Here is a 230,519-nt window from a genome sequence, read left to right as displayed (position 1 = left end):
GCAGTCAGTCCAGACTGGTGTGGCATGTCTAGGCAGTTTGACTTGGGCGAGAAATAAACAGCTTTCCTAAACAAGGTTCCACTTACAAAGAGCAGAAAGGTAAAAGCACCGGAAGGTATATTAGCTTGTGTCTTCACTTACTTTTTAAACTTTCCCTACCAGCTTTTTAGAATCCTGGCACATCCATTTCTGGTATTCATAAAGCATCTGCCCTGCCTGCCTTTTTCATTGCTGTCTGTGTGCTGCTGGTGGTATGCTTGCGGCTCACCAGTTCTTTACTCTCAGCGAGTTCCTTTGGCAATTCAGCTGTCAAATCCAGAATGTGGTTTGAGAGCTGTAAAACTTTACTAGTTTAGTAGATACTGAGCTGGGATACTTATTTTCCTTTCAAGATTTTCCCTATTCTTCCTAATGGCTCATGAGATTTTTTTGGCCTTTTTGTTTTGTGTGCATCTTTCTTACACAACACTTGATTTAATAATGTGAGTTCAGACAGGGTAAAAAATGAAATGGAGATGACGAATCAACCCAAACCCAGTACACATACTCGGGTCATTTCTGTGGTATAATGTGCAAACCCCAGAGCTGTGCGAAGCAGTGTAAGCCAGGCAGTGGCACATGTCCTGGGTGACAGTCTGCTCTGCCTTCTTTTTGTAAATGTCAAGGGAACAAGTAAAGAGCCACATCCCAGACACTACTAAAGTAGCTTTAGGACTACAGACTACGTGCCATGGTACTCATTAATTTGTGCCCTAATTACCTCAGGTTATCCTAGTGTAGGAGTTGTTACTGAGACAGCACATGGACTGCTCTGTGTCTCCCATAAAAGCAAGTCACTGGGGTGTGTCACGCATCAACGTGCACGGTGGTGCTGGATTGAGAATTGCTCTTTTTTATTTATTTCTTTTTAGTTAAAGACCCTAAATGTCTGAGAAGAGAAAATGGGGATAGAAATAGTGTGTAAAAGAATGCTTTACTTTTATATATATATATATGTGTATATATATAAATATACATATATATATACATATACATATATATAAATATACATATATATATATATATTTGCATTTCACTTTACTTTTGTGCCCTGCGCATCTGCTTTGGGTGGAGGAGAGAATGGAAGTGCAGCTCATCAGCTGACCTGAGCCAGCAAGAAGCTGCTGGGTGGGTGGCTTTATCAAATGGTAGTCTTCTCACCTGTGAAGTCTGATGCTGAAAGTTGAGCAGAGGCATTACCACATCGGACCGGGAGGAGTGATTTATCCATCTTGTATGGAGAAATTTCTCCTTGGAGCAGTGTTTTCTCCTTGCTAGCCTCACGGAAGCACCGAGTGACCCAATGAAAGATATGACTGTGTTGTTCTAAACAAATGTGTTTGTGACAGTTGAATTAGTCTGCTGAAGTAACATTTATACTTTTGGCTAGAAATAGCTGGGAAGCAGAAACCTTTTCACATAGCCCCAAATGAAAGAGCAGTCTCCAGAGACAGGCAGCAGACACAGTTCCTTCATATTAAGTCATAAGTAGCATATAGTTGTTTGTCTAACCTTTACATCTTTTTGCGTTTGTACAGCAGATGTTAATGCACATGAAAATAGAAAGTCTGAAGCTTATATATTCACCCTTGTTTTGTATTTTAAAGCATGCGTGCATGTATCTCTATGTATAAAAATATGCATGCAAGTATGTATGACAGGCCCCTTTAACAATACCTGTTTTGTTTGCATCATGAACAGCTGACTGCAATTTATCTGCTGTGTCCTCCAGAGTCCATTTTGTACTTGAACAGTCATGTTGCTCTTGCTGGTGAGATGGACAGAGTGTAACTGGAATTACACGGCACGCCGAACTGACAGGCTTCCTGCATATGCCATCTGTTATCTTGGATAGGATCAGAAATGTTTTTTTTTCCTTCCTTAAATTGGGGTATGTGTAAACACTGTTCTACGGTGGCTTCCATTTGCAAGTCCTCCTGAAAATCCTTCTGAAGGTGTAAAAGGTGGGGAAGCTTTGCAAGTCGTTGCCTATGCAGGCTGTGCCTCCAGATGTATTTTCTGCTCAGATCCTGTGTTCTATCGCACCTTTATTTATAGTGGCTAAATGTTTGGAGAATGTCAGCCTCAGACAGGTAATGCGACATCTCCACATAGTGGTGCTTGTTGAGGTACCTAATTTCAAAATTACTTGCTTTGCAAACCACTGCGTGTTGCCTAACGCTTTCCACGCTAGGTTCCACAGTTGCCACAAATGGTTCCCAGAAATTAAAGGTTCCTTTGAAATGCACTCAGGTTTTTGTTAGTAGGATTTGGAGGTATTTTGGAGTAGTTTAATTTGCCATGGTAATGAAGTAATTAGGGCATATATGAGGTTTAAGACCAGCTTGAAAGACCTGGGCGGAAGTGTATTTCAATGAGTGTGTTGGCTGGTTCTAGTACCTGTTGGGAAAGGGCTCCTTCCCAAACTAGTCTCCCACCTGCTGCCCAGTTCCCCCAGCAGCTTAGTCAGCCAACTCATTAGAGACTGTAGTCAGATGGCAAGCAAACATGTAGGCACTCTGACTGCAAAGGGAAGATTAAAAAATGGAAGGAAAATAAAGGCTGAAGCACAGAAGCGCTAGAAAGACGAGAAATAGTTCTAAAGACTCTGAATTCCTGATGGTTCTCAGCTTGATTAAATGAAAAATTTTCTTCCTGATCATAACTGTTTGTTTAAAATACCGGAACAAGAAGTGTTAGTATAATAACGCATGGCAGCATCCCTGTGTCTAAAAAGGGTAGGTAGAAACAAAATGTGTTCTGCTCAAAACACATGCAGAAAGGAGGAAAAAAGGAGGAGGGGGTACGTAAGAGGGCATGGGTTTAGCTGGGGTGTCCAAGGCAAGCCTCCACATCTACTGAGCGATTTCCTCAGAGGCTGTTACATCCACTGACTTCCATGCACAGGTCTTACTGTACCCAGGATGTGGATACAGGAGAAAGATTAGCTCTGAAAAACAAATTTTAAAATAATTGCTTTAGAGTGATTTTGAAAGACTTTTTTCTTCTATTCAACCATTAAATGGAAATATCCTGCTGATGACTCCAGCATGTTTTTTAATTGAATAATTAACATGGTTAATGGGCATTCAGCAGCATTTTTGTTGGTAATCGCTGGATTTACTAATCTCCCAGAAGGTGGGATGATTCAGAATCGTTTAATGCCCCAAAGTAGATGATGATTAAAACCCTACACACAAAACTAGAAATAGAATTGGATACAAATGCTGAAGAGGAAAGATGAGAGAGCTTCAGTGGAAAAATTGTGTGTGTGTGGGGGGGGATAATAGTTCTAAATGCTAGATACCTATGCGATTACACTTTAAGAATTTGAAGATTCCTCTGCCCCAGTTTGCAAGTGACCAAGCCTTCCTTCTTTCAGAAGAATCTTCTGTCTGTGCTAGGTCTTTTGCAGGGATTTGCTGCTTGCTGTGTGGAGGCTGGGCTGGGCTGGCAGCAGAGCACTCAAGAGCACCACATGGCCTCTACATGATGGGTTTCAGGAAGGATTTAGCGATCGTGTGTGTACATATAGAGCAGGTGCTATACCAGTCAGCTGCTGGGAGTGAGGTATGTAGTAGCTATCTGGTGAGCTGTGTCATGGTGAGGAAACTGAAAGGGTTTTCATGGGGAGGGTTAGCTCATGCAATCGATGATACTTCTTTCCCTAAGAAAGCGTAACGAGCAAATATATATCCTGGGTGTTCTGTCTCATGGCTCTTAACAGAGTTGCAGGCCCCAGGGCCGTGCTAATACATGAAGTTGTACAGCTTAGGTTAATCTTTGGTGTAATATCTTTTGCTGCAGTAATGCATGCTGGATACAGACCACTGCTAATGCTCTGTGTATCCCTTACTGCATATCACTTACAGTCACTTGACAACAAGGGGGGCTGCTGCTTGCTGCTGGAATTAAGTCTCACAGTAATGAAGAACTAACAGAAAACTGCTTTCTCTTCCAAGTGCAACAGGTATTAACGTTACCTTTCCTTCCTCTGGAGGGGGTAAAACAAGAAACTGTGTATGACAAATATTAGTCCTATCGTGTATTTCACTGCAGGAAGACAGTTGTGTTGAAGTGACTGAGTGTAGGATGAGAAACCGAAGAGAATAGGCACTGATTTACTAATCTTATTTGCAGTCTCCCTAAATCAAGGCTAATAATTTATTTGTAAGTAGTCTTTTTACACGGCTGTAGTGGACACTTGGGACTTCACCATTGGTTTCAAAGGACTAGCGATCAAGTTCACATTGACACAAGTAAGACAGGACTGGATTTCTCTACCCTGTGCTTCTCTGACAAATTCTGTCTACTAAAATACATGGGTGTGTATTTGCAAAATTGTTTGCAGGCATAGAAAAAAGTTGCTATACAAAGGCAAAGAGTATTATTTCCCAATTTAGAGCCACCCTTTAGTTTGTGGCAAAATATCTGTCATGAGATCGGGAATCTCTAGAGAAGTCTTGTCTGCTCCCATAGAAATTTTGACAGCCCAAGATGCTGACGAATGGTCTCAAGGAAGATATAGTACAACAGTGGGCTGGGCATTCCCACCAGTGCAATCTTAAATTGCTCTGACTCTTCTCAGGCTGTGATTTCTTCCAGGTCTGAACATAGACCAATTGTTGCTCGTCCACGGAACAATGAAGGACAAAATACTTTACTTTTAGTAAACGATTCTGGATTAGATGACAAGTCAATGGCTTTCATAAATAATCCTGTTACAATAAAAGGATATTTGTCTTTTACAATATAGCAAAGCAGCATGCATGGAAACTAGCTGGGACATTTGTCCACATCACTGTATCGTGGTAGTTTGGCAGCTTCTCTGTGAGTTTACCCAGGACCAGAATAGCGGGAACATGGCAAGTCAGTAATACTGTACAGTACAGTGGTGGAACTCAGAGGAAAATTTATGCTGTGTCTGTTGGGATCACGTCTGCCTCTAGCAAGTAATGTTGTTTTCTGTCTTCTATCAGTGCTCTTCTGGAGACTGATCTACTGCAAAATAAAACAGAAATAGCTTAACAGAGAGAGAAAAATGGAGTTGGAATGCTGCTTTTGATGAGAGAGCAGACTGTGCAAATGCACGAGGTGATAGAAGAGCTAACGTGAGTTTTGTGTGCTCTTCACACACAGCGAGCAGGAAAGAATATTAATTTCTTCTGCTATGTACACCTGAAGACAAGCATTGTCAGAAAGCAGATGGACAGGAGGGCCTAGATGACTATCCCCCACATCAGGCTTCCGTGAGATGTGGAAGAGGGAGGCTGCAATGACTTTTGATGACAGGCAGCAGGCAGGTCGTGAGATTCTCTTCTAAGTTTCATAGCACTTGGTATTTCTTCTAAATCTTGCTCTTCTTGAAAAATACTTGGTAAGTTCAGTTTCATTTTTATTTGAGTAACATTTTTAGAAAAGAGAACAAAGAAGTAAACTTCAAAAATACAAAGCCTGGAATTTGAACTAACTCATTATTTATTATTTTGAGATGGTTTGGGTGTCTGGCTTAAATTGTTAACAACCACATTTGTGGTTGTTTTAGTTTCTTTATCATGGTAGTTTTCACAAGCCTGGCACCACGTACATTAACTACTAAAAGTTCTGATTCTGCAAATTCTTGTCCCCAGAAGATTATGCTGGGAATTCTTCTGCAGCAATTACTCATGTGATTAAGAGTCATTCATGTAAATACATTTTTACAGGGCTAAAAGACTCCCTAAATTTCGTAAGCTATTGGGTGTATATATAGGGATTTCTGAATTAAAGTTTTTACTCTAGGCTTTGTTCAATATTATCACTGACTGAGCCTTCCCACAATGTGTATTCTGTACATTTTCTGGTCCTTTCTCTTCTCCTGACTCTTCCTCCTTTGAGAAGTCATGATCCTGGAACAGGTGGTTTTAAGCCTGAGTTTTAAACTCCAGGAAAAAACATGTTATTAGAAGTGAATATACCTCTCTGCTCCAAAAATTCATTCGTTTAGTGAGTTAAAGTACATGTGCTAATGGTAAATAATAATAATAAAACTATATTACATTATATTTTGTTTCATCATTCATCCTAACATTAAAATCTAATGCATTCAGTTTTAAAATAGAGAATATGTGGAGACTATACAAATTAATTCACATAATCGGAAGAATAGCTGTTGGTTAATAATTAAAAAGTTATTTACTGAATATGCAAAACTGAAAATAATCATGTTCTATCTGATTTCAAAGATTCTTTTAATACACTTAAGAGTATTGTTTGTCCATGTGCTGATGGAATTACTGGAAATTCAGATTTGTGCTGGTGGACCAAAGTTCTTTTTTTTCATTGTAGTTACCTTTATTAAGGATGAGAATATTTGCATTTTTAGCTAGCTACTAATATCTTGAGCAGCTTGGGATTTAAAAGAATATTGTGTTTCACTGTTCATTTAATCTGTTTTCATTTTCATAAGCCTGCTTGGCATATTATAGGATTGATTGAATGACATTGAATTATGATCTGCTATCTGAGCTGGGTTTGTTTCTCCAGCGGCTCATGTTTTAGCATGCAAAATTTTTGAATTAAGGTTGCATTAAAAGGTAATGCTGTCCCCTCATTTGCATATGACAAACATGATGCTTAATTGTTTAAGAGAAAATTCATCCCAACTATGAACACGCCCCAGGCTGCAAGAGAGGGAAAAGAAGTCGTGCCTTGAATTGTCTCGTCTTCCAGCGCTACTGCCAGAATGAAAGTAGGGCAGTGGGAAGTTTCCTCTCCTATTGTCTTGCGACTGGAGAAAAATACAGGTTAGCCTTAAAACTTCTGGGGGAAGTAGGATCCTAGGCAGCATTTCCCTGCATTTTGTTAAAACTGCTCCTGATTTTAAAGAGAAGAGTAGGGAAAAAAAATAAAATCATCCCTATTACTATCACTAGAAGCTTGATAGAAATGCTGCCTTCTAAACTTGAGGGTTTTTTTTTCTGGTAAATTATTACTGTTGGCAATATGCATTAGTTTATGTTACTAGAAGATGCTGGTAAAAAAAATAAATAAAATACAAATGAGGAATAGCTTATTTGAACCAGGGGCAACTTAAATTGTCAGGATTATCCAAACAGACTGAGTACAAGTGGTGATAGGCCTTTTACAGACTGTTTGCTATGAGATTTTATGTGCCTCCTTCCACTTCTAAATATTAAAATTCAAGCTGCTAATATCATTATTGAATGTTTTATATTGTTCAGTTTGCTTTGTTTATTTTGTATTTTTATATAAGTTATATACAAAGAAAAGTCTATTTTAAAAGCTGTTTAAGAACTATGTCTTCCATCTGGCATGAAGAGCATTTCTAGAAGGGAGGGGAGAGAAACAGAGTACTGTCTGAGGTAAATTTGATAGTATAAGATGGGATAAAACAAGAGCACTTAGACTAATTTAATTAATGCCATGGTGAATTTAAGAATATGGTGTCCTCTGTAAGCATAAACGTAGATCAGTAGCTGAATTAAGGAAGCAGTATTAGACTGCACCTGTTGGGTATCAAACTGAATTCAGACCTTGTTTCAGTCGTGCAGTTGGGACTGGCAGTTGCTGAAGGGATTAAATTATTTAAAGCCTTCAGCTGGCTAGTGTAGGCTAGCAGTAGCTTATAAAACACTTAATCTATTTTTTTTAATCTGTTCATATGTTTGCTTTACTTAGACAGTAAAACTATACATGACACACACCTGCCACATACTGAAGCTCTTTGTCAGATATTTTAAATTTATCAATTAGAGCAGCCTCTAAACTGTGACCATTTGGGTTTCTTTGACAATACGCTTTTTGTTAGCCTGTAAGTTTGCTTTGATGCACTCAAAACCAAACATGAATTATGCAGACATACACTTTTTTCCACTTTTCTTTAAAAGATAGGTTCCATTCTAAGGCAAATGCTGCTGTCCAAATAATTAATTTTTAAAGTTACCATTTGGTTCGTGTCTTTAAAAAAAAATGAAATAATTCCAAACAGTTTGGAGTTCAAGAGCTGTCTTTGCAATTCTTTTAATCTAGTTCAAAAATAGGTAATAGTATTTAACTTGTAACGTGGTGCATCGCTTGTTTCTAGAAAGCTAAGAGTAGTTAATGGTTAGTTACAATATGGATTGGACTGAAAAGCAATCTGGATAGCTGTGAAACACGGGATTAATTAGGTAAATCCTCTTAGGTTTGACTAGCCATTGCTTAGATCTACAGTTCTTGTCATTGGTTATTCCTATTAATGTCTTCTTTCTGTTAAAGTTGATTGTTCTGGTTTCAGTTTTGCCTCATACCCTTTTGTGTTAAAGTGAAGTACTACTGAGTAGATTTCATAGTCTTCCAAATAACAAGCAGAATAACACCTGGAGTCAATTCAAATTAATGTTGGCATTCTCTGAAAAATCTTTTTAATAACAACATTGCATATGGTTAATTTCTATTTCGTTCAGCAAATGATTAATTATGTCATCTTATTTGGCCTTCACTGTTAAATTATGGGACAAGTAGGCATATGTATCTGCTAAAAAGGATGAGTAAATGCTTATTCATGGAGATGAGATGGTTCCTGCAGCATGCTCTTCATAGAAAGCATATGTTGTTGATATTTCTGGCCAAGCTTTAATTGTCTTTCTTTTTCATTACACTGTGAAACTGTGATTTTTATTTCTGTAAAATTAGTTTCTTGTAGTACCATCACCACAGAATAATTCACTGAGTTAATCTACTCTAGATTTTGTTTGGAAAATGTATGTGATAAACTTGTAAAATTTAAAGTACATATCTTGGAGTCATTTGACTAGTGTTCCTTATCTGATGCTAAAACTTATTTTACTAGAGAATATGGTACTCTTCAGGAGTAAGAAAGGAAAGAAAAAACAAGAGAAAAAAAAATCAAAGGCTCCACAGCCCTGAGGCACGGAAACTAGCAAGTTTAGGACTGTAGCTAGATGGCTCAGCAAAATAATAGTAATAATAATAGAAAAAGATGCAAGAAGGCCTGTGAGGAATTGAACGTTTCAGTGAGTGGTGATCAGTTTCATCAGTGCTGGGATTTCCTGGTATTAGACAATGCCCTGTACATTTCAGAGCAAGGCTTTGTATTTGATAACATAGTGTAGCATTAAAACTGAAAGACTGGTATCTTAGTTTTTACTACTGCTTCTGCAGTGCAACAGCAGTTACAATTTATTGCGAGTAATCTTCAGTAGTCATCTAAGTATCTTTTCTCCTATAAGAAGGCATTAGATCTGAAATTCTGTTTCACCTTGAATGACCTAGGAAACTTTTCTTCATCTATGATTCACCTAATATGATCTATAAGAATGAATTGAGTTAGCTGCTGTCGTGTCTCTAGACCAAAGGAAAGTAAAATTTAATTATAATAGAAATGTAACTCTGAGAATGCAACACTCTTGAATAGATTATCAACTGAATTTCACACACGTTCGTAAAAACACGCAGGAAAAGACAAACCAGCACCCTAGATGTAAGAGGCAAGTGGAAGACGAAGGCGATTAAATGCTACCCTTACAGCCTCCGATTCCTGAAAGCCAGGCAGGAGCCGAGCTGGTTTCTGTGCAAGATGAGAGGCACTGCCGTCTGCCTCCGCCTGCCAGCCGCTGGGGACGGTTCCAGCAGCCTCCCTAGCCGGGCTGGGAGCACAGCGTGTGCCCTGGCACACCTCTCTGCTGGAGGCAGCCATGGCAGCGGTACAGAGCGGCGCTGCGCAAGCCCCCGTTCCCAGAGTAAATCAGATTTACGGCACGACGAGAGAAAGGAAGGATCTCGACCTCGGTGCGGGAGGGAGGGCTCTGAATCACGCAGCCCAGAAGTGCGTTCTTAATACGGGATAGGAAATGATTAAATGTGGTTAATTTTAACAATGCTAAATTTCTACAGCCCTTTAGCGCAGCCAGCACCGTGAAGTTAAATACCATCTCTTCTTATTCAGAGAAAATCAAAACTTTGCTGATAATGCATGTGATTTTGTACTTCCTGCCAGACCACTACAGAGCACTATTATTTCCCTTAATTGTGAAGTGAATTTACTATAAAGCTCACTGATGGGAAAAAATTGCATTAGTTGTCCATTGTTTCTCTTTGATTCCTTGGCTGGTTTTCAGTCCTGCCCTCTAGCTGGGCTGTCGATGGCATAAAGCAACAGCACAGCTACTGTGGACACACGGAGGGTGCCTCGACTCTTTCTTGTAACGGCATTGCGAGACGAAATCCTGTAGGTGATGGAAACATCTGTCACCATGTGCCCCTCTCCTTCCGCGACTGGAAGGGACAGCTTGGAAAGCATTCAAAAGGCTGTATGGCTTTGGTGAAATCATACCAGCTTGCTGCTGGGATGAGAAAGATGAGCTTGGGCTCCCGCACATGAGTTGAGTATCTTCCCTTTCTGCCTTCTAGGTGATGGCTGGGTGCAGCTCCCCAGGTCCACTGTCTTTGTGGGTGTCGTTCCTATCCTGCTAAGAAACGTTTAATAGAATTGAGCAATGTGGTGAATACATGGTTGGCAGCAACCATGGTTTTCCTCAGCTACTGCTTGGTCAGGAACTGGTACTGGGGCATTTTCAGTTAGTTAGCAGCTTCCTGCTGTGGGATGGCATGTACTGCATGGTTTCGTTTTGTTTGCTTTGTGTGTTTTCTTTAAAACAAAAAGTGAAAGAACATGCACACAATTTGCAATACTTGCACATTCCCAATGCCTGGGATGGAGTTATGTCTGAAAGGTTCCCGTATGGAATAAAAAATAAGCGGAGTTTTTATTTAGATTAAAACCTAGATCAGGTTCAGCAAGTTTTGCAACATTTACTTTTCTTTTCAGTGAAATACTGCTTAAACCTGGTTTTCCATTAAGAAAGACTGATTCAACTAAATTGGAAGGATTCATGAAAGTATAGTGATTTTTGTAGACGTTTATAATAATGTCAGCATGTTGTAATGTAATTAAACTGTTGCATTTGTGTCTTTCTTTTCCAATATACTGCAGCTCTGTCACTTCTGTGGGCCGTCTTGATGCTTCTTGGAAGAATAATTTCTTGGATGTCTAAAGCAAGCCTTTCTGGGGATGTGTTAACTAGCTAATTTCTGGTACCAGTTACCTCTAACTAAGTAAAACAAGTACACAGAGGACTATAGAGAGAGACCAATTGATTTTAAGATGTCTGGAAAAAATAGTGAACTTCTCATTGTGATTTGTGGAAATAAGTTGGAAGTTTTCTGTGGACTGAAATTAACCATTTTGAAGCAGCATATTCTCTGGAACAGCTTACTTTAAATTGTAAAACTATATGCTCTCTAGCTGAAATAAAATAATGCTCTGAGCTAATATTCACTTAGAATTAGAGTGAAAAATAGATTTCATTTTCTCATGTTAAGCTAATTACAAAATTACGATTTGAATTAGAAGGTTAAAAAGAGGTCTCAAAAATAAATCACTTTTGAAGCCCTACGACCTTGTTGGTTGTATAATAAATGTCAAGCTGTAAAAATTATGCTCTGGAAAGAAACTAAATTAAAAGTACTATACAGAAAGGAGCTTTGCCAAAGATATTTCAGTGAGTAAGCTTGACTCCACAGTCACTTAGCGAGGATGCTGATAAGGTACAAAAGTCAATGTAAAATCTTTGTAAATAATGTAAACGCAATTGATGCTAGAAATGACAGAACTGAGTTTGCTAGTCCAGAAGGCATTTCTGAGGCTGCTGTTGAAACATATGCATACTGAAATGAAAGAGAAAAAGGATAAATGACCACGTTAACTGCAATGCAGATATTCCATCATGATCAGAAATACAGCTAGGAGCTTTTTTTTTTTTCCTTAGCTACACAAAACAAATCAGTTAAAGGACATGAGTTAACCTGCTTATTTTTAAGCACCAATTAGTGCAAAGGCTGCAGACATCGATTAAATTAGTTTTAAATGCCTGGTAGTAAGAAATACACTGTTGAAGAACTAGATAACTAGGCAATTTCCTACTGTATTTTTAATTAAAGATAATATTTTGAGCTTGAAATTGAAACATGGGAAAGTTAAAGAAGTAATTCTTGAATTAAACTAGTGCTTTTCAGTATCATCTGAGTGGAATACTACTCTGGCTTAAAAGCCTCATATAAGCAGCTAAAGCAATCTTTCACACATGTAACAGATACAACTGTTTAATAAAATATGAATGAAGAGCAGCTCGCACCCTGCTGTGAAAGTTATTAGTTTCTAGTATAATAGATGAATTTGCATCTGTTGAAGAAATGCATTTAAATGGTAAAGAACGTTTGATAGTTGTATTTCATATGTTAAAAAATATTTATACTGCTTTTCAATTCACAAATAAATAGCTGTCGTCATGCCAGACTATTAAAAAAAATCCATATTTTTATGGCATATAGTGATGAATGGAAATACACTAAAAATTCAGTTTTTTTTCCCACTTTAGCCTGTAAATTTCAATCTTAAGGTACTGACCTTTGGGGATAGATAGGTATGATTGCAAGCAGTGCTGAAAGAAATAGGGAAAGATCCAAGTAAAATCTTCCCACCAGTGGCAGTGATGTACTTTCTGAAGATTTTGGTGAGACTGGTATTCTGTTTCAAGGGGGTTGTGCAGTACGCACACTTTTATGTCTTTTGGAAGAGGGGAAATGGCAGCCCAACCATAATGAATAACGCTGGAACTGGCAAACTTTCTTCCTTCAGGAAAGGAGGAGTCCTGAGGCAGGCAGCTGGTGTGCAGGTAGACTCTGCCTATAGTGCTGGCCAACATCATCTCCTTTTTCCTTGTATATTCCCCTTTCTGTCTGAACCTATCTGTTGTGTCTCATCTAATACTTAGGTAGCAAGTTCTGTAAGAAATTATTCAAAAAACATCACTTTGTTTTGTATTTTAGGTGACTCCTGACCATGAAATTCTGGTCGGCAACTTCAACTGTTTTGCTAGCGTTACTGTCACTGTGCCCACTGAAATTAATGCTGTTATTCCACGTATTTACAGTAAGTCCTGTTAATTAGTAATTTAACTTCTGCATTTTGATTTTGATCAGGTTTTATGTAGTAGATACACACAAAGCACCAGGAGATATTTGACCGAAAATGGAACTTTTACTGTTTTTCCAGCATTGTTCATCACAGCTGTAAGCACAAGAAACTTGATAAAATATTCAGTGAGCAAATTTTCTTCAATAATCAATAAGCATCCGGAGCCACATTCGTCCTAGAAATAACTTTACTGACAATAATGGCTCTGCAGCAGGAATTCATTTAGCCAGCATGGCTTGTGCTGTCTGTAACTGTCCATTAGCTTTCTCTCCACGGTGAGATGTTGAGGTTTGTGCCCAGACCTGACTTGGCCCTGCTGCTGCTGGTCCCTTCTGGAGGTGTTGGGATTAATGGTGAGCGCTGCTGTGGGCGAAGGTTGTTAGTCATGCAATTTGGCTGTTATCGAGAAGACTAGACATGAGGGGAAGCTGTGTGAGGTGCATGGGGTGGCTGAGGGGCTGGGGCACCCCAGCTCTGCTCTGCTGGGGCCTTCTTCCAGGCAGCGGCTTCCCGCTGCTTGGGGCTGCTGCGCCTCTTCCACCACCTCTCGGCCTTTTCCCCTGTTGTAATCTCTGCTTTCTTCACCTTCCAGGTGTTAGTGAGAAGCAGGCAGATAAAAGCAGATGGAAAGCTGGCTGACATGTACAGTAGGTACTTGTGGCTTGAAAAGAAATGCCTTAAAATGTGCCCAATGAATAAATTGGCTTTTACTATATAGAAAGGTCAGTTGAAAAACCCATCCCTGTTGATTAAGTAGTGTGGCTTTTTTCATTTTTCTCATGCCTCAATATTTGGATATTTCAGTCTGTGCCCTAACACTTGTCTTTTAGCTATAACCTTGAGTTGCTTTTAGGTATTTTGTGAAACGTGAACGGTAGGTGAAAGACTTCCTCACAGGATGCCCTTCTAACACATTTTGAGTTATTATCCAGAATAAAAATGCTTACTATTAAATGTTCTACATGCACTACAGAGCGTTTACGACAATATTTAGTGTTTACGAAATTGAATTGAAAAAACAATGCAGATCTTTAATTAAAAGGTTTGGTTGTGTTCAGGTAAGTATTTTTGTATATTAAAAATATTTTATAAAGTGCATATAGAAAAATAAGTCTATAAAAGTGCTTTTTGCTATTGAACTAGGAAAAGAATAAATTTATACATTGAATAATAATTGTCTAGAATAGCTGTACGTTTTCTTCCTTAACGTTCGGTGCAAGATGCATGAATGGAAGTGCTTTAATCTCTGACAGATGTACTGTTTATGTAACGTGCCAGTTTTATCTTATTCTAGACAGAATCGGTTTCTATAAGGAAAAATAAATCTGAAAACGGTTTTGAAGTTCAGTGCACGTATTAGAACTGTATAAACTGTGCTTCATAAGTCACGAGCACAGTACTGGCAAAACAAACATTTTTACATGCACTTCCAATTTTCTGTTTTTCTCGAGAGCTTCAGTCTGTATTAAGTAGCATCTGAAACTGATGATGTGGGCTTTTATTTGTTGTTGCAAAGCTCTGAGGATAATGTAAAAATGTTTGCACACATATTCAGTAGAATCATTGTTATTATATAGCAATGCTCAGCCTGGTGTGGTAATAATTTGATGCTTTGCAGTCTCTGTCCCTTCATTTTTCTCACCTGTTGTATCTCATCACCGATCATTTTCATGTTGAATGTGATGTGTCTATGACCATGTTTTTATTTATAGGTACAGATTTGCCATTTTCCTTTCCACTTCTGCTCTGTCATCTTCTAAACATCAAAGCATATATATTTAGGGTACTTCTGTCTTCCAATAAGTGTGTTAATTATATCAAAACATGATAAAACCAGAAAAATAAACTGACTTCCTGTCTGCCTTCATCCTAAATGTGACTAAAATGCTACATGGGTACACATGCCTTCTTCAAGATGGTATTTTAGTATACTTTACACATTTTTTTATTTAGTCAAAAGTCTCTGTAATCTAAGTCAGAAAACAACAAGAGCTAAATCTTACTAGAAACAGTAAGTTAAAAAAAAATCATCAAATGAAAATATTGATAAATCTTTTCCTTTGATTTAAATGCTTATAAACATAAAACATCACAGGCTAAAATAACCGCAGCGCCAACTGCACATGCGGTTAGCTACGTAGCAGTGTTACCTTATCTTCCCCTCTATTGTTTAAAACGATATTGCATACGGGCTACCGTATTCTGCAGACCGTAAAGGCACCCTACTGCTATTGTGCTAGTGATGTGATACTTTCTGCCAAGTGTCTCATTACTGGGAGTGGACACGGTGTGTTTCACTTGGTCAAAACAATCCATTAAACTACAGCTGAACATCACGTTTTCTTTTGGAACAGACTTGGACTGTTAATGGTTTGGAACAGAAAAATAACAAAAAAATATATGCAAATCAATTTTGTAATGTGAAAAATAATTAGAATGCTTGTATCTCAGAATAAACAAATTCATGGGAAAATATATTCTTTGCTAAACAAGGAAATGTTTTTTCTTATAATGGCTTGATCTCATTTCATAACTCATGTAATTAAAACGTGCCTTTTCTGTTCATTGCAGGAGGCAAGTCTCTAACGTGGTAATTTAAATCTTTAACAAAATACCAGTTAAAAATCTTTGAATGATGGCTCATGGGAGGAAAATAAGGAAGGCTTTAAGATAACTGCTTTTGAAATGTAGGAAAACATATGGCTAAGTTCCTGATGTATTAAACTGCAGGAGGCTGCAGGTGAGCAGTTGAAAGCCTTGCGTATGTTGTTTCAGGTGGGACTGTTCCTCGGGAAAGTTTTGTGCCACAGACAGATGAGTAACAGGACCTTACCCCAGTGCAACAGTAGCTTTGTTTGTCGTGTTTCAATGTGGGTGGATTTTGGGTGCCGCTGAGCGAGGCCCTGGCTTGGTCCCCAGGTGCTTGCAGGATGGAGCAAGGCGGTGGGGCCCTCCGCCGGGTTGTCGTGAAGCGGGCTTGCATGTGGTCCAGTGCCTGCCCCCCTGGGGTTCGGTGAGTCTTCACCCCAGCCCTCTGGGGGGAAACATGGTGTGCTCTCAGTAAAGGTTGAACTTCTCCTCTTTGCCACAATGCAATGTCAGTCTCAGCTAGGAGTCAATGAATCGGACTACTTACTTCAAAAGGTTTTGGAATATGTCCTAAAAGCACAACACCAGAAATCCTTATTCAAGTGGTTTTACTGAAGTAAATAGAGTTACTAATAAGCAACTACTCATTAGAGTAATGCATGATTATGTTTAAATTCAGTAATTCGACTGCCCACTGATGTTTAATGACGTTTATTTGCAGGAATGATGCATTCTGGAAAGTGAGGTCAGCTGGAACACTTGTGGTGTTCATCCGTCTGCAACCCTTGATCTTGCAATGTAGCCGTCACTAAAAATAGGAGCCATTACTCAACTGTAAAAATGAAATGGTTGGCAATATTAGTGGATGGCACTCTATGAATATTCTCAAGTGTGGGATGCAGAAGTGATGCTCATTTCAAAACAATGGTAAGAAGTACAATATTTATTCAAGGTGTTATAAATTATCACTGCATCATAAAAAACTTAGTTTGAAATATTTTTTTGAAAAGGTTATTTTTCTCCTTCATAGGAGAATGCGTCTCATGGTTTTTGAATTTAAGTAAAAATACGTTCGTCCAATGTTTTGATATTCATTTGGTAACGTTATTTTTACTGCCTGGCTGCCAAGGTTAAGTTTACGTTGTAATGTCAGCAATGTTAAAGCTACGTTTTCTATTGTTTGGTTTGATTCTAACTATAATTATTTTTCATTGACTGGTTTGGATTATATCTTTCTGTGTTCGGATTCTCACAGTTTTGTTGTGTAGTACTCAGGTATTGTTAAATATTTTATTTGTCCTTGCCAAGTGCCTGAAAAATAGAAACATTAGATTTTTGTACTTATAACATTTGTTTGTCTTATTAACTTCTTCAAATTCTTTCTCTGTTGGAGAGAGAAGAAAACTGTGGATATAGTGTATACTTATGTGAAAGACACTCATATGCCACAATGGTTAATAACTACCTGCAAATGGCAAATTAAAGTAATAAAGTAAGTAAGTTTCATGAAGATCTCATCTTTCCTTTTGGATCTTCTAAAGTATGCACGAGGAATGACCCACTTCTTCAGCTCTTACAAAGAAGAAAAACAGATTGAAAATGAAAGTATTGACTGAAAAATATAATACCATGATACATCATTATTTACATGATTTAGTAAAGGCATTTGAGCTACCTTGTAGAATACTGCATTATTCTGACTTTTTATGATTAAAAAGTATGTAAATATGAATGAGTACTTAGTGTAAGCAGCTTAGCACACTGTGATGAAGCATTTGTCAAATCTACACCTCTTGATGTAAGATGAGTACAGTGGAATTTCAGAGCATCCCTGGACAAAATCTTCTGTGACAGTTGGCAAGGTGCTAATTTTATTAACCATAGTTGTCCCCCTTGGTTGTTTTAACAACAGTGGCTCTTAAATTTTAAAATAAAAATAAGGTCAAAAACAACCAATCATCAAAAAACAAACCGAAACAAAAAAAACCAAACACCCTGCAACAAACCTCTGCAAGTCCTTAAGTGGAGTTGTAATCATTTGTGTAATTTCAAAATAAATGCTTGATATTTTTCCACTTCTGTGCATTTTCAGCTGCTTGATACATAAATGTCGCTCATCTGTAGTGTAGTTATGCTGCCTTTCTTTGATGATGTGAAAAATACGGGTTCCACCTGGACAAATGTTTTAGGGGGGGAAGCTCTAAGTTCTTGTACAAAATTGGCTGTTCTGTATTTTTCTTGAGGTAAGCACTTATTACAAAGTGAGAAGAGGCGGTTGATCTCAAGTAGGTTATACAAGGCTTTTATCTACATGATAACAAAAAAGATTTTAGAGATTCCTTCTACGTTTCCTAAGAGCTACCACCATTTTGGTCACCCTGTCATTATCTTTGCGCGCAAGACCAAGCGTTGTTGCTTAACACTTGGCAGAATTTGAAATGGCAATGCCAGAGTGGTGTGTGAGGGCATTAAGGGCTGGGGGAGGTACCAGCAGAAAGGCAGGTGAGCAGAAGAACATTTTCAGTCTGGTTTTCTTCTTTCTAAAAGCCACAGATGTGGGTCATTTCTCAGGCGTACTTTGAGTGACCCATAAGGAAAGGTGAAGTCTTCATGAAATGAACATTGGCATGTGCATACCCCTTGCACAAAGCCTCAGAAACCACCACTAGCCCTTGGAAAGTGTCTTTTGTCCTTTGCAGTTTTAAACCTTTTAAATCTTATGGAGGAGCCAGGCAAGTTAAACAGCAAGTAACCAAATGCACTTGTTTTCTTCTTAGTCCTGTATTGAAGCTGTTTTGATAAAGAAAGTAGTATTCTGATGTGAAAAAAATGAAGTGGAAATAACAGCTGTAATTCATGTTTCACTATGCATGCTTATTTTTTCCAAATGACTGATAACGTAAACTGCATAAAGAAAACTTTTTCTTTTTTAAATTGAGGAAATACAGTGCTTCTCAGATGAACTTCCAGTTGTTGCAAGAAGAGCAAGGTGAATCTTTGCTTTAAATTTGAAAGTAATAGCATGGAGGTCACGGTGTGGAAGGTTAAAAGCACTAAAACAAACAACAGCGGGAGTGGGACCTTCCCCTTTGGCACTTTCCTTGTCATGGGCTGGACTTGCTGCCCGTGCTCTGCAGGTTGGGTGATTGCAGCCTAACTGCCTGCAGTGGTCACAGTAGTGTGTTCCCAAGCAGCGTGCTGCTGGGTTGTTTGGATTTTGTAATTTCTACCCGGAAAACTAAACTGAGGTCTGTGCAGCTCTAACTACTAGACCGAGGATAAAAACTCTGCTTTCCTCATTGTTAACTCTGACATCCACTGAACTTCTTCCTGAGCTAATTCAACTCACCAAAGAAAACCTTCTACTTTTTTGCAGGGTGTGCTTAACCTACTTGGTAAGAGATTCAATGGCAGTGCCGCTGGAGAGTAATTCTCAGGAGAATTTAACTGGATGCGTGGAGAGGAGGTCAAGAAAATAGTAAGAGACCAGTTCTTGTCCTTTTAGCAGTGATGCTTCATTGTTACATGCAATTTCACCCCTATGTTGTTAGTGATTGAACGATGGGCCTGATGGATGGAATTACAACCCTATGGCCCTGCCTTTCCAGTCCATATCTTTGTTTTTGCTTCTTTAGCCAGCTGTAGTAGCACAGCCTTGTTCAGAACTCTGTGCTCAAGCACATTCAAGAATTAAGAGTCTGGCTAGATGTAAACAATGTATAAAGTGATGTAAACAACTCACATGGGCCATACAAAATATTTTGATGATGTAGCTTATAGCAGTTTGAGTAAATTGTTCTAGCCAAAGTGTTTTCTGTCTCTGTCTACACTTGGGATTTTTATAACAAAAATAGCACAAAGTGTCATCGGTAGGTGTGCTGCCAAATGGTTCTAGCCTGGGTTTGTCCTCAGATCTTCTCTTTTTGTTGCATACTAGTTTTACATCTATTAGAAATGCCTTTTTCTACAATTTCTGTTTCTTTTTTCCACTCTGAGCACTAGCATCTAACTACTTCTTATCCTCGGCAACATTATAGAAACAGGGAAGAACAAAGAGCCCATGGAGGTGTGTGTTTCAATGCTGAACTTTATAAATGAATCTAAATGACACGGGCCTCCTTCCACTAAGTCACTCAAGTACAGTGAAACAAAACACTCCCCTTGGAGCCGTATCAGTCGTCCATGTTACTTACAGGTGTAACAGGAGTTTCTGCGTTAACCCCTCAGTTGCCTACTGGCACAAAAATACCTGCCCAGAGAAAAATAGGACAAGGATGTGTTTGCTATTTATCAGATGACAAAAATAAAATCATGTGAGAGCTTTTCAGACACAGTCGTATTTAACTTCTGATGTGTTTGTCAGAGATTTTAAAACTCGCTGATAGGCTCTATGTGGTGTTGCTGTATGTTGCTGATAGCTAAAAAGTCCTCAGTGGTCCCAGTAGGCCTTATGGATGGGTGGCTGAATGAGGAGAATCAGCACTTCAGTTTTGCAGTGGCACTAGCTGAGCTGGGGCTCTTGTGCGCTTTTGGTCAGGTTACCCTTTTGGTCCTAAATATGAGGAAGTTTGCACTCAGCCCAAGGAAGACTTGTATCAAAACAGCTCCCAGATAGGGTAAAATAATGGATCTTTGGGGAGATTTTAAACTCCGCAAAAGCAACTGGAGGAGTTTTGAAGAGGTTTGAGAGACTGATTACACTCTGGTGATACTCCTGTTGCACACGGAGTGGAAATCTAGCTTGATCTAAAAACTGATTAAAAAAAAAAAAGGAACATAAGAACGAAACTGCAAAACGGTGCTGTATTTTGGGAGGCTCTGTTCTTTAACAAGCATGACCAAGTCGTGAGCAAACATGAAAAGCCCAGAGAGCCCAGTATAACAGGAGAGGTTATGCACCCCCAAACATGACTCCTTTTCTTTAAACTTAAATTAAAATCTATTTCTGAAAGCTATTGGTGAAAATTGTGCAAATGTATCAGTGGAGTGTTGGATTCATAATTTGTTCTTTGTTTAGAGGATCAGCATCATTCTGTTTACAACCATATTTGGACTGAGTTGTCAAATTAGAAGAAGTTACTTGGTGAACAATAAGAAAATTGCTTGAAGCAGTTACTACAAACCAGCTGTAAAAATATGTCGAGACTAGTTAGTAGCTGAGTAGGGATATTTTATTTTTCAATAGATCACAAGCTTTTCATTAGGGGGTAATGTATGCCAGTTAATGTTTGTGGATGAAATACACTTATGGATAGAATCAGTATATACTTAATGCTTTATTTCATTCAGTCATTTTAGGGTTTGTATGCATAACTAATCAAGAATGTTTCTCTGTTCTCTCTAAGACTGTACAAAGTCTTTCAAAATAGATTATGTGTTAATATAATGTGTATCAATAATTCAGTAGGAAGCTGATTCTTTTAGGAGAGGTGTGAAGAGAAGCTTGATTAAAATGTGTAACATTAGTAAAAATGCGATGAGCAGCTCTTAAGAGCTATAATTTACTAACATTGGCTCCCACCTATTTTTCCCCATCCCTAATTTCTGTGTGAAAAATAAACGATTGCGTGCGGTTGTGTAAGTAAAAAATAGTTGGCTATTTTGGGCAAGAGGTGGAGCAGCATGCGAAGTCCAGTTGTAGCTGCAACCAAGGATTTATGTTGGGGCTAACTACATTATGGGCAAGCAGTAATTCCTTCTGTGCCCCACATCAGCTGAGGACTATTTAGGGTCAAGAATGCTGTTTGCAGAGGCTGGCCAGGCCTACAACCAACCACTAATATTTAAGTGATGTACGGTATTAGGGGCACGCTGCTACTGAGCGTGCATCCTGTTATTTTGTCAGGAGTTGGGCAAGGCGGAGCGCTGAGCTGTAACGTGGGGCACCAGGCGCTCGTGGCACTCGCTGCGTCCTGTTACTTGTGCAGCGGGGCCGTGAGCTCCCGAGGGTCTGGCTAACGCGGCGGGGCCTCCTCTGCAAATGGCAGACCGCACCTAGGAGGTTGGTGCCTCACGGTGGTTTTCAGGGCCGGCCAGGGGAGCGTCTTCACCTTATGAAGCCAGAGCGCTCGTTTACACGACGGCGTAGCTCGCAGTCACGCTGTCAGCTTCTCGTCTGCAGCGCCTTTGCCCTGCCACCGGTGCCTCCGGGGAGCGCTGTGGGTGCCGGCAGCCAGGCCAGGGGCGAGCCGCGGGCCTGGCCGGGCTCGGGGCGGGGACCCCCGGCGGGGCGGCTCCCGGCTGCGGCGGGCGTCGCACGGCGGGGCCGGGCGGGGGCGCTGCCGGCGCGGCGCGGAGCGGGGCGGCGGGAGGGTCCCGCGGGCTGGGCTGCGGGGCCGGGGCGCGGCGGGGCCCAGGCGCGTCGCAGCCCGCTCCGGGGCGCTCGGCGGGGCCGTGCCGGCGCTGCGGGGCCATGGGCCGCGGCCGGCGCCGCTAGGGCTAGGGCTAGGGCTAGGCCGGCGCGGGCAGGGCGGGGGCGGGAGGAGGCGGAGGCGGAGGAGGCGGCGGCCGGGGGCGGGCTGGGTGCCGGCCCTCCCCGGGAAGATGAGGCGGAGGCCCGGGCTGCCGAGCGGGCTGAGCCGGGGCGCTTCCCTCCTAGCCGCCAGGACAAGATGGCAGCGGCCGAGGCGGCGGCAGCAGCGGCGGGGCTGAGCGGCTGAGCGCGGCCGGAGCGGCGCTGACCCGTGGCGCTCCCGGACATGCCCAGGGCAGCGGCGGTAGCTCCAGCCCGGACGCCAGCGCGGCCCGACCCGTGAAGGTGAGCGGCGGGCCGGCGGGAGGGAGGCGGCCGTCCCCGGCGCCAGGAGGGGCGGCGGGCGGAGAGGGGCGCTGCCCCTGCACCCCCTTTCCGCGGGGGGCAGCGGGGCGACGGCCGGCGCTGCTCCCGTGCCCCGCCGGGGACGCGGGGTGGGCTCCCCCGCCCCGGGGCCGCCGCCAGCCCGGAGCCCGGAGCCGAGGCGCTCGGCCGCGGGGTAGCGGAGCCCCGGGCGCCGCCTCCGCTGCCGGCTCCTCTTCCCCCCGCCGCCCGGCTCCGGGAGGGTGCCCGCGGGGCCCCGGGCGCGGTGCGGGTGCCGTTGGGGCCGGCGGTCGCCGGGCTTCGGTTGCCGTCAACAAGCCCGGAGCGGAGCTGGGCGGCGGCCGGGCCCTGCCGCTCCCCGCCGGCCCCGGGGTGCCCCCGGCTGCTCGCCGCGGCGCCGTCGGAAGCGGCGTTCGTCCCTCCCGGCGCTTTTGTCTGTTTGGGGTTGGTTGGCTTTTAACGCGGAGCCCTGGGCTGTGAGTACCGCGTGTTTACGCGCTTATAAATAGCTTTGTGCGAGGCTGGGCTTCTCGTCCAGCGTTGTGCCCTGCTCAAAATGTCAGTGCCGAAAGCGGGGAGCGGGCTGCCTTTTCTGCCAACTTGGTAGGTCGCTCTGAGGCTCCCGGGCTTGCCTTCCCCGAAACCGTACGGCGCTCCAATACTTTCGTGCCTTCTTTCTGGAGGGTAACCTCGCTCGTTTCAGTTACTGCGGCGTCTTGAAAGCATGTTATTAATAGCGAGATAATGATGTTAAGCAAAGCTGCGGTTCTGTTGATAACAATGCACGTTTCTGTGATTCCTTTTCAGTGTTTCCTTCCATTACATCATTTGCAAAAAGTTTATGCCCTGGCTTCAGAACAATGCAGAAAAGCTTGGCTAGGCCCTGACTTACTTTCTGACATAACAATAACTCCTTAACAGAATTAATTTGCAAGAAGCCTCTCTAAGCTAAGTTTAAAATTCACGCAATAACTGTCTCGTAAGCGCGGCAGCCAGCAAAGAGATTAATTAAGTATCTGGAAAATAGGTCAAGACTGTATTACGAAGTGGCATGGTGAGATGGCAAACAACTGGAGCGAAGTGTTAACATGGACTTACCGGGAGACAACCGATAGGGCTGGAGCAGTGGTGACGGCGTTATCTGTCCTGCCGCCAGCCATTTATGGTAGCGCACGGTAAGGAGATGGCTATGATCACACAAAACAGGCATTGGAGATGGCTTTCATTCAGTGCCCGTGCTGCTGGGGACCTGGGTGGTAGTGCTTGTTCTGCTACTTGTTCAGGGCGTGGCACTGGCTGCGCTCGTAAATCGGCCCTGCCTTCGCGGGTCTTTTTGGAGAGATGCTCTCGTCGGGATGGGGATCGTCGCGGCAGCGTGCGTCTCAGTGTCGAGGACGCCTCGTAGGCACAGGGATGCCATCGGCTGGAATGAAGTGTGGTTAAAGAAATCACTCAGGAAGCTGCTCCTGATCCGGGGCTCCTGCCGGTGTCTGAGATTTTTCTTTGTTTGAGGTTTTTTGTGTTTGCATGTTTCCTCCCTCCTATCTTTCAAACAACTACCTACAAAAACAGGGAAATGAGACCGACTCCTGCATAACGAGATGCTGGAGACGAAATAAAGACAGGGTGTGGGGAGGAAGTGTTTTCAACTTATCATTTAGAAGTCCACATCGTTAATAGAAATATTACAGTCTATGCGTGCTGCTTTACCTGTTCTGCACTTTATAGCAGTTGCTTCAAAACAAATGCTGTGTTTTGAGGGGGGGATTTTCAATAAGCTGGTGTTGGATTGATTGCAGTCACTAAAACTGGTGGGACTCTAAACGGTAATTTTACGGGGCACAGTGTTGATTTACCCACCTTCTGGGTAGAACAGAATTAGCTCTGCTGGTTCATGTTAAAAATCCTAGCCTAAACATGTGGGGATGTCAGGCTCTGCTTCCTCAGCCTTGCTTATGTAGGGTTGTACCTGCCTGTACTATTTTAGGGGGTTGTGGTCTTAATGTTTTCTCAAATGATTTTCTTTTTAACTTTTATTCAAGTCTGTGTTCTCTTATTTTCTGTTCTGCCAGTACACTGGTTATGTAAACCACAGACACTTCGGACAAAACCTTGCACTTAGAAATAGGACTTCTGTTGTTGTCTTTTGTGTGTGTGTGCAGGGAAAAATGCATTGATAATGGGCACGGTGCTGTCATTTGGGACTGAGCATGTGTTTCAGACTGATGTTAAATACAGAAGTTTGCACTAGAAAAAACATTCTAGTTGAGCTGATTTTCACTGTTGCGACGTCAGGCCTGTGAGGTATTTTGGCATACAAGTGGTCTGCATTACGAAATAGTGTAGGCAGCGTGACTTTCTGCACAGGGCTTTGTGGGGAACAAACCAGAGAACATTGGTGGCTTTTTCTTTTTTTAAGACAAGCCTGAGCGTCACTGAATACATCATTGTTTCACTGAATATGCAAAAAAAAAAAAAAAAAAAAAAGAGTTACAGCTTAAGGTAAACTGCGTCATTGACTCTAGAAGTTTGAAGCAGGTAAAGCAGGCCTGATACTCAGCTGGTATATTCAGCCTAGTGGAGAACAAACAGGGAAGTAGCATGTCCTGGTGGTAATACCAACACTCCTCAGTTATGTGCTCACTGCTGTATTTTGCAAAATATTGTCTATATACGTACCTCAGTAAGGCTTGTATGTTTTCGCCAAGCTTCTTCAATTCACCGGCAGTGTTACTGTGCAGTTCCAGAAGGATTTCAGAAGTCTTGGCGTAGGATTAATCTGATGAAGAAAACATCCTTGCCACTTCATCATTAAAATGATGAAGCTCCTCTGGATGGATTATATACGTTTGCAGCTGGTCAAATACTTATTTTCAGCTGGTCTATTAAATTTTCTTGTATTTGAAAATAAAGGGGAGGAAGAGTTGAACTTGATGCTAGGAACTTTTACTCGTTTCATGTCTCTGTTCATAAGTCATCGAAATATTATTTTTGCTTCTCCAGCTCTACTGGCTGAAAGTGGGAAGTGGAGTGGAAAAGACGTATGACTTTTAATTCAGGTCTTGGAAGAAAAGCTCACACTTCAGGTGGACTATCTGAGAGTGTATTTCAGATCTGTGGTTGGGATGTGTGTGAAATAGGAAATTAGCAAGAATAAGTAAAGGACATTTTAGAGATAGCTGTGTGGGGCGGTATACCTTAAATAACTACACTAACTATATTTAAAGGAACTTTCAACAGCCAGTGCTATGAAATGGGTTAGCAGTGGGCTATGCTTTTTAACTTCTGCAGAGAGGGAGCACCCTCTATTTGACCTGAAGTAACCTAGAATGAGGCATAAAGCCTGGAAAATCCTGTCACCTGGTTGTGGCTTTTTCCACTCCCTTCTATAGACCCTTCTGATTTAGAGCTTCTGTCTCTCTCTCAGATTTTTAGAGGAACTGAAGTTGTATTTCTTTTCAGAGGCACTAACTTCTAAGTGACAGAGAAGCAGATGAGCAGCATGTAATTGCAAAAAGTGTGTTTTTATGCTTTGAATTCCGTTGATAGCATAGTATTTCCTACAGGGCATGTCCTTTTTCTTTCTTTTTTTTTAAATCTTTCCTTAATTTTTCAGTTGTTTTATTTCAATATAGTGAATGATGGGAAAGATGGTAAGAATTTGTGTGAGGATTATTTCTGGATGCAGTTTGGGGATAATCTTTGTACAGTTGTATTTTTTTTTCCATTGTCACTAATTTTGTTTCCATATAATGTCTCAGTGTTCCACTTCAGTTATGACAGTGGGTAACTTTCTGACAAAACAAGGTTAATCTTTAGTTTAGCCATTTTGCTTAAAACGGATGATGAGCCAAATACCTGGAGTGTCTTTTAAGCAAGGGAATTCAAGTAGATTAATTCTGAATTTCTCTTATTTAGTGATTTGGAATCAGTTTAAAATTTCAATGTTGCAGAACTTTACCTTCGTATGTTACTAACTGTACATATTTAGTAGTCCTGGAATTACAGAAATATTTTTTTTTTCACCTTGTGTTTTCAGGAAGCATTAGAAAGTACTCCTTTATTCAAAGTGTCCTTTCTTCTAGCTCCGGTGTACCCTATTTCAGTGTAACAGCATGGTGTCTAGCAAAATATTGAGTTCAAGTTCTAAAACACAGCAATAAAATAAGATGCAGTAAAGTATCCAAAGACAGATACAAGAAAATATTTTCTTGGATTTTCAGTACGATCCAAGTTATAGCAACAATCTTGATATTTACAAAAGTAAATGAATTCTTATATACCCGGAATTATTATGGCATGTTATGAATGACACTGCCATCAAAAAAACTATTTGTAAAATGAGTAATCTCAAACTCATGTGACTCTTTCCATTCTTACTAATGTAATTTACGGGTTCTAGAAAACTATTTTAGTGCTGTTTTAAAGCATGTTACAAATTAAATATGACTAATGCTCTTCATGTAAAAAGTCAGCTATTGTCAAATGAAAATCCTTTCATGGTCCCATAAACATTACTTGCCGAATACGTACGTGGCCACTGTAATTATCTATTCAGGTAACTGGCAGACTTTTCTACCATTTTACAACTGATGAAAAATTCTGGGACAAGAAAAACCAGGTCCTAATACCTATTCTGGGTCCCATTAACACCATCGTGCTTTAAAAATAAAACCGAAATGTGAGGGGGTGGCTGCAGCTCTGAGGTGCTGGCAGCGGCGCTCCCCGGTCATCGGTGTGCAGTGGTGCTGCCTCGTCTGTGGGGCTGGGCGCTTCTGGACCGAGGCCGTGCTCCGTTAGGTGGCCGTGCTGGGGTGTCCTGCGGCCACCGCTGCTGCCTGTGTGACCAGCGGTCCCCGTCTGACGGAGACCCTGTGAGCACAGCAGTGCTTGCTTGCAGGCTGTGAGGTTGCAGAGGACCTTAGCTGCTGGACTTTTGTCACCAGACTTAAGTCTGTTGCCTTGCCTTGGGGTGCGTGGCGTCTGGTACCTGAGGAAGTTTGCTTTGGGTTGTTTTAGGAGTTGTACGTGAGTTTTGCTTTACTCCACGGTAGAACATGAGCTGTGAGATGGAAGCAGGGCTCACCTGATGCTCACCTCCTCTTGGCATATGAGAAGGGGAGGAGGAGAGTTGGTCCCTGGACAGGAAAACTGCTGGGAGAGCAACTCCAGCTGCAACGGCAGTAACTGATACAGCTATACTTTGTGTGGGGCTGGAGCGTTTTCATTGCAAAAATGCTTGCTTCCCTTATTAGTGTGACCAAGTCCCTGGAGCCCTGCTCCTTCAGGTCTTGGGATGTGAGCGGGCATCTGAACCTTTCCTGAGTCCTGCCGGTGCAGAATCCCGCAAGCTCCTGCCCATGGAAAGGAGTTAGAGCAGGCCAAGGTGTGAAGGAGGAGGTTGTCATATACAGGCAAAAATGCAGAGAGAAAACAAACTTTAATACTGATAATTGATGCAGAGTTTATTATTGTAAGGGAAGCAAAGAACCCCTTTTTTCTCCACTAGGGGTTTAAGCTCCTTCTGGAAGATGCTACTAACTGCGAGCACCAGGAATTCATAAAATTATCTATATATGCAGTTTTATCTGAGACCTTAGTAATTTCCTTTTGTTGCCATTGTATAGATAGAAAAACACCCTGTCTCATGTTTTCACAGTGTCTGTTGATTACTGCTTCGTTTTGATGCTTCGTCAGTATTTACAGAAAATGGTGTGTTCACCTCTACCTATTTCCACCAGCTTGAGTGTACTTGTTTCTTCTGTGTCATGCAGGTTCTGCCTGTGTTGCTGCCTAATAAGTAGTGTAACTTCTCTGCTCTTCAGGAGATTTTTCGCTTGTTTCTTGTAAAATATCTTTCTGCCTTTTTGACTGAAAAGCTGCTAGTGTGTATCACTGCCTTGTAAATGCCTTTCTGCCTGTGTTTTCCTAGAAACTTAGGTCATCTGCCCAAACTTCCTCCCCCTTTCTGTTCTATTATTCTGTTTTCTTTTTTTTCTCAATCATTAGAATTGCTTACTTGTCTAGAATCTGCCTGTTCTTGTGGAGATTTTTTTTTCCCCTACAGCATGTTTTTGAAGATTTAAGCTATTTATAGGGATAGAGGAGGACTTCACAAGATCTTTTTCATCACTTGCATCTGTTGAATATGGGAATTTTGGTGCTCCTGGGTCTTCTTGTGAATCCTTTCCAATGGAACAGGCTTCATTCCTAAGAGAAGAAGAAAAAGCTCTTTGTTTCCTCTTTCCTTATCTATTAATATCAACTTGTTTTGTGAGTCAAGAAATGAATTGGTGTTCAGTCTGATAGGATTGGGTTACTTTCATGATACTCTGAAGTTTTCTTTAAAAGGCCTTTTCTGTCTGGCTTTTGAAATGATGCTCTGGGCTAATGGCTTTCTGTGACTGTCAGCTTTCAGCTCTGTAAGAGGGCAGCTTGGGAGTTTTCCTTGAGAAATACTTTGGGAACTCTTCGACAAGTGCTCTTCCAGACTGAATATGTTTATAAAACTAAGTTGAAGAGATGGCTAAGCTTTGTTTTAAAGATTAAAACGAATGGATGTTAGAAGTTCATTCCTTTTATGAATAGGAAGAGTATTATATAGAAGGGAACACAACAGAGGGAAAATTGGCTTACTTATGATCCCAGTAGCCAGAGCACAAGACTGATACGTTGTGTGTAATCTTGCTTTCCTATAGTACATCTTTCTGTTTAGTTAAATCAATAAGTTCTGCATAGGGGAGAGGGAGAAATTTCTTGCACTGGTGGCTTTGGGAAATATTACAGTATAGGTTATTACGATTATTGATTTGTTAGGAAGCAAAAGGCTGAGCATTCTGTGAGAGAGTATGCATTTTTGATAGTGATTTTGCCTATAGGAAACACTGCTTCCTCCAGATCTTTAGAAACCTGAAAGAAGTGGTTTAAAAAAAAAAAAAAAACACCCTAAAACTGTTTTCCCTCCATTTTCTTTATTGTTCTACATATGCAATGTACATACAGCTATTTTCAGTAAGCAGCCAAATCTATCTTCATGGTGTTGTTACTTACAAGGAAATAAAAATGCCTGATAATACTTAATGTGTTCATAATATTTTGCTTTTATGTAAGGAATTTATATTATGAAAAGAAGTTAGGACTTGGAAGAGGTCTTACTCTGTATGTGTGTACATATGTATGCATTATATATATGAAAGGTGTTCATATATATATATACACACACACATTCTTACTGAGATGTGTTTATATACATGCACACATGGTTGTGTGTTTGTATATATGCCCTAGGAAGTATATGTTTGAACGTTGTTATTGGGTGTAGCTGAAGAGGCTGATCTGGAGATTGTAGCAGGAAAAGACAAATCAAGAGAAGTGTGTTGGATAAGATATCTTAATTCTTTTAAAGTTAAGTCAGATAAAAAAAAAAAAAAACACACAAAAAAACAAAAGCACCATAAACCTCTCCAAACTGAACATTCTTACTTACTGCAACATTTTTATTGCAGAAGAAATTTGAATATGACCTAGGCGTGCTGTCTTGACAACTCAGTACCTGCTTGCTAAGTTCTCGTTGGTCCTATTGGAAAAGTGGTAATGATTTTTCACATATTTGGGGAAACTGAACTCAAAAGCTACTGCTGGATAATTCCCAGTGTGTAGGAAACAGTTTTCTACAATTCCTGACCTGGGTTCTCTTGATGTAGTAGACCCCAAATTGCAAATCTTTTCATCACCTCAGACTTGGTGAACTCAACAGGTTATCTGCATGTGTGCTCTTGCAAACTAATGCTCAAGTCCTGTGGGGAGAGCAGTAATTTTGAGTCACTGTGCTTCTGCGTGCTCTGTCCAGCTGAAAATCTTCTCTAATAAGAGAGGATGAAAGATAGTTGTGAAAAAACCTCCTCCACCTTGAATAGTTCAAAAAGGTTAATGAAGAATCAATATACATATGGGACTCTGTCGTAGGCATACAGATGTTCTGGTATATTAGCCGTTCTGTTGTCCATATCAAGTTTTAGGAGGTCTAGGAACAAAGCTGAAATACCAATGAAGAAGATAGCCATACAGGTTTATAGTCCTGGAGGAGCTGCATTTGATGTTATCTAGAACTATTCTAAAACGAAATTTCTAAATCAATTTTTTAGCTGGATTGATCCATTTCTGATTATAACAAGAGCAGATGAAGGATGTGAAATTAAGCAGTGAAATCAAAATAGAATGCCTGGAGTTGAGAAGGAAAAGTGGCATACATATTTGTTTAGGTAGCTTTAAGAAACAAAAAAAACAGTATTCCAGGTGCAGTTTTACCAACAGGTAGTTTGAGCTAACTTTTCTATCAATTTTATTTCTACTTCTAGTAAGGTGGCAGAAGTCTTCTGGTCCCGCTCCCTGCATGGAGAGGGCCAGGCAACAGCAGTGGTTTGAGTGTGTCCTGCAGCACTGTACCTGTGCGCAGAACCTGGAGGCATGGGGTTTAGGGACTTTTATTTCAGTGGGTCTGGTATTTCCAGGATCAAAAAGAATTAGTCTTTTAAAAGAAGAGATTAGGCTGGCGAAACCCAGGCGAGCTGCAGTGTGCCGTTTGTGTTGATGATGGCACATTCTGATGTAGGGAGCGTGGTCTAATTCAGAGCTGGTGGCAGATACAACTTTAATTTTCTTTCCAGTTGCATAACAGCTTCTTGCCTTGCAGAAAAATAAATGCTTTAAGTATTGTTCCATTTGTCTTTTTAACTGTGATTGCAGTCATACTGGAATCACAAGATTTAGCTGTTCATATTTGTGGAAATTATGAATATAGCGATTGTATTCTTCAGTCTCCCTGCTGGTACAAAGGGCAGCACTGAGTCACGAGTTCACTCGGATACTTTATGTAAAATACATCTGCATTAAATGTATGGTGTTAGTTCTGTTTCCGAGTATCGAGACAACGGTGCTGTGACTCGTTTGTATCACACTTGAACAAACTTGTATTTTCCATCATTGAGGGTTTTTTAATAAACAATGCAAGTGTTCTTCTGGACCGAGCCCTCAGTTACTCCAGTCACACACATCTCTCTGTGTCTTCCTGAGTCCTGAAGTTTTTTTCCCCCAAACAGGCTGTTCAGTCAACCTGGTTATTATATTTTGCTTGAACTGTAAAGGCACTGTTAGTAAACTCTGTGCTATATGGAGGAAAAAAAAAAAAAGAATTTTGAAGACCGTAGCAGTGCAATTTGAGTACCATGTCTGGTATCAATACTGTGTCTTATAAGAGCTCTCAGATGTTGCCAAATGAGCCTTGTAACACCCTTCTGGAGCTGGCCGTAACTTTATCTCTTACAGCCGTGGAGCTGGGTCACTTCACGGCCGGCCCGAGGAGCACGGCTGGCTGCCTGTCCTGCCCCAGCCTCCCACACCGCTCCGTGCACCATTGCGTTGGGCGCGAGGCGAAGGATGGCACCGGCTCAGCTTCAGAGCGCTGCTGGCATCTAATGGGTAAAAATGCCTAAGCTCTGAGAGCTCTTGTCACTAATAGATGTGCTTTAATCGCAGACCCTACCTGTCTGTCTAAATCGTCCGGGGATCTGCTAGCCATGGGGAGCTAGCTCCGTGCCTGACATTGGGCAGTGCTGCGAGGCTGCCGCTGTCCCGCCGTCCCCCTTGCCCCTCGCAAGCTGTGTGCGTGCCTCTCGGCCCCTCCGAGCGATGTGGTTCTTGTTCGGCCTCGCCTCCGGGGCTGCGTGAGGAAACCATTCCTACGGTAGGTCTTCGCTGTAAGCTGCTCGCAGCTTTCTGCTCTGCTGCGCTCCCTGCGTGCTGTGGTTCAGAGACCTTGCAGGAATGGGCGCGGGGTAGCCGGGATTCCCTGGACTTGTATCTCTCAACTCTTGCTGCAGGTGTGTTTTCCTTTTTACATTCCACGCTATCTCAAGTGCCAGGGCTTTGTTACAAATAGTACAGTTGCAGTAAGAGAGGCTGGTGGTATGAACAGGGCACTGGTATGAAAGTGCCCACGTCAGTACAGCTTGTTCTGCTCTGGAGCCAAGGCAAACAATAACACGAAGATGCTACTGCTTCCAGTACCAAGGTTTCTTCTGGTGTGGAAAGAGAGGGCAACCAACTCAGTTCTGCATTTACTAAATAACTTCCAAAGTTGATCGGCACCTAATACAAAAAGTGATTTTTTTTTTCCCCTGGGAAAAATTCTTGTTAGTTACCTTTCAGTGCTTTTAAAGGGGTGCATAAATAAAACACTTTGGAAGTGCTGCTGCTGACCTCTTGCATTTGCTGGAAGTTACTGAACTTTCAGAAAATCCTGCCTGTTGCCTAGCTGCTTTGTGCCTCTCACCAGTAACTCAGCTGCAATTCTCACCCACTGGACTAGAAAGAAGCCAGAGAAGGAGTTTTCTGTAGTTAAATTGTAACTGTAGTAGTAGATTGTTGCCACGGTCCAGGCTTTGCTGGGGGAGCTTCTACCCCGGCAGCAGAGCTTAGGGCTTGCAGCTCTCCGGGCATTTAAAAGGCACCTGTTCTTTTACAGGAGCATTAAAGCTATAGTGTGGCAGCTCTTCCTCAGCTGTAGTGCAGTGCTTTTACCAACTCTCCTTGCTCTTCTCCCCTTCCCCCTCTTACTCTATCAGGAGGAAATGTCATTTTGAAGTTAATTATTAATGGTTTTCAAGCCTGGAACAGCCTGTGCTTCTCAAGGCTGTTACAGTCTGCCAAACTTGTCATGTTTATGGATTTGTCTAGGACTGCTTGAGAAGGCTGGGGAAATAGTTTTAAGAATATAGTGAAGAGCACTGGTCAGTTGGGTGAAAAGGAGCAACGTTGGTGTGCGTCGTAGGGTAATGGCTGCGTGGGTTCATGGCTTGGTCGTGTGGAGAGAAGTTTGACTGGAAGGGGCAAACGGTAAAGTGCCTTCTGTTTGTTACCATTTCTTTGGGAAAATGCATTTCTTTCATTAAATAAATAATGAATTTATCTGAACTTAAAATTTGAAATGTATTTGGTATTTTCAATACGTTTACTCTGCTGTGTGTCCTGCAGTGGTCTTGTGCACACATTTGTACTTGGTTTTAAGTGAAATTTAACTGGGAGATGCGCTCCAGCTGCTTCAGAGTGTAAACTCCCCAAAATGAGCACAGGATGATTTTATTTCCTTCGGCACCAGCTGCCTTGCTCTACAGATCCCTCTCCTGTTGTGCTGCTCCACGTGTTAATATAGATGTAGTCTGACAAGCTGTAGTTTGTATGCGGAAGCAGGAGCAGTCTTGATAAGAAATGTGCAGAAAGATGTATAAGCTCAGTGAAATGATTTGTGACAGGGCCAGCTGAGGGAGAATCCACTCTGCGGTAGGTGAAAATGTACAATATACTGCTTTCTTTAACCGGCAGACCTCTTCAGAAAAATCACAAATACCCAACACTGCAACACAGTAGTCTTTTATTCTTTGCAGTGTAGCTGTCAGATTATATTGTAAGGCAAATCTCCCAAAATATATATTAAAAAAAATCAATAAACCCAGATGAATGTGGCAGTCCTGTTACGGGAAAGGATGTGATGGCATTTTTCCCTTTCAGTCTTGTTGTACAGCTCTGCTGACTGGGTCTGTGCCTGGGTTTTCATCTGGGTGGGGGGAAAACTCATTCTATTAATAAACTTAGCTTCTCAAGGTGAAGACCTCCAGCAGCAGTTGTACTAGGTAGTTCTGTGCTGTCCTGCTCTACTTCATTACATACAGGTTAGTACAGGGAGCACTTTTGTCTGAAACACCTTCTGAGCGCCGCCTGTGAGTGTAGAGCAGAGCTCCTCAGGTATAGGATGCTGCAGGATTTTTTATGTGCCTGATTCACGGGAACACCTGCACAATTGTCTTGTTCTGTGGTTATGTGAAAATGTTTCCATTGGAAAGCGTTTCCAAATGAAAATGCATCTTGGAGTGTGATTTTTGCTTTTTTTGTTTTTCTTTCCTTTTTTTTTTTTTAAAGTAAAATAGTGGGAGTAAGGGAGAAGTGTTCGTGGGAAGGCAATAGATAGTATTTTCATTCAAGAACTCAAGACCGTTTTTTACTTTTCTGGAGTGAAATTTGACTTTTAGAGTTTAGTCTGTCATGATTGCACCAAAGATTGTTCTCCCAGGGTATGTCATCTGCTTTATTCAGTGCTTAACTGTTTTTTCTTTCCTGAATTGCTAAAATGTGCTCATAATAGCTCAATAAACACATCTTATCTGGGAGCAGAACCGCTGGCGGCGGTCGGCTTTGCAAGCTTATCGCTGCTTCCCCCCAGAGGAGTCGCCTGGATTCCTTGCCCCCTGCTTTGGCAGCCGCCCACAGAAGCGCTGGGCACCGCAGCATGCTCTGCGAGTCAGAAACATGCTGCGCTCACCCGAAACTTGAGCCTTCTTGCTTTTTCTTCTGAAACCAGCACAAGTGGGGGAGAGCCCCTGGGCTCCTCCTGGAACGGGAAAGCAAGGGGCAGCGCGTGCGTTTGAGGAGCGAGCTTGGCAGAACGGCCAATTCACCTGCGCTAGCTTGAAGGTTTAACTCTTGCTTTGTACTTAGATGTAAGCTTTTTTTCCCCTAAAGTTTCTTGAGATAAGTCAAAATTTCAGTATTTTGTGCTGAATTACAGGGGTTTCAATGAAGTATCAAGCTCAGACTTAATTTCAATGTGATTTTTTCTGACTTCAGCAAGCATTCTGCGTTTTTATTGAGTAGCGTTTGCAGTGAGAACCCCAAAGTGCACTGCTCTGTGCTGCGAACCAAAGTGAGCAGGGACAGCTGGGAGATGGGCTTCAGAAGTGTGCTTCTGAGCTCAACTAAAAGGCTAGCGTAGGCATAGGAAAAGAAATAGAAAACCAAGCTCTAAAACCACTGTATCATTGAGACTTGCTGGGTTTTGTTTTCTCTTGTAAGTAAAGCTTTATTTCAGGTTAAATCAGTGAAGTACTCCTTTGTTGCTTGGTGATTTACTACCCTTTTTTGAATTAATAGTTGTATGTGGTATTGTCTAAATACGTTTCGATTCATTAACTTCTGTGAAGCGCTCCGTAGAAGAGAAATGAACCCATTTGTTTCAAAATCTCACCCCATGACAAAAGCTATTGAGACAGTTTTCGAAATTGAGAAGGAATGTATTTTGTCCCCTAATTCCTTTCCCTGGATTACTGTCACTTACATACTCGGGTTGGTACAGAAACCTGTGTGCTGATGTGGTGGTGTGTGTGTTCCTCTTTTTGCTATGACAAAGGTGATTACTTGGAGATGGCTCCCTAAGGGAGGTGGTACACCCATGTGCAATAACTTACATATTCTGAATCTCTCTTGGTTTTTGAGTGTTGGTAAGGCAGCGTTATTGTGCTAGAGCAGGCCTCAGGTGAACTCACTCAGTTGAAGTGCTCCTATTTTGGTGTTGTAAGCTGATAATAGGAAACCTCCTCTTTTTGCTAGTAATTAAATATAAACTCCATCTGTCTTAAGTCTTACCTTCAGTACAGTTGTACTGTTAGCTTCAACCAGTTTAAATAAATTCTTTGGGGGATAACACAGAATCCTGAATCATTTCAGCAAGAATATTGAGAAATTCAGGGCAAGAATTTTTTTTTTCTCCGTTATTTGTTAATGTAGGTCCAAACATATTGGAATCTATGCATGAATTTATGTTACGTTTGATGGAATAAAAACTGTCCTTATTAAAGCTATGTGAGGGGTACTTGGAAGTATTTTTAAATTTAAACACAGCTAGGCGCTTTTTAATGGAGCGTGTTATTTAAGAGAGGATTCAAGAATTTGGAGAATGTTTGTCTATGTTTTGAGATTGTGAGTCAGTGCCTTTTCCTTGGTGTTTAGCATTACATGACACGAAGGTTTAAGATGGTGTTTGACAGATCTGGAGTGGCACGCAGCAGGGTTGGAAGAGCTGGAAGGTTTGGCATCTGAGAGCTATTCCGTCTCTGCATTTTAAGGTGGAGTTGGGATTCCTCATTGTATATGCAGGCAAGGCACTGCTGTCATTTCCCTTTTCCATCCAGTGTTCTGCTAGCACACTCAGCTCGTGGTTTGGGAAGGGAAGCTGCATCGTGGGGCGCAACCCTGGAGGCTTTGCACAGCGCTGGCCCTGAGCTCTGGGAGGCAGCAGGATGAGCCCTGTGCTGTTGCACAGGCTGTGCGGAGGGTGGGGGGAGAAATGTGGCTGCCATGGCCAGGCCTGGCAAAGTACCTGGTGTTGCACAAAGCAGGTTTTTATTTCTGATTTCAGAGGTGTGATGGCTCTTTCTGGAAAGCTCTAGAGGCATAGCCTTTTGAAAATGTGATGGCCTCAAGGAGAGAAAAGTCGATCGGACAGAAATTTGGATCTCGACCTTACTGTGACTTCCCAAGTCAAAATTATCCACTTTTATTTTAACTTTCACTTCTCTTGTAGCAAGGAAGCAATTGTATTGGCAGAAATACACAAACACGCGCATGGGTCCAACTCACAAAGTCAGCATATCCGAAAGAATATGGTTAATATTTAATTTCCAAGTCTGATGTGGGTGAGGTGGGAATTGGTGTCTCTCCCCCCTGCGACCGTGCCACTGATAAGCAAACTTCTGCAGTGGGCAGGTGTATGACTTCAAGTACCTGCATTTCATGAATGGACTGATTACTGTGCATCTTAATTTATCCAGAAAGTGACAATCATTTATGTGAACACATATGCACACAAGGTATTTTGGGCCCTGTCCTGCACTGTCACTTTCATGGCAGTGAAATTCCTGGAGCGTTGTGCTGTTTGTCTGTTTGCTTTTACAAGCCTGATGGTACTTGTGACAAAGGGGTAGGACAGTGGGTAGGCTCAGCTTGCAAATAGGGCCCATTGCATTATTTTTACATTGCCATTTGTAAGTAATTGTATTGTTTTTTTTTTTTAAGCTTAAGTTGTTGAAGGCTGTGGTATATTCATATGTAGAAATGCTGGAGGCTTTTAAATGAAAGCAGAGTTATTATGGCACAAAGCTGGTTCTTCCACATCAAAAATCGTTGGCGCTGGCCTGTTGCAGACTTATCTCTCTTCTGCCCTGTGCAGTTGCTGAAAACATTTACTAAGCAGTTGCTGAAAACATTTACTAATGTAATCTGTTGCTGCTGCAGTCTGTGTGCTAAAGACACTGCACTGGTCAGGCATGATGAGCTTGCTTTTTGCTGTAAGAAACTAAATAGAAAATTCAAGCTACGTAGTTTAGCAAATACTTGTCCTTTTTTTTTTTTTTAATGGGGAAACTGCTGTGAACTTTGGAAATGTGAATGCAGAATCCTTACCTGCTTTTTCTTTTTCTCTCCCTCTGTAGGTATGGCCTCACAAGTCTTGGTCTATCCACCGTATGTTTATCAAACCCAGTCAAGTGCCTTTTGTAGTGTGAAGAAACTCAAACTAGAACCAAGCAGTTGTGTGTACCACGAAAGAGCCTACCCGCAAATCTATGTGAATGGTAAAAACTTTGGAATTTCTCCCCACAGGGTTAGTACTTTCTTTCAGACTAAAAACCCATTTGACAGACCTCGAGGACAGAACTTTTTGGTGCAGTCAAATGCTGTTGCTTTAAAAAATATTGCAGGTGCTACAAAAGCATTAGCAGCGCGGGCGCAGCGAGCTCAGATAGAGGCACCTCCGACTGGGACTCAAGGAAGCAGATTAGATATACTGGAAGGACCCCAGCGATGTGGATTGAAGCGTAAGAGTGAAGAGCTGGATAATCAGAACAACACGATGCAGATTGTTGATGAACTGTCCATATTGCCTGCGATGTTGCAAACCAATGTAGGAAACCCAGTGACAGTTGTGACTACTGCTGCAACTTCAAAACAAGGTGGTACAAGTGGAGATGGAGACTACCAGCTAGTACAGCATGAGGTATTGTGCTCTGTGAAAAATACTTACGAGGTTCTTGACTTCCTTGGGCGAGGGACCTTTGGACAAGTGGTGAAGTGCTGGAAAAGAGGGACAAATGAGATCGTGGCAATCAAAATCTTGAAGAATCATCCTTCATATGCACGCCAAGGACAAATAGAAGTGAGCATATTAGCAAGACTAAGTACTGAAAATGCCGATGAATTCAATTTTGTGAGAGCCTATGAATGCTTTCAGCATCGTAACCATACTTGTCTGGTTTTTGAGATGTTGGAACAGAATTTATATGACTTCCTGAAACAAAACAAATTCAGCCCTCTTCAATTGAAAGTAATACGGCCTATTCTGCAACAGGTGGCCACTGCACTGAAAAAACTGAAAAGTCTTGGTTTAATCCATGCTGACCTCAAACCAGAGAACATTATGTTGGTGGATCCTGTTCGGCAGCCTTACCGGGTTAAAGTAATAGATTTTGGGTCTGCCAGCCATGTATCAAAGACTATTTGTTCAACCTATTTACAATCTCGGTATTATAGGTAGGTGTCTTTTACTTTTTTAACTTTTAATGGAAAAGTTTTTTTTTTTTTGTATATTAATGTTAATGCTTTAAATAATTACTCCTCCAGATAACTAATAGTAATTTGGAAAACACAAGGACCATTTAAGAATCTAGGACATACTAAGATTAAGTGGCTGGTTACTATTTTGAACATGAATATTTGCTTTGAATATTTTCATAATGTTAATTCTTTTCTAGAAGTATGTTAGAAAAAAATAGTGTTTGCTTGCTTGATTAGCATGCCTTTCCTGCCTTCCTAATAAGAGTTTTTTTTTCTGTAAGCAGCTGGACAGTGTACTAGAAACACCATATTTTATGTGCCGTTGCCAAAGATGATGTAAACTCCTCTGTTTTTCTCCCGTACTTGTAAATATTTTGCCTAGTTCTTATAAACTCAATTCTAATTGAGTGCCTTCAGCAGCTGTGGACTTCAGTGAACTCCTGGAGTTAGTGAGTGACAGTATACTTAAATGTTTCAGGTGATACCAGATGGGCATTTAAAGTGATTTTGATAAATGGTTGCATTGTACATTGGACTCAAAATGGATGTATATTTCTGATTTTTTTAATCCTTTCCTTGTATAGACATCCATGGTGAAACAGTTAAAAGCCATTAATATTTAACATCTGAAGTGCTTCTGTTTTCTTTATAAGATGAGCTTGTCTTCATAGAACACCTTTTTCAGTTCTGCTTTGCGTTGTTGGCAGCTGTGTATCCTGTGTATTGCCTGTCTCTGCAAATTCAGGAAAAAGCTAGTAACCTAGCACAATGAGTAATCTAAAGACAATTTTAAATATGTTACAGCTATTCATGTTGGAAGTGAAAACTTGTGCAACACAGTTCTGGGCATGATGAAACTACGGTGATTGGAGTTCATGCCAGAAGAATCTGTTTTTTGACCATAGCTTGTAAACAAGAATGTTTCATGTACTGTCCTCATATAAAATATTCTAATTAATCACCTGCATTTCCTTATTAGTAATTGCAAACTACAGTTAAGGTTTGCGAATGCATACAAAGTTGACTAAATTGGGAAGTCATGTTGGCTGATGCATACCCATGTTATACAGAAACCTGCACATGAGAAATAAGAAATGAAGTAACTTGAGAACTCCTTTTAGTGTAAGAGCTGTACGCCATTCAAGATGTGCATATTTTATGGAGCCTGGAAATACAACAAGTCCTGAAAAGGCAGCATGAGTTCTGTGAGGTTATGTACAAGTGGAAATGTCTTAACATCAGCTGTTGTGTACAAATTCATAATTCAGCAGCTACTCGAAGTGCGTGTGAGAATTCTCATATGGAAGTATGAGAATACTTCTGTACATATTTTGGCTTTTTTATTTATTGACACAGTTGCAGATTATCGTGAGCTATTGCTGTTTCTGTCTCCTTCCCCCCTGCCCAAGAACTGACAAAGGGAGAGGCTGTAGGCAACCAGGCTGGGTGGTCCTATTGTAATACTTCATTTGGTACAGTCTAGTTTCAGACTTGTTTTTTCTACTTTACATGACTTAGGCATAGCATTGTTATGCTTATTCAGCGGCCCACATACAAATTTTAGCTGTTATTTTTTGGGGGGTTATGCTTCTTAGCACCTATTCTCTAGGATTTTGACATGTACAGAGTTGCACAGGTCTCTGTGCTTCAAGATCAATGTGAGGCTCCTTGGCATCTCTTGTGTAGTTTGGATACTTGCATTGCATTATGTGCGCTGAAGTGCGACTAAGTAGGGTTTGTGCATGTACACTCAAAAATAATTTTTTGGGGGTTACCAAGAATAAAACTGGTGGGTGTATATGCTTGTCTTGGCTCCGTGTAAGAACTTTACATGGGGTTTAGCTCATGAAAAGGTCGAATGATATTCATATAGAGGGATACAACGTGCACCTAAAATTCCCCAGTTACTATGTGGCGCTTGAGTGCATTGTAAATATTCAGACTGTTCAGTAAAGATCATATTTTTTTATCCTACATAGTTTTACAGACCTTCTGTAAGGTAGCATTTAAATTGGTATTTTTTGAAAATAGAAAGGACATTCAAAAAGAACAGAGTCTGACAAGTTTCCTTGTAGATTGGGGTCTACTTATTTTAATAGTTCTGATACTGTATTTGAGGTAAATATTGGTTAAGAAAATTTTGAAATGGATATAAGTTTGATTTTACTTTTTTTCCTCCAGCAAGAAGTTTACTTCTGAAAAGGTTTTTAGCCCATTGGATTTCATTGTGGATGCATGGCTCTCTGCTGGTTGAGTGGCTCCAATTAACTTTGCGTAGCTTGGCATGCAGTTTCTCAAACTTCTTTTTATTGCTTAGAAGTACCTGACCAGTGTAAATAATGTCAGAAAATAGGGAGTTGACTCCAAAAGTGCTCAAAATAAGTGGTGTCAAGGAGGTTTGAAGAGAAATGCTCTAACAAGGAATGAGGAGGACCTTCAGACAATAAATGGTATCGAGGTAGAATTTATTTTGCAAGCAATTTCGCCAATTGTCAATCAACAAAGGAGCTACTTCTTCAAATATATCTGTACTTAAATGTTTTTGTATTAGAGGGTGGGAGTGATAGTGCAGGTTTGACTTGTTTGACTATGACATGTTGAAACAAACCCTTTAAAAAAAAGTGAGCGGCAATTGAGACTTACTGAAATCTTCTCTCATTTTCTAAGTTCAGTGGTGCTATGTGTTTGTTTAGGTCACTTACAAATCCAATTAAATGAAAGTTTTCTTGCTCTTTAAAGCTTCAAACTAAATTAATTCAATTACAGTTCAGATTGGAACAACTTTTTAAAAAATGCTTGTTCCCTACAGCAACTGTCTTTCTTAGATATGATTGCATCTGTATTCTTGTATAAAGTCTTCAGAGCATGTTAACCTTCATGTGTGTTATGAGCTTTACCTGTAGTTTTTACCAGTGGAGATCCCTATCTGTTCAGAGGTGACAGTGCATGAGATTTTGATTCACTAAGTGACAGGAACAGCACACTATCTAGGAAATATCCATATAAATGTCAGTGTAATATGAAATTTGACCTATTCTGATGTGCAAAAGCACTCTGCCAAGCTCAAGATGTTCAAGAAAAAGGTATGAGGCAGAAGGGTTGTGTTTTGCCTTTAAACAACTATTTTAGGATCTGCAGTCTTAGGGAAGGATGGAACAAAATGCCTTTAAATGTAGTGTGTATATTTTGCAAAGGAAGCAGGCCTGTCTTCCCCTCTGTGGGGGTGCCTACTTTGAACTCCGCTGTGCTGTGGCTTTGCTGGGGAACCAGGCAGAGGAGCAAAACTGTTCAGAGGGTTACATCAACCACTGCAGCTTCCCACCTTCTGTTCACCCGCATCTGCCCAGGCACTCGTGTCAGCACAAGGAGGAGGGTGCTGTGGGGAAAGGGAGCTGTCGTTTCTGGAAGCAGTGTTAACTTGGTAGAGTTTGTGGGTTACTTATGCCATGGCCATTTTCAAAAATGAGAGTTGTAGTTTGCAATGAGATTCAGCACTTTGCTGAAGGCATAGGTCCACCCTTGTCTGTAGAAATGTTTATCAAATGCTCAAGAGATACATGTAAAGAAGTTTTGCAGAAGTGAACAAAGAGAAAACATTTTTTTGTATCTCATCACCACGTTTTTTCCTGTGTATGTATGAGACTGTCATGAATTATTGCAAGAATGGAGAAGGCAACAAAATCTTCTGTTAACCGTATTTATTTTGAATGGTAGTACAGTATTTTAGGTCTGTAAGGGGATGCGAGTAATAAATTGGAAAATTAAGTAATAATCCAATATTACGACTTAAGGCAGGAAATGTAATACAGGCAGGTGAGTGGACAATGGATTTTCCTAAGTTTCACCTTACCTTGGTCTATAGCAGATGAAGAGGTGACACTGATGATTACTGAAAATCGTACTGTAGTTCTGTATGAGGAGAGATCAGGCAAAGTGGTGCTACTTGAATTTGAAAACAGTGTAGCTGAGCAGAAGAGCGGTGACAAACTGCATTGAGTAGTAACTGTTTGATGTTTTCCTGGTGGCTTCAATTTTCCCAAGCAAAGAGAAAGTAAGAAAATGATGAAATGTCAAAAAGTATATTTTTACTTGTTTTTAACTAATCTTTGAAAATTATTACCAGAAACGAGATTATTCACCTGCAAAGATGGAGTATTGATGTGAGTAAGCACTTAACCACAAGGCACTATCTTAAGTCATGGCTTTCTTTTTTGTTTCAAAGATGAAATGTTATTCCAAATATTGTTTATCTGAAAGTCAGTGACTGTGCTTACATGCTGTTTTTATGCTGGCCTGGATTTTAATAGTTGTGGGCTAGAGGGATCTGGTATTCAAGGTCTTTTCTTTGCTGCTGGTCTCACATGTTAAGATTGCTGACCTTTTATGAGTGATCTAAGTAGGTAAGTAACTAAGCAGTGTATACATTTTGGAAAGAAAAAAGTTGCTTTTATATACAATGTAGATGATCAAGCTTTTGTCATATATGGAAATAACATGATAAGTATGTTGCTCTGGGTCACCTGTGCCCTAAACCAAGAAAACTGGAGCCTTACATCCAGCATTAAAAGCTGCTTTTTGCCCTTTGTTGCACAGTGTGGGTTGGGAAGGAGGGGAATCAACAGATAGCTCTTATTTCTGACTCTCTTGTCTCATGCTTCTCTGGTGAGGTGGAAGATTTTTCTAAGGCATAATGTTCGTATGCTCTGGGAGTCTTTTTTCTTTTTTTTGTCTCTCTCGTAAGGTTGTATGTATTTTGGGAAAAGAAATTGAGAAGAGGGGCTTCAGAGTGTTAGATTGCACAGAACAGTAACCTGCACGGAGTTGGGTGGTACGAAATGGTCAAGGTAGCTGTGCTGACTTGCTTCAAGGAGCCTACCTACTTTTCTTCAGCAAAGTTTCCACTGTCATGAAAAGAGCTTGTGCGTGGCCTTCTCGGCATTCTGTGGTGTGACAGGTCTTTTTGGGTCTGGTTTTGCTGCAGACCTCTCCTTTCATGTGGTGCTCCTTCCAGGATTTTTTTTGCAGAGAAACTTGTGTTGGAACTTGGGTAGAATTTGCCCATTTTTGAACCAGCTGTGTGCAACACCAGTGTCCAGGAGCTCTGTTCTCTTCACTAGCTGATGTCCAAATGACAGGAGATTCATTCTGCTTATCACTGTTGTCTTTAACATTTAGCCATTTTTCAAAGCAAGTAAAATTTTATTTAAAGGATGCACAGTTCCATGTAATGGCATTTATGTAGTGGAGTTCGGTAATAATAAAGCCTCTTTCTTTTCCAGTATCTTTCTTCTCCCACTTCTTGCTTGACTGCAACACGAAGTTTGTAAAGCGCAACTCAGTATTTGCAGTGTATGCTGAACACAGCTTTCTAAGGGAGAGTCCGTAGCAGCAGTGTTATATCAGTGTTTGTGTAGGCACAGCCTTGTGATTTCCAGCACTTGGCGTTGGTTGGGAGGAGCTATTGCCTGCCTTTTTTTTTTTTTTCCAGAGATCACCTTTATGTTGATTTGTTTTTGTTTTCTTTGCTATTCCTGGAGTCCAGAGATCCATACTCAAACTGCTATTTAGCATTGCCAAATTGATTGGGAAAATGAAGTGGATGGGAAGCAGTATAATTGATCTCTGTAAAATGGGGGCCGAGCTGAAGCTGTGGTAGGCTCACGGAGTACTCGAGTGATGCTGGCAGACTGGAAGGTGTTTGACTATAAAGGAATGCTCAGAGCTTGGAGTTGTTTTTCTCCTTGGGTGGTGACAGCAGTAACATACGATCCTAGTTAATTCAGCAATGTGCCCACAAGGAAAAGCAAAGGAGTAAAGCAGTAAGTGGAGTCCACTCATTCCTGAATCAGTCAGTGATATCCTTCCTCCTGCCGTCCAACTGAGGATAGTTGCTAATCAACAGAGTTGTTCCAGACAAAATGCCAAATGTCACTAGTGTTGCAGCAGAGCTCAGAGAGATGGAAAAATCACTGCTGGATGTATTCCTGTTGGATGGCAACAGTCTTTTCTCCATCTCCTCCTTTTAAACTGCTCTCCCATGAAGAATCAGAGGGGATGGAAAAAGTGATATTTGTTGCATTCTGTGGTCCTGATGCTGCTGGTACAGAAAATAGCCCTCTAGGCCCTCCTTGATCCCAGCACACTTGTCAGGACCACCTCTCCTTCACCCCTTAACATAAATGCTTCGTCTGCCATGGTAGCTTTCACTCACCCATTCGTTTCTGCAGTTGGGAAGAGCGATTGAATCCAATGCAGTCTCTTCCATTTTAAAGGATTTGGGGAAAATAATAAAGCAGCTGAGTTGTGTGGCTTAATTACTGTCTGTGAGCTGGAGTACAGTGAGGGCTACATGCATGCTTGGAGACTAGTGCACTTGGACTGCTTTTATTTATAACTTGTCACCTTCATATTTGGTTTCAGAACAGAGCACAAACAACTGATGTTGTTTTTTTTCAAATTGTTGTGAAATTGATTTGATCTGTTGTTTTCCCTCTTTTTTATACACACCCTTTAAAGCTAGGAAAAAAAAGTGGCTGTATACTCGTGGCCAGGCTTGTTTTCTCACTGGGCTTTGTAACTTGATTAGATGTGCTCTGTGTCACTGCAGTTACTCCAGATGGTGTAGGTTGACAATACCTTCTGAGAGTGTTTTTTCCTTTTGTGGGTTAGGGTTGTAATTATAATGGGCAATTATGAAGCAGTAGTAACGCATTAATCCATTGCAGCAGTTGTTGATTGTCTTTTCCTAACATGAGATCAACCCACAGTTTACAGGTATAAAGTATCAATTTAAAACCTGGCATGCAAATAAACATGTATCTTAATATAGGTTTTCTTTATCCAGGGAAGAAGTCATGCAAAATTGACATCTCAGGAAGTAACTGCCTTTCAAGTCCACCCATTGTTGTCACATACTTGAAGTTTCTAAATAAGCTTTATCTAGAGTGGGGCGTCTTGTTTTTCTCCTTTCACAATACCTAAAATTCTTGCTCAAAAAAAAAAAGAAGTAGATGTGTAAATGTAAAACTCTTAATAAATGGAGTTTTCTGTCAGGGAAGCCAAGTACGAGAACAAGCTAAAAATTCCTCTGTAAACAACTTGCACTTAAATATGCTAGCAGATGTTATTCTATCACTTTGAACTGTGCATCACTGAAGTGTATTGGGATATCTTAAAATAGTCAGGGGTGGTGGCCAGAGACTCTAGACTACTATAGATGGTGAGGCTGCCTCGCCGTTGCAATGAAATAAGCCAGAAGTACATGCTGCTAAGGTCATTTGCCTGCTCAAGGTCAGCATGTTCAAAGTCAGCTGCTATACTTGTGAGCATGGTTACTGTCAGTAATATATATGAGAAAAGAGTCCCGATAACGTGATAATGCACGGATTTGCTTTTATGAGTGATTTGAGGCACTCCTAACCAGTTTTCACCCTGTAAAGTTGGAAGGCTGTGATTGCTGCTTTGTTTTCTCTTCTGAGCAGATAGAATTTTATGTCAAGATAAACTTCTGTAGCTCGTATCTGCAAACAAGTGGCTTTGTTGATCTGGTGAGATTGTTTGCACTCTTTGCAGTGTTCATTAATTGTTTAATTGACTTCCTATTTTGAACTTCTGTTTCCTGATTGCCAGGACCCAACCTGAACCATGAAAAGGACTGACAATCTTAGCTCACCCAAACTATGTGTGTCCATTTGCTAATAAATACAGTTTCAATTCTCTTAATATTTTCTAGTCAACATACTGTAGTCCCTGATACCGTACTACTCTCTGTTAATAGAAGCAGAAAACAAGAATAGGTTTTCCTTGTTTTCAGAGGTTTTTGTTTTTCATGCTGTGGAAAAAAATGGCAGGGTTGCTGCAAATTTACAACTGCTTTTATCCTCTCTGAAGATCCAGAGGAGTATCATGCGGATGGGAGTGGATGAAATAACGGCCAGCCTTCAAGCTGTCATTTTTCAGAGCTAGAGATTTTCTGACTAACATAAGCAGGAGCAGGCATGCTTAGGACATGAAGCATTAAAAGGCACCGTGTATCTGATGGAGATTCAAGCAATTCCAGCCCAGGTTTTGAATGAATAGTGATGGTAGGAGCAGCAGCCTAAATCAGAGTTCAGATGACAGTTCTCCTGGCATTTAGGCTGCTACAGTTTGAAGAGAAGGGAAATTCTTTTATAATCTTAAAGGAGAAAGAGCTCTTTGCTCTTGCTGTATTTCGGTTTGCTGGGGTTAAATGATAGACTTAAGCTTGACATGGGTGAAGTTTTGGGAAGCAGCTTTTATTTTTCACACATTAAAACAGCTTTACTTAAAGTGACTTTTTGTCACTGCACTGATACGTTACAAAGACTTGTTCATTGTGTATGTTTATGTAGGTGCATATTGGGTATCTTAGTTGTAGAAAATATCAATAGTAGCTATTAAGGTGTATTTGTAAATACTGTATTGTGCTGATCCTGCTGTGCCTGTCTTGAAAATACGGAGCTGTACTTCTGTTGTGAGAGCAGGCGGTACTAGAGCTAAGCCAATGTGACTGAGAGAATGTCGGTTCATCTTTTCCATCTGGCACACTTCCTTTCCTCTGAAGGAGAGATGTTCTGTGGGTGAGGACCACCTTCTTCCTCGGAGCATGGCATTCAGCATACGTGAAGGGTCAAAGCAGAGGGCTTTATCTGCCATGCATCTGCTTGTCCGGATCCCCATGAGCTGGGAGGATGCACCACGCTGGGGGCTCAGCCCAGAGGTGCAAAAGTTGGCTGCCTCCGTTGGTCTGAAGGTCAGGCAGGCTGAGCAAGTGCAAATAGATAAGGGGGGCACACCTGAAACGTTTTACACTTGACCGGTTTTGGTCTGAACCGACATGTAAAATACTACCATCATTTAAAAAAAACAAACCAGCAAAAAGAAAAAACCTTTCTGTGACTTCTAGCATGAAGTGGAAAGTGGCAGATGTCTGCCATAAAAATAAGTATTGGAGATGTAATTAGGTACAGTTAAAATTTATATATGAAAATAAATTCAAATGTGAATGTTGTAAAAATTTCTACCGTATGTTGGAAGGTCGTCGATCCCACAGTATTAGCTGATGTTTTGGAGGGGTTTCTGTTTGGGCTGGTAGTAAAATACTTTTAAACGAGTGAAATGCATTTTTGGGGGCACAAGGGGAAGCAAGCCCAAATCATTTCCTGGATAAGATTTTTCAAGCAAGTGAACTATGAAACTGGGGTTACCTTCAGGAGATGTCAAGTGTCACTTGTACTTCATGTGTACTATGGCCTTCTGTCCCTCGTGCTTGTTAGTAGAAGTGGGGAAGCACAAAAAGGAACCAAAGTCCCACAGAAAATGGCTGCCTGGAAGCATTTTCTCTCACACACACGATGCTGTCCAGATTGTTGTGTGGAGGGGTAGGGCCACATGTGGGGGTCTTCTGTGTCTCAACTCCAAAATTATTAAGTACTAGAAACCAACACATCCATACTTCATAGAGAAGGTCTTGAAATGATAGTAAAATTGGAACATGTTAGGGCTCACTTAATTTCCTTGTGCTTCCAAAAGTCTAAGCTTTCTTTACTAACCATAGTGATAAATTCAGAAGTATGACCAAAATGTCTTTCTAAGCGCACAGTATCACCTTGAAGGATAAACTATTAAAAATAGCGTATTTGGAAACATGGTACCTGGCATTTCACATAGATAGCAGATTATTCTGTAAATTACTACTTCATCTGCATGGCTGCTCTGTAGGAGGCCTGGCTATGAAGGCCTCATTCTTTGAGGGGAGAAATAACGTCACAGTACGTCTTCAGAGCAGGCAAATTAAACTTCTTCTCATGTCTCTGATAAACTTCTGTTGGAAGCTCCAGGGAATTCAGGATTTCTCACGCTTTTTCTCATGTTGTATGGTTCGCTGGGCCTTGCTTATTAAAAACTACCTCAAGCTCTGACACAAAGCAGTTTGCCAGTTGTGCTGTTGGTATGCAATTGAGATTTATCCAACAAAGTTACATGCTCTCACAGAAAGCCGCTTTCTCAGTGCTGCAAATCAACTGTTCGTGGAATTTGGTTCTGCGGTCTAAGGGCTACCATAGGTCTTGCCTTTTTTCCCCTTTGTAAATGCCAGGGATGTTTCTCTTGTCCTGGGACAGCACAGCAGACTCTTCTAATATGTCATCTCGTTACTTGGTTCCCTTAATTCACAACTGCACTGGAGTAGGATCTTTAAGCAATATCTTGAAAGTTTTATGTGGAAAATTTTGAGAACTGTAGGTCAATAGTGAGTGTTCAAAGTAGTTTAAATCATAAGCTATTTTGTGATAAAATGTTTCCTAAGAGTATGCTTTGTTTCAGGTGTAGTGCATACAGATGACCTAGAAAAACAGCTTTTACATTAATGGCAATATCAGTATGCAGTGTGTCTACACACACATGCACCAATAGCACACAACTCAACTTCCTCTTTTTTGATGTTGCAGGTTCAAAACTAACGTGAGTTTAAAGTGGCTTTTAATTGTACAAAGCTGATTCTAGTAGTTAAATTGGAACAGTGTTTTTTTTTAATTTTTCTTTTCTTACACTTCTATTAAAACACTCCCCAGGTAACTTCTGGATGTGTGCATTTCATAACTTCTTTGAAAAACTGCTTACACTATATAGCTTATGACAAAGCTTGTATGTAATATATTTGAATATATTACTTATATTGTTATATTATTGATGTAATATATTTGAAGAGCTTTAAACTGAATATTACTATAGTATTATCAATTTTAAAGACTTAGTGTTTTTTAAAGCTGGTTTGAGCTGTTAGTGTATGCTGTAGTGTTAGCGTATGCTGTAGATTGCAAATTGTTAGTAGCAGTTAATGGTATATGCTGAAAAGGTCTGGTGTCCAAAGTATTCATCTCACGGGTAACACTGTATATTGTGTTGAGGGCATTTTTGAACCCTGGTAATTTAAATTTCTTTTTTAGCTTTTAATTTTCTGACTCTTGATAATTGATCTTTCACTTCTTCTCATCCAGTACTGTCTTAGCTCAAGATGCAACTTGTATGCCTTAACATAAGGTATGCTATTTGGCTGTGCGTGTTTCTTTAGAAGTGTTACAACACCTTGAAACTTTCTGCAGCATTTCCAGACACCCATTCCCCCCTCACCATAAGGATATTTTCCCAGATGCTCTGAAAATGTCTTCTGCATCTTCTACTTGGCCTAGTTTCCGAGTTCAGTTCAGTGGCTGTGGTTTGTGGGGGTTGGGCTGGTCTAGAGGGAAATACAGAGGATGTAGCATAGGTCTTTGACTTCTGTAGAGGGTTATGTGAAGAACAAATTTGGTATTGGCTGATACGAGCAAGGGACAGCATGACTGGAGAGTTCCGCAGCTGCTCCTCTGCTTCTGCAGTTAGCACAGGGACTGGGGACTGCAGGACAGAGTCTGTGTGCTGACGTGTTTGGATATTCCCATCATGAGACCAATCATGCTGGGCATGGTGTTGTCTGGAGATGCAACCGGTTTTGGGCTTGTGACCTCTCTGGAGCAGTAGCTAAAAGTGGAGTCAAGGATCTTGGCATTTTGGGTAGTTAGAGTCCTGGAAATTAAAGCGGGAGGAAAGAATTTGTAGATTATGCAGTGTAACTTCTTACTGTGCTTCGGTTTTCATCTAGTCTTGAATTATTTCAACAACTGCCCCTGAGAAAGTGTTCTTAAATCAGAAGCTTTCCTGTACATGAAAAGTTGCTAGGAAAGTCCTGCAGTTAAAGTTTGTCTGGATGATTAATTTCTATAAGAGAGAGGCACTAACAAAAGTCAAGTGTTTAGCTAATAATGAAGTTTATTTCTTGCTGTTTCTGTAGTGGTTGGTCTGCCTTACTAGTAGCTGAACGGTTCGAGTTTTGTTGCGTTGACATACAGTCCTATGTTTTCATTGCCAATGCCACTTATGTCCCTCGTGTTATCTTGTTCTGTTTAATTTTCCTGTTTAATGTAGCGTTTAACGTAGGGACCAGTTGTTTTTAATTTACACGGGTTTAAAACACACCCCCCCAAAAAATTAGGAAACTGTCAGATATTTAACTGGAGGCAGGAAGCGGGGGTACTGTAACGCTGTAGTGTGTTAAATAAAAAGATAAGCAGGAATTAGTGTGTCATTAATGCCTGGAGTACTCCGTTGCGCTCTCTTAATCCCTCTTCCGCAGGATGGTGGGAACATAGCAGGACCTTGTGTAGCTGAAGGAAGTGGGTCTGTAGCCATGCGGTTGTGTTCCTGACGTAATGACTTCAGCATCGCCTAAACCTAATTAGCACTTCATTTCTGGCTGTTCTCAGGTTGCATTGGATGTGATTTATTAAGCATTTACAAATGAGGAACACTTTTTTATCTTTGCATTTTTATCTGCAAAATTGTTCGTAGCCTGTGTACAGATGGTATCAAATGACTCTTCCCTCCATTCCAACCTAGAGGTGTCTAGTGTAAAATTGAATGATAAGCCCGAGAACGTGGTCTGATATTTAATGCTGATGTGCTCCGGGTTGAGGGGAGGCCCTGCCTTTACACGGCTTCCTGTTGTGTAGCTTTTTGACACTTCAGCATTTTCTTTGTTTGTGCCTAGAGAATCTGGCTTGGGTGAGGGTGGTCGGCTGTTGCAGGCGTGTATGAAATGAGGCCAGCGAAATACCTGTTCACTAACTTGGTTATCAGCCGTTGCATATGGGTCATGCTCCCCCAAGATAAGTCATCTGCTTCAATTTTGGTCGTTTCACAGAAGATGGTGCTGTATAAATTAGGAGTACCAAGTGCAGAGCAGTAACCTCAGCCCTTGCTCTCCCTCATGTCCAAAACTGAACCCTTAGACCTTACTTTGTAGTTTAGGCGGTTCCCCCTCCTGCCCAAGAGCCCTGAGCCTTCCTTGTTGGTGCTTGTGTGGGATTGCCAGGGCCGCCATGAGCCTTCAGGGAAGGTGAGCACTGCCAAGGGCAGGGCCCTGCAGCCCTGTGGGCTGCCCGGCGAGCGTCTGGCCCTGCCCTGCGGAGCCGGGTGCTGGTGCCTGGCACAGAGGAAGCCCGAGAGCTGGGCTGATGCACGCCTTCTGGGAAGCCAGTGACTACGTAACGAGAGCACCGTTTTGTAAAGCTAGCGTGTTAAGTTCTAGTTGCTTGAATAATGTGAAATGCTGCTGTTTACGCTGGTGTGTTTGTGTTTTCTTTATACACGCCCCACCGTGAGTTGCACACATGCGTGACCTGAGTCTGTGTTTGTTAATTGCACCACTTGCGTCTGGAGTGTGTATAAAATCAAATGCAACAACTCATTTCCTCTTGCTTCCGTGCTTTTGCTTCAGCTTTGCTTCAGAACTTTATAAACATGTTTTTAAACATTTTTCACAGCGACTTAAGAATGAGGTCTCTTTTTGTGTGACAAACCTGAGTTTTGTCAAGCACCTGATGTGGGGTTTGAAGTGAAAACAAATGAAAGGCAGTACACAGGGTGGTAATGTGTATTATCAAATCAAAAAGTTCAAGTATTCTGCAGCTTAGCAGTAGTTAAGGGGGATCATCATAGTGGATTCATTCTTCACTTCTCAAATTTGATACAGCTTAATTTTGCTTCTGCACAAGACTGTGTCAATGTAATTCCTCCTAAAGATTCTTTGAATATTTTCTTTGACTTGTTCATTAATCTTTAGGGAGTGGTTACAGATACATCTGTGAAGTTTCTCTGCGTATGCTGCATCTGTAGCTTCCCAGTGGTGAGCCGCAAGGCCAAGAGAAGGCATCCGTTCTGAAGATGTACCTGTGATCAGTTTGTTGGAGGGGTTATTTGGTTGCCTGCAGTCACAGTTCCACAATGGAACAAACTCCTGCCATAGGAAATAAGGTGATGGCTGGGTTGAACTGATCTGGTGGGGAATATTTGGAGAACTTTGGAGTCGGTTTATTTTTCCCACAAACTTCTTAATGTGTGCATTTGTCCCAAGACAACCAAAACCTTCCAAGTGTTTTCATCTTTGGTCAGAGTCGGTTTAGAGTCCTGAAGGTACCAATACAGGTGGTATGAACAGCAGCTGCAGAGCAGAGGGAGGATGTAAATTAGTGCTTCCTGTAAGGCAAAAAGGAAGAAGCTGGTGGTTATCTTTGCTTTTCTGCAGTAGCCACCTGGCTGGTCAGTATGTGCACAGCTCTGGACTAACTAAATCAGCTGCGTGTTGCCTTTTGAAGATGCTACAGAACGCAAAATGAGAAACCTGGACTTCATTGTTGTCTGGAGAGAGAAGTGGTATGAATATGAAAAAATAGCAACAGCAAAGTGTAATTGAGTCCAGTGTTTGACAATGTGCTTGCTCACATTTTTGAGGCATAACAACATATTCTGTTCTTTAGCAGAAAGATGTATAGAGAAATGTGTGAAAAGCTTTCCATCCTGTCAAGTGGAAATAATTTGTGTGTAATAGCCTGTGTTTTTAGTTTTCTCTCCAGCTTGTTGCTCAGTGCTCACTTCCCACGGTTGGCAATTCCGCTCCAAGAAGAGCAGAAAACTGTGCAGGCAAGGCAGGGAAGTTAGAAGCTGGGGGGGGGAAGCTGTGTTCATAGGACTGTAGAGTCCAAGATAGCAATAAGGTGAGAGAGGAAAGGGAAGATTGAGGGAATACATGAGTTTTCTCAACCTGAGCAGGTGGAAAATGAGGAGGAAAGGTATACAAGAAGAGGGCTGCACTTCAAGCAAAGGACCCTATAGCCCCAGGAAGACTGGACTGGAGAAACAGAAGTTAAAAGCATCCTTGCCAGTCTGACCCTTTAACAAAATCTTAACCTTAGGGTGAGACTGGACAAAGTGAATGGCGCAGTACCTTCCCTTTATTAAGAGATGTAACTTTGTACTTAAAGGCTCAATTATCGAGAAGTAATGCCACTATAAATTCTCTATCGCTTGCTTTGCTCCTTTGTCCATTGTGGTTAAAGCTGATGTACGAATGCAGCACTGCACGCCCTGATAGTGCAGGGAAGGCACTGTGTGCACTCCCAGGGAAGAATTACCTGTACCCAAAAGGCAGGCAGTATGTGTGACCATTTTGGTTTAAGGCTATCGGGGTTACTTCTGAATCATGGAGTTGTTTAGTTTTAATAATTTCCTCTGCACTGTTGCCCCAAAGGTCTTCTCAGAGCAGTGGATTGCTGTATTTAGTTTTTGCACCAAACTTTTGTGGACTTGAGCCTAACAGAAAGTATCTGAAAAATGAGAAATGGCTCAGATTTGTTCTAAAATGCACTTCCTGCTTGACATCTACAGGCCTGTTAGATGGGATTCTTCCCATATTTCTGCGAGGCACTGTCCTTTAACTGAAGCACCTGGAGCGGATGCCTCTTCTGGGATATCAATATCACTAGGTATTCCTAGGAGTTCAAGTTCCTCCTGTTCCTCTCTGAAGGAAGAATACTTTGTGCCTGTAAAACAAGTTTTTTTTTTTCCTTGCCATACTGGCCTATTGATATAAACCATAATTAGTTCTGTGGCTGGGGAATCCTTCCATAACTTGGAACTGTGTGGGTGTACAGAGAATAGTGGTAAATCCGATTCTGCCTGCTGGCCCATAGTGAGCACGCTATAGACAACATCTGCCACTTGAAGCCCTTAAGGCACGTATACCTCTAAGAGAATACACGTGGGGAGAGAGTTTGAGGAATTCTGACTACGTTACAGGTAGGTAATGCTTTTCTCTGACAGTTGTTCACTAATCTGTGTGATTATTTTGGGTATTTAAGTACCTTCAGGTAAGCAGCCAGCTTTGCTGCCTTAATAACACCTTACGTAATATCAGGTCCTTCCCACGCTGCCTGCAGGCTTGAGGCTCAGTGGCACAGTACTTTGTAGTGTAGTCTTTCTTTTTCTTTTCTAAATCTGTTTTACTTCATTTATTTTACTTAAAATGTTTTTTTTTCCCTTGCATGGAATAAGCTATTTGTTACTAAAAGCTGGTAGCTGAAAGGGATTTATACCATTCTGCTGGATGTTCATCTGTTATGTGGTTCAATGTGGTCTCTCTTTTTTTGAATGGAAGCTTTTAACTTAAGCTGGATTTTAAGGCAAGATTTTTAATTTTTGTACCTTTTGTTTGTATTCAAACTGAATTTCCAGTGGTTTCTTTTCCTTAGCTGTAGTCTTCTGGAACTTCTTTGAGCTCACTTGTGATGGGCCTAAGAAAAATGTGGAAATTTTGTAATGCTTTGAAATGTGCTTTGTGAAATTCGCACAATTGATAAATGTGTGTTTAGGGCTAATGTTTTTGATACATTTTACAAAAATAAAAGTATTAGATGTGTATTTCTGTAAGACAGCATTCTCTTTCAGGTGACAGTAGGGTATCCTTTCCTTTGTAAAAGGGCAGGGGGGATTCTGCCTTTGCATAATCTCATTATTTCTCCTGTTTCAAGTATAACCTTTTCAATGAAAGGTGGGAAGAGGCAAAGGAATGCATGCATGAGCCTCCAATAATCAACGGAGAACATAAAACCAGCTCAGAACAGCCAAAGATTGATTCAGTGTTCAGTTTTTGGTGGCTGATAGTGAAAACCTAAGCAGAGATGAAGCAGCAAAGACTAAGAAGGTGCATTTGTGTTGCCAGCTGCTGGTTATGTTCTCCCAGCTGCATTCAATCTGGAGCTCATGAGCTTCCTTACCTTGTTTCTTTTGTGTCTAGTTGCACATTAGAGGCTTTTTTGAAAGACATTTTTAGCATGACCAAACCCAGCAGCAGAGTCCCACAGTGCGGTTGCGCTTTATGAAATAGATTTTATACTTCTTGCGTGAAAAGGTCCTGATCAGGAGCTGAAGAGGTCCTAATCTGTGTCACAACAGATGATGTTATTGTGTGAATGACCAATGTTTTTGCAATGGAGTCACTAGCTGGTGATTTTGCTGAGCCAGGCGAGTGCCTGGGCAAATGGGGTAAATCGTGTTGGACGGGTGACTTCGTAGCACTGTCTAGCCAGCTGTGCCCATGCAGGAGCCTGGGGGCTTCCACTTGTTGTCTCCCAGTTCTTTGGCTGCAGCTGGCACGTCAGCCTGTCCTGTCCCTAACAAAAATGTTTTCTTTGGACTGTGTGCCTTGTATGCTGTAACCTTTATGGTTAGTTATTCTCCTCTGGCCCTTTAAAATGACATTTCGGGCTCCTTCATTAAGAATGCTTGTGCTCCGTCACCCACTCAGCTTTATTAGTCTCAGGAAACAAACAGTATTGCTGGCAGAGGGGGAAGGAAGTAGACTTGAAAATTCCTCGGTTTAGAACAAGTCTTTTGTTTGTTCCTCTTACTAAATGTAACTTTAAAACCAATTCTTTTTTGTGTGTGGAGGATAGGAGGAACTAACTAATTCTTCTGTAAGTTTGCTTCTTTCTCATTTTAGCCAGATGCTACAAATGGGAATGGGTTAACAAAAAAGCAGGGCTGTGGTTGTATTGAAATTGCTCTTAGGCCCTGCATGAAAACAGGGATCAGAAGCTCTCTTGCTCCCCATTACCATCCTGCAAAAATGGGAGGGCGAGGGAGGGCTCTGCAGAGGTGGGTGGCGCAGTGCAGGGCACGTTGCCCAGTAGCGTAACCCCAAGTGCATGGTGGTGCGCAAGTGTTACCTTGATGTAGGTTACTTCAGTTCTCTCCTAGCTCACTTATCCAGCTATTAATATATCTCCCAGTTATCACGTGTGCTTTAAGTGGGTGGGGAAAGTAGTTGTAATATCTGTGAGTGTTGCTTTAGATAGGAAAAACATAAACATTTTCATGAGAAATGTTTCGTGAAAACTTAGAGCTGGTTTTTTTTCCTCCCTAGAACAGGATGTCTGGGATTTGAGTTCTATGCGGCAGTCAACTTTCACAGCATTGAACTTGAATTGTCTTTTAAGTAAAAAAACAATGGTGAAAAATTGGATGTTAATTTCTTGGTTAGCTGCTAAACGTGTTTAGCCTTCTAACCTGTGACTGATGCATATTCTAATTCCAGTAGAACAGGTAATTCTGTGTCATGCAGCTCTTGAATGTTCTTCACAGCATTTTTTAGAGCATTTGGGGAGCAAATTCATGATGAGCTTGTTGTAATAGTCGGACACAGGATAAAGAAAATAGCTTATAGGTTTGTTCTGGAAATGATGACTTGACAGTAGCCTCTGGCAGCGGAATTTAGCTATCAATAGTGTGTTAATCCAGTTAAGTTGAGAGCCTTTCATAGGGAAATACAAGTCATGTGTTCTAGCTAAATGATTACATTTAAAGTAATTGCTGAGCTTGTAAACATTGCCTCTATGTTTTTGTGATTTGACGTGGTTATGACATGTCAGTGACTCATAACTGAAGTTTTTCTGAAAACTTCATAATTGAAGCATGCTTGGTGGATTTCAGTGGTATTTATTTCAGAATGTTCTTATCTAAAACTGTGTTGACTTGTGAGAATTAATGCAGTCAGATAGTTTTTGCCTATTCCTTTTACTATTTAGAAAATACCAAACAATATGACAATTGTAATTGCACTTGTGTTTATACAGTTTTTTTAAATTGTAGAAAGCTTACAGTGAGACACACTGGTTTGAATTTTATAACGCTAGTGCTCTGTACTCCACCTGCCTAATAAGGGGGTATCTCCAGAGATTAATTTTCACCATAAAATTCTCCAAGATACAGTTCAGTTTGTTCTCTTCCCCTTCCAAAGACAAATATACACATTTCAGAGTCAAGCAACACTTGACTTAAATCGGCTAGAATGAAGATGATGCTGGGTTAAATGCATGATCACTTAGTTCAGTTAACATCTATTTTAACTTCAACCTCTGAATTCATAGTTTTTTCTTTTAACACTTTCTTTCCATGCTGAACAGTGAAACAAAGAAACTCTGATTTCACTTGTCTCTCATTTCAGTGGGTATACTGGCACCAGTGAGGGATAAGAAATACACAACATGGTGAGGTATGTGCTTATTCTGTAGAACGAAGCCTGTTTGTGGTAGCTCTTCTTGACTTGGTAAAGCTGGTAACATGATGCATTGTTAAGATTGCCATGCTGTTCTTACTTAAAAGACATTGCTTATAGATTGCTTAAACCTTCCAATTGTGAAACATTTGTGCACAATATGTTCATTACAGATGTTGGTCTAAGGTTGATTGTGGGGTTTCGTGTTTTCAGTTCCTACCGTTCCTCTCCCTCCCCCAATAAAAACTAAGCAAAGTGGAACACTTCACCTTGTTGATCTTGTTCAATAAAAATCCAGTCATACTTTTTAGGACAGTTCATATGAACTTAAACTGAAATCTATGGTATTCAATTGAAAGCCAATCTGTTTCTTGTGTGTGCGTTTAAAATAATGAACAAGTTTTAGAAACTGACTTGGCATCAAGAAATCTTTGCACCTGTAGTTTTATAAATCATGTAAACCTGTTTACATCAGGTTTAAATAAAGCAGGTACATAAATATGCTCCTCTGTTATGGTTGTAATGTGCAAAAATGTGATCAATTCTCATTTTATGGAACTGAGAACTTTGTAATCATAATGCATTTTATTGCTACATAATGCATAGTAAGCATTGAAGTGAACAAACACTGATATTACATTGACCATGTTGGACAATGTGAAATGGTAGGTACAATGTAATGATTTTTGTTTTGGAATAGGACTTTCTTGCCTTTATTTAAAAAAACAAACAAACAAAAAAACAGTTGCTTGAGGTCTCTAAGCAGGTAAAGATCTTTTTGCTTTCTACTTCACCAAGGCAGTTTTTTGTCTTCAAGTACTCCCAATGCCATGTCACGACTTGGTAAATCATTGACATACTTTCTGTAGACTATAATAATTTTTCTCTTCAGATTACCATTTTTTCCCAAAATGCAGCTTTTCTTGGATATCTGCTGGGTTTTATGTCTTTCCCAGTCAGTTATTTTTAGTTATTTCTGTTTTTTAAAAAAACTGTAATCTTAGATCATAGTGCAAGGCTGATTTGCTTAAGGGTACTTGCAATGTCAGAGACATAAAATAATGATTTTTTTAAAAGAATGTTGCTGTCATCTAGTCTCATTCCCAAATGAGTAACGAAAATATTCATATTTATCATTATGTTTTAACGGACTCTTTTCCTCATAAGGTTATTAGTCTCTAGGTCTCTTCTATTTTGATTTTGATGTAGTCCTGATACAGTTCTTGTTTATAACCGTTCTCAAGAGGTTATTTCTCTACAAGGCTTCAAGTATCCCAATTTCAACAGTTGTATCTAATGGATAGTTTTGCTCATTCATGTCCTGGCAACATCATTAACATATAAGTTGTTTGTAGGGCCTCTTCAAAACTGGTTGACAGGTGCTCTTCCTGGGTAGTTGTAAACAAATGTGTGGGTCTGTCTTGGCATTGGAATTACTTCCAGGGATTTTCTTGAGTATGTTGCTTCTCTGCTTGTAATAGTTTATGCTACCCTATTTATGGATAACATAATTTCTTATATCTAGTCAATAAAAATTTCTCTATACTGCTGTCAATCTCAAAATCAAGATTTCATTAGGAAAACATTCATTCAAACTGACCGTGGAGAAATTTCATGCTATGCAAGAATCCCATCGAGATGGTAACAATGATCCTCTCTGATTTCTCCTATAATATTTGGCTGATGTCAGTGACCAAAACATCATGAGCATAGAAGAAAAGCACTAAGATTTCCCCCTCCTATAGAAATGTGCATGTGGAGGGACTGTTCAGGTTGTAGGCAGCACGCATGTAGAACGTGGTTGAAATGGAGTGGAAGGGGCTGCTTCTGGGAGGTGTGTTTTTCTTTCAAGAAGAGATCTTTTTACCCCAATTTTAATGTATTCAGGTTACACCTATATTTTAGTTTGACTTCATAAAGGTGAAAAATGTAATGCAAAAATCCCAGAGAATGTAAGAAACTTGACTCAAAAGACAGTGTTAACGCCGTTACTGAAGGTGCAGCGAGGCCTTTGGTGCCGGGAGCCTTGCTAAAAAGCAAGGACACAAAATAGCAGCAGTGCCCGCGCCTCTGTAAGGAAAGGGTTCGGCATGTGCCTGCTAACAAAGATGATGATAGCGCAGGTGAAGGAAAATACCCTTGGTACTAAAGGCACGCTGCTTCCTGCATGCTCCTCGCAGAGGCGGATCGGGCCTCCTGCGGCTGTTTGCTGGGCTGGAGCTGGAAGGCAGCACACCGTCAGGAGAAGCCAGCTGGACCCGGCTTTCCTAGGAGCTCTGCAGGGCAGAAACAGCTCCTCCTCCTTTACCTGGGGTGCAGGGCCTTTATGTTTGCTGTATGAATTTGTTGTATGACAGCATAATCCGAAAACGGTTCCTGGGACTAAAAAAGGAAATGCTCTGATCTGAGAATGTTTTCCCTTGCGAAATTCCTATATGCTACAAACAAAACAGGTGTTAATTCCCATCATCTCCAGGGAAATCTCAAATACCTTTTCAGAAGAGAAGGTTAGCTAACTTTATCTTTCATCTTTCCAATGGAAAAAGTGTTTCTAATGTGTAGATTCCTGTAATACGTTAGCCTTTAGGGCAGTGGTCAGGTTTTAGTGAGAGTTTATATTACATATAAAATAGGGACAATTCCCAGTGGCTTTAGTTTTGCAATTTTTGCTAGTAGTTGGTATTTCTAATGAATTTTAGTTGGCATGTTTTGGTTTTGTATTTTGGTGCAGACCATTTGAAAGTTGAAACTAACGTGTGCTCTTGAAATAGTATGATATTTACATGGATTATGGCTATTATTTGGTGTATATGTCAATTATTGGGTTAGTACAGATTTGGGAGTGCTTCATAATTCTTATTTGTATTATATTAATACACTTCTGAATAGTTTCATGAAAGGATAGTTGTGTTCTTGAAATAACTACTGTTATTTCCCCCGCCCCCCCCCTCCAAGTTGAGGAAATGTTTATTGCTTTTAAAAGTTGGCCAGCAGAATTAGTGCAGAGTCTGGTGAAATTCTGTGTAAACCTTCTCTGTTGAGAATGGGCAGGGAAGATGGTGTACTTTTACTTTTTCTTGGGGAGACAAATTATATGACGACAGCTCAAGCCAGCGAACAGTCAGCATGCTGCAGCCCTATTTTTGAAGTAGTATTTCGGTGGGTGAGGGCAAAGTTCCCTGACTATTTGATCCTTACGGCTTCTGTTAATATTGTCAACAAGTGTGCCTTTTCGTTACGTGAATGGCTATCTATATTGGGAACAGAATGAAGTATTCAGCCATAAATTATGAGCTACTCTCAATTATTAGTGCACTGGACTGGACTTAAAGGATTTACTTGGATGAAAGGCTCCCATTATTATCCAATTATTATCTAGATCCCATTATTATCTTTTTTCCCCTTTAAACTGTGCTGTTTTTAACTTTTGTTTGGTATGACAGCAAAATTATAACCTTCTGCTTGATAAAAAGAATTCCTGGTGGATTCCAGTTTACCCTGAGCTCCTCTTCAGTGTGGCTGTAGAGGGACGGATTTTTAGTGCTCAATGTCAGGCAAGAACTGCTTTAAAAGGGAAACCAAAGTTAAAAGCTAAGAAACTTGAGCACTCGTGTGGTGAGAAGAAGAAATAACCAAGCAGACTTCTATGTTTTAGTGTTTGGGTAGAGCGTCTCAGGTTTTTGTACATAATATTACTTTAAAAATATTTGCAATCAGGAGCCTGCAGAAACACCAGGGTTCTCTGCTGCGCTCACATTCCTGTTGCAGTGTGCTGTCAGACTCTGACATGGCATCAATCTGGATGTAATAGATACATAGTTAAGCAGTTTATTTTAGGATCTCAAACTCTTCTAAGAATAGAGTGGCTCTCCTTTCAACAGGAAAGGACAAATAAAATGTGGTACCAGGGAAGGAAAACAGGGAAAAAAGCAGAGAGGACAAAATATCGAAGGAGAACGAAAAGGGGAAAAACAGCAAACTGGTACCGGTGGGGTTCAAGGCTAGAGTGAAGTACACGGAGGGCTGTTGCATACGGATTCTTTAAGCAGACTGTAGTGCAGTGGCAAGCAGGTGATGTGACATACTGGAAGGCTGAAGTCTTACAGTCTAGCCTACCAAAATAGACTTGTGTATTTTTCCGTGCTAGCAGTCCGTAGGTTTAGTTGTGCAGGGAGGAAAAAACTAACATTTCAGATTTTCTAATGTCATTTCAGAGTTGTGTCAGAATGCCGTCAGTTACCTGCCCTAGTGCCCACAAGCTTAGGCTCTGTGGCATTTCCGTGTGATTATGTTCGTGGAACCACTAAAACACCGGTGAGAATGTGACTCGTTCTGGGGGTGTCATATTTTACAGCAGAGATCTAATCATGGAAACTAGAAGGGGGAAAAACTGACCAGGTCATCCAATCTGTTCACTTGCCAGAACATCATAAATTAGTACAGCAGTGTACAAATTAAAGTTAAGGTTGGTGAATGTCACCAGGTACTGTATGTTGGGAGCATTTTTGTGCCTTGTTTTATGGAAGCAACAGAGCTGTGAATAAAATATGCCAGATATATTTGCTAGCAGTGGATTTAAAACCTAGAAGTGTTTAAGAATTTTGTTGTTCACCAAAAGTCTCTACTGGGATAACCTTGAGAAAACAGATTGATTTCATGTGTATTAACCCACCTGCCCCAGTTGCTGCCGTTTTTTTTTTTTTTTCCACAATTGCAAAAATGGTGGTTCTGTTCTTTTTTCCTCCTCCCGCTTCTTTGCTGACAAAACTATTAAGTGACTGGATAATACTTTATATAGGGGAATATCCAAAACGAAGTGGATTTTGGTGTTCCATTTAAGTAACTTCTTAAGTGATCAAACATTGCTGTTCATTTGATATAATTATTTTTAAACGTTAATTTATTCTACAACTCTTTTACTTGCTTGTCTTTTTAAACAGAATGACTTTAGCAACTCTACTGTCTGTTTCCTGGGGTCACGTTGTCCGTGTTTGATGCTTGATTTGACAATTTCTTTAATCCAGTATCACTACATAAAATTTCTGTAATAAAAATATTAACTTTTTTCTAAAATTACAACTTCTTTTCTGATATTTTTTTTTTCTTTAGAGGGCAGGATTGTGTCATGGGCAACAACCTTCAGTTTGCAAAGCAGAATAATAGATGGGGAAATTCTTATTCCAATAAGGTGGAGAACATTATTAGGAAGGTAAATAAGATAAACGTACTAGTTTATATGAATACAGAATGATCTGAATGTCTGAGATAAATGACATAAAATCACTTTGCCTGTTCAAGACATTTGTGTTGCTTTTTTGGTGAGCTTTCTATGATGCAAATGATGTAATTAAAGACAAACTTTATCAGTCTGAGTTGCAAAATTTGATCCAATTATCACCAGCCGTCATCCAAACAAGTGCACATCAGCAGTGAAAACAACCTTTTCAGAACAGGCAGAGATGCTTAGAAGACTTTTGTATCTTTTGAGATACCTCAAGCACATTAGTTTTCAGTGCAATATACCTACACAGTGAACTGTTGTGCAACAGGTGAGTGCTAGAAAATGACTTCAGAGAGACCGGCTTGTGACCCTGACGTACACAGGTATATCCATGTCCTATGTTGGAGGGACACTTTTGCAAGTGTTCTAGTAAGAGGTGTGCAAAACGAGTTTAGACACTAGTGTAGGCCTGTCAACATCTGCACTCCACTGTCATCAGGAGCACCATCTGGGGGCCTGTTTGTGTTACTGGGTAGGAAGACAGGAGATGAGGGAACTCGTCTGCTGGAAAATGAGGGCGTTACTTGTCCGTTTCTCTTGCTCTTCAAGAGTGACTTCAGTGTATCATGCTAACTGTGCGCTGCATTCACTATCTCGAAGCTGTCTGAAAGGCAAGGGCAGAGGCCACGTCTGGGTGACACTGTCCATCCTTTGCCAACCTCCACTCTTTCAGTAAAGCCCTGCAAGGTGGCTTCACTGTTAGCAGTAAAGCATGCCAGTGCAAGTTCATGAAGGATGTTTTCAAAATGCGGTTATTGATAAGTAACCTCATTTGATGGACTGCATATTAACACTGTGCTATCCAAAACATAAAGTTTATTAAAATGCAGACTTTATTTATCAATAAAAAATCTGAAGAGTTTCTCTTTATATGTGATTTTCATTTAGTTGCTACATCAGTACCCACTTTGCTTAATTTTCATGTAATTAAAAAGCCCTTCAGCATATCAAGTACATAAATAAGTCAGTAAGATGCAGTTTTTCCGACAAAAGTAAAATTATGAAAAAGCCAGACACAAACATCTTCTGGTTTTAATAAAGTTTATTTCAACTAGAGATAGTGAATAAGTGGGAAAGAATCTATTGAACTTTTGTTTATTTTATTACTTTCAGCTGAAAAATTCAAAAAAGTAACTAAACTTTTACTATCTCTTGTAGTTTTGTAAGTGGTTAGAGAAGGTATATTAATTGAGTTAAAATCGGTGATGAGACTTTCAAAACAAAATTCTTCAGTACGGGGAAAAGAACGCTGGGATAGCTTTTCTCTCATTTTGTTTTACTTGACAAAATGATCTAGGATTTATTTGTTATTTGTCTGCTTTGATTTCCTATTGTCTCTTGTTCTCCACCCTTGATTGTAAGCCCTGTTTTAAGTTCCATTTTTTGCTATGATTGCTTCTTTTTTGTAAGTAGTTACATAGTTTGGGTTACTCTATATATAAGATTTTAAAATCCTTTCTCTTTTTCAGGGTCAGGGTTCAAAGTCAAAGTGGCAGCTCCATGTCAGTCTTCCATGTTTATATATAACATATATAATGGTGGAAGTCTGTGATGTTGAGTAGGTCTCTCTATCCATTGGACGTTACATAGCTTTATGAAAAAGTTTTATGATGGTAAAATGAAGCCTCTTCTGTCAGGAAATGAAAATTCCTTTTGTGCAGCACTGTGGACAACACCATAGCAATAATGCATCCTTAGAAGTTTACACGAGATACGGTGACTCATTTCCTCCTGTCTTCACTATCGCTTGCCACGTGAGAGCCTGCTATTCCATTGCACTCCTTCAAAGGAGGAATGAAATCGTGAATGGGAGGGATAACTTCTCATATCTTCTTGAACATATTTGTTCTCCTTGTCTCTTGTGAGATATGGTGGCACAGCCCTGAGTGGTAAAGCGGTATCTTTGATTCTTTCCTGCCACCTCAAAGACAGAGATGCCCCTATCCAGCTAAATTGTCCAGAGTCTGTTTCTGAGCATCTGTGTTTTTGCTCTGTTTAAATCCTTTAACCTCCTTAGAGTCGAAAGTAAATGAATTAATAAATAATCAGAATTTGCTAGTTATGTGCTGCCTAATGTCTAATCATACCACATTTGAAAATTTGAAGACTAGAAAACTCAGAAAAGAAAAGCCAGATTGTGAACGTTTAGATGCAGTTTTGCTTTACAGATTGACAGCAACAGTCCTTTGAAAGGACTGCGAGGAAAACAAGTAGTTTGGCATTGTATATATCTGGCGTTGTGTACCATGCTTGTATTTCAAAGAGAACAAGTACATTAGCATGACACTACCAATTTGTGTTTTAATATCCGAAAGTCTCTCACTTTTAAGCCCGATTAACTATGAAACTTTAAAACAAACAAAAACAACAACAAAAAAGACTTCAGTGAACATCCTATTTGTAATACGACGTTTTACTTGTAAAGAGTCCTGAATAAGATGGCAAAGCCTGCTTAGTTTAGATCAGGGGTGTTGCTTGAGTAACTCTTATCTTTGTGAATCAATAGTGATTTTAATAGGTAGAAAATTAGAAACATGTATGTGTCAGATCCATGGACTATGTATCCTGGTGTTTTGTTCAAGAAAATTTACCTTAACAGAAGGTTTCACTTCAGTACCTTATGTGTTTTGTCCAACTCTACCCAGTTAACGGCTGGTTTTATTGTGCATTAATATGAACCTTATTATTTAATCTAGAGAGGTTGTGGCTATTTTTTCTGTCAATCCATTCCTTAATATTGTTAACATATTCTACCTCAATCATTGCCCATGATTCAAAGACTCATTTAATTCTGGCTTAACAAAAGAGGAAAAAAAAAAACACACCAAAACACAACAACAACCCAAAAAACCAACAATATTTTTGTATTTGCATCAGTCCTTAATCTCAAAGGGGCTGGGGGATTCCTTGGTCATCTAGAGTGAGGCAGGGCAATAGAAAGACCTGCCCATTCTTTCCTGTTATTTTATATAACTTGAGTAACGTTACTGCTCATTCGTTCTTTCCTGAAGCTATATAGTTCTAATCAGGATTTCTTCTTGTGCCTAAGTCTCTTCAATTCTTTAACTTATATTGTCCTTCTCTGCGTCTTTTCTATTTGATGTATCCTTTTTCAGATGGGGGTGACCAAAACTGAACACAGAATTCAAAAGTGAACACACATTATTCAAGGTGAGGGAATATCACTAGTTTTATATAAGACATAATAATTTTGGATACGTCTTTATCATTTAAAAATATATATTGATATCCTGATTACTTTTGGTCCCAATTTAATATATTTTTGTGAGTAATCTGTAAAGTTGTCTACATTTTTTGCATCTGTAATCTAGCTAATTTATAAGGTATCGATTCTTATGGGAAACTAATTCATAAATGAATAATTTACATTATTTTTCCGTGTTTTACTGTTTGCTACGTATGCTTTAATGCCTGTCCTGGTGTTGATCTAATTGCGTATTTGAAATTCTTTCTGAAGTCCATCACAAACAATAGAGAAGAAGCTGTTCTTTAAATCCTTTGTCATCCACAAATTTTGTCACTACATGGTTCAGTCCCATTGCATCTGTCACATCATTGAATTGTACTTGTGTGCATATTTTTAAAAAATTGAATATTGACGCTTGAATTTGGATCCCCCTAGCCTAGAATCCTTGCTATGTTCTCGCAGATCACTTGGAAAGGTTTGCACTCCTCTGTGCACTCCTCTGCATTCGTGATAGACTAGTAGTTGAAGCATATGAATTAGATGTGAGAATATTTGTTAGAATGTCTACTGCCATCTTGAATTACTCTTCGCTGCATCTGATCGTTCTCTTAGACCTCCTTTCTTTAGAAGAAGAATGACATATCTTGCAACCAATATCTGGTTATTGCTTTCATGAAGTATATGCTTGTATTATGCTAGTAGTTGTAGTGGAAAAAGTGCTGTTCTCAGTTTTGTAATTTATTTTGACTTCAGTCGCTGTTGAAAACTGATTCATTTACGTGAGTCCTCTTGATTAATAGGATGGCTTTCAACCACTCTTCAACAAAAAAAGATAAATCTCCTGCCCTTTTGATGGCTTCTTTGCATTAGTATTCATTATAATGATGAGTGTGTTGTATCCAGAGCAGATGAATTATTAGGCATTGTCACATGAAACAGTGGCAAGTAGGGGTAGTAATGTTAGGCTTATACAAGGAGAGCATAAATTTTGTCTCACGTGCTTGTATTACAAATGTTGTCCGCATTTGCCTTCAATATACAAATATCTGGAAGCCAAAATTTATGGAGAAAATGCTTATTCGGTGTACTTTAAATTGAAAACTTAATGACATATTTCAAAGGAATTTTATTGCAAAACTGGTAATGAAGTAACCTAGTAATAGGTAACGCTGCCAGAGCTTCCAGTGTTCTGCATCTCTGGGATATTTAAAGAGCACCTGGGGAGAGGAAGTAGCTCTCTTTTCCTCATGAGGCACCGTGATCTTCAGCTTCTAGTGTGGAAGTTAGTATAGGTGGTATTTAAAGGTTTTGGTCCAGGAAAAAAGTCAGACGTTGAAAGGAGTGGGAGCCATGAGGGGAGGAAGGCTGTTCATGTACTCCTCACCTGTCTGAGGAGTGGCAACCCTGGTGGTCAGTATATAAAGTAATAGCATGTGGTAGACAGTAGATACATAGACCCTTATGTACTGCTTTATTCTGATTTCTTTGATATGTGAGAGGGTGTGTTTGTTATGAGACCATCAGTGGGAACAAATTTGAGAGATTATTCTTGCATTCAACTAATTTTTAAGCAAATTAGCAGTGCTAGGAAGCTGCTGATTTGTTGTAATTTATGCTGTTCTTCAATTCAAATGTACGTTGACTGTTGGTTTTTAGCTTTTTCATTTACTTGTTGCTCTAAATTGGATTTCTGACCACAGTTTTATAGGTAATGATCATTTGAAACAGCTCAACTTCTTATGCTTTGTCATGATTTTTTTTTAATATGACTGCTTCTTGTTCTTTTTTCTTTGTTACTCCATTGTAAAAGCTGGAGGGATTTTTCCATTGCTATGCTAAGGTTTTGATTTATTTTATAATTTTTAAAGCCTCCCTTGAGGAATTATTTCACTTTTCTTCAAATTTGTTTATTTTATTGCTTTATTGTAAGGTGGCTAACTTGCTTAATGAGCAGAACATCTGATAAAGAGAACACATCGTGTGGCTTCTTTCCTCATAAAACTTACAAGAAATACATTGGATAGTACCTATGTTCGTGGTCTGCGATGTAACAACTAGAGATGTTACTATCCAAATGAGGCTGAAGCAAATCCTCACTTGCATGTTGCATCTTCTTAAATAGTTCTGGTTGTTGGAAAAGTCTGCTTCAGGAGAGACAAATTGAGCTGTGCTGTGTCAAGGGAAAATGAAATGCTCCAGATATGTTCATCTAAGAATAAGTGCTTAATAAAGCAAAACTTTCCAGCATAGTTATGTTGCATTTTAAATTTGAAATGAAATGTTTTGTTACATTAATGTCTTTAGTTAATGTTTAAATAACATTGATAAGAAGAAAACATGCTAGCTTGCTGTAAAATCTTGCTTGTAATTTCATTCAAGTAGTAGATTTAATACCCTTCAGAATTTTAGAAAATTCTTGCCTACTCCTTGTTGATACCTTGGTATGGGAAAGCAGATGTTATTGCTTAAGCTGGGGACTGTGGTAGCTTCTGGCGTACTGGGCATCTTGGCACGCCTAGTAGATACCAAGCAGCAGTATGCACGTTGTTGCTGTTTTATTTTGAGAGAGAAGTACTGGTATCTTACAGCCTTTTTTGAGTAATCTGAGGTTAAAGTGACTGTGTTGGGACGTGTGGAGTTCTGACTGTTTAGTTTAATGTCTGTGGTGGTGGTTAAGAATGGTAATATTTTCCTTTTAAACTGTATATGAAAATATTTTTTCTTGTATAAAAAAGTGTGGATCATCTTAAAAAATAAAATGGAAGAATGGTACCGCTTCTCGAACAGTTTCCTCAATTGTCCAAATAGAGCATAACTGGAAAAAAATTAATCAAAAAAACCAAAAAGGCTTTCAAGGATGACTAACAAACTTTTTTTAAAAGTAGTTGAGCTGGTTAAAACCCATCTAAACATAATCAAAACCAGTAAAAGCCCTCCCGTGACTCCATCACGTGTGAGACAGTTGCACTATTTAAGGGCCAGCACTAGGCCGTGGTAGGAGCTGAACCTGAGAAACAGCAAACTCTAATTGTGTGTGGCATAACAGCTCTTCGCGATCTTCACCTGAAGCTCCTGTGATGATTATTTTTGCTCTCTGAGCTGCAGCGGGGTGCTCAGCAGCCCTGTCTGGGAGCACTTTGTTCTCAGAGCAGCGAGGGCCCCGGCTCTTTCCTCCCCGCTCCTCAGACATGTTCGCACTTCTGTTGGTATCGCAGAACTACTTGGTACCCACGAAAAACTTTCAGATGGTTATGTGTTGAAATGCAGTAAAAGCTTTCTGTTTTTTGTCATCGTATCTACCCTTAGCCTTCTTTTATTTGCAATCCTATCCCTCAAAAGAGACGAGAGACAGACTGACTGACGGTGGCTATTTTTATACAGTGCATATATTAACTGTTGAGTAAATAGAAGAGGTTTCTAAAGAGCTTATTTTAGCACAAGCATTTGTTAGAGCTGCTATATCCATAGGCTCTGTGTATATTCATTAACTATTTAGAGCTGTAACATAATACAACAAAAGGAAGCATATTTCACAGAGATCTATAACAACAGTGCACAGGGAGGCATCCATCCCAGCGTTGAAAGCAGACATTTCTTACTGCTATTTCCAGTCTTGCGGCATGTAGATATATTAAATTTATTTCTCAGATAACAAAACTAGCTAATACTTACTGCAGTGTCATGATCCTGCATTGCAAAACCACATATGTTTGATCTCTAGAAGTTTAATGTAATCAAATCTTTGAACACAGTAGAAAACTGAGCCTCTCTAGTTTCCCTGCTAGTGACAAGATTTATCCTTCATATGATTGCATCCAAACCAGTTTGTGACTAGGGTGAGAAATGAAGCATTGGCATGAGTGGAAAGTGCATAAATATTTAACAGAATATCCTGTCCTGTGAACTTCCTTATTGGCGAAAAGTCTCAGACTTTTCCTGTAGCAGAAGATAGGGGGTTTTTGCTGGTCAAAGATGAAGCAGAATTTAAGGAGCCTTTCCCATGGTGGTGAATATCTTTCCTTGGAGCCAAGTTTGGCAGATTTAAGCCGTAGCACATGCGGGTCTGGAGTCAGAGCTCATAGGTACATAGAAGTACTCCTAGCACCAGCCATCACCTCATTTAGGTAATAGGTATGTCGAAAGTGAAGAAAATACTTTAGTTCTTGGGTTACTATCCAAAATAGTTCTGTCTCAGTGTAGTATGAAATAGGAATTTGTTCCAATATGGCATGAAAATAGAAATCTTTTCCCTATATATTAAATTTCTGTGAATTAAATAATACTTTGTTAAAGGTAAATGCCAAAGAAGATAAATGAGATATATGGGAATTTAGTCTGTTCAGAGGTTCATTTTATTTTTGGAATGTTAAAATGATACAGCGACATGTGCTGAAGTATAAATTTTTTAAGCTTTTACACAGGTGAGCAATTATGATTTTTCTCAGCAACAATTGATGTGGTCAGTTGAATGCTACTGTTCTGCCCAGTTGTAACATGAATTATTGTGTTGGTTTAATCACCTTGATACTGTTCTATCGCATGCTAAGCTAACAATAGATTCTGTATTTTAAAATAAAATCACATTATAGTTTGAAGGGACTGGGGGGAAGGCTTAAAAAGAGCAAATATAATTACAGCTGATTTCTATGGAATACTTCAGTTTTGGTCAGTGTGAACAGAAATGCTGATTTCTATGGAATACTTTAATTTTTTTCAGGTGTGAACAGAAATGTTTAAAAAAAAAAGCACCAACACCTTAACAGCTGTGTCAATACCAATTTTTCAAGTTGTTGAGTACAGAAATAAATTCAAATGGTGTTGTGTAAATAATTCAAATTTGTTTTACGTGGGGAAAAATAAAACCTGGTCTATTTAGCAAGTGCTTTCGCTTCATTTAAGTGATTTAAAAATTGATCAATCTGTATAAATCTGAGTTCATAAGGGATTTACAGTTATGTAATTAAATTGGTATTTTAAATAGCTTTCAGCATACTGTCCAATTTGAAAGTGTGCAAGTGTATTTTCAGATAAAAAATTTTCTGTTTTTTGAGATAAATCAGTATATTGTGTTTAGAGTGTAGTTACAGGATACAGCACTGATCAGATGAATTGTTCAGGACATGCTGGAGAAAAGGCAAAAATGTTGAATCAGTTGCATTCTGTTTTACAGGCATAGTGGTTATTTTAATGTATATAGAAAACTGATATTGGTAGGAAGAAAACACCTTGAAGCTATAAAAATCTTACTACAGATTACCTAGATAAAGAAAAATGCATTCTTTGATGCTATGATTTTAATGAAGTGATTAGTCTGTATTTTCAAATAATAGATGTTTTTGTCATGTTGGATTATTGAATTATTATTTTTCCCTAAGGAAAACATTCAGTAACCATGTTTGATTTGCAGAGCACCAGAGATCATACTGGGATTGCCGTTTTGTGAAGCCATAGACATGTGGTCGTTAGGGTGTGTGATTGCAGAGCTGTTTCTTGGATGGCCACTGTACCCAGGAGCACTGGAATATGACCAGGTAGTAGAAAAACTTTCCCAAGCATATGCATATTTTATGCAACTTAAGAATTTCACATCCTTAGACCCAGAATTTCAAATGTTAATAACATCTCCTATTAAGTAGTATTTCTTCAAGTCTGTTCAATGCTTTTAATCTAGTCCTAATGGCTGTCCTAGAAATACAATTCCTGTTTCTAGACTGAACTGTATATTATGCTGCTTTTCTGATTTGATTTTCATTTTTTCCCCTGTATCTTGCAAAATAGATGTTGGTATTGAAACTGCTTTTTCTGATGGAAACTGAAGTTTATGGCCACCGTTATTGCATTATAATCTTTCTTTCAATTGCTATAAATGGGGTTGATTCTGGAATACCTGTTCAGACATCAGAACTAGTTGTCTTCTGAACTCTTTGTGATGCTTTCTTGGAAATCCATCCAACATAGCTCAAAGATTTAAAAGACTATACTTCATGAGGAACTAGAATCAACTGTTGTAAGAATGCTGTATATATGCAATGGTAAACCTTGAAGTTGTTGAAGCTGTGCCTTTACAATGTTGGTGTTTTCAGCTACTGACACCTTTGGCGTTAGTGAACTGACTTAAAAAAAATTATGTTTTTAATGAAAGCTGTAGAACAATTACCATTTAAAATATTTAGAGAGGTCTTATTTTCTAGCATAATGTGGAAATTTGGAAAGAACATAACAAGAACTCTGATTTTGCAATCAATTTTTGAACTTTGAAAGTGAAGAAGGCTACTGAAAATCCAGATTGTAATGGCACTGGCTTATTATTTATTAACTTCTACATGTTTGATTTAACATTCAGTTTAGGAGCAGTTCCTCCAAAATGTTAAGTTTTTCTGATCCTGGTCTTCATATTGTGGGCTTTTGGCTCCATGTGCTTCCAGACCAGACTTACCTTTCCAAAAATACTTTTGTTAAAATAACTGTAAGGGAATATATTGATTTTTGTGTTGCTTTTGGTAACATTTCATTTTTCTGTTTCCCTCATTTACACAAAGTTCAATGCTTCCTGGGTAGGAAGTGAGCTATGAGTGGAACATGGGTTGACTTTGACCAGTATTTAGAAGACATTTATGCAGTGTATTGCTGTTAACATGGAGAAGGAAAGAGGAAACAACTATCAGCAGTATAATTTACTGTTTTCTTTAAGGAAAAAGTGAAGACACTTGTTTTGGAAATAATTTGAAATACTGTCTTAAAAATTTCTAAGAGCTTGGCAAACCTATTTGCAGTTTTAAAAGAAACTGCAGAAGAAGATCTGGATGTTGGAAATTGAATATTTTGATCCTTTTCAAGAATTACCTCTGTTATTGCCCCTGTACTGCTGTAAATAGCTGTTGAAAAGGGTGCTGCTGTGGGTGAGGAAGCAGGAAGCTGTAACCCTAGTTCATGATCTTCCGATCGTGATGCCAGATACAGGCAGATGTTTCTCCTGGATGTATAATGTGGCTGTGGACCACACCACTGGTCACTTAGGATGAAATTGGGATTTGAATGGTGGAAAATTCTGCCCGTGTCCTAATTCTTTCCTTAAATTAACTCACGATTCTTCATGATGGCACCAGCATAGACTGTTAACTAATATGTGCCAGCCGGTGTCCGTAGCTGAGAGCCTCTGACTCTTGCACAGAGAGCAGTAAAAGCATAAAGCTCAATATCATCACTAGGAGTCTTTTTAGAATAGTAGGGAATTTTAGTTCAAAAAAAAGAAGACAAAAAAGCATCTTTTCCCCCTTGCACTGCAGCCATCTTGTTGTCTACGAAACACAGACAAATGAAAGGCAGTTTAGTACGGTGAGCAGAGCGCTTGTTAGTCCTGTTTTTCTCAGTTTTAGGCAGGACAGTCGTTAAAACAGCATGTTTGTGTTACTTGCCTCTCACAGTTGGAGGCCCAGGGGAAATGTGGCTTGACCTCCAGGTGCCACCATACAGTGTGAGTAAATAGCATGGTCACCAAGGGCAGCCACCTTCCAGGGTGCTGTATTTCACAGCAAGAACTACGTGGACGGCGGGTAAATCTTGATGCATGTAACATTTCACTGCCTGCTTCCCAAATGAATACTGAGTTTAAAAGGCATTTAGTTAAAGACAAACATATCATTCGAGGTTGCTAGAAGCATCATTTGAGAACTTGTCTATCAACTTGCGTGGTCCTCACACCAGAGGATCTTGGTTGGAGGAGGAGCTCTCACCTCTTCTGCACCGCCAGCGATTGCCTTGCTTTAGGCAGGCTTGTCATCGTGTTTAGGCAGGGCTGCAAAATTGGCTTCAGAGAAATTTGTTGTAGTGTTTTACTCAGTGTATGCAAGTACAGCAACTGCAGGAGATGGCTTTCAAGGAAATTCCCTTCCTCACGCTGTGTGGTGTATGTCACCTAGTTAATGGATGGGCAAGTGCATTATGCTGAATTCTCCCTGTCCTCCTGGTATATGACAACCAAGAAGCCAGTCCTTGAAAGTAAACTCAGAGTTGTTATCTTTATTTAGATTCTGTCTAGTAACAGCTGCACTTCTTAGTGGGAAATAGCCATGTTTTCTGAGCTTTAATACTTATTAAAAGAGGCCCAGGTGGTTAAATGTTAAATTTTTGAACTAATACAGTCTATTTCCTCCTAATTTCTTAGACCTTATAATGGTCTTAGGTTTTTTTCCCTCCTAATTTCTAAGACTTTATAGTGGCCTTAGGTAACAACTACATGATCTAGAAACATTTATGGTCAGACTGGGTTTCTCTTTATTCCCTGATATAGAGAATTAAGGAGGATACTAAATATCAAAAGTTGGCAGCATTGCCTTCAGTTCTTGCCTATTTTGGTCTGTTTATTTTTCAGCAGAAGCCTCGTGCATACCTTTCCTTTCTATTTCCCGTCAGTTTTCTTCCTCTCAGATGTTCCTGGCTCCCAAATCCTTTGTTTTCCATTGAACTCATCTGCTCTCCTGGTTTCTGGTTCAGGGTATTTCAATGCCCTGTCCTTGTGTTTTCCTTTTCTTCCCTTCTGCTATTTTCCAGCCACTACATGTTCTCCAGGGGTAGCCCCACACTGTGCAGGCACGTGGCGTGCGACTGTGCCCAATTCTCTTCCAAAATAAATGCATGATAAGCATTTCGATGGACAAAAGCATCTATTTCAGACAAAGCCAGTCCTTTCCTATTGAACTCAATAGTAAATTTCTGAGACTAAGAGGTTGGAGTGCACTCCCTTTCTATGTGGAACATTTGCTTGAAATGCACGTGTTAGATGTGTAAAAGGCAATAATACAATGAAAACAGCACATGTAAAAGATTTCATAGAGTTGTATAATGAGAATACGCCAAAAAAATCATTCAACTTCTGTACGCAAGCAAAGCTCTTGTGCTAATTTTCCTATGTAGAATTAATGCATTATAGTTAGGATTTGAGTGGGTTGAGGAGGTAATGACAGCCATTCCCCCAGGTCCTTTTTTCTGTGACTGAACTTGAAAAGCTTGCTTATATAGGTCAGTTTAGAGGTTTGTTTATGTCTAGCTCCCTCTAAGAGAGTGAGAGAGCACTATCAAGCATTCAGTGTTAGGTTTTCCTCCTGTGTAAGATGTAATTGATGAACTGTAGGTTCATTTTGTTATTTTTTTTTAATGAAATATTTTTTTAACTTGTGTGGATCAGATTTTGAAAACAAGAGCTAAATTATTCGCCATGTTTCTTTTTTCTTCCTCAGATTCGTTATATTTCTCAGACTCAAGGTTTGCCAGGAGAGCAGTTGTTAAGCATGGGGACGAAAACTGCAAGATTTTTCTGTAGAGAAACTGATGCACCATATTCTAGTTGGAGATTAAAGGTAATCAGTGTAATATAGCAGCAAACAGCAGAGAAACGAAAGAGGCCAAGATTTACTACAATACCGTTAGCTCCCTCCTACTTCTCCTGTGATTTTTTTGTTTATCTGTCCCCACTCTGTATCCCTTCTGTTTTTTCCGTTCCCCACCCTGTTCCTGAAAACCAGCACTCTGAATTTGTGCCTCTGTTTCTTAACTGGGGGCACATTTTGTGCAACTCCCAGGCTGCTGGAGGCTGGGAGGCAAGTGCACGCGTGCCTGGTTGCAGCATGGGATTCAAAGTAAGCCTTGTATCTCATGAGGCATGAAATGACTCTTGCTTGGGCACAGATTTCCACTTCTCTTTGAAGAATTTGTCTCTCAGGCCCAAGCCACTCTTAAATCTTCTTCAGAACAGGTTTGGGGACCAGAAGTCCTAGGAGAAAGGAGACTAAGAAACAGTTTGATTCACTTCAGATGTCATACTGAAACAGCCTTTGGCTGAAAACTACAGTAGAATGAAAGTAGACAAAAATACATGTTTTTGTGACCTGTCCATCTTGCTTCTCTTTAAGGAACATTACTGCACAGTGGCCATAAACAGTTATAACTTCCTAGGCAAAGATTCTTTTTGGTAAATAAAATTGCTTCTTGTTACTGTTTCACGGAATTTACAGAGGACTGGCAGAGTAATGAAGCAGTTACTGTTGACATAAGACCTCTGAAGTAACAAACAGCTGACAAGCTGAAAGCGCAGATTGCATAACTTCCCACAGCAGCTTGGTAAATCCGCAGCACGTATCGGGCTGAGTAGCCAAGGTTGGCTTCCAATGTGGAGGAATACTTCTGGGGTCAGCTGGTAAAAGGAGTCTCTGATTACATGGCTGTGATTATACCACTTTCCTGTGTTTTTTTTTTTTTTTTTTTTTTTTCCCCACGCACGTGATCATTACATGGCAAAGGTACATCTAGCTTTCCTCTATCGGGGAATCTGAACGAGTCCTTTCTGCGAGCAGCCCTCCTCAGTTTTAGGACTTGTTCACTTTCAGAAGTTAAAATTCTCCCATCAGGCTAAATGATGTTTTGGGGAAAGAAAGAAGTTTTGGTATGGACCACTGGTCATTACTCACAGTTTTTCTCAAAAGTTATTTCAGAAAGTTTTCTGTAATTTGTATGCTAAAAAATTTTCCATGCAGTCCGAACTTATGTCCTGCAACATGGGCTCTTAAAACAAAACCTGTCTACTGGTCTGTATTGAAAGAGGAAAATTCTAACAGAAAGGGATATTTCATCTCATAAATCACTGATGAACTTAGTTCTTTAGGATTTAACTGCATGTTTCATACTTCAGTATTTAAAGTACTTATGCTACCTGTTGTGCAAGTGAATAAAAGTATAAAAATAACAAAAGACAAAGCACATAGAAATTGAACCAAGGCTATCTGATTTTTTTAGTGATGTTGCTGCTGTTTGGAATTAAAGGTCTGAGTTTAAGGAAATAAATATCACAGCTTTCCTGTTACTTGTATTCTATACCTATGTATATATGAAATAATATATATATATATATATATATAAGCACTCAGTAGAGTTTCATTAACCAAGTTTTTGATTAAGTTTTTAATACTTCCTCTATGATTTACAAACCATCTGTTGTAATCCAGTATTGGGGTAGTTCATATGTGAAATTTAGTAGTTTTGTATTTCAATTTAGAAAATGAAAGTAGAAAAAAAAAACATACAAAGAAGTCAAATACACACTTTTTTTTCCCTGTTAAACAGGCTTATTAGGCCAATAAATATTTAAAATTAGCTGGAAGTGTCCTTTATTGCGAGCTTCTAAACTCAGCTTTCCTTTTCTTTTTTTGAGACTTTGGAAGAGCATGAGGCAGAGACAGGTATGAAGTCTAAAGAGGCCAGGAAGTATATTTTCAACAGTTTGGATGATATAGTGCATGTGAGTATTAAAACCTTCTTCCTTTGCAAAAGGACTGATGAGAATGAATAATGATTTTTCAAATATTTTAGTAGTTTTGAAGAAAAAAGTCTTTTAGATGATCATGTATTTTGTATTGATCCTAACCATTCTTATTTGCATATGTTGCACCGAGGAAGTGTCCAGCTGTGTCAGTCCATCTTTATAAAGATGTTCCTTTGTCATGTGTGTGTTAAGCAATGGCACTTGTTCTTGTGTGTGTGTGGAACCTTTTAATTTTTATATGTAATGTGTATTTTCTCTTTTATCACATCTGCCATTCTGGATAAAGGAACAACTTATGGGGTTGCTGCTATATCAGCAATGTAATTTTCAGTATAAGTCGTCTTTTCCTTTTTGTTTGTTTTTTTGTTGAAAAGTTTCCTCGCTTTTCTTGAGCTTTATACCTCTCTGGTCAATAACAAAAGGAAATTTCTCATCCTCTTTAATATCCTGAAAAGTTAAAATCTTTTTTTCAAGATTGCCATTAATACATGTTTTGAAATAATTTTTGAAGATTATCTCTGTAGTTTTAAATTAGACCATATAAAGATCTCCATCCCAAATCTAACTTCTAAGTTTCAGATCCCAGACTGAAATCTTCCTGTTTTGTCTTTTTGCTGGGGAGAGTACAAGAGGAATAATATGTGTAGTGGAAGTAGAAAAGTTTCACTAATTCCAAGACATCCCTATTTGGATAATCTAGCTAATTCACCTTGTCCAACACAGTACACTCATTGAATTTTAGTATTTTAAAGCAGAAAGCGGTAATGGGAGGAGGCAAACTAATATGCATGTCTTCTACCTGACTGTTTTGTTCAATGGTAGGTGAACATGGTGATGGATTTGGAAGGAAGTGACCTGTTGGCAGAGAAAGCAGATAGGAGGGAGTTTGTCAGTCTGTTGAAGAAAATGTTGCTGATTGATGCTGATTTAAGAATCACTCCAGCTGAGACCCTGAACCATTCTTTTGTTACCATGAAGCACCTCCTTGATTTTCCTCATAGCAACCAGTATGTAACAAAACCTGTTTTAAATCTCTCTTGTTCATATGTGCAATACTGTTGTTTTGTCTGCTGTCAAAGAAAAAAATTATTTAGTCATTTCTGTAACATCTTAGAGAATTCTTTCAAGTGCTTGCAATATTAGATAGATCTACTAGGTCAAAAAAACTGAATAGATGTGTGTTTTTCTGAAAAGTAACACTTATAACAACAGATTTTTAAATGATCATTTGTATGCTTAGGTTATAAAATTCCAGCACTGCGGAAATTTGGGTCTGATTCTTAGAGGTATGAAGAACCTTAACTCCTGTCAGGTATGAGAGCTAGGATAGGCACTTGTTCTTGAAATGAACATCTCAGATACTTTCTTTTGTGCCTTGGTTAATATGGAATATATTGAAAGTTCTTGCGGTCCTAGGCCTAGATCTTTTGGTGTGGATTTCCTGAAGTGCAAGCGTTTCAGGCAAGGAAAGAGCTTTCCATCCAATTAGCTTAATATCTTCCTTGCTTGTACCCAGTTGTTGGAAAATGATGTTAGATGCAAGGAGCAGGAAATAGCAGGTTTTTTTAAATGTATTTATTCTTAATAAATATGCATTAAAAGGGCATGACATTCACATAGTCATTTCTTTTTCTACTTCTGTTAATGATGTCATTCCGTGAAACTGAGAATTGTGGGCTTTGAACATTTTTTCTTGTTTCATATACTTGTTTTATACATTTAAGTTGCATATAATTCTAATTAAGGCAACTTACTATTTTCTGCTTTTAATAGAGTAAAGTCCTGTTTTCACATCATGGATGTTTGCAAATGCAGATCAAATTTGTATGACTTAAGCAACCGCAATAAAACATCACTTATGAGACCAGTTGCCTCAGGCAGTGCAGCTAATCTGACTGCAAACTTCACCAAAATTGGCCCAGTAAGAAGCCAGGTAAAACATTTTTGTATTAAAAACTCAGTTAATGGTGTTTCTCTAATTATTTTCATAACTGAAAAATGTATATCTGATAAGTGACAAAATGCTCTCTTATACTTTCATTTTTTTCTTAGTGTTCATTTAAAACAACAACAGCAAAAACACCTCCCCACCCCCCAAAACAAACCCCCCGAACTTCAGTATGTTTCAAAATCAAGTGACAACCTGGTAATCGTCCTAATAGTAAAGTAAAAAAAGGCATAGTAGTAAAGCACTGCTGTATTATAGTGCCCTCCCGTGGCAGAACGGGATTGCTTCCTGTGAAACGTATTTGAAACTCATTTTTATAAATTATTTTAGCTGTTTATTATATTAGCCAGGGGGACATCGTCACAATTATAATGTTGTCTGTGTTGAATCTGTTCCCTTAGGCATTAACTGCATCTGCCCATTCAGTTTTGCACCAAGGGATACCACTGCAGGCAGGAACTGCTCAGTTTGGTTGCAGTGATGTTTTCCAGCAGGCGTTGATTATATGTCCTCCGACTATTCAAGGTATGTTTAACAGTAATCAATAGTTCCTGAAATACAAGCATTGTTGTCTCTTGTTAGTTGTATTTGAGTTTTCCATGATATCCACATAAACTATTTATTAAAACAGTTCTGTCATTAAAAAGAAGTGTAAAAGTCAGAACCAGATAAATTGAGCTCTCTCTGTGCGCACACATACATATATGTATATGCACACATATGCTTATATCTTGGATAAAACAGAGAGATGCAGTGTGGATTCTACAGCAAGAAAGAAGGGTATTCTAAAATAAAATTTGAGAAGAAGTGAGAAAGATGAGGAGAGTACTATTGTTTTTTCTGCAACTACATTCTTAGAATACTGTAGGGATAAGGATAAGAAAATAGAACATTTCTTGTGATAAATCTATCTGGATTTTTGTTGTTGTTAATTGGACGTGCAAGCGAATGTTTAATAAACCATGTAGAAACTCAGGGTTTCATTTAAGGATGCGGCTGTCCTATGTAAGCAGTACTCACATTTGCTGTCCTATGGTTAAGATAAACCAGGACAACTAGATAGATCTGTTGCAACTTTCTGAGGGTTGAAAAACATCTAACTAAAATCTTTGCGAGTTTTGATTGCATTGTGCTGCGAGGAGGAAAGGGCAGCTTGGCAGAACTCCCCTTATTAACGGGGATAAGATTTGATTTAAGTATACAATTTTCTATTTATTGAAACACATAATTAGTTGAAGGCTTAATTATCAGAAACATTTGGAAAACCCTGAGGTGGAAATGCCAGCAGAAAAGCATTTCCATAGTTATAGAATATGACCAGATAAGGATATGCATCTCTGGAAAGATGCATGGTAAAGCTGGTGACCTCTTTTTCCCCAAACAAATGCATTTGCATCATGCAAACACGGGTCTTACTCTTTGAGGAATCTTTAAAAATTTCTTAGAACACATTAAGAAAAACTGTGTTGTTGTTGTTTATAAAGGACTGATCAGAGAGGAGCTGATGAAAAACAGCCTTTCTTAACCTAGTGACAGTCATTTATGGAGAGGGAAAGGTAGTTGTTGTTATTAACTTAGCTTGATTTTAGTCTTCCATCTCCAAAGATGCAATTTATCTGTCTTGGTAATGTTGAACTTTGTTGTAGAGATCAGACCTTGAAATGATAGTTTATTGCAAGTAGGTTTTTCTTAGAATGATTTTCAAACTTCTCCTTACTTTCTCCCTGAACTTATAGCCCAGGAAGTCTTTATGTTTTCAGGTAAAAACAGATACAAGAGACTTCAATGTTATTTGTGGCGGCTGCTTCTATCTTGGATACCAGAAACTTTTGAAAGCTTTGAGTATTCACTGTGCAGGGTGTCAGAGGCTACATGAGCTAAATGCATAGCTTCATACAGACTTTCTGCTGAGCATACTTAATACAGCTAAATCATTCCCTATATATTTGTATATGCTTTGCACAATGGCGTATTCCATAATTTAAAAACCCTACTGTTTTGATTATATTGGGATGAATAAAATGATTATAGAAAAGGAAACGGTATGGACAAATACTTTCTCTGTGATCTATATACTCTATTCTTAGTATGATGATATATGTCCGAATTGAAGTTCTACTACAGCTTGAATGAAAGGAATATATTGGCTTCATCACATAGGTGACAAGCTGAGTTGCTGGTATGGGAAAGGGATATTAATGGTACCTGGCACCACTTCAAGTTTTCTCTGTTTGGCTGCTCTATCAAGTATCTTGGGTGCTAAGTCTTGCTACTCCTGGCAGAGTTAAGATGTTGCTGTTCTAGGTGTCTGCGTTGAAAAAATTAATCAACAACATTCCAAAATTCAAAGCTTTTAACTGCATGGTGATTACTTCGTGTTGTTTTATAACATGATAGTATTATATTAGTTGAAGATTTTCCTTCATCCTGTATTTTAAAGATCACAAAACACATTTAATCTTTAGTTTTCTTTAGTAGTTACCTCCAAACAGCCACAAGATGCAAAGTGGCATTAGAATATTAAATTAGTGTATTCTTCTAGCCAATGTTTTCTTTAGTCGTAGCTGTTTTGTTGCAATATCTGTTTAAAAGAAGTCTTTCGTTTTAGTTTAACAAGTTATCTTAAACTTGTTAGTTGTAGCATTGCTATATTTCTGTCTGTGAGTTTCCTGTGACAATAGTGAAAAATCTATGTACAGCATGAGATGCATCTTTTTACTTTCATGCTCTTGTGATAACAGTACTACAGCTTGCATTGTTTTGATACAAGGAGGGTTTGACAGGATTATGGACTCTACTGAAAATATCTGATGGCATACACAGAAAATTTTATGTTGTTTCCCACAAAAGAGATGGTAACAAACAGGGGTATCATACATGTGGCTTTGCGTAATGTAAGAGCTAGGAGGAATGTTTTTTGGCTAGTTGGAAATGGTGTGTATGAGAAGTGCAGAAGTCAGCGGTGAGAAGCTTTGGAATTCGTTTTTGCTTTTGTCTGCTGCTTTGCAAATACTTTTTATGTAATTTGTGATGAAGAGTAAAATGCTTCGCTCTGCAAAACCTTCTGCCAAAGTCATTCCACTTTCTAGTAGTCTGTTTTCAAATAGTAACTATTGGCAGTTCTTTTTGGAAATTACAGCATCAAATATCTGTGCAGATAAGTACTGGTACAAAAATCTTTTAAGAGTTATATTGATATTTATTTGGCTTCAAAAGTGTAAATTATGGAATTAGATCATAGACACATCAAGGCAAAATAGTGAAATGTAAAATTATACTTTATGTTTGCACTTTGCTCTGAAGTTACGCAAGGCTGATACGTTGCTTAAAGCTTATGTATGTGTTTTTCTTCCTGATAGGAATTCCAACAAACCATAGTAAACCCACAAGTTTCTCCCTGAGGGTGGATAATGCAGTTCCACTGGTGACCCAGGCCCATGCAATTCAACCACTACAGATTCGAGCAGGAATCCTTTCTCAGGTGAGCTTACTTTAAAATAAAAATGTTATTTGTTTTACTATTAGCAAACATTTTAATGAAAATTGCTTTGATAATGCCCCGCAGAGTTCCTTTCTGTATTGTGTTGAACTACAATCAGCTAATATAAATTCAGTCATTCCCTGTGTCATGAGGTCTTCTCTGCTTCACAACAGACATGGTCAAATCATACCCAGCAAATACTGGTTCCTGCATGGCAGCAAGTAGCACCAGTGACAGCCCCTGCAACATCTCTAGCTTCTGATCCTGTGGCTGGCCCACAAAGGCTTGGAGACTGGGGGTAAGTCCACGTATTTTTGTGCAATACTTTGTTGGCTTTGGTTTAACAAGATCTATGGATGCAATGGAAATGGTTTAAATTTTCCTTTATTTTTCCTCAGGAAGATGATTACCCAGGGCACCCATTATAATTCAATGATGCCACAGCCTCTTTTAACACATCAGATAACCTTGTCTGCCCCTCAGCCAATTAGTGTGGGCATTGCACATGTTGTCTGGCCTCAGCCTGCAGCTACCAAGAGAAATAAACTGTGTCAGAACAGGTTGGTTGAATATTTCTAACATTCAAAGATAGTATATCTCAAACTGCTGTTCAGTGAGCAGGGGAATATCCTGCGGAAGTGGCGTGTTGGGGTGGGGGTGGGGGGGGAGTGCCTTTTGGGAAAATGTGTTCTTTCTGCCCTGATTGTTCAATATTTTTGGTAATACAGACTAGATGGGAAAAAAAAATGCAGTAGCAAGAGGTTCTAGTTCCTGTTGGTAAATCTGAGCCTGTCATAAGAGCAAAGTTGTCTTTATTGCCTTTGGGAAGGTGTAAGAATATACTGAGGTAGCTCTAATGAGATATTCCTAAGCTTATATGCATGAGGAAATATCAGGTTTAGAGAACTAAAAATAAAGAGATACTATGAAGGTTGCAGTATGCCTTAATCGTCGTAAGAGCAGTCTTTCTTTTGCTGGTAGCAAAAAATAAAAATACTTCAGCTGCTTGCTGAACAAATTTATATCTCACTGCCATACAAAGAATTTGCAAAGGTATGGGACATTTAATAACAACAACAACAAAAAAGTGTTACGAAAGGTGATTACAGAAGACCTGTGGTAGGGAAGGATTTCATCCAGAGGCTATCAGCTTTTGTTTTCAGTGAGATTCAATGGAGAATCTTTTCAGGAAATCTGGCCAGGTTTTTGGTTTTGTTTTTCACCCAAGTGGGACTTTAACTTTTTTCCTTTGTAAAAATAATGGGGTTTCAATATATTGTATTCGGTTTTGTTGCAAAATTCAGTCTTAGATCTTATTCTGGATGTTGTGATTAGCTTCTTATTAGCATGTTTCTGAATTTTCATTAATGTCTAAAATCATAAATGCCAACTATTTATCACTGTTTTTCTTTTTATTAATTTATAAAATTGGTATTTTAGCCTACTTTTTTTTTTGAAAGTACAGCTTTAAGATCTGCTGGCAAAGATTCACAAAACATCAATTGGTGTGTTTTCTTCACAGGAGCAATGCATTACAAAATACCAATATCCAAAATTCAACCTTTATATCTCCAAAGATAATTAACCTGAAGGCTGTGAAGAGAATAAGCTGTATAGAAGCACAGGACAATCATAACTCAGAAGGACAGGAAAGTAACTGTTGTGAAGCGTCGGTCAGGCTGGACCCTGATTCATCTCTTTCAAACAAACAGCGCCAGGCTATCTTCATTGCAGGTTCCCCCAGCCCAGCAGTCAGTGTGATCACCATCAGCAGTGACACTGATGATGACGACTTAGGAAGAACACATTCACTGAGAGAGTAAGAATTGATGTTTATTTTTATTAAGGTTCTACTTAAATATATCTGCCTTAACACAGCTTCTGTGCTTAATGAATCTGATCTTTTTTTTAAGACAATGCACTACTGATCATATTTCACTACAACATTAACTCTGCAGTAGTATGCTATTTAAAAGTGAAAAATGCTAATTCTTCTTCATTAATCTATGAAAGTTAGGCATTTACAAAGGAAACAGTTTACTCTTCTTTTGTAACAGACTTCTTCAGAATAGAATATTTCTGAATTCAGCATACTTTTTTTCCTTAATACTGTTATGCCTTATTTCTGTGTTGAAGATTAATCTTCTGGCTTTGTATCATCAGTGTTCTAGCAGCAGCGTCTAGTAGATAACATTATATATATGTGAATAAAAAAAAAAAAGGCAGTGTGAAGAGGTGTGCACTTGGGTACAAACACAAATGCTGAGCATGGTCTCACAAAGGATTTTTTCACAAAGCTCTCACAGAACCGTATTGTTTTAAATAAAGGCTGAACAGTCTAATGTTTGAATTTATTTTCACTTGTTACCAATTCTGAACTGGAGGAACCTTCATTTTAAATCTAAACTTTGTCAATTGTTTTAAGGCTCTGAACTTTATTTGTAGTAAAAACTGTATCTACTTTTTTAGTAACAATTCAGTAATAAAATTCCTTGGTAGGTTTCCAGGAACACATGTTTTGTCTGGAATTTCCAAAAGAACTCTGAAATGGTTTAAAATCTATTTTGGAATTTTTTCTTTTAAAAAACAAAACAACAAAACAAAACCAGAAGGAGTTAAATATTTGTTTACATTATTTAGGGGACCTTTTCTAATATCTAACCTCTTTTTATTCCATAACTATTTCTAAGTCAGTGGTGTACAGAAAGAACGAGTGAGAGAGTGCATATTTGCTCACTTTCTTTTCTGTGTGGTAGGTGTAAAGGTAGCCTTGACTGCGAAGCCTGCCAGAACACTCTGAATATTGACCGTGTATGTTCTCTAAGCAGTCCTGATAGCACTCTGAGTACTAGCTCCTCAGGACAGTCCAGTCCATCTCCTTGCAAGAGATCAAACAGGTAAAAAGTTGTGCGCTTTTCAGCAAAAAGAAAGAACCTGGTAGACTCAGTTTATTTAAACAAAAACAAAAAGCAAAGGTTTTGTTATGTTGCCCTCTGGTGAGGCTGAATTACGTGGTTACAAATTGCTTTATTGGCTTACAGTTGCACAGCACAGACTCATCCTTTTTAACAGACCCTTCTTGCCTTACTGGCAGTTTTCAGAATACTGGAAGAATGCTGGTTACTCAGAAAACTCAAACATGTTGCTTACAGCTTCCTTGAGAATGAGAATCTTTTAAGTTTGCAAAATTAACTAAGCCTAAGTAGGATGTGACAGATCTGAAGTTATCAGCATCTTTAATTTTTGCAGTCTCTTCTTCTCCCATTGTGTATCTTGTATTGTAATCTTTAATGACACTGTCCTTTTTGTTTTACCAAACATAAGCTTCACATATGTGAACATATAATATGTATACATATGAAGTTATGCACATGTGGTGTTTTCCAGAGAAGCTTCAAAGAGACCTACTTTTTCAGTAGGTAAGGTCTAGTTAAGCTCCTAGCGATAGATTTGTAGATGACAGAGGCTTACCTGCTATTGTGCAGGAAGTTTCCCAAACTTTCATTATCAATAGTGAACCTATAAGCCCCAAGAGAAGGCTTTCTGCAAACTCCAGGATGTGGCTGATTTTGAAAGGAAATGATTTCACTGTGTTTTTTCAGTGTCTTCTCTTTTGCTAGTGTAGTAAGTATACAGAGACCATAATTTCATTACTTCTGGAATAAAATGTCTTCAACCTTTTACTTGGACTGAAAATCTAAATTTCATGTGGATTATAAGTACAAAATTAAAAAAAAATAACCGAAAAAGTGGGTGAAAGTTACACATCTAAGTTTTTTATGTAGAAGTGATTTCTATCCTTTCCCTAGCTTTTAATTTGTGAATAGGGTGAGTTTGAATATCAACTGCCCCCTTGAATGCCTGTGCTTGCATAAGTAAAATGTAATATTTTATCCACTTTTGAGTTGTTTTACTTCCATAAATTTGATGTGGCATTTTAATAAAACGTGTCTGCATTATGAAAATATATTTGGTTTCATGTCATACATTTATTTTTTGGTAGTATGTCAGATGATGAACAGGAAAGTGGATGTGATACAGTAGATGGCTCCCCGACTTCAGACTCTTCAGGACATGACAGCCCGTTTGTTGAAGATGGCTTTGTAGCTAATACCAATAAAAATAAGGAAGCAAGAGCATCAGTTAATCCTGAAACCAAATCAACTGTTTGCACAGTAGTGGTACCATCAATGAGTCTTGAAAACAGATTGCATCTTGATGAACAGATGGTGAATGCAGGTAAGTTAGTTGAGGTTTTGTTTCCTTTCTATACCAGTAGATAAAAGTAGGAATTTGAATAATTTATTCAATAGCTATACGCATGTGGATTTTGATTTACTCATGTATCTTAATCTGTAATAAACACTTCTAAATTGTGGAGTTTTAAATTTAAATTTAAAATTAAAATTTATATTTTTTAAATTGTGGACTTCGATTAGTGTATTATTTTATTATTTCCCCCTGTATGCTGAAGCAAATGAAATTTTGTCTTTGAATTGCTGGAAGAGAATAAAGGCAACAAAAGCATAACATTGTTCATTTATATCTTGGAAGATGCTACGTGCCAGCCACTGAAAAAGGGTCGGTCTGTCCTGGGAAGAATAAACCAGTCTTCTGCTGTGGGAAGCCGTCAGCAAAAACTGGCATCGGCATTCAATCAGCAACATATAAACTTCAGTCAGGTATTTGTACTTGCTTATATCAAAGTAGTATTTTTTCTGTCTTGAGGTTCCAAACATGCTGAATGCTTACAGTTTCAATTGGTGTAAATGGCAACTGCATATTTTCAACAGCACAGCTGCAGTTCAGAGATGTCCAAACCTTGACATGGATTTTAACGTTTGGGGCAAGTCATAAGTATCTTTGGTCATTTTCTTAAAGCAGCTGACTTTATTTTGAAAACTGATAGAAAAATCACACTGAGAAAATAAGCAACACCTACAACTACAAGCACAAGACAAAGCGAAAAATGTTAGTGTGTTTTTTTTTCCCCTACATCCAAATGCTAAAATGCTTATAGTGTACAGTTAGAAACTGGAGCTGTCTTTCGGTCATGTTCTGTTAGTAGTGTGCATGAAAATACTTGTAGTTTGGGTGTCCAGAGACAGAGCTCAACAAACTCAACTCTTTCTTACCCTTGCATCCAGGTAGCAAAGCTAGGGGAAAGAAGCTGGGATTTTAGTTAAGTCCAACATTGGAAGATGCCCAAGGCTGATTTAAAAGCTGCTTTTATCATTACCCAGCAATGTAGTAAATGTGTCTACTGTGGCTGAGAACTGAAGTTGACACACAACGTTAAGTTTAAGCCCCTTTTTAATGAATTAATTTTGAGCTGTAGCTGCATTGAGCTTTTGGTTAGATATCCGGAGGTGCATTTAATATAAGAAAGTACCTGTTCGTGCAAGTCTTAAAGAGGAAACCTGTTTGTGTAAGTCTTAAACAGGGGATATTAACTTGTAAGTCAAATATTAAATGTAAGTATGCTATATGTAGATAAGAGGATTTACCAATAATGACTTGAATAGTTCAGACTGTAAGAAACATTTGGATGGGTGACACAATCTCCCCTTCTGCATAATCATGCAGGATTGATTTAATTAATTCTAAGTAAACCTTAATGTGATCAGCATAGTATTAATTTTTAATCTCTCAGTGGCTGCAGCTCCTCAGGCTTCTAGCAGAAAGTGTAGGATGTTATTTTCATTACAAAAATTTATGCTGGGCCTTCCTTCTGTGGTAGATGCCCTCTGTAGTTTCAGATCTGTGTCACTTAATGAGAGTAACTGATTTTTAGTCTGTGTCTTTATAACTGTTAATGATTGCCACATCTTCCTGTGATCATAGCCCTAGACTTCTGTTTGCCTAGTTGTCTCAGATATTTTCAATCCGTTTATTATTTTTTCTGCTCTCCTCTAAAATTTCTCTCCTATTTGTCCTCTTTGTGCCTCATTATGGTGCCCAAACTGAATGCAGCACTTCCAATTGATGCCAAGCCAGTGCTGAGTAGACTGGAATAAGCACCTTGCTCATGTGATACATGGTATTTCTGTTAAAACAGCCCAGCATGGCATATTATCTTTTTTTTTTTTTTGCAAGAGCATTAAAATAACTTGTGTTCTGTTTATCATCTCTTATTGTCAGATTTCCTGTCTGTGCTACTATCTAAATAGCTAATATATTTTTTGTTTAAGCATTTAATTATTCCTGTCTCTATATTTCTCTTGATTTTAAGTTGATTAGTTTTAGTGCATTATTCCATTTTTCAAACTGTCTTTATACTTAAAAATATTAAGACTTGTCCATTTCTGTGTACGGACAGGTTCAGCACTTTGGATCTGGGCCGCAGGAATGGAATGGGAACTACGCTCATCGAAGACAGCAGGCCTACATCCCAGCGAGCGTAGCCAGTCATGCTTTCTCCCTTCCACAAGGAAGTCCAAATCACACTGCTGTGCACGCGCATCTCTCTGGAAGTACCCACCTCGGAGGACAGCCTGCTATTCTTCCGTACCCATCGTCAGCACCCCTTAATACTGCTGCGCCTGTTGCCCACCTCCTTGCCTCACCATGTACCTCAAGACCCTTACTGCAACATCCAACGTACAATATATCTCATCCCAGTGGTATAGTTCACCAAGTTCCAGTTGGCATAAACCCCCGTCTCTTACCTTCCCCAACCATTCATCAGACTCAATACAAACCAATTTTTCCACCACATTCGTATATTGCAGCATCACCTGCTTACACAGGATTTCCATTGAGTCCAACAAAACTCAGCCAGTATCCATTTATGTGAGAACTCAAATAAAGTATATTGAGGAAGCTCAATGACACAGAAGTTTGATTTAAGAAGAAACATGGTATTTATTAAATATTAGCCATGGCACAACAGGAAAATTATTTTTTTGAATCATGTAGACTTGGGTGCAATTTAAACAACTCTGAGCTTTAAAAAAAAAAAAACCAACTCACTTTTAATGTGTTTTGCACATTTGGTATAACTTGTCTTTGGTCATGTTATCTTCTTATATAGTAACTTTAGACAGGTGACTTATGGGAGCAGAAATCTGTTTTTGCTCCTGCTATTTTTTATAAAATTGCCTTCTAACTAGTGCAAGACACGTCTACATTTGGGAAGCCATTCAGTGTACAGAATTAGAGCAACAGATGCACATATGTCAGCAGTACAGTGTAGAAGTAACTTGTTTGTATTACGTATCTTGGTGTTTAAATGTTGAGTCACTTACCTAAAAGTTGAGCTGTTGTTCTTCACATTGCATGTGTCTTTTGCATGGGCAAAAAAAGCCTAAACATTGCTCTTAAATGTTGTTGTCCTAATAATCTCAGCTGCATTGTAAACCGTTCCCACACATAGTGCCTTAAATATTTGAGGTTGTTAATGTTATTACTTATATATCAATGTTGAGGACTGCAGCACTTAAAAATTCAGATCTGCTGATTTTTGATAGCGTATTGCTCATTTTGGGTTTTGTGTGGTATGATTTTAGTATTTGGTGTTTTTTCCTTATGAGAAGGCAGCATGTTTTGCTGTAGCTGAATTTTGCTGTCTTTTTTCCCAGAATGATCTAGCTTCAAGGAAAGACTTTAGTAGTGCTTAAGGAAAGTTGATTCAGTAGCCATTGAGTAGTGACACACGACACAGTATTTCATACTGTTAAATGGAACTGCAATACAATCTAAGTAGTTTATTTTGAAAGTGTTTGTCTAATTGGATATAATAAAATGTTTAGAGGTGCAGTAGGCATGACTAACTAGATAATGAAAGAAAAAGCAAAGTGCTCATTGATTCATGATGTGGTTTCATCTTAGCTTGAGCAAACCATGCAGTATTTAATAACTAGTAGCAGAATATTTACTATTGAAGCTTGAAAAGATGTGAGTTCTTTGTGTGCAATCTTTCATTTATGCATGGGAGAGATTTTAGTCTTTTTACATTATAGTATTTGTTTTAGCCTGTTGGGGGTGTTTGCTTATTTAATACATTCCGTCAGGGACGTAAATTACATGCTTTTTGCATTCTTTTTATTTTCCTTAGGAGGTGTGTCTTTTTGTTTTTTGTTTTGTTCAAATGAAGTTGCTTTTGCAGCACCAAAGACTTAATCATCCATTTCCTATAAAAGGTAGCTACTTTTTTCATAGACCTCAAGTATACTGTAGTGTAGAGATGGGATTTAAAGAAGGTATGAAACTGAGGCTGTGTTTTAGCTTATGGGCAAGTAATAAATTGTATCATTTATCTTGAATGTATCATAGATAAGCTGCTATATAATGATTGCCACTTCAGATAGCTGTGAACTTAGGTGATTAACTAGTTCTTTCTTAGCCTTCTGATTTCTGTACAAGTCTAATTACATGAAATAGAAGCCGGGTTTTGGGTTGTTCTTTTTTTTTTTTTAATTTTGTTTTCATGTTTGAAGTGTCGTAACTACTATACTGTAAATGATGAAAGATGATTGCATATGTTTTTTTGGGGTGTGTTATTTGCATCAGTATTTTATCTCCATTAACTTTGAGCTCATCACTGCATATAAATGGATGTATTGATGTAACTTAATTTTTTTATGTTTTCATATTGGCATTGTGTAGACACTTAAGCAGCTGCATCTTGCAGGCTTGACTTAACTTTTTTTTAAAACAAAATCTGGAATACAATCTTTGCAATGTTGACTGGAATAAGAGTGCAAAGCATTTGAGTTTTAACTCTGTCAATAAGCTAATAACTGGTAAAACTTTTTCTTTACTCCACTAACACAAGCAGTGTTTTATTTAATGAATGTCTGAATGAAATAAATGTGCCTATATTTGATTTATTTTTTGAGTAATAACTAAAATACAACAGTATTAGATCATAAAACAAACAAAAATACCAGCAGTACATTTTTAATCACACTGAAAATTAAGAAACCTAACTTTTCCCAAAAGTTTCAGTGTTTTTAGTAATCAGCTCTATGCATTTTGTACAAGTATAAATGTGTATATAAAGTATGCATTAGAAACTAGGAGTATCCTGATTAATTTGAAATCCTATCAACACATATATAAAGCCTAGATATATGGAGTCAAGAAAATGCTCAAATTGGATATCCACCTTACCACTTCAAACTTGTACTATATGGTCCAGCAGATTGTTTTCTGTTAACTCCCTTGTGTTGGGAATTGACGCTTTTCTGGTGCTTACTCCATTGCAGGCAATGGACACACCACAAATCACCAATGCAAATGGAGTAGATGAATTTTGTATTGTGATAACAAAAAATACTGCATTTTTTTCCGGGGCCATGGGGATTTTCATTGGTCTAATGTATTTACTGTACTTTCTTTTTACTGTGCGTAAGGTTTTAAGCTACTGTGCTTGTTAAATTGACACAATTATCTGTATATCACAACAGTAGCCTGCCATGTGCAGGAAAAAGTTGCTGTAAATGTGCCCCACATTAGATCTGCTGCTCTTTCTACGTATTGTAAGTTTAGAAATGTCTGCATTTCAGTGGACGACATATTTGGGATTCTGCCACAGCTTAAATTCAACATAATGGATGGCTTTTCCCCAGTCCTGCAATACATTCTGAGAGAATGGACTCTTTTAAGTCCAAGTGTCCAGGGCCCAACTGCAGAAAAAAAGCATTCAGGCAGAAGGCCTGTTCTGTGGGAGGAAAAAAAAAAAAGTCATCCTCTGAGAAGCATTTATACATGTTACTGTTTTAATGCCTTTTTTAAATAAAACACTGCATGACTACAGAATTGCATATCTGCATATTACTTTAATTTGCAAGATTTTATATGAATTTCTTGTGTTCAGTTTTTAACTTTACTTCAGGGTGTTTTATTGGTCAAATATGCTACTGTATTAACTTTTTTGGTTTTAGTTTTTAAATTTTCTGTTTTTACTGCTAATTAACTTGGTTTGTGTTAAGTAAAAGTTAAATCACACTGCAAGCTGTAGGAAGACTTGTTCTAGAATTACCCAGTGATAGAGACTTGATTAATAAGTTTGAACTGTTACTGTTTAACAACTTGTAGACTTGTGGCTTTTTTCTTTTTTTTTTTTTTTTTTTGCTTTGGATTTCTATGCTACACTAGTTCGCCATGTAGCAATTGCACTGTGCAATATTACAATATGAGGACTGGGAAAATTTTTTATGGATGTAATGTCTCTTACAGTTTGCGATAGTATTTCTTTCTAGTTCTCAGTGATTTAAATGTGACCAAGCCTTCTGTACTTTGTCACAAAAAGCGGGTTTTCCAGGTGACTATTTTGGTGAGTGTCAAAATAAGAATTTATGGTGTATTACTGTCGAGATTCACTTTGAATTAAAATATATATTGCAGCAGATGATTTTTGGTGGCTTTCTTTGTTGTTGTGTTAGATCCGGGCTGGGTTAAGGTAAAGGCGAGGAAAAATCATGTGAATGGTTCCAACTCTTAAACTATGGTGTAGTCATTTCACTAACCTTCTCTTTGATTCGAAATTTTAAATTTTAGTAACTTGCAGGGCATGTTTAGCAGGGTCTCAGGAATCTGCCTTTAGTGTAGCCAAACCTGAAGGTTCCTTTTTCTGCACGCCCCGCTTGTGCAACCCGAGGAGGTGGTTATCTGGCCCAGACTCCAGCACTAACTGCACAGGACAAATTTATACTGCAGTTGTGATAGCATTCATTCAAGGAAAAGCCTTCAGACTCAATGGAATTGTCACATGCTACAGAACTGTAGTGGGACAAGCTGGCCGAGGATCATGCGTTGTTTTATCAATGAATCAGCTTTGGTTTTCAGCTGGAGAGATGGTTGTTCTCTGGGAAGCAACAGAGAAGCTACTGTTTCTTATCACTCACAAAGCTGTACAGTCCTGACGATGATGGCAGATTCACATTAATGCGAGTAACTTACACATACAGTAATGGATTAAGGCAGCGTGAGTCAAAGTGTGGTTATCAAGTATACAGAGCGTGTGCATGCTCTAGGGGAACCTGTATGTATGTGAGCAAATCCCAACACCAAGTGTGGATGCACAGATACCCCTCCAAGGGCTTGAAATTACCTTTCTGTCCAGTGAAAATAAATAGAATCAGGAAAGGTAGGTCTAGGAAGTAGTTAACTACAGTTTCTTGGTAAAACTTCAGTGAATTTTCACTGGCTGTAAGAGTAATTCACCATGCTGTGAAATATGCATCTCTAAGTCCTTTTAAACAACTAAAAATGTTAGAGAAAAAAAAAGTGTTATATAGTGTATAGTGGAAAAGAGTGACTATGATGATTGAGCTAGACCCAGAAGAAAACGCTGTCAAAGCTAACTTATTGATGGATCTGTCTGTCTATAAAGGTTCTGATGACAAAAGCTAGAAAAAGATGAAAATAGGGAAACGGGTTTTACACGGGAGCCTTCACACAGACAGTGAGAGGTACCGCTAGAGGGCCTTGCAGTAAATGCATTGGCCCTAAATAAAGCGGAGTGATGAGTAAGCTAGCCGTTTTACTACAACAGCCGTATAACTGCCATCTTTTCTTTGTGGGTAATCATTAGTAGTCATCATGTGGGAGCTAATTTTGCACGGAGTGAATTAGCGATGTGAGGGGGAGAAGGGAGTAAAGCGGCACCAAGGGGCCCTCAGGGGCTGCCCGGCCGTACCGCTGGCAGCCCGAGGGGGCTCGGGACCAGCCCGTCGCCCCCGGACCCCCGCGGGGCTGCGGCTGTGCCCGGCCGGCCCCGCTTTACCTCGGCGCGGCCCTGCCCGGGGGCGCCCGTCCCGGCCCCGCTCCTGAGGTGCCGCAGCGCGGGTCCCGCCTCCGCCTCCTCAGGGCGCCGGGCGGCCTGCGGGGAACGGGCGGCGCCACCAGCAAGGCTCCGGCTCGCCTTCGGCGGAGGCGTTAATGGGGGAAGGCACCGCGGCGGCTGCCTGTGGAGCCCCGCTCCCCGTCCTGGTCCCGGCCCCGCCGCCTCCCGCCCAGCGGGCACTGGGGGGGTCCCGGCGGCGCCGCCCCCGCCCGTCGCTCCCCGCCTCCCCTCGCTCGGCAGGCGCTGTGCCGCGGAGGGCGGGGAGCGGGGCCGGGGCTGGCGGCGCCGGGAGCCCTTTGTGCCGGAGCTGCCGCCCGCGGCCGCCGCCGCTGCCTTCCCGCGGCCGCTGAGGGGCACGGGCAGCGCGTCCTGCGGCTGCGGCCGCCGGCACCATGCGGAGCCCCCCGCTCCTCCTCCTCCTCCCGCTGCTGCTGCTGCCGGCGCAGCCCCTGCTCTAGAGCCCGGCGCGGCGATGGCGCGGCGGCGCGGGGCGCATCCCCCGGGGCCCGGCTCCGCGCCGCCGCCCCGCGCCCCGCCGTCGGGTGGCGGCCGGCCGGGCCTGGCCGGGGCCGTCGTGGTGCTGCTGGCGGCCGTCGTCGCGCTCGCCCCGGGCGGCCGGGCGGAGCAGGGTAAGGAGCGGGCGGCTGGGCGAGGCCTCGGGGGCTGGGGGGCGAGGGGTGGCTGAGGCGCCCGGGCTCCGCTTCGCGTTCCGGGCCTCGCTGCCCGGGGGCCAAACGCGCCCCTTGGGGCTGTGGTGAAGCAGCAGGCGCCCGGCAGCGGTGCTCGGCTGGGCTAATTCGTGCCCCGGGTGTCAGGAATGAGGGGAGCGCGGCTCCGCTGACGGGAACGTGCGGCGATCCCGTGTCGGTTTTAGGGCCGAAATACAGGACGGGTCCTCCTTGGCAGGGTGTGAGCTGGCCGAGCTGGCGTCCTCGTTCCTCACACCTCGTACCTCAGCCCGAGCCTGTGGGTGCTGCGGCCGGGTCTGTGTCCGTGCCGCGCGCTGACCCGCGGCCCCAGCACTGGCTGGCTTTTCACCTGTGCTCGGCGAGTCCGCCTGGATTTCACACAGACTCCTGCCCCGCGGCTGAACGACGAACCGAGATGTACCTCGCGCGGGGGCAGCCGGCCTCTGCTGCCTGAATTTTAACAGCAGGGCTGCTCCTGACGGGGAGCGCAGTCCCTCCTCACCGGGGCACTGGTGTCAGGAGCGGGATTTTCATCCTGCACCCGCGCTGTGCTTGTGCCCTCGCAGGCCTGTAGGGATTAAGCGCTGCCCCGTTTCTGGGTGTATTCACTCATAGGAGATCCAGCAGGTTTTAAAACGTGCTTGTGGGTACCGCCTGGCCTGCGGCTTGGAGGGAAGGTGAGGAGCTGCATCAGTACCAAGCCAAAGTCCGCAATAATAGCAGGCGCAGCAGACAAAGCGAAAAATCCGTCACTGATGGGTATTGTGTGGGCATTTTAGACAATCAGGTGGTTGTGCTGAGGTACTTAATCCATTGTGGTTAATGGGTTTAAGAGCTGCAGCTGAAATTGCAGGTAAAACTGTACGAGTCCTATCCAGTGTTCATCAGGAGCTATTGTTGTTATGGTGCACAAACTGGGATTTGACCAGCATGAGGAGCTCTGTCCTGCAGTGACACGGAGCACGGGGAGTGCTGTCTCCCGCTGGAGTCAGGGCAAGACATGTAGCTGGATTTTCATTCAAGAACATTAATTTTGTCTGGGAAGGTCAACTTCTGCATGCTTGCATAGGCCAGGCTGCATGTAAGTCTGTATTTCTCTTACAAAAATATGCTTTTACTGATTTCTGTGCCTGCTACTGTCATGTGAATGGCTCATATAGCAGGTCTACTGCCATGGAGTCCAAGTAGCGTTAGGTGATGCTTTAAGCGATAGGAAGAGCATTTGTTCCACCCCATTTTTACTACAGCTTTCTCCACCAGGGAATATTTGTATGTGTGGCAAAAGTTCTGTATGTACGTGCATACCTACCCACAGACAAATATTTTGTTCTTTTGTTTGGTTCATGTCCCAGTGTGGTATCGCTGTGTGAGGACAAAGCAGGGGACTCGGGGCATGGAGGCTAAAAAGCGAAGCCTTTAATTGTTAATTGTTAGTTTCTGCAGCATGTCTTCACCGCCACCTCTGTTTGGGTTCAGGTTGTTGCACGGGTGCGCTGAGAATAAAATCACGGTGCCCACCGTGATCAGAAGTAGATGACTGCGATTGCAGGCATGTTGCAGACTAACGAATGCAAAGCCTTGGGTTAAGCAGCACTTTGACAAACTGAATGTATCTGTGAAGAAAGGGAAAAGCAATGATCCAGAGAAGGAAGGAGCGACGGCGCGGTGTAGGGCAGCATCCTTCCATCACCTGGCCCGGCGCAGCTCCTGGTGACCACGCGGCGTGACCACAGCCCCTGCGATGGACGTGGCCTTGAGCGGCAGCCTCGGAAAGCTGCTCTCTTCCCAGAGGACCATCTCCCAGCCCGCAAAGACACACCACACCGTTGTGTGAGCACGGCAGAGAAGGCACGCTGCTCACGGCTGTGTTGACCATCAGCTTAAGCAACTCGTTGGAGGGGCTGCAGTGGGGTAATAAGGGTTTGGAAATGTTAAAATATGCCTGCTGTGTTGTCAGTCATCCTTTGTGCTTGCTTGTTTAGCCTGAGTGGTAAACTTCCCAGGGAAAGGTCTGTTTCTTCCTGTGTGTTTGCTGAACACCAGCACAGCAAGATCGCACCTTAATTAACAGTAATTTCAAACCCAATAACGACGTCTCCAGTGCAGTGGCTGCGTCTCGCAGCTGGAGCTTTGGCTGAGCGGTTCGGAGAGCACTCCGTGCCAGCTGCAAGGTTGCCAGCGCCACCTCCTGTGGCCCAGGGGTCTCGATGGATGGCAGCTACCTCAGAGCCCAAAACTGCGCAAAAAGAACCAGGATCGTCGCCTCCACCCGTGCACGCCTCGGGACGGCGCTCGGAGGCCAGGTGCTGGTGTTGCCCAAGGAGGTACCACAGAGACGAGGGCCCTGAGCGTGTCAGGGCACAGGTGGCTTGCTGGATCCACCTCTGCGTGGAGGACAGTGGCAAGGATGTACAGAAAGGCAGAAGTCTGTTCTCCAGAAATACAAACCCAGGTTTTACGAAACCAGCGATTTCAGGTTGCTCTTTTAATGTTCTGTCTGATTAGCTTGACAGAAAATAGGTGCAGATACCTGCCTTCTGCAAGGATGGGCAAATGAACAGGGAGGATTTCAAATTCTGACTCATTTTATTCAAAACTATACAAGCATCTACCACGTGGGCTGAAAAAATTAGGCCTCCAGAAGCATGCATCCACCAGTCAGGAGTTATCATGCTCCCACTGCTTTCCTGGATCTGAGTTATTTCCCGTTAGCTCATAAAAACTATTTCTGTTTTTAGGATTTGTGTAGATACAAGATACTTTAAATTCATATATGCTGAAATAACTTCGATGAAACTGTTCTCTTTAGATTAAGGTAAGCACCCTGAATCTTAGATGAGGTTGAAGAGTGTCTGCATTTTGCCCGTAAAGAATGCTTGCTGCTTGTTTCAAACCCGTGGTTAGTGAAGAAATTTGCAATCTTATTTTCAGCCAAGTTCAGTCATCCAGTAATGTACTGGGTATCTGACAGCCTCTAGTCTTCACTGCAGTATTTTCTGAAATCTGATACACCAGCTTGAGATCAGGTTGATGAATAAAGGGAAGGGGAATGTGAGTAATTTTGTTTCTGGCATTTTCTTAGTCATTTGGGAACAGTTGTTTCTGCTGAAATAAATACTGATGATATTTGCATATGAATTTAGGCTTCAACATCCAAACATGTCAACATTTCATTAAAAATAATAAGCATTTTGGTGTTTATTTACTGTTTTAACTCCCTTCTGTTGAGTCTGAGGAAGGAGCTACTTCACTTACTGAACTAGTTTGCATTTTACTTGTAACCCTAAGGGCCGTGGACTGAACGCTGCCTTCCTCCTGGCAAGGTGGGATACCACTGGGAGGCTTTGGACATTGAACATTGGGAAGTACAAGGTGTAGGAGAACCAATCTCTGTACATCTCACACACGTAGTTTGCTGCTAAGGCAGCTGTAGTGTTCGTGGCACAGTTGGTCTTTGTGCCTGAGATTGCCTCTTGAGCGCTAAGGGTCAGCTTCCTGAAGAAAAGACAAGCTGTGCCTTCTGTGAGTGAGTTTTAGAAAAATTGGAGAAGAAGTACTGGCATACTTGAGCTGAAAGAGTGCAGGAGTTTTCCACAGCAGAGAATTAATCCTCAGAGTTTATCAAGAGAGTAGCAAAATGATATGTTGAAAAGCCATCAGAATCTCTGCTTCTCCTTCCTTAAACCTAACTTCCATTTATTTTAGATTTGAAAAACAGGTCCCTGCTCGACCTCGCAGGCAATGCCCCCCCCTACCGGCCCCACCTTCCCAGGTGCCCTTACATAACAGATTTGAGGCCCTGGAGTTTGAGAGGCCGGTGGGTGAGGACGAGGTAGAAAGTCTACCCAGGAGGATGCCTAGGGCGAGGAAGCCGACTCCACGCCTCAAGGCTGCCTCCACCAAGAAAGACAGAAGGGTGATCGTTGTAGGCGACTCCCTTCTCAGGGGAACAGAGGGCCCTATTTGCCGACCTGACCCTACCCGTAGGGAAGTCTGCTGCCTCCCTGGGGCCAGGGTCAGGGATGTTGCCAGAAAGCTTCCCAACCTGGTTCGCCCCTCTGACTACTACCCTCTTTTGATAGTCCAGGCTGGCAGTGAGGATATTGAAGAGAGAAGCCTGAAGGCTATCAAACGGGACTTTAGGGGACTGGGACGGTTAGTGGATGGAGCGGGAGTACAGGTGGTGTTTTCGTCTATCCCTGCAGTGGCAGGGAGGGGTACCGAGAGGACACGGAAAGCCCACCTGATTAACACGTGGCTCAGAGGCTGGTGCCAACACAGAAATTTTGGGATTTTTGACCATGGGGTGCTTTACTCGGCACCTGGCCTGGTGACTGCAGACGGGTCCCTATCTCTAAGGGGAAAACGGATCCTAACCCAGGAGCTGGCAGGGCTCATTGAGAGGGCTTTAAACTAGGAAAGAAAGGGGATGGGGCTGAAATTAGGCTTGTTGGAGCTGTACCAGGGGGAACAATGGCAAGGCCGGGGGAGAAGGCAATGGCCCAGCTGAAGTGCATCTACACTAATGCACGCAGCATGGGTAACAAACAAGGGGAGCTGGAAGCCATCATGCAGCAGGAAGGCTATGACTTGGTTGCCATCACGGAAACGTGGTGGGACCACTCCCATGACTGGAGTGCTGCAATGTCTGGCTATAGGCTCTTCAGAAGGGACAGGCAGCACAGAGGGCGTGGTGGCGTGGCTCTCTATATTAGAGAGTGTTTTGATGGCTGGGAATGATAAGGTTGAGGCTCTATGGGTTAGGATCAGAGGGAAGGCCAACAAGGCAAGCATCCTGGTGGGGGTCTGTTATAGACCACCGAACCAGGATGAGGAGACAGATGAGGAGTTCTACAGGCAGCTGGCAGAAGCCGCGAAATCGTCAGCGCTTGTTCTCGTGGGGGACTTCAACTTCCCAGACATGTCCTGGAAGCACAACACAGCCCAGAGAAAGCAGTCTAAGAGGTTTCTGGAGAGCATGGAAGATAGCTTCCTGACGCAGCTGGTTAGAGAGCCTACCAGGGCAGGTGCCCCGCTAGACCTTCTGTTCACAAACAGTGATGGACTGGTGGGAGATGTGGTGGTCGAGAGCTGTCTTGGGCAGAGTGACCACGAAATGGTTCAGATCTCTATTCTTGGCGAGGCCAGGAAGGGGACCAGTAAAACCGCTGTCTTGGACTTCCGGAGGGCTGACTTTGAGCTGTTCAGGACACTGGTTGGCCGAGTCCCTTGGGAGGAGGTTCTGAAGGGCAGAGGAGTCCAGGAAGGCTGGGCACTCTTCAAGAAGGAAATCTTAATGGCTCAGGAGCGGTCTGTCCCCACGTGCCCAAAGACGAGCCAGCGCGGAACTAGACCGGCCTGGCTGAACAGAGAGTTGTGGCTCGAGCTTAGGAGAAAAAGGAGGGTTTATAATCTTTGGAAAAGAGGGTGGGCTACTCAAGAGGACTATAAGGATGTTGCGAGGCTGTGCAGGGACAAAATTAGAAAGGCCCATCTGGAATTAGAAAGGCTCATCTGGAGCTCAATCTGGCTACTGCCGTTAAAGATAACAAAAAACGTTTTTACAAATACATCAACACAAAAAGGAGGACTAAGGAGAATCTCCATCCTTTACTGGATGCAGGGGGGAACTTAGTTACAAAAGATGAGGAAAAGGCTGAGGTACTCAATGCCTTCTTTGACTCAGTCTTTAGCGGCAAGACCAGTTGTTCTCTGGATACCCGGTACCCTGAGCTGGTGGAAGGGGATGGGGAACAAGATGTGGCCCTCGCTATCCACGAGGAAATGGCTGGCGACCTGCTACAGCACTTGGATGTACGCAAGTCGATGGGGCCAGATGGGATCCACCCGAGGGTACTGAAAGAACTGGCGGAGGAGCTGGCCAAGCCGCTTTCCATCATTTATCGGCAGTCCTGGCTATCAGGAGAGGTCCCAGTCGACTGGCGGCTAGCAAATGTGACGCCCATCTACAAGAAGGGCCGGAGGGTAGACCCGGGGAACTATAGGCCTGTTAGTTTGACCTCGGTGCCAGGGAAGCTCATGGAGCAGATTATCTTGAATGTCATCACGCGGCACTTGCAGGGCAACCAGGCGATCAGGCCCAGTCAGCATGAGTTTATGAAAGGCAGGTCCTGCTTGACGAACCTGATCTCCTTCTATGACAAAGTGACGCGCCTGGTGGATGAGGGGAAGGCTGTGGATGTGGTCTACCTTGACTTCAGTAAGGCTTTTGACACTGTTTCCCACAACATTCTCCTCAAGAAACTGTCTGCTTGTGGCTTGGACTGGAGTACACTTCGTTGGGTTAAAAACTGGCTGGATGGCCGGGCCCAAAGAGTTGTGGTGAATGGAGCCACATCCAGTTGGAGGCCGGTTACTAGTGGAGTCCCCTAGGGCTCAGTCCTGGGGCCGGTCCTCTTTAATATCTTTATCAATGACCTGGATGAGGGCATCAAGTGCACCCTCAGTAAGTTTGCAGATGACACCAAGTTAGGTGCATGTGTCGATCTGCTCGAGGGCAGGAAGGCTCTGCAGGAGGATCTGGATAGGCTGGAGCGATGGGCTGAGGTCAACTGTATGAAGTTCAACAAGGCCAAGTGCCGGGTCCTGCACCTGGGGCACAACAACCCCAAGCAACACTACAGGCTGGGAGATGAGTGGTTGGAAAGCTGCCTGGCCGAGAAGGACCTGGGAGTATTGGTTGATAGGCAGCTGAATATGAGCCAGCAGTGTGCTCAGGTGGCCAAGAAGGCCAACAGCATCCTGGCCTGTATAAGAAGCAGTGTGGCCAGCAGGTCTAGGGAAGTGATTGTCCCCCTGTACTCGGCTCTGGTGAGGCCGCACCTCGAGTGCTGTGTTCAGTTTTGGGCCCCTCGCTACAAGAAGGACATGGAGGTGCTCGAAAGAGTCCAGAGAAGGGCAACGAAGCTGGTGTGGGGTCTGGAGAACAAGTCTTACGAGGAGCGGCTGAGGGAGCTGGGGCTGTTCAGCCTGGAGAAGAGGAGGCTCAGGGGAGACCTCATCGCTCTCTATAGGTACCTTAAAGGAGGCTGTAGAGAGGTGGGGGTTGGTCTATTCTCCCACATGCCTGGTGACAGGACGAGGGGGAATGGGCTAAAGTTGCGCCAGGGGAGGTTTAGGTTGGATATTAGGAAGAACTTCTTTACTGAAAGGGTTGTTAGGCATTGGAATGGGCTGCCCAGGGAAGTGCTTGAGTCACCATCCGTGGAGGTCTTTAAAAGACGTTTAGATGTAGCCCTTAGTGATGTGGTTTAGTGGAGGTCTTGTTAGTGTTAGGACAGAGGTTGGACTGGGTGATCTTGGAGGTCTCTTCCAACCTACATGATTCTGTGAAAAGGCCTACGACAAAGGACAAAAGTGAAATGATCTGGAATTGAGAAAGAAGCGAATAAGAGAGAAGTCCAGGCTTTGATCCAACCACTTTGATTAGTGGTAGTTCTAAACATGTAAGACAGGACATGAAGGGCACACTTGCATCTCATAATTGTTGCCACAAGAAGAAGGAAGGGCCAGTCATGTTCTTAAAACTAGAGCAGCATCTGATGCCCATGGGCGGCTGAGGTGCAGCTCCAACATACCTGGGACCTGTGAGGGCCTCGACAGCAGCTGCAGGTGACACAGTTTGACTTCTCTCTTCTGAAAGGAGGAGTTAGCACGGAAAGTGGGAAGTTTTAACATGTGCCTAGTATGGGCTACTTCGGGGTGAAAAGAGATTATTGTTAATAGTGTTTAAACAATTACTTCTACGAGGTAGTAGTGTGTATAGCAAAATGTAGCACACACATACTGCGTCAGTCTGATTCTGAGGTTAAATCAGTGAAAATCCTTTTCTGGATTCTGCAAGCAGGAGGAAGGAATTAAAAATGAAAGATGTGCGAAGCTGGAAAGAATAAAGATTCAGACTTAGAAGGCAGTGCCTGTTTCCACGTTTTCTCCTACCCACGTTGCTGTAGATCTGAAACTACCTACGGTACCTTGTCTGTTGTGTCGCACATCACCTGTTAGCAGTGTGCCAGTGTTGCTCTTTTAAGGGAGATACCCCAGCTGATTCATACTGTCTTTGAATATGAAGAATACATGGGAGAAAGTAGAGGAAAGACTGTGCAAGATAAAGAACGTAAATATTGTGGCCAAACACTCCCGTTTTCGGGTATTATAATCAGGCTTGATCCATCAGTTGGTACAGCTGCAGTAGGTCTGCTCCTGACATTCCTCCTGTATTCCATGCATATGTATACATTTTCTTTATAATGACCAAAAACCCGTATGCAGTGATTTTGGCTGCTGTCTAGGAAATTCTGTCTGCATGATCTACGTACTGATCATACGCAGTGTTTTCCCAAGTGCTTGTGCAGTGGGGTGGTGACCAAAAAAATTCCTGAAGCAAGCTAATACGAATCAAAATCCATTTGTATATCAGTTAATAAAAAAAGCATCAGAACTGTCCTGCGTTACTGTATTGTTTAGTGATACGATGATTTCACTGTAGTGTCTTACACGCCAGTAAATAAAAAGTCTTTAATTAAACGGCGTGTTTGAGAGGTACAGATTTTGTAAGTTCAACCTCACATAGTTGCTAGCTAGGGTAATACAAGAAGATTCTTTTATAAATCTGTTTGACTCACAAATGCTAAGGTACAGATTTTTTAAGTGTGCAAGTCAAAGGAAAGGCTAAACATTGAAATTTATGCAAATTAAAATGTCAGAAGACATTCCAAAGAGATGGAAACAAAGATGTTGCATTTATTTTCTGTAGTAGCTATAAAACAATGAAATAACTGAGGCCACTAAAATGTGTTGGCAACCAATGTAAAAATGACAAGAAAAGAGTTGAAAAACTGAAGTTTATCCTTGGGAACAGATTGTTACCAAACAGCTGTTCTTTGTTTTGAAAATAATAAAAATGACTTAGATGATGTTATGTTGCTTGCCACTGAAGTTTTGAAAAGCTGATTGAAAAGAAACCATTTCAGGCTTGCCTGGTTTTCTTTACGTAGTTTTCTTTTAATCTTATGAGTAGCTTTGGCCGATGAATGTATCAGTGATGAAAGACTGGATTTTTGTAAGGGTCATGGCTGGCTAAGAAAGGGAGTGCATTTTTACAGTTCTCTGTCATTGCAGTTTTGTCTTCGATATGGGGTCTTTAAGCTGAAATGTTTAGGGTTAGTTTTAAGAATCCTTAAAACTGATGGTTTCTGTTTTATTTAGCATTTTCTGGTCTGGTTTTCCATAATACTGTAGTTTTAAATATGCTTCTCTGATCTTGTGGTAAAACATCTTGGAGGAATGATTGTAAGGCCAATCCAGACCTGATCCTTGTAGCAACTTGGTGTTCTCAGCTACTTTTGTCTGAAGTCCTCGATGCTCACCGACTCAAAAAGTCTCAAACCTTTTTTTTTTTTAACTAAATATATTCATTGAATTAGATATTCACATAAGTCGGCTTGAAAAATTGTCCATTGTTGACTGGCAGGCAATAAATGTAATTGCCCAGGTTTTTCACAGTGTTCAGTAACAGAGATGTTTTCAAAGCCGCAGCCTGCTGAACTCATAAATATATTTCCCTATGCTTGCATCAGTATCAGTTCAGTATCCAAAATTCATTGCTATTTAATAATCAAAAGTTTTGCTTGCCGTAGAAAATAATTTAACATTTTGTGTGTACATTCCTATGCATCACAGTGTGAAACCATATTCTTGGGCTCTAAATTGGCTGCAGGCAGTAATTGTTTGCTAGGCAAGTCAAGGGGGTGAGCATCGATTAAACTTTTTATGGGGTGCTGTTTGTGAATTTACAGCTATTAAAAAAGCATTACTTTCCATACCTACCTTTTGTTTTCTTTGCCTAATGAAATACCTATAAAATACTTATGGACTCCTGTTACATAATTAATATGAAAATATTGAGTGCATTTCAAAAGGAATTTTACCACTGTGTCAGTTACCAGTTGCTCTGAGACATCTTTCTGTGTTGCTGAGAAGCCATATGTAAAAATCCTGCTAACCAACTTGGGTCGTTCCTGAGCATGTACAGCATTTCCTCTGGTCATTTCATATCCACAAGAGCAGTGAAAATCAGAGATGGGAGCTGGTAAGCCATAAGGAGGAGTGTGGAACATGGCGAAAACTGTATCAGTTAAAGGTTTAGGTCAGCAAGTAAAGTATTAATAAACGCAGTTAGGTCAGAAAGGAATCACTGACATTGTTGAATTTGTTTTCTGCATATGATGGACCTTAAGATTTGCCATTTTATAGTGACTGATGCACAAGTGTAGCAGCTCTGGATAGAGAATAATCTTTAAAAGACTATACAATCCTAATTAATGTTTTCAGGGGCTGGGTAGTTCACAACAATTACTAGTAAAGGATGTTACTGTCATGTCTGGAAATTATCTTATTTCTATACTGAATAAGTCCCACTTCATTTTCCAGCTGTCTTATTTACCAGACTGAAGGGCTCTGAGATCCCTGCTCCAAGTACAGCTGCTTGCACACCGTGATCAAGCCATGCCTTTCGCTTTGAGCTCAGTCAGATGGCTCAGCCAAACGCATACGAGACGGAAGTTCATTCTGGGTGTTAGGAAAAGGTTCTTCACTGGGAGGGTGGTCGGGCACTGGGACGGGCTCCCCAGGGCAGAGGTCACAGCACTGAGCTGCTGGAGCTCAAGAAGTGTTTGGACAGCGCTCTCAGACACGTGGTCTGAATTTTGGGTGTTTCTGTGTGGAGCCAGGAGCTGGACTTGATGATTCCTGTGGGTTCCTTCCAAGTCAGGATATTCTGTGATTCTGTATTTTCCAGATCTTTTGTCATTCTCCTGACTCCTCTTTGAAGTCTTTCCAGTCTGACATCCCTCTGGAACTGCAGCCTCCAGAGCTGGCCCAGTATCCCCGGTTCATTGAGAGCCCTCATCAGTGTCAGGTGTCCTTTATCGTAATGAACTAAGGTCACTCCTGCAGGAGTTCCCATTGATCTGATTACTCGCATCTGCTTGCAAGATTTATTTTTTTAGAGTAAGTCTGTACCGCAGACTTGGGTATAATCGAGAGAAGCGAGATGAACAGCCCCTGAAGCTACAGCTACTTGTGGAAGCGGCAGTCTGCTTGGTGGACCTAACCCTTCATCGCTGTTCCCCTTCATAGACACTTATCCCATGAAATTGGTCTGTAGTCTTTATTTCCAGATGTGTGATCCGACACTTGACTGCATCTGCCTGCCTGATTCATTATTCATTATTCATTTCTTTCCCAGTCTGTAACCTGTGAACTTTGGTCGGAGAGGGTTTTTACTTCCTCCAGGTTACTGATAAAAATGTTGAATAGTGCAAGGCTGAGAATCGATCCCGTGGGAGTCTGCTAGAAGCATTGCTGCTCGATTTAATCATTTTAAATGTACTGCATATGCATCGTATTCATTTATATTTTATTAATCAAAATGTGAGATATGAAGTCAAATGCCTCATTGAAATCTCAGACCAGTAGATCAAGCTTGTAGCCTGATAGAAATATAAAATTAATGTGAAGTGATTCATTGTCCATAAAAATGTGTTCCTGGACATTAATTATTCTATCCTCTTTTTGTTCTTCATTAATCAAATCTTTTCTCTACTAATTCAGTCCATCATCTAGCAGCGATATCAAAATGTCCATTGGACAGTTCCCATTTGCCCTGTTTAAATGTTACGGTATTACAGAACAAAGATAAATCCTGGGCTTTGTTTGCTTTGTCCCCTAACACCAGGGGGAATAAGGGGGCAATCAACAACTGAAAAAAAAGCCTGATTCAAAACCAGTCAACGCTTCTTCAGACTGCCTGTGGTTGTAGAGCTTCTGGGCACAGAAAGGGGGGTGTTTCAAGAACCACCACAACGCAGGTTCTGGTGCGCTCTTCTGTAAAGCCTGGCTGTGCTGACTGATGGAGATGGGACGGATGCTCTTGGGTGCTCAGCGTGGCATTTCCTGCGCTCCTGTGTGGACAACCAGAATGCCCAAAATTTGGACAACTAGTACTAAAAGAATATAACCTGTAAGAAGATGCATGGAAAATAAACTCCTGAAAAATGAAACGTTGCTTGGGCTTAGGGGATGCTGCTGAGGGCAGTGGTTTGTCAGCAGCCACCGAGGTACCTGGAAGCTCACTTGCATCCCAAGAAGGGGCTCCTCAGGGCAGGGGGAGACCTCTCACGAACTGTGGGCTGATCCTCTGCAGGTGCCTCGCGCCTGCTGTTCTGTCCTCACGCCAGCTTCTTCAGAGAGCAGTGTGTCTTGTGTCTCTGTATGGGTGCCCAGGGGCTCCTCCTGCCTCTGCTGTTCTTGCAAGAGGTGCTGCAGGAGCTGCCCCGAGCTCCTGGGGAAGCCACTGAACATCCCGTCTGAAACCTATGGAGGGAGCAACCTTCATGCTGCTTAAGGGGCATGGCGTAAAACAAAGGGAAGTAGAAGGAAATTAGGGACCGAGACAGAACTAACTGCTTTCCATGAAGTGCAGGTGAGGTTGAAATTTGGGACCGATCTATCAAGGCAAGTGCTGAAAGCCGTGCATATGAATGAGTTTGAGAGATATAGATTTAGAGAGGAGGCAATTAGGGATTGGGTAAACAGGAGAGGACAAGCATACTGAGTTGAATAGGCTTTCCAGTTGCAAATCTGACCGATACTCTTTCCTTTGTAGATATTTCGGGCAGTAACGGGATGCTAGGTGAATGCTATTAAGACTGTATTCCTTGAGTGCACCTAAAGAGGTAGGGTATTAGGGCTGTATTAGAACTAGACCTCAGAGAAAAATCTTTCAGGTTTTCAGTGTGCTCAGTGAGACCGCGAGGTGATGATTTTCTGCTTGGGGAAGTAGCAGTGTATGTAGAGAAACTGCAAAGCAGGCCCCCTGCGTTCGGCTCCCAGGTGCTGCCAACTGGTTTACTATTATTCTGTGTCAAGTAGCTTGCCGGTTGTTTCTTGCAGGACTTTGGCTGGGAGTTGAGGATAGGCTGGTGAAAACCCTGGTCTAGTTGGGGCCGAAGGAAACGCTGCTGCTGCTGCTGTTCGTGTGGGTGAGGTCGCAGAGATCTCAGCCAGTTTGATCTCCTTTCCAGACGACTTTGGCTTCCTTCTTTTTGCAGTGTGGGGTCAGTGTCCTACGTAGGAGACTGTGTGTGGAACGACATTTCAATACTGGTCTCCTTTTTGTCCTCTAAAGGGCCCCAAGCCAGCCGCTGCAATTAATGAAACTCCTTGAATGCTCAAAGGGAAGCACATATAATGCTTATCTGAAATTAGTCTACGGTCCTCCACCATACTGCCGAGCTCTGAACCACATTGATGAACTGTCTGTGCGGCGCATATTTTGTTGAAAAGCCAATAGCTCATTTTAAAAATCAGCGACGAATTAAAAGTAATAGATAATTGTAACAGGACTGAGATAATAAAGTATGGAATATTCAAATTTTATCAGATATTTTGATATATCCAATATTTTCAGTATAAGGCAGATAATTAAAATTACCCCAAAGAGATAATCTCACAGGAAGATATTCTGGGGATGCAATTTGTTTTCATCAATATTAACTGTAGGCTGCGATAATGTAGTGTATTGTACAGAGTCTATGTAGGATACATTTCTGGGGCTATTATTACAACTGTCCGATCAAAGAAATCTTCCTGTATAATTTCTATAGTTACTTAACTACTAATTTGATTCTAAAATTTTCTTTGTAGGCAGTTATTGCTGAAATTAATGCTATCTGCTTGTGCACGCAGAAAATTCCTCTACGTCTTTGCAGCCAGCTTAAATTCACTGTATTGATGTTGAATTGTTTCAGTTCTTCAGGTGTTTCCATAGCTAATTTGTCATAGCCCTGGGTGTCTGCTTATTTTAGCTCTCAGATCCGTTTCCATCCTGCCCACGTGGAAGGCAAAGGGAGAAGCTGCAGTGACCTCCGCAGATGTGGGTTCAGCCTGCAGTGTGTAGGCTCTGATCTGCCAGCTGCGTCTGAAGCACGGGTGATTGCTCTTCTTCCCGTTAAGTTCCGGGAGAGTCATGCTGAGGCAGGGGACTGTTTGGACGTGTAGTCAACAGCTTGGACTCCAGTGACAGCCAAGGAGATGGGTGTAGCTGTTACACAGGGCATTGAAGGAATAGATGCTCTCCTAAATCCTATGTTTATATAGATTAAGGTTGCCATTTTAAGGCGCGTAACAAGTTGTGCTGGAGAAGTAATCTGCTGAGCCCTTCAGTGGCTAGGACAAAGTAAACAAAGTACAATAAGGAATAATTTTGAAGCTAAATAAGTGATAAATAAGTCGTAAGCTATTGAAGTTACCTGTGCTATCTTAAAATCTGTTTCCGCTTAAATAAATGGTAGGTTGTTTGGGTAGATATGATATTTGTTAACTCACTGCTCTTCTCGGTGACAATATTGGCATTTATTTTTGTAAACCACTGAAGGATTACCATTTTAGCTGATGCCACAGTCTCCTTAGTGAAACCGCTTTTTAGGAATATTACCACTGCACCCTTGATAATTTACATGGCTAAAAGGAGAATGTGATCTCACTGATGAGCAAAGAAGGGTAACATCTCTTTCCTAGCAGGGCTCGTGCCTAAAGCTGCAGCTAACATCTCTAGTCTATGGTTTTCCTGGGGTGGCACTGGTGTGCCGTGCAGTGAGGCAGGTGTCCTTGGGCAGAGCACCCCCTTGCAGAGGGCACCGAGGCAAAGGGGTGAGCCCCAGCTCCCGCAGGGGCCGGATTCAGCTTTGTGTAGCTGTGCCGTGTGCCTGCCCTGCACATCTGGGCAGCAGCCACGTGCCAGGGCTCACACAGACCAACGCAAGACTGGGAGCCACAAACAGGTGATAGCTGCCGCAGCGGGGTGTGCTGGTTCATGTAGAGCCTTTAAACGTGCCTGCGACGTACCCCTGCTGTCACACTGGCTGGGCATTTGTGGGGCCTGCCAGGTCCTTGGTTGTTGCTAATGGGGCGGGCGAGTGTCTCAGGGTGTCCCGTCCACGGTTCCTCCTGTGTGGTTGTGCCTCGATGCACGGTGCCTGCTCACAGAAGCTCTAAGTGAGAACATTTTGCACACTTTCATATCATTACCTGTAACGAACTAATTTGCTTTAACTAGCATTTGTACTCACTGCAGTGACAGCAGTATTTATATTCAAGCCCAAGTTAGTGCGCATTTTGCTTGCAAAACTTCCTGAAGTGTAGGAGCACCACCAATGCTGAGTTAGCAATACGTTTGTGACTTGTGCTGTATTGAAGACCTACACCTTTTTATTTCTTTACATATTTATTGTGAAATAGTTGTCAGGTGGTAGTTGTCTCCCTGTAAATCCAGAGGAGAAAGAAAGCAGCTGTGCACCTGACTGTGATTTACATCTCTACCCATGGTTGTGTTTTCTTGGTTAATCTCAGTGTAAAATGTCATTTTTAGTCTCCATTTTAAGTTAACTTTGGCCAACTCAGTTTAACCAACCTGTGTAGTCCCAGTGCAACACCCCCACTGTACAGTTACTCAGGCAGAGGCATGTTACACGTTTCAAAGCTTTCTAAATTGAGATATTTACCTAATTGTTTTTAATAGTTTTTTTTTTCAGGCCAGCTGACTCGTACACTTTCCCAAGCATTTAATTTGATTACTACATTAATTCCGTATCAAGGACTAATTAGAATAGACAAAGAAAGAATAAGCAAGTCTGAAGTTATGAAACAAAACTGCCATGTGAATGTATTGCCTGTGGTTCTTCGGGACCCAGTCATCTGCTACAACTTCTTTTAATAGCTCATTCTGACTTTAATGCGATCAAAAAAAATGTAGCATTTTGTTCCTGGGTTACAGTTGGATCCTGCTGCTTGGTTGTTGGCACAGGACATGTTCAGGATGGGTGGGAGCACTGACCCCGATTGTGGTGCACAGAAGGCACCAGGGATGTGTCCCAGAGCCCTCCCGAAGGCCCCTGGTGCACATTGCTCCCTTACTCAGTTCGCTGCGTGACGGTGCTCCCACAAATCTTTATCAAAAATAGTGTTATTTACCTCCGTGGGATTTCATGAACGCATCCATTTTCAATACAATTTGAAAGTTAATTTACAAGAAACTCTAGCGAACATTTTTTAATATTCTGGTTGCTTTCCCAGCAGAACAAAATGAAATCAATTGACTTTGTCTGCCCTTCTTTTATCAGTCTGTTTGAAAGTCTGAAAACGGTACAGCCCTCCCTCGTAACTTGTTAATCCTCTGGCTGATTGTCATCAGATTCGACAGAGATCGAGCTGTCGGCCATGTCATGTTCTCCCTGCTTTCATATGAAGCTGTCACTGCAAAGGGGAAGGAGAGCTGATGGCAGACGCTCTGCCTTTACCCGCTGTGTCCCGATGCTCCTGGGTTTTGGAAGCAGTGGTCTAGGGTGCAGGTAGTGGCCTTCAGTCCGAACATGTGGGAAGGGCCTTTTGGGGTACAGCTGTGGGGCTCTGGGGCCCAAAGGCCCTGGTGGTGGAAGCTGGCAGCGCTGAGAGCTGGGTGAGAAGAGGTGATAAAGTTTTTGATGGCGCTGTGGGAGCTGGGCTTCCTGTGGTAGCGGGGAACCAAAGTCCATAGGTGTGCAGCCCTGTGAAGAGACAAAACAGATGCCTGCCAAGTGTAATGGGTCTGCCAGGGCAGCAAGGCAGCCACGAGTGCTCAACTAAATGGCAAATATCAGAGCCCTCTGAAGCGCAAGGTGGGCATTGTTGCCATTAAGCCAAGAGCAGCCTCCTCCCCAGCAGCCCCTGTCCCACCACCAGTCTTAGCATGGTGGGAGGATGCTGGCCCTGACCCTGGCAGGAAGATTTTTTTCCTGTGGTGTGAGGTTGGAAGCCTTCAGCTGGTTCTGGGCTTAAGGATAGAAAACCATAAAAAAACAAACAAACCAAAAAAAGACACAGATCATCACGTCCATGGAACTGCTGTTAGTGCAATTTGAAAGACATTATAATTACAGGTGTTGATTCATTCAGCAAGCAGAAGGTACCAAGAAATAAAAATGAGCTCTTAAAAAGTCAGGCCTAGTTCTCCAGGCTTTTCCTCTTTGAAACAGGAATCCTGTCGGCACGCAGTCTTGTTTATACGAACACATATATACATGCAATAGTCCTCTGCTATGTCATGTGCATTGTTCTGCACATCCTCAGCATGTGCTGAGTCCTGTATTTATCACTACAGCAGTAACTGAAACTGTTTGGCAGTTCTCCACAATGCTATTGACATTCTGTTAAAAAGAAAACAAACACACAAAACACCACAGTGCACATATTTAGAAAAGACACGAAATTAAATTCTGTCTTCCAAAATATCTTGTGGTGCTGTCAAACACTCAACATCATTCTGGAAATAAGTTTTTTTTTTTTTTTTTCTCTGAGGGATAATTCAGAAATTGCTAACTGACATTAAGTTTGTGGGTTAACCCCATAAAGAGGTGATGCGGATCACTTGTGCTCAGCCTTTTCTTTGGAGAGAGAAAGAAAGAGGACACACTGCTATGTGTAGTTTTCAGATCAGTGACTTATATTATAACGAAGTATGATTTGGGCAGCCTGTAAGCTTTAAGATTTTATATTAAAGCAAAATGAAATTAGCATAAACTTTGGTGCAAAAAGAGAGATATGTTCCAGTGGGAGCTTGCAAAAATGGCTCAAAAATAAATAGCAGCTCAGGCTCTTGGAAGCTTCAGTCCCTCGCCCATCCCAGGCGCTGCCTCTGGGATGAAATCAGGACCTGCTCGTCTCTGCCTGGCAGCAGGGCAGGGCTTGTGAAGGTGCTTGGGTTGCCGCAAGAGGGAAAAGGAGGGTGCCAGTAAGATCTTGTTCCTTTTATGAATTTGCTGGAGTTTCCGTGTAATTCTCTCCATACAGCAAACTGATGCAGTAACCCACAGTGTTACTCTGTGTGTCCTGATGTTAGATGTTTGGATACTGGAGTAATGCTACTCATTAGTGGGAATAACATTGCAAATCAGATTTACATGAGTGCTTTCATGGGCTTTAAATTGAGATTTTACAAAAGCCCGTTTCTCTTCACAGTTGTCCTTTTTGTCCTTTTGCCAAAGTCCAGAGGAAAAATACCCCAAAGCACCCAAGGACCTCTGAGGCTCGATTTTAAAAGTACCGTAGGCACTTCAGCCGCCAGTGCTCAGTAAGTTTCAGTGAGACAACAGGTACCCAGCGCCGATGGGCTGGAGTTACAAAGGCACTGGAGTGCCTACAGTTGCACAGGCGGCCAGCAAGGACAGCGGAATAATTTCGGCATAGAAACTGCATTGCCTTTTCGAGGGACTGGTGGCTGCTGGAGCGAGTAGGTGTTTGGCAGCTACATAGCTGGCAGCTCCTGCCAGGCTTGCGAGGCCCTTCTGTGCATCGTTTGTGAATCTGCCCTGGAGGCCCTCATGCTGAATCGTTCCCAGCGCTGCATTCATTTAGTGTTTGTTTTGTCAGCTGTGCAGGCTTCTGAGACCTTACGTGCAAGGTTGTGTACTGCAGGTTATTCTTTTAGTAGTTTTTCTTCAGCTCAAAGTATCTGCATGTGTCTTCAGTGTTAATTACAAACAGCAGCAGCCCGTTACGATGCTAATAGTAAAGACCGAAGAACAGTTGGCACAAAGCAGCATTTGTTTTGCAGTAGTTAGCCAGTGTTGGTGTAATAGGCTGGGATCCTTCAGACTGCCCTGTGAGCAGGGACGGCTGCTTCCTTTTTCCTCTCTGACCTCACAAGCCCTCTGCTGCAGGTAAGAAGAACCCGTGTCCCATCTGTGTGCCCCAGTGTATTGCTCTTGCATACAGAAGTGAACATTTTGGTAACTGTGATGGGCTGGTGTATTAAGTAAATGCTGTATTTGCTTTTATGTAAAAGTATTGCTGGCATGTAAGTACATGTATTTCCTTACGTCCCTCCTTTTTTCCCAGTGTTTCTGTAAGGCCATCATCCGCTGTTTATCTGAAGGTGGTAGCTTTACAGCTGTTGTTTTATGTGAATATTTGGCCTGATATGATGTGCCTGACTCCATGGTTTATGTTCATGGATTAACAATCGCTACAATTTCATAATACATGAAAGAAATGGAAATGAGCCCTTTACATGTCTTTATCTCCTCAGATTTGTATTCACTCTTGATTTGCGTTTGACTTCAGAGCCACCCACACTGCTTCACGCAGGTTGCTTATACTGAGACTGCTGTTGTAAATGAAGATGAATATGTAGAAGAGTGCTTTTCTCCTTGGTCAGTGTGTGTCAACGTAGGTTTTCCTTTAACCCTGCAATGAGAAGCTTGATCCTTCTCTAAGCAAGGCTGTTCTGCATTGGCTAGTGGATGCATTCACAAGACTGATCTAGGATATTAGATTGAGCTGGCTGTGGTGTTTCTTCATGTTATTAGGGTATTTACCACATCGTATTGCTCCTTCACTTTTCCAGAGTTTGCTTACCTTCTAAACTACCGTTTATTTCCTCTGTGCATGGTTGTGTTAGGCATCTGCTCAGTGAAAATGCCAGTGACTGCAGCGGAGCAGAATATCTGAAAGTAATTGCACAGTTCTGCCCTTTCCAAAGATTATTTTGCAAAACTTGACAAAATTGAGAAAACATTACCCCCAAATCCAGGGGGTCAAGGCAGGCAGCAAATACTCTGTTTATTCCTGTCTACTCGACTCTGTATATGTCTCCATCACCATCGTCGTTCTTGGGTGACGACATTTGCTCCACAAGGCAGAAATCTATTAAAATTCTTCAGCCTGAAGATGGGCAGATTTTTAAAATCACAAATTGTCATTCATGGAAGTGATCGTGGTAGTGAATAGAGCATCATTACTGACTATATTCGTTTACTAACATTTATTTATTCTCTCTCTCTAAACCAGTCTCCTTAGCAGCAGTTGCCGTGCAAATGCCCCACTAAAATGTAGCCGTTTCCCGGCAGCTTGTATTGCTTCTGTGTCTCATTCAGTCTGCTGGTGTTGGTGCAAAGCCTTCTTCGCTGACTTGTGTTTAATTTTGAGTAGTCTTCCTCTTCTCTTCAAAGTCAAATTCCTGAAGGACTCGGTGTATTTTGTGCTATCCACTTCACATATTTTCTAAATCAGGTGTTCGAGAATAAAACGTGAGCATCTTAACTTCTGGCACCAATAAATAGTTTTTTGCTCCCTTTTCCCTAGTGATGTTTTCTTTGGCGAGTGAGAAAATGTCTGTCTTCCACTTTTTCTGTCAGAAAGTACAGTCAGTTTATTTTAGGGAACTGCACGGGACATCTCTTCGTTAATCTTTTCCATAAATGTTGAAATTGTATGACATGATTGAGATCACAGGAACCAAACTCAGTGCCTTTGGATTATTTTCTAATCATTATTGTGCAAACATAAAGGAAAGAGAGCACAGGCAGGTCCTCTAGGAACAACCTGAAAAAAGTGAGTTGTTGAGATGGGCTGAAAGAAATGGCGCCGTCTGTATGTGCCTGAGCACAGGGGAGTGCCCAGGCCTAGCGCGGTGCCTGGGCCTCAGGCTCTGGAGCCCCAGGGGAGGCTGCCCTTCACCGCATGAGTTGGTCATGAAGCAGGGGCAGACTGGACAGATTGAGACCCTCTGCCTGAGGCCCAGCAGTCTGTTAGGACACATACAGAAGGAGTCTCCAGGAAAAAATGATATGCACAGGCAACACGTTGAGCCCAGGGTAGGTGTTCTTCCTGTGGAGGCTACCAGTAAGCCTTCTGTTCTGACAGGCTGATATATTTTTTAATCAAATGCCTTTCCCTAAATGCTATTTGTCGTGCATTTCTAATTTTTGGGACACTCCTGAACTTTGAATAGGGTACAGTAAAACATGTAGTGAAGGCAGGCTGAGACTTGCCCTCAGGAAACATAAGCAATGCTGGGGCTTTCAGTGCTTTTAGACCAAATAAGTGTGGTTTAAATCTAGGTACCAAACAAGATACGTTGGGCAGTTTCTGTCAGCAGTGAAATGGAATCAGCATGTTATTACTTATAGCACTGACGGTAATTTAATGAAATTAATAGGAAAAAACACAACTGTTTGTAACAGTGCTGTGGCAGATACTAGAATGAATAAGCCTGGTATAATAAGCTCATCCAAATCAAAATGGAAAATCATATGTAGTATAACACTAATCATTAAAGCTATTGCATCTTTAATGGATTCATTTCTGAATACTGCTATAAAATCTCTTACAGATTTTTTGCAGTGTTAATTTTTCTCATCTTCAGTGCAGTTGCTGTGTTATTAGCACCATTTATGATACAAGATGTTTACACTAAAGCCTTAAAGTGTACATTGGTAGTGTTACTATTTTTAACGTTTTGTCATGCTAGGGAATCCAAATCTGATACGTACCTGGCCGTTTTTCTGTCTGAATGCCTGGTCCTGTGTTTGCTCTGGCTTCCATGAAGCTGTCAGGCAGCTGGGGTGGAGACACAAAGCACCTGCCCTGCAGCATCCATTGGGTTTTGCATCGCAGGCAGGATCAAGGCATTGATCGCAGCGCCTGGGCTCCCTACCAAACATGCTGTGCCTTCCATGCCACAGGTGAAATAAGTATACTGTAAAGCTATTTAATTTGTTTGCTGTTAATTGCCTGAAAAGAAGAAGATTAGAATACTGCTGAACAAGATAGGAGAAGCCTATATGCTGCTGTTTTATTGAATTGCTGGTAACAGCCCTCCACTTTGGTCTTAATGCTACAACAGTACATCATGCTTTACTAATTATTGTCTTATTTGCATATCTAGTGGAATTCCCTGTTATAGAAATAAAATAGGTGAAACACTCTTAAACTATTTATGTTGATAATTAAGTGGTGAGGTGACTGGACTTTAAGTTGCAATTGTAATCAGTACTATTTACAGCTCGCAGTAAACTGCACTAATTATAGCCAAGGTATCAAATTTTTAATAGCTGCTTGGATAAGTCTCTTTTTTTCTCTCTTATGTCCTAGTGTTATCAGACAGAATTACAAATTGTGAAATAAATTGTTTAACTAGTTCTGTCTTAAAAGCTTCTATTTCTTGTCTCCTAGAAATTGGCGTTTTATTTAACGTGAAAGAAGTATTTTTTTTTGATGTTATGTGTGGGAGTAAATAAGGGTTGTTCTCTATTTAGTAGTTTAGCATAGGCTTATTTGTTTGGTAGATTGCTTATTATGTGTACTGCCTATGAAATTCATAGTGGCCTGACCAGTAGGGTTATAAAATGTGAAGTGATATATTCATGTATTACAACTGTACAGTTAATTTTTTCCCTTCTATGATTCACCTGTCCCTTTATGGTCATATATTGGGACAGAACAAATGCCATTACCTTAATGAACAAGATTCAGACTTAAGAAGCACTTGGCAGCAGGGGCAAGCTGGTGTTGCTGTTGTTTTATTAGTGCATAATCAGAGTAGCAGCACTGAAATAGCAGTGAGGGTGCAGAAATCTGGAAAAGAGGTAGGCTAAGGCTGTCTTTTTAACCTCAGTTCTGTCTGTAATGCTGTAATATATACATTAAAGATGGTCTTCAATTTCACAGTCTCTTTTTTTAATTTATTTTTTGAGCCCTTGAAGGCTTTTATCAAATTTGGTCAAGACTGGATCAAGGGCTAGGAATGAGCCAGGGCTGTGAAATGAAGGAAGTTGTTATCTACGAGACCACTGCCTCAGCTCTTGCTGAATTCGGAAAAGGTTTTCTGCTGTGGGCAATGAATTGCAGAAAGGAAAGGTCTCCTGGGACGAGACAGTTGAGATAGGCTTTGTGCTTTAGAACATAAAGGGTGAACATGAGAGATAAAGCTCATGATTAGCATTGCTCGTGATGCTAATGCAAATCATTTAAACCAAAATTGGGGGGTTCTGTTTTTCTGAATGTCTAGTTTGAGAAATGTAAGGCCTAATTTTGAATATGTGTTGGGAAGAGGGAGTTTTGCCAACAGTGCTGAATTCTAGCAGGTCTTTAGGAGTGAACTGTGATATTCTTCAGAGGCTTGTAATGGGTAGATTTGGCTGGTTATTCATAGGGATAGTAAAAGACATTTTGACAGTAAGACAGCTCCATTTCTGTATTTCACACCCCTACTCCAAAGCATCTGTATGCTTATATTTGTCAAAGAAAGAGCTGCAGTAATTTTTGGGAGAACAAGATAGAAAAATTCCTCCCTGATTGTATTTCTTTTTTAATTTAATGTTTTATTGAAATGCTACTTTCCAGTATCTCCAAATTTGATTTAAGAACAATCTATTTATAAAACCTCCTCTTAAATATTGCAGTTCATCAGACATACAAGGAAGTGAAAACAGAGCATTATGGACAGAATTCAGTGACCTCAGGTACAGGAGCTGCCACCAGTAATGCCTATGATACATCATCTCCTGTAACATTGGCTTTGTCTACATCAAAGCTGTAGGCAAGATGTTAGTCTTCAGTTGGCTGTGACGCATAATGCTGTATGAGAAGGCTCCAGAACACTAGCTCTCTTCTTAGAGGGGAATGAAAGCTGCCAAGGAGGATAACTGTCAGGATATGGTGTGGCAAAAGTGTTTAAATCTTGAAATGTTAATAAATATTTATGGCTTTTTCCCTGGAGCTGTTTAGTATTGTTAAAATGAACAACTCTAATTACAGAATATTTGTTGAGGCTATGATGACTCAGCCACTGGTGCAATAAACAGAGGAACAGGAACGCTGTCCTTCTCTGCTTGGAACTGGTTCTCCTGTGGCTTTTGTGGTGGAAGTGACTCGAGCAGGCACCACAAATGCAGCTGTGATTTTGGTTGCCCCTGACTGATCAAGCTTCCTGATGCATCAAAAGCTCTCATCAAGCCATTTCTGAAGGTCTATTAATGTGCAACAAATAGCTTTATGTCTATTTGGAAAATGTCTGCTTCGTAAGGAACAATTCTGCAGTGACAATTTGCTATGCTAAGGTTAGGGTTTTATTTTTTTGGGTCAAACAGAAATCTGAATATTTCCTGCAGTGCTTCCAGCGGTAACACTAATGCTGATCAAGGCAACTGTTCAACTGCAGAATATGCTGTGGAGAAGCATGCAATTTGCAGACATTACGTAGTACCTACCCCAGTTAGTTTTAAGGTTTAGAGTGAGCCATAGATGAACACTGCTCTTGACCTGGATTTCTGGGAAAAACCCCAGGAGAATACTCCCATAAAATTTTAGAAGGATGGAATCAGTGCTTTAAAAACCTCTACAGCTCAGCAGAGCGCTTTGCATGTTCCTACAGGGTCATTCAGGAGCTCTGTAGAGATCATTCTTTGCTGAATTTCATGGTATCCTATCATAAAAGAGTAGTTTACCACCTCAGCTTATTTATTGTGCTAAATTTCCCCCTTCAGTATCATTCTGCTTAGCAAAAAAAAACAAAACAAAACAATTTTTTTTTTTTTTTTTTGCTGTAAGGGTGGTCAAACACTCAAACTGAAGCACCTGGAGAGGCTGTGGAGTCTCCATCGTTCGAGAGATTTCAAACCCGCCTGGACATGGCCCCGAGCAGCCTGCTCTGGCTGATCCTGCCTGATGCAGAGGGGCTGGACTGCGTGACGCCAGAGCTGCCTGCCAGCCAAATCTGCTCCACAGCCTTATTCTCCTGAACAACAATATCCTCTCTCAAGGGCTCCAAAGGAAAATATTAGTGCTTAAATAATAACTTAGTTATTTTCTAAAGATAATTGGGTCTTGTCGATGCGGAAACAAGAGCTGCCCATTTCCCATTACCAGCAGGATCTTTCAGAGCAGGATCCCAGCAGCTCTGGTGCACAAGACCTGTGCATGGAAGGTGACCCAGTGCTCGTCGGTCTCAAATTGCAATGTACGTTTAGATATCTCTGTTGTGAGGAATCGGGGTTGTTTTGCAGGGAAAAAAGACCAAAGCACTAAATTGTTTCATTAAACTCTATAGACATCCTAATTAAACAGGTCAGCTCATTTCAGACTTAAATTTATAACAACACACCTTTGCATTGGAGGTCACCCACAAAACGTGATGACACAGTACATGAACCTTAGAATCACAGAACCACTGCAAAGACAGGAACCCCTCCTTACCAGTTTGTGAAGTTAGCAGTAGTATTTTTAACATCTCTGTTTATGGTTTCCTTCATTCCCAGAAGGCAATGTTCAAGTCCTAGATCAGAGAAGAGAATTTAATAGTCGCTTGCGTGGTGCTAAATCTTTTCGGGTTTGAACTCCCTAGACAAGGAGGCTGCAAACAAATCACTGTGGTGGAGCCAGTCCCCAGCTAACTGGGCTGCCTGTTGTGCTACTCAGACCTGTTGATCCTTCACTGCCTGCACCTGGGAATTACCTCAAATGTGCAGCAGCAAGAAAATGTGTTTATGCTAACCAGAGTGATCTTGTCTGAAACTGTGTGCATCCCAGCCCTCTCCACTTGTGCCATGTGAAAGGATGCTTTGGAGGCTGAGCCCAGTCTGCGTCTGCCTGTGCCCCTTCCCTCAGCGAGGCAGCGCATGCTGGGGAGAGGGGCACAGCCATGGGCAGGAGGACTTTCTGCCTCACCCAGGTGGTCTCTGTGTGGGGTTTGAGTGTCTGGCATACATTGTGAGAGGAAATATGAGACAGGAGAAATTTTGCTTGTAAATAACTTCGGAGGGACGTTCACTTTTCTTCATCTGTACAGTGCAGTAGCAAATAATCACAGTCTCCAGCAAATCAGCCCACTTTCTAGCCAGCAATTTTGTAGCATGTGGTTCCTGTGGTGACACTTGCTGGGAGGCATGGACAGCAGCCTGTGTCCAAATAAGAGCATGAATTTTTCCAAAGCTTTGTTCTGTTTTCATGACTCCGTGAGGCCAACTGTCTTCTCCCACAGTGTAAGTCAGCATCTGCACTTCTAGTAATAAAACAGTGTTAAGTGTAGTAATCCTGGTAGTAATCCTGTAGTAATCCTGCCCTTTGACACCACTCCTAGTGGTTTAAATCAAGTTGCCTTGCATCCTAGGCAGGTACATGGAGGTAGAGTTGGTCTTGTAGCTTCAGTTTCACCATCCATGTACATATCTGAATTATTCCACAGAATAATTAAGTTTCTAATTCACACTGGAAATATCCCTGTATGATTTGGCTAAAGTCATTAAAAATACAGGTACTGAAAAACAAAAGCTGCTCTGGAAAGTTAAGCTTGCAGGCTCTGATGATGGAACTGTTCAATAAGACACAGTTTATTTTATCAGTCATTTACATAGAAAAACCGGAATGCCTTCCTAATGATTTCAACACGGGTCATTACACAGAGTGATCCAGTAATGCATAAAATCTACTGTCAGCAAAACTGAAGGGGGGGAGAGAGGAGGAAGGTAGGTGTTGTGGCTGCCTTGCAGCAAAATGCTTTGCAGTGAATTGGCACTGCACAGCTAAGGCGTTTTGTGATGCTGCTCACAGGATTCAACCCACAGCTGCATTCCAGTTTTCATTCCGAAAGGTCTCTGAAGTTTCAGCTTTAAATAAAAGGCAGAATTCTATTGCTAATGTGAATAATCTTTTCAGGACATAAAGCATTTTATTTCGTTATTTATTTATGGATGTTGACGTTTCCTGAAGCCAATACTAGCAGTGGTAGTAATGAGTGACTTCTTCCATCGTTTGTCAGTGCTACACGCTTTTTACACCTGTTCTGATAGCTTAGCTCCACTGCAGAGCAGTGGCCCACTTGGCCAAAATCTGTTCTTTACTGATATGACCCACTTGATCTGATTGAAGGTTTATGTTTTTATTGGCATTTTTCCTGGCTTCTGTGTCTCTTTCTCTCTTGCTATTGCCGTTGGAATGTCAAGTAGTATCAGGGGATTTGCACCCTTCAGGCCTCCCTGCTCCAAGGGCACTGAAGTTACCTCTTGCTGGTGTCTTGCTTCCAGTTTTGACTTTCCTCAACAAGCAAGAGCTCTTTGGCAAGATAAAAACGTGCCAGTTGTAATGCTTACATCAACTAAAATACTAGATGAGTTGATATACATTATTCACGTAATTTTGTTCTTGTATCAGAAGAACTGCAGTAGGCAACAGAGAGAATGTGAGATGATGCTGACTATCCACTCGTGGTACTGGAGCCTAACCATGATGGCTTTTTCAAGCTGCACCCTTTCTCCAGCTAGACTTACTTTGAAAGGACAACATAATAATGTGGACTCCATTAGTATTCAGAATCCATCAAGAATTTTCATTGCATACATTTGAAAAGTTCCAGTTTCACATTTGAAACGAAATACAGCTATTTGTTAGAGACAGCTGATGGTGGTATTGCTGACCAGAACTGATTGCTACAGTCAGTCACAGTGCAAAAATCTTAACATAGCCTTGTTGTATTCTGTCTCTTACAAACATACTTCTTTGCTGCTGTGGTTGCACCGTGAATCAGACCTTATACTGTATCAGTCAATCTACTGACTATATAAATATCCCTAAAACTCCAGGTTGAGACCAGTGCTGTAGCTTAACTTCCTCCTATATTTCCCCTCAGTGTGCCGATAGCTACTTTAGTGCTTCAGTTTTAGTTGATGTTAGAGTTAGCTGAGTCACACCTGTCACTTTCTATTTACTTGTTCCAAAACTGTGTTCTTAGATGAACTGCTAGCAGCAGAAAAAAAAAATGACAAACGTGGTTGCTGGAAGAAACACTGAAAATTTCAGTACACTTAAAAAGCTCTCTGCAATGACTGTTCGAACTTGTTAATTTGTTATAGTCAACCCAAACTTACATTTTTGCCACATAATTTACTTTTTCACAATATTTGCTGACTTTTGGGGATCCTTTCCATGCTCTGTTGGTAGCAACTTCCTGGTTCATTCCGGGGTTTTAAGATTTCACTAAATTCTTTTCATAACTTCAGCTCTGTCCTCTGATTCCACTCCTTATGGACAGATAAATGAGGCCTGTAACTTCTCTATCTTCCACTTAACTAGGGTCTAAGTGGGGAAAATAATAATCCTTAAAAGGAGCTAATTGAGTGGCACATTCTTCCATTTTGAATTATCCCAACTGTGTCTGATTAGAAGCAAAAATGATAAAATGCGGAACATGACAAGAGTAAAAATTCAGATCAGAAGGAAATGTCTGCCCTTTCTGCAGCAGTACGGTGATTTATGCTACCTTTATTTAGGCAGTATTTTCATGCCAAAAATTGCCTGTATGGATACCAAGCAGTTGGTCCGCTGAATCTGATGACTGTATTGCTGGAGGGACTAGTCAATTGGTTTGCATGATTTCTTCCCAGCCTAATAAACCCTGCTTGCTTGGAAAAGACTTTGCTGACCTCTGTTTTCCAGGCTGTAGTTGTACTCGCATGTTATAGCTTTCTTGGAGCTTAAGAATTGGCTGTACTTGCCTGTGCTTTCCAAGTGGTGGAAAATTTTTTCTTAACCACAGTTGGGTCAGGGTTGGCATCCACTGGAAGCGAATCAGTACAGTGTCAAACTTTCCTTCTCCAGTGAGTGCAAGAAAGGGTAATTAATTTTTTTTTTTTTTTTTTTGTAAAATGTCCTCTGCCTTATAGTCAGATTCACAGAATCATCTAGGTTGGAAGAGACCTCCAAGACCAGAGAGTCCAACCTCTGACCTAACCTTAACAAGTCCTCCACTACACCATATCACTAAGGACTACATCTAAACGTCTTTTAAAGACCTCCAGGGATGGTGACTCAACCACTTCCCTGGGCAGCCCATTCCAATGCCTAACAACCCTTTCAGTAAAGAAGTTCTTCCTAACATCCAACCTAAACCTCCCCTGGCACAACTTTGGCCCATTCCCCCTCGTCCTGTCACCAGGCACGTGGGAGAACAGACCAGCCCCACCTCGCTACAGCCTCCTTTAAGGTACCTGTAGAGAGCGATGAGGTCTCCCCTGAGCCTCCTCTTCTCCAGGCTGAACAAGCCCAGCTCCCTCAGCCGCTCCTCGTAAGACTTGTTCTCCAGACCCCTCACCAGCTTCGTTGCCCTCCTCTGGACTCTCTCAAGCACCTCCATGTCCTTCTTGTAGCGAGGGGCCCAAAACTGAACACAGTACTCGAGGTGCAGCTGTCAGAGCATCGTAGGGGATTTTACAGATACTATTGGAAAATGCTTATTGACAGAGGAAATCCTAATGTGATAATTTGAGATCACTTGTAACATTGGTAGATAATACCTTTCTGTTAGTACTTACATGACATTTATACTTTAATTTGTCAAATGCTTAGATTTTATTACAAATAAATTGCAAGAAAATCTGATACATCTAAGTGAGGAATAGAACAGCATGCACAAAAGTTACAGTGCAGTTGTAGAAGAACAAGAAATCCCTAACAAATTCTGTGTTGCAAGTGCGTTATGCGAAATTCATAAAATCCAGTGCTGGAAATGAGACATAAAGATACATACATTATAGACCTTCACAATTCAACTGAACTGAGTTTAGTAATCCCATTAAACCAGGTTATAGGAATCCTAGCATAGGCTTTTTGCTTTTCTTTAAGTAATCATCGTACTGCAGAATGGTTTAACTGTTACATTTCTTGGCCTAAATCTGTATTTTATTTTAAATGCTTTTATATTTGTTTCCAGTGTGACCATGCTGAAGGTTTCAGAATTAGTGGAAACACCAAGACTATTCAAAGTACTTGATGAGTCCTAAGTTTTGTCTAGGTAGAAAAAAATATTACCGTGCCCTGCCCACTTCTTTTGAAGAATCAATTTTACTAAAAATCATTTTCCAAGTTCTCATAGCTTATGAAGTGTACAAGCTGAGAGAAGCAGTGCCCTTTTGAGAGTCTAGCCCAGAAGATCCTCTGCTAGGCATAACCCATGAGGTAAGTTCTGCAAACGCCCACAAGCATGAAAGGAATAGGGATGGTGTGTGGGGAAGAAAGAAAAGGATATATTTGAATGTAATGGAAAGGAAGTGAAAGGAACTGGTGTAAGAAAGATGGGGAGTAAAGAAAAACATGGTACTGCTGGTACATCTCGGATTGATAGCCTGGCAAATTTGGCCCTCTGGGCAGAAAACTCTGAGCTTCTCCTGCTGCTAGCTTAGGGTGAGAAAGGTACATTGCTGTAGTACTGGAGAGGGCATGAATGAAAACCTTTTTGCATTTGTTGCCTGTGATAGACTTTTTGATAACGTATTCTTCTAAGTAGTCAGGTAAAACTTTTCTAAGATGATTTATGTTAACCCCCGTGCTGTTTTCTTAGGAAGGGAATAGGGATGGCATCCCCTATTCTACTTGTCACCCCTTTATTCAAGAATTTAATAGAATTTCTGCAAATGTTACATTAATTCACATGAGACCACTGTCTGTCAAATGATCACTTTTTACACATACTGAAAGTGGGGCACAAAAGCATGGAGAGATTGAATGCCTTCCAGAGGATCACACAATGAATTATTGTCAAAAGCTGAGCCCTGGAGTCCTGTATTCATTTCTGAGCTACAGAAATCCCTCACATGATTCCCTTGGGTGACCCCTGAATATACAGAATAAACAAAATGCAGGTATCTTTTACTCCTGATTTGACTACTTCATTCTTAATTAAAGACTATTTGCAAGGTGTAGAAAAGACGTATCAGTTTTCATTTATGACTTCATTATGAGTCCCAGGTTTGTAGGAGCTGGTGTAACAATGCGGCATGTTTATATATTTGCAGTGGATGTTGCAGTACAAAAGTGTTCTGTGACTTTGATGTGGGTTAGTGGGATTCTTAGACACCCATTTAAAAGAGCGTCTTTCTAAGTGGGATATAATTGCAGCACGTGTTTTTAGCTGGTGAATATATCTGCTTGCTCTGACCATCAAAATGCAACCTAAACTACAGCCCTGAAAGCCATCTTACAGCCTCATTTTTAGAGGAAATGCTTTTTCTTCGTTTTCTGATGTAGCTTGTTGATGATTTATTTCTATAATGAATATTTTAATAGTTGCATTATATATATATTATGTCTATAAATTTTATGCAAATGTCAGCTTCCCTCTGAGATAGACAAGATACAGCAGGATTTTATTCTAAGACTTTCTCAGCTGTTCTACATCAGCTGCTTTTTTTGTTGCAGTCATTTGATCCTTTCAGTTAAGAGAAATTCTGTTGTCAGATAGCACTATAGTCCCTTTTCAGCTTGGGGATTTAAGTCTAAAACTTTTCTTTATATTTCATTGTTGTGTCCACCCAGTAGGATTGGTGTTAGGGCTCTACTGTCGCATTGCATACATGCAGCATCACTTGAACTTGCACTTAAAGAGGGGAAATGATTTGTATAAAATGTGTGGATGCATAATTTTCACTTTTATGATCCCACCCTGTCAGTTCTTTTCTCACACCTTTCCTGCTGGTACACACCACCTACATCCCACCCATCTCCTTCTGTCCTGCCTGTTTTACCCGCTTCCCCTCTGCTCTAGCCCACGGAAATTCCTTCCTTCAGGGCATGGTCCCTGTCTGCTTTTTGTGGAAACTCTTCTTTTCTGTTCTGTGAGTAACAAGGGATGAGAACCACACAGGCCATGCTGCTGCTGTTACATAAATACTACAGTCAGCATTTACTCCAAGGGGATCTCTATTCTTTTTTTCTAACCATTTAAATCTATTCCAAAGAGAAATCACAAATTCTCTCTTAAATGACGATGCTTACCAAGCAAGCCGATCACAAGTAACAAAATCATTAAGATCTTAAATAATTGAAAGAGAACATTATGCATTTACTGCCATTAAGAATATGCATTTCCATAGGGGATTATTAAAGTGGCTAGATCTTTCCTTGGTGTGATTTGACAGTTGTATCAACGGTCTTACATTGATTTATGACAGATAAAACCTCCTCTAGAAAAGCACTGATCTCTCTGTAACTAGGAGCAGGCCAGAAGTAAAGATAATCAGAGGCATATCAAAACTTGTTTTGAATTAAAAACTTTTTTTTTTTTAAAAAAAAAAAGCCACCTGTATTATCCTCTTCTGGAGAGGAGTCATCTATTAACCATGTATATTTCTGCTAAATTAGATGTTTGTTACATTCAATGGGAACAAAGAAAAATACAAATTTTAATGATTTTTAGTGACTTGTTTAATCTATTTTTAACCTTGCAACCAATAGCTTTTTCTTAATTCAGCATAAATGATTATACATTCCTGTCCAGCACCAGAGCAAATAGTTATAAAGCTTCTTGTTAATCATATTAACAATTTTAAGACTTTTTTTTTTTAAAGACTGCAAAGATGAGTATTATTTGCAACAGGACTTTAATGCCTTGTAGTTTATAGATCCACTGTGAAGAGGCTATGACTCAGTTATCTGTAGTGTTCTGGATAAATTGTAAGTCATAAATAGTAATGTTAGAAAAGTGATAAATATTAAATCATAAAGAGATAAATTGTAAGTTTCAAAGATAATGCATGGGTACACTTGGGTGAATCACTAGGATTGGAAAAGACCTTCAAGATCATCTGGTCCAACCATCACCCTACTACCAATGTCACCTACTAAAGCATGTTCCTAAGCACCACGTCCAGCGTTGCCTTAAGTACTCCAAGGGATGGTGACTCCACCATATCCCTGGGCAATGCGTTCCAACACCTAACCACTCTTTCTGAGAAGAAATTTCTCATAATTTCCAATCTAAACCTCCCCTGCACAACTTGAGGACACTTCCTCGTCCTATCGCTAGTTATCTGCAAGAAGAGGCCAACCCCCAGCTTCCTTTCAGGTAGTTGCAGAGAGCAATGAGGTCTCCCCTGGGCCTCCTCTTCTGCAGACTAAACAACCCCAGTTCCCTCAGCCGCCCCTCACAGGACTTGTGTTCCAGGCCCTTCACCAGCTTTGTAGCCCTTCTCTGGACACGCTCCAGGGCCTTGATGTCCTTGTAGTGAGGGGCCCAAACCTGAACACAGTACTCGAGGTGCAGCCTTACCAGAGCAGAGTAAGGGGGGACGATCACCTCCCTGGTCCTGCTGGCTACACCATTCCTGACACAAGCCAGGATGCCGTTGGCCTTCTTGGCCACCTGGACATGCTGCCGGCTCATGTTCAGTTCTGTTAGGGACAGCATTCTCAGTGATAAACATCAAACAAACTCATGAATCCTATTTGCTGCATGCACCAGATTTACGAAATACATGGTATGAAAGAAGATGATTTAAAAAAAATATTAAACAGACATCTTAATTCCTGACTTCTATCCAGTGCCTCAGCTGAATAAGGCAAGGATTCAGAGACAAGGGTGGTGTGTCTGTGTGTAACTAAAGGCTGTTTTAGAGGAACATTTTCTAATTTCAGGATACTTGACTTTCCAATTTGAGTAACATCAGGTTTTACTTTATGATGAAATGTGCTATTCAGCACTATTGTGTAAAATTTTTGTTATGTCAGTGAAAATAATGGAAAGGGAGAACATAGTATTGACCTTCGCAATCCCATGACTCTGAGCAAAGACTTCTGACTGGTGTCACACTTGCCCTCTGACTTTTTTGTGAGACCCTTGACAGGTTACCATACCAGCTGTGTCTCAGCTTTCCTGAGGCACATCTTTGTGAAAAAGGGCTAATAATGCATTATTAAATAACAGGATTTTGTAATGGTAGCTGACAAGCATAGAGAGCGAGTGGGGATGCTATCTATATAGAGGAGGAACTGATAACACAGCATGATGTTAGTAAGTTACAAAAAGCACACCCCAACCCAGCACCAGACTGCAAGTGTGGCAGGGTGTGACAGGCCTCTCCTCAGGCGTCTCGGTGCCTCAAGGCTGGGCAGCCTAATTGGGCACGCCTGCTTCAGTGAACGTGAGGGCTGGAGAGGATAGGCAGGTGAAGTAAGTTTTGTTTATAAAACCAAATTGTCTTAAAAAATCAACCTCCCTCGCCCACGAAGTCTCTTGTTTAGCTGTGTCAAACCACAGCTGTGTTGTGACCTGTGGTGCAGGCCTGGATAGCCGACATGGCCTTAACCCTTCCTTTGGTCAGGCTGCACCCGTGTGTGTGTGAGGCTTGCTGAAAATCATGAGTGGGAATGGGGCCCCTGCCTGAGGGACAAGAGAGTGTGTAAAACACCTGGCAGGGATCAGCAGTTGGTATGGATCACATTTCATAGAATCATTAAGGTTGGAAAAGACCTCCAAGATCATGTGGTCCAATCATCCCCCTACCGCCAATATAACCCACTAAACCATGTCCCTGTGTGGTACGTATTTTGTCATTTACTCCTCATGCTGTGCCTTTCCTTGTTTAAGGCCTAGTTTGAGGCATAGGAAAAGCTCAGCTGATGCAAGGCTGCTTGTGGGTTTTCCTCTAGTTTATCCGCTATTAAACTACCAGGACTTTCTCAGGCAGCAGAGTCTTTTTCCTGAACACTTCCTTTACAGCAGATGCTCAATGTGCCTCACAAACCAACCAGGTCTTTTTCAGGGTATTTAAAGCAAAAGCTGCCTTCGCAGCTCCAGCAGCATTGTCTGAATAAATTCATGTACATTTAAGGAACTGTCCATGTGAGGAAGAAATGTATTTGAAAACAGTGCTTATTTGCGTGTGCCCCATAAATATTCACCCTGCGTGCATCTCAGAAGCTGTGGTCTTCATTTTTGCCTTCAGCAAAATCTGGTGATCTTAGAAATGGGACCTGTGTGGTGTCCGTGCTTGGTGAAGTGCAGTGAGTATTTTTCAGCCCCGCAGAGCTTGAGTTTCGTTGTCTTTCTCAGAAAACCCTTTATAATCTTTTCCTTCTCTCTTCAACCATTATGTGGAAGCACAAGATGCAGGTACTGAGGGACAAAGCTCTTTTTTCTCCAGGCTCTTGGCAGTCGGAGTGTAGGCAAAGAACTGGTGAGATCCACAGCTCTCATGTGGTTCTTTTGAAGGGAGAATCATAGAATCATTAAGGTTGGAAAAGACCTCGAAGATCATCTGGTCCAACCATCCCTCTACCACCAATGTTACCCACTAAACCATGTCCCTAAGCACCACATCCAACCTTTCCTTAAACAGCCCCAGGGATGGTGACTCCACCACATCCCTGGGCAATGCGTTCCAATGCCTAACCACTCTTTCTGAGAAGAAATTTCCCATAATTTCCAACCTAGACCTCCCCTGGCACAACTTGAGGCCATTCCCTATGAGAAGAAACAGGGCAAACTCCAGGATTTATCGTAGAGATTTCCTGGCCTTCAGTCCTCTCCCCTTTAGATGAAGGGGAGGAGACCTGATCTGTGTGGCAGTTAGTGAATAAAAGGAAATGCATAGTTCTGCAACTCAAATCTCCATTTCATCTCAGACTTGATTTCTAAACTTTTTATATTTTCATATGACTACTAGTTTTATTTAAAAAGGTAACTAGATAATGTGTAGAAGTATAAAACAAAGGTGTTTGTATTTAAGCAAGTAATCCTTTAACATACAATCTCTGCACTGGTGTGTTTAATGCTGTGACTGAGGGCTTCGGGTTGTCTGACTGAAATGTGGGTGACACTAGTATGCTTTGAACTGATGACATTTGAGCACCTCTGTGACTTTTGTCTAAGGATAGAAAAAATTCATATTTCCCACTATTTGTTCTAATAAATACCATTGTTTGTAGTGAAAACTGTAGCTGGCACTGAAAAAAAACAACAGTGCCACACTGCAGATTCACACTTACGAATTTTCCAGTTGATACTAATAACAAAAGGCAGAGGATGATCTTGTGGTGCTAACAGCTCTGATTTGTGTAACCACCTTACCTCAGATTTCTGGATTAGCTTGTCCTTGAGCTTCTGAAGATTTTGAGGAAAACAAAAATATAAAACATTGTCAAATTATTTGTCAGTGTGCTTCATGAAGAAATGTGCTTATGTCTTTGCATATGGACAATAATCAGTCAGCGTCTGAAAATAAACTATCTCTAGGAACAAAACATTTTCTGAACTATTTGCTTCTTTCTTATATTGTTTTGGCAATACAAGTGGCAGGTAATTTTTTTAATTACCTTAATTTGCTAAGGAATCATGCAGATGTAATAATGATAATGGGAAAAACAAGCCTACCTCTGCCTAATTAATCAGCCTGTATTACGCCTGGTAAACTGAAAAGAAAGACCCAAATTTTAATAATTTTCTAGTTATTCATTTGTTGTATTCTATAGTTAGTTTTTAGCTTTAGTAGTCTTTAGGGTTTTTTGTTGTTGCTTGTTTTTGTTTTTTAGGAATAAGAGGGTTTTGCTGAGGACCTATAAATCTGGAATTGACTGTGGATTCATAGTAATGGTATATGCAAAGAACGTGCATGTTATATTCTTTTGAAGTAAGTGTCAAAAAAAACCCACTTGTTTAGGAAAAAAATAAGGTAAACACGTTATCACATATATAGTAATGTTTCACAGGTGCATCCTACTCACCCATTTTCATGGCTGTATCAAAGAGGCTGGGCGCTTCACTGACAAAGGTGGTATTTGCTCTGAAGAACACAGACTCTAAAATAAAAAGATATTGGTTGGAGATGCAGTATGTTTTTCATTCAAAAAAGTTATGATTGGTATGGTTGCTACTGGACCAATGAAAGCAACGCATACATTGCAGTGAGTAATCAGGGGGTGGAAGGTCATAAGTATAAATGTACTTGACCTTCTAAGTGCCTGGAGGTCTGAGCTGTAAATTTTCTTTGTCTTAAATCACAACAAACTTGGAGTTCTTTTAAAATTACCTTTCATGCATTTTGGCTTACTGATTCTGTAGGACTCTTCTCTTCTGTAGGATGTTTAGTATGAGCAGGTGTCTGGTCATAAATGAATCATTTTAGCATTTGTGGCTGCTTGTGTAGTTAAAAAAAAAAAAAATAAAATGATGGTTATTAACTTACTGGAAAAGTGCATCTTCTGTCTGTTTTGAGACTGTGGATTGTAAAGAAAATCCGTCATGGAAAATCTTTATAATGATAACCTACTAAACCTATTAGTAAACTTCATCAAGGCAAGAAGGTCAGTTGCCCCCTGAGGATGATTTCCCTTGTTTCACCACTCTCATAATTAGCTTCATTTTTGTAAATGTTTGCCGCTGAGTAGTTGAGGGTAGGGCTGTTAATCAAGAGAAGCAGGTGCTGTGGTCTGAAAATGCTGGCTTCAAGGTTACAGCAACACTGCTCGTGGCTGCCCCCTCTTTGGGATTGTCACAGTGATGGTCTGGAAAGAAATCCCTCTCTGTGTGCTCACCTGGTATCACACTCTCTACTTCTGTCCCCAAGAGAAAATATCTGTTTTTAGTAAATGCTGAATTTTCTGTTAGGCTTAAGACAGCAGGCTGCATAGTCCAGATCTGAAATAAAGGTAAGTTTTATGAGCGTGATGTGATTTTCCTCCCTCTTTCACTTCAGGCTCCAGGCTGATTAATGGCTACTGGGGGTGTCACATCCATAGATTTTGACCAATCTGGCAGATCCCTAAAGGGCTTACTCTGGTACTTTGGGAACATATGTAGCATTTCAGGCTGGGGATGTATCTGTCCTGGAGGAGAAATTTGTTTTGCAGCATGAGCTACCAGGAGAAAAATGGGCATTGCAGTGTGAAGCGGATGCTGCGAGGAGGAAGCCATTGTTTTGTGAGGGGGCTGGATTGCTTAGCTAGCGATGGAGGAAAAGTGCTTCTCTCCAGAGCCATGCAAATCGTCTGGCTGTGATTTCACTTACGGCACAGCATTGGTTTTAACACTAATCAAAATCTGCACTGGGGAACAGATGGGTAGGAGGAAAGCAGTGTAAACTCTGCTAAACCCTGGGTGGAATTCAAAGGGAGCCAATTGCTAGAGGGATGGATGCACTCCTGTGTAAAAAAGCATCTGTGTCAGGTCTCTCCTAGCTCTTTCAGGGGAGCTTTCATGGGGCTAGGCGTGCATGCCTGCCTCTTGCCTTGTCATGTAAAGAAGGTGCTGGTTTTGTGTTTTGTTTTTCCTCTCGTGGTTCTGGGTAAGATAATTATCTTGTTAAATTAGAAGAATATGTGCTGGAATGAACACGCAGGAAAACTGTCACACTTGTCCTGCTGTGCAGCCAGCAGTTTTGTCCCTTACTGCTTAATCCTGCTCAGGACCCAGTGCAGTCACACACTAAACATCAAGGCTGATGCAAGCTTTTATGTGCTCCACAATTTGAAGAAAGCGTCTCCTGTTTGTTTTCCACTTATAACCCTTTTCTCTCGAGTGAGATCCTGACAGGCATTTCTTCATCAGCTGGAATTTGAAGAAAGTAGGAAAATGTTTATTTCATGCCCTGTCCTTAGCGTTGTGGTATTTTAGTGGGATTAGTGCTGTGACATTAGTTTTGGATGAGTACTTTGTAAAATCTTGCCCCTCTGCGTCAGGGAAAGGTTGCCCCTGGTCTCATTGGAAATGCAGTGACTTTGTTCCATTGCTGTCAGAAGAAAAGGCTTGTTTTCTCTCAACCTAATCCTTTTCTTAGAATGATCTGCTTTTATTTGTGGTGTACGAACACATCAATTCTGACAGCTTGTTTCTATAATAAATTGCATCAGAAATGAGTATCGAAGCCAGAGAGATTATACGTAGAAATATACAATTGCCCTTCTGTGAGTCTGTTAGGCGTCAACAAGCCATCTACAAACTCCATTTGTAACAACGAGGTGCTTTGCCCTCTATTTGCCAGAAGCTGTCGTCGTGAGAGGATCAAAAGGTTGGGCTTGTTTGCCTTGCATCGAGCAAGCGTGGCCAAGTGGAGCGGGCGCGTTCCCTGCCGGAGGCTGAGGGTCTGCCTTCACCTTGCCATCGCGACACCCGGCCAAGCGCCGGTGCTGGTGGTTGGTTTAGAGGCTTAGGCTGTGCTGTGCGATACGGAGAGCCAAGGCTGACTTGATCTTCGAGCAGTGGTGTATTCCGCTTGCGCTAAGCGAGCTATGTATGGAATGACTTTGGGTCGCTGTGGCTTGATTATAGCCCCAGCAGTGGCTCTGTTCATTGGTTTAACATGAACTGCTTTATTTCGGTGTGTTTGGAAAGATTTACGCTCAAAACTTTCACATTTAGTATGGAATTAATCTAATAGTCCATTAACTTCTTATCTTACCCCATTAATGATGTTTAGTACTTTTAAAAATTATTTATTACTGTTTCTAATTCACTGCCATGTTTACCATCTGGTACTGTAGTCTAAGCTTAGGAAACAGTCTGGCTTCTTGTAACTTGCTGGGTCTGTGGGCTGACTTGAGACAACACCAACCGCAAGCACTTATCTTCCCTTGCTGTGGGAGACAAACAGGAAGCAGAAGCATTAAACCAGACCTCCTCTGTAAGGCACTGAGGGACGGGAGGGTGCTGCCAAGGCCAGGCTTCCAGAGGAGCCCTGCATCCTCTGGGCAGCCTCTCGCCTGAGGCCAGCAGTGAGCAGGCTTCCAGAAGACGCTGCTGCGTGGGTCCCCGCACCACAGGGAAGGTGCTGGGTCTGAGCCAGGTGCGGAACAGTCTTTGGTTATGAGCACCAAGAGTTTTTAGGACGGGACTTTTTGGGAATCTGGCTGCTGTTATGGCTGGGGCTTGTGGTCCTTTTATTTCATGTCTGGGACTCCTGTTTCATATTCTGGATCTCATATTCATATTCTGTAGGTGGGATCCTACAGGAATGACAACCCTACGTTTGACTTTTCAGTAAGTACTATTCCCAGCAAAATACAGTTCTCTGCTCAGAGATTGATTAGACTGTTTGCTGTCCTACAAAATGTGGTATATTTCTCATTTTGTACAGACAAAAAAACAAACACAAAGTGCCTTAGAAGAGTAATGGTTCCTGTTCTTACTCTGGTCAAACAAGAAAAAAGCATTTTGCTTCAGACTGACTCAAAACAGAGATGTTGAGTATGCTGATCAGCCCTCACATAAGTGTTTCAGATTGACATGAAACGAAATATTTAACTAAAACTTCGTATTGTTACCTCTACATTATTTATTCTCTAATCATATCTAAACATGTTTTATTTAAAAATGAAAATTTGAAATACTTTATTTTCTGAAATATTTTTTTGTTGGTTTGTATCAAAATGCTTCTAAGACATTAAATCATTAAATAATTTGTAATTACATACTTGATTGAACTATTTCCAAAAAAAAAAAAGTAATATCCTCCATTATCTCTAGCTGGTTTGAGATCAAATCACATTTTTTTCCTTATTTTAGTACGTTTTAGACCTGCATATGTTTTGAAATCAGGTCTATTTATTCACAGAAACTGGTACTACTTTCGCACAAAATTTCACCTTTCTCAGAGATAAATAGCAAGTGTGCAGGACTTTTGTTTTCAGGAAAAAAAAAAAAAGAAACATTGAAATGAATAGCACAATATATCAATTTTGATTTTTTTTAAATTAAAAAAAAAATTTAAATAAAAATTTATTTTTTAAATAAAAAAAAAATAAAAGGGCAGATCACTGAGGGCAGATGTCCATACTCTGCATGTGAATGGTGATCACTGTGTGCCTGGCAGTTTGTAAATGCCAAGTACTTATTAGATGTTTATAAAATTATTTTCAGGCACTCCAGATGATGAATAGCTTGCAAATTGAGCCTCTTTGACGAATATGTGATGTGAATATATGTGCATATTTGCCATTTCTGCACTTTTGGAATCAGTGAGTCAGATTTCAAGACATCAAGATCAGCTAGAGTGAGATGGTCTGAAACAGCTATCTTTTTTTCCTTCTGCTGGTCTTTAAATGTTGAAGTAGAAACCAGCTGTCCCCGAAACATAGGAGAGCTTGTAGGGGTCAGCAGCGCCCGATCTGCGGGTGATGGACACGTGTCGATGCTGGGCACTCCTTGCCTAACGTGCTCCATCCCCTGCTCGTGCTGCTGTGCCCCCCAGTTTCTGTGCTGTCACTTTGCTCCTCATTTCCTTCCACCCGTCATCTCTCGACCCTCTTCCACAGGTTCTGTATTTCAGTGTTTCTTGCCCAGCTTTAATCGTGGCATGGTGGCATTTTCATTGGGAGTTTGGCTGCCCTTTCTCTGGTCTACCAGAGGGCTTCAGCCCCCTTGGTCGTAACCGAGATTTGCAGCTCTGCAGCTGGATTTTGTCAGGCGGATGGGAGGGGGAAGAAAACACCTCCCAAAGCCACCAAAACTGTGATTAATACAATATGAAGGATCCTCAGTGCTTTGTGTATTTATGTATTTCAGAATCTGGAGACCAAGATACCAAATAAATCTTTAATGTTATGTACATGCATAAAATTTTAAATCACTGTTTAGTGAGCTCATTGGAGAGGGATGGTGAGAAGAAATTCCACATGCATGTGATATTTTATTAATTCTGGGTTCCTCTGTTTTATATTTTTATTTATGTAGAATTTGATTTGCGTACAGCAGCAAATACACTTTAGGCCAAATAGCTGAAACGCACGTACTTGCGGCCTTAATTTTGGGATGCAAATTCCACATGTAGTTATCTTTGTAGAAGTGGCTTATCTTTCAGGTGTTGAGCAACCCCTGGCTGCTGTGTAGTCAGTGGATGTTGCAAGGGGTAAGCAGCTCTGAAAATCAGGCCGCTCCTGTTTTGGTGACTGAATCTGGAATTTGCTCCTCCAAATGTTGCCCTAAATAAATAAATCGTAATATTGCTCATTTGGCAGGCTTTGGACAGCTTGACATATCACACTACATCGTCATTCTGTTTTCCGTGCTGGTCCATGTGTGTGTTAGAAACATTGAGGAAATGCTGATTGAGCACAGAACTCACTACTGCTTTTGTATAAGCTGTTTCTTCCCATGGAGGGGATAAATGCCTTCACAGAAAATACTGCAGAGGACAGAGGTGCGTGTCTGTGCTCAGCAGGTTCTTCCGAGGCGAGGGTGCCCCCTCTTGTCTCCTGGTGGCCGTGTGGCTCTGAGCTTCTTAGAGGTCACTGGTCACAGGCGGATTCCTCCTTTGCTTTTGCTTCTAACAGAATGGTATCATCCTCGGGATGCCCGTCGAGGTGGTGTGCATTTTTGAATACATATACGTATATGTTTATTGTACCTTGCAAATAGAGAGCAATGTTGTACTCGGCATCAGTGCAAAACTTACCCAAGTGTTTATTTAGATTTGTTTAAAGAGACCCCATTTTCCTGAAGGAAGCATAGGCCAGCAAGGACTAATGGCTGACCTCTGAGGAAAGGTAAAGGTAGCTAAATCGCCGGTGACTGGTTCTCTAAATCCCTGCAGCAAATGCAGGTTGTCTAAGAGGCTGGATCAGCACAGCAGAGAATGCCTGAACTCGCAGGGAAGACTAGATTACACTCATTTTTTTTGAATCTTAGAGCCCTTCTCCACACTGAAGGGACTTACTGAATGATATTTGTGGCCTCCCAAATGTTGTTTTCACTTAGCTCATTATGATATTTCTCAGATAAGTGAAATGCATATCTCTGGGCACATTGTGAGATACCAGGCACAGTGTGACAGCATGACTAATGTGCATCTACAATTAAATAAAATTCCTGGAGATTTTTTTTTTTTTTCATGTGATGGTGCCAAGAGATTGCAAAGTCTTTGTGATGTTGACAGTTGAAATAATTACACTGCATCCATTATACTGTTCGTTCTTGGTAAATTAGATTTCCTGCGTTGGGCTGAGCGGGGGGGCAGTGCCTCCCACTTTAACCTGGTGTCTGTAATGTACTCAGTACCATGTCTGCGTGCTGTATTTTCATCTATTGAGTACCAAGGTTAAATCAGGGATTTTATTTATTTATTTTTTTGACTAAGATTAGTTGCATATATGTATGCATATATGTATGCTACCTTTTGTTACGGATTCTCGTGTGTCTCTTTCCACATACTCTCATCCATACCTGGAGAACGAAGGTGGTCAGCCCAGTAGTTTACAGAAAAAAAGCTATGCTCAGGAGCCTAGAGAGAGAAAGGGAGAGTATGTCTCCTTCCAGAACTTGGAACTTGCCTCTAGTGGTACCCACGTACCTCTTCCCATTGCGTTTACTCCTGGCCTCGCTGGCATAAAACCGTGAGATTTCTGAGTTCTCATTTAGACTTTTCTCATTAGCTCTTACTCCCTGAGAAACCGGGTAACTTCTGGAGTATTTCTGTGTTTTTAAAAAACACAGCAGACCTTCAAGAGCAGACTACTGGCCAGTTCCTGAAAGTCAGCCTCTAGCACGGGCTGTTCCAAACTGGAGGCTCTCAAAGGCACGTGAAAATGTTGGCTGGTACCTGGGAAGGAGGAAAAACCGCCCTGAGAAAGCAGGTCCTGCCGCTGGGCCTGACAGGCAGTGCGCTGCAGAAGCATGTCCGATCGCAGCAGCCTGTCATCCCTGCCTTGCTGCTGTTGCAGCTGTTTGCAGCTGTGCAAAGCAGGACCCAAATGCTGTCAGATCAGAAGGATAAGTATTTATTCATAAAGTAATTGAATTGACAGCTTGGATTGACAGCAAGTGTTTTTTCCTTGCCTGCTGTGCAAAACCTGACTTGCATGACAAGAAAATTAAGCTTTCATAGTAGAACACCACTAATCACGCACAGGGAGACGGAGTTAGAACACATCCTGGCTCATCCTGAAGCACAGGCTCCCTTTTTAATCCACTGCTGTTCTCTAACATTATTTTTTTATCATGGGGATAAATGTGTAGTATTAATTTTTAGCTTCAAGCTAAGTTTTGCATTGACAACAAGCTATCATATTTCATAGCAGTGCAGCCTCGTTGTAATATCAGAAAGCTGAGATTGTGTGATTGATGCTACTAAGTTGCGTAATATGCCGCATTCTGTTGTCAAAATTTATTTGTGTTATTGTCAACATGTTAATATGTCTAGACAGCTTTTTAAATAATTGCTGCAATAAAAGAAGCTTTTGGATAAGAAACATGGTGCCTGGCGATTTGCAGAAAGGAAATGTGACTGAGGCTTATTTATCACTTCAAAATTACTATTGCTGAGACAACAAATCTTTGGTTTGTGCAGGTAATGGTTATTGGTTGAGATTTTTGATTGGAATTCTGGATACATCCCTTGTCCTTTATGCAGAAGGAGTAGTCAGTGAGGAACGAAATGAATTATTTTCCTTTAAGATTCAAATCATTTTTAGTAAAACTATGAAAAAGAAATTAATGTGAAAGTCAAGAAGGCAAACCTGTAGACTGTAACCAGAATTTGCAATCTAATTTCTGCCCTCACTTGCAAGTAAAGCATCTGCCCTTGAGTTGAGGCACCAGGAGCAGCACCTGCCTTGTAGCCTGGGTACCATGGCAGGGTCTCTCCACGTGGAGCCGGAGGCAGAGGGGCTGCAGTCAGTGTGGTGTTTGCCTGGCTGGGCTTGCGTTGAGCTGCCACAGAGGAGTGTTTCTGGGTGTTCCTTGTGGACCTGTTGCTGCTGTTTAGGTCTGTACTGGTGTTGGGCGTAGAACGTCACGAACCAAAACTTGCTTGGAGCTTCAGCTGATTTTCTCTGCTCTTTTGAGGTAGCCTCTTTGACATTGTGGAAGATTAGATTTTCTCCTTGGTTAGCTTTTGGCCAATGAAACTCTAATTCAGTGTTAGCTCTCAGTTCTGGCTTACCTCTTTTCTGTAGGCGATGTCCACGTGGGTCCATTGGAGCACTGAAAGGGGGCAGGAAGACATAGGGCTGCTGGAGATGCAGGGTGAGAGCTGGTGGGGAACCCATAGGTACCACGACTCGCACCAGTGTTCCTCCTGGGCTTGCAGAGAAGGACGGCCCTGAGGTAGAAGGTGACAGCAGTGCTGTTCCTTTCCAGAATTAAAAAAAAAAAAATCATGAGCTGGATATATCTGAGCTTAAATGGATAATTGAAATCGTAATTAACAGCCCTTTTTCTGCCTGTGCAAGAGTCACGACGCTCCTCTCATTTTCTTCGTATGTTCAGTATCCTACTTTAACGGTTTGTACTGTATGGTTTTCTATGTTGTTTACAGTGTTAGTTCTATTTAATGGTGATTCATCCATGAAGTCACCAGTTTACCGTAACAGCATCCTGACTGACGAAGGAACGGAGCAACAATCTGTGACCAGACATTGCTTGCCATGAATGTGAAGCGTCAGACCTGTGCCCGCGCTTCCACGTTTTTCTAGCAGGCAGGCTAGTAAATCTGGACAGTGAAGAAGAGTGTGTGGTTGAAAGTACCCGGAACTGGCATTCATCTGACCGAAGGAATTCAGTTAAGCTCTCCCCTGATCCGGGCAATGAGTCACCTGCTGGTAAGGTTGTGGGAAGAAATTTTCACCTTATGCCTTTGATCTGGCGCCAAGCCTCAGATGTTTAGGATTTCTCTCTGATAGCATTGTGGAGTAGATCTAAACATTGGTATTTTGACACCTGAGAAACGTGTTAATAAGAGTAAAAAAAAACCTGTGTGGCCTGGCAGTTTTAGTGCTTTCTTCTGTGCCTTTCCTTTCATGTGAGTCTCTTGAGTCCCTATCTCATCTCTTAGTCACTTGAATTAACTTATTTCAATAGCCATACTAATGTTGAGCAGGTTAGTGAAAAAAATTCTTAAACATTACCCAGCCCTTGTGTTTTGACAGATCAAATGTACTAGTAAAGCTCCTAAAATCCTGTGTAGCCTGACAGCTTTAAAACCGAGGTGTTCAGTTGTACTTATATAAATGCAAAGCACTTGCACGTGTATGCGCAAAGGAAAAGCCTGAACGGGCAGTGCATCATCTCTCTCTTTTTGTTAGAAGCGACCGTGCACGTCTCAAAAGATTAACTGAGCAGTTGGAAAGGAATTAGGGCCTGGTTTGGTTAGAGACTTTTGCTGGAAATAGCTTCCGGACATTTTTAGAGCAACAAAATCTCAGGAAATTTTAGCAAAAAGGGCAGCAGTCAAAAAAAAAACAAAAAAAAAAAAAACACCAAAAAAAGGCATTGTGGCTGTACCCAAAGTGGGTCACAGAGCCTGATTCTTTCTCGGTTTAGTTCTGAATTAAATTAGAAAGATGGATTTAAGCAGGGGATCCAAGGTGGAGGCGTTTTCAGTTGCTTACTTACAAGACCCACTTCTTCCGTTCTGTACAGTGTGGCGTGGCAGAGCGCCTTTGGACGTGGGCATATCTCCCCTGGACAGCAGAGACAGCCAACCAAACTGAAGTGTTGCAGGGGGAGAAATGTATTTCGTTTGGCTTTTTAATTTTTCAGAGATAATGTTTACATTATTTTCAGTCATGAACCCTACAAGTTTCTATATTTTATTTCTTTTAGAGCTTTAAATTAGGAGGTCCACTAACTTGGACAGCACCATTCAAACACCATCTGGAAATAGCAGCATCTTTTCTTTCTAATAAAGCCCTTTGTTCCAGGCAGTGGATCTTATTTTTGAGAAACCAGCTGCTCACTTTGGTAACCATTAACTATTTGTTGATTTTACAATTAAAAGCAACTTCAGCTATTACTCAAAAGCAAATGATGACTGTAGTAGTGCTGCTGCTTTTTTTGTACGAGTTTTAGGACTCCTGCCAGTGTGTTCATTTCACAGGGAAGCTGCTGTTGCCTAATTACTTGACAGAAAATGCCGATGCTTTCATCCGCAGGAGAAGAATCAACTTTTTAATACCACACTACTGATTAAAGCTGGCATTTTTAGCATTTAGGCAGTCAGTGCAAGCCGGTGGTCAAGAACAGAGCTGCAGTCTGTAAGTGCAGGTCCCTGGTTTATCCCGGTGCTTAGGTCTGTGCCTTTGGGTTTGCCACATTTGGTGCCTGTGCTCTTCTGTTGATATCAGCAAACTATTGTAAATAACTGGCATCTGGACCTGTCAGAGATGTGCAGGGGTGCAGTCCGTACAGAACGGTGCCCCTCTTGTCAGTAGCTGTGTAAGAAATGTTCTGCTAATTCTGGACAAGTTGTCTTGGTTCTATTACATTACTGTCCCGGCATTGCTCTTTCACTTAAGCAGCTCTTTTCCCTCCCAGGTCATCTCCTCCCCCGGTACTTGGGGCCATCCCGCACCCTCTCAGCCTTTACAGCTCTCCAGTGCCAGCATTCACCCCTGTGAACAGGAGGGTGCTGAGACTGCGGCTTCGTTCCTGTGCTTGCTTGGTTCTTGACGCTTCTCGTTGGGTTATTGCTCTTAAAATGCAAATGTTTGCCCTTTAGGGCTAAGCCTGTCATGCAGGCGGTGCTGTTATTCACAGAGCAGGGATATTCATCGGAGTGCACATCGCTATACTGAAGCCCGGAGCCAGGCTGTGAGCTAAGGTGCTTTTCCAGTATTCTCAGGTTCCTCGTAGTCTACCAGTGCTACCATTTATTTTTCAGATTTAAAAGCAAATCTCATATATTTGTCTAGCTTTTCTTCTAGATTTGAATTCATGGCTGTGCAAAGTTAGACTTGGCCAGGCAGTTATTTAACCTTTTTACCATCAGAGGCTGGATTCCCCCGTTACGTTTGTAGTTCTTGTATTCTGTTAACAGGGGTGGCTGGGTTTCATTACTGACAGTAATGGTGTCATGCCAAATAGCCTTTGCAGTGATTTCCAACGGATGAGAAGATGAAGGAGTCGACATATTACTATAAACTTGAGCTATTGCCTCTTTTGTGCAGCAAAGAGAATAAGCTCCTGGAAATAAAGGCCAATGAGCTGTGCAAGGCACACAAAAAGTCATAGGAAATTGAAGTAATTTTAAAATATTTGCGTAGTACTTTCTAGCGTGATCCAAGTCCTCATCTATTATAGAGCAGGCAAGGAGCTTAAAATTAATAACCTAATTGATATGTATAGTTCATTAAGATTTAATTTTTAATGATAATTTATATCGTACTTGATGTTGTCTGGCCACCACAGGTCAGAGCACAGCAGCAGGTTGTTTTGTTGTTCAGAAGAAGTTAGTCACGGTCTGACTTGGCCTGGGAAACCTTCCGACAGCTTCCTGGAAAGCAAAATTTTGCTTCTCAGTAATGGTTTCCCTTCCCTTGAGAGAAGGGCCTTGCTATGTTTGTTTGGGGGGGGGGGGGAAGGAGGTAAGTAGGAATTGAAAGGCAATTTTTTTTGAAACTGGCAATTTCTGAAAAGTCGGTAGTTAAGAAGAAACAAACTGAGAAGATGTGTGTAGGTCTTTCTTCTTAGTTTCTGTCCTTTTTTTAAGTGGAGAAAGTGGCGAAAGGAAGGGAGGACCTAAAGCCTTAGAAAGCAGCTCTCTGGGCTGTTAGTTGCTTTCAAGCCAGCTCAGGAAAAGATTTTTTTTCTAATCTAAGAAAAAAATAAAAGCATACAGCTCTACGTGGGCTATCTCTTAGGAAGAGCTTATGTTTATAGTCTCATTCATTCATGTAAAGAGGATTTCCCTCCAAAGAAGCATGTGTCACATTTTGGCTCAGTGTTTGTCTATTAGCTCATTCATAGTAGTGGTCTTATGCATCTACTGATTTAACCTTATTGCCTTCTTGGGCCAAGCAATAGATTTTGCTGCTTTGTATTCAGAAATTGCACTGTATTCCAGGCTGGATAAACGCTGGTTATTTACTACAACCCTTGCACAGAGAATAGTGTTTGAGGCTTGGCTGTTATTCTGTTGCATTTTTTTTTTTAAAGATGTTGTTTACTGTCAAATACTGAGTGATCTTTATAGACGCTTTGCTCAGAGTGACCAGAAATTTTACTAATCCCCAAATCAATAGGATGTGATCGATCTGTCAGAGCTGTGACTTTCATACCTTCAAAGCACGATCAGTGGGGCAGCACTGAAGCGCGCAGCAGGGAATGCTGCGCAGACAGAGAGCAGCGTGCTCCTGTGTGCAACCTCCATTTCTTTCTTGCCCTTCACCTCTTTATCCTTGCTTACCGTCAGGCCACAGGCAGTGGAAGGAGCTTGGGAGTAGTAGAAGACATGGTGGGAACCTCTGTCCTTGGATTGATCCCGTAGTTGTGGCATCTCCAAGACTATCTTTCCTTAAAGAAGCTTAGCTGCTCTATGTTGTGAAGTTTCAACTCCAAAGCTCTGAAATTAAAGAGAGAAGTTGAAGTTGAGCAGTTTTAGGGTTGTAAGGACATAGCAGCAGGCATCTGGGTTGCACACTGTGTGACGACACGAAAGGTGCCTTTTGCAGTAGCTAACTTCAAACTTCTTGCTCTCATTTTTGGAATTCTGATGACATTGTTCAGGGATACATAATTTAAGAGAAAAATTAAATTGAAAGTTAATCTTAAAAATATACTCATAAAATATACTTCTGAAAATAGCGGGTCAAATAAAAATTGATTTTGCAGTTAGTTTCCAGTGATAACTTGGAGTTTTGGTAAGAGGTTGTGTTGTTACTGTCTAGCTACAGCTTCACGATGCTCTGTTTCAGGGCCACTGCTTCTGCTACATACATGTATCAAGTACAACTGATGCTGTGATGATCAACAATTCTTGGATTTCATTTTCTTCTCCAAAACAGCCTTTGATCTATAACGTGGAGCAAGCCAAGCGCTTCTGCTCCTAGGCTTGCTCATCTGTAGGGCGAGCAGCACGTGGAGGAGCACCAGGCGCGCGCTCACCGAACAGTGACAGCAGCTCGAGGCGCTCCTGCAGCACCCTGCGTGGTGGCAGCTCTCGCTGGAGGTGAGGACTGTGCATCTGCATGCCAGTGTTATGGGGTCTCGGCTTAGACTTCTCCTGGTCCTTCTGCTGATGTGGAGGGGGCCCCACTCCGCTCACAGCTTCAGATGTTGCGTGCAGAAGAAGATTCTCTTGAAGGTGTGTCTGATTTGGTGAGCAGAAAGCTTCTTGGCTCAAGGGAACACTCACAATTACCCAACCAGCCTGTCAAAATATATCCTATTATGTAATTTGCTGCACAGTTCAACCTTTTGAAAGCACTGTCGTTCTTTTTAAAAGTTCTGGAGATGATGTGTGTAGTTTTGTTTTTTTGTTGTTGTTGTTACAAGAATAACATACAAGGCTTTTAGCAGGGGTTCTTTTAGTACCTTCAGTCTTCTCTCGTGTTTGATTTCTGAGGCAGGGTTAAACTCTAAGCTTTGTTGAAGGAGTATATGGTTAAGAAAATACCTTTTTGTTGCATATAATGAGAGCGCTGTGCCATCGTTGACTTGTAGCTAGTGGTGAAAAACTGTGCTGAGTCCACATTTCCCCTACTTTGCTGCTTTGCTCCCAAAGAGTTGAAACAGTTCAGATGTTGGCCCCCAAACCCTTCTCATATTCATTCAATATTTGGTACCATTCTTACAGCCTGTCCTAGTTCCAGAAATTGAAAACAAAATAACAACAGATATTGCAAGGCTCAAGGTAAAATTATGAGAACTGGCAGCTTTGGAATTGCATGTTCCCAAATGACAATTGATATATTTTTTTTTTCCTACGTTGTTCATGAAATCATTTATTATGCTGATGCTAGTGGTGTGTCTGTATAAACCTCCCTGAATAGGTGCATGTTCTTTACAGAAGTTTGTATAAATGTGTATTTACAAATAAATAGATAAGCAGTGTGCTTGTTGTGATATATTACTGTCTCCGATCCTGCTCTTCGCCCTGTCCCTGGTACCGGCCGTGGCTGAGGCAGCCCGGTAGAGCTGCCTGTCGCAGAGGAGACGTGTTTCGCCCCCCGGCAAGGCTGGCACTTGCTGCGAGTCGCACCCGTCTGTCAGTTCCTGCAGCAAGACTGATGACAGCCGTGAAGCGTTTGCAGGCTGGGCTCTGCTCTCCCAAATACCAGCCAGCTTGCATTTGGGCTGGGTAAGCGATGAAGGCAGGGCAATGCTGAGTGCAGGACAAGTGTATTTTCCTTTCAAGTCCATAGGTAAAAGGCTGCCTTTGATGCGAGGCGTTGCTACTGGTGGATTGCCCTTAATGCCCCAAAGAAAATCTGGGTGTGAAGGAGGGGGTGCACAAATCTTCCCGAAAGAAAAATTGCGGAGTGAGCAGACATACGGCCGTGCAGTTGGGATGACTGAATACTTTGTGCCCAAACTTGTTTCTATTATTTATTGTTGTCCTTATTTTATTTTTTTTGAGAAGAAAACTTCATGCAATATGTATGGTCTTCTCACTGAAGAACAGAATTCTCTTTCTTTGTCCCCCAAACTACCAGAAACTATTTTTCCTGGTTGTCGGAAATAAATTAATAACAGTTTTCGGATGTCATTTCATAAGATCTCTGGAAATACGGCCTTTTTTTTTTTTTTTTTGAGGCAGTCTGTTGTAGCTGTGGCATCTGGTATTCAGTTGATGTTCTCAAATTTTACTTAGCTTTTCTGGAGGGAAAGATTTGAATCCTGACTGTGTCTTTTAGTTTGGTTGGAGTTGAAGTCATTTGTTAACAAACACGCTCATCTGTCCAGTGGAGAGGAGCTCCACTGCTGGGGTCCTACAGGCTCCTCTGCGGCTTCCCCCGTGCTGGCCACCCCTGAACAGGCACGCAGGGTAGGCGAGAGGGTAAGTACTGAGCGATGCGTGCCTTCTGCAGGTGCCATGTTTCCTTAGCCAAAATTATCCAGAGGCTTACAGAGGCTGGTTCATGAGGAGGGCTGTCTAACAGGGGGGCCATTCCTAGACCTGAATGAAAATGAAACCTGGGGGTTGTGGGGATCAGAAGGAGTATTGGGAGTTGTGTCCGTGGCTTTGTTTCAGGGCTCGCATCCATCTTCTGTTCCCTTGGCTGCTAGCCTGGGTTGGAAGCAGCAACAGCTGCTAGGGTCACTCTGGTAGTAGATGTCGGAGGGGTCGGGTTGCTCCTTTCAGATGCAAAAACACACACCCCCTGTTGGCTGCGCCTTTCTTGCCTCAACACTAGATGACTGCAGCATGTTCTCAGTAGGAAATGTGCCTTCACACGGCTCAGGAACTGCAGCAGTAATGCAATAGATTGTCAGAGAAAAGAGAGCATCGCAGCTCTGCTCACGTTCCTCTTCAGAGATCATCCCCCATGAGAGAATGGTGTTCCTGAGACCTCTGCCCAGAGAAGGGAAATTGCTTAGTTTGTAGGCAGCAAAAAGTTTCTTGTGTGATCTAGGGAAAACTAAATCATGACTTTTCCTGTTTATAGATCTTTGGATTCTTATGGCATAAGGCAAACAAGATCATGGTTTCAAGTGTCAGCATCACAGGTGCAATTTTCTCTCGTCCCATGCTGAAATACAGATTTTTATGGGCATGGCAAATGGACTGGCATTTTCCTTGGCCACTGCTTTTACCAGGGGATGTTCAGTTACCAAGTACTTGTCTCCCAGGAAATAGCTTAAACTGTATGAAGTGCAATGTGCAACTCGGATGTCTCGGGAGCAGAAGATGGATAACAATGGAGACTTCTTATTCCAGATGAGCTTGACTTCATAATCTTTACATCATTAATTTGATGTATGCATCACCTTCAACTTCTGGACAGGCACAGGGGTGCCTATGCTAATTGCTTTCCCAATTGCTATCCCTTTTACGTTAGCAAAACAGGGGTGAAGGAGGGAATTGATCTTTCTCTTGATAATCTCCACGCTCTTCTTTGGCCCCTGTTACCCCCCTTTAGATACAAAGGGGCTTAGAAGTGATAGAGCTGTGATCTTCTCTAAGTTGGATCAGTGTTAAACTTCCTGCTGTGGCACATTGCAGAAGCTTCTCATTCTTGGAAACACAAAGGTCCCTAATCAATGACAGCTGTTGTAATGAGGTTAGTGCTAAATGGGCTTCAGGATTGTTGGAGGGGGTGGTTAGTCAATAGTCTGAAATATGAACAAGAAAGAGCTGACCCTGGGACATGGCAAATGGCTGCTGGATGTGTAAGCGATGGCTCGGTGCACAGTGCAGGTAGGATGGTGCTCTCATTGCAACTTCCACGTTGCTTTGAGTTGCTTGTCTTCTCTGAGTGTTTTCAGATGTTGGTAGATGTCAAGGTGAAATACCCTTGTCCGTTGTCCCCCCCTTTTCCACGGTACAGTCTTGGTTTGCACAGTATTTGATAAGGGTACGTCATTGTTGATACCATCCTACCACTTCTCAAGAACAGAATATATACTTCAGTTTAAACTCCATGTACTGAGAGGATAAATTTGGCTTTGGAATACTGCATCCAGTTGCTGCCAAGATACTAAATTTATGATAGAAGTTTGGAAAAGATATTAGTAGTATCTTTTTGTAAAGGTAGAATCAAGTAAAATCTGTAGCAGTGGAAAGCCAGTGTTTTATCTTAGTTGCAGAATATTAATATTAAACCTCTATTTACTCAAGAGCTTTAGTTCATTAATGGGCATAAACAGAAAAATTGCCAGTTGGTGTGGAATGGAAGAAACAGGAACGGAAGGACTAGAATTAAGCAGTGGTTAGGGGGTGTTTTTATTCAGTGTTTCGTCGTCTTGGTGTTATTCGAGCTTTCCTTTGCTCCTTGTCAAAATGTGGTAACATCAATTCAACACTTTTTCACGTTTATATTGTCTGTCTGCTCGTAATCGTTCTCGTTAAACCCAAGTGTAAAGAAATATATGAGGAATGTTACAGACTGTGTACGGATAGATGTTGACAGATTTTGCTGTTTCAGAAAGCACAAAAACATTGACTTGTTTAACTTCCCTTTAAGACTCGCATTTGCTAAGCGATAGATGAATTCCCTCTGAAGGCTTTGCCTTCCCTTTTCAGCACAGCCTTTTGGTTCGGAGGTGAAACAAGGTGGTTTGAGATGCAACAGACCCGGTAATGACAACTTCATCATCTGAGCTACTTCACAGGAATTTAAGCTGCAGCTTGCCTAGGGCCTGGTTTTTCAAAGCACATCATCTAGTTCTCAATTTCAAACATCTGTTTGAATCTACTCTAGTTCAGCCAAATATGTGTCATCTTATTTCCTACCTTCCATAACGAGCTGTCTGACCACAAGGAAGGAAAAGCCAGCAGAGCTCAGTCTAAGCTACTCCAGCCCTTGAGCTCTCGGGTCCCGTAAAGGCACATCAGCAGCCAACAACCTGTTTCTGGATTCTGGATTCATTCTTGCATTTCAGTGAAGGAAAGATAAAAATGTCCCTAGCTCCCCATGCCCTATACAGCTCTAAATACAGGGATAAAGAGGAAGATCTGTGATTATGTATTTATTTATTTATTGTATTTGCAGTGTGGAAGTGCCAAGCTGAGCATGTTAAGTACCTTCGATCCAGCACATTCCTGTTGCACCCAGGTGCCTGAAGGGGCTTGTCCAAGCAACTGCTTTGGCCTGCACGCACAGATTACGGGCAGTGTAGCACAAGGGCAGCACAAGAAAGAAGCACACCTTTAAATAGGTGCAGTGTGACCCATTTTCCTCTCTTGTGCTGCATGGTGTTCAGCTGCTGGCTCCCGTTTGCACGGGCTAATCCCCTCCACTGCTTGTGGCTCTGCTGCCAGGGTTTGTCGGTGGCTGGAACTAATGTCCAGCCCATTTTATAACCATGTGTTTCAAGGTCTGTCCCTGCTTACTCTTCCATGCCATTGTGCTGGAGTTATGCATGTGTGTACGGAGGAGGTTGGTACCCTCTGTCTGTATCCAGATGTGCTGCAGTTGGAGGGCAGGGAGTTCATCTCTTTTGTTCCTTTGCTCAGCTGTGTAAGTGGGCATAGCTGGGGGCAGAAGCAAGTGCCAATACTGATTTTTGACCTATTATCTTGGCTGGGGGAGGAGGGAACAAAAAGAACTGACCTTTTATTCTTGATTGAATCTTAATCTTTAAGTTAGTAAGAATTTGAGGTTTCCCAAGCTATGATTTTAGAAGAACTGTAATCATTTTAAGAAGACAAAGCCTAGGAACATTATGGTGTTGAATGTAGAACAAACTGATGTTTGAAATGAGGTGTTGTACATCTGCACATATCAAAAAAGGAATTCAATTTGCTAATTTTGTTTTGGATCTTACCCCCCTTTCCTCATGTTCACCCATGTTTTGTTTTCTTCCTTTTGTGTCTGTAATTGCATGCATTATTAGAACTGGCAAGACGAGCGCCTCCAGATGTATCCTACAGGAACCCAGCCAGTGCTGACTCTATTCCCATATTAGATGGCATGCCAAGTCAGTGAAGCTTGGTGGTCAAAATCCATTCCCTTTCTACTGTGTTCTAAACCCATCTTCTCACAGAATATTTTGACACAGGATGACTGATGATAACCTCAGAAGTTGTCCCAGGCTTAAGAAGGGGCCTTTCAGTAGTTGAGCCGTCCTATTTAAAAGCAGCATTTTGAAATAGTACTGTCTAGAAAGCTAGCCCTATTCTTCTGTCAGATGAAACACCTTGAGGGGTTTATAATCTATCACTTTGAACCTTTCACCGTCTTTTTCAATTTTCTATGGATGTTTGTCATTTTGAATAAAAAAAGAAGCGACTACCTTTAGTAAACAATGTGTTTTGTGCTGTGATTTCTTGCAGCCACATAACAATAACTTTTCCTGTTGCAGAACTGCATACTTATTTTGCCTGTTATTTTACAGGTATCAGGCAACAGCGTATCTACATTGCTTCTTCATCAGAATCTTTTCCTAACTGGAGATCTATACTATCACCAACACAGCCTTCCACAGAAACTAAGACTTCCTCAGTAGCTGATATTTCTATGGGACAGACTTTGGAGAATGCAAACTTGCTTCAGATGATAAAAACAACACTGACGGGCACACGTACCAGAACTTTGGATCAAACTAACCTGTCACCCACCCTTTATCAAGGCAGTGGAAATAGTGCATCCCAGGAACCCGCTGAAGTTTCTGCCGAGTCATCTCTGAGGTCATCATCGCAAGATGCAGATGAAACAGCTGGTGAATCAGGTTTGCCTCAACTCAGTATGTTTGCCACATTGTCCACTACACCATCAATGACACATATGAGTACAGCTGTGCCATTTCAGCTAATACCATTAGAAACACCCTCCATTTCAAAAGAAAGCACATCAGGACCAGACATGCTTGCTGCTGTTCCATCACCATCATTTTCTTCATTGACAATACAATCACCTCATACCATTAACTTTTCTAAATCAGCTGTACTGGCATTCAAAGTTCCTTTGTCTGCAGAGCCTGAAAGTTCCTTCAACACAGATTCAACCAGCTCTCAGGTTAGTGGAAGCAGAAATAGTCTTTTAAGCATGGTCACTGATGTTAATTCCAGTACGGTGAATCAAAGAAAGGGTCCTGAGTTGTTTATGGGTACCATGTCTTTCAATCTCTCTGGATTGTCAACAGTGCATTTTACAAAAGCAGTGGAAAAAGGGTTTCCTTCAGAAATGATCTCTGTTTTATCTGTATACTCTGCTACTCCTCTGTCAAAAATATTTTATCAGTCTTACATGCCAGTAACTTCCAGAAGTGTGTCATGGTTTCCAAATGAAAGTATGCATAATGCATCTCCTACCGGAGTAAAACCTAATAATCAGCCATTTAATTCACTGTTGATTGACAGAAATAATGATATCACCCCTCTGTCATCACCAGTTTTTCAGAATAAAGCAGAGGTTCTTGCATCGTTCTTCCGTCCTGTGGGTACTCCACATACAATGCCCCAAATGAGTCACCTCCAGTCTTCCACAGCACTGACTAATTGCACTACAGGCTCTGCCAGTGCACCTTTTGTGTCATCAGCTTCCACGAGCCTGGCTGAGGTCTCCAGCTCAACAGAGAGCATTTTTTCCCTTTTGTTGCCAAAATCACTTATTCCTGATGCAAAGCACGCTCACAATGCAATGCTGCCAGTACGAGTATTTAGAAGTAAAACAGCTTTTCTTTTTAGAAATGCAACACGCTCCTCTTCAACAAGCACAGGGTGTCCCTTGCTAACTGAGACAAATGAGACCTTTGCTAGGTTAGCACATGCAAACAGTCCAAGCACAGCAGCAGCCAATGAGGGTATTTTACAAATCCCTTCGGCTGCTTCCTCACAGCGCTCAGTGGTGGCGCTCAGTCAGACCTTTGCAGAAGACCTCACTAATGGAGCTTATGAATCAAATGGCATGCTGTTGTCAACTGCTTTTGCACATCCTCTCCCTAATTCTGATGGCTCTCCCTTAACAAGAACAGGTCAACAGTTTTTCACAAGAGGGTTGACAGCAAAAATGTCCACGAACTTTAATGCTAATATTGTTTTGCCTTATGGATCTCAGCTTTCCAAAGTTTCTCCAGATATCCAAATTGGTAAACTCTCCAAAGGATCAAAGACACCGGGCACTGTTTTGGACACAGAAATGACTAGTCCTGGTCTAGCTGCAGTGTCATTAATTACTGCCATTAGAGGCCTTTCAAAAACTGAACTTGCTCTGAGGAATCCATCTGCTACTACTGTCTCTGTGACTGCACATCTTCTACCTGTTAATGCAGAAAATCCAGACATACCTGCACATGAAGACAGAACCATGAGAGTACCCACTGTTGTAACCCCACATACAGAATATTCACCACCAAGAACTTCAGATCAGTCTGATTTTACCTCTGGTTAGACTCCACATTCAGTTGCTACAAAGCAGCTCACCTCCGTTGTGCCTTCCGCCTGGCGTATCCTGCCATCATTTGTTTCCACGACAACAAGGAGAGACAGCCAGAGCACATTTTTTTCTGGGATTTCAAGTGCCACCTCTGAAAGGAATTTCGATCCCATCAACACTCCCGAAGTTACAGCTTCAGCTTCGACATGGACCAAGACAGTGTTGTTCTCAGATGGCATTAATGTTTCTTTGGTAAAAACTTCAGTCAAACCGGCAGTAAGAGAAGTTCCTCCAAGCACTTCTCCATTGGAAACTGAGTATCGTGAACTGTATTCAGTTGTTTCAGGTCTGCAAAAGAAAATGAGTACAAATAAGCAACCACTTTCCTCTGCCCCTTCAGCAACACACACACATGCAATGTCTAGTCAAAGTGGTTCAGATTTACCCTTCACTGGAGCGAAGATGAACAGTGTTCCAGAATTTGATGTAGATGTGTTCGCACTGAAAACATCCTCTGTCCAGTATTCATCCCTTGCTACCACTTTGACAGTACCCACCACCTTGCAAAAAAAGCATGGAAACACGGCTGAAAACATTACTAATTTCTTCACCCCTGGGGACAATAATACCAGTACACAGTATGAAGCACCGCTCCAGTTACACATGCCTTATGTTAATGATACAGGTGTTTTCCCTAGCTCTCTAGAATCACAAACAACCAGTGCTGGAAAGATCACTGTACTGGCAAAAACCTTGAACACAACACCAATGTTGGCTTTTCAGCTCACTGACAACTCGACTCTTTTGGCCAGCTATGAAATCAGTGCTGCCTACAGCATGATGCCAAGCAAGCCTCCTCTTCCTGTAACTAAACCTTTTAGCTCAACTCTCTTACAGAGTTTTGTTACAGAAGAAGACGTCAGTTCTGGAAACTTGCAGGAATTTCTTGATGACCGGTTAGAGTCCTCTGGTTATTTGGTTGTGGCTGATAAAATTCCAGGTACATTTAGCGTGGAGGAGTGGGACACAAATGCTACAAGGCATAGTCTAGTTCCCTTTAGTATATCTAATAAAGCTACCAAGGGCATGCCGTTGCAACCCCCTACCATCAGTCCTCTGCAGTCAGTCATCATAACTTCTGTCCATCCATCACCAACACAACTAACTTCTGCTTTTTTGTCAACAACCAACTTTACCCATTCTGTCATTACAGTGTTATCTGGAGTGTCTTCTGGTGCACTACCTACAGTAGGAACTTCAGAAGCAAAACCACTAACAAGAAAATCATCTCCAGCTTCACCAGTGCCAGCTTCTTCCTTCTTTTCGCTAGGCACTGAAAACACACCTTTGCCATCTGTGATGGCTTTAAACACTCCAGTACTGACACTAACAAAAAATAACACTGTCACAAAATTGACCTCAGTTCTAAGCTCGGTAGGAACACATGCAGATCTTCCTTTTGCAACAAGAAACACAGCCGCATCACCTGTGGACATGACAGCTCTGTTTATAACCCCTAAAAGTAGCACTGCCATGGCTTCCACGCTCGTACCCACAGCACATGTACCAAGACAGATAAAAACAGCAGCCACTGACAGCCAGAAATTCCCAAGCTCAGAAATCACCAAAACGTCAACCCCATATCCACTGACAATTACAGCAGCTTTGACATCTATTACAGCATCAGCGAAAACAACTAGGCTTCCCCCTTCTCGAATGGAAAACACTTCTGCTCCTCCAGAAACAACAGCAGCAGTGGCTTTCGCTAACATGACAGCAGCTCCTCCCCTGGATTGCCGCCTCTCCTGGAACCTTATGGTTAAAACAGGTACGTGGGGCCACTGAATTTGCTGAAGGATCTCTATTTTATACCTGATTGTATCATTGAATACTAGGTTATTTTCAAATGAATCTTTAAAGATGCGCAATTCAAAATAGGAGGATTTTGGGCTGTCTGTGTGAACAGTACAACTTCTTATGGCTCTAAGAGTGTTTTTCACAGACAGCTTCTCCTTAATTTTAACAGCTCTAGACTAAAGGGGTCTGGAGAGGTTGCCCAGTCTTCCTATGCACTCCTTATGGTGGCACGGTGCATCACCAGAAGATGCTTGTCTTGAAGATCTGAGCAAAGAAGAGTCATAAAAGGGTTTATGAACCTGTCTAAACCTGAATGATACTGAAGGACAATGAAATGAGCAGCTTTTTGATGTAATGTGGTTTTAGTAGCGGATAAATACCTGTATCAGTAGCGCAGTGGATGCAACAATTTTTTTTTAAAGATAGAAGTAGCACGTACACAATATATGATTGAAAATACATAAGTGGAGCTGTAAAACTGCAAATTATAAGAGAAAAAGTTAGTGAAACTGTTTATAAACAAAGTGTACAAATAACTGTAAAGACAGTTGGCAAACTGAAAGCAGTTGTAGCAGTGAAGAACATTTCTTTGTTTAACTCTGTGAAGCACTTGTCCTTTATAGAGGCCTGCCTGTGTAGCACCAGCTCAGTCCTCTGGGAATGCTGCAGCAGTCTATCCCCAGGCAATCGAGTGTCATCATACCTCACACACGTACGGAAAGGCAGCATTGCAAAGCCTTGGTGTTGCTAAAGAAATTGCAGTTGTTTGACTTCACTCTGGAACAGTGGGCTATTGTCATGAGAAGAATAGTGACCTTGGGGACTCTGCTGAGCCCCTGCAGTTCTTACTCCCATTGGAGCTGCTGCAAATCATAGATAGCTTCCTCCGTGATCTTTACTGAGCTACCCCAACATAAAAGAATTGAAAAAGCAAACAAGAAAAATGCCTCAAACTAACACGTAGCTTTTGGTGTTTTGCAGTTCTGTTTCTGAACACAAGGAGGATGATGATCAGCAGATCCTTCAAGGAGGGCGTGACAAAAGGACTCAACCAAGTGCTGAGACAAGCTTTCAACCAAAATGTCAGCGCTCAGGTAAGCATGCCTGGCTTGCCTGTGTGACCTCACTGAAACAGCTCTCCCACCAAGAGAAATAATAAACCTTTACACTAAGAATCAGTGGTGGTTGTGTGGGTGGCTGCAACATTACTGTAAACTGCAAATTTGGGCATATTTAATCCCATGTAGACTGTCTGCCTTTGTTTTACCAAGTAGCACCTGGTGACATAGTCCCTCCTGTCAGCATCTACACCTTATTCTATCACATCCCTAATATGTGATTACAAAAAAAATTACGTGTTGCTTTTAGGCTTTCTGAATCTGAGTGATTTAACTGTGTCAAAGACAAGTAGCAGGTGTCCTGTGGAGAGGTCGGTATTATAAAAAAGGTGGCGCACTAGATTGTGTCAGATACTCTGCTTTTGTCTGGTGAGTCTCTGACCTCCCCTCCTGGCTGCTTCCTCGCTTGTACGTAATATATGAGTATGTCCAAATTAGTTCTGACACATGGGTAACACCTGCTCTGGGCTCTGAAAATACAAGGACCGTTCCAAAACTTGTCATTTTATTTGAAGAAGTAGAAGGGAGAAGTGCAACTTTCTTCTTGATATGTTCCAGGAAACTCCTACAAACAGCAGTTTCTTTCTCCCCAGCAGTTTAGGAATGACTCTGGTTTGCAGTCATGCAAGTGCTGCTGTGCTTAGCCTGGATCAATTGCAAGAGCAGGGCTAGTTAATGGGATGTCACTGCTGTCAGTCCGCTCCCACTGAAAATGCAGTGCCTGACAAGTTCAATTCCACGGGCATGAAAATCCTGTGCAAGGAGAGACTATGTTTTGTTGAAAATAAATGAGGGAGATACGTTCGTCACTTTCTAGCAACATTGCATGAAGCTCTGCTGCTGAATGTTAGAGCAGGCTGAAGTTGGTTGCTGGGGTGCTTTTCTGTAAAACACGTTCCCGCTTTTGTTAGGCAGGAGCTTATGCTGAGCCTGAGGCTGTTACATGAAGTACACTTACCAATAAGGGGGAAAAGAAAAAGTAATTTTGCTCACAGTAGAGGCCATCAGGTTGACTTTTGTCCCCATGCCCTGTGGCTTCAAGTTTGGGTGATGTTACTGAGTTTAGGAATTGTATATTCCTGGGTCTCAAAAGCAGCAAAAAAAACTGTCGGATCTGTTCTCTCACTTTCTCATAAACCTGACAGAGTCTGCATTTTTCTAATAGAGGAACCCTGGCTATAACTTAGTTTGGAGGACAAGTTCCAAGGCTTAAACTCTTTGAAAAATATAGATTTTCTGTGTGGAGTAAAAATCAACTCATGTTTTGGCTTACAGTTTGTTTGTTCTTGTGGTCTGTCATTTCTACTCATAGGTGGTAGCTTAGCCATCTGGGGCAGTACAGGATAAGCAGTATAGAGGAGTCAGTTGAGACTGAAGAATCAAATATGGGAAACTTTTTGGTCTTTCAAACCTATAACCCCAAACCTGTAATGACAGAAACGTGCATGTATTTAGTGAACTTCAGGAATGAAATAGGAGCTGGATGTTCTCGGAATTCTATGTATTTTTATATTCAGAAGTAAAAAATACTGTTTTATCTGTACGTGAATGAAGCCTCAGCCTAAATTGGAGATATGTGAGTTGTTTCCCTGTGTGTTTTAGGTTGAAATCCTGGAGCAATCGAATAATGTCACAGTTGGTTACTATGTTACGCGGGGGAGACTGGTTTTTATACCAGCTGCTGTAATTGAAAGGCTTATTGCCTACGGGATCAGCAACGCCACGGCAGACATAAAGCAGCACGTGCTGCATCTTCAGTCCATTGCAACCCTGGCCGCGCCATGGAAGCCACTCCCTGCGTACCACTTCCAGCTGAAGACAGGTGAGCGATAGCCTGCCTAGGCTCAGAGTTGTGTGTTTTGCTGGCAGTTCAGTGCAGAAGTGCTCGTCCTTCCTCTGCTGTCCTGACACCCCCAGCTTTCCAGCGTAACACCACAGCGAGAAGCAGCAGGATAAACTGTGCCTTGGTTTCACCTGCACCATGACTAGGCTCCCAGTGCCCGCAGGACTGCCAGCAGAGTAGGATGAATGCTACCTTTCCTTCCCTTGGCCCTGTAAAACAACCTACTCAATTGCAAAGAGACTTCTTATATGTTCTTATGTATTTATGTGCACATACATATTGCAGTTACATTAAGCATATTTTTCCTAGCACAAACAGAATGAGAATCAATATTATGATTGATTATGTCTTGTAAGAGCGAACGACTTGTGAGATTTAAGAGTATAACACGTTTCAGAATGACCTTCATTTACTGCCTGAGTTTGAGTAAACCTGTGCACAGTGGACGGGTCTTAGCATCTTAAGTATCCATACAGAAACAATCTCCACTTGTTTGTGGAGAGTATCCACTTTAATAATGCAACTTAATGCTTATGTTTCTCTTTAGTTAGGGCTAGTTTAGAATGGTCTTACATGGCATTGTTTTCACGTGCTTAATCTGCAGACTGGTTGTTTTGCTGTCAGACATCACAGGGGTTATGCAACTAAGAATATTTTGTCTACACACAAACGCTTTGTTCTTTTTCCAGAGCTGCAGTTTGTGGGTCAAACAGACAATATACAGTCATGCAAATTTGTTCAGACAATGGAGCAACGGCTACAGAGAGCATTTCAGGATGCTGAAAGAAAGGTTTGGAACACCAGCAACAACCTAACAGTTCAGGTACAGTGTTGCACGCTTTGAAGTGCCTGTTGCTAAAGTCTCTGGGTTATTCTTTGTTTTGTGTGTGCTTGTATTTCAACAAAATGCCTTCAGTAGCCATTATGGAAATAAGTTTATGTTTTCATCTGAAATAAGATCGTTTTGTTTATTACAGGAAAACTTACAAATGCATGATTTATAGAAAACTGTAACTGTTATTTTCGTGAATTTGAATTTTACTTTTTATACATTCTTATCCTTTTGAGAAATAAAGGTAAATCATTTAAGTGAAATTCAAATAAAAATGAATTGTTAGATATTCTTCCTACTTCATATTTTCAGTGAATATGAGGGCACCTTTTCTGCCTGCTACTGTCCTCTAGTAGCTCTGTGTTTGCTGAACTAGGAATTAAAGTACCACAAACTGTTTTACACAATAATGTTGAGTGAGCTGTATCTGGTCAGTTGTTCAAGTTAACATTTCCCCAGTTTGTTGTTTGCCCTTTTTACTTTTATTTTTTAATTTTTTACTGAGCTGAAACATGACTTCACATTGTTTCTTTGCCTATTTCAGATTTTGAATACCTCCAATGTCTCCCAAGCTGTCACTCTGTTTTATGTGGTGAGCAATCAAAGCACAACTTTAAACGGCACCATTTCCAGCAACCTTCTTAATCAGCTGTCAGCTGAGCTAGTGGGTTTCTATCTAACCTACCCACCTCTCACCATTGCAGAATGTAAGTATGTGCTTCTCAACACACACCTCTAAGATTAGCCACCACCAGGATTTTGCAGGCACTGTAAGCTTTGTCATGAAGCTCACAGATTGTATATTTTTTTCCTGACTACTTTTTTTTTTAACTTTGCTTGTTTAAAAAAATAAGAAGGGGGGAATTTAGAGTATTTCTTTTGCTTTGGTTCAATGTCTACTTCAGCTGTTAGAAACACTGTCAGATAATAAAAAAACAGTGCATATATGCTGCCATTAATATGAAAAAAAAAAGCTAGTGGTAAGTTCCAGACAAAGTAAAATGTAGTTTTAAATGAAACAAAACTTAATCTTCCTAATTCGCTGTTTCAGAGGGACTCAGTGTAGCACATAAAGTTCATCTTCAGCATAGCTCTTTACTATTTGAAAGACCAAGCCCCCAGTACTTGGTCCAGTAACATGACTCTGTAGTGTGCTTTGAATGCCAGCATGTTTGGGTAGTGGGTGAGTTCTGCCTATATATCTCCTTTTTGAAAGTCATCAGTGCATTTGCGGAGCTTCATACCCACTTCTCAGTGTGGTCTTAGCACTTTAGTTTCAATAATTCACTTGCATTTCCACCGTTATGAAGAGTCAGAGGTACAGAGAGCTAAAGGAAGTTGTATGTCCAGGTAGCCTGGATGGTATATATGCTCACTGACTCTTTGTGTGCTAATTTCTTTAAAAAGAATAAAGAGATTAGAAATTTCATTATGGGGATTTCTGTTTAATCTGCTTGTGAAATTCAGTGTGTGAAATTAAACTTGCTGTGGTGACAAGTTATCCATTCACTGGAAGAGATCGGTGTTCAATGGAAGTGAGAAGAGACAGAGACATAATGGGTACATTTGTTCATGGCAACGGACCCTGGTTAAGTGAGGGCAGGTTTCAGCTGATCTCACAGTGTGTAAATCTTCATGAGATACTTGTTAAATTTGGTATACTGTGCTCAAATACCAGTAAAGATCTGGTAGCCATCAAATTCACTGATAAGGCTATATCATTAACAGAGTAGTTAGTAATTTTTCATTTCACAAGCACTGAAATAATTGAGCGTATGAGGATAGAGCCAAATATGGCTTTAGGTTCAGAATACTGAGCTGAGTGGATTTGAAGCTTCAAGTAAAATTAGCAAAGTGTTTGTTCATTTTCTGATTCTAAGAACAACCAGAACCAGACTGCAGAAAAGTGAGCAGTGGGGAAAGTACAAGTTACCAGTTTGACCAGTATGTCTTATTTACAAACAGCGCAACTGCAGAGTAATCATCTTGTGCAGTTCTTCGTTAGGTACTTGCCCAGTGAGCAGTCCACTGTCTGTGGGGTATGTGATCCCTCTCCAGTGCAAGGAGGGCAGAAAACACAGCTAACTCTGGTAGTTATGGAAATCCTTGAGAAAGAAGGAACAAATATTCTTGAGACATTACCTATCCACATCAGATGCTTGCAAACAAATGACTGTAGGTGAAACTGCCTAGTGGTGAGTTCTTCTGCTGCATTGGTGCACTTTAGAATCAGACTTTCCATTACAAGAAAGAGGGTTAGCATCTCTGGGTTAGCATGCATTTTCACTAGTGCTTTCCATAAGCAAGGGGAAGTAGAAGGGAGGCTGTTGATGAATGTTGCACATGGGGAGCTAGGAAGGGCTGTGGACCATTCATCACGAGACAGACTCCTTCCTTTTCGTAGCTCGCATGTGAGCCTGTCAGAGTGCCCTGCATGCAGGACTTGTCCTCACAGGGCATGCAGGAGTACAAGGACTAAGTCCTAGGAAATTTTGATGATGCCTGTGCTTGGGTTATTATTATTATTATTTTGTCTCAAGAATGGGCCTGTTGCATAGGAAAAGGCTTATGGTGCTTTTTGTAAGAGCAGTATTGGCATATGCTCAGTAGTCAGGAGCTGTAGAAGACGTTTGGCACTTATGAGGAGTCTTGTGTAGTATTGCAGTTCTCTGCCGATCACCGTACGTGATGAACTGACATGATAGAGTCTTTAGCAAGTGTTCCTGTGACAAGTAATGGCTTATAGCTCATTCTGGAGTTCTTCGTTTTATTCCCAATGCAGCAGGTATACAGCAAATGCATGAACTTAATGCTCACATAGTATTTATGGCTTTGAGATCGATGGCATGCATTGTGAAAATGTTTACTTTGAAAAGTGGTTTATGCTTATTCATGTGGCAGTGCAGTGGTTTCAGTTTTTCAAATAAATATTGTTGTCATTTTCAGACCACACAATTTCCCCCTAGACTCTGGTGGCTCCTCCAGAGCCCTTGCAGTCTATCATGGAAATGCACCGCTCAGGACTCACAGTGAAATTCTTTCTGAAAAGCAGTTACTGTGCATAATCAGATGTTGTACTATGTTTATTATTTCAAACCACTTTGGAGTTTAAAAATCAAGGTAACTAAATAGCAGTGTATCAACATGGAAAGCACGTATATTTTCTAAACTAAGTACCAAATATTAATGCTTTCCACTTTGCATAGATCTATTGAAAAAATGCTGATGTGTATAATGAATTAGCAGCATATTAAACTTTACAGCCTAATGCACTTTTGAGATTAAAAACCTAACAAAAAGCATCAAAATTGTAAATATCAGTTTCTCACAGCTGTAAGCACATATGCTAGTAACACCTGAAATGTTGCATGCTTTTAATGTGCCTGCACCCTCACTTTAAGGTGTTTTCTCAGTTTTACTAATCTCGTTTATAATTTATGTGAAACTGCACTTAGATTGGTGGAAGCTGGCACTTGTTTATTTTAATTAATATTATTTTATGTTGAAATTGTGGTCTGACTTAAGTAAGATGAACTCACAAGAATTATGGTGGAAAGTCCTCTTGTTTTCCACCAGCTGATTACTCGCATGGAGGAAGCAGCAGAGATGTATATAACACAGAGACATGCATATTAGGTATCATCTTTAGTAATGGGCAACACTTAGCATTACCTCAGAAAATGTAGTAGCCAATACTTTGGCAGCAGAAGATATATATTCTGTGTGGTACAGTACCTATACTCCGTGCCCTTTTCCAGACAGAAGAGAAACTGTAATCCTGAAAATTATGCCTCTAGATCTCTTCCTGGGTTGGGTAGTACTGTCCTTTGTACAATGCTCATAGAAAAGCTGTAGTTCAATCTTATTTATCAGTGTCTGATTAACCATATTGTTTAAGGACGTATGTAGGATGTTGCAATATTACGAAATAATGTCAACTTTTATTTTAAAGCTTTGGAGTACCCAAACCTTGATGTCTCAGAGTCAACTAGAGACTACTGGGTGATCACAGGTACTTTTTAATCTCCTTCCTTGCACTTGAGAGAATAATTTTTAGTGTTCAATTATATAAGCACGTCTGTGCAGTAATTTTATACAAAATAAATAACTGTCCACCGACCCTTTCTGTTGCATTCAGCTGGGCAAATTTATTTTAAGTTACTCTTGGACATAACTGTGAGTTGTCACCTTAAGCACAGCAATCTCCTGCATCCAACACTTGCCTCAAAATCTATGCCATTTTGGGGTTTAAGCACTTAGAAGAGCAACATTGTCTTTTCAGAGATTTAAAACACAGGGGTTTTGTTTGTTTGTTTGCTTGTTTGTGGGATTTAGATTTAAATCTGAAATCAGAAGAGGCTTGTAGACATTACACAGGAAGAAAGGTGATCTGTTAAACCAAGGAAAGTTTGATATCATTTGATGACTATGTGTCTGGGTCCAGGAATTTTTGCATCTTCCACCTGAAGCATTAAACGTATAACTTTGTGTTTATGGGAAAAAAAGGTGCAGGCAATGCTATTAAGTTAAAAAATTCTTGCTTTATCACAATCATTTCACTAGTATCACATGGTCATTCAGAATTGTTTTGCCTTTAGAAGTGCTAACTCGTCAAGAGAGAAGAGACCCCTTTTCCCAGACACCGTCGAGTCAGTAGATACAAGAGTATTATCATTTTGTTTAATCAAATTGTTTAATGCTCAGGAGAGCAAAGGATAAGAAATCTGTCATGAAATGGCTTAGATTCTGAAGTCTTCTTCCAATATCCAGTGTGACTTGGTGGTGTCTGTTACATCTATTCATAATTTTGAGGTTAAAAGTAAATACATGCAGAGACTGTCATCCTCTGAAGTACAGCTCCCCCCATGTGGACCCCATGAACCTGATACTCCATTTCGTGCCTTCATGCACTTACTGTAATGGAATACTCTTGGTATTATAATGGGAACAAAGTTGTTAAAAAAAATGTTGTTCCCAAATGAATTTTAAAATAATATTGAGAAATCATACACATATGTGAACTAAATTAGCATGCTGTATCACTTATTTGAACTTTATGTAAATTCAGTGTACATTTTATTTTACATCCATTAGCACTTATGAAATGTCTGTTCAATACTCTCAAACAAATAGTATTTTTTTCCAAACAGTTGTACAAAATTCTAACTTCAGGTTTCAAAACTGCTGGGTAAAAAAAAAAAGTATTGTTTAGTTAACAGGAGGATCTGGCTGTTCCTTTGACAAGCATAAAACCAGACAGCTCTCAAACAGGTTTTCACTGACTTTTTACATTGGAGATTATAGATTAGGTGTTTTTCTAATTTTCTATTTTTCTGTTTTTCTATTTTTCTTCTAATCTAGTTGGTCCCTGTCAAACAGCCCTGCAAACCATGTGTTACTTAATCTGTCGGTGTAAGATGTGCTGATGTTTGATTTTCTCCATTCCCACAGTTATACAAGGGGTTGATATTGCATTGTTGGGACTGAACAATCAGAGCTTTGCAAGACTAATGGAGCAGCGCTTGGCCCCACTGTTCATGATGTCCCATCAGCAAGGAAGACGATTTAAACGTGCCACTACTGTGGGCAGCTACACTGTGCAGGTGGTTGATGCAACATCAGTTGCACCTAGACATGTTTTGGAAGGGGCTTGTTTGGATGCATACCGCCTGAATTTGTGTGGAAAACTCTAACCGGGTTGAGGTTTCCTGTCTTTTTTTCATGAACACCAAAGCAGTGAATGCAATATGCATGGCATTACTAATGAATTCCTTTTTCTAAAGTCAGACATGTTTTCATGCCTCTCATCTTCTAAAAGTTGTCATTAGTTAATCAGTGTCAATAAATATTTTGCCTTCGGTTCCTGTGAAGATAAATACAATATACATATTTTATCAAAAAGTCTTATATTGGAAACAATGAGTAGTTCTGATTTTTGTTCTTAAGGGATGAAAAAAGAAGCTTCCTATCTCTTCCATCAATAAAGGCAGAACTTTTTTCATTGAAAAAAATGTATGAAACAGTCCTTATACATGGTTAGTCATCAAATTATATGTCCACAGATCACATTATGAAGCAGAGATAATTTATTAATCATCTTTCCCTTATGTGGCAACATTTCCCATTCATTTATTTGAAACAACCTTATATTGCTTTCTTACTAACTTAGCCAATTGATGTTAGTTGTAGGGGATTCAAAGAGGGACTCTTCTCCAAAATGCATGACAAGTTACTACTTTTTCCTTTTGTTATGTGTTATTTTTCAATAATTGCTTGTTGTGAGATATAAAAACAAATTACCACTTTTCTTATTTGCCCACAATTCTGTGTATTTTCCCACTGAAAGAATTTTTAAAAGAAGAAATACATTTTTATTTATGAGAAGTGTGAACCTTTTAAAATTTTCCCGGAAAATATGACATATTTTAGGCTTCAACATAATGGAGAAGGATCTCAAAAAAAAAAAAAAAGCTCATTTTTTCCTCTTATCATTCCAAGTGTTTGACACTTCCTCTACTCTCAGGAAAGGTAGAGGTACAATTTTAAATTCTCCTGGTGTTCTGCTGAATAAAATTGAGAAAACATGGTTCTTTTTATTGTTAGCCTTGGATCAAAAATAATGAACGTAGCAGTAAAATGTGAGGGAATTTTTGAACTGCAATGTGCTGGTAAAGTGTAGCTTTCAATGTTCAACAGGACTCTAATGTCCTTTCCTTTTTTTAGTGCATGCTTTTCCTAGTACAAGGGTTTACATTAGGATTATGTTTAAGGATTTTTATGAAGGCAGTCAGTCCTCACTAATTTTAATAGACTGGGACATGGTGAGAGGAAGCCCTGCTTGGGTGCATGGAGCTAACACTTACATTGGGTCTGACAGACTGCGTGCACTGCCTTCAGGTAGCTTCTTGCTGGTTTTGTGATGGTATGATACAACTGAAATTTATTTCTTTCTCTTTTTTTTTTTTGAAAGATGGTTAAAATCCAACGAATTCCAGGACCCAAGGAGCCAGCTGAACTGACGTACTATACTTTATATAATGGCAAACCTTTGCTGGGCACTGCAGCTGCCAAAATTTTGAGTACTGTTGACTCCCAGAGGATGGCCTTGACATTAGGTTATGTGATTCAAGTTCAAGCTGATCGTAAGAGTCCTTTTGACATTTCTCTATTTTTTTTAATAACAGTTTAATGTATGAATTGATGTCTTTAACAATCTCTCCACTTTTCCAAGATGTTTATCCAGGTGGAATTAAAGTTCTAATGTGGGTTTCCACACTGGATCTCCTTACTGGCTGAAAAGTATATAAAATGGGACTTCCTGGGTCCATTATTTCAGCCATCTCTTCTGCCTAGAGGAGAGGTGATATTGAAATAATTACATGTAATGGTGATAGGAAAAGAAGGAACCACTGTAGTAAGTAATTGATGTATCATCCATAAGTATATGATTGAGTTAGAATACTTAAGTACGATATCATTTCCAGGGAATGCACAATACTGTACCTGATTCTTGATTTGATCATGGTCCGTAATCGACTTTTACTGGACTAAAACCCCAGATCTCCATTCCTGTCTTCATAGTCTAGCATTTAAATTCCAAACTACTTTGTTTTCAATTACAGTATTTCTTGCTATTGTTTTTACTAAAATAACTGTAGAAAACGTATAGCAGCTTTATAACTCTTCATGCAGTTTTATGATTTATGTGGGAATTTAGATAATTATATGACAGCTGATGATGATGATCTAACTTTGTGTTTCCATGGTCTGAGAAGGCAGCCTCATTCAACCACAGATTTTCATACAAGTTAAACATGCATAGAGTATTATAAACAAAACTTACAGAAATTGAAATTATGACCTTGGTTAACTGAGATTGTGAAGCCAGAGTATTTGAAATGTAGGAAGTAGAACTACCTTTATAGCTTTTTAGAGAAAAAAAATCAATTTGTTTCATTTTAGACACAGTGTTTGTAGTCTGCCTTTGTATTCCCAAAGAAAATACTTTGTGTGCATTTCATTTTCACTCATTATAATTTCTGTTATAGCAGAATGAAAAGCTCTGTACCAAAATGCAGTAAGAAAAGACATCTACCCTCAGGAGCTTATAGTCTGGTTAGACAAGACAGATAAGTAATAACAAAAAATATAGATGTTACCATTCTGTACGTGAGGGACTGAGCTATAGCAAAATGAAAGGCTTGTTTCAAAATCCACCGACGTCCTGTTGAGTAGCATGAATTGTGGATTGACTTATTCAAGGTCACATTGGAAACCAGTAACTGAACTGAAGATGCAAACTAGGATTCCAAAATGTCTGTCCTATTAGTCATAAGGCCATTGTTTCTTCTGAGTTCTCTACAAAGAATAGTTACGATTTTTCAAAAATTGTTTTCTGCTTACACAACAGCAGTCTATGATTGTTGTTATGCTTATTGTTGTCTGATAAAATTCAGATTCTCTTTCCTTCCCCACAGCCCTTTCGTTCCCAAACTACATATCCAGGGTCATTAATTTAGAATTATATAAGCTCATTGAGAAGTGAACCTTGAAAGGTTACTTAATCCTGGGGTTCAGAGAGAGAGGTTCAGAGGTTCAGAGGTTTTTGGAGAGTCTCTAAGCATACAGTTACTGTTAGGTACCTAACGGTGCTATTCCTGCCTAGCCCAATAAACTGTATTGGCTTTGCAAGAAGTTGCACGTATACAAAGAAAAGGGGCTCAAGCTTCAGAAAGATTTTCAGCTGGCTTTCATAACTACTGCTGAGCAAGATGGTGTGCATTCAAAGTCTGATCCTGAGAGATGCTGTGTGCCTCTGACAGCTAATAAGCGCAATGACATTTGAAAGCACTAGTCCTCAAGGAAGTAGGAAAGGCTGTTTTACATTGGTTTGTTCACAATTGCCTATCCATGCCAGTAACCAGTGGCACAGGAAAATAAATAGAGAAAGTATGTTGAAGTCCACAAAATATTTCAGTAAAGCAAATACAGAATCATAAGGAGATTATCTGGTGTTTTTCCAGAACGAAATATAATGAGAACTGAGTTTGTGTCACAGGAGGGTCGTTTATGTGTGTACGAGTTGAGCATGCATACTAAGGGACTTTATTATGATGAAAAGGAGTCTAAAACATTTAAGCACCACCGCATTTCTGAAATGTACCCTTTTCCTGATGCCATTATTAATATATCTGTAAATAGCTCTTTCCAACCTCATCACTTCTCTTCCTTCAGAAATAATGGATTAATTTTGACCTTAACTATGACAAAGTATTTCTAGAGCACAACTGAAGCATTTTCTTATTGCCCTGTTGATGTCAGTAATAACTGTTAGTGTTCTTAACTTCATTGTCTCAAAGCTGAGCCAATTTATTCTTGCTGAGCCTGCAAGTCTGTGACACCAGGTTTGGACTCTGTGTGTACACTTTCAACACACATACTATCATGCTATCTTACTATAAGCTGGTTTTGTTTTGAAAAGTAGTTAAGAATGTATTAATTACATCTCTTTTTGTGTGTGTGTGCGCTTATTCTGTAAATGAATATTTGAGTGATATCTAACTTGGGAGCTGATGGCTAGTTTTGCAGCTGGCTATAACTAACTAAAGAAGAGAACTCAGATATTTGTGAATTGAACAGTATTGTTGATTCATTTTTTTATTTAATAAATACAAAGGCATAGTTAGGTTACTAACAATCCTTTTATACTAATTATTATAGGCAGCTGAAGACACTGTTGGAAGCAACTTGAATCTTTCATTTACACAGTAAAACTTACCAGTGTTGGTTTGCAATTTTCTATAGCTGTGGTGAAGAACCCACCAAACAACCTGTGGATCATTGCAGCAGTGCTGGCTCCCATTGCTGTGGTTACGGTTATCATCATTATCATTACGGCAGTTCTGTGCAGAAAAAACAAGAATGACTTCAAACCGGACACCATGATGAACCTGCCTCAAAGAGCTAAAGTGAGTGACAAATCTCCACATCCAAGACATCCATTTGCTTTCTGACGTTTTAACTCTGATTCTGTGCTAGATGCAGGTGAGGGGCGTTTGGAATTCATGTGGTCACCGCTCACAGGTTGGGTCTTTGGATTTCTCTGTTCTTGATACCTCTGGTCAGAGCAATTACCCTTCTGTTCTACTCAGGACTCATCAGATTACTTCACAGTTTGACATTTGCTGTGTGACAGAGTAGCTGTTACACAGTGATGGAAAGCACTTTGCCATTTGGGCTAAGTAGGCTATAATCAGGACAGTTGCTTCCTTCATGAAGTTGGTGTACAGATTAGGACACGGAATATCACACCTAGGTCTTGTCAGCAGCATTTCTGCCTTTGAATCTCATTCTCAAACCCATGGCCTGAGCTGCTTCTATGTGCTGTGCATAGCAACAGTTGAAGTTGTGGGCTTTGGTAGTAGTTCAGACCTGGTCCTAATCAGAAGTGCTCCATGCAGCTGGTAATTCAGAGATTTTTTTTTAAATTCTTCAGAAAGTTTCTCCAAATGCTATTTTCCTTTTAGATGGTCTGAACTTTCTAATTTATTTATGGATATTGTTGATTGGGTTCAAACAATGAAATTTTCCTTAAACTTACTAGCCTAATATAAGGAGAGATATATATGTACATATATATTTTAAATCAAATACATTTCCAGTTTGATTATCTAGCAGAAATATGTTACAGAATAGTATTTTGTTTCTGTAATGAAAAAAGTCTGCCTTTGCAATGTTGCTCTTAGACAGGGCCAGCCAAAGTTAGGAGTCTGTATCCACAGAGTGTGTGTATTAGTCGTACTGTTCCTTCACCCTTTTAGTTGGCTTTGTTCTTTTTCATTGGCATGGGATTGAAATGAAAAATTTTTTCATTTGTTTCCTAATGCTGCAGACAGCAGGATTATTGTGATTTCAACTTCGCTGCTGGTAGTGCTGAAAAATGTAAATTGGTGGGAGAGCTGAAGAATGCATATGACAGGTCTTTTCTCCTCAGCTTAGTTGCAGATGGGTACAGCTGGTGCCAGCTGGAAAAAGACATTTTTAACCAAAATGATACAGAACGGACATTTTCATTCATTTACAGTATGCTCATCTACTTATCTGACATTATCACACTAGTGTTAAGACTAGATCTGAAAAACTGAAACAAATAATATTGCAAACGCAAACAAAAATTAATACCACTGCAGTGATATCACATAATGCCCCATTGAAATGTCTGAAATACAGATCATACTTTATTAGGGGCTACTGCAAATACTGTGCAACATTTAATTCTTCTTATATGCAATCTTATTACCAGCTGAAATGCAAAGTGAAACTACATTTGTACATTGTTTTGAGCTGGCCATCATTATGGGATGCTTTGCAGCGGAACAAAGTTACTATTAAAAAACAAAACAAAACAACAACAACAACAACAAAAGACTGCTGGCAGAGGTTACAGCAAAGAACTTGAAAAATTTTTAATATTCCACAGTTGTCATTCCAAAAAGAAAGAGAATGTCAAATTTTGACTTTTCCCTGAGAAACCAGAATTTAATCAGACTGTAATACAGGTGGTCAGGTGGAAACTTGTTCAGTCAGGCTGAATTTACATTAGTAATCAATGTCATCACACAGGAGTTTAATCTGCAGATTAAAACAGTTGGTGCTGAGCTGCCAGCATCCACACTATACTCATTTCAGGAGATTTTACTGCACATTTGCTCTCAGGAGAGGGACTCCTTGTCAGAGAGAGTAGTTATAGGACAAGGAGTAATGTTTTAAACTAAAAAAAGGTAGATTTACATTAGATATTAGGAAGAAAGTCTTTACTCTGAGGCTGGTGACACATTGGTACAGATTGCCCAGAGAAGCTGTGGATGCCCCAACCCTGGGATTGTTCAAGGCCAGGCTGGATGGGGCTTTGGGCAACTTGGTCTGGTGGGAGGGGTCCCTGCCAATGGCAGGGGAGTTGGGATTAGATATTTAACGTCCCTTCCAATCCAAACCATTCTATGATTCTGATTTGCAACTGCAGTACAGCAGACTCACTTCTAGAGTAACATTTTCCATTTTTCTTTTATCTGAAAGGAGATTCATGAGCTTTGAGATGTGAAGCAAAGTGTGGCCAGTGAAGGTAATTTGGAGATTCGCTTCAAAAGTGCACTCCTGATCCAAACTAAAATGCTAGTACAGAAGAATCTGCAGGTCATTTTTGGTATATTTTGAGACTCCATAAAATATAATATATTTCATTATAGAGATAGTGATGCATTTCAAAATGAAAGCTAAATTGATTGCTGTTTGTTTTTGCAAAGATGGTTCCATCAGAAAGGTTCAGCCAGACCTAGCTTAGGGTATACATGGGCATATGGACCACGGAAGATAAATCCTGCAGCAGGGTGGGAATGGTCTGGCTTTGTCTGTCCTGATTTCAGCATCTTTACTTAAAATAAGGCTAAGGAATGTATTTTGGGAAGGTAATGTAATAAGGTCATTTTGAAAAGAAAAATTTTATTTTTAATTCCAACATTAGTTATATCAGGAATAGCAGTAGTTACTGGAACTGTAATTTCTTCATTTCACGTAGTTTGGCAATACAAGTAGCGGATGATGACATATCTACATCACATTTAAAATAAATATATTTCATTGCTTACAAAAGTGCCTGAGACAGCTTGATTAATGCTAAATCTGTTCTGTAAGTGGAGCCACAGCAGCATGATTTTTAGTTTAAGGAACAGCTTTAAATTTTTTTTTTCTGTGAGCCTGGGTCTTGCTGTTGAATCATTGCAATAGTTTTATGATACCTTTAGAACCTACAGTAAACTGCATAGAGAAGAGAATGTTATGGGATACCAACAGCCTTGGGTTTCATCTGTTTTTGTTTTGAGAGGTGTTTCTATTTCAAAAGTCCTGTACCAGGGGAGCTGGCAGAGCGGAGCTGCCTGTTCATCGCTGCAGTCCTGCTGCTGCTGCGAGCAGAGGGACGCTGCAGTTCTTCACAGAGCAGAGCTGTCTGCCACTGCCCTTCAAGGACTCTGTCCCATGTCAGCAGGACAGGATGCGTGAACACAGCACAGAGGGGTAATGAAATGCCCAGCATTACAATATCATTCTGCAGAAGGGAGCTACGATATAACAGCAGGATTGCTGCCTCTGCCTGGTAAATTAGAAATGACGTTGTTGTAACAGACTGAAGGCTAAATAAGTAAAGTTTAAAAAATGACCTCTCATATACAGTTTAGTTTATAGTATCTTAAGAATTGTGTTGCATTGTGTTGCCATTCTGAACTGACTGAGCAGCCAGTGACATCAGGACTAAGTTGAAGGGTAATGGCAAGGTTTCCATTTTTTCCAATTGACTTTCCAGTTGCACCATTAAAAGTAGTAAATAGGCAAATAGGCAGAATTCCGATGGGAATTTATTTTAATGCTCTTTAAATGCTGCTTTTGTTTTGAGATACTGTTTTTACTTTGAGGTTTTGGATAGATGTTACTTTTTACCTTTCTTGTTTCTGAATTCACAGCATGCTTTTTTTTAAAGGCTGTAATCTGATTTGTCACCTTTCCTTTCTTTTAGCGCATGAAAATATAAGCTTGCAGGTAAACAGAGATAAGATCTGCAGTCTAAGACCCTCAAGCAAAAGCAAATACTGCAGGCCATGAGAAAACAGCCACTATCAAATTGATAAAGGGCATGGAAAAAAAAGATCAGAGAATCTGTCTGTGTACATGGGTATATGCAGAGGGAGGGAATAACCTTACATTTTTCTTCTTTGTTTCCTTTTTTGTTCTTTTCTTTCTTTTTATTTAAATATCAGTGTCTTTTTTGTGATCACTACAGAGAAAAAAAAATGTCCCAAAAAACTCCCTGTATTCATTGTGCCCTATGCCAGACAGTGTAATTTAATTGTCTGATCATTCGTTTATTATTTCAAAATCAATATTCAAATCGCTCTCCTTCGGTCTTTCTCAGTACTGTGGCCTTATTGGACACCTATGCTTGCTGTGCTTTAGCAGTGCCTGATCGTGATTCAGTCTTGCCAGTTCCCTTCAGGGGTGGTGAAGCCATCTGTTCCTGTGGGCTTTCTCAGAGCAGGGTTCCAAGATCAAATTTTATTTAACGCAATATGTCCGCTGATGAGGATGGCTTTTTCATCTATTCATTTTTAATGCAGTTTGTTACCAGACATGGTGGTAAGTAGAACTCAGATTAAAATAATCCTTCATTTTGTTCCTTTGGCACATCCAAGCTGGGACTCCATAGAGTTCTGTAAAAATTTTCAAGTTCTGGCTTTGCTATTTTTTGCTTTAAATAAGATATGAATTAAAAGTTGTAAATTCTACTATTTGAAAGGCACAGAGGGAGAAATACCTGATTTAATCAGCTTTTCTTTGTTGTTTCCTGTTTTGGAGAATAACTATGATGATCTTGACTGACAGTTAATATAGATAATAAGGCTGAATAAACATTATTTTGGTTAAAGATATTGTTTTCTAGGATAGTGTGCAGTAAGTTCTTCCTAGCTGCCTTCACACAGCTTCTGCTTCCATTCCTCATTTCCTCCCCTAATAGTTAATTTGGTGGCTGCTTTTGCGGTACCTTGCATTCAGAGGAGGCAAGCAGACGGCTCTGTCAGGGACGATAGCATCATGACTTGCCATGGGGTAGTGATGATGAATTGACATTGCTCTGATACACATATTTTTTCCTGAGTTGGTCAGGAATTTCTTTGAGTGATTTTTTTTTGCAATAGAAAATGCAGTTTGGAAAGTTAAGTTTTGCTTAAATGATTTAATTTCTCCACTGGGAGAATCCACATTTGGTGGCTTCATTGCCCAGATCACGTTTGTCATTTCTGCTTTTTGCTTGCAGAGGCAGCAGGAAAAGCACAGCCGTGGCTTCAGGCTAGAAGAGCCTGGGCACGCAGCCCTCAGATGCTGGGCTGCAAGCCTCTTGTGAATGCCACTTCCCAAGAGAAACAAGTGAAATCAATAAGAACCTTCTCAGTAGGCAACTTACAAGCCAGGGGGAATTTAATTTCACTGTTCTGAAAAGGATCTTTTTTGGGGAAAAATTTGCCCATGAAACTTCTATTTGTGCCTATTTTGCTTTGTCTTGGTCTGGAATAAATTACTCCCACCTCCTTTGGAAACACAAGATTTTTTCATAGACAAAGTTTTCCATTTTCTGTATGGTCTTATTTTTCTCCTTCCTAATATCTTCTTTTTTGTTTTCATTTTTCCTTTGTCTGTCAGAGGAATTGCTGGGGGTGTTAAGGCAGCGAAAGAAAGGTTAGCCAAGATCAATTTAGTTCTAATTAATCATGTTTAAAATACGTGGAATGGAGATCTCATCAGAAAAATTGCTTTGTTGGGCATTCATATTGTAATCCACACATTTTTACCTCTAGTTTATTTAATTAAAGAAGTTAAAGGATAGAGGAAATTATATATTCAGTTGGAAATTTTGTATTAACATATGACACATGCTGGAAACTTTTTTTGCCCACTTTTTTTTTTTTTTTTTTCAGCCAGTACAAGGCTTCGATTATGCCAAACAACACTTAGGTCAGCAGGGAGCTGAAGATGAAGTTTTGCCTGTAACTCAGGAGACTGTCGTACTTCCACTTGCAGTGAGAGATGCTCCTGCCTCCCAGGAGAGAGAAATTACTCAGGATGGGAGCACCATTAAAACTGCCCAATCCAATGAAACAAGGAAAAGGTATGGAGTTACCTGTTTCTGCAGAGGGATGGAATGGGGTACATGCTGCCAGTTGCTTGGGAAAAACTGTAAGGTTTGGCACCCACGCTCTGTGTGTGACAGATGGTTCCTCCGCAATATATTCTTGGCGTAACATTTGTCTGCACTGGATGGGTATGATTGCTGCAAAATACAAGATAAAATAAAGTGAGATCTTCACAGGTTGTACATGTGTAGAGGAGGTAAATAGGAAGTGGCTCTCTTGTGCACTCTGGCATTGTACGAGCAATGAACCTGAAATAAACAGTGGATCTGGAGCATGAACACTGGTCATTTCTCAAATGAAGCAAAAGGCAGGACTTCTGCAATTGTAAACTGCTGTAGCTCCACTGACAGACAACATCAGTCCAGAATTGGACCCAATGTCTTCATTAGCTGAAGAGAAAACCCTAAACATCCACTGAATTATGTCATTAAAGCAAGACCTCTAGATTCAAAATATCTACAGCAGAAAAACTTTCAGGAATGTTAGAGCAGACTAGATGGCATCACTGTCTAGAGTGAAGTTTCTCAGGTTTGCAGTTTCTTCAAAGTCTACAGGGTTGTAGGAACACAGATTAGAAGCTCCCCGGGAAGTTACCTGGCCCTTCCTCTTCTCCACTGCATTGTCAAAGATACCCCTGCCTGAACTTTATCTAAATTTCTTTAAAGTCTTCCGGTGGTGGGATCATCATAGTTTCTTCAAGAATCTGTTCTTTGCTACCTTTCTCATTATAAAGTTTTAGCTGAGGTCTACCCTGAATCATCCTCACAGAAACTATTAGGTCAGTATTTCTTGTCTCAGTCATGACAGGCAAGGAAAGTAGATTATACCTTTACCTCAGGTGTTTTGCATGTTTCAAGTCCAATTTTCCTTGACCTGTTGTCCTTGGGATTAATTTGGAGCAGAGGATCATCAACTTTTTACTGCCACTGCTGAAGAATGATACTGAAGGGAAGAGAGGAAAACAAAACCATGCTGTAAACAGCATGAGTAGAGGCAACAGTTGTTTTATAGTTCACAGGCATTAGAGTCCTTGCCTCTTGGAGGGATTTGATTACACAAAAGAAGGTTATGTGTTTATAGCAGAGAAATTCTATAGAAAATTAAATCTTCGTAGATGAGTCACCTCATTTTGCACGTGTCAATGCACAATGATATTTGCCCTGTAGGAGTAACAGAAAAGCTTGGAAAACTCAGTACAACATTCCTGTATGCTGTCACAGAAAGACACTGAGGCTATCTGCAGCTGTGGGAGGTGCCAGCCCATGCAGCATGGGGCCGGAGCACCTGGTGTTGCTGCACTTCTTGGAGGGGTGGACCTTCTCATTGGTCATACACTGAGGTTTTCCCTACAGAATAAGGGAAACAGAAGGCTACTGAGCTGGCATGTTAGGTTTGGTATGTTTGTCTAGTTGTACAGTAAATCATCTGCAATACTGTTTGGAGGTAGTATAAAAAGAGAAGAGTAAGCCAGGTGAGAATTCCTATGGTTACTGTAGTTGCTTTGCATGTAAACTGTTATTCTGTCCTTTTAATGTCAGCGGTGTGTTGTTCATGCCATAAATCACTCAAACCATGAAGATCAGATTTTACACTCAGTGTGAACCAAAGTGGACTTTGTGCCTGTCGGTCTTCTGTTCTCTGGTAAAATTGCAAATGGAAGATCACTGTTATACCAGCTTCACCTGCTGGTGCTGTGCTACCACAGTTAATTCAGTTAATAACACAACCTGTTTTGTAAAATGTTTTTAAGTCTTTTCAAAGCCATGTGGAAATACACACAAAAAACGTAAAGCAGCCCTATTAGTTAATTGTCTAAAAAAAGTGCTTAGGCACCTTGCTCAGTCCTTGGAATGAGTGTAGAAATCCCCCTCCACTTAATCTGCCCATTTTTTAAGCAAATGTTGGTTAGCACACTTGATTCAGGAGTTCACAGGAACGTTACCCTGTTTATAAAAATGTATTGAGCCTGTGGTACTGCTGTGGTACCTTCCTAAGCAAACAGTACTACAGAGTTAGTTTTGCCTCCTTTGGGGTGATTACTTGAGTAAGTGAGAACATGCAGAAATTTAGTCTCTTTTCATTCCCATGAGCTGTGTCTGGGGATGGAACTTAATGGTTTCTTAAGATGAAGAAATATTTCTTGACCTTTATGTATCTGCTCTTTGGTCCTGGTTACTCAGCAGTCTGGAAAGGTCAATTTAAATCAGACTGCTATGAAGTGTGAAGTGGCTGGTAACTGGTCAGTATACATTCTCTGATATTATTACCAATGGAAACTTAAAAGATAATAAATATGATGGTCACTGAAAAATGATGAATATTTAGCTTAGTGGCAGCAGAAATCATGGTGCAAGCTATCTGTACTTGTTTCTTTTCCGTGTTCCCAAGCAGAGCAGCTTTTCCTCAGGTATTAGTCTGTACCTGGAATCATGTATTTACTGGGACTGTTCATTAGCAGTGACAGATGGGTCTATAGGGGAGAAATTCTACTTTTCAAGAATGTTTATTCTCAATAGAATTTCACAAGAAAATCCACAAGCTGAGATGAGGTGGACTGCATGCTGAGTTTTCTTAAATTCATGGATCTGGAAAGAGCCTGTGTCAAATTATATGTATTTCCGTCTAGCATATCCTCAAGAGAGTCCCTAGGAATTACTTTCTTATACTTGTCCCTTCCTGTTCTGACCACAGTAAATGATCTTTATTGACCCCAGACAGGACAGTCAGAACTGGAGGTAAATGAACGTTTCAAGCTGGTAATACAGTATCAGCAATAATTTGCAGGATGGTCTTCACAGCTGTTTTGTTTTGGTACCATTTTCCGAATACAAAGCCATTGTGACAGCAGTAGACATTGATTTGATTTCTCTCTGTAAATGCAAGTCCTCTTGACTAAGGCCATTTTTTTTTCCTGAGATGCAGCCTGTTTACATTATCCTTTCATTGACCGTGCCAATTGGGAGTGATTAATTGCAGATGGGTGCACGAGGAACTACACAAGTCCTGTAGGTTGCTTTCATTCCTGTTGTGGCAAGTTTCAAGTCTAGAAGCAATGTGACACCAGGCATCTGGAGTAGAACCAAATTTCCTATCTTCTACTTTGGCCTGCTTTTCTCAATTTGAGCATTAAGACTGAATAATCTGCCCACCCCAAAAAGGAGAGAACTGCTGCTGAGAGCTGGCTCCCAAAGCAGCCCCGAGGTGCACTCGGACCATGTCTGGTCTGAGTAAGGGGAGCTCCTCACTGAGACCAAACACTTGTGGTGGGTCTGCTCTGCCCTCCCTCCTCACACTGCGCAGGGGCACTTTCAGTGTAAGGATATGCCATGCCTGAGTAAAACAAGTTTTTTTTTTAAGGAATTTCAGCAGATAATGGTGCTGGCTAAACTGTGTTATGTGCAAAAAGGAAAAAAGAATTTTCTTATCACATTGTGTGTGCATACACGTAAAGTGAGTACATAGTTTTGCATTACAGCTGAGAAAATAGAGGTGTGTAAATGCAGGCTAAATAATAAAGGAATTAGTTTAGCCACATTTATAAAAACAGGGGTCTGCTTTATTTTAGCTCTATAAATGTCACTGAATTAATAACAGGAGTTTTTGTCCTCTGCAGTACTGCTTCTGATATTGTGGGGGTTGTGCATGAGAAGTGGCTGCTTTTGATGTCACTTAAGATGCTTATCAGTGCTGCTCTAATGGAGAAGCAGTGGTCTCACGCTGTCGGTCTGTGCCTGCTTTTCTGTGTTTGTGCACGCTGTTTGTATTCCGTCTCATTCTGGTACAAAATCAGACTTGAAAACTCAGTGGTGCAAAATGTACAAATGAAATAACCTTGAAATGAGGTTTGTGGAGAAGAGCTTACAGCCTCTCTTGTTGCTATGGTTACTTGCAGCCGGTCCCCGAGTCAGAACGGCTCCATCATCAGCAACGAGTCGGGAAAGCCCAGCTCCAGCCGGAGCTCCCCGCAGAAAGTAATGGCACCGCAAAAAGTGACAAAAGACGAAGGAAGGAAAAGAAATGGTGAGAAGCGTTTCCTGGTGAAAGCTGCTTGCAGCCGCCCTATTGTGGTACCCACCCTGCCACTAGCTGTGTTAAAGCCATCTTCCTATGCCTTTAGCTGTCCTTCAGGCATTTTCTGTTCATAGCTGGTTTTACTTTTTTTACTGCTATAACTATTTGTCGACTTCACACAAAACAGTATGGTGTTTACTTACTATGCACGGGCCTTTGCAAGTTTTCTGGGATTGTTTATTTATTTATTTTAAGCCAGTAAACTAATGAAGACATGATGATGCTTAGTAGGTGGTCTGGCTTTACATTTGTTTTTGTGTAGTATATTCATTTCTATTACTACTGTTGCTGAGCCCAGACCTGATGAAGGTGAATTACTTGGTGAGAAACGTGTGAGACGTCCAGAGCTTTAACTTCCCATTTCTAATACTCCTCATCATACCTTTTTGTTACTAACACTTACTGACAGCTTTTTCTGATGCACCTAGGATGCTATGCTGGGTGTTTTTTTCAAGCCCTTGGTTGATGGTGGTGACTTGTGATTTGAGATGTATCAGGAACATCTGATGAGAGCTGGATCAAATCCCCTTTCTTCCTTGCTTTTTTCTTTTGTCCATCTCTGCTTATTTCTCATGAGTTACAGCTTCGCTTCCACGGTCACATTTTCTGTATGAATAGAAAACACTGTGCTTGACCCAGTTGATCACTTCCCGTTAAAGCGAGGGAATTAGGCTACATGTGGCCTCATCAAGTTATGTCACGAATACAAATCTGTAATTCTTCTTTGTTAAAAATACAAGTTTGGAAGCGAGGACTCGGGTAAAGAGAAAAACTTAGTTTAGATCTCTTCTCCTTTCTCCAGTAAATCTACTGGGCAGCCTCTGCAGAACATGCTGATGGCAGTCCTCGTGTGACATTGTCATCTCTTGACGATCACTATGTCTAATACTAAAGTGTCATGCAAAGAAGGGCTTTGCTGCTTTAGCAAAAATACAGTGCAATGTAGAGACAGATACAAAGCACCAGAGATGACCCTTGTCCTATACAGTAAATCATACTGCACTTTTTGTGTCCTCTGCTCTTTCCATACATGTACCGTACAGCACTACATCTTGTGGGGACCATAAAATTGATATAACTGTAGTGTTCTGTTTTTAAATCAGCTTTACGGATTTAAATCCGTGATTTGCAGATTCACAGAAAAATTTTGTTCACTTTCTTTTGTTAATGTGTTTGCTAAATGTAATGCTTTCTCCTGATGTATCTATGACTTTACTGATTGCTCCAGTCCCGTAACAATAAGTATTCTTATTGGGCTATCTCAAAGAGGTCTTTCCTTCGTAATCAGGATTAAAATATTTATTTTTTATTTTTTTATGATCATAAATATATATTTTAATGTTTAAAATGAAGCTTCTTTTACAAGACAATGACATTTATGATTTATTTATTTATTTTTTAACCCAAGAAAACCAAGGTTCAAAACCAGTGTTAGGTAATGTTTACACATGTTGGCAAAATAATTTAGCAACGGTATTTTTTGTTTTCTTTTGTTAGGTTTTAAATCTTCAAAGAAAATTGGTAAGAACATGAAATTTGTTGTTAAAAGTCTGACTAACACCTAACATCCTCTCTTCTGATCTGGACTGTACTGCATTTGTAGAACATACACTTGCTGTTTAAAGAAACCTTTCAATATCATATGTGCAAATCCTAACTCTTTATTTTAAATCTTAATTTCATTTTAGCTTCTACTTTATTTGATAACAATAATTATGTACTTTCAAATTCTGCTGGAAAACTAATAACTACTTTCTTTACTCGTTTATTTTACCTTCTGGGAAAAAAAAAAGCCTGAGTGGTGGTGATATTTAATATGGTTCAGGTGCTTCTTGTAAGGGGAAGCAAAAGAGCTACATGATTTCTAGCAACATAGAGCAAACATCTTTAGTGTGTACTCCATTCATGCTATGGATTCTTGTCCTTGGTTCCTACCACATGCTGGCAGCAAGATCTTGAACTTCCAATGGCAGAATGGAAGAGCAGGATTTGTGTTTAAAATGTAATAGTATAACTTCTATACAAAATAGGAGAAAGATAAGCTCTTGCCACCTGATCATTCTGACTTTCAAGGACTTTGAAGGAACCTGTGCATGAAACACACTTATTGCAGAGCCCTGGTAGGGGACTTCAGCTACTGCTAGAGGAACTTCATTTTCGTGGCACTTGGTAGTTTCTAGGAAACGATACAAAGGGGAGTAAATACTGGTAAGGAGATGGTTGTTTTTTTTTTTTTTTAGGTGGAAGCATATCTTTGAATATCTTTCATATGTTTAAGAGAGTTTACTGATACAACCCTTTTAGAACCACTTCTCAGAAGGAAGACTTGGTCATGGGAAATAAAATGGCCTTGCCCTTACCAGAATTACAGAACTGGCCTCACATTTATTCTTATATGCATTTACAGATGTGGTTTTGACTTTTGAGTTGTGTCATACCAAATGCCTGTTGAAGCAGAAATTAAAAATAAATAAATAAATAAAAATCAAGGCACCCTTTACTTTTCATCACTGAGCTTACGCTTCGTTTCCCAGTGCTATGATTTCAAATGCTGTTATCATCTCCGGTACTTTGTTCTTTCTGCAAGGTATTATCTCTACCCAGCGTGATCAGCATCGGGAGAATATTTTGGCTGTTTTTCCTTCCAGTTCAAGAAAGAAGCTGTTTTTCTCTTAGCTGTTTGTCTGAACCTACTCCAGCTCTGTAGCCTGATTGTAGGCTGACACCTCAAATACACGTCAGCAAAAGAAGCTGCATGTTTTTTTTCTCTGAAAAGCAGCCTCTTAAAACTGGAATGAATCCCTTGATGGTCACATGTTTGATTTGGGGACTCCAAGTTAGAATGGCTCATTAGTTGCCATAGTTACAGACCAATTTTAGATTCTATTTCTCGCTGACATTTAGTTACACAGAAAAATGACAGCACTGGATGTTACCTCAGTACATAAACTCTGTATGGCTTGTATCAAAATTGACTCCAAATGGAGTATGTCAGGGCTGAGAGCAACCGATGTGAAACCACCATAGGCTGACAAGCTTGGCTTGCACCTGGTGTTTTGGAGGAGCAGGAGAACTCTTCAGCTAAGCCTTATTTTTAGATAAAACAAGAAGAAAATATCTATTTGTATTATGATAGTGATACATTTTGGAAAGATAATTACATTTTTTCCCTTTTGTTTTTCTTGCAAAACATTTATTAATGTTTTAATAGGAGGTTTCATTTCTAAAAGTTAGTGAGTTGTGCTTTCACTTACTTTGGGCACTTAAAAAGAATTATAACATTTTTTTAAAAGTGCCCAATTGCGTATGTTAGAAGACTGTGAAATGAATGAATTGGCCAACAGAGGTACTGGCAGTTTCTGAGACAGATTTATGAGAGTGTGGGAGAGAACAGCAGGACGTTAGCACTTCAGCTACTGTTTTTCCGGTGCCTAGGTGCCTAACATTGTTCAGGGAGAAACAAATGCTGAACCCACATGGGCTTAAAGAACTATATCAATCTACAATAAAACCTTTCCTTTCATGAGCTCCTCACAAAATGAAGCAAGCAAACGTTATCCAGGCTGTTTTGTCCAAACTTTGAGTGCCTGATCTTGCAACCTTCCCACTAGCGTCTTTGGGAGTGTGTGATTGCTTGCTTGTTTTGAGGGGAAAAGAAGAGAAAAGAAAAGAAGAGTAATAGGATGTTAACAAGGTGGAAAGCTTTAGTTTGCTAGCAGTTCTTGAGCTTCTATACCTTTTGGGTTGAGAAGTCGTATAGTCGAGCCCAGGTTTATACTAGAACCTCATCAGCATAAAAGGACATGTATCGCAGGAATATTCACAAGCAGCATTCAGAAGGGGTCAAACTTCGTGTGTAAGAAACCTTTTATTCCTCCTCCTAGGAATGCCAACTGGAATGCTTCTCATCTTCCAAGCATTTGGACATTGTCTTTAAAATTAGCTGTAACTTCTCAGAAGTAGTTCAGTCAAGGACCTCACTTCTTTTTAAGATATAAGAAGGTTCTAAGACTATAGAATTTTCTCTGTCTGGGCAGAAGCTGTCATATAAATTTTTAATTTTTTTCCTTCTGTTCTTTGTAGCTCATCTGATTGAGATCTCTGAAAACCAGATGTCTGTAGGAAAAAGTTCTGGGGAGGAAACTTGACTGTATTATTAGCTTAGCTAACATCAAAAGGATCTTTGGATGTAACTCCACCAAGCTATGATACACCGCTTCCTTTATTCTACAGAAGTGTTGGCCACCAGTTTTCACAGTCTGATGTGGCTCAGTGTCAGATCCAGCTTTTCAGAATTTCTGAGCAGTTGTCTGCAGTGACTCAAATTAAAATGAAATATGGCAACAGCGATTGAATCCAGCAGCAGTGATGCAGCAGTCAGCTTTGACACAGAGTTATCTTGAGGACCTGACATATTCTAAGAATCATCCAGGGCTGCCTTTTCTGTGCTGGGTGGGCTGAAATGCAAGTTAAGATGGAAAAGGTTTCATCTTGCCAGTTTTTGGTCCTTTATTATTGGCTTCCTAATCTAATCTAACTAGGTAGGCTGTCTTGTGACTCTAGAGGAGTTTGTTTAATTTGTTTTAAATATTGTGTGCTATTACTCTGCTAGTGACAGTAAACCCCTTGTTTCTTCAAATGTAGCCTATACCGTTTCCTTCTTCTGCTTTTTCCGCTTGGTTTTTTTTTTTTTTTTTTTTGGTTTGCAAGAGGCAGCCAAGTGTTATAATCTGTTCTGTGAACTTCTGTGCATGTTTCTGAGCCTTTTCACACTCTTGCAAAAGCAGCACCTCTGAGTTGCCTGTAATGTGCTATGGGGTCTTTGGATGTGTTCACAAGCACAGCAGAACTTGCACAGAGTAAATGGAAGATATCTTCTGTTTGACTTCTTTTTTGGTCACTGTGGCTAAGCCAGATTGTATTATTTAAAAACAAAACAAAACAAAACAAAAAAAACGAAAAAGCAACAGTCTTTTTGACTGCTTTTCTCAGGGCATGAAAATACCTTTCCCATGCTGCTAAGGTGCCTGTTGCAGCATACTTCTGAAGGAACTGAGATCAGTAGGTGGTTGTGCAATTAAATATTTCTTAATTCAAGTTTGCCTTCCTCTGTGGATGAGCTTTACTTTGCCACTTAATCAAGTGTGACAGCATTTTTCAACCAAGCAGTGATACTAAGAGTGCTCATGCTATCAGATCCAGTGGCAGTCTGAATGGTTATGCTCTTTCACTACTATGCCAGCACTGAAGAAGACAAATGTGTGGTTTTCTTGTACGTAGGGAAAATACTTCTGCAAAGCTTTAAAGCTCATAGAGCACTACTTTCTTAAAAACAGGGCTTCTGTTATAGGTGCTCATGACTGCCTTATCTGTCTTCTTTGTATCATCATCAACCTTGTCAGTTAAATCATTATTTTAATTATTAAACATGCCTGTGATGGTATTACAGATGTGCCAGCCAAGAAAATGGTCTGATGGATTCTGTACAAATGTTATGAAATACGTGGTCTCCTTTTGAAAGACTTCAATATTTAAATAAATGAGACAAACTTGGTTGGATGAGGAGATGTAACCAGAGAAAGATAGATCTTTGCTTCCCTTTATAAGGACAAGATACATTCATTGAAACCGAACAAAGCAAACAGCAAACAGAAGAGTAGACATCCTATGTGTACAGTATCATAAAAAAAAACACCCTTCAAATGTCAGTTTAGAGAGCTCAAGCCACCTGCTTAGGTAACTCCTGTTTCAGGATCCCAGCCAAACCCAGGACTGCAACACCTAAGACATGTGGCCTGGCCTTTAGGAGACCTTGCATGTCAGAAAATAATGTCCAGGAGAAAGTGTGAGCTTCCTCTACTAGTCTGTAAGCTGTCTCCTCTGAAAATGTAATGTTTGTGGTGTTCCTGAAAGGCAAAGAATCGCACTATCTGACAGTTGGGTGTGTATTGGAAATGCGATGTGTGTTTACACAAGTAAGTACTCTGTTACATCACAGTATCTTATACAGAGGTATTTCAGTCCAAATAGGTTTGGATATTGATTTTAGGAAACTTGTATTTTACTTATAGGCTTATAAACTCTTTCAGGAACATCCATTTATTTATTGCTAACAACTCTTGTTCATATCTTTCTGGAGATAGTTGACAAATAGAATGATTTAGATGATTTAGAAATTTTCTAGTTTTTTTTCTATATATAGAGAGCTTCTCTAAAATGAAAATTATTTTCCCACTATTAATTTATTCACATTCAGTGGTCAGAGTTTTTGTTTGAAATACTTCAATGCAGTGTTGAAATACTTAAACTAATGATTTTCTTAGATCTGTAACATAGTTTGCTTTGTCAAACTTAGGCTTTTCATTTAATATAATTTACTTGCTTTCCTATTATTTTAAGCCCTTTCATTACTCAGAGAATTGATTGCATACTGTAGGTATGGTTATAATGTTCACATTTGCTTCATACAAAGTAAATTTTAGTGCTACATTGAACAATCTACGAAGAGGCAGAGCATGTCTGCCTGCTTGCAAATGTTTCCCAGCTATTGGTTTTCCATGTTTTTCTCTGAAAATGTCATTCTTTTTCTGAGGATTCCAGAGTCAGTGAAATGTTTGCTTCTGAGCAGGACAGCTCACCTTTTTCTTTCAGGTATTTTGCTGGTAATTACCTGGTCCACAGGTAATTTAAATTTCCTCCTTTTTTTTTTTTAAAGGTATATATTTCAGTCCTCTTTTTCTCTCTTCCAATGTATTTTGATTTTGGACAGGGTAGGAAAGACAAGCTGGAGAGAGAGAAAGGAAGGACAGAAGAAATCTTGTGGGTCCTTCATAGGATTTTAGGCTGACAAAAGTAATTTTTTTATTTCTTACATAAATTAACAAATAGATGAAAAACAGGATATCCCAGCTGGTTACTTTTTCTGAAACGTTCAGAGCTACAGCTTCACAGCAGCTTCTCCACCAGCTGCAGCAACAGTGGCACGAGTGGGTAGCACCATCTGCTGGCATCACCTTCTGGAAACAGTGCAGAGCTACACTGAAAGTGAAGACTGTAGCGTGCCTTAAGCAGCATTAATCTAGAAATTTTTTTATACTAAGAGCTGAAGTAATGTGGAGATGAACCTTCAGTGATGGTCCTGATCTCCAAAAACCCAGTCGTGCTGATCTTCTTTACAATTGTCACTCAACCTGAATAAATGATTGCTCTGGATATATCTTAACGTACTTCAGTCACAGAAAGATTAGGAAGAGTAATTCAATCTCAGTGGATTAAGTGGCAGGAGATATCTAGCATGAGATATTTCAAAGAGGGTAAATTGCTGTTAAGTAGGTGATTAAGTAGGTGGTTTTTTTTTTGTCATTTTCTTCCACTAAACTTTTAAGTCTCACTATGTGTGCATGCACACAGTGCAATCCATAGCTGGAGGAGCAGTGAAGCTATGAAAATGGTTGTATGCATCTGTTCAAGAGAAGAAATTAAAAACATCACTTTAGTTATGTATTGCTAATTATAATAAGCAAGTGTGCTTATGGTGAGTGACTGCACAGAACATCTGGACAGTTTGCTTAAATTTCCTGTGACCATCCAGCTGAGGTATTCAAAGGGTTGAGCTTCCTTTGGTCAGTTCATTAAAGGTTAGGAGTGGCTGTGGTTCTTCTGTCAGAAACACTAGCTGTGAATTCTTCCCAAAAGAGACAGATAGGAGCAAATATTAAAATTCCCGCAGTACTTGCTTATGGTTCACTGCCAATCTAAACTGAAGCAGCATGGCAGTAAGTGCAGATCACAGATTCTTTTATCACACTTCAGTGAAAAAAGGACAATGGAAAAAAACTATTTTTACATTGTAAATGCCATTTAATGAACAAATGGTAAGCTAAGGTGGAATATTCTTCCAATTTCTAGTCCCATTTGGCTATTATTTCCAAGCAAACAGCACTATACTAGATATAGATGTGCTCAGAAATAAGAGTGCAGATACTGAGAGTGCTCTTCTGTGTTAATGTACCAAATCAGAAGTAGCTGTCGTCTGTGATTCATGACTTCTTCTCTTCTCTTCTCTTCTCTTCTCTTCTCTTCTCTTCTCTTCTCTTCTCTTCTCTTCTCTTCTCTTCTCTTCTCTTCTCTTCTCTTCTCTTCTCTTCTCTTCTCTTCTCTTCTCTTCTCTTCTCTTCTCTTCTCTTCTCTTCTCTTCTCTTCCCTTCCCTTCTCTGCCCTCCCCTCCCCTCCCCTCCCCTCCCCTCCCCTCCCCTCCCCTCCCCTCCCCTCTTTCTTTTCTTAAGTGAGTCTTAGAACCAGAGGAATTCTGTTGATTACGCAAGCCTCCAGGTTTCTGATCCTGAAACAGTGTCTGAAGAGACAACCTGCACTCTGGTGTCTAGGACACATTGGGGTGGGAAGAGCTGCACTTCTTGGTGCTTTCTATTTGAAGTAGGAAACACAGAAGATGTTTGAAAAGAATCATGTTTTGCAAGTTGATGCTTAGCCACCTTCCAGGGGTTTTGTACATGCCTGATTTAAACAAACACTGACTCAGCAGCCAAGGAGAAGCGATTCCCTGACTTTTTCGTACTTGAGCCACAGGTGAGTTGTGGCAGTCAGGAGAGATGATCTTTGCTTGTGCAAAATACAATTAAGACAACCATTTCCTCTCCTGGAAGTAGTCCTGTCACCACTGAGGTACCCTGATAGAGTAGCATGGAACTTTCAGTAGTGAATTACAGAAAAAAAAATCTCTTCCAAAACTGCAGCTGGTGACTTCCCTGAGAACTGAGCTGATTCAGGATACCCAGAAGGAAGAATGTGCGTGCTTCACTTGTATAGCCATTGCTGTATAAATGCTTTCCTATTCAGGTGCTGTGTGTGATAGGCAAGTATCTCTTTGTTCATCTGATTTTGCCTGTATGAAGCCCTGGCAGCATGGTGGTCAGTGGGAGCCTGGCAATTAATTTCAATGAGCCAGGCTTGTGATCTGCTCACTTTTGCAAGCATACAAATTGAGACTTTGAACAACCCCAGAAGGAACGAGGGGATTTCAGACCGACTAAAGGCTCTCTGTCATATTTGGACAGGCCCCGGAAGCCGGAGGGACAATATTTAATGACACAGTGATTTAGCCCATACAGTTCTCAAAAGCTCAAGAAGCGTCAGCTCCAGTCTGCGCTGAATACAGACAGGAAGATAATAAGCTTACTCAGTGGGTTCATATTTTGTTGCCGCTGTCAAATATTTACTTATCAAAATCATTGGCTGTCTAAACTGCTGAGTTTATACAAGTCCATTGTAATTTGTGCAGTGATTAAATATTAAAACAGAGTGTATTTTCAGAGGAAGTAAATTTAGAGCAGACCACTTTGTTCTATAGCTGAGGATCTCTCTTCCTGTCAGTTAGGAGACGGAGCAAGCATTCTTCCCTTTAATAGCACAATTATTCAAAAATGTTTGCAAGAATCTCTTTGTAGCATTTGTGCTCAGGCTTTCGAGTAATTCTTTCATTCCAAAATGAGGATAAAGTTAGGTTTAAGACTCTACAGCTGACAAGGTAGTGCAGGTTTACAAACACAATTTGGGGTAGAAGGGGTCTGTCTGTATGTGAAAATTATCCATTTATATGGAAATCTGAAAGTGAAGGTGCTTCACCATGCCATTTAATTTTAAAGATTTTCAAATCCTTCACCTATCTCAAGAAATCTAGTGGTTTAACTTTACAGCCACTGGAGATACTGCTTTACAAACCAAAAAATAATATGAACTTGGATGCCATTAGTTTCTTCAGCATGTTTTAACACACAACAGTAGTGTTTTCATTTTAAACAGATGGCAGTTTTAGAATTTAAAGCATTTGCTCAAATCAGTAGATTTATTTGTTAAATTTTGAGAATACCATGCTTTACATTCTAAGACACTGAAAAAGAAGCATTGTCTGCTTAGATCTGGTGAAACTACTGATGCCTTGGCACAGGGACACTTCCATGTGTGTGCATGTAACATCTTTTCCATGTGAAACCTAGCAAAAGATGTACTTTGAGTTTCATTGCCAGTTTCAGTTTTCTGTGTCATTCATCTTTACCTTTTTCTTTTCATCTTATTAGTGCAGATTGGAAATAAACTTTTTTTTTTTTTTTTTGGTGGGGGGAATAATGCCAGGTAATCATTCGAATACGTTATGTTAGCTGTAATCTAATGGATTTTTTTCCAGTGTAAATGTCTCCCAGGTCTGCTCCTGGAGTGTACGGAGTAACATTAATCTAAAGCATGTGCTTGCTGAATTTCATCTTTAAACATGCGGTAAAAATAAATGTCTTTGTGCTAAGTAAGTTTGATGTACTTTAGTTCCTATCAGCGATGAAGAGGAAGGAGGCATTCTCTTTGATAACATTGCCAAATCTGCCATTGACCCCTTTGACACCTCTTCTGGATCAGTACAGCTGATAGCTATCAAACCCGTGGCACTGCCTGCTGTTCATGCTGCGTCAGATAGGAGCCAGGAATCTGCCATCATTAATGGAGAGGTAAGGACCACCTGATAAAGTCTGCAGTTATTTCCTTGGCTACATCCAAAGGTGGCACAATCTTAAGCCTGTTATAATTGAGGACTGGTAGGAACTTTTCAGCCTGATACTATATAAAGACCCATTAGCATTACGAGCTCCAAGGACCGAGAATTTAAGATCTGTTTTCATAATACATCTTTGAATGCATGTAACCTTGGAAGAGGCAACTTTCTGTATTCCTGCCTTCTCAATATCCTTCTCTTTTATCATAAACATTTTAAGAAAATAAGCAATAAAGGCAGAGAGCAGACTAAGTTCTTTGTCCATGTGAATTCTGAGGCTGAACTTGGAAATATATGTAGATCATCTGGGTCCCAGGCTAACCTTTCTATACTGAGCAATACATCTCATTCAAAGGAAGAAGGGATGAAACCAGGACCTTGGCTTTGCTTAGTCTGCACTCCAGCCTGTGCACAGAGGGTACAGATGTTTCTTGGGAACAAGGTGCGATGGCACAAGTGTCTGATCCCAGTGCTGACCAGAACCATGCTTTGACTCCAATACTTGTATGATTATTTATGTTTTTATGAGATCTAGTTGAATGGTCCGTTTACGAAGGATTTTTGATTATATATAGTTGTTAAATGAAGGATTGAGGATTATATATAGTTGTTAAACATGACGGGGACAAGCCAGAAAGGTTTCTTGTTTGCAAACTTGCCCTCCAACAGTCATTTACAGATCAGCCAGAATCTCCCTGATGCTGTTTAAAAAACACCTCTGAGGGCTGCTGCCAGAAACACAGTAAAAGATAGTGTCATCACTTTCCTGTGTGGGTCTGGTTTAGAGCAGTCTGTTGTGCTCTGTTTCATACTTGCATGAAGCCCGGATGTGCCACACAGTTTCTAAACAAATTCAGCGTCTATTTTCTGTGAGTGACATTCCTGGAGCTGTGCACTCCCCTGTACATAAGTATCTTGGAAGTTGTGAGAAGATTATAGAATTTGACTCTGAAATGAACAAATCCCAAGTAAATTACTAATTTTCATGTAACTGACAATATTAAGCAGGAGGGAAATCTTCTTAATACTTAGGTGTGTCCATAGGAACCTGACCTGCACCAGGTCAGACCAAACAACCTTTTATTTTATGATTATGTCTCTGACAGGGGCCCATAACAGACTTGTAAGAAAACCATACAAGTAAGAAGAACATGTGATGATAGGTATTTCACTAGAATACTTCCCCAGCCATCAGTGATGACTTATTTAAGGTTTTGTTTAGCCAGAGGTGATGTCTCAGTACTTCGTGGACCCTACCAGAGTTTTCATCAGTGAGTTCTCCCAGTAGTGCCCAAAGGCAAGTACAGCTTTGGGTCACAGCAGTTGGCTATCATCATCAGTGTTTTTCTTCAGTGGGTGTATCTGAGTCACTGTTGTGATGGTACATAGTTTTTAGGCTAAAATTATTTAACCATCTGCCAAGCCATAAAAAATGCAGCAACTCTGTTCACTTGCAGTTCCTCGCTGCTTACAGATGGCATGGTGTGGTACAAAAAGCGCTCTGTAAAATGACACACGAAGCGCATCAAACACGCTCTAACAATACCATTTGGAAGTAGTCAGCCCAGCACCACCCGTTAAATGTCTGTTTGCCTTGTAGGTGAACAAGGCTTTGAAGCAGAAGTCCGATATAGAACATTACCGCAACAAGCTGCGCTTGAAAGCCAAGAGGAAGGGGTACTATGATTTCCCGCAGGTTGATAACAACAAGGGGCTGACAGACAGAAAGAGGATGTATGAAAAAAAGCAGAAAGAAATCGACCACATTTTGGATCCAGATCCAGATGTATCATCTCCGTTTGCTGAGCCTAAGAACAGGTGAGACTTTTTACATGCAGTTCTTCCTCTAGGAGGAAACTTGCTCTCCAGGGGTTGTAGGGAATCAAAATCTTAATGAGGCAACTGTTATAAGATCAGCTGGTCCCTCCTACTTCATGAAGAAAATTGATATAGCTCATGATAATTTAAGAAAGCATGTAATTTGGTAAAAGTGCAATGTTGCTAAAAAGCAATGGAAAGGCAAAGAAATAAGGGAAGGGACTGTTGCAAGTTCTTTTGAGTCATTTTCCAAGAAAGGTAAATAGAAAAAGTAGTAGTAATTCCTTCAGTAATATAGAGAGTGGACTTAAGCCAGGAAGTTAGCATCCGAATTAATTCTTTTCCAAAGTTCAGTCAGTGGTGTTATTCTTTTTGCATAATTTTAATCTGACTGTAACTATTGCAGTAGGCATAAGGGAACACAGCCAGTACATTGCCTATGTATTTCATTAAATCCTGCAGGAATATCTCTAAGGATGTGTGTGTGGCTGTGGTTGGTGACTGTCCTGTGCCTTAAACAGAGAATGTCATAATTTTCTCATCTGTGACATGAAACTGGCATGTTGTATAACAGTACTAAGGTTTGATTAACACTTCATTGTCTCTTGAAGATAGCATACCAGTAGTATTCGTCTCCCTGTTTTAGAAATGCGGGGGCAGCGTAGATGCTGACTCTGCCTGAGTAGGTGGGTGGACCTGCTCTGTCACTGGTGCTCCCTGAAACACAGGCTGACACATTCAAAAGAGGAGATTTCAACAGTCCTACCCCAGTGCAGTCCCAGAGAAGGATGGCAAAGCATGCATATGCCTCCTTGTTAGGGGTGGTGGAGGTGTGAGGGGGGAAGTCTTATTAAAGAGTGTGCTTGTCATTACACCGCCCACCATGAAAGCTCTGGTTCTTGCTATCATCAGGGATCAGCAGTAGTTGATCCATGGAAGGAAAAAGATACTGAAGTACATTTCCTTTGGAAAAGGCATTTATGCCTTGAGGTATAGTCTTGTATCCCCTCTCCTGGAAAGTTCAGACCAAAGTTTTCATATAGGTGTAAATCGTGACTGCAATCAAAGCATCAGTGATGACACAGTCTTTGCATGCAGTGCAACTTCAGCAATTACCCTTGGGGCATAGAGATGAAAAAGACTGTAATGGGAATTATGAAAGCAGTGTTGGCTCAGAATATGGGCAAAAACTGTGATCTGATGTACTTCTACAGGCCTAGAGTTAAATGACAGAATGTATACTGCCCTTGATGGGTTGTGTCTCTGTGTTGCACTGTCCACTGAAGAAAAAATGTATGTTATGTCCTTGCTGGAGGGCCCACAGCATCATTTCCTTGTGCAGTTTTCTAGTGAGAAAGGAGCAAGTTGCTTCAAATGCACTGGAAAGTTAGGATACTGAACCTGTAGCACACAGGAGTCCCGTGCTGTCTGCACAGTCTGTCAAGAGGATATGAGTGAAACAAGTAGAAACTTTTATATGGCTGTGCTGCATGTACAGTGAAGAACTGAGGCATTACTTTGGATGTTTATTGTGTATCACATGCCATGTAGGAAATGTTTGAAACATTCACACGTGAAGCTTTAATGCTAGCCATCTGCTTTTTGTTTAATATACTAATGTTTGTTTGTTCGTGTGCCAGCGTGCTGCTGAAAGGTTCTGGAAAACATTTTTTTTCTGTGTGCTGCTGTGTAAATCTGTCACAGTCTATTTGAGATAGTGAGCACTAGCATGATAGAAACTGCTTGAAGGCAGGTATAGTGCTCTAGAGGAATGATTCCCTTCTGTGGCTGAACCATAAAAGGCTGACTTTTGAATTTACTTGTTGAATGTCTATAGCCCTACATATGGAGAGAGAACCATTTCTGATGCTTTTTGCTGTAAGATACTAAGCATTTTGGGAACTTCACAGATATTTCAGAACTTTTTGCAAACAATTATGTTCCAAAGTCTGTACTAAAACTGCCACACACAGACTTCGAGCTGAACGTAATGTGCTGCAACACACGTCACAGCATTGTTGTCTTTGTTTTTTAAGTAAAAGTAAGATAGCTAAAATAACATACTTCTGGATGGAAACCTTGAATAAAACTTAAGGGTAGTGTGGTTTATGTTATTGGTAAATGAATCAATAAAATTGTGTTTCTGTAAAGAGATAAAAATGCTTTTAAAGTAACCTAGGCTAGCATAAAATTGAAAAGATTTGATTTATAATGTTTTCTGCTTTGTATCATTAGTTTGTATCATTACAGTTACAGCAATTAAAAACGTACTTTAAAACGCTTTATACTTTTTAAAAATAATATCATTTAGGAGTAAATCAAAGATTTCAGAGTTTCCAGGGAAAAGGCCTATTGTACTTTTTTCTGTTTTGCATATATTCCACTGATTTAAATCATGTTATTACAGCATTTCCAAAACATATCAGTTAATAAAGATGCAGTTGATTACATTATTAGAAATTACCTTTACATTTTGGTTCTCTTTGAAATGGTATTGGAAAGTGATTTACAAAACAGCACCTCTGTAAATTTGATTTGTTCAAGAACAAACAGCTTTGTGCTCTTAATTCCATTGAGTCTTCTGTACCATAAAATTCATGTTTTAAAATGTTCCGGTTGTGTTCCCAGAAGGCACTTGCTAACCCATTTGAATGCCAGTTGTTAGCTCTCATACCTCCTTTCTCATTAGTAAAACTTCCTTACATGAGCTAATTGGCAATCTCAAGACAATTTTTAGGAGCTTACTGATGATACATACTATTCTGGGTTATTCCTTAATAGTTTGTAATCAGGTCAAGAATCTGCATGTATTAGAGAGGTGTGTGTTTGAATCCCTTAGAAGATATATCACAAGCGCATCAACCAAGTAGTAATGGACCTATAGTAAATCATGTATGAAATTTTAGAGACCTTTAATGAAGGAACATAAAGATCGTCAGATATGATTTACTTAGTACTTAGTTTAATCAGAAGTATGAAACTTGGTCACTGTTGTTACCTTTTGTCGTACACTTTTATCCTTCCTGATTCATGTGCATGTCAGTCTTTCTGGATTTTTGAAAACTTGTTTCTGCCTGTTGACCTCAACCTCTTGTCTTCTACCTCCTAGATGCCCTGGATACTCTGTAGGAGCAGGTCGTCAAAATCTATTTAAATACAGTGGTTTTGAATTTTTCTTTATAAATCTCTCCCAATTTAGTAATAAGAAATATTACATTTCTCCTTTTTAGGACAAATGTCCTTTATTCATTTTTGAACTTGTCAAAAGTAAAAATGAACTTGGATGAATGTGATACAGTAAGGATATTTTTATTTTCTCAAGCATAACAGAGCAAAACAATGTTGTTCACACATGACATTACTACAATACTACTACTTGGGTAGTACCAGCTACCCAGTACCCATGACAACCTTGGGAAAACAAGAATTAGTGCAAGTTTCCAGTCAGTCTGTGAGGATTAGTTGGGAACTGTTAGCTCTAAGTGCCAGAGGAAAGAACAGTATCTCCTGACAAGTGTGGATAGTTGTCCATCTGACCTGAGTGCAGACACTGGAGAAGTCCCAAACTTCCAATTCTGGGTTGTTACACCTTTGCTGTATCTCTTACCTGTTGAGCACAGAGACCAGGGCTGGGGTCCAGTGGTCCCCTGTTCATGTTAGGTATCTAGCTGATAGCACAAAGGAAGTATTTTGGTGTAAACAATCTTTCATTGGTCTCTTTGAAGAAATTAGGATAAATCTTACCTTGCAAATGTAGAATGAAAGCATGAATTCAGACAGAATAGTGCAAGATTTGTTACTTCACTGTGATCGCTGTCAGGCCCCCTGTACAGAACAAGCAACACAGACATGTGAGATGGCCTGATCTACTTTCAATAATTGGAATGGAACCATTTCCCAAAGCAGAAAAAAAGAGCATGACCAGGCAAAGATAAATTCATATTAGGCCTTAACAACGTTGTAATTACAGTGTTAATCAATGAAACTGGCATGTAATTATTTGACCTGTTAGGGGGACCTGTGATGGGAGGAGTGCTTCTCTGATATATGCAAGAAAATGACTACTAGCCAGATAAACTATGGGAACAGCATCTCCTACACTTCACTGGTTTAGAGGTAACCTTAAAAGATGCAGTTTGATGAAACATGAAGTTCCTGTATCACAACTTGGCAAGAGCTACTAAGTACTTATTTACAGATATGTTCTGCATCCTACAGAGGAATGCTATTTTTACTGTTTTTTTATAACCAATAGCAAGGAAAGAAATGATTATGTCAGAAAGACTAAAGAATATTTGGGATATTGAATGATATGCCGTTTTTCTAGTTAGCACCTTTGCTTCCCTTTGCTTCTGAGCTCATGGTGGCGAAAGCTTGATGTTTAGAGATTTCTTTGCCCCAGTGCTGCTCAGAGCTATGTTGGAAGCGGTTTAATCCCAGAGAGTATAGCTCTCTATTAAAGCTGTGGCCAGTTACCAAACTGGCTATTTAAAAACAGCATCTTGCAGGCAGTTCCCTCCCACTCTTGCCTCCTTTCCCATACACTTTGCTGTCTGTTCATTTCAATGGAGTGTTGTTCCGCTTCTTTCTCATTACTCAGGATCAGCAACCAAAATCTCTGCTCTGCATCCGAGTGTGTGGAAGGTGCTATTATTTTTGGCAACAGCACATATTTATTTTTTATTAATTCAAGTCATCCCAGCTAAGACTAAGAGGGTTCTGATATCTTCTTGGGACATATTTCATCTGATATGCTCCCACACATGATGCCTGTGTCTTTTATTTAGTTATATTTTATTTAACAGTAAACAAAATATATGTTATCTTTATAATGTACCTGATTTCTAGGAATTCCATATACATTAAAAGAATATCCTATAATAATAAAATGACATTTTTATGAACCTTATAATTTTAGAATAATCTTTTATTTTGTTTGTATGCTTTTTGGTTTACTGTTTTCTTGTTTGATGTTTTCTAGGCAACAGATGAAGAACTCTGTATACAGAAGCAGGCAGTCTTTGAACAGTCCTAGCCCAGGAGAAACTGAGATGGATCTTCTAGTGACTCGAGAAAGACCTAGGCGTGGAATCCGTAACAGTGGATATGATGTAAGTTTATTAGATATGTCCAGTGAACTTTGCTCAGCAAAGTCTTAGCCTATTCCTGAAAACAGGAAACTGTTGATAAGCTCCAAGTGATGGTGCCCATGGGTACTTAACATTACAGTACGTTATGTGTACTCAGCATCCTGAAAAAGGCTTAGGATACTCAGGGCACAGACACTTGAATGTACTTTATAGCTGCACATCATTTTACAGTCTGAAAAGAAACGAAAACAAAACATTCTCCTTGAAACTCATATTTCACAAAAGTATTGATTTTTGAATTTAGATAGTTCTTCCAAATATGCAGCTACTTATAGGCCACCGATACCTTTGTTGTAAGTAAAATCCACTGTTTTTTTTTTTTCTATATCCCTTATGCTGCTCTCTTGATTCAGAAGAATGGACAACCAACTTGTAGGAATTGCGCTTAAGTCTAGCTATGTGGAAATCCCCTAGGAACAGCTATTGGCCACACTCTCATTCTCCTCTTACTATATCAGAACCGGGAGAGCTTTGAATAGGTAAATGTCAAAACCAGCCAGAGTAAATTCTGCACTGGTTTGTGGTCTGAGGAACTCACACAGCCAACATAAGGCTAAATTAGTTGTCTTACATAATCTGAACATACACTAGTTATAAGTTTACACACCATACAACCAAACTGAAGATACAAGTAGCCCAAAGTAGAATTTTTCAGTCCACCTTGTGTACAAAATGCTCAGCTGTCCATGAAGATGAATTTCTAGAAAAGGTCTAAGCATTTCTGGAAAATAAGTAAGTTCATCTGGTGGTTGTTCATTCTCTAAACTGTAACATGTTCTAAACAAGCATTTTGTAGGGGACTTAACTGTTAATTCTCTCAGCTGGCAGGGATATATTTTTAGCAAGGTGAAGGAATTCACCAAGGTGAAGGAATGTGTTTGGGAAAGTTTAATTCTTTTACAGAATTATTTGGGGTATGTTGTATGTGTCAGATTTCTTAAGGGATTTCCTGTATGTTGACACTTCCCATCAGATTGTATGAGTCATGTTGTGCCATGTAATTGGAATGACTGCCTCGCTGCTTTTTGAGGCATTAGAATACAGTGCAGTTGCCTGGAAAAACAAAGGAATAGCTGTTAAAAACCTAGAGTTGCAACAAGCTTTACATTTTGCAAAAAGAAGAACATTTTTTTCCCCACTTACATGTTTCCTTTCGTATTTGAGTTTTCTTAAAAAATGAAAACATTGTCAAGCTGGACTTTCCCGTGCATCCTAAAAATCATATGTTTCAAGAAAATCATGGGATTTTAAAATATGCTAATAGCAGGTAGTTATTCATAGGTAAAATCTTCCTGAAATGAATATTGAAAGCATTCTAGCAGCAGCCATGGCCTCCTGCCACTAGTGCAAAATGAATATGACATAAGTATTTAGCTGGAGATTTTAAAAATATATTTGAGTAAGTTGTGTATATTATAATGTATAAAAATAGATTTTCAAGAAAGTTTGCTAATAGCCCTGGAAGTAGCGTAATGAGTTTATTATGCACTTTCAAAAATGTACAGTCTCTGACATCTGTGCATGTTGCACCTAAGTTTGCCTTTGCCTTTTGTTTTACATTGTAGCAGGGAGAGTTGTCCCTGACAGAGTCTTTTTCTAGTGATAGGTTACATAAAATTCTCTTTGCCTGATGTGCTGCAGATTCACTGCAGTGCACCTCTTCTAACAGTGGAAGTATTTTCTGTCTGAAAGCAGAAAAATGCCATGGGAAAATGGAACAGGATGTTGAAATCTAGTTCCCCAGCCTCAGCTTGCAGCGTGGGCTGATTTCCCTCGCTCCCGTTCGAGCTACCTCGGTGCTGTGCCAAGCATCTGACAGGCTTGGTCTCCCAAGATACCCACAGGCGCTTAAATCTATATTCATGCATGGAATCCATGCTGATCTCACCCGTGGTGCATCTAAACACCCCTGGAAATCTGACCTCTGGAGACAAGCCTACTTCAGACAGTTGCAGCTGAGGCATTGGTCCAAAAGAATTCTTTTATTGGATTGTTTTCTTTAGCCATTAAGTTCATGTGGCAGTTTTTTGAGAAATTGGGTTTGAAAGATCATGAATGATATAATATACTTATGAATTAGGGCTGCTTTTTATGCTGAACTTTGTGTCCTTACTTTTTTTTTTATCTAATAACATCTCATACAGCTTTTTGACATCTGCTTTGTTGTTCTAAAGGTTCCACCCTTCTCAGACTCCTGCTAACCTCCTCCCACTACATTATTTAGCAGCAAGTTCCACCAACTAAATGTGAAATTTGTGCTTTATAAGCAGTTCCAAATGATCCAATTCATGAATCGGGTACCTCAAGTTATCTTCAAGTGACAAGATTTTTACAGATAAATAAATGGCATTCTATTTTTCTGAGCTGTTACCAGTCTGCCTAGGTTATGTGTTGAAGTTTAATTTCCCAACCATGATAAATGGTGGTGGATTTTTATTTATTCTTTTTAATAAGAAAAGAGATTAAATTTTCCCTTTCTTGAAGAAACTTAAGAACTGCTAGATTGGTATGGACAACAAAGTCATAAGAGTTTATGCTCTATCTGATTTTGCATTGCTCTATAAATAGGAGAGGGAAGTGAGAGCTCAAGATCTGCCGTTCCATACTATCAATGCTTCTTTCTTCTTTCTTTTTTTTTTTATTATTTTTAAATGGTTCCCCTTACATAAAAATATCTGATATTTCAATTATGGTTGTCTAAAATACTTAATTCTGTATAATGATTTCTGTGGTATTTCTTTGAATCACGGTCCAGTTTCTTGAAGCTAAAAACTGGTCAGAAAATAAGGTCAATAATTACATCCCTGTCTGTATAGAATGTGTAGCTTTTTGTAAATTCTACTGTTTGATGTTCTGAGTATAGTATTTAGCTTTATAGTATCTTGCTGTAAATGGATTATTATTGAAGATCACCTTTTAGTTTTAAATAATCCCACCAGGGTTTAGTATTGTTACCTTTACCTAAGTAGGTCAAACAAACTTTATTAACATCTTTATTACTTCCAGCATATACAAAGACAATTACGAGTAGAGCAAATGCTGTAATGGAAGAGTCTAGAACCTTTGAGCTTCTGATGATCTTTATGCTAGGGCAGAAAAAAATTAATCTGGTTTTGGTGTAAAAGGAAAAAAAACAACCTAATTATAAAAGCCTAAGAGAGCGATATGCAAAAGAATTTACTGGTGCACCTTTACTTACAGGCTGCATTAATATAATTATATCAATAAGCTTCTGGATTAATGTTTACACAAAGGATTTTACTGATACAGTTGCAGCAGAGTTGTACCAGAAGTGCATAAACTCTGCTTCTCCATACAGGACTTAATTTTCCTTCTTCATGTTACTCTTATTCTTTGTATTATATAGTAACTATGTCTGAACAATATCCAGATTTTAATGTTAACATTAACATAGAATGGTGTCTGTTTACAATACCCATGTGTTTTGATTGTTATGAAAGCAAATAAAATGCATCAGAAAGTGATAGGATGAATTGAAATATATTTTAAAACTTGAGTACTATTAACTATCACCAGTCTCCTCCAAAATCTTCATGCCAACTTTCAAACTGATAAATCAAAGCTGGCTTAATATTGTGCCATTATTAAGAATCCATTATTCATATGATTTATTTTAGACATTATTTTCTTTTACTGGACAAGATTAAAGAATCTAGAGCTGTAATGGCTTCACCAAGGGGTTGTAGTATAAAACCTGATTTATTTCAGGATTGGGTACTAACAGGTCTCTTGTGGGATTCCATTCACTGACATTTTTACAGTCATAGGGATACAGAAGAACTATGGCTGTTAATCATTCAGTTGGGACAGTATGATTTCAGAGTCTCTTTGGTTGCACTTATTATCCTCGGAGTAACTGTAGGAGTATCCTAGGAGAGAGGCTGAGGACACTTTTGTCATCTAGTCTGGAGAAGAGGAGGCTGAGAGGCTACTTCATTGTTCCCTACAACTTCCCAAGGGGAAGGAGAGAGGGAGGTGATGGTATCTTCCCCTGCTAACTGATGACAGGATGTATGGGAACGGCACAAAACTGTGCCAGGGGAGGGCCAGACTGGGCATGAGGAGCAATGTCTTTACTGTGAGGGTGGTCAAACACTGGGACAGGCTTCCTAGCAAGGTTGTTGATGCCCCAGGCTTGCCAGTGTTCAGGAGGCACTTGGATAATGCCCTCAATAACATGGTATAACTTTTGGCTAGCCCTGAAGTGATCAGGCAGTTGGACAAGGTGGTCTTTGAAGGTTCCTTCCAACTGAACTACCCTACCCTGCGCTTCAAGTTAAGCTGCATGAGTACTATTTGCTTGTTAGGGCACCTGCTTTGTTCGCTGTCTCTACGTTAGTTTTGGATAAATTTCTATGTAACTGCTGTCTGGCTAGGTAGGATGACTGAGCTGGTTTGGGACATTTTCTGCAAAAGACAGAATCTATCCTGTGACGTCATTGGTGGTGCTCCTGGCTTAGAAATTTCAGGAGAACTCCTAAACTTTAATTATTCTGAAATCTTAATATGTGTGAGTGAACAAAAGAATTTCAGTCTGTGTAGCTGTAACAAGCAGCTGCTTGTAAGCAGTCCTTCTCAGTGATGGTACTATTTAGGGATCCATACTCCTCCTGGTACAGTTGATACTAACAACTAAGAAAAGAATTTCAACATTAATTCCAATTGTTTTTAAGTGAATCCTTAACAATTTAATATGTTACAGATTGTCCCTGCTAGTTTTTGCAGCAAACAATGAAGGATATGAAAGAGTCTTTGAGTCCCTGGCTATTGTCCTTCCCTGCATGACATAATTCCTTTAAAACACTTGTCATGTGTCTATACTGTAACAAGTCCTGACATTGTATGTTATATCTCTGTTTGAGAATGTTTTGTGTGAAGCAGCACAAATACTGTCTTGTAAAGCTTTACATATACATACTTTTACTCCATCCAACAGACTGAGCCCGAAATTATAGAAGAAACAAATGTTGACCGTGTCAATGAGCCTCGGAGCTACACCAGGTCCCGTCAGGCCAAAGGTCATTCAGAGACCTCAACTTTAAGTTCTCAGCCCTCCATTGATGAGGTTCGACAACAGATGCATATGCTCTTGGAAGAGGCTTTCAGCCTGGCCTCTGCGGGCCACGGAGGACAGAGCAGGCAGGAGGCCTACAGCTCAGCACCACACTTGCCCTACTCAGAGGTGGTGACCAGCGCTCCTGGTACCATGACCCGACCTAGAGGGGGTGTACAGTGGGTACCCACATACAGACCAGAAATGTATCAGTACAGTCTACCAAGACCAGTAAGTGAAACTTCTCTTTAGTATACTGTAATAGCATAAAGATAGTTCTACTCTGAGGCATATTTTTTTAAAGATGGAGTCTCATTTACATGCTTAAAAACCAGGTGTAATGCCATGCTTATGGTAAATAAGTTTGGATAGTAGGGTGTATGTATATATCCTCACACATATGCATCTTGTGCATGAACTCTCTTGCTGCTCTATTTTAGCAGCAAGGTTGTCTTGTCTAAGTTTTGCTTGAAAGAATGGGCTGCACTAAGCTCCAGACTGTTCAGTAGATCAAGAACTGGTTTGCATGTCTCCTCCTGTTCACTGAATGCATATTTGGAATCGGTCTGGTTTTGTAAAACAGATATATACATAGCTGGGTATAAAACGTCCAACACTTCTGCACAAGTTCTGCCACTGAGGAACATCATACCAAGACAGGGACCCAAGTGTAATAATCCGAGTGACCTGAAACATGGGCTGATACTGACAGTCTTACAGTTACAGCTATTGGCGTGGGACTCACGAGATGGTTCAGGCCTGAGGGTTTCTTGGTTGACCTTATGTAAGTCACTTCTTATGCTTCACTTTCTAACCTCAAATTGCAGCTAACATTTCCTTATCTTACAGAAGTAATAAAGGCATTAAGAATTGATGTCTACGGATGTGATTTGTTGGTGATGTTTTGTAGGTATCTAGACAGTAATAGCAGTAGTACTGTGGGTATCCTTGGCAGGTCAAGCTACTCTTGAATTCCCAGATACTGTATTCTGAAACTTAGCAAAATCTTTTTTTTCCACGTATGTCAGGTACAAATCTAAACCAAGGATGATTGCTTTCAGATGAGAAATGGCCCATTTGTCAATATCAGTGTGAAAAAAAGCCTTATTAAATTTAAGTTGTTCACTTTAAGTTTTTTTTTTTTTGTCAGAAATAAATTTATTGTTTTGAAAGAACGAGTCCCTAACTGGCTAGAATAAGAGAATAATGCAGAAAAATGTCCTCAGTTTAAAACAACTATTACTAAGAATTCTTTCCATGACAACAAAAAATACGTTAACGGTTGCTGCTTCTGAACTATTCTAAACATAAGTGAAAGCCAATGGCACTGCCATCCGAGGTTCATGCTGGTACTGTCTAAATCATGCTAAAGGATATTTTTGGCTCTTTGAAATTGGTCTGAAGAACTTCATGTATGGCTTCTAATCATATTTTATGGTTTGAATTTGATTAGGAGCTTAAGAGACAGCTAATAGCTAGTCAAATTACTTCGACACTTGAGAAAGTCTTTTTAAAAGGAACTGAAAAACCTTATATGGTGACAGATTTAAGAAAATGTAATAGCCATACTTTTTTGGTGAATGCTTCACTATTTTCTGTTCAAGACTCATTACTCAATCATCTGCATGTTTTAGGACCTGTAAGCATTTGGTTTTCTTTCTGGGGTTTTCAAGATAGTGCTAAAGAATTCCCCAAAGACACTTATATTTTAATTGATTGCCATGGGCTAGGATAGTCACAGGCTACTGGAGCTTGGATAAAGGCTGTTAATTCATAGTTTTCTGCTGATCAGTTTCCCAAATATAAGCTGACTTTAACTAATTTGTTTACCCATTTGTGCTCAAATGGGGAGGAAGGGAGGATTGCAATTGAAAAAAAACAGTTGAGATGTGTGTGCAGATTGACCTGTGTGCTGGAAAAATATGCAAGAATTGCTGCTCTTGACATCTTAGCACCTGTTTGCATGCCCAGGATGCCTCTGTTTGGTAATTCTGGAGGTGCTGAAAAGGGGAGCACTCGGGAGTGGATTGGGCCAGGCCATGCACAGGTCTGACAGTGGGGCAGCAGTGTGTTTGGTGGCTGTAGCGGAGGTGTCCAGCTAAGTGAGCAGAGCGATGAGTGAGGAGCTGCTGGCAGGCTTGAGGGTGAGAGGTACGCGAGCACCAGGATGCTTGTTACACAGGGGAGGATGTTTACTCTACAAACAAGGTATTATTTATTTTTGCCTTTTTAAAATTCAGTTATTAGTTGCAATTAAAAGTCAACATTAATAATGCTATTATCATTTGAAATTTGGATTTAAGAGGATTTTCCTGCTTAGATGGAACAAATGCAGACATTGGCTTTACTTATAGGTCTCTAGATACAATATATGTATAAAGATCTTCAGCCCATCAGTCTCTTGTAAGATCTGGGCCTTCATAGTCCATACATTGGACTCCAAATTTTTACAAGATCCCACAAATTTCCCAGTAACTTGAGTGCACCCTTCTCAGAGTCATCACTTACATGTTATTATTGCAAAGATGTTTCATAGGAGATACAAGTGCTGTATAAAATTTGTAACGTAAATTTGTAAAAATTTGTAACATCCTCTACCTTTATAATGGACAAATAATAAATAGGTTGAGGCAAAACAACAAAAATCTGCATGATAATCTCCATCTCAGTGTTTCCCTCTGTTCCTAAGTATTTGTCAGATGTTTCCAGGGGGCCAGAACCACTCTTCAGGGCTGGGTTTCTTCAGGTCTCTTAGGGATCTTTGATTTTTTTGGAGTGAACCTCCTGGCTAGTCCCACCACCAGGAAGCTGTGTATGTCTCTTGAGTGTGTAGCTTTCTTCCTATTCCATGTTTGTTTTTCTTTTGAGACCTTACATGTTTTTTGTTCGTTTTTGTTTTTATGTGCCAGCATTAATACCTGAATTCTCTGTAGCTCCTGTGTGGGAATGCCTGTCTGTCAACTGCTCCTGGGTAACCTGTGATAACAGAGCTCCTTCATCTGGGGCTCTCTTCTTCTCCTGGCAGAGAAAAGCTGGTAAAATGCAACCTTGTAGTGTTGTGCTGGAGCCTCTGAAAACCAGATGAGCAATATGGCTGGGTGCTTGTCATCCAGCTGGTATACTAAAGACTGGAGGACAGGAGGTATAGAACAGAGAGTACAACAAGGGTCAGACCATGAGCATTGTACCTTGGCAGATCATATTACTGCTTCGGAAATTCACGTAGCTGAGTTGAGCAGAGAGCTACGGCCTGGGAAAAAAAGCCTCTTTATTACAGGGCTGGGGCAGTTTCCATCTCTCTTTGTTAGCGCTCCAGAAAGTTAAGTAAGAGTAACACAATTTGATCCCGAGGGGAGAATTGGCATTGCATAGCAGGCACAGGTGGACAGACTTACAGCCGGCGTGGCTGGTGATGAATCTGCATCCTCGCAGCTTCTCTGCGTTTAACAGAGGTCAAGTGAGTGTTTAATCAAAGTTCAACTAATTCTAGTAACAGTTAATAAACTAAATATAAAGCTCTGTACAGCTAGCAAAACAAAATCAAATCCATCTGAAATCAATGTTTGCAATTTTCCTGGATTGCAATTGAATAATCAAATTATTTAAATCATTCAATGAATAAACAAAAACACTACCCTTTTAATTCCTATGACGTGATTTAAGCAGATGGGCATTTAATTAGAAGGCAACATTGAATAATTTAGCCCAAGACAAACAAATCTGTAAATTGGACGTGGTAAAAAGGCTTTGATACTGCAGCCAGTGAAATGTACCATTAAAGTGAACTGCAATGTTTCTCCTTCAGACTTTGATTGTTTTGTGCTGATTAAACTCCTCCTGTCTGCAACCTGACAGGTGATACCTTAGACTTCTGTTTTTTGTACAAGACACTGGTCAAAACTGGTGCAGGTGTCCCCTTTTGGCTGGACTTCATCTTCTGCAAGGTTGTGTTGTATGTCCTGGACCCAGAGGCTTTCCCAAAGTTTCCCTGCTAAACCACAGTTACTAATTTTAAATCTTCACTGGTTTGCTTTTTAAATATTTGGTGTTTTAGCCAAAACAGGCTCCGTCACTGATATTTCTTCCTGAAAGGGTGGTGTGAGGTCTGCAGTCTGGTACTTGTGCAGTCTGTCCTGAATCTGAAATGTGATTAACATTACCAGTATTATTATAGCCTCCATATTACATAGGTCCTCAGTTTTGAGCAAAATAGCATTTGGAATCCTTTCAGAATGCTTCTCTTTGTAAATTTTATTTTATTTATTTATATATTTGTGAACAGAAAAAGTGATGCACCACCTTCAAAAGATAAAGTCATTTTGCAGAAGAAAATTAGGCAAATTTTCTCTGAAAGCAGCATCTTCTTACATGCTGACTTGTTAGTTTTGTTTTGTTTTCCAGATTGGCTGTACAACAGTGTACAAATTTCAGTGAAGTTACTTTTTTTTCTACAGTCATGTCAATCTAGTATGTAAGGGCTCATCTAAGCCTCCAACAGAGTGGCCTTTACAGCATCTGAACATTACTCTCCATTTGTTTTGCAAGTAGAAAAACGCTAATACTCCAATGTACTGTAGAAAGTCTAGAAATTTTAAAGTTTCCTCTCGTAACCATTTTGGTGTCTGTGGAGGCTCTGCGTAATGGAGGATTGACTGCTGTCCTCCAGAGTGGACAGCGCCTTGGTAAGGTGTAGCAAATCTTTTAATAGGATTTTTCACTTTAACAGGATTCCCTCCGCCCAGCCATTAGCAAAATGGTGCCACTCGTTCAAAATCGTTCATCTCCTGTGTAAGCAGCAAAATAAATGCTTGGATTTCCTACTTTACTTTTTTCCCCAAAATTTTCAGGGCAAGTTGCAGGAAGTTTGTGAATCATTCTTTTTGATTCCTGAAAATGCCTCCTTTGATGTCCACATTTCAAAGCTATGCGTTAATACACAAGAGAAAACCCAAGTCTGCATCTCTCCTTCAACCCTGTCATCCTCAGTAGTATCTGAAGTCACCAACGACTCTGAAACATATCCTGTACCTTTAAAATAGGGGAAAAAATAATTTCATACTCAGTACAAATGCATGCTGAGAGCAAGACGTGGGATGAAAGGATTATGGAGCCAGAAGGAGGCGTTCAGTTCAGTCTGGGAGGGCATCGCCAGCTTTTTGGATGCAGAAGAGGTATTGCAGACCATTTCAAGTCCAGTGCTAGTAGGAGAAATACAAATTAGGTTTCCTTTGATGCAACAGCATTTTTTTTTCTATACAGTTCTTTCATTAAAAATCAATAGTTCCCACACCTGGCTAGGAAATGTACCACTGCATTTTCATATTTTTCCACCTAAAGAAATACTTTAAATATCAGCGTAGCATTCTGCAAATAAATATTGAGAGACATCATAGGTGGCATGAAAGGGAAAAATGATTTTCAAAGACTTGCCTTTGAGGGACCTTACCCTGCTTTAAAAGAGGTGGGTGTGAGAGGTGGGAGAAAGATGCCTGGTCTGTATTGTTTTTCCCTTAGATACACTGACATCAAAAGTCAGCATTTGATACGTTATCTTTCCTGTGTGCAAACCCAGTTTTGCAGCTATTTGAGAAAAAAGATAATGGAGCACTGTCTGAAAGTGTGATTTGTAAAGATGATTACTTTAGATAGTGGTTTTAGATATTTAGTGTGGGATTTATATTGCCAAATTCAAACCTAGATGTAGGTGTTAAGTCTGAGCTAATCATGTAAATCCTGTAGGCTCTTTCAACAGGCAGGAGATGGAGAGTGACTCATCCCCTGCTAACACGTTTTTAGCTTTCTATGCTGTTTGCCGAGGGAGATACTCTGGGTAAAGCAGATGCCTCTCTTTTAGAGAGTCAAAATGCTGTACTTCAGACTCCAGATTTAGTCCAAATGCATATATGTTGATACTGCAGAGCCTCCCCAGAATTTGTTATTTGCTATCACTCTGATCTTATATTTAATCCTGGGCATTTCTTTGAAGTGTTGTCAATAAAAACACAAACAACAGTAAATAAAGCACAATGTGTAGGAGAAAAGTGTCAGTGAAATGTTAGAGAGATTGAAATCATCCCTCTGTCCTTAAGCATATTTTGCCAAATTATAACAGCTAATCTACAGCATTACCGAGAATTCAGAAGAGACATTTTGTCCTAAAGGTCATTTGTTGTGTGCCACAGCTTTCACGCGCACAATTGCTTGACCTTCACATGTATTAGTGATGAAATCCAGAACAGCTATGGGCAAAATGCTCAGTTTTGTGAGTTAGTGGGCTGATTGTGTGCTCCTCTGAGTTACTCTTCTTTTTCAACATAATTTGAATTATTATTGCTTTAGAAAGTTACAGAGCTTGGGGTTTTTGTGAAGAGTTTTCTTTTCATCTCTTCAAGGCTGGAAAAAAATGTTGAAATATTCATTGCTTACAGGCAGTTTCATTTCACCAGATGCTGCTCTGAGGATGCTTTCTGAATCTTTTGCTTTTGGAGGAATTGAAAATACTGAGATTTTTTACCTGTGGGTCCAAAGCAGCTGTTGAGTCTCATGTAATCATAACAGATCTGCTTTGCCAGCAAGGTTACAAGTGTCACAGAGACAGCGTTTAATAAGTTTTTGCTTTAATTAGACTTTGTTTTGCCTCTGTGAACACATTTGTTCATGTTTTCTTCAACGTCCTAAAATCACCCAAGCATTGTAAATTCTATAATGAATCGGTATTTCTAGTGGTGCTACAAAATACTAGCTTCCTGTTGGCCAGCATGCAAAGCAGGTATTTGATTTCTGAGGTTATTTTGCTTTTTAATTTGCATGATATCTCCTCTTGTCTCAGAAGATCTTTCTCTCTCTTTTATAGGCTTATAGATTTTCTCAGCTTCCTGAGATGGTAATGGGATCTCCTCCTCCTCCTGTCCCTCCCAGAACCGGTCCTGTGGCTGTTGCCTCTCTCAGGAGGTATTTACCTTTTGGTTTATTTCAGGTGTGAACTCTAAAACCCACTGTTTTAAAAAGAACTGAGCCAAACCCTGAAGTGGCACTTAGGAGCCGTCTAGTTAATAAAGAAACACCCATGAAATGAGAAACATACTATTTTTATTTTCTTTTTAATGTCAAGAGGAAAGAAATAACAATGAATTTTCTCTTCTGCTAGCTAATCATTTTCAACATAATTAGGAAAGCTCAGCTCTGATTTCTTTTAAAACGCTCATTGCCTCAACTCACACAATGCATAATGGCATATCATATAGCAAATGTAGGGTAGATAATTCATACCGTTACTCTCCCTACTTTTCTCTATTCTAAGGACTTGCAACATGATACAGACGAGTTATCAGAACCCTGGGTCCAGAAATTTGTGCCTAGCTTTCAGATATCTCACACCTGTGTTTCCAAAGCCAAATATTTGCAAAAACCTGATTGCCTTAGCTCAGTGTATACATTTTGGCATATCCTCACACTTAGGCACTTAAAATGCATTTCAAGGAATTTTCGCACTTCTGTGGTGGATGAGCTCATTTAGCCTTCAGTATAGTGCTGTTGTGCACTGCCTGATGCCAACTGCAATTTGAAGGCACCACAGGTCTGCTGAGAATTGCTGTGGAGCACTGAGGCCAAAGGAAACTTTTTTTCTGAGTTTCTGCTAATGATATTCTAATTGCATCCAAATATTCAGGATATGGATACAGTTTTCTGACACACTCTTGTTTATCCATTACATTTTAGCTCTAAAGCAACTGGGACACATCTTTTCAGTGGATGTTAGTACTTCTCACATGCAGTTTGCACTACTTACCATAGTAGTCACCTGCCGTATGATACCTTGTCATATGCACTGTAGTAATATACCATTGTCTATGGTTGTCCATTGTGTTGATTAGCTACAGTAAAGCTTTTTGTTTGTTTGTTTGTGTTGCATGTCACAGGCATTTGCTTGATGCAGTAAGCAAGGGCTCTGTGCAACTGTGATAACACACTTGAGCAAAGTTGCGCCAGGTTAAGAAATTCTCAGACATTTTCCGAACTTCTGTCATGCCAGAACATAATCAGATATCTTATCCCTAGCAGGCTTGTCATGCTCTGTCTGACAGGCATGTATGTATGGCTACAGGTCTCATCTATTAGTCAGGATGTCAAAAGTTTCTGTCTTTTTTTTTTTTCTCTCTTTTAATGCACAGGTCTACATCAGATATTGGCAGCAAAGTGAGAATACCTGAGTCCAGTGGGGTGGATCAGGCCCAGCATCATGAGCAGGCATCTTTTGCACCTGGTTCAAGAGCTCCAATGTCTGTTGGCCCACTTGATCAATCAGCTTTTCACTCAGGTGAAAAAATAGACCTGAGACCCAACTTGCATCTTTGAGAACCACACAATTTGTTTTGCATACAAATGAGTATATGGAATATAGCAAATAGAGATGATTATTTGGAGAAAGAAGGTGTTAGGTATTTTAGAGGGTACAACTGAAGGGGATATACAAAAGATTATCCCTTTGTAAATGCAGAAGCAGCTACATTATAAATACTACCCATCTTGCAGAAGCACCAGGAAATGGTCATTTCTGAAGGTAAGACCCAGCGGTAATGTACCAGATAGTCTTTGTTCCAGTATGGCATTCTGCTGGCTCACTAATCAATTAAAGGTCCAGTAAAAAAGTTCATTTATACCACAAAATCCAATGGAAATTTTAGGGGGGATTTTCTAGCTGGTATAGAGGGTATTGGTTGGCAAGAGCAGAAGTTGCAGTATTTGATGGGGCTCAGCAGCAAGAGGCAGCTGTCTGGCAGACCCCTGAACACACCAGCAATCGTTATGTGTCTAAACCTTTACAGCTTTGCATGAAGAAAAGCTGTTGCCAGTAAATGTGGTGATCTAGGTTAAAATAAGGTGAGAACAGTAAGAAATGCAGCTATTTTTCTGTTAAACATTGAGCTCCCTTCATTAAACTAAAAGAAGATAACTCTTGGCTGATACTGCTTGAAATCACTGGATTCTTTCCATTCAGTTAACCCTCAGTAGCAGTTTGCATCAGCTGCCTTTTCTCTTCCTCCTGAGATCAACTATAACATAGTGGTTGTATCCACATTAGCAGTAGAGCAGACCAACAGGAGCAGCTCTGTAAAGCAAATCAGCTGATAAATGAGGGCCTGACATCCATGCTGTCTGCATTTCTGAATTTCTGCTTTTTCCATACACACACTTGGCATAGGTCTCAAGTGACCCATGGACTGAATGCTCATTAGAGCATTTGTTCCAGTTTGTTTTCATCTGAAAGAGGTCCGGTTTGTGTACTTTGAGAATGCTTCAGGGCTAACCAAAGCACAGAGACTGGGAACAGTTGGGAGATCACCTTCAAAAGCTGTAAGTAGTAGTGTTGTGTAGAAGAAGGCTTAATGGCATTAAGCACAGCTTGGTTTGTAAGGAAGGGGAGGAAAAGCAAATGGACATAAAGAAAAGTGACTGATGTTTTTCAGCCTGACTGGGGGATGTCTTTTATGACTCCTTATTTCCTCCTGAGAAACTTAACCCCTCGCTGTGGTGACAGGAGTGGACTAGTGAGGAAGGGTAAATTGAGGTGATGTGCCCCCATCCATGCAAAGCAAAGGCAGCAGTGCTTTTGCCTGGTCAAAGGTTATATGTTAGCTAGTCTGCCCTCCTTTTTTGGAGAAGATAGCTCCTGCTCAAGTGCAGAACTTGTATTGGGTCAAAGTCTCTCCATTGTAGAAGTCTTATGAGTTGCTGATACGAATTTGATAAGAATTTTTGGTTTTGAATTAATTGATTTAATCAGAAGATTAATCTGATACTTTGTTTTGATGGTATCTGCATAACACTTGGCTGGGAAAATACTGGAAATAGCTTCTCACTGGCAAAATGTGTTTTCTTGATGAGCTATAGAAAAAGACTTGAAAGATTAAAAAAATTGTACATTGTCATTTCAGTTTGGTAATTGGCAGGTTTGTTAGACATTGCTCTGTTAATCTGCAAGAAGAATTTCTTTCTAATCTTTGTTAGAAGTAATAGAAAGTTATCTGCATTGTATTCAACATTTTCTACTGAGAATAATACTGTGGATATGCAAATCCGTTGTCAATTAATTAAATATAGTAGATTTGAAGGATCCATTCCACTCTCACTTTTATCGCTGTACCTTCTGCAGTGTTAGTCTAAAAAGAGCAGATGCTCTCCCTTTCATTTTGAAGTAATTCAAACTGTAGAATATGCCACACTGCCAAGAACTCTTCCGTCATGACTGCAGTAACATGTTCTGTGTGATATACCTTTTTATAACTTCCAGTGATGCGGAGGTTTTACTGCTGTATGTAACAGATAAGTATACTGTGCGGAGAGTCACTGGAAGAGTGACTGCATTTCATAAGAGACAAAAAGACCTCTGTGTATGTTGTAGAATTTGCCAGAATTATTCTGGGGGGTAGTTGGAGGAAACGTTCGTATGTGATAGATCCTATAAATGGCTGTAATGCAGGGAAAGATGAAGAGAGTTGTAAGAAACCTGCAACTATAGCAAGCAAGGATTTCTAATGTTATGATTGGAAAATAATTTTTTATTGCTTCAACTGATGAAAAAACATTGCTGCAGGTGTCGATTTGGCATGAAATGACCTAATGTTGCTCTCACGTAGCCCATCGACATCAACTCTAAGATAATGATTTTGCAGTAAGAATTGGGATAACGTATTATCTCAGCTACTTGAGCGTTCACTTTGAATAGTAGTTCATTTTGCTGTGGTTAAATTAAAAGAGCTTTTTGGTGTAGAAGCTTTGTGTCATCTGTAGGAGCAGCACTTTCTTCTCTGTACATGTCTGAAGAATACTTACTTCCAGCCTTGCTAACTGATTTAAAATAGCAATCCTTGTGCTGTCTATGACCTGGTAGGAACAAAGATTGCCCACACCTCTTTTCTTAGCCCACCTCCTTCTAAACTGAGGGAGCGGTGGAGTAGTTGGGATAGAGGTCTTGTGGGATACCCTGTGGCTACCTGCTGTTCAGGTGTACATCGTAGATCCCACTGGTCCAGAACAGTTCCACTGTGACTACTTCTCTGAGGCAAAGTGACTCCAGCATCATCCTGACATGGTGCTTTTTCACCTACAACCTAATGTCAAAATGAAAGGTAGGACTTAGTCCCAAACCGTGGAAAACACTGTGTAAGTGTAAAGTGCAAGATAAATATTTTTAGTCCATTAGTTTTAGATGACATTTCACTTTTTTTTTTTTTAAGTCATTTTTGAAACAGATACCATGGGGTTCTGCCCTGTGCTACAAAATATTTTTTTCTCCTCTTTACAAGCCCTGCTTGCATTCATAGCTATTTGACTCAGGGCTGCAATGGGAGGTCACTGAGAACCTAGAGATCTCTGTTTTTGTGGAGACTGCTTTGGGGATACGTGTTGCTGCTCAAGTCGTTCCATCTCTGTGCATGTGCCCAAGCAGAGTTCCCAGCATCCGTCAGTGCAGGCAGCATAACCATCCTGCACAGTGCTCAGGGGTGAGGATGTGCCACAGCTGTAAACTGAATCAGCCAGGAAGCAATGCTAATTTCTATTAATTATTCTCTGTATGGAGTTCAAGGGAATGCCCATGTCTTGCTGTTTTTTCAACATCTCTTGTGCAATAGTGTCATATCTACCAAGGGCAATTAGTTGCAATGTTTAAATGGTATGCAGTTGGAAGGAAGTGGAAATGTATTTTCTCTCCATTGACTGTAGAGGAGAGCCAATGCCCATCTATGCAACATTCCTCTACGTCCATTCCTAAATGAAAATGCTCAAGTTGTACTTTTATTGTGTTCTTATGGGGCTTCTGCTCTGACATAAATTATTTTCGCTATATTCTGTGAATTTGAAAAGGAAAATACGTGCCCATGTATTATAACAGTGTTCAAAACATCCTGTCCACATGCTTTGTTTGCTACATGATAAAGCTGGTGGACAACTCTCTCCTCCAAGGATTTAGGAACGAGGTTTTTAGGGCTTTAGTGTAGCAGTGGTACAGATGCTGGTGTTTGTCTCCCTGTGTAAATAGACGCTAGAGGAATGAAGTCTTACTGGACAAGCAAATCGTACTTTAAACTTTGCAAATACCGTGGATAGTCTGAGTAATTGCAGAAAGAACCACATTGGCCTGTGAATCTCTATGAGGACTAAACCGTACCTGAAAGAGCAGATAGAACCATATCCAGAGACTTGGCAGAACCTTGTGTTAGGAAAGCTGTTTTCTCCCACCTAACCTTGAGTATGATAACGGAATTCTAACAAAAGGCTTCCTGGACATCACTGCACATATATCTTGATCAAGACATGGTAAAAACAGATCTCATGTCACCAGGTTTCCTTGGAAATACTTATTTAAGTTGTAGCTGCATAATTCATGGCAGCCATAGGCTGTTCCTGGGAAATGAATTGAGCAGGCAGAGCCTCGGTATTTTTTATGGAAGTATTGAAGTTTTATGATGGGGTTGTTGAGATTACAGCCTTTTAAATGTATCATTCATTCAGTTTTGTAGGTTTTGTGTTTAGAGACATTAAGATAGTTTTACTGTGTAAACTGAATGCTCTGTAGCCTGCTGTTGAAAAGAAAGGTGTAGTACTTTGAAACCCATGGCAACAACAGCTAAAAAATTGAAAACGAGGAAACAAACCTAGGAGGAAAAAACACCTTTTTTTTTCAAAGTTTTCAAAGTTTTGATGGAGATCAGCCATTACAAGGATTAAGTCCCAAGGAGTAAGTCCTCCTATCTTTGTCTAAGGGCTGTGCACGATTATATAGACAACTACAAATCTCATCTTCTCCAGTCTTTCCCAGCATTATAGAGAGATTCTAGTCAGATACTGGGAGCCTTACATCTAACCAAAGGTCAACAGAGACCACATTCTCACCAAAGGAAAAAAAAAAAAAGGACACAATTACTTCATAAGTAATATCTCGTAATTTATAACTGAAAATACTGCCTATTAATTTTTATCTAATCTCTCTCTTTCTTTCTCTCTCTCTCTCTCTTTTTTTTTTTTTTTAATAGGAAATACAGTACCAGCAGTGTTTGCCATACCAGCAGCAAACCGACCTGGCTTCACAGGCTATTTTATCCCAACGCCACCCACTGCATATAGGAATCAAGCCTGGATGCCCTATGCTGGAGAGAATGAATTACCGGGACAGTGGGCAGACTCAGTAAGTATCCTTGTTTCTCTCACTACATAAATTTTCTGTGATTTGCACAAGAGAGGATTTAAGCGATACTTAGCTATCAGCAAAAGATCTGAGAAGGGTAATTCTTCCTGAATGGGAATGATCTCTAGCAGTGAAAATCTGTGAGAGAGTGTGGTGATATTTAGCTGTCCATCCCACAAACTGTAAGCATTGTTCTCTAGGCTAGAGGCTGGCACCCGTTCAAATTTGGTGCATCAGATACTCAAGACAGAGTTTAAAGATTTGGACAGGGAGCAGGTGATGCTGCCTCTCAAAGTGGCCTTCTGCTGTTTGGAAGCTGCAGAACACCTTTACATCCTGGAGGCTTCTCTTGAGATAGCCCAGGTCCTAGCTCCTAGGCCTGCCGCAACCCTGCTGCACAGCATTTTAAGTCCTCCTGAAGGGTCCGACAGATCTTAAACTAAATAAGTAATTGCACAATTCTACTCTGAAACAGATATAATTTTTAGTCTGAAGTGTACCTACATTCCAAAGAAATAAAACTGAGATCCTAAAATGAATTGTGGTAGTTTATCCTGTTTGAAACAATTTCTAACATTTAGGGCTTTTTTTCGACACTTACCTTTAATGCTATTAAGGAAATAAAAGCAAAAGATTGATTTTGCTGCCTGAGCCCACATCTGGTGTTTATGCAACCAATTTAACCCAGTGAACTGGGAGATGGATTCTATTTCTTTGTGTAGATCATCAACAGAATATTTTAGTGAACTGCTCTCTAATAGTTGCCTCTAAGCAACTAAGCAAGAGACAGGGAGGGCATATAAATGTTGCTGGGGACAGCTATTTGTTGCCAAATCTTTATTACTGCTTTTGATGTCTGAGAGGAAAAGAATTCATTTTGGCTCTCAGATACAAGTCTGAATTTGTAGGCTGAACTGTCAAGAAAAAAGAAATACGTTCATATGTAAGCTGAGCACATCTGCTGATGTGCCCCTGACACCTGGAGGCTTGTGAAGTCATAGAGATTCCCATCCCAGAACAGAACTGCCATTTAAAATAAGTAAAACCTTCCATGGAAACCATGAAAAATTGTTATTTTTTTAATTTTTATTTGTAATCCTATGTACACTTTAAATTCAGGAGGACCATTGTATCTGAGCAATCATTTAGAACTTTTTCTTCAGAAAGAAAACAAAGCCAGGAACAGTATTTTATTTGACTTCTTTTGCATCCCTGCTTCTTGGCTGCATTAAATAAGAGTCAGGTATCACTTGTCAAAAGTGAAGACTAAAAACAAACCAGAAAAAAATGGAAATCAATGTACCAACCCCCAGTTCCTTCCTTTGGAAGGAGAAGAATGTAGCCCTCTTGTTTCCTCGTCTTTAGGGAAAGAGGTGAGAAAAGCAGTTAGTGCCAGTGGACTGTTCCTTTCTGCTGTGTACAGAAAGGGATAGAGAGGGAAGTGAGAAGCTGTCTGGAAAATAACTGACAATATAGAATTCAAAGGAAATGAATATTTCATTCAACTTCACTTATGTGTTACGGAGCTTTAAACCAGATCTTCTTGTTACACAGACCTTTTAGCCCTTCTGTGATTTAGCAGAAGAGAAAAAAATGTAGAAACAAAACATTTCAGTTTCTTCAGTAGGAATAGAGACTTAAAAATGAGATACTTCTCATGCATTTCCACTAACTGGACTGTAAATAAGACACCAGGTAGGCATATGAAATAGGAGATTTGGCAACAAAGAGTTGTCTTGGAAGCTTAATTTACTGTAACCTTTTCTCAATTAAAAGTTAAGTATTGACACACTGAGCTTTGTGGGAGAAGGGAAATGCATTTATTTTCCAAATTGCTATGCTGCTCAGTGAAAGTAGGAACCTGGTGGCCTCTAGTGGTGTGTTCACGTTGTACTACTAAAATGTTTGTCTTTTGAATAATCTATTGTCAACATGATCAGTTTCATATTGTGCCTGTTTCCTATGCTTGTGTCATCACATCATACTGAATGCCTATGACATTCTGTGCATCACTTGATGGATATCCAAGATCCTGCAGAGCATGCGTAAGTCCTAGTAGTCAGATTTCATAGGTTTTTAGATGCCTGAATTGTTGAGATTTTCAAAAGCACCCAGGGGATTGTAAAAGTCTCACGGGACTAGACGCAAAATGAGATTTACGTAAAATTCCAAAGTTGTCATTCTGAAGTTCATGCTGTGGTCCCATAATCCCCACGAGGTATTTAAAATTGGCAGAGGGTCACATCTTGCTGTTTGAGCCTGTTTGCAGACACTTGCAATTCTGAAATTCTGCTTCTGGCATATCCACCAAAGTCTAAGCCTTTGGTGGGTCAGATACCTTACTCATCAGCCTGACAGAAATCCGAAAGTTAGGTGAGACACCTGTCTGCCTGCCTGTACTATATATACCTATATAAGACTTCAGTGTATTTAGAAAGCTAAAAACATGTATTCTTCCCACTCCGAGCAATATAAATTACAAAGTTAACTTTTTAGTGTTCAAACATTGTGGAAGCTTATTGGTTACCTTACAGCAAGTGTAGTATTCTGAGCCATCCTGTTCATAAAAAGCATAATTTGAATTTCCCTTTCTTTTTGTTGGAATGGATTATAATGACCAGTCGGTACTAGTGAGATTTTCTCAATTGTCTTGTCCTACTAATGTGTTATGGGCTGCCTTTTGAAACAGCATAAAGACTTTGAAACTATTTTCTAGACTTTGCAAGACATAAATACTATTTTTATTTGTCATATAAAAACAAAACAAAACAAAAACTTCTGAGAAGTTTAGTAAGAACATAAAGACTAGTATCACAGTTCATGGATTTTTGACAGAAATTAATAGTCACAGCGACTAAACAGCTTAAGTTATTGCTGCAAATCAGCAAAGTCTTCTGTCCTATGTTGTCAGCATCCTGAAATATAGTAGTGGCTATTTCAAAGAAAAATACTTAGGAGAAATAGTAATCAGAGGACACACTTTCAGAAAAGCTGCCTCCTTAGTCTTTTTGCAGTCATGATAAATTTGTACATGCAATGTCCTAGTATACTGCAAAGTATTTTTGCTGCCACAGTTCAGAGAGTTGAGTTTATTGATGTACATTCGTAAATGGCACGTGCAAAGATATAAATTTGTCAGCTGACACTTAGAAATGTGAAGCTTACATTGTTGTCATAGGTTCCTGTCTTTTGCATCTTACTCTGCCCCATGGAGGTTTGTGTTACCCTGACGAGTGGCACTAAGGATCAATTGTTCTGTATAATTCTGTGTAATTACGATGCTCTACAGGTTCCACTGCCAGGCTACATTGAAGCTTACCCAAGGCCCCGCTACCAGCACAATTCTCCTTCACGACTGCCTCGCCAATACAGCCAGCCAGCGAGCATGCATCCCAGCCTGGAACAAGCTCCTTTGCCATCTGCCACAGCTTCTCAGCAGAGCCTGACAGAAAACGACCCGTCCGATGCTCCTCTCACCAACATTTCTACAGCTGCCCTTGTAAAGGCAATAAGAGAAGAAGTTGCTAAACTGGCCAAGAAGCAAACAGATATGTTTGAGTTCCAGGTCTAATATCTTTTGTGCACAGTAGTTGTATCATATAATTTGGAATAGCCAAGAAAGTGATCCCTTTAATTTTCACTTACAAACTTGCTGTGAATTGTGCCAAAGTGATGGCATTTTTCTCCATATGAAAAGTCAACACTATGAAATCACTTAACGTAGAGCAACAGGACTCTGCAGATATGCATTCTGCTTGCCAGCTAAGGAAATGCTGCCAGGTAACTGTTCCATACAGATATATAGACCACATGCAATTGTTAGTCACTTAGCACTGGTACTGTGACCCATTGTCACTAGAGATGCTGCTGAACATGTCTGTGACACAGTGTTTCATTTGCAGGCCCAAAGGTAGAGCTGCTGAAAATAACTTCTGCATGTCAAAACTTTATTTCTTTGGTTAAAGAAGAAAACACAGTAGAACACAGAAAGCTAAAGGCCATGGTAGGTGTGGTGGTTGGTGGCCATGTTAATTGTTGCGGGACGTTGGACAAGGAATGTTGATTTCATCAACACGGACTCATTCAGTGTTTTCATTCTAGAGACTGTATTTAAACCAAAAGAATCTGAGATGAGTGATACACATAAATGTCCTGTAAATACCCCCAATTCTCCTCATCCTATTAACAGTACAAAGAAGTGAAAGAAGAGAAGACTGAACGAGGTTAATGATATTTTGATAATTGGTGGCTACCTTGTCCATGAATGCCACTGATGAGTTATGTAGGAGAATTTTCAATGTGAGACAGCACAATGCGTGAAGAGCTAACAAAGGAAATTGGTGCTAGAAGCTTGCAGGAGAAATAAAAAAAGGTCATTTGTGTTTGCTCTATATTCAGGCTTTTCACTCTCCATGGATGTGAAGCTGGTAAACCTGAGACCTTTGAGCCAGTATTTCCAACTTGGAATAATGAATACGCCTGCTTGTACAAGACAACCTCTGTTTAACACAGTACTTTTTTCTCTTTCTTAAACAACGATATCTACTGAAGTGCTACATGAAGCCACAGTGGATCTTGAAATGGAACAGTGAATACACACCTAGAAAGTTCTGAATGTAGAGGACCTGATTATATATTAACATGTAAATAAGTAAATGGTTAAATGGATTAATGAAAATACTAATGTGCTGTGAAAAAGAGAGCATTTCCAGAAGTGATGCTGACTTTATGTTGTTCAAGATAAAGGTCACTAATTGTTAAGCTGCATTATTGTATGAATCCAAACCCAAAAGAGAATCAAACCAGTTGAATGGGACACTAGTTTGTCTTTTGCAGTTGTACAGAATAGTTGGAGATCATGAACAATTGTTTTCAGTTCCTTTGGCAGTTAGCTTTGGGAACTGAAGTTGTTGCAAAATATGTTGTGTTGGGCATGTTTGATGTCAACTGGAGTTAAAGGTAACGTCCTTCATTTCAGTAAGCTATCCTCAATTACGTATGCTATTTTGTCTGTTCATTTCCTTTTCTTGAGTTTCTTTGGTCTTTATTGGGGTGAGAAAGGGAACTTGGTTTAGCTTTTTGGCCATCAGTAAAATGAGAGGAGGAAAGAGGAGACTAGAATAGGGGAAAGAAGAAGAAATTGATGAAGCACAAACTTTTAAAACAGAGCTATTTTTTCCCCCAAATAATTATATCATAAACCCTGAGATTGTGATATGTAGTTATCCTAGAATATACAGATATCTTCTGCTCTGAGATCTTAGATATTGCAGAAGCTTTTGGAATGCTAACTGATCTTTAAACGAATGTGAAGTTTCACTTTTATTATTTAAAAATCAGATATAAATAAAATGTATTTTTGTAATCTCGATGTATATATGTGCTGTATATTTATATAAGTGACTAATCCGCAATAGTCAAAAAATTTCCATAAATCAAATGAAAAGAAAAAAAAATAATTTTAATGATCAATATTAACATGCTGTGTCTGGAATACACAAATGGTGGCTTGGATACTAAACAACCAAAGAAACTCAATCTTTCATATATATATGTCTACTAAAGGCAGACTGCTGTCTAACTTACCTGTCAGCTAACTAACACTGATCTTATCAGTGTAATACAATACATCCAAATGTCTTTTTGCGTTGAGTTAATAGCTGCCTAAAAATGTTGCATTTAAAAATCACAGCTTGAAAGATACCAGGCCAAACTCAGCGTGCCATAAAAATATAAGTTCTGTTTGGCTTCAGTGGGAACTCAACTCACTGAGAGTAAGGCTGAATCTCTGTATTAGGTTTCATCCATACATGCAAGTTTCACTAGAATCATGTGAACAATATTGTGCTTATTTTTCAGTTGGTATATTTAAATCACTGTAACATAAGTGCAGACATAATTTAAGAGCAGCTTCATTTTATTTAGCCTAAGCTGTTTCATAACTGGCTTAAGCTAACTTGGTAAGTTAAATCTTCATTTAGTCAGCTGCCTTTTGCATCAGCTTTATTAACTTACTTTTTGAATGATTCTTGTAGTTATTCCAGTGAAATTTTGTATGTAGATAGGGCCTTCTATGCAATGGGAGTGAAATGCCCTCTGAAATAAATTTCTGTATTTTAGACACAAATTTTGCAGGGTTATCCTAAAGCTGCAAGTGCGGAAGCAGCAGCAGTCATGCAGACAGGAGTGCTGAAGCAATATATCTGGGAAAGGTCATGTTACGATGTATTCCCAAAAGAGTCACAGGAGGTAGGATGTATCAGATTTAAACAGCATCTTTGGGACACTCAGCTCTGCTTGTAAATCTGTTCCCATTCTTAAACTTAAGTGATTTAACTGTTTTATCAAAAAATGTGTGAGGGTGAAGCCAAGCATGTATCTTGCCATACTGAAAATTTAAAAAGTTTGAAAATTACATATATGGTATAGGGTTGGGATACCTGCATGCAAACAAAATGAACAAAATAGAAAAACAAAACAAACAAGAACAACAAAACAAACAAAAGAACCATATAAATTGCCTTCTAGAAGGACAAACCATTTCAGTAAAGTTAAACAAAGTACTCTTCATACAACTGAGGAAGACCTGTTAGACTTTAAAACTTAATTTTGTTTGATATTGTATTGATGTTGTGCGGTCTACTGAATATTCCCTGAATCATCACTCTGAAACCATTGTGGTACACTTTATTCACAAAGGTATTTTACATTCTTCATTCATAATGGTTTTTTATCTTGTTGGTAATGTTTCTATATTTTTTTTAAGTACAAAGTAAGATTATATCTAGACAGTAAGGACATTCCTGGGAAAGAAAAATCCATGCTGTAATATTTATACTGTCTGAGCACAAAGCAATGAAAAAGTGAAAATATAGTGTACAAATAATTTGTAAAATAATAAACATTTTGTATGGCTACAATTACAATATAGTTTTTCAATATTGATTTCAAAGCAGAAAGTTTACCTGTTTAAAGTTATGACATCATCAGAATGTATTGATGTCACTTACTCCAATAACTACTTAAGGCTTTTCTAGTAAATGCCCCAATTTTCTTTAAATTGTTGCTAATGTTAGAGGATGAAAAAAACTCTTTTCTGTGTACAGAAATGTTGATTTTCTGACCGATACTTGTCTTCAGATTTGTAAATCATTAATAGAAACATGGACAAATGAAACACATGTAAAATTACTTCTCGGTAGGTGTGTAATGACCGTTCTCAGTAGGTATACATAGTGAGTGTGATGTTTTATTAACATTACTAAAAGAGTAACTTTAAGAGGATAAGAGGGCATTCTTTGACAGTCATTTCTGGAGAAAAATGTATCTGGAATTGCGAGGAGCTGTAATGCTGTAGAAATAAGATTATTATTTTTTTAATCTAATAATATTCTAGATAGAACTCGATAGAAATGCATGTAAATCCTATATAGAAATGGGAAAATTATCATAAGTAATGATCATTTCTTTTTCAGACTAACTTTGAAAAGGGGAGACATGGAGAACAGAAAACGTAAGATAAAACTATGAAGCAGGTAGAGAGCAGCATTGGATTCTGTGGCAGAACTGACGTGAGGCCTCTGTCTTGTTTAAGGGGTGATATATACAAAAATAACTGCAATTTTTGGGAACATTTCAAGATGTCTGTAAAGAATGAATTAAACTATAATGTATTTTTTCAGTCCTGCATTGTAAATATGAGCTAAATGCCTGCTTCTAAAAGTCTGAGGGAACTTGAAAGCAATGATAGTTTTCTGAGCTAGCATGAGAAGCTGCTTTGTTTTGCTGACCTCGCACTACCTGTCCATGTGTGAGCAGCTCCAAGTACGGTGTCCAAGGTTTCTGTAAATCAGTGACGGTCTTGACCTTATATTTCTTGTACATAAAAAAATCTCAGCAGCTTCCTGTACTTTGTTGACATGCAATTGGGTAGGAAGAGAACAAGTGTGAGATAGTATGAGGGACGTTAACGGGTCAGAAGTACCCTAACAGTCTGGAAGCCATGCATCTTCTGATGCTTGCTACGTTATACCTACTAGAAAATGGTTGTTTAAAGCAGCTGTCCTTGGAAAGGTGCGTTGCTTTCACTGTTAATGACGGATATGTATTAATTAACACTCGGTCCAAATACAAGAATGTATCAATTAATGCTTCCACTCCATTGTGCAAGCCATGTGCATACTCTGTGTAGCTCCACATGAGAAAGTGGCAAAATGAGCATGAGAGTTTTTCACAGTTACTTAGAGTAATCTCAAGTTGTATGTCATTTTATATATATTTTACCATTTGGAAAAAAAAATGTTCAGACACTATGCTAGTATATTAATACTATTAGCCTTTTTTCTCTTTTTAGTGGGCTTTGTGAAAAAGAGGAAAGTTTGGTCTGCTAAGATAGGATTGCTTACTTGTCACTGCTACCGCCTTCTCAGTCTGCTATCATATCTGATGGATCAGATCTTTCCTCTCCCCACTTAACTCTACTTCTACAAGAGTACAAATACACGGGGTTTTTTTTTGAGTAAGTCATGTATAATTTTGAAAAGAAGTATATGGGGGTAAATAACATATCTGTGATCTCTCCAGATACATTACTGGTCTGCTGAGCAATTTTTTCAACACAGTATGCATTGAAAGAGAAATGAATCAGCTCAAGCCTGTTTACTATAAAGTTATTTATACATATACTGTAGATTTTGTAACAGGTCTATGTAGAATCAGTATGGCAAATGGTTACTTAAACTTTCTATGCTAGACTTTCTTTTCATGGTTTAATGTTTTGAACATAACTCCAGGACTGTGTAAGATTGTGTTGCTTATCAAAACACTTTGAAGTGTAGGCATGCAAAATGAGGATGAGTGCTCATTGAGAATACATTTATGAACTGTTGCCTTTCTCTTGTAAATAAATAATGTAAAAATTTACTTGTGGAAATGATATTTATATAGGTCAGTAAATGAATTGGATACTGACTTGATCTATAATGAAAATTTCAAGATGGCTAAGACATAAAGGCCTGCCTGGTTAATACTGCAGTATCTTTATTGAGAATAATTGTATTGCATACCAATTGTTACTGCATCAAAAGTATTGGTCTTATCCTGCATGCTTGGTCAGAAATGTTTGGCAGTACCCAGTGAATGAAAAGCAATCAGAAAACTGCACACCTTGGGATCCCTGTTATCCAGGAAAAATTTTGTCAGGACTGTATATAAGACATGGGAGATGGAACAAGGATTTCAGCGGGGCTCTGAGGCAGATAAACTACAATGTGCAATACGTTTGCCCTTAACACAGATATAAAAACTACATTTTTTTGAAAACTAATTCTTAGATCCATCTGTTTGTGCCCACCCATTTCAGGTTCCCTAAGCTGTATAGAGGCAATAATGCAGGGTTTTTCTGTTACGAAGCTTATGAAAGATAAGAAATGGGTTTTAAATAGTTAGGTGGTTAAATGCCTAGCAGATGTGTTGACAATAATTACAAATGCCATGAAGAGATGCTTCAGTATTTTTTTTTTTTTTGCATTTGATAAAAATAATTATTGTTTTAAGAAGTGCCTGACTTTTCATAAATTTCTGAGCTCATTAATAGTAATTGTCAAGGAGTAGCATATTGTATTCTAATAATTTTGTAACATACTAAATACACACATTCTAGGGCAATAACAGGTCCGAAGGATTGTAAATGATACAGAAAGTTGATTCTACTAAGTACAGTATTTTGTGAGGAGGTGATTTTTTTCTTACAAAGTATGTCCCTCTGCTGCAGCTCAGTGCATTTTTATGCTTTGTAAACCAATGCTGAAACACCATAACACATTGGCATTAGTTAAAATCAAGTATACCTGGCAAGGAGCACTGATTTTTGCAAGCTCCAGTGGGACTTGGTAAAGAGTGCCTGTGTACGTGATTAACTTCTTAAACTATTAAAACAGAAATTTGTGTGTCCTTAACTCTGGATTTTTACAAGGAATCAGTGGCTGCATCACCAGCAAACTTCACTGACATACATGCTGAGATGTGATGCAACAGAATACAGGAGTCTACACCAGGCATTTACCAGTATTTTAAAAAGCGAGTGACTGTAGTAGAAGAATAGGTGCTAAACCTTCTATTTCAGCAGTGCACGGACACCAGCTATTTAGGGGCTGATAACTATATTAGAAGAGTCCGAAATTAACTGCTTGGAATCAATTGTAGGTATTTTGTTAGCTTTTGATTTCTTTGCTTGTTAAAACAGTACAAAAATAACAATATTAAGAGCATATTCTAATTCAGAGTTATAAACATGGGAGATCTGAATGCAAGGAAAATTCAGGTTTGTTGTTTGTCCTTGCCTTTATCTCCTACTTCCAACGCTGCAAGCAGAAAAAAGAAAACACTTCACCCTCCTCTAAATTAATTTCAATATTACTTCCTATGATGGAGGGACTGACAAGGCTTTTTACATTTCATATGTGTATTGGGTTCTTCAAACTGTATTCAAGGTCATATTGGATAGAGAAAATGACAGTGAGGCCAAATATTATGGAAAATAAAACAGAGCCCATCTTACTTGGAGGTTGGTTTAGGATTGAGCAGCCCAGCAGTAAGAGCTCAGGCCCAGTGAAGGGGCTGTTCTGGGGAGTACTTTAGGTCTGGTTAGGAAGGAAATGTGCACAGCACAGATATTCCTGCTGTATTGGACTTTTCATTTTCATTTGAACAACTTTCTTTTGTGGCAGCTGTGCATTTTGAATTTAGCTTTTGCATTAGTGTACTCAAACAGCTGCTCTCTTTAGCTCACTGATGTACTGCAGGTGTGACAGAGGTAGTGACTAACATACGTGATGTAATTTTTAATTAGCTATGGCACTGTGTGGCTTTGGACCATATTCTATTGCGTGATACTGACAATGTCATGTTAGTATTAAGGTGGCATGAATATTGATAATGTGTTCCATTGAAGTTACAGACAAAATACATGCTTGTTTCAAGGAGAGTAGGATTGATCCAGTATACTCTCAGTGACTCAACTATCATAAGCATCTTATAATCATGCAAAGACAGAAAGGATGATAGCTGGTTATAGGTAGCTTAATCTTGCTGTGCCTCAGCATCGCTGTCTGTAAAGCCGGGTGAAGAGAATGGCCCTCCTCACTCTGCTGGGAGGGGTTCAACTAACTGATAATATTAGGAACTGTGAAACCCGGGAGTGGAAGCTGATACTTCAGTATAAAGCATTGTTTATTATTTCATGGAGCTTGGTAATTGTTCAGGACTATAAATTACCCAGTCCTCTGGTAACATTGAAATATAGATTAATTTACAAGGGAATAAACCCCTCCTAATACTATTTCAGTATGGTCTAGGAAGCCTTTCTAATAACAGCTTCTACACTTTTTTTTCCCTTTTTTTTTTTTTACAGAGATGCTATGTCAAATACATAAATTGTGTCACTTCTCATATAACACATCTCATGTTTTGATGACATTCACTTCTCTTGCATCTTTGAGTTATGGAAAGGAAAAGTTCTGCTAATTACAAATACCCACATTATCTTCATTGTTTACAGTTTGATTCAACTAAACTGTAATGGCTGTGTCTGTGAAAATCACTCAAATTTTTAAGTGTGTTTCAGCTGTAAATGGCTAAATTAGTTTTGTTAAGCCAGTTAGAGCTGCAAATTTTTGAGTAATTTGTAAAGCCAAGTCTATGGACTAAATTGAAAGAGGAAGAGAATAACCAATTAAGATTTTATACTATGCAATTGGAGAGGAAACCTCTAAGAGCTGGTTCCATTTGCAATTACAAACATTGCCCATACCAGTGGTTGAATTTTACTTATCATTAAAAAAACATTTAAGATGTTCTGGGTCATTACAAAATGGCTGTGTTTTTACTTTGAACTGTAGGGTGATTCTAGAAATGAAGCTTACAAGCACATAGTGTAGTTTTTTTTGTGTTAGTTGCTGTAGCTTAGTTGAAGTTGTACGTGTTCTTTCTTGGCAATTTTGCACATTAAATAAAATATGTCTTAAAATCTATGTTGCTACTTATTGATTGTTTTTGCTGTGTTCCTTTCTGTAGATCAGAATGCTGCTTTTAAGCGTGAGCATGCCTTTCGTTTGGAGCAGCCAGGCTTCTGGGCTGTATAGGGGACGTGCTGCTCATGCTCTCAAGAAAGAACCTGGCAAAGGATAGGGAAGAAGTTTAAAGAACTCCACGAGATAAAACGGTGTATTTCAGCAGTGCTGCTCCTCTGAAGAGAGGCATTTGCCTGCCTTACAGAGGTGAGCAAGAGAGTAATCAGCAAAGCATGAGGATTTTGAGGGCATCTTGTGATCCTGTGTTTCCTCTGTGAATTTTTGTTCCTACCTTCGTTTCGTCTGTGCCCTCTCCTATTATTCAGTTTCTATTCTTTTTGTTAGTATTTAATCAGGCCTAAGTTTCCTGCTGTCAGCCTGATGTGGAATGAAAAGAAAATGGAAAATGCAGGTATGTGTTTTTGACAGTACTGCTTTTGTGTAATTTGCAATTCAAGTCATTTGGAATAAATAGTTCATGTTACTACAAGGAATAAATCTTCCCCTTCCTCCCTCTTTTTGTAGTTTCACGGAAAAAAGAGGCAGGAAAGGATCTTCCGAAAATAGAAGATAAATGAAATTCCTAGTGTACATATCACTGCTAAGTTTCGGAACAGATACTGTTACGTATGTATATATTAAGTTGTCAATGAGAGTGCTTAAATTGGCTCAAGGGGTTGTTCTGGCTTTTCTCAAGATACGCCAAAATTTCAGCCGATTTTGCAAATATATGTTAAACAACTGACTAAGAATGTTAATAATTTTATATTTCCTTAGAAAGACCAAGTGTTCCACTTATCAACTGCTAGAAACCCTTCCTGGTTAGCACCTTTAACTAACTTGCATTCAGTACCTAGATGTCAGTAAACTTGAGAAAACCAACTACCCAAGCAAACAAAAGGAGCCAGGATTTCTAGAGTTAATTGCTACTCTTGATTACCCTGCTTTATGCATAGATACTAGCCCTGAATTTTCAGGACAGGCGAATCTATCATGCAGCGTTCACTACTGAAAACAAAAGTCATCTTATGATAGTTTAGTGCTTTTGGATTTCCTCTGTAATCTGTCCCAGAACTAATTAAGGCAGCTTTGCTTCAAGATTAATTTACATCCTAATGATCCATTGTAATAATGCAGAGTATCCATTTGGAGAATTAATATAGCAAACTCTAAAATAAAGAAGCAGCCTGCAATTTGATGGGCCCAACTGTTTGGTATAGAACACTTTAAAATAAAGCTTAAATGCATTCTTCCTTTCCAATGGCTTATTATCTAATGTTTCCTATCATAAAACAGCCAAAGCCATTTCAGGTTTCCAACTGAAAAACCTGAGAGTGCTCCATTGGAAAGCACACAAGTATCACTGCAGCTGTAGATGCTGTGCTGTCAGCGAGACAGCTGTCATTGCTCAGCCCTCAGGTTGGCTGAGAAGATGCTTCCTGAGAAACTTTCTTTGTTAAGAACTGGAAATGAAACAGAGCAACCTACTGATGTTTTGAAATCTTTGCCCAGGAATCCAGATCATAGCCAAATGTTTCTTTCTTGAATGCAATAGGGATAGATTTGTTGAGTCACAGGGCAGCTATATGAAAGAGATCTGAGCTGTGTCAATATATGAATGTCAGGCTTAACCTTCCCTTAACAGTCTAAGAGAACAGAAGCAACTGAAAAACAGATGGTGCGTGCTTTGTGAATAAAGGTATGCAGTAAGAATGCTCATTGTATTTCAGTTAATACATGTTTATTTTTATAAAGGAAACAATAAACAAATCAGTTTTCAGATGTGCTGATTTGAAATGAAAAAAAAACAACATGCCTACAAAGATGAGAGCAAATGACTGGATGTAACGAGGTCAGGTGGAAACAGAGAAGAGAAATAAAGGTAAATAAAATGTTTATGGCCAAGTAACAATCAGTACATGCTTCGTTATGTGTAACCAACCGGTTGTTTGCTTGGGCTATTAATACAACCTTATTATTCTCTCTAAATTCATGCACATGAATGCGTTAAATATTTCCAACTGAAATTACAGACAGTGATTAATTTCAGGCAGAAACACTTCATGGAATTTTCTGTGTTTCTCTAAGTTATTTTTGCAAGTGCTACTTCACAGAGAAAAGGCCAAATTGGCTTTCTAGTGAAGCCATCATCCTTCAAAGACCTTCTTGGAACACTGAGATGCTTCAGTAAAAGGACTTTGACCAAAGCACCCTGATAGCACAATGCTGTGGCTGAAGCTGGCCAAGGTAAACCCTTCTGCCTTGTTTTGGCACACAAAACTAATGATTTTCAGTAGATAGATGTCCCCAGGTAATTTTAACAGAGATTACATGTTAACTGATGTTATTCCTTGAGTTATCCCCAAGTAATTAAACATGAAGTGTTGTTTTTACATAACAGCTATATGACAGAAACTGTACAATAGATGGACAAAAATTTAAATTGCGTGCTGGGGAAAACAGTTCAGTTTAAGCCAAGAAAACCTGCATGAATAGTGGCTGATGAAGGCTGTATGAAAAGTGCAAGAGTGGTTAAAAGGTGAGGGGAGGAGGCAGTGGTAGTATGGAATGGAAATCCATTTAGCCCATTGCAATAATTATGGGAAACTTAGCGTGGTTTAGGAGTGAAATTATGCTGGAAATTTGAAAAGGTAAAGACAGCTCCTCTGCTGCTCAACCTGATTTAAAAGGTCTTCTGTGCAAAACCTTTGAAGACCGCCATGTGTTGGCCCTTTTCACCTGTCCAAGTTTGTGTTGTGGTATTTAATTGTGGACTAATACAGCTCCGTTTCTCATTGCAATCAATCATTGCAATATCTGTTTATACATTTAGCAGAGCTCTTTGAGTGACTTTCTATCCTCATTCCACAGATGGGTTGTAAAACACCATAGCCCAGGTTTCCAAGGCATTTGGTAACTATCTGTTTCTTTAGGTACCTACATTTACTTTTTATATATTTACTGACTCAGCCTCTCAGACAAGGCTGGAAAGGAAGATAAATCATCTGTGGTTATGCTGTTTCTGTAGAATGTGAGAATTTCTCCACCCCAAAATTATCAAATTAAACACAGGGAACAGACTAACAGAAACGCTGAGAAAAGCTTGCCCTCGAGGGTGCCTGTAGGTCTTGATTTTTGAGGGTGTGATGTCCTGGGATGTAAAAAATAAGAAATTCAAACACACCAGCTGTCTTCTGTGGGCTCCATCCAGGTTAACTGTGTGCTGACCAGATCTAAAGCAAGCTGGGTGAAAAAACACCTAGCTTAATAACCCCATGTTGGAGGTTACTTGTAATGTGCTGTCTGGAGTAAAGCAGCTAACAAAGGCCAAGTAGTGAAAAGATGTTTATCCAGAAGCACCATGTTATTAATTAGGCTCTAAAAAACTAAGCGGCAATTAAATGGTGCCAAGGTGGGCCTAAAGAGTAGGGTAAAAACAACTGGAGAGGGAGAGAGAGCGAGCATAAACAATGCATCTGTTGTATAAGGAAGGAAGTTCACAGTAGCTGCTATTAATGTCTAGCTACTGCTGCATGCTATTAGGCTGTTGGGCCTTTGGGGGCACTAGGAGGCTGTTAGCATAAATTGGAGAGGCATGGATTTGATGGATGGACCACTTGGGTAAGGAATTGGCTGGGTGGTCTCATTCAAAGAGTTGAGGTCAACAGCTCAATTTCCAGGTGGAAATCAGTGACGAGTGGTGTTCCTCAGGGGTCAGTATTGGGACCAGCACTGTTTAACATCTTTGGTGACATGGACAGTGGGATCAAGTCCACCCTCAGCAAGCTTGCTGATGACACCAAGCTGAGTGGTGAGGTCAATGCACTGGAGGGAAGGGATGCTATCCAGAGGGACCTGGACAGGCCCACAGGTGGGCTTGTGCAAACCTCATGAGGTATAACAAGGCCAAGTGTAAGGTCCTGCATCTAGGCTGGGGGAATCCCAAGCACAGATACAGGCTGGGTGGAGAATGGATTGAGAGGAGCCTTGATGATAAGAACTTGGGGGTGGTGGTTGACGGGAAGCTTGATATGTGCAGGCAGTGTGTGCTTGCAGTTGAGACAGCCAACCATATCCTGGGTTGCATCAAAAGCAGTGTGGCCAGCAGGGTGAGGGAGGGGATTGTTCCCCTCTGTTCTGCTCGTTAGACCCCACCTGGAGCGCTACATTCAGCTCTGGGGCCCCCAGCACAAGAAGGACGTGAACGTAGAACAAGTCCAGAGGAGGGCCACAAAGATGTTCAAGAGGCTGGAGCACCCCTCCTATGAAGAGAGGCTGAGGGAGTTGGGGTTGTTCAGCCTGGA

At 40.3% G+C, this 230,519-nt stretch overlaps 2 protein-coding genes across 2 annotated transcripts; both read left to right on the top strand.

The window, feature by feature from the left end:
• The first annotated feature begins 22,209 nt into the window (after nucleotides 1-22,209).
• On the top strand, nucleotides 22,210-93,430 carry HIPK3 (homeodomain interacting protein kinase 3). Its single transcript, XM_035550064.2, has 17 exons — nucleotides 22,210-22,424; nucleotides 23,491-23,638; nucleotides 37,781-38,876; nucleotides 71,743-71,866; nucleotides 75,572-75,691; nucleotides 77,539-77,625; nucleotides 78,472-78,656; nucleotides 79,423-79,582; nucleotides 79,999-80,122; nucleotides 82,957-83,078; nucleotides 83,252-83,376; nucleotides 83,477-83,638; nucleotides 84,601-84,897; nucleotides 85,835-85,975; nucleotides 87,082-87,317; nucleotides 87,633-87,760; nucleotides 89,398-93,430. Exons 2-17 carry the CDS (start codon nucleotides 23,626-23,628, stop codon nucleotides 89,872-89,874), a joined length of 3,597 nt encoding a protein of 1,198 aa, XP_035405957.1. The 5' UTR covers nucleotides 22,210-22,424; nucleotides 23,491-23,625; the 3' UTR covers nucleotides 89,875-93,430.
• A 1,969-nt stretch (nucleotides 93,431-95,399) lies between these two features.
• Nucleotides 95,400-221,071, top strand: KIAA1549L (KIAA1549 like). The gene is made up of 22 exons (XM_035550330.1): nucleotides 95,400-95,498; nucleotides 150,925-151,257; nucleotides 154,585-154,731; nucleotides 155,742-155,854; nucleotides 157,481-157,700; nucleotides 158,411-158,544; nucleotides 159,098-159,260; nucleotides 162,506-162,565; nucleotides 164,005-164,156; nucleotides 165,524-165,695; nucleotides 168,358-168,521; nucleotides 174,075-174,265; nucleotides 178,183-178,310; nucleotides 179,859-179,882; nucleotides 188,697-188,875; nucleotides 190,520-190,737; nucleotides 195,719-195,848; nucleotides 200,845-201,192; nucleotides 207,815-207,912; nucleotides 209,133-209,278; nucleotides 213,996-214,147; nucleotides 217,437-221,071. Exons 2-22 carry the CDS (start codon nucleotides 151,047-151,049, stop codon nucleotides 217,716-217,718), a joined length of 3,432 nt encoding a protein of 1,143 aa, XP_035406223.1. The 5' UTR covers nucleotides 95,400-95,498; nucleotides 150,925-151,046; the 3' UTR covers nucleotides 217,719-221,071.
• Nucleotides 221,072-230,519: the final 9,448 nt, after the last annotated feature.

The sequence above is a fragment of the Cygnus atratus genome, chromosome 5 (assembly GCF_013377495.2).
Source record: "Cygnus atratus isolate AKBS03 ecotype Queensland, Australia chromosome 5, CAtr_DNAZoo_HiC_assembly, whole genome shotgun sequence".
NCBI classification, from domain to species: domain Eukaryota; kingdom Metazoa; phylum Chordata; class Aves; order Anseriformes; family Anatidae; genus Cygnus; species Cygnus atratus.
This window is presented reverse-complemented; position numbering and strand designations above follow the sequence as displayed.

Excerpts from the sequence above, each read along its gene's own strand:
- HIPK3 (XM_035550064.2), top strand. Across the intron at positions 71,867-75,571 it reads GAGCACTGGAATATGACCAG|ATTCGTTATATTTCTCAGAC; the intron begins GTAGTAGAAAAA and ends TTTCTTCCTCAG. Across the intron at positions 84,898-85,834 it reads AGAACACATTCACTGAGAGA|GTGTAAAGGTAGCCTTGACT; the intron begins GTAAGAATTGAT and ends TCTGTGTGGTAG.
- KIAA1549L (XM_035550330.1), top strand. The coding sequence starts at position 151,047 with ATGGGACAGACTTTGGAGAATGCAAACTTGCTTCAGATGATAAAAACA. Across the intron at positions 158,545-159,097 it reads GCAACAACCTAACAGTTCAG|ATTTTGAATACCTCCAATGT; the intron begins GTACAGTGTTGC and ends TGCCTATTTCAG. Across the intron at positions 179,883-188,696 it reads TAAATCTTCAAAGAAAATTG|TTCCTATCAGCGATGAAGAG; the intron begins GTAAGAACATGA and ends GATGTACTTTAG.